We start from the raw sequence: 288,358 nt of genomic DNA on the forward strand, positions 1-288,358 counted from the left end.
AAGTAAAATAGTGAGAGTGTAAAGCTAGATATTAAACTCACAAACGAAAATGCAAATCAGGCCTCTCACCCCCCTGGGGTATATGAATATATGTCTTGATAGTAGATCAAAAACTAAGTATGTCTTAAAGAAATGGATAAAAAGAGCCATACATGGTGAAGTATGTATAAAATAGTACAAAAAATATTTATTGGGAGCACTTACAGACATAAAATGGTAGTAGGCTACTACCATTTTATGTCTGTAAGTGCTCCCAATAAATATTTTTTGTACTATTTTATACATACTTCACCATGTATGGCTCTTTTTTATCCATTTCTTTAAGACATACTTCGTTTTTGATCTACTATCAAGACATATATTCATATACCCCAGGGGGGTGAGAGGCCTGATTTGCATTTTCGTTTGTGAGTTTAATATCTAGCTTTACACTCTCACTATTTTACTTAAACTGTATAACGCTATGATATATATTTTTATTATTTCAGATTGCACTATATTCTTATATTGAATATTCATATTCTGGATATATTCTCCAGGTTGTATTGATTACATGCTTATTTGAAGGTGTTTTCCACTTTTTTCTCTGGTTTATCACTTTGGGTGCTAGTGAGGTTCACCTGGAACCCCTTCAATTCAGCAGATTGATTATTCAAGTTTAGTCGGTATACTACTGGTCTTTTTCACTGAGGCTAGTGGTGTTGTGGAGAGAGGCACTGAGGCTAGAGGTGTTGTGGAGAGAAGCACTGAGGCTAGTGGTGTTGTGGAGAGAAGCACTGAGGCTAGTGGTGTTGTGGAGAAAGGCACTGAGGCTAGTGGTGTTGTGGAGAAAGACACTGAGGCTAGTGGTGTTGTGGAGAGAGGCACTGAGGCTAGTGATGTTGTGGAGAGAGGCTTGGAGACTATGGTGAGGCCTAATAGAAAGCAGTTGTTGTTGGGGGATTCCATCATAAGAGGTGTGGAGATGGACAATGGTGGTCTTGTGAGGTGTCTTCCCTGAGCTACTGCTTACAGAGACAGGAGATGTATCTGTAATATTGTTAAGCGAGCAAAGCAGGAAGGGGAATTGGATGTACTTGTCCATCTAGGGACAAATGACTTGGCTTGCAATGAGGTTTCAGAGGTTAAGGAAGTTTTTAGTGTTTTTGCCAATGATATACGGCAGGTTGTTTCCACATTTTCGTTCTGCCTGTGCTTAACACTCATAACGACAGGCGGATGCGTATTAGGGACTTTAACTTGTGGCTTGGTGAATGGTGTTGGGAGCAAGGATTTGGCTTTATTTCTCATGATAGCTCTGTTTGGAATGGAAATAAACTGTACAAAAAAGATGGTTTGCATCTTTCTCAAAAGGGAACAAATGTTCTCAGTGAGCAGTTCAGAGGTTTTGCTAGGATGTATTTAAACTAGGAGGGGGGGGGCAAAAGGGTGATAAAACATCAATCCAATTGTCCCCCAAAACAAGGACAGAAGGTGCCTGTAGCAAGTGTGTTAAAAAAATATAAGCTGAGAGTCATGTCTACAAATGCTCGCAGTTTAGGGAATAAGATCCATGAACTTGTGACAATAATGGCAACTGATAGTGTAGATTTAGTCGCTGTTACTGAGACATGGTATAATGAGAAAAATGACTGGGACATAGCAATACCAGGGTACTCTTTATATAGAAAAGACAAAGAAGGCAGGAAAGGGGAGGGGTGGCCCTGTATGTGAAGGATAGCATAAAATCTAGCCTAATAAAAGTTAGTGAGGTGAACATAGAGTCCGTTTGGGTTACGTTAGAATTTGGTAATCTTACAGTAATTCGTGTAGGTGTGATTTATAGGCCCCCAGGACATATTGAAGAGTTAGATAATCTACTAGTTGAGGAAATAGCTAAAATGACAATGAAGGGGGGAGTTATCATCATGGGTGACTTCAATCTTCCTGATGTTAATTGGAAAACAAAAATAGCTGCTTGTGCCAGGAGCACACAGATTCTAAACTCCCTACTGGGATTGTCTCTAAAACAAGTCGTTGAGAAGCCAACTCGCAAAGAGGCCATACTAGATTTAGTGTTAACAAATGGAGATTTGGTATCCGATATTACTGTAGGTGAAAGTTTAGGATCCAGTGATCATCAGTCAGTGTGGTTTAATATAAGAACAGTGACTGAGTCACACCACACAAAAACAAAAGTTTTAGACTTTAGAAAAACAGACTTTTCTAAAATTAGAATATGTGTTAAGGAGTCATTATCAGACTGGAGCAATTTAAATGGCGTCCAAGAGAAATGGGATTATTTAAAAGTTGCACTACTGAAGGCAACAGAAAATTGCATTAGGCTTGTCAGTAAAAGCAAAAAATTCAAGAAACCACTGTGGTACTCCGCAGATGTGGCCAAAATAGTAAAAAACAAAAAGTTAGCATTTAGTAATTATAAAAATAGCCAGAGTGAGGAAGACAGAATGATCTATAAGATTAGGCAGAAAGAGGCTAAGCAAGTTATAAGAGCTTCCAAATCACACACAGAAGAGAAAATAGCACAGTCAGTAAAAAAGGGGGACACAACTTTTTTTAGATACATAAATGAGAAAAGAAAAGTAAAACAAGGATTAGTTAGATTAAAAACAAAAGAAGGAAGGTATGTAGAAGAGGATAAAGGTCTAGCTGACTGCCTCAATGAATATTTTTGTTCGGTATTTACAGATGAAAATGAAGGAGAGGGACCTCAGTTAACCCGTTAAGGACACAATTTGTGGAATAAAAGGGAATTGTGACGGAATAGTTCCGTCATGTGTCCTTAACCCCTTAAGGACCAAACATCTGGAATAAAAGGGAATCATGACGTGTCAGACATGCCATGTGTCCTTAAGGGGTTAAGGGGTTAAGAAAAAGGATAAATTAGTTATTTATTACACGTGAGTTTACAGAGGAAGAGGTTCTATTTTAACTGTCAAAAGTAAAGACAAATAAGTCAATGGGACCTGATGGAAAGCACCCAAAGCTATTAAAAGAGCTTAGTAGTGTACTAGCAAAACCATTAACAGATTTATTTAACCAATCATTGTTCACAGGAGTAGTCCCAGAAGATTGGAAGTTGGCGAATGTTGTGCCCATTCACAAGAAAGGTATAGGCCAGTAAGCCTTACTTCAGTAGTGGGGAAAGTGATGGAAACCATGTTAAAGGATAGGATTGTTGAACATCTAAAAACACATGGATTTCAAGATCAGAGACAACATGGGTTTACTTCAGGGAGATCATGCCAAACTAATCTTATTGATTTTTTTGATTGGGTAATTAAAATTATACATCAGGGTGGTGCAGTAGACATTGCTTACCTAGATTTCAGTAAGGCTTTTGACACTGTTGCACATAGAAGGCTTATCAATAAACTGCAATCTTTAAGTTTCGATTCCAATATTGTTGAATGGGTGAGGCAGTGGCTGAGTGACAGGCAACAGAGGGTTGTAGTCAATGGAGTATATTCGAAGCTTGGGCTTGTCACCAGTGGGGTACCTCAGGGATCTGTACTTGGACCCATTCTCTGTAATATTTTTATTAGTGATATTGCAGAAGGTCTTGATGGTAAGGTATGTCTTTTTGCTGATGATACTAAGATATGTAGCAGTGTTGATGTTCCAGGAGGGATAAGCCAAATGGCTAATGATTTAGGTAAACTAGAAAAATGGTCAGAGTTGTGGCAACTGACATTTAATGTGGATAAGTGCAAGATAATGCATCTTGGACGTAAAAACTTAAGGGCATAGTACAAAATATTTGATACAGTCCTAACCTCAACATCTGAGGAAAGGGATTTAGGGGTGATTATTTCTGTTGACTTAAAGGTAGGCAGACAATGTAACAGAGCAGCAGGAAATGCTAGCAGAATGCTTGGTTGTATAGGAAGAGGTATTAGCAGTAGAAAGAGGGAAGTGCTCATGCCATTGTACAGAACACTGGTGAGACCTCACTTGGAGTATTGTACGCAGTACTGGAGACCGTATCTTCAGAAGGATATTGATAACTTAGAGAGAGTTCAGAGAAGGGCTACTAAACTGGTTCATGGATTGCAGGATAAAACTTACCAGGAAAGGTTAAAGGATCTTAACATGTATAGCTTGGTGGAAAGACGAGACAGGGGGGATATGATAGAAACATTTAAATACATAAAGGGAATCAACACAGTAAAGGAGGAGACTATATTTAAAAGAAGAAAAACTACCACAACAAGAGGACATAGTCTTAAATTAGAGGGACAAAGGTTTAAAAATAATGCCAGGAAGTATTACTTTACTGAGAGGGTAGTGGATGCATGGAATAGCCTCCCAGCTGAAGTGGTAGAGGTTAACACAGTAAAGGAGTTTAAGCATGCCTGGGATAGGCATAAGGCTATCCTAACTATAAGATAAGGCCAGGGACTAATGAAAGTATTTAGAAAATTGGGCAGACTAGATGGGCCGAATGGTCACATTCTATGTTTCTATGTTTCTATGTTAACTACCAAGGGTTTGAACTTTACTGTTAAGTAGGAGATGGCCTTCTACCAGAAAATGCATATCCATTCACCCAGGGCTCCCCGTTTCTCAGATATATAAAGTCCTTGCTTCAATGACTTCACAAGACTGCATTCACCACTTTAACAGATCAACATACAGCTTTCCTCTGTGTCTATATGAAAATTTACTGAGAACTAGAGGCACTTGCCAAGGGACTGGCAACCTGTGCATTCCCAATAGGTAATTGTCTCTTGTCGCTGTCTTGGGTATTTGCATGATTTGTAAAGCTCTCCGACGGTGATGGCTCCACCTGGTGTCTAGTGGGGTGCAGGGGAATATGAGTTTTACTTAGCTGAACCTATCCCTTGTGGCCGTCACCATTGTCTTCTTGCCATTCCTCTTCCGCTCTTGAAGCTTCACTGACGTCAGTGTTGTACTCTCGCATGCACACCACTGATGTCTATGGGAGTTCCTGCAAGACTGCAGAATCCTCCATGGACAGAGCCCTTTTCTCTACAACCATCACTAGTGACAGCTGGGAGAAATTAAAAAACGTGATGGCAATACGTCTGCCAAGTCAAGTTTTGGCAGGCGCAGGGATTATATTAAGACAAAGGCATCCCTACTTTGTCTTATGATATCTTTTGACTGTTTCAATGTGAGTTTTTCATCAAGATGTTATCTTTATTAAATACTCATGGGGTAGACAGAGTCTCTTTTTGAATAAACTCTGCAAATAAGTATGGTTCTTTTGGTATTTACATTCCTTGAGATGGCTTTAAGGTTTCTTCACAAAACATATGTCACTCCACATCTTTTGTTTAAATCAAGGCTTTCTAATAAGAAACCATTGCTCAAATTGCACAGAAGATAATGCTACCCTTGTGCATTTGTAATGGTGTAGGAAAATATATATATATTTACAACTCAGGTTTTGGGTTGGAGATCTAAATGTACTCCTTTTAGAGTAGTATTTGACATTCTAAAAGGAGACAAAGGCTGGACTCTGTCCAGGCAATGCAACACCCTTTGGCAGCAGAGTGTCAAGGCTCCATGTTATATTCACAGGTTAAACCATTTTGCTACAGTTTGACACCAAAGTTATCCAACCGACGTCTAACACAGCTGCCCCCGACTCCCATTCTCAACGCGCTGCAGTGTGAAGAAGGTCTAGCTTTGTGGATGCACATAGGCTGAGCGCATTGTCCAATTGTTTCAACCTATCATTGGCCAGTAAGCTAAACATCATACAGCAGCTCAGAGAGGACAGAAGTTGGGGACAACAGTGTTGGGCACCAAAAGAGCAACGTTAGGGTTAAAATATTGCAAAGATTAATTGCAAAATATTGCAAGTGTTGAATGGGAGTTTTCCTTTAATCTCCCACTTGCTGCCAGAAATCTTTCTAAAACTACAATTACATTTCAACAGACAGAATGATATTTATTGGAGGCTCTTAAAGGTAGAGAACCCATACCCAGGGATGGTTCCCGACCAACTCTTTTAAAATCGCTCATGTATTCCAAGTCCCTTACAAGAGAAATGATAGACATGAATAGGATTTTCCTATGATCACGCATGCTTGCCTGTCAATGGGTTAGTCTGCATAAATAAATATTCTTCGTTTCCAAGTTTACACTTTACTATTTTGTTTCATGCGTTATGCAAATCTTTCATGCTGTGATTGTATGTTTTTCTTTACTTGTCTTAAACAAAAAGAGTTTGATAAAAATATACTCTCCTATTTTCTTTTGCTCTAGACTTGTTAGCATGTGGATCTGTGGTTAATGGCCAATTCTACATCCACATGTTTTCGATACACACCTGATTTAATACATTAATAAATATGCCCTGCCTATCCTTGACTGGTAATTGTACTTTACGTGTAAATTTTCACATATTTCTAGATGGTTTATTATGGTAGGAATAGCTTTTGCTAACGTTATCCAAATGTATCCAAATTTATTTATTTCTACAAGGCTGAATACATTTCAATATTTTTGGATGCATGTCAACAGACCAGTCTCATGAGATGCCGGCTTTGAATAGCTTCCATATACTTTAAGCTAACATTTGTTACTTTCTGCTCAGTATCAGCTAAATCCAGATTCCAATAAGAGGAAATATCATTGTACTTCCATTTTTCCTTTTATGTATTTAATATAAATCCTTCATTCTGGGTCTCTTTCATCTTTCAATGAGTAGTGCATCAACACTCCATCTTTTATTTGCCTTTATGTACAAAGATACCAATTTGGCTCTCAGACAGTAAATCAGAACGGAGAGACACAAGGAGTATTGATTGACATATTTAAAGGATATGAAAGGTGACTAGAAAGTGAAATTCCTTACATATATATTTTGTAAGCTGAATATAATTTTTAAAGCAGCATTTTAAAGCAATATTAATAAAAAAAAAATACATCTTTATAAATACACTCCAATATATTATATACCTTATGAAGCATACTGCAAAATAAAAATATGGTCATCTGTGTTTGCCCAGTATTTACAGCTTCTTCCATGAAAATCTCCCCTGGCTAAGAAGTAGCTGAATTGTGCCTACCATAGATTTATGGGTTTTGTAGTTTAGTACTTAGAAGCCCCATCATTCATGAAAATACATGCATGGAACTGGTGAGCTAATTGATGCACCAGACCTCTGTTTCTTTGCTGATTAATTAAATCCCCTGTGTTTTCATTAATGATGCAAGATGAACCATGTAGGTAAGTAGCCTAAGCAAAGGCTTCCTCGCCTAAACATTTGATGTAGACTGTCAGAGGGGATGAGGGCTTTCATGACATGTGCCTGACTTGCAGTACCATTTTGTATGGGCTACATTATGGGCTACATATTTAAGGGGATGGCTAACTGGCTATAGCTATAGAAATCTTTGCAAATTATTCTAGTAGAAACAATTAAGTACAATGGAGTATAACTATGCAAGTGTATACCCAATATCTGAGGCTGTGCAAGAAGCACCTACTTAACCCACTATTATATCAAAAAACCTGCAGCAGTACAATAGGCACCTACTTAACCGCTAGCTACACATTATTTATAGCAGTTTAGAGTTGTTCCTTTCATAGACAATTGTAACAGAGCTCCTGTACTCCAGTTCCGCTGTTGGGTCATGTTCTTCGCTGCTGGTAGGGTATGATGGAGCACTTCAGACTTAGTAGCCAAAGCTGGACTGAGGGTCTCTGGATACCTCTACTCTGGATAGGACCACCTTGGTTATAGACTCGTGCAGTGGTTATAGCTCCTTGCAGTGATTATAGCTTTCACCTCACAGATTAGTCGAGACAAAATGTAGGGTAGTATAATGCAGTTCTATTGCACACAACACAGGTACTTATACAGAGAAAGGTGGATTCTAACCTAGGAGGTCCTCCGTGCAATGCAGACTTTTGAACAGGGATCATTTCATTTTTTGATTTGTTGGCATGTCTTGTTTTATGATTGTGCCATTCTGGTATAACCTACAGTTGAGTATGAATCCCATAAGAAATGAATTAAATGTGGTTTGCCCGCTCACTCATGTTTTCTTTAAAAACGGTACATGTATTACTAATTCTCAAAGGGTATGCAAACTTTTGAGCACAACTGTAACTAACAATGTACATCTATAGAAAATCCTTCCCATAAACATTTAAAAAGGCAATCTTAGCACCATAAACATTAGTGTGCCATAGTGTTAACTGTGCCGGGATAAGAGTTTAAAAATGATTTTTCCATTTATATGGGACCCTCGAGGTGTCCATTGTCCAGCCAAACTACATATATAGCTAAAGCTATATATTATTATTTTGTATTATTTTTGTATGTAATGGGTATCATATTTTCCATTTTTCATTATTAATTTTGAAGAACGTATAAGTGAATTGCAACTTTTAGGCCATAAGCTGAAGATAATGTCGATTTAAAGATGTTTTCCAATTCAGACACTTTGGAATAAAAATATGAATTATTCACATTTCCCAACTTTGTAAATAACTATGTTTTATGCTTTTTATTTTTTCTAGATTGTGGACTTAAAAATCAATCATGGCTAAAAATGTAATGGTTCTGTTTGGAAGCCCATAGTACCCTATACAAGACACATACCATATGTCAAGCAGTATTAACAAACTTTGAAATGTTCTTACGTTAAATAGTTTTTTCATAAACACACTATATTTCTGATGTCTACTTGACTGTTCTAAATAACTGACCTCTGTCAAGTGCATAACACTGTGTTAAAGGTGTCAAGCGATGTACCTGTGCCTTATAATGTGGATTATTCAAATAAATCCAATATCTTCTGTTTGAAGGTTCATACTGATTTCCTAATACACAGAATATATTTCTAGGTTAATGTCCACCTACTTCAAAAAACCATACCAATTATAAAATAATATTTTATGTAACAGAATTTCTTTATCGAAAGACCTTGAAAATGTATATTGTATATGTATGTCATAAGAAATATCTGTGTGTGCGTGTGTATGTGTCTGTGTGTTCTTTTTCAATTCACATTATAATGTAACTCAAATTGAATTTAAAGCTAGAAGTGTACTTTTTAAATATGCATTTTAAAACACTAAAGGGACATGACAGAGTCCCATTTGAATATATAATAATCTAATAATTTATATAATAGTAATCCTTGTGCTTTCTAAAAGGTAGAACATGTACAGATTTAAAAACATAATAAAATGATCTAGGCTGAAATTCAGTTACTGCAGGAAAGCCACTCTTGTCTCTGCAGTTTACCAAACATTCTTTCTGATATCTCCCATAATGCCTTGCTTATCAGCTAGATATTTTATTAGAAATAAAAGTCAAGGGACATTCAGGTGAATTTTTGTGCTTGTTTTTGTTCCTCCAGAGCTGGAATCAAATGTCAGGTGAAGACTTTTCAATGTATACTTTCCAAAGTTTAGCGTTGTTATCCAATATATTAAATTATTTAACAATAAACCTGAATTTTAGTTTAGTATGGCAGATTCTCTTTAAATGTAATATTTAATTGTATCTCCTTCAGTCTGGTTCCCACCCTATTATATTTCCCTAATTTTATTATTACATTTTCATCAATTTCTTGATACACAATGTTTTACACCATGTTTACATGTTGAGCTTTTAACTTATTTTTGATGTATTAGAAAATGCATTTTAAAAAGAAAGGCATCGTTTTCATTGATGGAGGAAATATAATTTCTAAATTGTTTAAAAATGTAAGAGAAACCTAGAATTTAAAATATTCTCTTTAGTAATTGCTTATACTTAACTAATCAGTGTTTGTGAGGTGTGACATTTAAAATTAAAGGGAAACTGTCAAGGCTCAAACTTTTTACCTCTTTTAAAAGAACTTGAAATTCAATCTTTACATTGTGCTAGCAGTTTTACTAGCAAATGATTAGTTTTTTAGAGGAAAAAACTATTTTAAAAAATGTTTTTCTTCCAGCTGACTCTCAATTCCTCTACAGACATTCAATGCAGAGGAATTGAGATAAAGGAGAGAAGCTAAACTCCCAAAGGAGGCCCATATGCTCTCCACCCAGAGCAAGCACAGCTCAGGTTCTGTGGTTACTATGGCAACTCTAGCCAACACTGCTTTGGCTGACTAGAGAGTATAGGAATGGAGTGGGGTGACATAATTTCAGTCAGTCGCCAGCAAGATGGCAACATAGTCATGGAGGAGGTTTGCCCTGCTTGCGGAAGTGCCCCTATGCAGGGCAAATCAATAAAGTGCACAGGAGTAGCACGGGCGGAACTTAGGTGTTACAGAAGTGTAACATCACCTATTTAATTAAATTAAAGGAGCGAATGTACCAATACTTACTTGGTCCTCAAATGGAGTGGAACCTCCGAACTGGCCGCACATGCCAAATGAAATAACTGTTTGCACAGCTGAAATCCCAGTATTAAAAATACTACTCATATTCAGAGCACGTTCTTAAAGACCCAGAGGGGAGGAAATGTAATTACTGGCTCCGATTGGTCCACATCAGTTCTGCTTACCTGTTCATGCATGTTCTGGAGTCGCAAGCATGTGCCTGTTGATCTCCCTCCATGTAGCATGGCCAAGTAGATAGCAGTAGAGATCTTCTGTTTTCACTACCTGGACTGACAAGAAGGTGTTCGTTGAGAATATCCTCTACCGCGTTTCGCTCTGTCACTCTACATTAAGTGACTGGCAGGAGGAGGAGTGCTGTGCAGTGCGCTCCCCTCATTCCGTTCACCCAGACATTGAGCTACAGAAGGGATGGGCTGGGTTATAAGTGGAGGGTTTGCAAAAGCTTCAGATACTAGATGTTCAACTTTAGGAAGCTGTTTTATATATACTGTACCCCCAATAAAAAATGAATAATTAAATTGGTATATATCTGCTAAACAACAGAATTCTAGAAATATAAAATGAGGGGGAGAGATCATAACTAAACAACAATAACAACAATAAAAAATTAAATACATTTAAAAAATCCTGCTGATAAGAATAGCATCATTCATTATTTATAATGTGTGTACAGAACGATGGACAACAGGTGTAGCTGTAGTGAATGTACGTAATTAGAGAATGAAGTAGTGTGTGTCCTTGTTCTCGGTATGTCTCTATAATTAACCAACTCTCTCAGGGTTATTCACTAAGCACTGTCGTTTGACCAAATTGACAAAATTCGGCAAAAATGTCTGATCAGACTAGAAAAGTAATTCTCCTATTTCCTAAAGCTATTTCTAGTCTAAATTCAGTTGATCTGAATCTGTGTCAATTGATTAAAAACCATCTTTTTCACTTCCAAACCCAATACAAAGTATAGGATTCAGAAAACGTATAAAGCACTGAATCTGGACCAAATGCATCCAGCAAATCCAGCAAATTATCATTCACTTGCTTTTAAAAATAATATCAAGTACTGTGGGTATGGTTAGTGGCAATGGGTTTGTGTGATTATTAGAAAAAATAAGTGGGACATCCTTGGGTCATCCCCAGCACCACCTATAGGCGGCAGGTTTGGTCTATTCATTTAACAATCGGGAGTGACCTTATGTCCACCCCAAAAAATATTCATAGTGAGGTGGGGGAGTCTCCAGTGTTATTTCACAGGCCTATGGGATTGGGCCTTTCTAGTAACTGGGAAGCAATGGCAGCCCACTGGCTAGTTTATATTTTCAGTGAGCAGCCACAGGCTTTTGTTTGTAGATACGCCCCCACCCGCTATTTACAATTGGATTCATAAGGGAGTTTGAAACCTCCCTTATACTAATATGTTCATATTTATTCACTTTTTGCATGTGGTGCTGGCTAGCAAGCACTGACCAGTCACCACATTAGAACTAGCACATTAGCACTAGTGCTGCCAGCAGGAAATAGTTTGTAATTTTAATATCTGGGAATGGATTTTAAACATCTGGGCATCAAGAGAGGATTTCAACAATCCGGACAAATTTTATAATTCCAGGTCCAAAATTTCTGACCTGTTGAAATCCTCAACAAATTAAGGATCGTTTGAGTCTGCGCTGTTAACCCCTTAAGGACACATGACATGTGTGACATGTCATGATTCCCTTTTATTCCAGAAGTTTGGTCCTTAAGGGGTTAAATAGCATGAACATTGCCTGGATTTTGCTTTTATAATGGCCCGAACAGCATCAAATGTTTTTGCCCCATTTCGGTACAGGTCCATTCGGAGTATAGTAAATAACACTGTACATTTTTGTCAGTTTTCCAATTTAATTGAATTCTGCCAAACTTCTTTCTTAAAATATAAATAACCAGTTATGGGCTAAGAGAATAAAATAAAATTAAATAAACTTCACTACAGAAGAAACGATATGGTGCAGCACAAAGAAAAAATGGTTCTGAAACTGTATCCAAACTACTGGGAGATAAATATTAGAAAAATGGCAAAGTATAGCATCCTACATCCTCAGACTGTGCTTGTACGTTGTCACTGGACTGAAGTAGGTCATGCTACATATTTTTTTTTACAAATGGTATGAAACATATAAAAGGACGCAAGTCCAAAGGTCCAGGGTAAGGAGACATGGGGTGGTTTGCATCAGAAATGACACCAGACTGATAGTGGTATGTGTCAAAATGATACCAGAATATTGTGGCTATGTAGACACGTAGCGATCAACGTCAGTTTTCATGCCAGGTTGATGTAGATATGGAGAAATGCTGCTACCAGTTGCAGATAAACTGGCAAAATATCATGATCAGTAAAATTGTTAAGACAACCACAAAGGAAATTTTGTGAATGGTTTGGAATTAATACAGCAGAATTAGAGTGTTAGTTATTAGGAATATGATGAGAATTGCAGTATTTCATGTTGTTTGTGACTGGGGAAAACTTGGACTGGATCTGAGTCCATAGCCCATTATATCATCTGATCTAAATTTACACCTACCGGGGCGGGGGCGGGCCGCCGAGCGGAGCGGTCGCAGGGAAGATCAGCTCCAGCAAATAACGACCCATTAAGCCTGTAAAATCACGATTTTGATTACTCACATCACCCAAAACTGCGACCCTCGATGGGAAAGGGCTACCGGAACCGGGGTGAGGCTTGCTCTCGAAGTTCTAGTCCCCCAGGGGGGAGATCTCTGCTACGTCAAGCGGGACCTTCCTGGTGGTGAGTGGAGTGGACGGCCGCCGCTTCACTATCCTGCCAAATGGAGCCCAACAGCCACGCTGCATCTGTGCGGACCCAGTTCCTGCCCCTCCCCCCTGGGCCGGGGGGGTGATCCCGGTCCTCACCCCATAGCCACACTCGGAGGCCATACCACACCATGCCGCTGCGTAGGCCCGAAGCCTAAATCCAAGATGGCAGAAGCCACGTGTGGAAGAGCTGACTCACAGAGCCCGAAACGGACCACTAATCCCTGCTGGCCAGACATACAAGGGAAACGGCAGCAAGTGAGCATCGCGGGGCCCCAAATAGACAACTATCCTCAGAGGCCGAAAGGAGACGAGGAGGGGAGACGCAAAGCAAATGGCAGCACCATGCACCGAGCTACTTACCTACCAAAGGAGCCAGGAGGCCGGAGCCCGAGGCACAACGCTGCGTCCCCCTCCAACACACCAAACAGCACCACCCACCCAGCAGTACCTCAAAAACGGCACCCCAAGACCACGGACAGCACGGAACGAGCAGACACACAGCACTTGCACTGGCTAACAACAGCCAAGCGGAACAAAAGAGGACTGTACATCACTTATGACCCAACCTCACGGAACATACCCACGATGAGGCAGCACACCGGCCCTCCATTTGGGACTCCCCCGTGTCCAGCCAACGCCGCAAGGCCATATATACTGACACAGTTGTCATGAGCCGGCTCAGAGACACGCTAGCTATACTCTACTCATTACAGTGATCGGATCTCCCTCATTATTAATATTATTGTCATTGTGATGGTGTCACTGAACATTTGGGAGTTGTTATTCTTGTTATTATTTTTATTATTATTTTCTTTAGCGCTTCTCATACCACCGACAATCGCGACCATACCCTCACGCAACAGACATGTCCGTGCTCACACATGAAGACTGGGAGGTACCGCTTACCCCAAACGCTTACACGAGGCTCTTCACACACATATAACACAGCAGACTACCTGACCATTCAATATTATACACACGCAGGGGCTCCTGCTTCTGAGGGCTTGGAGTGACCGACTTAAGCCACTGACTCACTCAACCTGATAGCAACAACATGTTTATACAAACAACGCCTAATCGACTACCATTCCTGTCATTACATAAAAATGTGAACAGTATCTCGTCCAACCAAGCTTGATATAAATATGCATGTCTTTTTAACACGACTAATCCTTCACCTAACTTGAAGACACACTAGAATTATTACACTCTACATTTTACTTAATCTGATATGCCATAGAAATCTATGCATGACTACCCACCTCGGCAGATTTTTACACCTAAAAAGATGTCACACTAGTATTGTTTTACTTAATGCCGTAACTAACCCACTATGACATGGAAATGTATGCATGCCTCTTTGACTCGGATTAATATAATTCTTCACACGGAGACAAATAGAAATACTAACATATATTCTGTATGCGATCCTCATTTCACTAGCATGTTACCTTTATTAATATAATCAGTGTAAATCTACGTAACCAAGCTTATTTAAAATATAAAATTGTGCCTGTTACTTCTCTGCCCCGCATGTTAAGCGAGGAATTGTCTGAGGACTGCTTTCGGGGCACCTCAGTATTACATGTACCACTCTTACGCACTGAAAAAATAAAGAATACATTTTTTTTTTAAAAAAAATACACATATTGTAAAAAATATATAATTAGAACTGGTACATTCATAAATAATATAAATGTACACCTACCCAGTCTCTTCTAAATATAAAGCAATTTGCAAATCTGATGTTTCTACCAGGCATTGTATTTTTTCCAGAAATAGAGTCGTCACACGGCCAATTTCAGACAAGGCTCTTAGCCCAAGTAAAAGCAGCATAGCCACTCCTCCATCTATTTGGCATTTCTATTATGTTGACACACCAAGATCCTTCTCCTATCAGGCAGTCTAGGATAAGGGTTGTATCCTTATTAGCTAAAATATCCTACTGTTCGGCTTAGAGTACATCAATCAATGTGCAGGCTCCCACCAGGCTTGTTAGTCACTGGAAACCAAGGGAATGGTATCCACACTAACATCCTTTTACTGCACTGGTTTACATACAAATGAGCGCATGCAGTATGTCACTCATTAGGTTTTAACTCACTCGTCTACGAGCCTCTTTAGGCAATAGTTTGATTTTTTTTTATACCTCACTATTTACAGGGTTGAAGTAAATTATAAGTGAATTACAAATTTAAGGCCATACATGCACAAATGCATACACTGACAAGAAAACACTGACACACATGTACATATACATACACTGACACACACAAACACTGACACACATGTACAGATACATACACTGACACACAAACACTGACACACATGCACAGCTGAATATACTAACACACACAGGAACTGACACATACATAGAGATGCATACAATGAAACACAGACACACATGCACAGATAAATACACTGACACACACAGACACTGGCACACATGCACAGACAGCCTATGGTCCTGCCTTATTCCCTTGCATGGTGGGACCCCATGGCACTTCCTTCCCTGATGGCCCAGCTCTGTTGATGGTTGCTATGTATTCTCTGGTGGTATATCTGACACACTGCACCCCTTCCAGTAACCCTCTATCATATCCTCTCCCTCGCATATCCAGTGCTCAGTGTTGAGTCGGAGTTCTGGCTGGGAATCCCCTCGGCTGCACTCTGACTCATTAAATGAGTGTTGGAGCCCCAAGGGATAGGATATGATAGAGGGTTACTGTAAGAGGTGCAGAGCGCTACATATCACCACTGGACCACCGGGGACCTGCTGAAGGAGTGGAGCCAGCGCTGGAATTCTCTGCAACAGCAAGCGAGCTAACTAAGTAAAGAAAGTTGTCTGTTGCTGCCCTGTTTTCACTTTTCATCTTCGCAGGGCCCCCTGAAAGGTGGAACTCCGGGGCCCAGTTGCAGTCACAACCATTGCGACCCTGGTAGTTCCACCACTGGCATGAAGGCACCAAACATCTGACCTTCAAAGATGGCAGGACAGCTACAAAGAAAGCGGTGTTTACTTTACTGAGAATGCAGGGACAGCCTCTTGCATCAAAACCACTTCATTAAGCTGTAGTTGTTCTGGTGCATGGAGTGTTCTTTTAATTATGTACAGACGACATGAATGCATCATTAAAGAAGAATTTGTTTGTGGCGTTGTCTCATTGGAATAATATTCTTAATTCCTGACTACTGATAAGTAGGAATTGTAATCACATTATTTTTTTGTACTTTTAATAAAATAAATAGGGGTTTTGTGTTTCTCACTGTAAACTATGGTTCATGTCTGTGAGCTAGTCTCCTTTTCTTTCATTTATTAGATTTATTAATTGTGGCAGTTCTTTCATAACCTACATAGTAAAGGTCCCACGTGGCCTTCAGTATCTAGGTAGAAAACTGAATCCCTTTATGAGAAGACTTAATGAATATGTCTTAATGCCAGGTACATCAATATCCCTTGAAAAGACCTGAATAAAATGCACAGTACTTTCCATGTTACATTATACCGTTGGACAAAGCATGGATTGCATAAGGCAGTTTTGATTTCAGCAATGTGCACTGTTCCCGTCTTATAGCATTTCAACTTTTGTTAAATGTACTTTATATGTTTCAGCAGTTTCTATAAAAAACTCGATATAATGTATCTTCATGTGGGCATAGCAAACAATCTGCATCAATTCCAACTATTCCTACTCCAACTTCTACTTTCCTTTTCCTTACACAGTAAAACATTGGGGCCTAGTAATCCTAAAACATTTAAAGTTCTAATTGGCTGTAGCCATAAGATGCTCTCACCCTCCACTCCCAACCCCCACCCCCCATGTTGCTGGCTGAAAATTCCCAGAATTCTATGAATGCGATAGATGACCAGAGAATCATGGCATTGTAGTTCAGCAACATCTAAGGAGGACAGAGTCTGAGACGCCTGCTTTGAATATTTTGAAAAATCATGATACAAATGCAAGATAGTCACCTCCACTCTAAAAAAAACACCCATAAATGTAAATGGTGAAGATATATCTACAACAGCTTGGATAGGTGATAATAACAAGAATCTGTTGGAAATAAACTGATGTTTGTAACTAAATAATAAGCAAGTGGTAGAAATATTTAATTATATGTAAAATGTTGATTCACTGAAGCAAAATCAACATCAAGACACACATGCAGATACACAGACACAAATATACAAACACTAACACACAGATGCAGACACTCAAATGCAAACACTGATACATGCCAATACACAGACACACATAAAAACACACCGACACGCATATAGATACAGATCCACACACCGGCACACATACAGATGCACAGTCACACAGATACAAACACTGACACACATGCAAGTACACATAAGATACACACACTGACCCACATAGATACACAGACACTGACACAAATACAGAAACAAACACTGCAAACATACAGCTACAGAGATACAGACACTACATATATACAGATACACACAAAGACACATATACAGACACACAAAGACACACATACAGGTCTTTCCCAACACTTTCATACTTTACTGCGGGAGCTGATATAACATAAAGTAGTAACTTTAACTGCAATATCTCATGAGGTCAGATTGTCATTGGTAGAATCAAAAGACAGAAATAATGAGTAGAGTAATATAGCTAAGGTCTAATCCTAAAACTAACAACCATCCATCTTCAGTTAAAGTCGAACCTTAAGGTTTGTTGCCTTTAATCTCAGTGGATCCTGGGAAATAGCTCATCCCAGAGGTGTACCAAGGTTACCTGGCATCTGGAGTGGAAATGGCACCCCCAAACTATAATTTTTTTTGTCACTCTGTACTGCCCCTGCTGAGTTTGTGGTTGGAGTAATATAGCTCTTTTCTGACTCTTCACATCTGTACATGGCAGTGAAGGAGCTGTGCAGGCAGACCACAGACTGATCCCAGCAGCTCCTTCACTGCCCACTCCACAATCTGCTGTATACTCAATAAAATAGGCAGAGCAGGCAATTGCTCTGCACCGATGCATGTAGGCAGGCACCTGTACTGACAAGAGGTGCAATGTCACCTGGGATGGACAGTCCCCTCACCAGTTTGAACTCCACTGGCTTATCCCAGATTTAGTTCCCTCAAAACATTGACTAGCTTTTACAACCAGATTAAATCGGTGGGTGTGGTGAAGAAGACATGGTACAATCTAAGATTGCCTGCTTAGATGAAAGCTTCTCTACTCACAAAATGTAAACTAAAACTGAACAAAACTTGATAATGAAACAGGATTCAACAAGGTAGATTCCCAAGTAAAGGAATTTCTAAGCAGAGGAAAAGAAAGGAAAACCGAATCAAAGGTGGTAAGACTATATACCACTGATGAATATGTTGTCTGACTTTGTAACTTTGTGTTTTGCCTCTTCTATCCGATTGCATCTATATTCCATATATAGTAAAGCTACCTATATTTTGCCATAGAAAACACTCTTTACAACATTAGTAAGATGGTGCAGCTGTATTTGGAGTTGACACAATTGGGGAGATTTATTAAAATGTTATGTTCGTGTAAAAGTGGTGTAATAATATAAATGGGAAGGAGTCACCAATGGGTAATGTGCCGGTTGGCATCATGGTGATAGCCCCACTTTAGTACTTTACTGATAAATCATCCAAAGTGTCATAAATCTCAACATTGGGAGGTATGCAAGCATGACAAAGGGATTGGCAAGGCTTACCGGGTATGCTAGTGACAAAACTTGTGTTACTGGTGACACCCAAAATGGATGGGCTGTTTGGAAAAGAGGCGGTGCCATCCACAGAAAGGGGGTGTCAGCCCGTCATCACTGACTGACTGACAGCCTCTCGGTCAGCTTCACTCAGGGCAGACCATGCATAGAGCACTTTGCATGGTCCAAGTGCCCTCAGCACAGCACAAGTATGTTTAATGATATGTTTAGTCACTCACACTGTGCTGGCTGAGGACAGTTCCTTGGTGTCCCAGGATGCGAGACACTGAGGAACAAAATTGGGATGGCGGGACAGGATTTCAAAATCATTGCTGTCCATCCTAAATTTGGACAGTTGGGAGGTTTGCATTATTCTTGAGTCACTCAGGCAACTACAGACTACTATATTTGACATGAGTGCAGCTTAAAGTACTCTGGCATAGGGGAATATTGCATAAGTGAATGAAATTGGCATGTCACTGTTTATATAGGAAGTGAACAAAAATTGTCACAATATTACTCCTGATACTGCTGTTTGATTGGCTGATCTTATATTCTATCAATAAGCAAAAACAAGTCCACAATTTAATAAATATTTTACAGAATTCCAAAACTGAATACAAGTTATTCAATATAAATGATCCCTTAATGCATTTCAATGTGAAAATTTTGATTACTTCTTCATTTACAGTGGTGCAGTTTACATCATATAGTTTTTCTGTAGCATTTGCCATGTTGCATCAATATATATTTACATAGAATGTATTTCTTATGATAAACATGACACCTTCTAATATAGTGAATATGTATAGAGTGATTGTCATATATGTCATATAATTGTCAGTAATTTATAGATCAATGTCACCAATAACCTCTCAATGGGAACCGTACATCATCCCAGAAAATGAACGGCAAACTGCCCATAACATATTGTAATACCGAAAAGGACATTCGGAAATTGTTACATAAATTTCAATATACATATTCATTTCTGTTTTTACAATATGTATTAACGAAGACATGACTAGAAAGAAATACTTAAAGCAAATTGTGCTTTCTCTCTACATTTATATACTATATCTGCCACATTTGCAGTTCATTCTTGCAAAATATATAGTCACACAATTGCGCTCTCTCTTTTCTTGTGGATAGAAGAACCTTTGAAACTTGCTACTCAACATTAAGCACTGATGTGTTTTATGCAGAGATAGTATCTCATTTTATTACATGACAGGAGCTTTCATATTTTGCTTAACTTCCTTTACTGTACTCTCAGCAACAAAATATTTACTCAGCAATAAGAGAGCCAATCAAAAAACAGCAAACCCAACAAATAGACATGCCCACCTAAGCACCTCCTCTTTCTTTGCTGCTCCCGGACAGCTACACAGGTCAGAGTGTTATGTCATTTCATTACTTTTACTTTGTAGTGCTAGATTATATATGTGCTTTTCATTCATGTACAAGGATAACGTGTCCCTAATTTATATACTTGTCATATAGGTTTATTCCCCTTCTTTGATTAAGGTTCTCTGATTTAGGTTCTCTAGAGTTCTGGTGTTTTCATACACTGGCACTCTCCCATAGCATCCAGCTGCTATGCTGGGTGTCAGAGCATGATCGCGGGTTATTCTTCCATGATTCATGTCAGGTTCCCTTTTAATTTGGCCTCTTGTTTCTTCTCAAAACCAAGCTCTTTTTTTTTAGTTACCTTAAGCCATGGGAGCATTTCTCACACGTACTGTGGACGGGCCTTCGCACTTGCCAGCGTTGTGGACATCTTGAGTCTTGTGAGACTCTGAGCAGCCATTTTGCAATCCCCAATACACACCACTAGTGCGGTATCGATGGATGAAGTATCTGCATGCTTTGAGGCAAGTTCTGCAGACATATTGTGCACCTGAGGACTTCTAGCCACTGTAAAAACCCTCTAGTGAGTTGGTGGACATCTCCCATCCATAGCTACGGTCAGTATTGGGCCTTGGTGCTCATTTGTGCTACTAATCATTGGTGAGCCTATTTGTTCATTGCAAACAGCTGAAAATCTGCAAACTTTGCCAAAAAACAAGATTTTTAATGGGTGTTGAATCATTTTGATTACATATGTACATATATGGCCAGTGCCTGTTTCCTCCTTCAGCCTCCCACTCTAGATGTCTGTACAATAGTGGGATTACAATATTACTATTGCACTTGTTATAGTTTATAGTTATATAAAAAACATCAGCAACACAAGGGTTAATTATGTGGTGGCTGGCCAGCACTTGCTAGCCAGCTGCTACACACATTTTTGTTTTTTAAATAAATTAATAGAAAAAATACTATATTCTATAATAGAGACATGCTATTTGGCAATTGGGAACTTATCAACTAACATGTGAAAACTTGCAGCTGTGCAGTAATTGCAACCCCTTTGCTAGAAAAAGTCATATCCCATGGGGATGGTGCCTGTGAAATAACAGGAGATGGACATAGTGGACATCAGGTGGGGGAGTTTTAAATTGCCCCTGCCAATCGCCAGCAGATGGGGACATTCCATAAGATTAACAGAGGGGACATCCACAAATTTTCCCCAGAATTGTAATTCAGATATTTAATAAGTGCAATTTGGGGGAGTTAATTTAATGATTCAAACCAAATGTTCTCTCAAGGTGAGCATACATTTTATCTGCTTTACAATTAGCAGATACATGTTCAAATGCCATACAAGGTAGGCCATTCCAGCATTTACGGCAGCATTATCACATATAGATCACCATCCATTCTGTGCTAATCACTGTCAGCTGGGAGTGTTTAAAGATAGCAGCCGTGTAAACTCGAGCAGTGTTCATATCCGTGAAGGGTTTATTTCCGAAAATGATAAATCAAAGTGAATTGCAAATTTAAGGTCAAAATAGCTGAACTGGAACAATTATCTAATTCATCTATGCATCTTGTATAATTACTGTGGTCATACATATGAAATTAACTTTAAATTCTCACTTTAGTAAATAATCCTGTCAGTCTATTACCAATATCTCATTCATCATGGCAAGAAGCATCTGGAGCGGGTCCTGCTCTCACCACAAATATATCCCCACAAAGTAAAAATTAGTAGGAATGCCAAAACTCCAGATCATTTGAAAGCAATAGGTTTAATTCCAAGGCAAGTTAAAGGGACACTATAGGCACTATAATTTATTTTATTTAATTGGTTATAGTGCCTGGATTACCCTGGCAACATCCCTCCAGGGTCAGTGCAAAGATTTCTGGGTACACAGGGGAAGATGATTTTGGTACCCCCCCCTCCCCCCCCCTCCGACATACCCAACCAAAAGCATCTTCACCTGTGTGTCCCTTAACCCACCTTTTGTTTCTTATCCCTTTTTTAAATGTCTTACCCCCTTTAGTGTATCTCATACCCTATTTTTCCCCATTGTGTGTCTTACACATCCCTTGTGTATCTCTTACAACCCTACTTTGTGTGTCTTACTCCCCCATCTTCTTTGTGTCTCCTTCTCTCACATACCCTATGTGTCTTTTACTCTTACCAGCTCCTTTGTGTGTTTTTCTTTCACCACCAGTCCCTCTATGGCTCTTTTTTCTCTTCTCCAGCCCCTCTGTGTCTCTTTCACCCGCAGCCCCTTTGTATTTCCACACCCAGGCCCTTCTGTGTGGCGCTTTCATCCCCAGCCCCTCTGAACTTTCTAACCCCCAGGCCCATATGTGTGTCTTTCTCCCTCCTCATGTCCCTCTGTGTGTCTTTCTCCCCACTCAGCCCCCCACCCCGTGTTCCTCTATTCTCCCCTCCATGTCTATTAGTGTTCCTCTCCCCCCCTTACATTTCTCTTAGTGACCCCCCATTCCTCTTAATGTTCCTCTCCCTTCTCTTTTAGTGCCCGTCCCCTACCCCTGTACCTTAGTGCCCCCCCCTTAATGTTCCTCTCCCCTCCCTCTTTTTAGTGTTGTTTCACCTATAGTATTCTTCCCCCCCTCCCCTCCCCTGTCCCATAGTGTTCTTTTCCCCCCTCCCCTGTCCCAAAGTGTTCTTCACCCCATGTCCCATTGTGTTCTTCCCCATCCACTGTCCTATAGTGTTCTTTCCCCATCCCCTGTCCCATAGTGTGTCCCCCGTCCCATAGTGTTCTCCCCCTCGTCCCCTAGTGTTCTACCTCCTCTGTCCCATAGGGTTCCTTACCACCCCCTCCCCTGTTCCATAGTGTTCCTTAACACCCCCCTCCCCTGTCCCATAGTGTTCTACCCCCCTCCCTCCAAACCATAGTGTTACCACTCCCGCCTCCTCTCCCCCCCCCCCTCGTCCCTTAGTGCCCCTCTTTCTCCCCCATTTGTCCCCGGTAAGTCTCCTACTTTTCTTGTAGGGTGGCTTAGCAGAGCAGACCGTGGTACAGGAACTTCAGTTTCCTGTACCTGGCCGGACTGACAGGAAGTGCTCTCTCAGTGGGCACTTCCTTTCAGTCCGGCCAGGTACAGGAAACAGAAGTTCCTGTACCGCGGTGTGTGCTGCTCTGCTCAGCCACGCTGCACAGAGTGTCTGGCAGGAGGGAGCACTGTGCGCCCACCTCCTGCCAGTCACTCTGATCTAGCGCCCCCCCGGCCGGAGAGCCCCAAGGTGGTCCTTTGTGCCGCCTTATGGACACACCGGCCCTGTGTCCCTCCATTGACAGTTAAACCATTTATGAGCAGTTTAACATTATATAAGGATCTCGGGCCACCCACAGCCGGGCCCCTATAGGATGCAGGCTAAGGATGAGATTGCACACTTCCTTCTACCCATCACAATGCATGCCATCAATGGGTACTGTGATAGGCTGAAATCAGTCAGCTGACACTCTCAACCAATACTAATGCTTCCTCATAAGCTAAGCAGCAGAGTGGAGATGGGCTACTGGGGACTCTAATTTAGAATTAAAACATTAAAAGCAGTTTAATAATAAATTGATGGACTGTATCTGGGGACTTCGGAAACTATGACCATTTCAATGAGATAAAGCAGTTACAATGTTTACAGTGTCCCTTTAAAGGAAACAAACATGTATTTGTAACACAATAGTGTTATCTTACCTATTGAGGCACCTCTCTCCCCTTTCGTGAGGGTTTGATTACAGCTAATCCAATGATTCCCCATAGTGAAGAAAATCATTGGGGGGCTAGTGCGCATGCATTGTAAATTGCCACACTGCGCCAATCAAATGCTCTCTAGGAAGAGCATTTGGTTGAGCACCAAGTCTGGCTCATTTCTCACAAGGGAAGCGTTCTGATCCGGATCAAATCGGATACAATTTACAGAGTACAGTAATTTAGTGTACTGTCTCCATAAATTATCCTTTTACCAGCAACGGTATCTATTGAATGATTATTTTTTTTTATGGTTTAGTGAATAACCCTGATAATATATTTAAAAAAAAAAATAGATAATGCCACTGATATTATTTGGCTTTTTTCCAAAAAAAGAAATCGTATACTGTGTTCCCTTTAAAATCAACAGATAAATTGACTAATATAATACATTTAAGTAATATAACATGTTTACACAAGTAAGGCTCTTTCCACCCTTTTGTTCTGTAATTTTGTAATATAATAAATTGGTTGCCTGTAGTGTGTCTATTGTATAGCACTGCACATTACGCTTGTGATTTATAAATAAACTATTGAAAATACGCTTCAACTTTGCACAGTAAAGCTTAAATCTGCTGCGATTTAACATGGATTACACCCTATGAAACTGGAATGTAGTTTGCATAAAATACATATGCAGATGTCGAATCATTCGGTTATGCATATTAAAATTTGTGTTTTATTTACAAGTCAGTGACTGCCGTTAATCTACATAGAAATGTACCTTTAATGTATATAACGAGCAGAACTTATTCACTGCATTCTGCACCATAAATTTTTTTAATCTTTTCTGCACATGCTTGAGTGGTTAATAATCATGTTTTTAACTTTGTGTTAGCCTGCTTTACTCTGTCCTGTTAGGTATATTATTGATAGCTATTTATAGTTTTATTTTGAGGGGAAAAAAAGTAAAGATTGCATTTTTTTTTTCTGTTAATCCACCAAACAAGCTGCCTGCACACCACAACTATCATAAAAAATGCAATACTTTATTACATAGAAAAAAAAATAACAAGCACTAGCAACAAAACAAAACAAAACTACAGTGAATAAAGCTGTAAAATAAATCAAAGCAATACAGTATTCCTCACCCGCCTCCAGTCTCAACGTTTTGGCAGATGCCTTTCTCAAGGCATCCCCGCTTACCTGGGCTAGTATATATACCCATTATTGAGCTGATGGCCAATACTCGATCAAAACCAGAAGTGACATAATTACATAGAAACATAGAAACATAGAATGTGACAGCAGATAAGAACCATTCGGCCCATCTAGTCTGCCCAGTTTTCTAAATACTTTCATTAGTCCCTGGCCTTATCTTATAGTTAGGATAGACTTATGCCTATCCCATGCATGCTTAAACTCCTTTACTGTGTTAACCTCTACCACTTCAGCTGGAAGACTATTCCATGCATCCACTACCCTCTCAGTAAAGTAATACTTCCTGATATTATTTTTAAACCTTTGTCCCTCTAATTTAAGACTATGTCCTCTTGTTGTGGTAGTTTTTCTTCTTTTAAATATAGTCTCCTCCTTTACTGTGTTGATTCCCTTTATGTATTTAAATGTTTCTATCATATCCCCCCATCGTTCCGTGGGAATTCTGTATATGGTATGAATGCAAATCAGAACTAACCCTCACTTTCCCCCCCAAATGTATATCAAGCAAACATCATTATGAAACACAATCCTAAACCTGTATAATACCGGAGCATTACCCATTAGTAGCAGATCCTGAAGGGACAATTCGTGCATGAACAATACAAAATCATTGGGGGTTATAGTAGCCTGTGTCTTGCCTTGAGAGGCTGGTGGGGATTACTGTAATACTTTGATTTATTGCCCAGTCTTATTCACTTTGTCATTTTGCTTTGTTTGTTGTATTTGTGTATAAAGAGTTAAAATACATATACAATTTTTTTTTCTGTTCGCACAGTCCATCACTTCATTACTCCGGCGTTTCCAAAGCATACTCTCTAAGAGCCTTTGATATGCAAAGAGTGTTTGTTTTTCTATTCTATCACACTATTTGTCACTTCAAATGGTCCTACATTTAGAAGGTCCCTGAACACATTCTTACAGTTCCTTACACATCAGACTTTTAGACACATATTTGCTAGTCTGTAGCAAGTCACTGTGTCCTGTCCGGATGACCTCTTCTATCTGTGAATCACATAACATATACTGATTTCTAGTATATAATTGTATAGTATAGTCTAAGTAATATGAAAAACACATTAAGAAATTAAGAATAGTGCTTCAGTTATGATGTACGTATCTACCATAACCTTTCTTCAGACCACAGATCCTGCGAGTCTCAGTCTGTTCATTTGCTACAAAAAGATTCTTAATAAATTATTCTTATAAAAAAATAAGTTCAGGATAACTGATGAAACAAAAATGTTTTCTAGTGTACATTGTTTATGAAGGATATTGGGATTGTTGCTCTAAAATGCTCCAACGCGTTTCATGGAAAATGTGGAAGAAAGAGATGGTAGACGTAAGTGACGTTTATACAAATTCCAACAGTTTTGAATGAATACAACTTTATTTTCTGTAACAAATTCGAGAGAGTTCAAGAAACAGACTCTTATTTAAAAGTTTGCAGCTATGTGTGGAGTTTTAAATCCACACCATTATGGAGAGTGACCGGTAGCATCTGGGAAACTGTGAGAAAATATTCTTTCCTCTTCTGGCTCTTTTATCAATATCTCAATATTTTCACAATGCCTTGTCTTCTCAGCTTCACCAAGTGATTGCCTGCCTTTTTCATCAATTCAGTATAAATAACCATCTTTACTGTGGACAAATTCTGGGCAAAATAAAGTCTTGATTTAGTACATTATATACATACACATTACATTTTACTTGCTAATACTACAATATTTCATAATATAAAATATTATTAATTTACAACATTTTGCAAAGAAAGAAATGGTACACACCAAGCATCATAATCCTGTATTCGCTTGGTATGGTTATGTGCATGTTGCAAATAATTTATTGTTTGGTTATCCTTTAACATATTCTTTGGAACTGCAGTGATTTGCTAACATTGCTACAATGTTGTGTCCACTTACGCGAAGTGTAGCTTCCCCTGACTAGTGCAACGTAACCCTAACTAGTGCAAAAGTGCATATTAGCCACTTTTTCAATTTTGGCCTGCATGATCTGATTGGGCACCGCATTTTGCTTGACATTTTTATCAAATTCCTATTCTTTCATAAAATATGCGCATGACACCTTTGTTTTTAAATGGGCAACTCAATCACATCTCTGTGACAATGCTAAATGTTCTCATCCATATTTATTTAAATAAATGAATGAATGCTAGCTGTCATTTTTGCATTCCAGTTTTATAACTGACTTTCCATACACCCTTGTACGAAGCACATCTGATTGCAATCAATGTATAACAAAGAGGAACATTTTTGCATTCATTCTATGAGATATTTATATTAGTATTTTACTTTGCTGCCAAAAAATTCCAAGCTATAAATGTCAGATTCTGGTAAGGGATACATACAAGGTATGGCAGACTATTTTATTGTAAATCAAGTGTTTAATGGGCATTCAAGTTGTACGGAAAATGATTAGTGATGGAAGCAGTTGTGCCGGGTATCCATCAGGAGCAGGTGGTGACCTTTACAGTGGTATTTGATTGCTTTTTGGTGCATATTGCTGAAAATATTGAGTTAATTGTGCTATGTTCAGAGCCCAAAAGAATCACATCAGACCATGATCTTAAGTAGTTCTCAAGAATTGTGGTGAAGTTGTGGGGGGAAGGGGGAGAGATTTGTCTTTAATTCAAAAGAGGTTTTATTGATTGCCTGTATCTCAACAGAACCGTTTAACGATTTGTCCTTAGTGAGAGATTCCTATTTTCGTTGTCACCATGAGTCTGCAAGCAATCTACTTGATTTGTCTTCTATTTAGTATTTTGTTATATTTACACCATACATTTAGAATTAAGTTGGGGGGAGGGTTATTTATCATATAAAATATTAGGTTAAAATGTATTCAGAAATTTTCATCAATTGAAGTTATGTATTTTTCTTTTTTTAACATGAATTCTGACCTTTTTAGCATTTAGTTCACTGTATTAAACTGACCTCTGCATTTTTACTGTGCTATCATTCTTTGTCACTTATCAACCCATGTAAAGGTGTTGATTCGATTGTCTACGAAACAAAACATATCTACAACTAAACAAAGCATTATCGTCATCATTCTTCAAGATTTTATCATGAATGCACACAGCCTAGAATTCTCTCTGTTGACAGCGGCATAATCTATTTTCTCAGAAATCTTCAGTTTCCTTTAGACAAATTGTACATAAATCCACAGAAGACCATGCTCAGAGGACCTAGCTTAAGAGAAACACCATTCTCCGACTAACAGGGCCATTTACTAAGGTGAGAATTCAGAGTGCATTTCATATTCAAGGCCAGGGTAATAGAAATTAAAGCATAGCTGATATACAGAAATTTTCCAATTCAGCGATTCTGACTTTAAATGTGAAACTCACTTTGAATTCTCACTTAGTAAATATACACTATATACACAATCACAATATATTGCATTTGCAGTGTAAGTGTGTGTGTTGTTGTGCTAAGGGTAGAGAAGCTGCACGTCTTTTTGTCAATATGAATAAGACAAGAGGAAGGAAATGTCTTGTAGGAAGGTGTTACTACCCGATACAGTTACACATCAACTACCCCTAGTCCATACCACCCAACAGTTCAAATAGATATAGAAGAACACTTTAATTTTAGGGGTGTGAGTGAGAGTATGACCAGGGGTGGGACTGTTCTGAGACATTTTCTGTAACTTACTAATATGTATTTATCTAGTTTACAGACATTACAGTATTGCTATGGAGCTTTGTTATGCACTCAGACAATATGGTGCTTTTAGAAAAGAGGAACATTAGGATAGAAAAGTGCGAACAAAATAGAGACTGCCCCTCCAAAATAGGAACACTTAGGAGGTATGCCCTGGTCTGTTAAAAGTGAACGAAACTGCCCAGGCCTGGTTGTCCATGTGGCAAATATCTAACTTCTTCCTAATTATATTAAGTGACAAAACTACTAAGAAAGGAGATGTTGAATTTATGATAGCAACTATTATTGGATATAGGGAAGAAAAACCAAGCACAAGTGCAAATGCAAAGTTAATACTAAAATATTTGTAACTATTAAAGCACTTATGTCCTTACTACAACTATTTTAATACGAGCTTTCACCATGACGTCACAAGTTCTTCTGGGTGGCAAAAGCCGATGGCACCACTAGTAGGAGCGGGAGCTGCGCACAGAGCGACACAGAGTCTGCCCCCTCACACCGTGGACACCTACTGCTCATAACATACATACCGATGAAAAAGACAATTATGACGTGGAGTGGGAAGTCCGTCCACTTAAAGTAGGTGGGACCCACTCCACCCAAATAGACCTCGGGTTGAGAGAGTAGTCCAAACTCCCTTTATAATCAGCTAGGATTCAGATGCCGGTCAGCTCTTGACAAAGGCGTATATCCACGCCGAAACGCGCATCGAGCGTTATTTTGCCAATGCAACTACATTGCTTTTAATAATTTGGTGACTGGGTTGTTTGGTTCTGTCTGGGTTTATATGGCCCTGAACCTATATTTTTGATTTACTGTTGGTATTTTGTGGGAACCGACTAGATAGGCTGCCTTGAAGCAGCAGTGGGTTGATAATTGAATAGACAGAGAGCCTCTACTTAATATTCGCTGGTGAACTGGAAATATTTAGTGGAGATGTATCAGTAGGCTGCCTTGTAACAATAGTATACAGCTATCCTTCTAGATGGCAATCATAGCCTATGGCTGTCCCTTATCAAGAAACTTAGTAGAAGTATTAGCATTCACCCCAGTTTCAGATTTACCAGCAGACACTCTCTATGCACATCTAGATAGGGGTTGTCCTCTTATCTGCACATATAGGCTTTGGGTTTATTATCCCTGTCTATATTACTATTCAACAACCCTTTGGGTCATGCTAAACTACTAATATTTTGAATGAGTTAACTCTGTATATATTTTACAATTGGAGACCAGGTAGCACTAGGAATAGGTACTATTAGAATTTTCTATTAGCCACGTATTAGTGACCTAATGTCTGCTTCTATCTCTCCCTCACAACTTTTTAGTATACCATCTATATCTGAGTTGATACAAATTGAGAGAGAGTTAGCAACTATCTCCGATTTTCTCGCTCGCCTCTCTATACAGTTTTTCAACTTCCCAGACTTGATAAGACATTACACATGTATTTTAGAGGCATCTCCATAGATACCTATCCTGTTTAGGATACGAACTGTGTCTACACATATGTCTCTGGTACACATATTTGGAGTCTAGGGACAAACTCCCTCAGCCTTTTAAAGGTGTATCACTATTGTTTATTTAACTCTTATTTTCTACACATTTTGGGTTTGCACTTTTTTTGTATTTATTTATTTGGCTTTATATATCAAAAAAGGTTTATACCACTATGATGATATTTTAATCTTTGGAGGTCTATTTGGGTGGAGTGGGTCCCACCTACTTTAAGTGGATGGACTTCCCACTCCATTTTATAATTGTCTTTTCCTAATATACCCAGGGTTCATGCCCTCTAGTATCCCTGTAACCTACCGTGAGGCATCAGTGTTGGTTGGTCCTGCACTGTAGCCTCTTCTTCGCTTTACATACCAATGAAGGCAGCCTGGCATCCCTGCGCCCCAGTCCACCGCACAGACCAAGAGCAGGAGAACTGAGCCGGCTGTCAAAGCCAGTGGTGTGACCCCCGGCTAGAGCCAGCACTGTATGGGAGCAGGTAAAAAAAACAGAAGGAGAGATGGGGCCCCAACGGTACATTCACCGGGACTGGGGGAGCCTTGCTGGCCAAGTGGGGTCCCTTCATAGCATCTCACATGGAGTGGCCCCTCACTGGGGGCCCCAATGGCATCTCACAGGGATTGGAGGGATCCCTTACTGGCCAAGCTGGGGGCCCCAATGGCATCTCACTGGGAGTAGAGGGGCCCCTTACTGGCTGAGCTGGGGGCCCCAATGGTATCTCACAGGGAGTGGATGGGCCCATTACAGGCCAAGTTGGGGGTCCCAATGGCATCTCACAGGAAGTGGGGGAACCAATCTGCGGGCCCTCATGACATCTTCTCTTTGTCGGCATGTGAGCATGTCAGTGAGAGACTACAGCTCCCATCATGCTCTGTCAGTATGGGCTATGGCAGCTAAGATAAGAGTCCTTTGCAGGGTGACTCACTGACCGGCGCATTGCAGCATTCAGGCTGATATAGAGAAAGCCGCTTGCATTCTGACACCCGGAAGTATCTTGGTGCCTATTGTTTACAATCATTATGAAATGCTGTATACTCTCTGTTAATGCAGTACCCTGGCATACTTCCCAAGTATCCATATTTAGGAGGGACAGACCCTATTGGTGTCCCAAAACCCTCTGTCCCTCTATTCAACCATAATGTCTCTCTTTTCTAGCTCCATATTGTTGGTGTGTCTTAGTGTATTACAAAGCTCAGCAGCAATAATACTCACAGTAATGGGTCTTTAACTACAATAAATGTGTTTAAAAATCAGTTTGTGTAAATAACATTGTTCTTGTTCTAAATTACATTTTAGATACATAATTGTTAGTAGTAACCAACCTAAAATGTCTCAGAACAGCTGTGCCCCTTGCCACACCCTTAAAATTAAAGTGTCCCTTCATGTCCATTTGAAATGTTGGGAGGTATGCCCTGGTGAAACTTCCTGGTAAAGGGCAAACTTACAATACTGTGCTATTTACCTGGGTCACACTAAGTGCTGACCTGCAACGAATGGCGGCTGAATGACATCTGACTTATGCAGAAGCCGCTGCCAACACTGCATTTCATTCATCAGCTGAATGCTCATAGCCAATGAATGAGCTCCATACTTAAAATATGCACAGAATTAACATTGGCAAGACTCTTGTGGTTCTTAAAGCAGCCCTTTAAAAGCAAATATACATCTACAAATAATTAAACAACTCCCTACATTTTAACTTACCTGATTAAAATGTTCTGTACAATAGATATGTATATATATATCTTATTTACATAATGTCTTGCTTTTACTTGTAGGCATATTGTTTGATTTTATGAGCTGAATAAGGATATAGTATATATAGTATAAACTTCTGCACTCTGTGAAATCCCCAGTTAGTATTTCCTACTCTAATGTCAATTGTGTATTGTAGTTTTATTCCTGTGGAATTTCAAAGATGTTAAAATTGACAAAGCCCTATTGGTTACAATGCCTGCTGTTATGTCCACATTTATTAACTTCTTATAAAGAATCCCCGCAAACAAAACAAAAAAGGTTCAAGGTAACTTGCGAACACTATTTCATCAGTTTTACTGTGGGATAGGAACCCTTGGTGAACAGAATGGCATTATCCTATCACATTTTATTTGTTGATGAAAGGTTATTTCTGGGTGGTTAAATAAAAAGCAAAAAATAATAAAAATAAAATAAAATAAAAACACAAATAACCCTTCAGCAGACTATGGTATAGTTTCAAAAATATATTTACAGTCTAGTACAAAGATTACAAATGGAAGTGTCTATGAAATGGAGATATTGTAAATGCATTTTACTGATATTTTTGAAAGGAAAACATTTTGTAAATGATAACCTAGCAAATCAAATAAATAAAAATGACAGGAAAAAATAACAATGTACAGAGATTTAAATGACTAGAAAGTGAAACAAGCAAACAAGAATATCCATTTTGTGTTTTCTGCAGCCATCTTTGGTCCTATATGGTAAAATACATTATGAAGCACTGAAATACCTGTTTTGTGATTCTCTGCCAGTAAAATAGAAAAATATAGTGCATTTTCAATGTATTCAGAGCTCACTACAGAGAAATGTGTGTACAAAACAAGACAGTATAAATAAAATTTACACACTTTACACTGAAAGATTTACAATATGTGGATGACCACATTTTCAAAGAAGACTAAGGGTTTTATTCACGAAACTGTTTGTTTTGATGAGTTAACAACCGACTTGCCAAATTTAGGTCAAAACGAGTTAATAAGACTCTTCTACTCAGTTGCTCTAGTGTAAATCTGGCAACTCAGATGTCAATTCACCAGACAACATTTATTAAATAAATCCCCAAATTCTGACAGATCCTTGGGATCTTCCTTTAATTAACCCGAATCTGTTTGGAAGGATATGATTCCATTTTAAGGGTCGTTCGCTGTCTAAACATATTTTACAAATATATCTCTTACTCTAAAGATATGCACAAAGGGAATATCTAGAAAGACACAATTTATTATTGCTTCCGGTAGACAGAAAAAGGCATAAAACTCTTGTCGCATTTTCATGTAGTTGTAAAAAAAAAAAAAAAATTAATAATACTACTAATCTAATTGCTATACAATGCAGTTCAGTTAATCCTGTGTGTCTTATGATGTCGAACTCTCTAACGGTAAACAAAGCAACTACCCTTTTCACCCTGATATATAGTGCGAATATAAAATCTAAAACCATACAATCAAATATGGATTGCATTAGACAAGATCTTGTACAAAATATATTTTGGCTATTTCTTTCAAATCTATTATCGTTAAAAAGAAAAAAAAAGTTTACTCTTTGTTCTCGATTGCAGGCAGTGAAAAGTTTATACAATGAATTTTTGCCAGAAAAAAAAAAAGAGTCTATTTTTTCTGTGAAACTGAATATTCACATAGGGACAGCAAGAAATATTTTACAGTACTAGTTAATGGTATCTAGTTTCGGAGACCCTGCTTTTACAGAGAATTGTGTAACTCTCATTTTTAGCAATTTTTTCTTGAAATAAGATAATGTTTCCACTGTGCATTTTATATCAAAGGTGCCATGGCCTCTAAGAGAGCCATTATTGCTTTTGTATTCAGCAAATCTTTAGAAAATATCTAAAAATAGCAGAGCAATTAACCTGCAGAATTTCCATTTGCTGATTTGCCAATGTCTATAAAGTAACTCCGTAAAATGCCTGAATACCAGCATTCAAAAAAAAAATAATAAAAAAAAAATACACGTTTAACCATGCTATTTATAGGTTCCCAGTACATGTGGAATGAAACATACTGTACCAAAAATGGGACGAGGGCCAAAAAAAAAAAAAAAAAACACATGAAAAAATAAGATTATATCATAAATCACAGCTTAAGGAAAATATTTTTGCTGCATTTACCAATAGTCTCAGGATATTTGTCCAACAAATATATTTTTTTAAATTCTTTATGTACAGTACAATTTGAAAAAGTCCATTGGGTAAAAAGGAGGTTAGAGAGCTATAGTTTTTTTTGTTTGTTTTTTTTTGTTCTTTGTCAGGTAGTACTTCGTTTTTTTTACTGCTATCTTCTTTGCCACATCAGTTTGATCCAAATTCTCTCTCCGGTATGGTTTGGTGGCACTTAGGAGTTCAAGTCTGTAGGTGCTTGAGGATCTAGTTGATTTTATTTTTATCTACTGTAGAAAGCCATAGTAAGGAGACTCAGGAATCTGAGTGTACTCTAGCAGCAGTTCATTTGTAGTGAAGGCCAGTGCTCTTGTCTCTTAGTCTTACCTCCCTTATAAGGGAGGACAGTCTATCACACTTGGATTCCGGTCCCGTGAAGATGTAACACTTGTGCTCTCATAGTCTGAATACTGCTCATTATTTTCTTCTGATGACCAGCCAATGTAATACCTAAGCTCATGACATCACTGTGGACAAAAAAAAAATCTCTTTAAATCACTACTTGTTACAGATATAGCAACCGGAACTTCAAATAAATAATACAATGATAAACTAATTATTTGCTTTGCAAAGTAATTATATTGCTCCTCATCTTGTTTTAAATACAAACTATAACTCCTGCTCTACCAAAAAGATGTTGCAAATCAACACAAAACAGCCCACAAAGCCCTAATACATTCCTCCATGCTCCAAAAATGGTTTCCACCTTGAAAAGAAACCGATTATTTTGCCGTAGCTACAATTATTTGTCCCTCAAAATTTCTGCAAATGTTTTGTTAATTACAGCCAAATACTCCTAAGGAACAGAAGTTTCAATGAACAAAGTTTATTTTGTACATGCTACATACTAACAGTCAGTGAGGGGGGAGGGGAGCTTCCTATGGGAAAGCATTGGATTGGCTGGGATCGTCAATCGCAATCATCTCAGCCCAGAGACAGCCCAGCTGCGAAAAGAACAGTGCAGCGTGGGAGAAAAGGTATGATAACTAAGGTTTTAATCCTTAGTCCAAATCAGCCTTAGTCCAAATCAGCCAAAACGCATTTCACTCGTCTGTGCGCTTCCTCAGTCAGCTGTAAACTGATCACAGCTGACTGAGGAAGCTCACAGGCGAGTGAACACATTTTTGGCTGATTTGGACTTTTATTTGGACTCTTATTTATAATTTTATACTCCAAATTTCTGATTTTAAATTTACTTTTTATTTGGAATTAATACATTTGCTTTATCCATTGAAGTCCTTGAAGCCTCTGGGAATCTTTACAGGGAAGCGTCATCCCTTCATACTGGCACATCGCTGACCACCCTCAGAGCCAGGAATTGAAGGCTCTTAACCAGGTGAGCATAATAGTAACCACCTATATATTATCTGCCTGTTTGCACATATACCACCCATTTGGTCCTGTTCTCCTTTTTATTTCCTTGTCGTTTTAGAGGTACATCTCAGAGGAAGGAGTGTGTTGCTGCCCAAAGAGCACATAGGCTTACGTATGGAGCCAATATTATATAGGCTCCAGACCATGTGAGTGGTTTCAGTTTTTTACTTTCATCACTCATTTTCCCCAAAACTATCTACACTATATGTTTTTTTATCTCTTTGTTCCCTACATTGTATGTTTCAAAGCATATTCCTGAATTTAAGAACACACTAAATTGTTGGGGTAAGTGAACCCCTCTATTGCTTTTTATATTAGTGCTCCACTAGGTGGTGTATTTTACACCACATGTCTATATGTTGTTAATTTATTGTGGAAATAAGGGTATTCCACTTTATGTGTTTGAGCTGCTTTGTATTTTAGGCACAAAATAGTACCACCTATCACCTCTGCAAAAGGTTTTTTTGTTTTTGTTTTGTTTTTACAGATTTGCAAATGATCAAAGTAATCATTCAGCATCTGCTTGGTATTCACACACATACATATACACTTTTTGATATATTTATCCTGTAAAAAGAGCCTCATCTTTTAGCCTATGTTAGCTTCAGCTTATTTAAATGTATTTTGTTATCTGTTTTCTATCTCTGTTCCTCTATCATGTGATAATACAAATATGTAACTTTCCCAGTAAAGGCAATAGGACCTCACCATTTATGTAGGTACCAGGAATAATAGTGTTTCCAGTAGAGTATTAAAAAGCACTGGACAATAGGTCATTTTATTGAAAATCGTATTCTTGTAAAAATTATAGATGAGATGCACTAAAGTGTGATACTCGAACACCTCAAGCTCCATTAAAAAAAATCTCCTTTAGTTCTTTGTTCTACAATGCTTCCATATTAAATTGTGTGTGAGGTTACTATCTATGTTCTACAGAGCAGCACAGAATCTGGGAAGATGTATCGCATATCAGTTTATCGCATAGCCCTCTCATTTTATTGCACTGCTCCCTATAAACAGATAATCACGATTGCCTTTTAGAAATGGATTGCATTGTCACAAAAGGTAATATTAATAAACATATTTGTTACACAAATAAAAAACAAACAATGAAAAAAAAAATACAAAAAGCAGAGGGATTTGCATGGTAGACTTGGAACGCATTCTGTAATCAGTAGTGTACTGATATATTTATTACACTTACTGAAGCGAGGAAAGTTATACCATTAACAATTTATATATGGCAAGGACTTACTCAATAGTCATTCTGGCAACGGCATCAAGGGAATTGTATCCTGCTGAGCTGAAATTCTCCTTGTATCGCTCCATCTTGATAGCTTCTAACCACTCTCCAATTGAACAAAATGCAGTGAAATCAAGCGTGTTCTGATCCAGAAGAGGACTAACAGGTCTAGAAAAAAATATGAAATAGCACAGAAAATGAGATTTTACTAAACATTGTTTGTATTTTCTATTAGCAAAACAATGGCTATCAGCTAAATGTTGCCATGGATGAAATATCACATGGTTTTCAAGCTATTAATCGCTTCAGTGATCAGTGACACATTTACTTCTGAATAAAATGTTTTTTTTATTATTAGTTTAGCCTTGACTGTGTTACTGGCAAGAATGAAAGGTTCTTGAACCCCATATCAAGTTATCCCAATGTAAATTAACAACCAACCAGTGCCAATTTAGCCCAGTTCTGGTCGATCTTACTAACCTAATTCACAAAAACATCAATAATATTTTAAACAAGATGTACAGTTAAACTGCCTTCTACTATGCACATATGCTCCTACTTTTCTCAAGTTTATTTTGGATGTTAGTAGATTTGTTATTTATGTGCTCATTCCCATATTCTGCATGACATTGTGGGGAAAAAAGCCTCAAATCCATTTTCCACGTTTTGTACTTTTTTTTCATTACATGATTAAAAATTTTAATTATTGATTAAAAGAAAATATGTCACATCAGAAAACACAAATATAGAAAAAATAATAAGAAACAGCTTATGCACTTCCTCATGGGTGTCAAGCTGTCTCCAGGAGTCTGAAAAGGGATCTGTTTTTTTTAAAGGGACACTCTTGGCACCAGAACCTCTACTACTTATTGTAGTGGTTCTGGGGAAAGGATTCCCTGTAGTCTCATCAGCATAAATACTGCATATTCAGAGAAAAGGCAGTGTTTTCAATGCTGCCTAATCCCACTGCTTGTGGTTATCACTCGGACAGCCACTAAAGAGACTTCCTGCATGAGATCCTACAAAGATTTTACAACAAATATTCAGTGTTTCCATACATTACATGGAGATGCTGAATGCTCGGGATAACAGGAACAAAGAGGTGACATGGAATCCAGAACTGTCCTGTACCTGCTCCTTCTAAGCAGGTATAGTTCCTTCTGAGTTTGCTCCTTATTCCAGGCAGGTAGTGACACTTCTGAGGTGGCTTGAACATCTATATAGCTAGTATAACACTCTAGCTTTAGGAATAAATGTTTTACTTTAAAGGGTTGCTCCAAGCACCATGACTACTTCACTGATTTAAAAAGTCATGGTACCTGGAGTCTATATGTGCAGCGTTTCATTTTGAAACCGTGCTCATTCAGAGATTAACCACTCCACCTCCAGCAGTGTCATTAGTCAGTCCAGAATAAAGTTGTCAATTCTGTGCATATATGGCATCTGATGCCAGCAAACACAGCTTATGCTATACAAGCAATAGCGGGACAGCCCCCCTCCATGTCTCCGCTGTCCCCCCTAGTCCGTCCTCCTGCCATCCCTTCTACTCCAGTGAGGAGGAATAACGTCAGGCAAGGAGCACCAGGCTGTAGGGAGAACTTATCTTTAGCATATCTTTAAAAAATAAAAATAATTGGGGGGTGGCAGACCACCTCAGAATAGGTTAATTTACCCAAAACCAGTGTTTGATGAAAACACTAGATTTCAGTTGGAATAACCTTGTGGAAGATCAAGCAGACACCAGCTGTGAATAGTCAGAGTGCCAAACACAGAATACACCCTTGATTATGTCATTAGGTCTCCTACTGAGCTCTCCTTTTCTCTTTTACAGCCATTGGCATCCCAGTAAGAGGGTTTTTTAGCAAGGAGATACAATGTGTAATTGAAAGAGGATTTAAGTCATCTCAATAAAAAGACGCGTTAATAATATTAATTTGCACTCTGTTTCCCTTACACATTATAAAACTCAGAATAAAATGGTTCTCCTGGGATTGGAGTTCCAGAGTAATGGTGATTAACGTTTGTATCTGCGGCTTCTTCTCGCTTCCCACCATCGAAGGGGGAGTGGATCTCTTCTTCTCCTGTAAGAATCCAAGCATCAAAGCCAGCAGTCAACATTGATTCTTGATCACCAGTAAAATACATTTTTACATTTTCTTGTTTATTTCACCATCAATAGGGGGTCTGGCAATGTTTCAAACGAATATGTCTTTGATAAATATCTTTCCGATCATAATATTGCTGGTTCCACTACTGATGGTGAAATAAAATTGTAATATTTATTTGAGTGGTGTGTGCTGAATCAATTTATATTTTCTATATATTTCTGGACCTGAAACAAGACCCAAATCTTTAGTGCCCATGTCAGCGCACAAAAAAGACTATTTCTTTATTCATGTGCATTATTCTTCAGAATGTTTCACCAAACCAATGCAAACATAGAGGCATAAGCCTAGTGGTACTTACCTGCAAAATACACCCGCACCATTTTACTTTAAAATTGCAAATTGATTTTTAAATAAACACCACACGAAAAAGGAAATCGACTATTTATAAACATGAGGAGTATGCAAATTACTTACCTATTGCAAGTCCCCATGGGAGTTTTCAGGCTGGTAGGGTTCCGTATCATTTTGTCTAGAATGCCGACAATTTGTTCAAATTTAGGCCTTTCTCCACGTTCCTTTTGCCAGCAGTCTAGCATCAGCTGATGAAGGCCAGCTGGACAATCCATTGGTGCCGGCAAACGATAACCCTCCTCAATGGCTTTTATAACCTAAAAATATTAAGTAAAATTCTAAATATAATTGAAAAATTATATAAATGAAAACAGCACACATCACAGGGCAAGAACATGCTATTAAATTATGGTTGGATAGAATTCCTTTTCTACATGCTTTCTGCTTTTCCTCACGTCTCTAGATCACATTGTCGGAGGTAAACAGGAATTGCAAGCCCTGTTCTCATTTCTAATTCCTGACCTAAAATTTGTCTTCTATCTCTAGGCTAAGAATAACTATTATGAAATATGCTAAGTTATTAGCCAGCTGCTAAAGATCCCCAAGGTATTAATGTAAACCTTGATGTCAAACTAGTTTAAATACAGGAATCAAATATAGCAGTACTGACACAGAAAGTGTCAACCCCACAGGTTATTTGTCGAGCACTCAATTAACACACATTTCTGATGGATACAAAAATCAATAATACAACAGTTTTCTCCCTTCCCTGTCACTGAATCTAATACACACGTCAACAAAACTCAGGCCAGTTAAGAGCGATGATTGGTGAGTATCACCTTTATTTACTAGTGTTTTACCATGCAATGCTTTTAACTATGCAAAATTCGCATTTATGTCGGGCTTCCTATTTATGCAAATACTATTAAGTATTAAATAAGGGGTGTCCAAAATATAGATCCCCAGATATTTTAAAACTACAGCTTCCATGATGCTTTGTTATTCTAAAGCATCCTTAAGACATGCAAAGCATCATGGGAGTTGCAGTTCTACATCTGGGGATCTACCTTTTGGGCACCCCTGTATTAAGTACCGTGTAAGATATAAAAAACACATTGCTGTACATTTTATTAGTAGAATTCTTATCATCAAATTGGTGAAATTGTTATCTCCATGGGTTGAAGTGCAGTTTTTAAACTGCATAGACAATATTCACTTGGATGCAAAATTACTGATCATGCACATAAATCTGCCACACAATATTGTGGGAGGATGAGAACAGACAGAGATATCTCAACCAAATAATAAGAATTTGCTGCAGAAGAGGGCATATATGTGAATTTTCTAGTATTTTTTTTTATGTAATACCACTATACAAAAGTAATAAATCCAAAAGTTTACAGGGGTTTTCATTAAACTTGTAGCAGATTTAAATTTGAATTTAACATTTTAAGTCAAAACATTTAATTGGGAAAAAAAATATCTAAATCAACAATAGTCACATCTTGGATATTTGAGCCTAATTTTTGCCATGCAGATTTAAATTCTCTACAAGTCTGAGCTTAGTGATTAACCTTGATAGTGTCCCTTTGATCTTACCTCACCTAACTACAAATCTGCCACCTACTAACCTTATGTATGCATAAGATTGAAATAGGCACTTCCTGTGTAACATTATGTATGCATAAGATTGAAATAGGCACTTCCTGTGTAACATTATGTATGCATAAGATTGCAATAGGCACTTCCTGTGTAACCTTATGCATGCATAAGATTGAAATAGGCACTTCCTTTGTAACCTTATGCATGCATAAGATTGCAATAGGCACTTCCTGTGTAACCTTATGCATGCATAAGATTGCAATAGGCACTTCCTGTGTAACCTTATGCATGCATAAGATTGCAATAGGCACTTCCTGTGTAACATTATGTATGCATAAGATTGGAATAGGCACTTCCTGTGTAACATTATGTATGCATAAGATTGGAATAGGCACTTCCTGTGTACGCCCTACAGTTCTTAAAGGAACACTAGATCCACTGTCATTCAGATGACCACTAGAGTTGCTTCCTAGTCCAGTGCTGAACAGTGTCCAGCACTGGCGTTCAGCATCTCTATGCTGAATGTTCCCCATAGAGATGCACTGATTCAATGCATATCTATAAGGAGATGCTAACTTGCGCAACACAGCGTTTTGCTGCACATGCGCAACAGCATCATAAAGCTTTCCTATGGGAAAGCATTGGACTGGCTGAGATCATCAACACTGATGATCTCAGCCATGGAGGCGAGGCCAGCCATGGTGAGACCGGCGTGGTAGAAAAGGTGAGTAAAATCACCTTTTTACTAAGATCGGAGGGGAGCCAGCAACCTAAACAGCCATTTCAGGACTGTTGTGTCAGGAATACATGTTTGAATACACTATGGTGCTCCTTTAATTAAATGTTTTCAAATGAATATTCCATACCACATGAATGATTCATATGTAAGATGCAAACACATGATAATGTGACAACCCTCAGTGGTTAATTACTAAAGTGAAAATCCCTGGGAATTCACAGTCAATTTAACATTTTAGACCAACATAGGTCAATTGGAAGCATAGATAACTTGGTCATTTTTACCAATTCAACTGTTTTGCACCCGTTCAGACCACCTCACCAGTAAGTGGCTTGAGAAAGACTCTGTCTCTAAGCCGAAAAGTTGTTCTGCGCCTATTACGGGCTGGTAATAAGTGGCAAGACATTCTTTAATCTTTGCAATTGAATGTATGGGTTATGTGGCCTCCCTAGTCTGAGAAGCATCACTGGTTTATTCGCCTGCTTTAGTGTGTGCAGTTACTGTTGTTAGAAATTGCACCTCACTAAGCGTCCTTAGGCGATATGATACATATGCTACTACCACAGATCCTCATAGATTGTAAACTCACTTGAGCAGGGCCTTCTTCACCGAAAATATGGCCTTTCTATAATTGTAATGTGCTGTGTAATATGCTGGTGCTATATAAATGCTAATAATAATAACCATGTCTAAATATAACTAAGTATTTTTTTTTTACAAGATAATCTATTATTCACATTCAAAAAGTTCACAATGAGCAGGTATACTTTATAAATAAGAATCAGGATTAGGGATCGTTCCTGTTATCTGCCTTCCCCTCATAGCTCGGCAATCATCAGAAATCCTCCTTCCTCGAGTTCATTGTATTTAAAAAGGCTGCTTGGCGAGGTTCTGCAAAGTAAGTAAAGTTAAGGTCACACTCAGCTTATAGTTAGGGGCTTCACTGCAGCACTGCGAAATGGGATATTTACAGTAAAGGTGAGGGTTAAAATTAGGGTTAAGAACTAATTTAGCCATTCTCAATTCTTATGATAACCCTCAAATTAAGTTTAAAATTAGCCCTGGACATAATTGTACTTTTTTCCCCCCTAGATGCCAGTAATCTGTAAATAAAAAATTTCTTCCTAATCTAACCATAATTTTAATCCTCACCTTTAAACCTAGATATCCAATGCCCCAGTACTGCAGAGAAGCCTCTAATTGTAAGTGGAGTGTGACAGTAACTTTACTTACCTTGCAGGACCTCGCCGAGCAGCTTTTTCAGACACAGGTGACTAGAGGGACAAGGCATTCTGATGATTGCCGAGCTGTGAGGGGAAGAGTAGAGGACAGTTCATAAAAAAGATCGAAGTTTAGAAATATCATCTATAAAAACTGTATTTATAAAACTGTTAGTGGTTTTTACTTTTATATTTAACAATAATTATAGTTGGTGTTTCAGTTCTTCTTATCACCTTTTAGACACAATTAAAGGGATTCTCTTTTAGAATCTCAGAGTGCCCCACTCCCTCCCACCCACCATTCCACGTCGCTGAAGGGGTTAAAACCCCTTTACACACTTACCTGAATCCAGCGCCCATGCTCCTCCCCCGCTGACGGAGAAGACCTAATGCGCAATCGCGCCAATGGCCTTACACGCGCATTAGACCTCCCCATAGGAAAGCATTATTCAATGATTTCCTATGGGGATTGCGGCTACACTGGAGGTCCTCATGCAAAGCGTGAGGACGTCCACCGTCGTTTAGACGACCAAGAGTCGTCTAAGAAGTCGAAGTCCCTCTAGTGGCTGTCTGGTAGAGGAGAGGACTTAACCCTGCAAAGTAATTATTGCAGTTTATAAAAACTGCAATAATTACATGCTCAGGGTTAAGGGTGATGATGGGAGTTGGCAATGAGCTGAAGTGGTCTAGGTGCCTACAGTGTCCCTTTTTTGATTGTTTTTACTGCTTTAAGTGAAAATTAGGGAGCTGTCAATCTTCTGTAAACAATTTAATTAATACACATATGTTAAGGATCAATGGATAATTATTGAATACTTGGGACCTAACGTGGTTGATTGTAGTGCAGAGATGTAAATATAGACTTTAAACAGATACATAATAACAGTTGTTAAAAGATACTATGGCAAAATGAGTGATGGATAAAGCATTGCCCACGTCTTTAAATGCTAAAAAAAAAAATAATGTTTTTGGTATATTCACTAAGCTGTGAATTGTAAATTCACAAGAGCGTTGCATTTAAAAAAAAAAATGGAATATGAAAAACTTCAGCATAGCTTAAAATGTACGGTTCTATTTTTCTCAGTGATCCATAATTGTCAGTTTAGTAAACAAACCACTTGGAAATTGAGGGAGATTGACACACAATGAAATTTATATTTTCTTATATTGCATCGACTACGCGTTCTTATATGGTTAAGCTCAAAAACGTGAATAGAAAGGCATTGAAAGAATCAATATCAATGCTTGTAAAAGGTTAAAATGATGCTATAAGGGAATTCATGTCACTGACATTGTGTTACTAAGCACTTGTAATAATACCAGTGAAGTATTCAGGCTCCTGAATATCTTGCAGTGAACAATTGTTTAGTATTGACATGACAGAAGCCTGGGACACAAAAGCCACTTTCTGCTCGTCCATGGGGAATCAGGTGTAACTAGTGAACTGAAATTAAATCTTCTTCTTCTTCTTATTGTTATTATCATTATATTTATATAGTGCCAACAAATTCCTTAATGCTTTACAATCACTTTATCAATTCAGGAAAATACTAATTATTCTTGATTAAATAAAATAAACGTTGGATTCATAAAACCCCAAATGAAAATCTTGATATAAAAATGAATGCTAGAAAATAAAACATTTTGTAATATGTAAAAGATATAAAAGGTAATATCTTTTTTATATTAACACGGAGGCAGGTGCAATTTTAACTTGAACGTTAGCTAGCAATTTTATTAAATTATAACTGCGTAATGTAGTTATAACGGAACTCGCTGATTTTTTTTTTGTCACCAACTCAACCTGAAATTAATACTCTCATTTACCAAAATTACTATTAGATATCAAGAGGGCCTATTTTCCAAAGTAATGTCTGTGTTTTATTGGCATATGCATCACTCTGTGGTGCTGCTGCATGCATTTGCAGAGTGAATTAAAAATGTCAAAATCTCTATCATCAGTCTAGAAATATGCCACGTCATTTCTGAAACTTGCAGATATTTTGGACTACACCTCCCATAACGTTAAGGCAGGTTTTAGTGACACTGAAAGAGCTGTCAATCATTTGTTGGCAACAATGTGGTTATGTATAATATATTCTATTACTAATAATATAATAATCGTATTACTATATATTCTTCAAACCCCCAAATAGATCCTGCATGTCACATAACCTACTTTGAGAATGAAGGAATTCAATATTTCTTTAATATGGTAAAAACTTTTCCAAGTAGAGAAAAGTTGCTATAATATATATTCTGTTTTTTGCTCTTTAAAGACTCGAAATCAAGAATAATATCTATTGATGTACGACATATTCCTTATTGTAATATTACGTGAGGTTATGTTTTAATAACTTTGCATATCTTTTGGTGGCCGTGCCAGTGCACATCATGTAGAGCATGTCAATCAGTCAATTAAGCCTGATGTGCTCTTTCGTGGGCAGAAATACCATGCAATGGCTTTGCTCTGTTAAATGCATGTTTATTAAAAGCAAAGATCCGGGTAACTCAGTGGTTAATTCTCTTTCGTGGGCAGAAATACCATGTTAAATGCATGTTTATTAAAAGCAAAGATCTGAGCACTCAGTGGTTAATTAAATGCAGGTTTTATTGGATATGGTCAGGCAATAAAGCCTGCTTTCGATTAACCATTGAGTGCCTGGATCGTTGCTATTTTTTACTCTGGGTTGGAGGTTTGACCCCTTTTTCTGTGAGGCAGCTTGGGAAAATTCAGAAAAAAAATAAGTATGCAGCCCAAAAACTTTGCTTTGTTCATCAAACTTTGTTAATCGAATGCATGCCCTTTGACTGTGCTGTAAATTTTTGGTGACTGGGGCTGCAAGATAAAAATGTGGGCACTGTTGTCCAAAATCAGGACTGTCAAGCCAAATCCAGGTCTATTGAGAAGCATAATAATGGACATCAGGGCCGTCTTTAATATTGATTGGACCCTGGGCAAGCATCTGCTTGGGCCCCCTGGGCATGCAATCACTCCCTCCACCCCAACCTAGAGGCAAAACTAATGTAGAGAGTGCCTTGGTGCAAAACAAAATTCAGGCCTGCCCTGTAGCACAAGAGTAAAGAAAAGATAGATCCCCATCTGTCATAGAACTCCTGCGATGCTATGCCAGCTGGGGATCTACCATCCTTGCAGGGTTGTATTTTTGAGCAGTGTTTGTGCAATTGAATGTCAGCATGTTATTGTATAGAGTGCATGTGTGCATGTAGGGGTGTATTTGTATGTACTGTTGCCATTGGAATGCAGTGGTGTACTTGTGTGTAGTGTTTTCGTTTGAATGCAGGGATGTGTGATTGTCTGTAGTGTTGGCTTTTAAATGCAGGTGTACTTTTGTGTGTAGAGTTGGTGTTTGTATATAATTTTAGCATTTTAATACAGGAATGTGTTTGCATGTAATGCTTGTATTTGCATGCAGGGGGGTGTTTGGATGTAGTGTTGTGTTTTAAATGCATATGTACATTTGTGTGTAGTATTGGTGTTTCAGCAAACTGGTGTGCTTGTATGTAATGTTTGTGTTTGCAGGGGTCTGTTTGCATGTTGTGTGATTTCTATAACACATATACATATGCACATTAACACGCAGAAACACACATAAACACACTGACACATGCTCACACCTTGACACATACTGGCACATACATACACACACACTCATATACACACCCTTTGACAAACAGATACAAGCACTTTGATACACACACACACTGGCACATCCACACACAGAGACACACACACACACACTGACACAGGTATGTACACACACACTCAGATACACACATACATAAAGGTATAAATGCAGGGGTGTTTATGTATACAGTGCTAGAGATGGAATATAGGAGTGTATTTGTGTTGGCATTAAAATGCTGGGATGCATGCATTACCACACACTCAGATGCACACTTACACACACCGACACATACACACACACACACACACACACACAGGTACACATACGCACTGACACACAAGTACACATACACAGGTATACATACACACAGAAACACTGACACACAGACAAACACAGCCAGATACACACACAGCCAGATACACACACTGACACAAACACAGCCAGATACACACACACACACACACATACGTGTACATTTACATATTTTAATCTCTGCCTTCTAGCAGCTCTTGGACAGCAACTCCCAGCAACCTTGGCCAATATAATGTCTCAACTCTGTTCTTACATACCCTGGTCCAGAATTTGGCAAAAGTGACATTTGGAAATGGTGTACAGCCTTTGATAACACTTGATGCAATAATATGTTAAAATACATACTTTTTACATTTATATTTAATAGGGAACTGCAAGGTTCTTCTAGGATTTTTAACATGTACTTATTCCCTGTGTGTTACATTACAAACACCAACACTTGAATAAAAGTGATATCAGAAATAAGCAAAACAAAAAACAAACAATATTTAGCCACCCTCCTGTCTCCTTACCTTTTGGGTACAGAGGGGTGGCTTCCCTGGGGTCCAGTGTGAGCTTGCTGGCCAAGGCTGATGGGAGTCTGCCATCAGCTTTCTCAGTCCCTCTCCCCCACAATGCCTCCATGTGGTGTGTGCCTCCTCCCCAGCGGCACTGAGGAGGAGGCGATCTGACCTCCCTTCCTCCCAGTATGCCACGGGGAAGAAAAGGGATCACAGGGCAGTGTGTGAGATGGGGGCTAGCAGTGAGTATGTATTCAGCCAACCCCCATATTACAGGGGCCAGGTCCAGAGCAGTATTAAAGGGCCGGGGCCCCTGATTACCTCAGGTGCTGCAGGGGGCCCATGGGGCAGCTGCCTTAGGGCCCCCAGGAGTAACTGGGCCCAGGGCAGCTGCCCCTTTTGCCCCTCCTTAAAAACGGCCCTGATGGACATGAGCAGGTATCTCTGCTATTCCCTAGTCTCTGATTTTAGCAAAATTAGTACTATGATATGGAAATATTGTACAAATCAGCCATTGTCACAGCTTGGCTATTCTTGTCTCTATTTTGTCATTTTAGGATTTGATTGTGAACATTTGGAGGCTAGTTAATAACCCTGATTGTCTCGTTTTTACTGACCACAATCTTGATGCTAATTGACTGTTCCTTATCATTCCGTTATTAGACATGAGCTTGGAAAATCATTCAAAAGTCAATCAACAGCACTATCAGGGCAATTTCAAGTTTTTTAAAATTTCATTCTATTCTTCAGCAGTAAGTGAATAGTTCAAGCACAGCTTAAAGCAGCCAACTGACCTTTCCTTCAAAAATCAGTTGAAAAAAATCGAGTTTGGACTGTGCAATTTTATCTACTACCACAGAGCGTTCTCTAATGATAACAAAACCACTGTGCTATATTCACAAACTATGCGATAGATCTAAAATCGCAAAGAATCATAAATTGTGACCTTTTCCAAAGATCCATTTAAAAACAAGATTCCATCAGGATTCAAATCCTAACTAGGCGACAAATAATATTGTGAGCGTTTATGCCTTTTTTGGGTTGTAAAATCTTTTTTTTTTTTTTTTTTTACAGTTACTGTCAAATGTTTTTAAACACTAGATTAATAGTAATATGACCACAACATGACCACATAATTATTTTGAGCAGGAATTTGCATATTGAAGACATATCTTAAGTTTGTGATTTACTCTGCTCCAAAACACAGGTTTGATATTAGATTGGAGACATTTTGTCAAAGAAAGAAATATCAGACAAAGAAGAGGAAGAATAAGATAAAAAAAAAACACCCTGAAAGTCAAGCTGTCAATTGTAAGGGAGCTCCCGATAAGATATGCTTAGAATTAAACTTTTAAAAGGCTGCAAGCAGCTGGCTTGTGAATTGACTGATTCAATTGAGTCAATTCACAGCTTATGTCCAGCATGAGGATATAAACAGATGAGAACCTACTTACTCCGCGAATTGAAAAAAAAATGCTAAAAAGCACGGTACACTTGCACGTCTGAATGTTAAGCAGTTGTAGCCTTACAGTCATTGTGTATTCTTGCCAGATAAGTTTTTGTTTTCTGGAAGCTTTACGAAGGTGTCAAAGAAATAAAACTTTACTGAGTATCTGGGGAATGTAAATATTCCTCTTTTTTCCAGCCCCAAGGATTTGTTTGCACATATTTTGACAGTCCATGAAATCTTTGACACTGAGCCCTGTCAGATGTTAACATCTTTGCACTCTGCAAATACAGCTTGGCTCCTAAACTTCTCCATGTCACTCTCAGACTTTGTGAGTTATAGCTAAATAAACAGTTACTTTCAAATTGACTAATTCCTTCACATGTATCTTTTTCTATATGTGTTGAGTAATGTATTGCTTATTTTCATTAGTTCCTAAAAAATAGGGTTTCTGTACCAAAAACAATCACTGGTGACATCAAACTATGTCAATATAACGCCTCTTTCATCTGCACTACTAAAGTCTGTTCCTCATGTGGATGTTAAAGGAACACTATAGTCACCTAAATTACTTTAGCTAAATAAAGCAGTTTTAGTGTATAGATCATTCCCCTGCAATTTCACTGCTCAATTCACTGTCATTTAGGAGTTAAATCACTTTGTTTCTGTTTATGTAGCCCTAGCCACACCTCCCCTGGCTATGATTGACAGAGCCTGCATGGAAAAAACTGGTTTCACTTTCAAACAGATGTAATTTACCTTAAATAATTGTATCTCAATCTCTAAATTGAACTTTAATCACATACAGGAGGCTATTGCAGGGTCTAGCAAGCTATTAACATAGCAGGGGATTAGAAAATCTTAATTAAACAGAACTTGCAATAAAGAAAGCCTAAATAGGGCTCTCTTTACAGGAAGTGTTTATGGAAGGCTGTGCAAGTCACATGCAGGGAGGTGTGACTAGGGTTCATAAACAAATGGATTTAACTCCTAAATGGCAGAGGATTGAGCAGTGAGGCTGCAGGGGCATGTTCTATACACCAAAACTGCTTCATTAAGCTAAAGTTGTTCAGGTGACTATAGTGTCCCTTTAAGTTACTATAAAACCGTACAGGTCTGTCTTTATGCTCTATGTGATTCTTAATCTGGTTTTACCTATAACTATCCTCTCTATTTATCCGTTCATCCATATGTAGGTATTTAATATTTACTTACGTCCTGGTTTGACATATCCCAGTAAGGTCTCTCTCCGTAGGACATTACTTCCCACATTACAATTCCATAACTCCAAACATCACTGGAAGATGTGAATTTGCGATATTGAATAGCTTCAGGAGCTGTCCATCTTACTGGAATCTTTCCACCCTAACAAAAAAATCAGTTTGGGTTAGGAGGCAAATTTTGCATGGTGTAATTCTGTACTTAAAAGAAAAGTCTAGGTTAAAAAATGCATTGTATTTTATTACAGTATATGAATAAGGAATTTAAAACATTGTTTTTCCATAGTAGACTTTCTTCAATTCTACATACCGATTTTGCAATAGCTTCAACTGTGATATCTGCAGCTAAGTTGATCTTACTCTTTGCTGCTCAGTACAAAGGTTTTTGTTAATGTTAGGCAATGCCCAATAAAATGTCTCTATCAAAGAGTTCTTCACAGCACAGGCATCCTATCTTATCAAACGTGTTCACAGTGTGCTGATGACAAACACTAAATTTGGCCAAATTCTGAATAGTCAGCCTGGAACTGGAGTTAGCAGAGTTCCACCGTAGCAAATAAATTACCTTTGTATTGGCAATGTTTAATTTAAAAACAAACAAACAAAAAAAAAAACATACATACAATACAGAGTCCTTACATCATAATTAATGTATCAAGCAGAAGTGGTTATGGTGCTTAGAATATCTCTGTAAAGCGTTCACAAAATATATTCTATATTCTATACTTTGTACACTAATATACAACTGATTATGTCCAGTTTTTTACGCAACACAAATTATTTTAACATTTATATGCCATTTTTTGTGACACTTGGTAAAGTACAAGTCTCTCTTGAATGCCAATTCTTTATACTATAACGCCAATGACAATGCACCCATGACTAGCACAGTTGCATTTCTTCTACATAATATAGGTCCATAATATGTATCATATATTAAACATAAAATACACATTTTTGACAAAACATGTAGAGTACTTACTGTTGTCGTATAGACTGCATCTGCGTCGTCTTCTATAACTCTAGACAGACCAAAGTCAGATACTTTGCACACAAGATTACTGTTGACAAGAATATTCCTTGCTGCGAGATCCCTGTGTACATATCCCATATCAGCCAAATATCTCATTCCTGCTGCAATTCCTCTTAGCATTCCCACCAACTGGATGACTGTAAATTGTCCATCATGTTTCTAAAGGAAGAAGGGGTGAGTAAAACGCGTTAGAACTAAAGTCTGCTCAACATTTACCAACCATGCATTGTAGTGAGCATCAATGATCCCAATGTATTCAGAAAAATAGGTGTAGTTTCAACAGAGTGGGATGGGTTCATCAATGCTTTTGAGCTGTTGTCTGCATATGACTATATGAAGAACTATGAAAAATATGTCATGATTTGGAGTAAGTTACCTGCGCATTAGTCCCCGGAGTGTTTAGTGTTTGGACTTTTACAATTGGCATTGTCTGAGTAGATCCTGAACGTTTAGATTTTGGAGGTGATGTAAACCATTCCAAACAATTCTGAAGCAGAAGATGATTACAGCTTAGTGGACCTTGCATTTTATTATTAAGGTATCTAAACAATGTGTCAAATGGAAAACCAGGTGGATGGTGAATTTTCCTGGTACTTGCCTGGATTTTGTTCTTTACTTGCAATGTCAGCTTTAAGACGCAAAGGAAGATCATCATGAACAATAATGTAACATTCAACAAGTAATAATACTTAAGTGCCAGTGTGATTATCCACTCATCAAATTAACAAAACATTATTAAAATGTGAGGTCATGACAACCTTTACAAGATAACTTATAGTACAAGAAAAACATGTAAATGATGATATATATATAAAACTGAAGTCATAATTTCTATTCTACATTTGGGTCATGGAATGTATATCACCATGCATAGAGATAGTAATATCGCGTTAGCTACGAATTAGACGTATTGGACATTTTGCCTATTGGTGTATGTATGTTTCATGAAGATGGTTGACTCCAACATTACTACTGTAATTTAGTAATACACTGCAAGTTATATATAAAAAGTATCAAGTTCTGAAAAGTGGTACAAACTTGGAAAAAATGGCAGCAGCATTAAAGGGACACTCCACTGCCAAAATACAAATCACTGTTTTGTGGTATGCATAATTGTCATACCCCAAATAACAATTATGCATTTCTTTCATTTTGGTTATATCTAAAAAGCCCTTGCAAAACTTGCATTTCTCTTGTCTGCAGCTTTTACAATCCCTCCCCTACTAACCCTGCCCAAAGTGTCTGTGGCTGTCCAATAAAAGACTTCCCAATGCAGCTCAGTGAGAAGTCTTTACAAGCCAGGGGCTCTGAGCAATTGCTGCCTCTTGAGTTTAGCTCCACTGAGCTAACAAACAAGGAAGTAACAGGACCTGTTGTCTAATTGAAAGCCAGGGGGTCGTAACTAGGTTAATTGATAAAAGTGAAAATGAAAAAAAAAGAGGACACACTCTTCACACATAAAGCTTTTCAGCAAGTTAAAGAACTTTAGGGGTCTGGCATGTACCTTTAATGCAATGTGCCTTAATTGATGTTAACTGCCACGATAACATGATATGATAACATGATAACCATGATAACTGCCCCACTTTTACTTTAACTGTCTTTGCAAGACACAGCACTTTTTACACACATCCCTCATTGTTTCTACGAAAGAAACTCTTCATGTCAGCATATACCCTTTTAAATAGAAACAAATACTAGAAACATTTTCAAAAACAGTTCTAAGAACACGGTGCACTAAATAACTGTAAATTGTGCTGATTTAGTAAGGACTCAAAAGAAATATGTCAACTATAATAATATGACTGCATTACAGCCGACTTTCCAGCAGGACTAAAACAAATAACTAAGGAATAAAGGCACCTTGGATAGGAAATGAAATTAAGATAAACAAGACTGCACTTTTTAGATAGGGAATGGTCAGAATAAAAATGAGCCAAATCCAATAATTGATATATTTCCCTTTATTTAAAAAGAAATGTGTATACTGTATTAGGGCCAACAATAAAAGGCTATCCTTAGGGTCAGAATAGTTGCCTCATATCGAGGCACAAGACAAAATAAAAACTATAATCCAATCACAAGACAATTACTAATGAGTCAAAATTGAATTTGGAATACACACAAACACTTTATGCTTGATATCAGAAAAACATGTGGACACCACTTCAACATAAATTTGTTGATTTGTCAATGTTGATGTTGGTATTGTGACGTGTAAAATTATCAAAAAGTATTCCAAGTGTAAAAGGGCTTTAGTATGTAAAACATGTTTGTACTAGTTGCACCAAGAAATTAGGAAATCCTTCCCAACGACAAGTTCAATGTGCAGGTGACCACATACTTTTAGGTAGCCATGAATTATACCAATATATGCACACCACGAGTAATTAACCATCTCCACAATGATATGATTTGCAAATCATGACTTTAATTGGGAATGTATAGAAAAAATATATACGGCAGGTAAACCAGTTTTAAGAATGATCCATTATATTGAGTATGGCTAGTATGCTTTTATATTTACCCAGTAAATGTAATTCATCAGATTGATGATGTGAATAAAATGTTTCTAGTTTATAAAACAAGTCTATAATCTCCGAACAATTAATTTTACATGCACTAACAATCTTTCCTTACCTTATGGTGATAAATGTGGAAACAAATGAACAAGAAAACACAACAATTTGAGACAACAAAAATAGCAGTTTTGTACTTGTAAGTATTATGGGATAACGTGTACACCAAGTTTTCAAATGGCATTTGAAATGTTGATATTTTTAAAGTGAATGCTCAATTTAACCACTGTCCTTTCTGTAAAAAATGAAATAATCAAAGACCGAAGGAGCCTTTCATTTTTAGGTAAGGAATGGCGCTTGGTGTAAGGTAATTCAGCTCTTTAGGTGCCTTGATTGGTACTCAAGTCACTATTTGGTGAACTGACCCATATTATTATTATTTTTTTGTTTGCTTTATTTAAATGTGATTTTGGACGTATCATAAAAGGTTTCCCACAACTTACAAAGCCAAAAGTGATGGTGGGAACATAAAAGGTAAACGTGTATTCAATGCATGTTTACGAAACACTAAATATTCACTCTAGTGTAATGTATGAGTTATACTCACCCTTAAAAATGCATCGAGGGCGCCATTTTCCATGTATTCTATTACAATCATTACCGGTTTTCCTAAAAGCATGAGACATAAAAATGTTTGAGAAAACGACTCCAAAGGTAAGAAAGGAATGTATCAATTGTGATAAGAAACATCTTGCTTCACTTGAACATTTCTATCTTAGGATTTGCAGAAATGGTAATGCGATAGGCCATTTTAACATCTGTGTTGAACATGGAAATCATTTGCACACATAAACTGTCTGAATCAATACATCCACATTCTTTAGAGTTTACAAGAATGCGACACTGTTAGCAAGATGGGTGGACGATAAAGTTGTAGAATGTTTTTTTTATTTGAGAGATATATCACAAATATGTAAAAAATATAGGCATCCTGTAACTAAAGTAACCTTATCGTTGTTTAGTAATTTAGGCTATGGCCCTCTTTGTATATAAATATTTACAGTAATATGGAAAGTATTCCCTCTTAATGCACATTGAAACATCAAAAATACCATAGTAAGATTGCGTACCGCGGGTTACAACGCCTTCCAAATGAACAACGTTTGGATGGTCAAACTGGCCCATTATGCTGGCTTCACAGAGAAAATCTCTTCTTTGTTTTTCAGTAAAACCCACTTTTAGGGTTTTTATGGCGACAGCTACATCTCTTTTGCCAGGCAGCTTAAGACGACCACTGCAAACTTCACCAAACTCTCCTGGAAAAGGAAAAAAAAATAAATCGGTAAATCTGAGCATGTTCCTGTTTTACAGTGTATGATTTAACCCCTTAAGGACACATGACATGTGTGACACGTCAGGATTCCCTTTTATTCCAGAAGTTTGGTCCTTAAGGGGTTAAATGGGTTTTATCTACACCAAACCGGGAACTATTGCAGGGGTAGGCAACATTTCTCACTACAGATGTGGACTACATCTCCCATAATGCTCTTACAGCCATTTTGGTAGCAAAGCATCAGGGAAGATGTAGTACACAACATCTGTGGTGCCAAAGGTTGCCCACCCTGCATTAGAGCTTTGAGGTTCTGAACTTTGACCCCTTTGTGAAAGATAGAATCCCTGGATCGGGAAATAAAGATCCATATCCCCAAGAAGGGGTTAATATTCAACAAAGCTGAATGTATATATAAAAAAAAAAGTTTTACACAAGTCTATATTAATGTATATAAAATGTAATTTATTTAGGTACTGTGAGTTGGATTTATGTATATACTGAACATGGATCTATTTTGCATTAAATAGCAAAGAAACAACATGACAGAAAAGAAGACAAGTTATTTGTCCACAAAATATTACCGTATCCTGCTTTCTAAATAAAATTACATAGTTTCTGAATTTCGTGTTTCTACTGTGGTGTCTTGAAAATCAACTGAAACCAAAGCTGACATGCATCCTTGGTAATACATTTATATATATATATATATATATATATATTTATATATATCAGGTGCCTTTCATAGCTTCATAGCACTAAATGCTTACATGTTTTATTCTAAATAGCCAAAAGATCTGCTTAAAATGAACCTCTGCTTCCATAATAGAGGCAGACCTGAATTTTAATTTTAGCGACTATTAGTGAAATGATTAACTTTCAATATTATTGCAGAACGTATTATAATAGTAACAAAAAGCACAAATGAATAAGTTGCTACATTTTCAAAAGTATGTTAATATCTACTGGTACAACTAAATAATCTTATAATACATATAGGCCTCAATTTCAAATTGTTGGATAAACTTTATAAATAATTTAATATTTTAAGAAAAACATTTGATATTGATAATGATTTGATATTTTGAAAAATATTTGAATACTTTTATTTTTTTTTATATATTGCTTTATTTTTTTAAATGATGAATTTTTTTTTATGTTATACTATAATTTTTTAATATTTTAACATTGTGAAACATATTTTTCCGCTATTGCAGCTTACACAATTATGAAAAATTGCCTTGGAAACATGTTCCGTCCATTCACAACACTACCAGTAGGAATTGCACTGAAGTTGAATGACTAAGCGCTACGAAATCTGTTGGTGCTATATAAATGGCAATAAAAGTAATAATAGACCTCATGTGTAGTCAGGTTTCTAGTTCAGCACAAGGGCATTTTACGGTTTTGAGATCAGGGCTATGTGTGGGCCAATCAAGTTCTTCCACAGCAATCTTCTAAATCAAAACGGTACTCACTGTGTGCACAGATGACTTTCCTAAATTGCCATTACTAAATGTTTGAAGTTGGAAGCACAACGTTATCTAGAATATGATTGTATGTTGTAGATATCACTCAACTGGAGCTAAAGGATCTAGTCTAACACACAAAAAAGGCGCACGCTATCAATTTTTTTTTTATTTTTTTTACCAGCCTTTACCGTAGGCATGAGCAGTCAGGCAGGTATGAAGTATTCACCAAACTTGGCCATCCACTGGATTGCAAGATTGTCACATGTGAGTCCTGTTTCCAGAATATTTCCATTTGTCTGAAGACAAATGATGGTGAACTTTATGCCAATAAACTCGCCATGTACACTTGGCATTGTACATGGTAGTCATGTGTACGCATATAAATGCTCAGCGATGGAACTTGCTATACAATGCCTGTGATGAACAGTTCTTGCCAAACGTGGTTTGGATATCAGTAGTGAGCGTCCCAACCAAAGCGAGATTAACAATAAAGACCACATTCCACAACTCTCATTGGTACAGTCCGACAGATTTCAGTGACCTACCAATCGACAGCTTCATTAAGCAATGTAGCAAACATTAAAAGCAAACATTTAGCACTAACCAGACCAGTATGTATGCAGCAAAACACATTCTAATCCCCCAAATAACAATATGAAATAGTGTTTGCACAACGAATATTTTATAGGTGGCATTCAACGTATTATCCTAAATGCTTTGTTACATTTTCTACTACATTATTATAGACAAGTGTCATGTGCCTGGGAGACAGAACACAGCGGCTCAACATCCTGTTATCAATATGTAAGTAGTTCAGGAAGAAGAGCAGGGAGAGAAAGCGGTACTCGGATCAAATGGCCGTGATATTTATGCATTATAAATGATGAAATAAGTACGTCTAACTGGCAATTATGGCTGCATAGGCATCATTCCTCAGGAGCAAATATGAACACAATCTTCCTACCCCACTTTTTTCAAACTCCACCTGCTAAATAGAAATATGCTGTCTGAAAGGCTTGTTATGTTCCAGAATGCATGGTACAATTAATTAAAATGTATCACAACCCATTAAGTAAATTGCTTTCTGGGACCAATACGGTTGTAAACACTTTCTATGAAACAACGATAAACATGGCCATAAATTTGTACTAAGGTATTAAACGGAGAACTACATTCAATTCCTATATTTCACAGATATTGTGTTTTTTTATTTGTTTAAAAAAAAAAAAGAGAAAAAGAAGTGTATTGTGCTATTTGCTTTTCAGATGTTCAGCTATCACAAAGAAACTGTTTGTGCCAAGCCCCAGGTTTACATTGACACAAACAATAGACAAAGGCCAGTTCAATGCAGTCACAGAATCTCATAAGCCTTCTAGTTTTGAAGGTCTCTTATCACCGATTACAGAAAACAGCACACATACTGTATAATTTAGAGATCCTATCCCGGCAGAATTAAACTTTGCATCCTGTCAGCAGATAGTGACATGTTATTTGATATCACCTAAGTATTTATTTCTTAAAGACAAAGTCCTTTTGATTTGATTCTTTTTTTCTTTAAGTCTTGCCTCCAGTTACACACACAAAAGGGAAAAGCTTAGTGGTTTTTGTATTTGGGAATTGTCAAAAATAGGTTTGTTTCACAGAAGAAATTTTAATGCATTATGCAGACCTTGTTGTATGCATAAGGATGCAACACTGAGGTAAAGTCATTGTGAAGAATTTCTAAGACAATTTAACATTTAAGGTCAAAATAGTCACACTGGAAAAATAGCTAAACTGGAATTTTTTTCTGATTATTTTCCCTCATCAATTCATCATATTTTAAAGTTTAATGTATTGACTGAATTCAGTAACTGACTGAAGGATTGTAATCTGCGACATTTCAAGGATTTATCTGCTCAACAGTGAGCTGTAGTTAGTAGCCAACTATCTTGCAAAACTTAGTCTACAAAAAACAAATACCAAATATTTCAGGCCTTCTGGGACAAGCTGCAGGGACGTCCCACTGCAATCCGGCCCAACCAGATAACGGAGAACAGATCAAGAAGGGCGACGGGAGAGACCCCTCCGGACACCACACTCACACAAACATTCTCACAGCACCAACAACTGCCCGCCTAGGCCGAAAGCCATTAGAGGCATGACCTCGAGACATCGACCACACAGGGGGAAGATCACACGCCGGTGGCGGTGGATACCACCTCATTCTTCCAACTACCCCTTGGGGGGCCAGCACTTTGTCACACTCAGGTACAGAGTCCTTGGACAGAGGATGTCGGCTCTCATAAAGGCCTGGGGCTGGAGGAAACTCTCTCATACCTGTCGCCCTCCGACTGACCCCGACAATCAACCCGCACAACCAAATACTCACCATGCTGTACGCCCTCCCGGGCTGAATGCCCCTTGAGGCACGCCCTCCCTGCATCTGCCGCACAAACGGAGAAACACCCGCTGTGTACAATGCATACCACCGCAATCCTCTGCATACCCCAGTCAGGGGAAGGGCCTGTCCCTAAAGAGCACCCAAGTCCGCGGACTAGCGATGCATACCCTCACATAAGCCCAGGGCTGCCATCAGAAATTCTGGGGCCCCTGACAAAGCACAAGGTCTGGGCCCCCCCCCCCAGGCACGCCCATGAGTCCGCCCACAGCACTCCTAGCTAGTCCACTGACAATGATGCAGGACTGAATGTGGTGTGTATAGTGAAAGTGAATTAGAATGTGTGTAATGGATGTAGTGTTTGGGTGTATTAGATATTGTTTGTGCAGTGAATGCAGAGTGTGTGTTTGTGTAGCAGATGCAGTGTGTATAGTGAATGCAGAGTGTGTTTGAGTAGTGGATGTAGTGTGTGTATAGTGATGTAGTGTGTGCTTGTGTAGTGGATGTAGTGTTTGTGTGTACTAGATGCAATGTGTTTAGTGGATGCAGTGTCTGTAGTGGATGTAGTGTGTGTATTAGACCAGTGTCTCTGTATAGTGAATGCAGAGTGTTTGAATGTGTGGTGGATGTAGTGTGTGTACTGTGAATACAGGATGTTTGTGTAGTGGATGCTGTGTGTATAGTTAATGCAGAGTGTATGTTATTGTAGTGAATGCAGAGTGTGTGTCAGTGTAGTGGATGCAGAGTGTGTGTCAGTGTAGTGGATGCAGAGTGTGTGTCAGTGTAGTGGATGCAGAGTGTGTGTTAGTGTAGTGAATGCAGAGTGTGTGTCAGTGTAGTGAATGCAGAGTGTGTGTCAGTGTAGTGGATGCAGTGTGTTAGTGTAGTGAATGCAGAGTGTGTGTCAGTGTAGTGAATGCAGAGTGTGTGTCAGTGTAGTGGATGCAGATTGAGTTTAGTGTAGTGAATGCAGAGTGGGTGTCAGTGTAGTGGATGCAGTGTGTAAGTGTAGTGAATGCAGAGTGTGTGTTAATGTGTAGTGAATGCAGAGTGTGTGTCAGTGTAATGAATGCAGAGTGTGTGCCAGTGTAGTGAATGCAGTGTGTGTTTACTAGAGTATGTATGTTGTGCAAATGGAGCATTTTCCCCTCTCCCCACATTCAATTCAATTAATGTTATTCCACCCTCCATGATTCTTACCTGGTTCAGGGAGGGGGAAGATTCCATCCCTGGTGGTCCAGTGGCATTGTGGGGCCCCCGGGTCCCTGTATTTGCAGGGGGGGCCCAGCAGACCGTCATGGTTGTCACCCCCTGATGGCGGCCCTGCACAAGCCCGGGGTTGGAGGAGAACCCAATACTGCTACACCTCGGTTGATGTTCACTGGGACTTCCCTACGCTTGTACCACCTCTACCGCTGTTGGGGATCGGCTGACCGGGTAACCAAACCTGCACCCGGGGCTCCTCATTACTCATAGGGGAAGCAGAGTAAATGGACATACCCGATAAGAGACCCTCAATTCTCTGCTGATGAAGAATATATTTTGTTGTATTTCTCCTTACTCATTTATAATTTTACTCCGCTTCCTTACCAATCATAGCTGTATGAGTAATTTGACATAGCATGTTCTGCAATTTTTAGTTATTGGGCCAGACACCAGTGGTATAAATAGCGTGCACTACAGATTGAAGCCAGCATGTTCTAACTCACTCTGGATGCATGTAACTCCCATTCTTAAGTTAAGCTTCACACCATGCTTAATGTTGATTTTGCCTATATTTACCCACTACATGCATAGCGACCACTACTCACAGTACATAGAGCCAGTATATCACATAGCGTAACCCTCAACTCAGTCTGTAACCATAACTCTTATTTCACATTTCAAACTGTGCTGAAATTGCCCTTTAAACTGTTACACATCGTTCTATAGCACAGTCAGTTGTTCCTAGTTTGCTAGCACGTTCACTATATGTAAAAAATGAGACAGATTATACAGGAGTATATCTATCGACTGTATGTTTACAATCTTGTTGTATGCACTAACTCCTTTACTTCTGTTGGAATGCTGTACCGCATGTCACATTGTCTCAATAAAATAAAGATTTATAAAAAAAATCAAAAATAAAAAAAAATACCAAAACCAAATAGATCAAATAGGAATTTTATTTCACCTACAAGAGTAAGTATGTTGTCAACTCACTACAATTTACTACTTAGAAAATAAACTCATACTCTTTCAATGTTGGTACACAGTGCCTGCACTCCACATATACACGAGGACATGTCTTAATGTTGTGTGTTTTTGTGTACAGTGAGGGAAAAAAGTATTTGATTCCCTGCTGATTTTGAACATTTGCCCACTGACAAAGAACTGATCAGTCTATAATTTTAATGGTAGGTGTATTTTAACAGTGAGAGACAGAATAACAAAACAAAATTCCAGAAAAACGCATGTCAAAAAAGTTATAAACTGATTTGCATGTCAATGAGTGAAATAAGTATTTGACCATTCCGACTGGTGGCAAAACCCTAGCAATCACAGAGGTCAGACATTTCTTGTAGTTGGCCACCAAGTTTGCACACATCTCAGGAGGGAATTGTCCCACTCCTATTTGCAGATCCTCTCCAAGTCATTAAGGTTTTGAGGCTGACGTTTGGAAACTCGAACCTTCAGCTCCCTCCACAGATTTTTCTATGGGATTAAGGTCTGGAGATTGGCTAGGCCACTCCAGGACCTTAATGTGTTTCTTCTTGAGCCACTCCTTTGCTGCCTTGGCTGTGTGTTTTGGGTCATTGTCACGCTGGAATAACCATCCATGACCCATTTTTAATGCCGTGGCTGAGGGAAGGAGGTTCTCACCCAAGATTTGACAGTACATGGCCCCGTCCATTGTCCCTTTGATGCGGTGCAGTTGTCCTGTCCCCTCAAAGCTTAATGTTTCCACCTCCATGTTTAACGGTGGGGATGGTGTTCTTGGGGTTATAGTCAGAATTCCTCCTCCTCCAAACACAGCGAGTTGAGCTGATGCCAATAAGCTCAATTTTGGTCTCATCTGACCACAACACTTTCACCCAGTTCTCCTCTGAATCATTCAGATGTTCATTGGCAAACTTTAGACCTGTACATGTGCTTCCTTGAGCAGGGGGACCTTGCGGGCGCTGCAGGATTTCAGTCCTTTATGGCGTTGTGTGTTACCAATTGTTTTCTTGGTGACTACCGTCCCAGCTGCCTTGAGATCATTAAAAAGATCCTCCCGTGTAGTTCTGGGCTAATTCCTCACCGTTCTCATGATCATTGAAACTCCACGAGGTAAGATCTTGCATGGAGAACCAGACGAGGGAGACTGACAGTTATTTTGTGTTTCTTTCAATCGCACCAACTGTTGTCACCTTCTCACCAAGCTGCTTGGCAATGGTCTTGTAGTCTATTCCAGCCTTGTGTAGGTCTACAATCTTGTCCCTGACATCCTTGGACAGCTCTTTGGTCTTGGCCATGGTGGAGAGTTTGGAATCTGATTGATTGCTTCTGTGGACAGGTGTCTTTTATACAGGTAACGAGCTGAGATTAGGAGCACTCCCTATAAGAGAGTGCTCCTAATCTCATCTCGTCACCTATATAAAAGACACCTGGAAGCCATAAACCTTCCTAATTGATAGGGAATCATTGGCATGCAAATCTATGTATAACTTTTTTGACATGCGTTTTTCTGAATTTTTGTTTGTTATTCTGTCTCTCACTGTTAAAATATACCTACCATTAAAATTACAGACTGATCATTTCTTTGTCAGTGGGCAAATGTTTAAAATCAGAGCAGGGGATCAAATACTTTTTTCCTTCACTGTATGTGCAATTGTACATAGAAGCAAATATGAGACAAGCAGAACAATACATCATTAACGAGTGATAGAATTTGCACTTTTTAATGCCCTTTTAATCTCTAAGACATATTACTAAGTTAAAGGAACATGTATTAATAACATTATAGTGTTAAACTAACAATTTAGCTTCCTAGTCCCCCTAAAACTGCTTTGAAAAGGTCTAAACTTGCATTTTCTCCCATGCCGCGCCAATCTTGATGATCTCAGTCAATCCAATCTTTTCCCATAGAAAAGCATTGGTAGGCTGTTGCGCATGTCACCATCTCTTCATCGAGATACACTGAATCTCTATGGGGAGCATTCAGTGTCTCCATGCAGAGCATAAGACGCTGAACATAGGAGCTGCACAAAGTGGAGCACTGGACTAGGAAGCACCCGTCTGAGTGACTGCCACTAGAGGTATTCCTAGGCAGTAATGTAAACACTACCTTTTCTATGAAAATGCAGTCTTTGCATTGAAAAGCCTACAGGGACAGGCTATAGACAGCAGAGTAGTGGTTCCGGTGACTATAGTGTCCCTCTAAGTTATATGATCTGTAATGCATACCCTTTGAATGCTGTAAAAATGTGTACTTACCCAAACACTGTCGAGTTGCAGAATGTGCTGGTGTTTTTGTAGATATCATGATTGCAATAATGTATGTGCATATGTGTAAAGTGCAATACCGGAATCATGTATATACCGGGTGATATGGGTTATATAGTTAAGGCAAGCACTCTAACAACATAGGCCCCTTGTAAATTCTTTCAGCTTGAGTAGCAGTTTCATCAATCTGCTGTTAGTGCATAGAAATATAATCCATAAACCTGTGCTATATAGGAAGAGCCACGGGGATTGTTTAAAATGTTTTCACTTTCCTGGTCTGGACCAGAGAATTTGCAGCAAACACTGGAACTAAATGTATCTTTTTGATATTTCTGTATTCTTTATTTCTAATTCAAAGTTCATTATAAAGGTTTACAGACAACATAAGGGAAAACTAAAGACGGCTTCAAGCCAAGTCAGTTTTTCCCAGAGATAAAATAAAATGTTTAGTATGGGTATCAGAGAATTTTAAAAGAAATAAGAAACTACCAGGTAGTGAGGTGAGAATCACAATGTGCAGATATTTTTTATTCATATAATGCTTTAAAGGAACACTCCAAGAACCATAACCACTACAGTGCACTGTAGTGGCTATGGAGCCAGCAGTGCTTTGGCGCACCCCTTATTGTAAGAAACAGTGTAAGAAGCAGTGCAAGACTAGATACTTGGTTGAAAGTGTCAGCTGATCATTCTCAGCCAATGAACTGAGTCCTGCTCTCTTGGCACAAAGAGAGTTTGCAGCTCTCTGTCTGAAGTGGAGGTAGGGAGTGGCATTTGCCAGATCCCAGGTAAGAAGTACATTTTTTCTAAAATTGTTTGACTCCTTACAATGCAGGGGCCTTTTAAAAATGGTGGTCAGCTCGAGCCTGATGTGTCCCTTCAAGAATCTTTTTTATTCTATTTTCATTAACCCCTTAAGGACCAAACTTCTGGAATAAAAGGGAATCATGACATGTCACACATGTCATGTGCCCTTAAGGGGTTAAAGTGGTGGAAGAAAAGATCCATAATTTAAAATAAGAAATATTGCATTAAACGTACAAAAATGGCAATTTCATTTGATATACACACATGATTTATAAAAGAAAACAACTAATAATAACACGGCATTAAACCCCCTTAAGAATCTTAAATAGGAACAAAAACTGACCTGTTTTACACAACAGGTAAATAAAATGTAAAACAAGGGGAAAAAAAAGAAGCATTTATAATAAAACAGCAGGCCCAGTCACTAGACAAACAGAATTCCGTTTTCACAGTTGCCTTTTTAGCAAAGCCATTCTGCATTTAGAAATGCTGATAAAACAAAACAAAGCACACAATTCCTGAAATATAATTATTTGCCTGTCATATCATGTTTGAGATTCAATCTTGGCTAAATGGAAATGTACAATAAAGAAGACACCACAGTCTTACCTGCGCCAATCACACGCTCAATTTTAATGCACGATGCATCCAGCTCCTTGGCAAACTGATGGACAGCTCTATTCGGATCCTCGTACGTTTCAGGGTCAATGTAGGTTTTGGTGCCTGGAAATTTAACTGTAATGATGTCAGAAAGTAGCACTGCGATGAACAAAGGCACTTTTTTTTTTTTTTCACAAATCCAAATGCACATAACAAGCTGTTTGTATATGCAAGACAAGCGTGAGGGGGGATGGTAAACATCTGCATAACAATTGCCATCCACAGCAAAGGACCCAAGGTATCAAATGCAAATAAGTGCCTGTATTGTTGGGTGTCTCATTTAGCATTTCTAAAGCAAACCGCTAAATAAATAAATAAAATCTAATGTAATGTGCTTAGGGTGCTTGTTTGCAATATCGCAACTTTGTATTCAGCAAAGAAACTACAAGACCATACAAATGCATTCATTTATTTAGATCATTTTAAAAATACAAACCTTTGGTGCTCAACTGTAATGTTTCATGTGAATAAGTACTGCTAACATCAGCAAGCCACAGCAATTCGCACTAGTTTTGCTGTGTGTATCAGTTTTTAAAGGGGACAAATAGCCTGTATATGGTCAGTGCTGCATAGTTAGAAATATTTTAATTGGATTTTTAACCAGTTGTCTTTGAGAGTTGTTTTAATTCCATGACTCCATGTACTATCATGCTAGGTGATTAGCTGGCAAATTAAAGGGGCCCTATACTCACCAAAACATTACCTACTTAATGAAGCAGTTTTGGTTTTTAGATCATGTCCCTGTAGCTTCCCTGCTCAATTATCTGCCTTTTGGGAATAAGATCACTTTGGTTTTACAGCCGTAGTTACTTCCTGTAAATTGAGATCTAATCTTTATACTTCCTTTATTGCACATTCTGCTTAATTTAGAATTTCTTATCACCTGCTCTATTAATAGCCTTCTAGAACCAGCAGTAGCCTCCTCTGTGTGATTATAGTTCCATTTACAGAGCAGGAGATAAAAACATTTAAAGTTAAAATCTGATTGAAATGAAACACTTCAATTCTATTAGCAACAGTTTGATAAATCCACCACATTCTGAGTTGCTGTATAAGTGGCACTAGACGTTTGTAAACCTACTTAAAGGCAGACACAGTAAATCCAGGACTCATAATTACTCAAGGCACATTACTTTTTGGGGGAAATTTTAGAACACATTTTGAATGCATCTTCTGTATTGCATTTTTTTTTTTTTTTTTTTAATCAGGAAGTCTCCTAAAAAGATCCGTTAATCTCCTAAATTCTAAAACACGTGTCAAGCTCTCCTATTATGTATCCCATCTGTTCTCACTAATTCTCACTAAAACTGAAAGAGATGCACCCAGCATGGAAATATATAAAGGAAAACTCATAGATACTCTTCCAATTGAAGTGATAGAGATACGCATGGAGAATATAGATATAAAAATGTGGAAAGAAAAGGGGATAAAACAAATAGGAGACCTAATAAAAAATAACAAAATGCTACAGTTTGAACAACTTATAAAAGATCAGAAGTTACCTCCAACAGAAAACGTCTCTTAACTAAGAATACAAAGTTTCTTCTCAAAATATAGGAAAAATAATTTAACAGAAAAAACATCCTATTTTATCAAAATGATAAATTAAGAAAAGAGCTATAAAATGATAACTAAAGCGATGTTTTTTTAATCTCTCTATATTCTAAGTACAATGAATCCAGGTTATAAAATCTTGGAATAAAGACTTACAGTTAGAAATTGGAAATAGTGAATGGTCTAAAATATTAACTCAAACCAGAAAAGCCCTGCATTGTTTAAACCTAATAGAGATACAATACAAATTGGCTAACAGGTGGCATTATAATCCCTTAAAACTATCTAAAATATATCCAGCTAGATCCTCTGAGTGTTAGAGATGTGGTAAAATAAGCGCAGATATGATACATATATGGTGGTCATGTCCTGAAATATGCAAGGTCTGGCAGATAATATTTAAATGGATAGAGAAGTGGACGTCAAAGAAATTAGACTATTCTCCTGCATCTGCACTTCTACACATAGGTTGGCAAATAATAGAAAAAGACAAACGACATCTAATAATCCATCCTTTATTAACAACAAAATTACACATAGCTAAAAATTGGAAATCACACCATCCACCAAAAATAGCCGATATAAAACTCCACATTATAAATCAATGTCAAATGGAACAAGGGATAAATGAATATTTTAATTTAAGTAATGATACAAAATGGAAGGAATGGCTAGAAAAGATTAAAAAAAAAGAGTAATAATTATGAGAGAAAAAAAGAGGGAGAAAAAGGGAAAAAAATAATTATTTTTAAAGGAAAAGGAGAAGGAAGAGGTTAAAACGATTGAAAAACACAGTTAGTAAAATCTTAGAGGTGAACGAGTCGATAGACATACGATATAAGAATAAAATCTATAAGGAATTATGTTGATGTTATGTTCAGCTCTACGTACTATAGAATTTACGGAAGAAAGAGGAAAAGGAATATTTTAAAGGAAACACTAGACAGTATACCATACTAACATTAGCTAATAGGATAAAGGATTATATACATGTAGTATTGTATGTTTTTTTTTTTTGTTTTTTTTTGTTTCTTTTTTTGTAATGCTAAGTAGCTGGCGTCTCCAGATAGAATGAGACCTATTAATACTGAAGTTATTTTAGTATTTTAAGGCTAGGAAGGCAGTTATACTCTAGGTTCTAGGATTATATTAAACTAAAAACCTTAGATGGTTTAAACTTTCCATTTAATTGCTATAAAAAAAAAAGATAAAAACGGGAAAAGAAAGAAGAAAGGGAAAGGAAAGGGAAAAGGGAAAGAAAAAAAAGGTAGGAAAGAGAGAGGAAAGGAAAAAAAAGGAAAATGTTCAGGAAATAAGTGCACTTTTTCCCCTTCAAATTATATTTTTCAATGTAAAAACAGAATATCTGGAAAGCTCTTATAATATACTTGATAGGTATTATATTCTTAGCCATGATGGTAATCTTTAATCAAATATAATAATATTCAATATGGTCAAAGCTTTGATTTTTTTGTTTTATGTGCTTTTTTTATATTTACTTGTGTGTGTTGTATTTAGACATTTTTTGAAAAATATAAATAAAGATTAGATATAAAAAAAAAATGTCAGAGACAACAAGGACATGAACTACTACACTTTAACTGCTCCATTAATTTAACTACAAGTTCGTGTGACACACAGTGGCGTGATGACGTACAGTCTGCAAAGTTTGGCTAATAGAAAGTTGTTGGAAAATTTTCAACGTGGGAAAATGGCCATGGAGACCAATGGAATCAACAAGAATATTGCACTGGTTTCCAAAGTGACTGTGCCATTTTATGAACTTTGCACTTCAATTCAATTGGCAACAGTTTGATAAAACCACCACATTCTGAGTTGCTGTATAAGTGGCACTAGACTGCTTAAAGGCAGACACAGTAGATCCAGGAGGACTCATAATTACTCAAGGCACATTACTTTTTGGGGGAAACTTTAGAACACATTTAGAATGCATCTTCTGTATTGCATTTAAAAAAATTCAGGAAGGCTCCTAAATTCTAAAACACGTGTCAAGCTCTTCTATTATGTATCCCATCTCTTCTCACTGCATGACAATATTAACGAGTTCTGCATGCAAATGATGATTAACAGGAGTAAAATGATATTTAAGAAAAACAAGTTAACATGTATTTAACTCAGCCGTTCTGCAGTGACATTTTTAGACGTGCTTAGAAAAGAGACTGGTGTGTGTGACTTCCTCTAAAGAATAAAAAAACATCGGAGCATGACTGACTCACGTTCTGATTTACTACTGAACAGTTTATGAGCTCTGAGAGATGCCAGACCCTACAATATGCTGCGACCCATGTCCTAAATAACCATTATTACTAAATAAATTAGGTTTCCCTACTGTAGATGGCTTTTTGGCCAAAAGCATCTATTCGTCTAACAGTCTTACACAAATGATGGAATTAACAGAACACAAATTGTTTTGGCATTATTTCTAATCTCTACGCTGAGTCTCGTTCTCTTCTTTTATTTAGTTCTATATCAACATGACAAAATGTTTATCTTCTAAAATTACATAAATGGGCAAAGGGATATAAAACAATAGGTTAACCTGCTAGTCTATGATTTCAGGCAAGCAGATGGAGAATAAGTCATACTCTTGTTTTTTATGATAAGCGGCCTGGATTGGAAGCCGGCTCGTGCATTTCAAGCGGGCCTCTGACGGTTCTTTATTCAAGCTGTCATAAAACATTTTGACAGGAGAGAGCTTCTCTGGCATACCAACGAAAAAGTGTTGGCTGCAATCTAAAGGCATTGTTGGTGGATAACGGTAAGAAAAAATAAAATGTAAATTGGAACTGCTTTAGTAAACATACAGTTTCTATTGTTTAAAAAAAAAAATTAAAAAATAATAAAAAAAAATGTTTAACTCAACCAAGAAAATTACAGTACTGTGTGGACTTTACTTCTCCCAACACATATAATGCTTTTCCAGGCTCGAAATTCAATAAAACAGGCGTTCATACTGTTGAAATTTTGCTTTATACAAAGGAACAATAAAAACATGAGCGACTGTAAATAGCTGGTGACCACTGGTTTCTGTTGCTGCTGATGCAGTCAGATTAAATTAATCACAAGCCTTCCCTTCAATGCATGCTGACAAACTAGTTCAGCAAAAAATAAAAGGCTGCTCTTTTCTACGAATGTTTTGCTTTAGAGATTTCATTCTTCTTCTAATCTTGATAAAGTGTTAGAGGATCTTATGTAAAAACAATGCTGGAGATGGAATGTACACAATGCCAACGCTGTTCGCTAAAGCATATAAATATTTTATCCATCCTGAATATATAGTGAATATTTACAATGGACATGAAAGCTTATATATATCTATATACACACACACAAATATATATATATATATATACACAGACATGCATCTAGCTGAGAACAATAGCTATATGTGTGCATATTGCCCATACATGCACACGCGCGTACACACACACACACAGCTAGTGTCCTCCGCTTGAAGCATGTCTGTGTAGTGTGCTCATATATGAATATGGGAAGTATTTTTTTTTTTATAACAAATACTATCTATTTTTCTCTCTCTTTCTTTCTCTAATAACTAACGCTGTAAGCTGTATGTCAATATGCATTCATGCATGCACACACATACATCATACATGATATGTCTGCTGAAATGTTTTGATATCCCGTACTGCACAGATTGGTGACGTAATCTGTACAATAATTGCCCACAATGAACAGGTAATACCTGCCACTATGCTAATGAAATAGCTGCAATCCAGCACTGTAAACCCCACTAATCTCAGGCAACATCTTAACAACTAACCAACTACACTATCACTAAATATTAACCCACACTAGACATTACCACCTATTCTGCACTTATCGTTAACCTCTTCAGACACTTTAACTTCTACAGTGCACAAATCCCTACAGTACCCTAACAATATTTATTAAGCTCTACACTACCTTAACACTACCACTACTCATAACCTGAAGTTATCATGTAATAAAAAAATACACATGCATTAAGAGAAAATAATCCAGTGGTTCTGAGGACATTTATAAATCAGTCTCATAGTTTATTATGATGTCTCCAAAAGCCCCCAAAGGCGTTATTTTCCAATAATGCACAAAGATATGTATCAGATCTAAAATCTCTATATTATATATTAAATATACAGTATGTGCTGAAAATGTGGGCACTATATCAATGTTTACAGCAATAATATACCGATTTTAAACTGAAATATGTTATTTGATGTAAAGAGTTTAATGTGGTATTAATTCAACACACATAGTACATGAGCCAGTGCTGATATAATCATTTATAACTGGTAAATAAGTGTTATTAACAAACACTCAAATTAGGGTAAGCGGTCTTACATAAATAGAAAAAAAATAGCAATTTGAGGTTTCTCTCAATACAATGTCAACATATGCACAGTACCCCACTATATCAGTCCCTTTCTAATTTCTGTCATAAATATAAACGACTTGTGTTCTACATTTAATTTTCATGTCCTCATTTTGTCTTGGAAGACTGATGATCACCAATATTGTCTCTGTCCCATTATACAACTCCTTCATTTTCTCTGGATATTTTTTTAAGTAGCAACTGTCATTAAAACTAGTTAAGAAATCTGCAAAATATATCATTTTTTAAAAAGAAAAATATTTTTTTTCCTTGGTATTTTTTTATTTTTTTTTATAAAGAACAGATATGATCAATGTGTTATTTATTGTTCCCGGTGTCATATATGTTTACATTAACAATAACTACGTTCAGTATTAACATGAAGAGCTGAGTGTTATGGCTAGTTAATTTATGTGTCATTATAATGATTGACATTGGACTCTGAAAGAGATGGCCAGAGGGAAAGATCACAGCTACTTGACCATTGAACTTTAAATTATGGAATCTCATGGGAGCCCTTTAAAACAGTGTGAACGGGCATAATAACATAAAGAAACCATGAACAATATTACTGTTTGCTATAGAACACGTCCATGCAATCAGGCTCACCTGAGATTTCATCATACATTATTTAACTCCCATTGTGCCCTAAAGTCAACTAAAGCAAGGAATGGATTAACAAGCAATATTTCCTTATAATAAAGAAAACAAACACTTACAATGAAAGTAAAGTTCTTCATCCCCTTCTTGATCAGCTTTGCTGTAGCCACAATGCCTGCAGGAAATATTTCAAAAAGAAGGACAAAGTTCTTACAAATGGTGCCTGTCACTTATGGTTAAACTCAATTAATAAACAACAATTAACAAATAAGCTGTCAAATATAATTTAGCTGATAATGTTAATAGGTGTAGAGAGTTGGAAAATTAACTTTGTTAACCCCTTAAGGACACATGACGGAAATGTTCCGTCGGGTTGGACTTTTACTTCTGAAGTTGTGCCCTTAAGGGGTTAAGTATGTCTAAAAACAAAACAAATTCCACAGTATAGAATGCCATTATAATTATATTAAAAAAATAGTAATGATGCATATATATATATATATATATATATATATATATATATATATATATATATATAATTTAAAAAATATATAAATGTATTTTAATACACACACACACACAGACACACACACACAAACAGACAGATTAATAGAGATAACTACACTGTGTACACATATTTTAATAAGACATCACTGCTAAATTGCAGCAGTCCCAAGTTCAGCCTGGGTGTTATCTAGAGGAGATCCAGAACTGAAATTAAGCCCCTTAGCTGTGTCCAGCTCTCCATATGTCTGACCGAGAATTCAAAACGTTTAGCCTGAGGGTATGTGCAGTGTAACCAGCTCGACAAAACATATGAAAGACCTGGGAAAGCAATAGTGCTTTGTTTAGGTCTTGAATCACCCATAAAGGATAATACTAAGAACACATTGACATCTACAATATATCAATGCACACTACTTCAAGAAATAGTTTAAATAATGTATTGCCATTTTAAAAAAGGACTAAATCCACAGTTCCTTTTAAAATTTCCCCCGGTTAATGGTAATGTATAAATGACATGCTCGTAGGAGATTGGTTCTCATTTCTAAGGACAGATGACAAGTGAGATAATATATATTTTAACAATGTGTTTATAGACAGTACAACGTGCATCAAATGATTAACTTTTAAACAACTGAGTTATATCTAGATCAAATGTTTACCTTCTTCCGATTATGAATCCAAATACCATAAAAACCAAAATTATGGTTCCTGCAACTGCCACCACGGCTATGATAATGACAGGGTTTTGTTCACTGGAGACAGCAGTGGCTGCATGAAGACAACATACGGAATAGTCAACAAAACATGTAAAAGCTACAAAATAAACAAACGCAAATGCATTCTTTTCATAACATGCTAATCTGTCAATTTTAAATCTGCATCTTACCGTTATGAGGATTTAAATGGATCAAATGTTTTAAAAGAAGAGCAGTTTTCAATGTATTTTAAAGCATAATGTTCAATGCCTCTTGTGCTTAAGAAATATATTGCCAGCCACACATCTGACTTCCTTTTCCAAATTGCTTATTTTGTACCTTTTAATTCTGTAGTTGAGAAGTTTTATAACTTAGCAGGAAATAGGTTCACAAAAGTGATCATCTTATCAAAGCATATTCACTCTGATTTTACTATTGTTTTGTTCTGCATAACTATGGTTATGGAGGCCAATTCTTACAAATAGTATACTTTTTTTTTCCTATTGTTATTTCTTTTCCATTTGACTAATACAATATTTAAATATTCTGTGAATGCTAAATTTACAAAGAGGTTCAGTATATTGAGAAGGAGTACAAAAATTGCCATTACCGGTAGCCTCTTCGAGGGTGGTTACATCTAGTCTTGGACTGTACATCCCATAACCTGCAGCTGTAAAGGCACGGATTTGGAAAATGTAAGCTGTCCCAGGTCGAAGATTGTTTATTGAAGCTGATGTAGACTTGGTTTTCAGTGTGGAGTATGTACGCTCCCTTTGATCCTGAAAGCAATAAAAGCATTTCAGTGTATGTCGGAGATATCCATGAATACAAATACACAGAACTGGTGTGTGTGCGTTAAATGTATGAGATTGCTTTTTTTTTTTTTTTTAAAGTAAAGCATTTGGTAGATGCAATTACATAGCATGTTTTACCCCACTAGGCACTTCCTTGACCATGTAAAGTGTAACGACGAGAATAATGAATTTCAGATTGCAGGGTCCCAAAGGCCACTGTGAATCCACTTCAAGAAAATGCTAGTGAACCCAGTAAAAAGTAGCAGATAAATTAAGAAATTAAATAATAATAACGTACTTACATTCTGTATTAGATTTTTAATGATCTACACTTGATGGAGCGGAATTCTGTATTGGTAGATTTGTAATCTGACCTATACTAGGTTATACTTGGTTATATTATTAATATTATTATTATTTTCAATATGAACACATTCTGAAATGTATTACAATTTTACAATGGAGATATAAAACGTCAGGTACATAATAAACACATGAACGTGAACGGAAGAGATTAAGAAATTAAGTGCACTATAGCTTCCCCCTTTGTCAAGCTCCCTCCCTCTCCCTTCATGGTTAATACCCCTTCTGTCACTTACCTGGGTCCAGCGCCGATGTCCCTTAGTGCTGGCTCAGCACTGCCCATGTCCCTTGGTGCTAGCTCAGCACTGCCCACGCTCATTCCCCACCGACATCCTCCAGTGGGGGAGACTTAAGGCGCATGCCCGGCAATGGCCTCGCTCGCATTATGATCTCCCCAAAAGAAAGCATTATTCAATGCTTACATTTGGGGATTACGGTGACGCTGGAATGCCTCATGCATAGCATGAGGACGTCCAACATTGTTTAGATGACCAAATGTCGTCTTAGCACCCAGAAGTCCCTCTAGTGGCTGTCTGGCAGACAGCCACTAGAGGAGGAGTTAACCCTAGCAAGTAATTATTGCATTTTATAAAAACTGCAATGATTACATGTTCAGGGTTAAGGGTCATAGGAATTTGCACCCAGACCACTTCAATGGGCTGAAGTGGTCTGGGTGCCTACAGTGTCCCTTTAAATGAGCTTACAATTGAGGACATATGAAAGATCTAGATTTAAAAAATAGATGGAATTTTGTCAATGGGATACAATTTTGAGATATATGTTGCTCAAGGTACTCAGACTGTAGAGTTTGCATACCTAATAATGTATTCTTCAATGTTTTATGACGATGAATAGAAGTAAAATTAATATTAAAGAGAATGTATAGGAATTGTTGTTTTGGGACTATAGTTTGCCTGTGTGTCCTTACCCTTGGTTGATGAAAATAATAATGTTTAAAAGACATTATTTACCTTGGATTCTCTGCTACAGGATTCTCTGCTACAGCTAAATGCTGGGCTCCTCCAACCAAATACTGCAGCAAATATTAGCAGCGATTGATTCCAAAACCGAGTTTTAACCGGCCTGGAGGAGAAAGTGCCTCTAATGGCTGTCAGGAAGACAGCCAGTAGGTGAATTTAGCCCTCCAATGTGAACATTGTAGTTTCTAAAAAACTTCTATCTTCAATGCCTCCATCTTTCTCCATATTCCATAATGGATCCCCCCAATGTTGTCCCGTAGCTTTCTTGCACTGTAGCTACTACAATAAGTTATAGTGGCAATAAAACGTATAATTGTCCCTTTAATCAAATAATTTTGGGAGGAAAAATAATTAGAACATGGTAGTAGATGCAAACTAAAATGTTAAAGGGATACTATAATCACGAAAACAACTACAGCTTATCGTATTTGTTCTGGTGAGTAGAATCTTTCCCTTCAGGCTTTTTGCAGTAAACACTGTCTTTTCAGAGAAAATGCAGTGTTTACATTACAGCCTAGGGATAGCTCCACTGGCCACTCCTCAGATGGCTACTAGAGGTGCTTCCTGGGGCAGTGCTGCACAGTGTGCAGTACTGCCATTCAGTGCCTCAACCCTCTGAATTCAGACATTGAACTTTCCTCATAGAGGTGCATTGACACATTGATTGGCCAGGGTTGTGTTTGACTTGTGCTGGTTCTGTCCCTGGTCTGTCTTTTTGACAATCTCCAATCCTATGGGAAAATATTGTGATTAGATCACAGAATCAATTCTGATGATATCAGCTGTAAACAGGCAGATCAGGGGTAGAGGCAGCAGCTGCAGACTTGAAAACAAGGAAGATTTTACTATATTTAGGGAGGCTAGGGGGAACCACAGGGCTAGATGGTAGTTTTAACACTATAGGGTCAGGAATACATATGTGTGTTCCTGACCCTATAGTGTTCCTTTAAATCAATGAATTTTAAATCGATTAAACAAAATGTTCATGCATTGATTATTCTCAGCGCTAATATCAATAAATCAGTATATCAGTTTTACCAATAAACAATAAAAGAAAACATATACCAAAGTAGTGAAAATATGAAAATGCTTGTATGAATAATTCATATTCCAGATTTTGCAATTCCAGTATTTTCTAAACTGAGAAGCATTTAGCAATCCTTGTAACCCTCACTTTTATTGAAGGTTTGTCAGTTCTGTGTGAGATGTTAGCAAGCTACATTCTGTTTTGTGCTGACATTTCATAGTCATTGGGTGATAATATGTGCATCCCTTAATCTAGCTGAAGACATCTTCTACTTCTCTTCAGTACAAGCTGAACCCCTTAAGGACACATGACGTGCCTGACACGTCATGATTCCCTTTTATTCCAGAAGTTTGGTCCTTAAGGGGTTAAGACATTATTTAAAGAATGCTGAGAGCAACATGATATCAAATTCTCAAACTGCTTACAACTTTTGATTATGAGAAAATGTTAAAGGGACATTCCAGGCAGGAGCTGACACTTCACGTTTAATGCATTTAGATATAAGGAATTTAAACAGGAGGACAATAAATTGAGGTTGAAAAAAATGACAAATAGAATATCTTAGAACTGCAGAAAATACTCCCAGACATGGGCAGATTGGCATGTCTTCTATGCTTAAGAGTAGTCGTCCAAAGCAGGTAAATGGTATGTGATATACAACTTTCATGGTTTGGTTTTATGTTTCGGTAGTATCTTTCCTATTTACCGCATGGTAGAATGTGTCCAGAAAGTGCGACTTCTTACAGAGGAAGGCCACTACACTTACTTTGATTTATATACATTCAAATGTTTTATTAATGAGATGATCTTGTAACTAAAATAAACATTTTTTTTTTAATATTATGGTTTAAACAGCTATCTGTCCCTAATTGCTGTGCTTCACAAACCTTTTTAACTGAGTGATGATGAAATTTAATTGAAATCTTCACTTTGCTTGCTTGCACATCATTCTGATGTCAAGAGGTGTTTTGGGGCATTACATCACAGGACCATATAATGGTACCATAGACTGTGGACAATGTCTGCATAATTTCTGACTTTAAAGGGACACTGTAGTCATTGTAACTGATTTATATTATTGAAATGGCTATTGTGTCTGGAGTCCCCTGGCAACATCATGCCATTCAGTGTGTTAAACCACACAAAATGTTCTAGTGCTAAACGAAAGTCCCCAGCAGCCCATACACTCTGTGCCTCTTGAAGTAATGAGGAAGCATTAGCCCAATCAATAATGGGTAGCTGTCATTGGCTGAGAGTATCAGCTGACTGTTTTTTTAGCCTAATAGAGTGTTAATTGCTGGTATAAAAGGGCATGGCTAAAAGGAAGTGTGTACTCTCGGCCATAGCTATAACTTCAGTAGAGGCCAGGCTGTGGGTGGGCAGGTACCATAATTTCATGTTATTCAGCTTGAAAATTGCTTAACATTTGATGGAGCGGCACTATAACGGATCCAATGAGATGAAATTGACATTGCCTACAGTGTCCCTTTAAAGGTATTCTATAGTCACCAGAACAACTACAGCTTAGTATTAGTATGTGTTCTAGTGAGCATAATCATTCCCTTAAGGCTTTTTGCAGTGAACACTGTATTTTCAGAGAAAATGCAGTGTTTACATTACAGCCTAGGAATACCTCCAGTGGCCACTCTTCAGATGGCTACTAGAGGTGCTTCCTGATGTAGTGCTGCCATTCACTGTCTTCACAATCTGCATGGATACACTGGATTTTCCTCATAGAGATGCATTGAATTAATGTATTTCTATGAATAGATGTTGATTGGCCAGGGCTGTGTTTGGCTTGTACTGGCTCTGCCCCTGATCTGCCTCCTTGACAGTATCAGCCAATGCAATGCTTTCATATGGGAAAGCATTGTGATTGGCTCAGAGCAAAACTTCTGATTATATCAGCCAAGCATGCAGATCAGGGGCAGTGCCAGCAGCAGCAACAGCAGACTGGAGTAAAGTTAGGGATATAGGGGAGGGGGCCAGGAGGGGCTATATGGTGGTTTTAACATTATAGGGTCAGAAATACATGTTTGTGTTCCTGACCCTATAGTGTTCCTTTAATGTCATCTGCATGGAATCACCTGAAAAAAATATATCAGATGTCCTTGGTTGAAAAAAAATAATCCTTTCTCATATGAAGAAATGTACCTGGAATATTTTTCCATAATTTACTCAGATGGAAAACAGCTTTAAAAAGATCAGACCTCCTGTCCCCAGTGTATGTGTAAAGCTGTCCTTATTTAAATAAGAGAGGGAGAAAAAAAGAAACAAACAAGAAAGAATACCCATAATAAGAACATCAGTCTCTAAATTCTGTCCTTCCTTTCATCCCTAAGGGAAACGCACCTGAAAAAGTGTCAAGAGAGTAACAGAATAGAGTGCGGCTCATTAATAAAACATATAAACAAAATAGTTTCCTCTTGAGAGTAGAAAATCCTACATATATAGGGATACCTTCTAATCCATGCATTGTCAGCGATTGCCCAGGGAATTGTAAATTGTAGGCAGAACAGTAAACTAGAAATATTCTTCAACTGAAACTATTTCAGACTAAAATTTGTGATTCCCTGGTCAATTCTCAACAATTTCCAGTTCAGTGAATAACCCTGTCAGCGTATGAAGAAGGCGTGGAGAGTCCTTCATATTGTGTCTCTAAATAGCTATTCTGCCAGAGGGGGAGCAAAGAATTCACTGGAAGTTAAAAAAATTTAGCAGAACAAGGTTTAAGTCAAATCCCATTAGCTGATTATCTTTACTATAATATACAGTTTCAAATTACTAGAACATTTTTAACGGAGTTAGGTACAGTGTTGGAAACCCTGTTTGCTCCCAAGACATTAAACTATTTATACTTTAAACTGCGATAATCTTATGATCAAAATTACTAGAATAAATATATCAAAAACACTGGATTCTTGATTTATCCGATTATATTCCCCATGCTCTGAATATTTATTTGATCACATTATAGTACTGTAAACTGCTTTGTTAAAACTCCAAGGTAATCATGGCCTGTTGAATTGTAAGGTCACAGCAGAATAACCATGAATACTCTATAACTCACCTTTTTGTTATCCTATTAAATTAATTTTAGTGGCTTGATGGAAAAAATAAATACCATATGATAAACACTTATGTCAGCTATTATTAACATAACATAAACATATTATTTGGGGTTAAGGGAGCTAACAGAAAAGTGAAAAGGTTACCAAAAATACACTCAGGATCTCTCTTTTTTTTCTGCTCTATTCATCTTTCTTTTCTTTTTTTTTTTTTTTTTTTAAAGGAGCTGAAAAATATGCAATCTAATGGAGAATATAAACCATTGGCCTAAATTGTGACATAAAAGAGGCTAATTTAACTGAAACTGTTACATAATGCACAGCTTCTCTCATAACCTCCTGGTAGCAAGTCTTTATAGAATGGACTAAACAGCTGTGCAGATTCCTTCGCTATGCTCTGTGTTGTTGAGAGCCTGCTGAGTCTAAAGTCACAGCCTATGAAAAGGAGCTAATGGTCACGCTGTCAAACGTTACAAATGCCATTGTATGGATTAAGTTATATTATTGATGAGAACCATCAATCAGTTTTGAAGGCAGATCATTCCACTCATCACCTACATATCCTAGAAATGTCTCATCAACGTCCACTACATCCTGTTCCAATTTACAACTTGTTATTTTCTCCGTCAAATCTAATCTTACAGGGATATTCACTAAAGTTAGAACTCAAGATGAATTCAAAGTGAATTTCAGATTTAAGGTGTAAATAGTCAAACGGGAAGAATTCTCTAAGTCAGCTATGCTTTTAGCTCAACTAGTATGGCTTCACTTTATTGAATAACCCTTACTGTCCAATATCACTTAAATCTTAAAAAAAACATATGTCTACAAGTATGATTAAATCAATAGAAATGTTCAATGGTTGAACATGAGCTAAAGCTAACACTTCTGAAAAGTGGTTTATTCGCAAAGAGTATAATATGGTTAATTAAAGGGGGATTAATCTTCTTTTCTGGAAATTATGCAATTTTACAAAACATTAATAAATCACCTATAACTTGTGGCTTATTTATAACCTATGAGTTTAGATGGGAGGGCTCTAGAATAGAGTGTTGTCAATTTTGACTTTTTTTGTATTTTTCTGATCTTACTAAGACATGTCTGTAAAATATAGGTAACAGCTAAACATAATATTCAACATTCAGGGATATTTGCATAATACAAGCTATAAAAGCCCAGTTGGAAAAAAATCGTCAACTCACCTATATTCTACAGTGGTTGGCTTAAATGTTGGAAATTCAATTGGCAATTTAACAAATAAAGCTTCATAAAGAAAATTAACTATAACTGCATTGTTTTACAGTGTTAGCTACATTTATCCACAATATACCTTCAATAAAGAAAACATGTGCATGTTGTTTTCAGCAGGGTACACTGTCAAAAAAAACCACAGGAATATAAATATAGGGCATAACACACAAACTAACAATCTCTACACAGTATATGTTTTTGTGTGATTTCTTTTATAACCAAGAGACTTTTCACAATCATTCTGCATTAATGGATATATTGTGCCTACTCTTCAGTAACCAGTCAGGCAATTAAAGATGTATAGACAGAATTTGCCTTTTTTCTTCAAACAGTAACCTAAGCCATCTCTCCCCTACTATACACAATCTTTTTTTATTTTTGCCAGCAGAAAGAGGTTAGGGGAAATTAGAAACCAAACTGAAATAAGTGGTTTGTTTCCTTGTCTTCCGATCTACTTTCTGAAGATCCGATACAAAAAGTAAAAAGAGAAAAACCAGCCTAAAGATAACCTCCCAAGTAAATAATGCATGTACACAGATTAAAGCAAGCAAGTCGTCAATCTGACATAGTAAAACATCTAAACACAGTGTAACAAATAATACAAGCGGAGATAGAGATTTTGAGATAAATACAAATTTAGCATTCGGTCCCCCACGGCATGACCTGCTTCCTCTCAAAACAGCATGGCAGTGAACAGTTATATTGTACAGAGATTGGGAAGTACACACAAAACACACCCAAGAAACAATAAACACATATGGTTTGCATTGTTACAATAGCAAATTTTGCATGCATGTGATGTCTCAGCGTCTGTGTGGCATATAAGTCATTCTATACACAAGGGTGGGAGGAATTGCAACTCAGATCTTTGCTAAGATCTTCAAACGTTATTATATGACAAACAAAAAACGTTTAGGCATGTGTATAGGAACCAGGACATGTTTATTGGACAGAATCAAGCAATGCTTCGGTTCTGCATGAAAAATGGTGGAAACGTTTTTTGTGCCCAGATCTTACTTTGTTTTACATTTGAAGAGCCTGGTCGCCTCTGGACTGCAGGCATGGCTGTGGTTAACAATATGTGCTTGCCCCATTCTCTATTCTACTTTGTTTCAAAAATGAGTAAATGGCTCATTCGCTAACCATTTCCTTACATAAAAAAGTTTAATATAATATTCACAAATATGGCAGGTTTAACTGTATTACATTAACACTAAGTTCTGCCACTTTTAAGAGTGCGAGTAGTTGTCTGGTAATTGTTTTACAGTTTTCAAATCCTCAGAGTGGGTTATTTATAATAGAAAAAGCATGCAGATAACATATAATATCAGTAGCCAATCACAGTAGCCATCTCAGATTTGTTCAGTAGCTCCCAGATTTCCAATAGGCAGTAAAGGGGGAAGTGTTTAATCCCTTGTGATGTTATGTGCCCAAAGGAAGATCATAAGAAGGCCAGAAATCTTTTATTCTGCCTCTATAAAAAAACAAAAACCCCCAAAATTCTGAGCAGATCATGCAAAATTTATAAGCAAGATGACAATGATTTTTGTGCATGATATCAAACGTTGTGATATCAAAAGCTGTGCACTTAAAAGATTCCCTTAACTGTGCATTTAAAATGCATTGTATCACGTAAGGGACATTGAAATTTGATTAAGATCAAAGGATCACTTATAAATATGGTATTAAATGTGCCATTAGGGTTATGGATAAGGAAGTCTTTGGGTTAGAGGAGGATAGCCTGTATGTAAGATATTTTGGACTCTAACTCTCATTATTATCAGCCACATGGATTCATACTGTAATATCTGTCCACAGTTTGGCTTTATATAGGTTTGTCACTTAGAACTCAGTTTTTTCCACCTAGTTGCATATATATTCGTACAGAAAATGAAATGGAAAAAGGTTGCTTGTTACATGAAATGAACAAAAATAGATACTTTCCAAGAAAATATCTGTGGGTGGATTGGCGCTATTAATACTGGTATAAAGGTGAAAACACAGCAACTACCCCCAAGTGCCTAGAAATCACCCAAAGGCACTATACAAATGGATACAAAAGACAAAACATAGAAAGGGGGGTGCTATATATACATGAAATACTTAAAATACTTATGTCTGTACAAGGAAGGTCTTACTGCTGATAGTCAAATCAAATCAATCTAGAAAAACAAAAACAGATTGCACATAGCATAATACTGTATGAGGAAAAATAAAATCAGTAATGGAGGTTTGGGTCACTCACGATAAACAGAGCCTATTGTAGCAGGCTCTGACTGTATGGGCTCATCAAAATCTCTGTATGCTGTATGTTCCAACAGGATCAGCTCCAGGATCAGCTCCCTCCTCCTCTTAGTACTCTTCCAATCACACCAAAAAAACCAAATGGTAAGGTGTAAAAAGGATTTATTCAGAATACTATTAAACAAATAAAATGACAAAGCACTACGCGTTTCGACTGTTCAGTCTTCTTCAAAGGTGCATAACATACAAGTCCATCTGATTTCTTTAAATACATCCGGAGTTGTTGATTTTCGCGGGTAAAAGTTCGTATTACTTCCGGGTTGTGATGTCACTTCCGGGTCCGCCGGCTCAATTTGCGTCATATGACGTCATCACGCTTCCGCCCGTCTGGCATCCTTCAACCTGGATGTTTATGATTACGGACGCCATTTTTGTACCTGGCATTGTACTAGCGAACTATACTTAGATGAGGGAGAATAGATCAGGCAGAACTATAACATACATATTGTAGAAATCCGCTTACAAAGCTGGTAACATATATATTATACTCTACAATATTAGGAGAAATACTAGAGAAAGGAAAATAAGAAACCATTAAAATTATCCTTATTGGGACCGAAAGGATTAAGTTTATCGGTAATAAGAAAGGGAGGGGGTTAAAACAATATAACCCTTTCTCGAAAAAAGCAAAAATATACTTTTTAAAAGAAGGAAATCCTTCCATATAACAAAAAAAATGGATATAAGAAATATATAAAAAATATAAAAAATATATATAACTCCTATAATCTGGGCCGAACTTTTTAGATAAGGGCTGCCATCTCAAAGTCCACATTGAGCCCGCCCGGGGTCAGTGTTCCTAGATCAAAGATCCACCTCATCTCACAGCGGCCCAATGCGGACTCGAGATGACCTCCCCTCCAATGGGGTTTAATAGCTTGGATCCCAAAAAAACTGAGCCCCGCAGGGTTTCCACCATGTACATTTAAAAAATGTGTAGAAACACTATGTTTTAAAAAGCCTCTCCTTATATTGTAGATGTGCTCACGTATCCTTGTCTTTAGGTTTCTTGAAGTTTTCCCCACATATTGGAGTCCACAAGGACACGTGAGCAAGTACACCACATTCTTAGTGTGACAGGTCATAAATGAATTGATTTTAAAATTAACAGAGCCAATCTTAGAGTGAAAAGCCTCTACTTTCTTCAGTTTACTCTGGTGGTTCCTACAACCCATACACTCCCCACAATAATGAAAACCTTTCTGTAGGGATTTATTGATAGTTAGAAAATTTTCTTTCAATTTAGGAGCTTCTAAATAACTCGAGGTTAATTTCTGTCTTAAATTTTGCGCCCCTCTAAAAATCAATTTGGGTTTATCATAAAGGTATGGTAGGATTTCTTCATCCTGTTGGAGGATATACCAATGTTTGTTAAAGATTTTTTTAAGCTCTCTGTGATCTTGACTATAATTGCAGATGATAGGTATTTTATCTTGTTTTTCCTCTGATATGGTTTTTGATTTATATTCTAGTAGAGTGTTCCTTTCCATATTTCTAACCAATTCTATCTCCTGATCTAAAAGTTCGTTACAATATCCTTTCATTAGGAATTGTTCTTTTAGAATTCGGGATTGGAAATCAAAGGTTTCTATTTTTGTACAGTTCCGTCTCATGCGTAAGAATTGACCCTTCGGTATGCTCTCTAACCATGGACGGAAATGACAACTTTTTTTATGGATATATCCGTTCACATCAACCGGCTTAAAGAAAGTGCATGTGTCAATACTATTCCCTGTAGCTGAGATCTCTAAATCCAAAAAATGGATTTTCTGCTGGCTATATTCCTGAGTGAGCTTAACATTCCACTCATTAGAATTCAAGAAGTCGAAATATTCCAAAAAAGTGGAATGATCCCCCCTCCAAATAATGAAAATGTCATCTATATACCTCCTATAGAGGACCAGATTCGCACTCCAGTCGTGCTGGGAATAAACAAAAGAATTTTCCCAAAAAGCCATAAATAAATTAGCATAACTAATAAAAATCCCCAACAAGATATCCAAAAGATTTTTTTGGAATATCTAGATAAAGGCTTTCTAAAAGAAATTTTAACTAAGAAAGAGTATGACTATTTAAACATAAAATCTCCAAAAATCCCTGTAATTTACACATTACCAAAACTCCATAAAGATGTGAATAACCCCCCAGGGAGACCCATTGTCTCTGGAGTGGGTTCACTTCTTTCGAATCTGTCTAAATATATAGATACGATTCTCCAACCCTTAGTGAAGGAAAACCCCTCATACCTGAAAGACTCTATGAGCCTATTACAAATACTTAAGAACTTTAGGTGGGAAAGTGACTTCGCATTCATTACGTGCGACGTCACTAGCTTATATACCTGTATAGATCACGACATTGGATGTCGAGCCAATTACTCCTTTCTGGAAACATCCGGGTTGTACCCCAAGGAACAAATAGACTTTGTGATGGAAGGAATTTCGTTAATCCTTCGGAACAATTTCTTTTGGTTCGAGGGGGAGTACTATCTGCAACGTCGGGGGACCGCTATGGGGACCAGATTCGCACCCAGTTATGCTAATTTATTTATGGCTTTTTGGGAAAATTCTTTTGTTTATTCCCAGCACGACTGGAGTGCGAATCTGGTCCTCTATAGGAGGTATATAGATGACATTTTCATTATTTGGAGGGGGGATCATTCCACTTTTTTGGAATATTTCGACTTCTTGAATTCTAATGAGTGGAATGTTAAGCTCACTCAGGAATATAGCCAGCAGAAAATCCATTTTTTGGATTTAGAGATCTCAGCTACAGGGAATAGTATTGACACATGCACTTTCTTTAAGCCGGTTGATGTGAACGGATATATCCATAAAAAAAGTTGTCATTTCCGTCCATGGTTAGAGAGCATACCGAAGGGTCAATTCTTACGCATGAGACGGAACTGTACAAAAATAGAAACCTTTGATTTCCAATCCCGAATTCTAAAAGAACAATTCCTAATGAAAGGATATTGTAACGAACTTTTAGATCAGGAGATAGAATTGGTTAGAAATATGGAAAGGAACACTCTACTAGAATATAAATCAAAAACCATATCAGAGGAAAAACAAGATAAAATACCTATCATCTGCAATTATAGTCAAGATCACAGAGAGCTTAAAAAAATCTTTAACAAACATTGGTATATCCTCCAACAGGATGAAGAAATCCTACCATACCTTTATGATAAACCCAAATTGATTTTTAGAGGGGCGCAAAATTTAAGACAGAAATTAACCTCGAGTTATTTAGAAGCTCCTAAATTGAAAGAAAATTTTCTAACTATCAATAAATCCCTACAGAAAGGTTTTCATTATTGTGGGGAGTGTATGGGTTGTAGGAACCACCAGAGTAAACCGAAGAAAGTAGAGGCTTTTCACTCTAAGATTGGCTCTGTTAATTTTAAAATCAATTCATTTATGACCTGTCACACTAAGAATGTGGTGTACTTGCTCACGTGTCCTTGTGGACTCCAATATGTGGGGAAAACTTCAAGAAACCTAAAGACAAGGATACGTGAGCACATCTACAATATAAGGAGAGGCTTTTTAAAACATAGTGTTTCTACACATTTTTTAAATGTACATGGTGGAAACCCTGCGGGGCTCAGTTTTTTTGGGATCCAAGCTATTAAACCCCATTGGAGGGGAGGTCATCTCGAGTCCGCATTGGGCCGCTGTGAGATGAGGTGGATCTTTGATCTAGGAACACTGACCCCGGGCGGGCTCAATGTGGACTTTGAGATGGCAGCCCTTATCTAAAAAGTTCGGCCCAGATTATAGGAGTTATATATATTTTTTATATTTTTTATATATTTCTTATATCCATTTTTTTTGTTATATGGAAGGATTTCCTTCTTTTAAAAAGTATATTTTTGCTTTTTTCGAGAAAGGGTTATATTGTTTTAACCCCCTCCCTTTCTTATTACCGATAAACTTAATCCTTTCGGTCCCAATAAGGATAATTTTAATGGTTTCTTATTTTCCTTTCTCTAGTATTTCTCCTAATATTGTAGAGTATAATATATATGTTACCAGCTTTGTAAGCGGATTTCTACAATATGTATGTTATAGTTCTGCCTGATCTATTCTCCCTCATCTAAGTATAGTTCGCTAGTACAATGCCAGGTACAAAAATGGCGTCCGTAATCATAAACATCCAGGTTGAAGGATGCCAGACGGGCGGAAGCGTGATGACGTCATATGACGCAAATTGAGCCGGCGGACCCGGAAGTGACATCACAACCCGGAAGTAATACGAACTTTTACCCGCGAAAATCAACAACTCCGGATGTATTTAAAGAAATCAGATGGACTTGTATGTTATGCACCTTTGAAGAAGACTGAACAGTCGAAACGCGTAGTGCTTTGTCATTTTATTTGTTTAATAGTATTCTGAATAAATCCTTTTTACACCTTACCATTTGGTTTTTTTGGTGTGATTGGAAGAGTACTAAGAGGAGGAGGGAGCTGATCCTGGAGCTGATCCTGTTGGAACATACAGCATACAGAGATTTTGATGAGCCCATACAGTCAGAGCCTGCTACAATAGGCTCTGTTTATCGTGAGTGACCCAAACCTCCATTACTGATTTTATTTTTCCTCATACAGTATTATGCTATGTGCAATCTGTTTTTGTTTTTCTAGATTGATTTGATTTGACTATCAGCAGTAAGACCTTCCTTGTACAGACATAAGTATTTTAAGTATTTCATGTATATATAGCACCCCCCTTTCTATGTTTTGTCTTTTGTTACATGAAATGGTCGCAGCCAGTGTGTCACCAAAGAGGTTCCTGTAGATTATTTCACTTAGGCAGTAATAGACTGCTGCACACATAATGATCCAATAAAGCAGGCATGAAGGCCAGCTGGCTTTCAAAATAAGTCATGAATGAAGTGGTGGTGAGGTGGCAAGCAGACACAATATATGATACACTTCAAATGCAGCTAGTTATTTGAAGCATGAGAATGAAATCCTGTTAATATGACAGATTGAAAAAAAAAAAAGAAAAAAATATAACATAAAATTCAGCGTTTAACTTGGGTATTTCTGAATTCTACAAAGTGTAATGACCACACATGTATAGTAGAAAAATTGGATGAAATATTTGGGGCTAATGAATTTGGAGCCTTCAATAGAAATAATTTTTAAGAAATGATTTTAAGAAAGTGCCACTTCAATTATACAAGTTTAATCTGGGGCCACAAAGCTTGAAAATTAATTTAAAATATTTTCTCAAAACCTAAAGAATGAGCATTAAAATCTAAGAATGCAAAAACAGGGCTCCTGTACCAAAAACACTTCAGTCAGCTGAAGATGCTTTGGTGCTTACAGTGATTCTTTAAAATTGTATTCCACCCCCTCTTCCCCCTCATCCCTCTCCATACACACACTCTGCATCCACTATACACACAAACACTGCATCCATTATACATACACACGCAATGCAATACACACACACTGCAGCTACTGCTTCCACTACACAAATACACAATCTGCACACACTGCACACAATACACACACTGCATAACATAATCAATGTGGGCTTGTTTTAATGGGTGTGGTTTTGTTGGAGGGAGGGCAGCATTTCATGGACCAGGCAGCACAATGCTTTGGGCCTGGCCCTGAGCCTGACCCAGCACCAAGGGACATCGGTGTAGGATTCAGGTAAGTGACTGAAGGGGTTTTAACCCCGTCAGCCCCGCGGGAGGGGGCACGAGGGAGGGGGCTCTGCAGGAGCTTATAGTGCCAGGAAAATGGGTTTGTTTGCTTGGCACTATAGAATCACTTTGAATGTGTGTCTGGACAGCACGAATGAAAATAAACATTTTTTAGGCTGTCTAATTAAAACTAATTACTTCCCATATAAACCATATTTATTAGTAAATGTTTGCTTAATCATGTAACAACTAAATATTGTTACATGATTAATCAAAAATGTACTAATAAGTATGGTCTATTTAGGAAGTTAAGAGTTTTAGTTAGACAGGATAAAACATCTTCATAAAAGGATGGCTATAGGAAGGGAGTGTAAATGTCCCACTGGTTGTTCTGATTCAAATAAATGCTGTTTTCCCATTTTTTGTTAGTAGTTATCTTAATGAACTTTATCTGAAGTCCATTTACCACAGAACCACTGTGTAATGGTAAAAATGCTTTTATGTGGAGTGAAACCCCCAATGAATGATATTCTGTCTGTAGGGGGGGTGCCCGTACTATAACCAAGTACAGTTATTGACCCTTTAAATTCACTTGCCTGAAGCTAATCCCTAGGTACATTGCGTCAGTTAATGATGATACATTGCACCCTTGAGGAACACTGAGACTCCGAGCAAAAAATAGTGAGGTCAGGACAAGATCAGAATAGAGGAAAGAAAATTCAAGAAATAGAGTAGCCAGAGGCATGTAGAATACAAAGTAGACGATGAACAATAAAAATCGCAATGTATTATCAGGTACCTAGTCCCAGTACTGAGACCACAACAGGGTAAAAGTCATTGGGGTTTCTGAAATGTTAGTAGTCACAATGCAGGAGACAATCTGTATGTCACAAGGAGCTGATGTGCACTAAAACTTGACATAACAGATAGGTGTGCAGTATTCTATCTGGCTTAACTCGTGATATACAATTAAGTGTTTATCCCTTAATACTAATAAAAAGTTTAAATTTTAATTTATTTCCATTACCCCATCTCCTCAGGGCCGGATTAAGAGCCCAGTGGGCCTGGTGCTGATAATTATGATGGGCCTAATTACAAAATCTTATTGACCAAAAACACTAAAACAGTCCTACCTCCTAAGCGTCATGTATCTGATGGAGATGGTGCTGGAGGGAAACTCATAGGATGCAACTATGAGAAAACACATGCCCTTTGCTAATCTCACGCTTTCATCTTTTAAGTCAACCCATATCCCCTAACAGCAGTGTCCAGTAAAGCAGGAAGTCTATGGATGCGGTAAAAGGGTGGGCCACTGACACAAATCACATAACCAGAACAGCCGAAAGGGCGAACATACACAAAAAGGGGGCATGTCTGTGTCCCCATGTCTCCCAGTCCTAGGACACTAGGGGACATTGAGAGACATGGGGACACTGGGAGACATGGGGGCACAGATGCTAGGGAACACTGCGAGACCTGGGGACACTGAGACTCTTGGGGACATTGGGAGACATGGGGACACTGGGTGACAGACACAAGGGGACACTGGGAGACATGGGGCACTGAGACACTGTGATATAGGGGACACTGGAGACTTGATAAAGACCTAGGTACAGGTCAAAATGTTGCAGTGTCCAATAAACCTGGCTATATCTATCACAGTGAGTGCCTGAGATTTTTTTCTTTTATACTAGACACTACGGGCACAGAGAGACATGGTGCACTGACACACTCTGATACATAGGGGACACTGATACATAGGGAACATTGGAGACTTGATAAAGACCTGGGTACAGGTCGAAATGTTGCAGTGTCCAATAAACCTGCCTAAATCTATCACTGTGAGGGCCTGAGATTTTTTCTTTTATACTAGGGGACACTGAGACACTAGGGGACATGGGGATACTGGGAGACATTGGGAGACTAGGGGACTTTGGGAGACTAGGAAACATTGAGACACTAGGGACACTGGTACACTACAGACACTGAGAGACACCAGGGACACATGGGGATACTGAGATACTATGGACACTGGCTGGGAGACATGGGGACACTGGGAGTGCCCCATGTTTCCTAGGTCTCAAAGTTGCCCAGTGTCCCCATGTATCTCTGTGTCCCCCAGTGTCTCCATGTCTCTCAGTGTACCCTAGTGTCTCAGTGTGTCTGTGTCCCCATGTCTCCCAGTAAAAATAGAAATCCAGCGCACTCACTTATCTACTAAACAGCTAATTTGACTAGTTTTTTAAAAACACCCAATCTAGGCAAAAAATAATGGGGGTTTAGTTACATTATATGATCATACATTGCATAAGCCTGCCACAAACGTCAATGTACCCCATCTTTGGCAGGTCCTACTCTCACTGCCAACTGTCTACTAAATGAGCTACTCACTTGGGGAAATCCTTCCATCTCGAGTTCTCTGCAGTACAAGGCTTAAATAGGGTCCTGAGATGAGACACCTGTGACAGGGGGCGGTGCAAAACCAAGGAGCTGGCTAGACTCCTTATTTTCACATGTCTCCCAGTGTCCCAATGTCACTAAGACACTAGGGGACACTTAGAGACATTGGGAGATGTGGGGCCACTGAGACACTAGGGACAGTGGCTGGGAGACATGGGGACACAGACTAGGGGCCACTGGGAGACATGGGTCCCTAGTGTCTCACGGTCCCCATGTTCCCCAGTGTCCCAATGTCTCAGCGTCCCCATGTCTCAGAGCTGCTGTCTGGACTCTCAGTGAGTAGAGAGAGGCAGGGAGGGAGATGCCGTAACTTCTTATCACTGCCTCTCTCCACACAAACAGCGACCCCTACTGGCCGGCGTTGGAATTGCAGAACAATCTCTGTTTATACTGAGACAGACATTTGTATTGCCGGTATTACTGCAATACAGGCACCGGCTAGGCAGCCTCAAATACCTGAGAAATACTTCTGAGAAATACCTGTAAACCCTAAGAAATACATGAGAAATACCTGGCAACCCTAAAAGATAAGTGTCATGATTGACTTCTATGCACACACAGGAAGCCAATCCCCAGCACACACAGACACACTGCATCCCCAGCATACACAGACACACTGCATCCCCAGCACACACAGGCACACTGCATCCCCAGAACACACTGCATCCCCAGCATACACAGACACACTGCATCCCCAGCACACACAGACACACTGCATTCTCAGTACTCACAGGCACACTGCATCCCCAGCATACACACAAACACAGACACACTGCATCTCCAGCATACACACACAAACACAGACACACTGCATTCACAACACACATACACACTATGTCCCAGGAACAGACACACTGCATTCACAGCACACATACACACTTTGTCCCAGGAACACACACACAACATCCCCAGCACACACATAAACACAGACACACTAAATCCCCAGAACACACAGACACTCTGCATTCCCAGCACACAGACACATATGATGTAACCCAAGCACACAGACAGACACACATCATCCCCACAGTCAGACTGCACCCCCAGCACACAGACACACATAATATAACCCCAGCACACAGACACACTTCATCCCCAGCACACAGACATACATTATATATCCCCAGCACACAAACACACTGCTACCCAGCACATATGCACCCTGCATCCCCAGCACAGGCACACTGCATCCCCAGCACACAGACACACATTATAGTGTTGGGTAAACAGAAACTGGATTAAGATGGGGATAAACGCTAGTGAGAGAGATTGTTAAGAGTAGGAATGAGCACTGTAGAGGAAAGAGACAGCTGATCAGACCCAATTGGAAACCAAATGACAAATTTAGGCCAAGCAGCTGATTTATCAGAATTCTCCAACCCAGCTACAGTCACAGTTCAGCTGTTCTGCTTAAACTTTGCAATTCGGTTTTCAATGCACTGAAATTCAGAGTTTAGTGAATAAACCTCTGAAATATTATAGTTACATTCATGAGGGGGGCGGCAAAATGGATCTTTGCCTAGGGCGGCAGGAATCCTTGCACCGGCCCTGAATCACAGGTTTCCCAAAGCAGCTCAATGAGAAGTGCAAGGCGGGTGCTATGGGCAATTGCTGCCTGTTGAGTTTAGCTCCACTGAACTGACCAAACCAGTAAGTAACAAAACATGATGGCTGCTTGAAAGCCAGCCAGGTTTAACCAGTATAATTTTAAAAAATGTCAGTTTTATTAAAAAAGAATAGGACATACTCTTCCCACGTATTCCTAACGCTATAGTGTTCTACTCACTTTTTAGATTCAAGGCCCTCCTAAATGAAAAGGAAAATAAATACTCATAGAGACGCATTGAGGAAGAGAAGCACATGCGCGACAAGTGCCATACATGTCCAATCAAATGCTTCTCATAGGGAAGCTTTCAATCCAGTACTTTCCTCCTGTAAGCGTCAAAAGATGTTTGACGTCCTCTTGCAATGCATTAGGATGTTGAAGTAATAATCAAGTCTGACTTGATTGTAGCAGTGGATGCACCCTCTAGTGGCTGTCAGAAAGATAACCAGAGAGGTGTGTTTAGCCTATAACGTAGGCTTTGCCATGTCTAAAAAAAGGCAATGTTTTACATTGTAGGACCAAACTGACAAGGCCATTGCACCCAGACATTGAGATGAAGTAGTCTGGGTGTCTATAGTGTCCCTTTAAATACAAACAGAACTCTAAACATGTGACGAAATAGAAAGATTGCCATATGAACAGAAGTATTATCATGTCAATGAATACAGAAGGGAACACAGGCTCATAAACCAAAATTATAGTGATACTCAGGGACACTGCATACTTTACTTCATCTGTAGTTGTTTATGCGAATCGCACTTACTTTCTCGTAATACTTGATTTCATATTCTGTGATTACTCCGTTGGGATGATCAGGCTCCTGCCAGGATAGATCGACCATGCGCTGTAATACCCTTTCCTTCATTACGCCACTGACTTGTGAAGGAGCTGAGAAAAGATCAGAAGATTTAAAAAATGCACATTTTTAGGTATACTCAATAAAATCTAAACAACTGGATGCTTACAGTGTGGATGGAAAAAAACAGATTACCATTTTGCTCACACAGAACAATTGATTAAATAATGAATATTCAAATAAATGTTTATTATGCTCATAAACTATCATCGAAATGTAAATGAAAGTCCAAACAGCAGAAGACAGCATTGTTCAAGTTAGTGCAAACAGGAATTGATGGGATTATACTGACAATTAAGCAAATTAATTCTAATTAAGCCAAAAACCACAGGCTTTCAGATTAATCTCTCATGATGCATTGACAGTCCAAATATTTATTACACATGAAAATAACACAACAAAAACTTGGAAAAAAATATGTTTTTCTTTCCCTTGCAGTTTCGAATATTAATGAACTAAAATACAGTGGGGACGAAGCACTAGGGAACAACCAATTAAAGACTGCCAAGTGTAATCAAATTACTCCTACAAAATTTGTAAAACAGAACAAATTAAATACAAACATGTTAAAATAAACAAAGGCACAGATGGGTACAAAAAAAAAATATATGATTTATACTGATCTTCCATATACATATTCCATATTCTCACTGAACTATCTGGCATTAATCTGGGCTATTATTAGCAGTGCATGCTAGTAAACTACATTTTTGGAAAAATTATATATATTTGGCAACTGAAACAAATAATTTTGACAAAAAAACAACTAGACCTCAGTAATAAGTATATACTAGTTATAGTGAATAGTCCCTTACATCCCAAATTTCAAGCAATGCAAAATTAAATGTAGTCTATAAAGCCCTACTTTGCTTCAGTGCTGGTATTTCCCCCGCACATAAACAAATTTTACTCCCAATACTCCTTTCTGTTCCTCTGTGTTTATGTTGTTGGACGGTAAATGGCTTTTTCACTCTTAAGAGCAATATTTGCTGGTCACAGTTTATGGCTATAATTTAGCCTCCACAGATAGAGGAATTATATGCAGGGTGAAAGAATGGCTTCTTATGTCCTATATAATACAACTACATTGTGAAACTGTGCTTACTATGGCTCTAATTTTATATTTTTGGATAAAAGTCCAAATGACTTAATATTCTTGGATACGCTTTCAAAGGAATTAATATTTAAAAAAAACAAAAAAAACATTTTAATACTTAGATTTCTTTGTATCTATTTATATACTTTTATATATATGATATTTTTTATATTTTAATATTTAAAAAAAAACATTTTCATACTTAGATTTCTTTGTATCTATTTATATACTTTCATATATATGATATTTTTTATATTTTAATATTTTGAAAAAAAAATGTGTTAAGCTTATCTAAAAATATTAAATAAAGGCCTATGTCAGGTTTATTTACTAACGTGATTTTTTTTAAATTTAAGACCATAGTAGCCAAGGTGTAAAACATAGCTCACTTAGAGAGATTTTTTTTTTCTAGTTCAGCTTAAATTTTAATTTAATTTTGAATTCACTCTAAACTCTCACTTTAGTAAGTAAACCTGTGCACGTTGGCACGTCAGTTGCATGCATAAATTATTTTTACATTCTGGTAGAATTGCGCACAGTTCTTTACATATTTCGCAAATTTTGTCACATCTAATTTAAGTGACAACGTTTGAATTTTTGCTTTTTTTGCTAAAATTACTGAACCTGATTGAAATAAATATTTTAGATTTATTTATTTATTTATTTATAAAATATTTTACCAGGATGGATACATTGAGATTTCTCTCGTTTTCAAGTATTTCCTGGGTCTTTTGATGTTTTGTCCACAAAACATTGCATGTTACAATAGGATACAATATTACAAAAATACAATATACAAACTATACATATACATATACACACATATATAAATTTAATAAATAACAGGTAATAAATATATTCAACCATGACAGGTGCATTCTGTGCTGAGGTATATTGCCATATATCTCTTAAAAGATTTTAGATTGAATGAAGATTTGACTGGGTCCCTGAGGTTATTCCATAATTGCGGTGCTCTGTAGGAAAATGAGGATCGAGCCACTTTTTTTTTTGTATTGTGGTATGCTAAATATCGTGCTAGTACTGGATCGGAGGTTATAGGAGGGGGGAACAGCCAGGGAGAGCATTCTACTCAGGAAGGGTGGGAGTTTCCCAGAAATGCTCTTATGCACAAGGCTGGAAAGATGAAGAGTATGTCGGGATTCCAGCGACAGCCAGTTTAGCTCTTTTAGCATGTCACAGTAGTGGGTAAAGTAATTACATTCTAGTCCAAAGCGGCAGAATTAATTATATAACGAATTAAGTTTATTAAGGTGGGTTTGCTGTGCGGGTGACCGGCATTAGCATTTGTTGCATCTTTTTCCTTACTGTAGGGCTTAGGCAGGATTTGTTTCTGAACAGGGCAGCTCGTTTTGGATAAAGTTTTGAAGAGATTTTTTCAATGTGAAGGCCAAAGGATAGATTGGGGTCTAGGAACATACCTAGATATTTAAAAGAGCAGAATAGTGTGCTATTTGAATTTGTTCTGATACACAATTGTTAATTGTGTATTTTATGTAATTTAGGTACAGTTCCAAAGATCATTGTAACGGTTTTGTCAGTGTTTAGGAAGAGTTTGTTATCCGCTATCCACTTGTCTACCTCTGTGAATTGGTTTTGGAGCACAGCCTCAAGCTGCGGTAGCTTGGGTTTACCAGCGTAGATTACAGTGTCGTCTGCATACATGTGTACAGTTGAGGATTTCCAGACATTAGGTACACATATTCTTCTATAAACAAATTACTCCTCTCCTGCAACTGTCAAAAAACAATAAACCCACTACATCTTCAGTGAATACTTTTCTAGCAACCTACTTTTCTACCCATACCCTAACCCTTTGTGTCATTATGTCCCGCTCCCTCTAGCATGTAAGCTCATTGAGCAGGACCCTCAACCACTCTTGTCTGGTTACAATTAGGTGTCTGTTAGTCCACCCATTTAACAGCGCTGCGGAATAAGTTGGCGTTTTATAAATAATAATAATAATTAATAAAACGCTAAAACTGGATATTTGTATGGATCCCTGAACAGAAATCTGTATACAAAATAGTTTTTATGTTAATATTTTTTTTAACAAAAATTAAAGGGATTATTGTATTTATTTTTTTCATACTCATATTAAAAGTCATTTTAAGCAGGAGTATTCCAATGTTTATTTTTGTAACACCCCAGTTATCACTAAGAGTGACTGTCCAGTGTTATGCTGAAACAGTGGAAAAGAGTCATGCTGCATAGGTAGGTAAAAAAAAAAAAAAAAGGTATTTATCTCTGCAGAACTTCTACGTTCAGGATGATGCTCTATAAAAGTAGTCTGGAAAGCATTATCTTTCTACTTTGAATATATGTACTACTAACAATACTGTATGAATATAAATATTTTATAATTAAAATATTTTATAATTAAAATATTTTATAAATAAATTTATAAGCAAATCACAGCTGAGTTATGTTGCTCGTCTATGAGGCTAAACACGTAGAGTGATTACGGATTCCTCTCACACATACATGATGGGCTACAAAATCATGTGTGCAATATACAAAAAAAAAAATAGTCATCTAACATATTCGTTTGTTACAACCACGTATCTAGCACGCCTTATGTGTCCGGTGGGTGTAGACGAGGCTGAATATTCAGTAAACAATGTGTCTTGCAAATTGTGCCTCTAATTTACCAGGCTTTAACTATTTAACAGTTCTGAGAGTTCAGAAGGAGTCTGGTGATCTGCGTATGTAGGAAACTGCTTTAGATTCAGAGCTATAGCTGGAACATGTCAGCTGCATACATTTGAGCAAATGAGACTGTTAAATGAAGCAAACTAATTCACTTCTTAAGTTGCTCTGGGATGATTAACTAGTTGCCTTATACGTCTAAATGAGCAAAAGCAGAACACTGGCTGCTTCTTAAAGAGTTGGCTATGAATCATTCATCAATCTAAGTAGTGCCCACTAAAATGTTTTCAAATTGTTTGGGCACACGCTTTCTTGTATTAAAACCTCTTCATGGAGACTGCAAATCATTTTAAAATTACGCATGCCAGCTGAAATTGCTTGCAATTTGCACCCCTCGGATTTCATCTCATCTCATCTCGTCTTGTGTCTTCGGTGACCTTATTTTATACTGTTTTACCATTGCTCGTTCGTGGTAATCGAGTGAATTTATTTATTTATTTATTTTAAATAAAATAAAATTAAAAAATCAATGCATTTACCAAGAGACACCACTTGACTCCAGGTCATAAAAACAGACGAGCCATGCATGATCAATTTAAATTTTTATCCTACTGCATTCTCATACACGTAACAAGCTCTGAAGCATTACAAAACAGTTTCATGGGGAGTTCAGTTAAGTGTGAATTACAAACTCCTTACCCATTTTTGGTATGCGACGGGGCTTATTCTCCGAATGGTAAGTTGTGTTGAACTGATAACTGCTTTACGAATCTTTCTAAAATAACTGCTAGTTTGCGAGTGCAAATGGTATGTAGATCCCATGCCTCACTAGCTGCTGAATAGATTAAACACAGCTTCATTTTAGATCATAGTAATCAATAAGTCGCAAGTACAACGCTGGGAACCTAACTTTTCTTTCTAAAAAAAATAAAATCCTTTTTTGGTGTAGCAGGTGTTTTAACACACAACCATAAGTAGGAATTTCATATTTCACATTACAGCTTAATCCTTTCATCTTTGAAGCGTGCTAGTACAAAATTGCAGTACTGCTCCTTGAGAAATCAAGATGTGTATGATGCTACACAGACTACACTAAGGTCTGAAAACCTCTGTATAATACAGACACATCTGCTGAAGGTTCTCGTAAATTTTACTTAAATGATCAGTGATGAACGCACATTCAGTTCATAGACATAAATTGGACACAGTCAGTACAGAGTTTAACCCTCTTATGACCAGTGGCTAATATATTTGACCTCTGTCGTATGCAGCGTTGATGAGGATGGGGATAATTAAATGCTAATTCAAAATACTAATTACTTTTACTTTTGAGAGACATCATTCCCTCCATTTCAGTTCTTAGAATTGTTCAGAAGATCATTTGAAAATTATCACATCTTATCACAATCTATTTGTTACGTTAGTTAAATAAAAAAATGTGCATTGACTGTATTTGTCTCTGTATTTAGGAGAAACATGGACATAAGAGATTAATGTGCTCAGGTAATATATGTTAAATTATATTTGTTTAAAAAAAAAAAAATAATAATCAATCATCCATCTGTAACTCCCTCCCTGTCTGAAATATTTTTTCACGTCAAGAATACAGCTATATGTGACATCATAACGAAGTGTCCTGAAAGGATATAAAGGCCCTATTTTAGATTTTGTATTTTATTTAATTTACCAGAAAAAAAACATGAAGGAAGTGATATGATAAGCAATAGAAGATAGATTTGCATACCACCCAACATTTCAAATGAATAAAGAGGGACACTTTCATTCTATGGGTGTGAGTCTGGGTGTCCCAGGAGTGGGGCTGTTCTGAGAAAATATAGATGACTTACTAAAAACTATTTAGAAAAATATCATGTAATATAGAAGAACAATGTATCTTATGTACACAGACTCCTACACAGATTTCTAAACACATGTATTATAGTTTCACTTACATTCATTATTTAATATTATTACTATGGAGCTCTGTTACATGTTTGTTTGTTTGTTTGCTTGTTGGTAGTATTATAGTTGAAGTCACTCTGCCACAGCACTTTTTTTTTTTTTTTACACACAAAGTACAATATGTGATAGGTAGTTGAAAATGACAATCTTCAACAGAGAAATATTAAATATTGAAAATGTGATTGAAGCTACATCTTAATACTGAAAAGGGCAAAGTATGGAAATGAACAATTTTCTGAATTGTGTACTAACCTTTTATATAAAAATGCCTGAGACTATAAAAACTGCTAAGCATTTAGATGCTAGATGCTAATTTGGACTGTTTCTTTAAGCACATGAGCGGCACAATCTTACACAGCTGGGTTCTATAAAATTCTGAGAGAAAAGGCTTATTTATCACTTTTTTTCTGTGCATTTTAACTCAGATTTTCAGCAATAAGCTCCGTTGGCAGGAAACTTTACTGAAAATTAAATGGGCCTGTGTTGGGGTATTATTTGGACAGCAGGTGTTCAACAAAATGTGAATGCACACAGCAGTAATATTATATACATCCTTGCATATGCAATACCAATACTCTGAACAAAAAATAAACAAACAAATAATCAGCGTATTTGTTTCAAGCGTCATCGCTCTGTCTCTTTTTTTTTTTTTTTACCTATTTTCTCCTTTTTCCGTTCTCACCTCTTCTTTTTTTTTTTTTTCCTTGCTCTGTCATTACTGCATAAATAAAGAATCCCTCAAAAATCTTCTATTTGTAATGTGGCATGTGTGTGGGAGGGGGGCAGGGGGAGTCATCAACCCTTCTTAATCAGGTTGGGGAATTAATGTACTGGTTTTAGCTTCTACCACTATATCTGCATTAGTAAGTTGTAAGGGCCAACACCGCTTAGATAATTATTTCCTGGCACTCTGATTAAATACAGCAACATGGTATGGTGTGGGTGCTGAGACTGTGGTCGGTCCCCTTTAGGAGAAGTACTGATTCAATGCACCCTCACAGTGCGCACTGCTGAGCCTTTTGTTGAAGATGTCCCTAACCTTATTCCGAGGATGGGCCAGTTTAATAAGCAAATGGCTCTCTAGCTTAAGATCTGGAAGGAACATAGCGATATATACACTCATATGCCATATACTAATAAAATAAAGGGTAACATATATGTTAAACAGCATGCCAGTTGTAGTAGTCAAAGCTAACAGTTGAAAAATTCAAGATGGCTTGGGATATGTATACGGTTATTCTGAAGGACAAATATACAAAATTAGTCTGCAGACGGAATGTGGTTCCTATCTCCTGTCACAATCTATGTTTCTGTTTAAGTTAATAAATGCTATGATGGTCTAAGACAAAAAGAAGGCCATGGCCATTTGACAGCTTCATCTATTCGTTTCCATGTACTAGTATGTCCTTGTTACCAATGTGCACAATGACAAACTGTAACTTCTAACACTACGCTATATAATACGTGTAATAAGTTATCTGCTTTCAGCATCACATTCTACCAATCAACTTGCTTAAATATCCCAGATGTACTAATACTGTTAAGAACAGCAAAGCTGTGTGTTCATGGTCTGGAACCAATCGTGCTACTTAACAAACCATTCCTATACGACATGACAATCTCTAAACATGAAACTCAATACAAAAGAGATGCCTACTGTATGGTCAAACAGCTGTCAAGCATAAAGCCACCGGTCGACTTATTGAATTACTAGCGTGTCACTTTGTTCTTGTTCTTTGGGTAATGAAAAACATTTGCCTGTTAGGTCCAAAAAAGTAAATGAGATAAATGCTTAGGCTGTTTTAAATGTAAAACTTCTGCTGAACCTTGTTCTTACCCATAGAACATTAGATATTTCTGGGCACGGTTACTTATATTTCGGACAATAAATGTACAGATGAAATGCAATACCATTATAATCCTGATAAGGAACATGTTCATTTTCTTCCCTCGTCCACTTCTTGTTTTGCCAACATAAATTAAGTTCACTTGTATTTCTTTTAACCTGTTTGGGATTTGTATATTTCCTCGTTTTTAACCAAAACAAATGTAAGCTAGTTTGAGTAGTGCACTCACCACTCCTTTTTCTAATCAAACTCGTCTTGTTCAATTTTCTGTGTTTTGTCCACCTATTATACAATACTAAAAACATGTTGCCACGTCATAAATAAAAATAAAATAAAATAATAGCCTTATAACAGTATATTGACATATGAGGGTATTTCTGGGTTATAATGCATGGTTTCCTGTCACCAACATTATATTGGGGTTGCCGTATGTTATAAGTAGGGCTAACAAATCATAAAAGAGATTTCGTAAAGGGGCACTGTAGGCACCCAGACCACTTCAGCTCATTGAAGTGGTCTGGGTGCAGTGTCCCTTTTGCCCTTAGTGCTGCAATGTTAAACATTGCAGTTCCATAGAAGACTTCCCTCAGTGGCTGTCTACCAGAGTGCTTCCTGGTTTGAAACTGACTTTTGGTCCGGTTTCTGGCGCTCGTTGCAGGACATCATAGAGGGTGGAGTGTCAGCCCAGCGCCGAGGGACATGTTAATGTTCTTCCCTCTTCCCCTTCTTATCTTAACCTTTTTTTCACCAGGGGGGGAGGGAGCGGAAGGGAGGTGGCAGGGGGAGCGATAGTTCCAGGAATACAGCTTTGTATTTATGGCACTATAGTATCCCTTTAAATAGGAAGGGGTGATTAGAAAAAAATACTATCCTTACTGAAAGAAGAGAAAAATACATTACTTTGGTATGAAAAAGAGAACACTTACGAAAACCATTGGACCAAAATTAGTTAGTAGAGTGGTGCAACAAAGATGAATAAACCACAATGATTGTTATTGTCATCTCTAGGAGGAAGAATAAGGAACAGTAAAGAATGTCTTAGTTCATGGATCAAAATGTGGAGTCCAAAATGTACAGGGGAGGCAAGTGAATGCAGACCCAAAATAATGACAGAAATGAACATTGAATGCTCAGCACTTATTCAAGAGGGGCTTTGTTGAGTCACCAGGTTGTGTGAAAAGAAAGCATCCCCCATTTAACAAGCATGTGTATGTATCAAGCTCAAAACTTAACATTTCGATTAATACCAAACAGACAATTGGTCAAAAAGTAAACCCTTACATAAGCAAAGTCTACATTGTAAGTGTCCGAAAGGAAAATAAACTAACAATAAATAAAGAAAAAAAAATAGGGAAATTCTATGCATAGTCTGGGTATTTAATATTTACATTACATTAATTTAAATCATCCATCATAATACCAGCAATCTTCCAGGTCCCGTCTGAACAGTCATCGGTAAAAAATATTAGACAAAGAAAAGTCCAATGCAAAAAATGTATCTCTCACATAAAAGAGCTCCTTTGTTGATACTTAAAAATGACAAAAAATACTGTGAGGGTTTTTAGTGGAAAGGAAGTACATAAATTGAAAATAAATAAAAACATCAATCCCTGTGCCTGGAATATTTGTAAAAAAAAAAATTGGAAACCTGGAAAATCATTGTATATTGCTGTAGAGGGATAAATAAATAATAAAATAAAAAAACTAAATAAACATTCATAATGAATAACTAAAGAATGGATAATAATCTGTATGGAGATACATATTTTTAATAATAACAGTTAATTTGTGTGTGTGTGTGTGTGTGTGTGAGAGAGAGAGAGAGAGTGTGTGTGTGTGTGTGCACGTGCAAATGGCAAGATATCATTTGTTTTATGGGAAACATGTATGAATTATTACTAAACACAATGCATTTCCAGAGTGCAAAAGCATACAAAAAACCTAGGTAGCATGAAATGGGATTTCACACGCTCTTGAAAGTAAGGAAGACAGCATAAAAATGATTTTACAGCATTTCATATTTTCTTCTCTCCTTAAGAAACAGAGTGTTCATATTGTCCTGATTTTCAGTATACATTGGAACGGCAGTGCATACATTTCCAAACAAATCAAAAGCTAAAACAGTAGATAAAGTCACAGATATTTTGTTTTTTACTTTGTAATCAAACTCAGTGGTGTATTTTGAAATGGTGCTGATCTAGGCATGACAGATCTCGGGCACCCCCTAATTTAAATGTACCCGCCCCTTCCTGCCAAGGCCATACCTCTTTCTGTTAACTTACTTTTGACAGACACACACTCACAGACCAGCACACACTCTCAGATACACTGACATACACTCACTGATTTGACACAATCTGACACATACAATCATTTAGAAACACACTGACAGATGCATACACTTACTGACAGACACACACAATCACTCAGACACACACATGCACAGGACACAGACACTCCCAAACACTCACTGACATGCAGACACAAACACATTCACTGAAACACACACATTTTCCCCCAACACTCACAATTATTATAATTTTTTTTTTTTTTAAATCCACCCAGCCTCCCTACTTTTGGGATAGCTGGGTGGATTTTTCACCTGGGGTCCAGTGGGGCTGCTGGCTGGGCTGCTGGGCAGGAAGGCGTTTGAATACCTGCACGTTCAAACGCCTTCCTGCCCAGCAGGGCGGGCGCTCTAAGTTTTCAGCGAGGGACTTGTGATCTCTCTGCTAAGCTCCCTCGCGTGCCGCAGAGTGATGCCGGGAGCAGGATTGATGTCATATTCCGACTCCTACATACTACAATGCATCCCTTTTCATGCGCCGCCCATCAATATGTATACGTGATAATTGGCTCTGAAGCCATGGTGGATCTGGTATTGCTACTTATAGTGGCCAGTTCAAAGCATTATGGATTATAGTCTAAAGCAGGGATAGGCAACCTTCGGCACCCCAGATGTTGTGGACTACATCCCCCATAATGCTTTTACACCCATAATGCTGACAAAGCATCATGGGAGGTGTAGTCCATTTTTCTAGCATAGAAGACCCCCCACTTATGTTGGCGCACTGGAGGAAATGATCACCAAATTTCACACTAAAGCATATGATCATGTTTCCAGCTACTTTAGTTTAAGGCGGTACAGCACGTATTTTTTAATGTTCTACATGTCACCAGTTACTACAACAAGATGAAAGCTAAGCAGAAAGCAGATATGAACTGTATCTGAAAGTAAAGTGGAAAAAAAGACAATATAAAAAAATACAGTCATAGGCACTTTATGTGCCCAAAACAATCATATTTATTTTATAAAAGGTTGTATCAGGGAGTACTTTATCCCTTTATACAATAAAAAAAAAGTAATTCTCTCTTTTCTGGATCAATGGAAACGTGATTGTTTGCAAACTACAATACTCTACACAAGACAAATTTGAGTCAATATATTTTTCTGCAGGAAAGTATTTTTTTGTATTAAATCCACAAAGCTATACAGTTTATCTTGCTATAAGAAATACTGATTCACAAGGTTGTCTTCATCTCTAAAACTATAGTTATATAGTTGATTTTTGCAGTGTTCAACAAATGGGTAAATCTGAACACATTCACTGATTCACATTTACTACCTGCCCAACCACATTTGTCTTTTAACCCTCTGTGCTTTTTACTCTCTCTCTTGTGTTTCTATCCCTTTGTGGTCTCTTACTCCCCTATGGCTTTTAACCCCCTTTGTGTCTCTTACTTTCCACTTTTAAATCTCTGAAGGCCCCCGTGTCACTTATTCTCCTTGTATGTGACTCTAAACCCCTTTATGTCTTCACTTAACTCTGTCTTACTCTCTCTTTAGCAGACCCTTGCGGACTGCTGTAGAAGATTGTCTTCTTCTTTTGATGATAGGAAGCTGCTTGTTGTTCATTCCCAACACTATCCATCAAGTCAACTTATCGGGTAGGGGATAACAAACTTCCACCTTGGTAATGATGCCATGTGACAAGTTGGAGGGAGCAGCACTATGCTGCCTGTCACCTAGAAAATGTACCCATGCCTGTGCTGCTGTATGGTAGTGCCAGCCCTGCTGCTGATTGATATGCACAGCCCTGTTCAAAAAAACAGAAAACTGTAAACTAGGTTCTGCATGTACTGATAGCAGTTGTGATATGGCTGCTTTCCGTTTATAAAGCCACTCAGCTGTGATGAGTGGAACTGCAGATGAGGAAAAAACTACTTGCCCCATAAAACCATGTCCAGCATCGGTCCCTATAAGTCAGAACGAGAGGCTCACGACTGATGGAGCTTCTATCTGGTGAGGATATGGGCTGATAAAATAACAGTATTTTTAACAATTTATTTTTAATACACTATATGTAGAAAGTGCTCAAATAATAGGGGGTCAATTTTTCCTTTAGAAAATTCTCTTTTAGAAATGCAGTTTTGTATAGAACACTGCTGTAATGTAGCAATGGAGCAATACTTGAAAAACTGTGCAGCAATTTAACCCCTTAAAGACTCATATGCCAAGATTTGCTTGACCATGGATAAGCTGAAGCAGAATGCACAGGGATCACCACACTGGTAGGTAGGCAGGTAAAAAGGATGTAAACTCAATCGTCAACATTGCTAACAGCAAATGTTTTCCATTCTGTAGCACCCTCCCATGTTCATAAATGACATGCACACAGTATCAAAATCGTTAGCTGATTTCAGTTGACTTTTTACAAATGCAGTTGTCAGCTCATTGTCCACTTTCACTACAACTGTCAACATGGATATCAATCAGTAGTGATCTTATGTCGCGTTGCATATAAAAGTGCTAAAAATGATTCCCTGTGCAGTCGCAAGTGTTTCTCCTTCAATGAGTTTTGACATATTTGGCACAAATCTGATTCTTACAAACATGGCAACATTTCCAAAAGCTAAGTACTATTGTCTTTTACTTTAATTTGTTTCGCATACGGAAAAAAAAAAACAGCTGTAAATCCAATATCGTTAGCCGTCTACTGACTTCAGAAGTAAAGAAAGGAAGCATTTACACATCAATTTAGTAGAACCCAGAAGCTGTTAAAATGGACATTCAGGTAAATTTACACCAAAAATGTTCTTTACTAACTGGCATCAATGTGTTGCAATGCTGACTGAAGCTGCGGTTGGTCAGCTTCCAAGCCAACCAATCACAGTGATCTCACTGAATATTTAGGAGGACAGAAGCATATATAAATACATAGCAAGCTTATTTTTTTTTTCTCAATTTTTTCATGATATAGAATAATTTAATAAATAATATTTTTATTTTTTATTGTCAATAATAGGGTTACATTTCATGCTACTAATACATGTCTGAGATTCTAAAAGATAGTGAATATCCATTTTTTTTTATTTTTTTTTTTGCTATATATACTTATATATTTTTTGGCATTTTACATTCTGGTACTCTTATCCAGGTATCTGTGTTGTATATCAAAGCACAATCAGATCTTGGACACAGACTTCAGGGACTGTTATATTTGCAGCTTTTATTGGGTGCCTGGGATAAGAGATTGTGCTTTGTGATTTTGTTGCTCTTGGTGACATCTTTTTATGTGCTTCAATAAATGTGCTATTAATTTATAGATGTCTTACTAATGGAATTGTATAGGCTATAAGTCACCCGAGTTCATAAGGAGTTAGCAGCTTTTTTTTTATTTATATTGCAATTCATATACTTAATGATGTAAGTGAGCCTAATCAACCCAGTAGGGCATGTTTACGTTTCCCCTACAATTCGCAAATATGGATTTGTAAGGTATGAAAAATAAAATGAAATGTACAAATACACATATTTTATCATGAAAATTAGCTCCTTAAATTTTGACTCATTGTCAATCATTGTTATAAACTCTGTCCTTTGCACCTGACAGTCGGCATAAAGAAATCATACACAGAAGAAGAAATTAAATGTTTCCATTTCTACTCTGTATTTGCAACGTGTGCCATGGCTGTGCCTGGAGTGAACTAGACTGAAATAATTAGCAAAAATATTGAATATAAATTTCTAAAAGAAAACCAAGCATCACACGTAAAGCAACCAGAAAACCAACATAAGCAAATGGCTAGCACGAGTTAGTTATAAGTAATTGTCAATGTATGATTCAATAGTGTCTTTTTCACAGAAATTACAGATCCACTTTATGTTGATTTGGGTTTTGTAGTGGACTTTTTATGCAAAGAATTTGGGCTTCATTCTTCTGAATTTAGAGATCTGAATCCACGAAAGACAGACTTTGCTAATAGATCACATTTTGCAAAGTGAAATATAAAGCTTTAATGCCCAGGGCTTGTTTATTTGTTCTTTTATTATTAATCTTGTCAGTGTGGGTGTCAGTTACACTCTATTGTACAAATTATTCAGCCAAGGATAAAAGGCACATTAAAAAATAATTTGCAGAAACAGGTAGGTGTGATCTTTACAGGCCTCTGTGTAGTTTCTGGAAAATAAATTCTCAACTTCCCAACACTATCCATCTGGTACAAAAAAAAGTGCTATGTTTGCTAATCAATTAAACAATTTCATAATGAGTGTATTTGGGCTCCCATGATATAAAGAGAAAAGAAAAAAAATACTTATTTTATTGATCAGTTTATAATATATATGAGGTTTACATACATAAAATAAGCATTGGATGGTATACAAAGGAAAGTCATTGGCTTAAGTCAAGTGTCCTGTCCTTGCGCCATATACAAACACACAAACAAACAAAAAAAATACTGAATATTTCAATAATTAGGTATTTTGGTCTGACCCTGATAGTGCCTTGAATTATAATCTCAAATGGAGAATTGTCTTTTTCCAGGATTTATAATGTTTACTTATTCTCCTGTACTTAGCAAAGATGTGTTTGTAAGGTCTGAAATATAAAATTAAATGTAGATATCCACACCATTGTATTTACCTCTATCACAGAAAGGGTTGCCTACATGTTGGTGCCCCGTCAATTATTGTAATATAGTTTGCTCTATTGCGCCATTGAAACCAACTTGTGGAAGAGAAGAAACAAAAACAATGCTTCTGTTCTTCTCCTCATTATCATGTTGTGCCATGGATGTGCCTGGACTGAACAGAATTGTGAAAATCATTTGCTAAATATTTAATATACCCTTTAAAAGAATACAACTTCACTTGAAAAAAAAATACAAGTGAATTTCAATGTTTTATTCATTGCTGTGATTTCTAGAGAAGTAAAGACTCCCCTTTAACAGACCTATCAGATTGCAAACATATATTCTTAACACGAATGTGTTATACTTGCTAGTTATATTTAGAGTCTCTCGCTCAGCTAACAAAGTAAATAAAAAAATAAAAATAGTTTTATGTACCTTTATTTCCTCGCCATGGCTATCTCGCCGGAGCTGCCACTCCTGTTCTGGCTGAGATCATCTCTACTGATCATCTCAACTAATCCAGTGCACTGATGTGCATGAGTGACAATCAGCACACTGCGCCAATCAGCAACTATTTAAACTCAATGTGTCTCTAAGGGTAGCATTCATGCAGCGTGTGAAGAAACCAAACTTCAGTTCTGCAATCTTTGCATCCAGGAAGCCCCTCTAGTGACTATTCAAGTGACAGCCACTAGAGGTGACATTAGGCAGCAATGTACTGATATTTTTTCAGAAAATGCCTGCATGATAGTGTCTTTGCCACTACATTAAGCTACAGTGGTTATGGTGCCTAGAGTGACCCTTTAAGCTAATGTCAATCTGCATAGAAAATGGTAAAAGAATGACATTAAAAAAGACTCAATGTGCAGGGTACTTAACTGAGGATATGTTTGTTATAATGTAAAATAATTTAATAAAAGGATAACTTATGTATGGACTTTGAATGTTTATTCAATGCATGCCCAACTAAACAAGAGGCACATTGCTTAATGACCCACATCCTTATTGAGTAACATATCAGTAACAGAGTGAGGGATATAGCAGTTGTCTGTCCACCTAAGCTTATCTAATGATCTGTGGGGTTTAATTACAGCAGGAATCCACAGGGTCTCATTTTAAATAGTGAAGAACACACTGTTCCCTCTCCTTTGTGCAGGGAATGAGGGGTTAATGACATTTAGATGGAATCCCAAGCATTTCCTACTCTTAGCAAATGTAATGTGCCGAAACATACATAATTAAAGTGTAAGGGACACTCAATCTCTTAGTACATACATATGACCAATCCCACTGGCACCAATAGTGCTAAATCATAACCTCCAATTACACTGCCAGGTAGCATATGGCCTCCCCATAATTTACTAATACCCCCCTAAAGAAGGGTTCTGCGAGACATGTAATTCTTCAGGGATAAATAATGCCTAATCCACTACCTAAGCTACATTCCCATGGGAAGATCTGACATCAGAAATTTTGGTGACCCTTAAACAGCTCAAGGCCCAAGACCACTGGAGCTGGTCCAAAGTTTACCATCCCATTCCACCACCATCTTGCAGGCATCAAGAGATGTGGTAGGGGATGTAGAGTGTGTTTGTAGGGGATGGAGTGTGCGTGTTTAGGGAATGTGGTGTGTGTGTGTACAGGGAATCCAGTATGTGTAGGTGATGTAGTGTGTGTAAGGGAAGAAGTGTGTGCATACTGTATGCAGTGTGTGTGTATAATAGATGTAATTAGTTTGTGTAAGGGATACGGTGTGTATGTATACTGGATGCAGTTTGTGTGCCGATTTATATATCTATATCTATATATTTACATTTGCAATATGGGGCCTATACCTCTCTGATGACACAAATGAAATAACCATTAACTAGATACCAAATGCTAGAAAGTAAAAAGTGGAAAAGTATAAAAAATGTGTCATAACAAACCAAACAAAATTTTATATACTGTGAACGGGTTTATGATGGTTATAATGCTGCATATATTACACTTGTGTATACATTAGTGTCTGCAATCAGATGCCAGTTAAAAAAGGCAGTAAAATAAAGAGACTTAATGGAAAATTAACATAAAAATTATTGATTGCAATAATCCCATTTTAGAAGCTTAATTTTTCTTTTTTTGAAAGCAAACATAAAATCAATATAATGTCATGCTAAACATTTAATGTCACTTAACAAATACAAATTTTTACGGCTTTTTTATTCAACATTTAATTTACTTTGGGACCCCTTTGAGTCTGTATTAGAAAACATATTTTAAATAATCACAGATCCTTGGCAGTAATTCCAAGGACTTCCTCGTCTCTGAGCCAATTAGCACCATCTGCATAATAATTATGGTATGTTAATGTGCTTTGCTCTCCATCAAATCTTCATTCTGTTCTTTTATAATATTAAGTGTCCAGACAGACAACTGTTGCTATGAGAACAGCAGGGGACAAAACAAAGGCATCCCTGTGCATTCAGCATGCCAGAAAAACTTGCACATAAAATACATGTCTATGCCTTTTCCTACCATTCCATTATCTGCCAGGGAAATCATGATATACTAGTCTATGATCTATGATAAATCTGACAACCATTGCAGGAACAGAACTGGATCATGGCGTGCTTATATATTAAAACAATTTACCTTATTTGTCTGATTTAGGTCGCAGCAAAGACCACACAAACTGTTAAGCTTTTTTTTTCTTTTGTTACTTTGTGTAACAGAATGAACACCAATAAAACAACACAACCAAACACAAGAAAAGGCAAAAAAATAAAGTAATAATAAAAATAAAGTGAAAGATGATTTACAAATAACAGTAATTTGTGTTTTATGTACCAATTTAAGGAACCATATTACATATTCTATTTAAAAAAATAAATAATACTAATATTATAATATATATATATATATATATATATATATATATATATATATATATATCTTTATTAAGATAAAGTCGTTCTCCACTTAAAAATGTTAAAAGGGTAATGAGATTTATATATATATATATAAAATTGTATTTCTTATTATTCTGATCAGCTGTGTAAATATAAAAAATATATATATATGCTAGAAACCCCACACATGTGCCATTATCATTGTAAATAAAAATAAAAGTATTTCTCTTTGCAATTCCCATTCTTTTATTTTACTGTTTAAATGTTTGTTTCAGACATCTTTAGTGAAAACTATATTTTATACTTTAAATATCTTTCATGTCATGGTCAATCACCCATTACTCACTCAAAATAGAAATGATAGTGGTGTCCAATATTGTTTTCAATAAGGATAACATTTTAAAATAAAAACAATAAAAATATTTCTGTGCACTCTAAAAAGGAAATATTTTTTTATTTCATACGTACTTAGAATGAGCGCCTCCTACTCCATGTAAACATGTTTCATCTGCTACACCAGATGAATTTACAAATTACAATGTTCCTGTACTTCCCCAATAAAAGCATAATGGTTTTTTTTTGCTATAGTAGGGACAACAAAATTCCCAGTATCTCATTGTGCAACAGTGGGGTAAAGTAAAAAAAACAAAAAACAAAAAAAAACAACTTGATCTACATATAAAAATGTTTCTAAACTAAAATATTAGGGATGAAAAAATGGAATCAGCAATTGTCACACTTTTGTTATGTTGTTTCAATATACAGGTACTTAAAACTCTGTCACCTCAAACGTAATTTCTCCTCTTGCTTCCTATTCTCTTCAGAATCTGTTCTTTTGCTCTGATCTATTTCTCTTTGAAACATAAGACAAAGTAGAGACTAATGTATGTATTTCTTCTTATCTTGACAATCTTGAAGGGTGGAGCTTAAGGCAAAGACACCCTTGACTTCTTTTGACAAGATAGTGGAGCTTGCTTTTTTAAACTCCACCCTCTGTCAAAATTGTCAAGTGTAGGGAAACACATGAGACAAAGTAGTCCTTTTAAAATTAGAGTGAAATATATCAGAAATGAATCTTACTCTCTTTGGTTGCTCCGCCTCGTTGGCTGAGATCAACAGTCTTGATGATCGCAGCCAATCTATGCTTTTAGTTCAGCTATTCGGACCTCAAGTTTGAATTACTCTTTGAATAAAAAAAATAGGGTTATTGACTAAACTGACATTCAAAGTGAATAGCTTGATAGAGCAAACCATCTCAAATAATACTTTGTCTACTATAACATGAATTATTATGTACAACATCAAAATCATTCATCGTGCTCACTAATTTCCTATTTATAGAAAAAATTTATAGAAATGTATAAGAACTATTTACACAACTGAGTGGACATTGCCAGAGGATACAGTTCATTTAAAAAGCGCTTTTGGTATATTTTTAATTGAAGGACCCAATTACTTCTATGGATACAAATATGAGTAGGGGTTTAAAGGAAAGGTATAGCTAAACATAGACAAGCCAAGTCTCAACTACTCTGCTTAGAAGTAACAGATTTGTAGCGGTTACTCTGGTGCGTAGTCTGTTGCTTTAATAACTCATTTCATATAAATATATAGCAAAAAGAGTGAAATTAAATTTAACATCAAGATGCATATCTAGTAAATACAGTAATCGTAAAACCTTCTGAGTCACCCTGGTGAATCACCATGATTTTATCATTATAAAAATTTACTAAATTATAAAATGCTGGATCAGTGAAACTAAATGAGCTCAAGTTTGTGTTGAGTGTGGTGTGTTTTTAATTGAAATTACTCTTTTTTTAGAGGCTTAAAGGCTTAAGCTTTACTGAAATATGTACTATGTGATACCTCAAAGCCCTTCTCCAGTGCGTGACCTGACCCAAACTTGTGTTTTTTTCCCTGCAACAAATATCTTTCTCAATATCTCAATGAGCTTAGCCCACTCAGTGTATTCATTACGTTCTCTGGCATGTATAAAAGTCTACGACAATCAAACCAAGACTTGTAAAAAAAAAAAAGCCTTTATTAGCAGCATACTTCAACAAAATAACCTAAATCAACACTAATCCTCCTTTAAAAAAAAAAATAAAAAAAGAAGGAAAAAAAATGCAAAGCTCACAGCTGGTGGAACGATGGGCCTCGGATTAATCAAACCTAATCTGCAATAAATTCAGGATGTGATCTCCTCTGACCTCATCAATGAAATCAGCTGAAAGTTACTTTATAAATCCTTCAGTCTTTCTTTAACAGGATGAAAGCTTGAATCATTCCCCTCCTCCATCCTTCAGGAGATTACATTAAGGCCTTAATTTCAGAAATTCTTCAATATGTTTAAATGAGCTGGCCAGAAAAAGAAAGAAAGAAGGAAAAAAAAAAACAAAAAACTTGCGTTCTCATTTTGAACGAAGAGGAGGGGGAAGAGTGACTGAGAGGACACACAAATTGAAGCAAAGAGTTACGCTGTTTCTCTCCTTTTATGAGAGCCATTTTACACTTTAAGCTTTATCTTGTTACTTTGATTCAAATGCTAATTTTGATAGAGATTAGTAGGAACGAGATTTGTCAAGTACAGTAAAGTGGCCGTTCTAAAGGAGAAAAGAAAACAAGTGATGCTATTTTTGGAATTAAATTAAAAAAAATTTAAAGCAGCCTAAGGTAAGTATTAGGAAATGCAAGCTGGCATTTAAATTTGTCATAACATATTATTTTTGACGTATTCTTCCGAACCAAGCACATAACTGCACACCGTCTAATGAGGAGAAGAAGAAAATAATTTTCTAAAATATGTATCTAGCATAAAAACTATTCATTGTGAGGGACTTGGCAAGGAATCACATAGTATTGCTAACGTCTAACATCAGAACCCTTAAGCTTCAATATAAAAATACAGATAAAATAAAAGGTATTTAATAGGACACATTTATTGCTTATAGCCATATGATTTAACAACCAGAAACAAAAGGTCAACATTATTCAGGGTGGGCCACAATTCAGAGTAAGGTTTGAAGAGTCAATATTTTTTTTTTATTAATGAACCAATGTCAGTGATATTACATACAATGAATTCTTAACATATGCAGATGTGTTTGACTAGATACAGAGATCTGTTTGACTAGTTACAGAAGATGACATATTTTAAATAAACTCCATTTGCAGCCTCACAAAGTTGGGCTCTTTCGATTGCATTGTTCATAACATTAGTTAATGTCTGAGTAACTAGCATTTAAATTTCTGCACCAGTATTCTCCTTGAGCTGCTAAGGTGTACGCGGTTTGTTCACGTACACATGTTCCTTCATATATCCCCACAGGAAGTAATTGGGAGCGAACGTGGAGGAAATTAATCTGGGCATATTTTGAAACCATCCGCTCGCTGAACAATTGTCATTTTGAAAATAAAACTCCACAATTTTTACTTGATGAATTTCCCAAGACTCAGTTATAATGTACATAAAAATTTAACTACTAACAAATAAGTTATTTGCCTGCCAAATCCTCTCAGAAATTTGGCCCACCCTGTATATAAGTGAACACAATACATTTGCTTCGTATTACATAATATATCCTGCTGAACCAGCAATGGCTAATTTTCAGATATTGTTAAACTATGCATGCCCGTAGCTGAGCATTAGGGGAAATGATAATCTCAGCAACTACATCATCTGCAATGACAAGGCTTGCCAAACCTGTCCAACTTTAACATTCCTATACTTTTTGCAGGTTTCAGGAATTCTTACTCTGTACACATCCCGTAGCTCTCTTTCTCCAACCCTGTGGCACGTACCCTTCATGTCAATAATTCCAATTAATGAAACCATGAGCTTAATAATGGATTATTAGAATAATTCTAAGAGTGACTGCAGCATCATTGTTTTATGAGAGCGAAAAAAGGCAGCTAGAGCTTCTGATTGCCACCGACAAGAAAGATAACTCTAATATGTGCATCCTAGATCCATTTTCCGCAGGTAAACAAATATAAACGGCTAATAAAATGAACAATATAAATAAAACACCATAGAATTTTGCGTGTGATATTTAAATATCACATAACAAACTAAAATTCAGACTATTGTTCATTTATAAAACAAAAGTAGAAAAGTCCAGGCCCTTCAGATTTCAAGAAAAAGACAATTTATATAACCCACAGCCAAATCGCAACGTTTCGACCTGTTAAGGTCTTTGTCAAGCAAACAGGTCGAAATGTCGCAATTTGGCTGTGGGTTAAATCAATTGCCTTTTTCTTGAAACCTGGAGTGTCTGGACCTTTCTACTTTAGTTTTTATTAAGCAATGGGTTTCCTGGACCTTTCTACTTTTGCACCCAGACTCATATCACCTAGGGGATTGACTGCAGTTCTACATCTTCATTCTTTGGACATATCTTCTTCATTTATGACTTAAATGAGATATTCAGACAGACAGACAGATTGACTGAACGACCGATTGATTAATTGATTTGATTTATCAATAGACAGAGCATTGCCATTTGGAGTGCAATATGAAGCACAATGTTTACCTAAAATTCCCTGTTATACAGAAAGTGTCAATAATCAACTTAAATAGTCCTCTTGGGTTTTTAGATACAACGTGCCCCGAGCATAGTTTATTGTCCTAGAAATCTGGCAACCGCACCAACTTTCGTTTTTTTCTATGCTCTGTTTTGTACAAGAAGCAAACATATTTGTGTTCACAATCAAGTGACTGAAACAACATCATTGTTTTAATGGCTTCTACAGCACAGTTCAGGATTTCCTCTAGCGATAAAAACCATGCTTGATATATACTGTACGCTCTGAGGAATTCATATTTCTAGACATTGCTGTTGACTTAGCTATTGCATGCTCTGGCTGCAGATCCTAGATACAGCTCACCTCTCCAATACATAACATATATTCCAAATAATGAATGTATTCAAGCATTACATTCGTCACCATAGTCTTGGGTAAAATCTTAACATGATCTCAGATTTGTTTCTTATAGAACTATAAAAAAATATTTTGCAGTCACAATTGCAGCTGTACTGTTATATTCTCTGAATGTGTATTAGATATTGCTAATACTGACACTTTTATAACAATCCTATATTGCTAACATATAATATTGTGTGTGTTATGGGTGGATGGATTAATGGACGGACAGACATATACTGCATCGCGAAAAAGCTCTAATAAAGATGACATCATACATTGACCTCATCTCTCACTTACAGGAGGTAGTGGCTGCAGGTGTGCATGCGTATGTGTGCCTATGGAATATACCTATTACATCTCCTCAGCAAAGCAGGCAGCAAACAAAAAAACACACAAGAAAGAATATAAGAGATGTGGCTTCTTATTGTAGGATGTTAATGTACTGTCTGTGTGTGATGGGCGTTGTCTGCCTGTATGTGATGGGGATGGGCTGTCTATCTTCACTTGTCATTTCAATGCAGTTGACTGTGATTGTAAAGCATATACCGTACATAAGTGACAGAATTTGTTAAAAAGTGAAAAAGTATGAACTCACTGACCAGAAATAGAAGGGAGCAAAGTATTTAAAGACCTACGATCCCTTTAACAATTTCAGGCTAATTAGTCATGCTATCTATTATTCTGCCAGCAATGATTTATGAAACTAACAATCAATGCAATAATAATAACAATAATGGAACAATTAGTATTGTTCCTAAAGAGATAACATTAGCTAACTAATCTGCAGGAGTGATGACAGATTCAAGTAATTTGCCCAAATATGTATTCACTTTGTAAACGAAAAAAGCCAGGTACACGCTGTACCCACAGAAACATTATATTTCTTTCTACCTGAAATCAATAGTAGCACCTTTTAAACAAATACTGAGTTTGATGTCTGTAAATAGACAAGTGGCCTTAATTCCTTTCATAACTGCCGAGGCATCTGCATTCGTTCATAGACCACTATCTTAAAACCAAGCACTACAGCCTATTTCCAATATATAGTTTTAGGCAATCAGACAAACCAGATCACATATTTCTATGGTCATTTATGATTGCAAGCATCTAGAGGTAGTAGCAACAATTAGATTGCCAGGTGGAACCAATACACCTCATGGATACCATGCGGAATATAAAAATAATTTTAAAGGACCACTCTAGGCACCCAGACCACTTCAGCTTAATGAGGTGGTCTGGGTGCCAGGTCCTTCTAGGGTTAACCCATTTTTTCATAAACATAGCAGTTTCAGAGAAACTGCTATGTTTATGAATGGGTTAAGCCTTCCCCCTATGTCCTCTAGTGGCTGTCTCATTGACAGCCGCTAGAGGCGCTTGCGTGCTTCTCACTGTGATTTTCACAGTGAGAGCACGCCAGCGTCCATAGGAAAGCATTATGAATGCTTTCCTATGTGACCGGCTGAATGCGCGCGCAGCTCTTGCCGCGCGTGCGCATTCAGCCGACGGGGAGGAGAAGAGGCGGATCGGAGGAGGAGAGCAGGAGGAGAGCTCTCCGCCCAGCGCTGGAAAAAGGTAAGTTTTTACCCCTTTCCCCTTTCTAGAGCCGGGCGGGAGGGGGTCCCTGAGGGTGGGGGCACCCTCAGGGCACTCTAGTGCCAGGAAAACGAGTATGTTTTCCTGGCACTAGAGTGGTCCTTTAAGCAGCATTATCTTGGCTCCTTTTCTAAAGGCTCTCTTAGCAATAACTCTTTTATAGTGTTATATTGCAGCTTTTCAGTGTAACTATATTATGGACCCAATGGACTAATGAACAACAATAGATTGTGCAAGTTCCACCCTACTAGGGCTCATTAGCATAACACTGTTCCAGTGGTGGAAATCTTTTTGACAGAATAAAGGTAAGCATTACTATAGTTGTGGTCAAAAACTCTCCATAGTCATTTAAATAAACTCAGACATATACTGCAAAGAAACACCAACATACCTGAGACGTTTATTTTTACTAGAATCTGCCTGGTAGATGATTACTGGCATCTTTTAAATGCCTGCTCCAATATTCAAAAAGACCTGCAATGGACTTGTGTAATAACATACACCAATTTAGGCAAATTAAAATGTTAACGGTTTCTCCAAGCATCAAGTCGCTATTGCCCATAATGATGACAAGTATACCATGGTCAAGTACCTTAGTAATGGAACAAACCATTTAGCTATGGTTTGACCCCTTTCTTGGGTTCCAGCCCAGCTCCGAGGATCCTTGGTGGTCCGGTGACACTCAGAAGCAGTTGTCGCCATTCATTGTTTGAGAGCGTCAGCTGACCGCACTCAATGACTGACATTCTGTGCAATTAGAATTGACATTGTCCGGCACAGATCTAGTTACGGGCTGGTTGATGGTACTCCGATGACGCTGAGGGAAGTGGAGTTATACCTCTGGCAGCAGAAGGGTTAAAACTCCATATGTGCAGCATTTCAAATAGAAATGTTATACAGACTCCAAGCACCATGACCACTTCAAGTCACTGTAAGCACCTTTAGACCTGGTACTTTAATAGAAAGAAAAAAAAAAGTCTTACAAGATAAATTTATCAAAGATTCCTTTTTATTTTTAGCATTGCCTGGGTGAAGTTGTACATTGGGAAACTAAACACTGTAAATATAGCTAAGAGAATGACGTGAACATTAATTAATTAGCAGTTATTTTAGTTACATTTCAGTTTAACCACAAATAGATGTTTTTAGAATGTTACAGAATTACAGACCTCAATAAAGAAGGCTGACTCATATCCATTGGTAATTTTAAATGGAGTTAAAAAAAAGCGCTAGAAGTGAGATGTTGTAGGAGGTGTGGGGATGTAGAGTAAACATCTTGCTCACAACGTTTACTACCTTTCCGGAGAAGAGAATGTAAATGAGACAATAGAAATGACTAGTGCTATAGCAATGAAAATTTATATGCACTTCCAGAATCTGGTGACGTTTTGCTTATGGTGTTTTTAGCACCCGATTTATATTTTAAAGGTACACTTTAGTCACCAAAACAACTTTAGCTTAATGAAGCAGTTTTGGTGTATAGAACATGCCTCTGCAGTCTCACTGCTCAATCCTCTGCCATTTAGGAGTTAAATCCCTTTGTTTATGAACCCTAGTCACACCTCCCTGCATGTGACTTGTACAGCCTTCGTAAACACTTCCTGTAAGGAGAGCCCTATTTAGGCTTTCTTTATTGCAAGTTCTGTTTAATTTAGATTTTCTTGTCTCCTGCTATGTTAATAGCTTGCTAGACCCTGCAAGAGCATCTTGTATGTGATTAAAGTTCAATTTACAGAGCAAGAGATAAAATTGTTTAAGGTAAATTACATCTGATTGAAAGTGAAACCAGTTTTTTCATGCAGGCTGTGTCAATCAGAGCCAGGGGAGGTGTGGCTAGGACTGCATAAACAGAAACAAAGTGATTTAACTCCTAAATGGCAGTGAATTGAGCAGTGAAACCTGAGAGGCATTTTTCTTTGTGAAATTACCGACAATGAATTTCCCCAGACTCAGTTATAATTTTAAGTGCAGCAAGAAAAAATTGAACTACTAACAAATACGTTATTTACCTGTTAAATCCTACTCTAATTTTTGGCCCACCCTGTGTAAGCAAAGAAGTTATTTCTCACATCATTACATTGTCTTCGTCTTAGTCCTGCAATGTAATCAATGTTATCAAAAACTGCAATGATCTACATTGCAAGACTAAGGGGGACAGGGACACTGTACCCAGACGACTTCAATGAGCTCCTTTAATTGGCTGATTAAATAGTGGCATTAACAAGGAGGTGTACAGGTGAACCTAAAAACGTAGCCACTAAGTGTATGTATATATGGGGGAGAGAGATTATTTAGCGCAAGGTTATCTTAACAGTAGTGTATGCAATCCCTATACATAACGCATTGCATTAGTGATGACATCAACTGGAATTGCAATGCCATTGATTCTCAATATCAGCAATCACTGTACTAGAGGAACAACATTGATCTAGTTCTTATTGTGTGTAGCAGTCAACAAAATATAGAAGTAGAATTCCTATGTGCTGTGTCTGCATGAGGCCCGAAGGGTACGATGATAATTAGACATGGTTTCAGAAATTCTGGGTCAATGTTCTTTGCCGAATTAGATATACTAACACTGAAATCTACAGAGAAAGAAGTCCTCTGTGGCCAATCACGTAACATATGGTTTCTACAAAAAAGAGAAATGTTCACGTAAAAATGATTGCACGCTTTAAACCACTAATAAGAAAGATTTTTTTTAAAAAAATATATACCTTAATGCAATAAAAAAAAGAAAGTCCCACAATAATGCAGTTTAAGTACTAAGAAAACACAGATTCCCTTAGAGCTGTAACAGAACGGTATAAAAACCAAAGAGAACAAGACATATTTCCTGCAACTGTTTAACTCCGAGTGCTGCCAAATGAGAGAACAATTGGCTGGGCGTTAAAGCACATGGTTCATGGCTCCTGCTCAGATCACCAGACACAGATATGCTAATAAAGTTATGACGTTGGACATAAACATGTTTGCTGGAGCCAGTGCTGCACAGCATGTAAAGGCAATGTGTTACCCACCTGCTTGTGTGCAATATTACAAAGTCAACTTTGTTAGTATTTGTGAACACTCTAAATCCGAGGTACGGTTTTAACCCTAGATAAAGATATATGAAATCACATAATTCTCTCAACTGGGAAATGCAGAGATCAGACAGGGAAAATGCAAATTGTAGGCAAATGGGATGTTTTCACTTAAAATTGCATTTCCCTTTTCACTCATCTCAAATTCTTATTTTATTATATAGGGTTATTCACTAAAGTCAGAAGTGAATGGTATTCAAAGTAAATTTCACATTTAAGGTCAAAATAGAGGAACTGGCAACATTTACAAGTCAACTATGCTTCCAGGTTGGCTACTTTGCTTCCAGGTTGGCTACCAGGTTGGCCTTAAATTTGAGATTCACTTGAATTCCTGACAATTCTCTCTAGTAAATTACCCAGCAAGTTTCAACTAAGCAATACCAAACATGCATGCCTGACATCATTTCCCACAGCTTACGGGACGGTTGGAATGTGCCTCACTTTCTTTTTTTACATAATTATAATCAGTTTCTTTAGAGATGGCCTATCCTTTATAACACTTTTTGTCATTTTCATTTATTTATTTTTTGTGTCCATATTTTGTGGCAGTTTTAGTCCATTCCCTCATGTTCTGTGTTTTATTTTTCTTGTAATATAATGTGCAATGCTTTTATCTGCATAGATTGTTAGTGCTACCTTGACTTGTGAAGTTAGTGAGAGAAGCTGAGTTATTCATACCCCTCATTTTCCCCTTACACAATCATAACATAACCTCTGTTTCTTTGGAAATGGCCTATCATTTATAACATCAATTTTAATGAAGTAAACAAAGTCAACAACTTCCTGGCTTTGTTTTCCAATAATAGCAAAGTATTACATAGAGCCTCTTTCAGTGCTTATCTTTGTCCCTTTCATTGACCTAGTGATATCAGCATGTCAGGTGCCAAATAGGTTCAATCCCTTAATCTAGCCAATAACGAGAACTGAAATGGGAAGATAGGCCATGCGTACTTGCCTACTTATAAGGCTATTCTTGGTGTCAAATAAAAAAGGCTTAAAAAGTAATAAAAACAATAAAAACAAATACACACACTGATCCTCTAAACCAGGAGTGTCCATACTCAGTCCTACAGCTGTTTCTAGATGTAAACTCATATATTTCTCTTCAAGAAGGTAGTCAGGCAGCAAAGAAGTTTTCGGCCAATAGTAGTAGGGGATGACGATCTACGTATCTGCTGTAAACTGTGATCTTTCCATCAAAGCACACACATGCGCTAACATCATTCAGTATGGTTTCCTTCACGTTTTGACTGTTACTTTTAATATAGTTTACAATAAAGCATAGGCTAAGCATGAGCCTATCAACTGCCTACAGCTGTTTCATACATTTAGGATTTGAAAGTACAGTGCTGCATACAACAGCAGCTCACTATGAAGCTGGGCACTTGTTAGTGGTCTGCTCGTAGAATTGACAAGCCAGCCTGCAATGAATGCACGCCAGGCTGCCTGCCATTCAAGCTGGATGGCCCACTGAAGGCAGACTTGTCTAATGATGCGCTCACACTGATTGTTGGGGACCTTTCCCCAGAGTCCCCTTAAGTGGGACAACAGGGAGCAAAGTCGGATCTACAAGACAGGAACAAAAAATCATGAGTGTCTTCCAAAATCGGAGGCCTGGTGCTGGTATACTAAGTGCTGGTTGTTAACACTGTGTTAAATTACCAGAAACTAATAACAGCGTATAGCAGGAGTATGGCAGAATGATTTATCCCATGGTTATCAAGTAATCAAAGCATCATGGGAGCTGTAGTATTGAAACAACTGGTGATCTACCATTTTGGAACTCCTGGCTTATAGTTAGCCAGCAATTGAGATATAAAATAGCAATAAAATTAAAAGAAAAACACATTTAATATGTGGACTTTTTATTTCAATAATACACACATTTTATTTAACCTATTAATAACTATCTTGTTTTTTCATTACGCTTTTACTCCGTCTATGTGTTGTAATAAAACACACCTCTGTGTCCTGTTTACCACACATTAATCCTTAATACTGAATACAAAAAAAATCCTTCCTGCAATTTTAGGCTTAATCAACAGGCTCAAATTTCTGCATAATTGCCATGCAAACTTAGCAGGAACATAATTTTCTACACATTGAACATTTACAGACATTCTTTTAATTGGTTCTCTCTCTGTGTAAATGATTAAACTTCTACTTGCAAGCATATACAATTAAAATAATTTTTCTTTGTGACTGATATCAAATATACTTGCTGCATAACTTCTACGTCTGCATTATAGAGTCATTCTTCATTCAGCTCTGCTAATAGTTAAACTCCATGACTTTTGTGTTTAATTAGTGTGCTTTACCCCAGACTAGAGCCACTAGCTTCGTTTGAAGACTAAGAGCCGTGTTCTGCTCAATTTGTGATGGGAATAACTTCCTACTGCTGCTTGGATTTCGCTTTCGTTAAAACACAAACTTTGTTAAAAAAAAAAAAAAAATCCAAAACATTTGTTTACGAAAATAAAACGGAAAACTTGTGTAAACTTTCACTAAGAAAATGTAGGGTACAAATAATAACAATAATTTTTTTTTAAAATAAAATAAATGAAAAAAACAAACAACTTATTGGCAATAAGATGAAGATCCAGATGGAATACTTGGGGATTCCTGGTCATAAGACTACTGGGCGGTGGACTTGGAGGCTCCCTGGCCCTAATATATGCTAGCCTTTCATGAGGGTTACTGACACCATATTAACAGCCTGACCCACATTTATACATTTTGCAATTCCATTCTACACTTAATGGCATAATTGGTAGAGAAAAACATGGCATATGTGCTGATCATTCTTTGTTAATATGGTATGAAGTAAATGTAGGTGGAGAGTCCATGTTGTACCCTGTTTTAAGTTGTTATTTTTGGTTTCTGGGTCGGGGAGTTGTTTTGCTTTCCTGGTTACTAGGGTACCAGGTAACCTGGGGGATGCCACCATATTGAATCCTGTTTTTTGTTGTTGTTACTTGGGGTGGGGTTGTGTTTTTGTTAAGTGAGGCCCAAAAAAACTTTTACTGTTATTAAAATGTTTCTTATTTTTTTACCGCCAATCCTATGTCTTTCAAATTATCATATTTGTAAATAAACAAAACCAAATACCATATCAATAATGGATGGAAAGGCCGTAGCTTTATTGAGGGTAATTACAGAACACTTAAAAATTAATTCCATAACCATTTCACCAAAATTAAACTTAACAATCTGCCTTTGAACCAGCCAGATTGCTTAAAAACTTAAGCCTCAATCCACCTTGTATTTGAGGTGACCTTACCCCCAATTCCCCAGCCTAGGACACTAAAATGAAATAAAAGGTGTGGGTGGGTGGGAAGCTCAAAACTTCTCCCTCTTGTGTTCTGTGAGCCCCTCAGAGCGTGAAGCCCTCGTAATTCAAACTTGGTGTATATGTAAACTAGTCCTAACTAGCGCACGCCACTTGCTTCAAGCCTGACTAATCAGGGTCTACCATTTTCCCGCCTCTGCGCAACCTAAACCCGCCAAAAACAGCCAATGAGAATATCCTAATTTTAAACTGCTGTAGACTGGATTTAACCCGCTAACCCCCCCCTAGCTAAACTAACCCTTGACCTTCAGCTGACCCTAAACCTATTGCCCTATGGCCCCTGCAGGACATCTCCAGCGCTGGCATTAAGCCAGTGCTTCTCCAATTTTTAATGTCCAGCAACAGCACTAAATCCAGCCTCTCATCTTTTTTTTATTGATGGCCTATGAGGATGTGTGGGTCTCTCTGTGCTTAGTCGTAAATCTGCCAAGGCACATCCCTTGTGTCTTATCCATTAATTTAACCTGACCTGCAGTTTTAAACATACCGTACCACAATATAAATGAAGACATTTATTCATTAACTAAAAAAGATTAAAAAACATATATTGCTAACTGCCTCATAATAATATCCTTTTGGGGATCTTACCAATGAAAAAGACACATAAATCTAGGAGCTGATCTTAACTCTTAAAATGATAAAGAAATAGCTGGCAGAAAGACGTTAGACAGGTTTTATGCAACACAAGGGGTGTTAGTGTAAGTCTCTGCAATACCTTAACTCTGTTTGAAATAGCAATTTGAGGAGCCAACACTGGTTTACTGACCTGTGTGGTAAAACAGAGTCACTCAAGCACACACAATTCAGAAGGTTTGCCTGCAATAAAGGCCGAAATTGGATACTTGGTAAGATTAATTACCTAGATAGGGTCTTATAATGCAAGTCAAATGGGAAAGTAATTAAAGTGCACCTTCTGTGAAAAATATTCATTACTGGCCTATCAGGTGACAGATAAATCAAGAGGCATTTAAAAAGCTATAGGTTAACTCGCAGCAGGCCTTTCCCTTCCCTAGACCTCCAAAGAAAGTGGCGATATTGAATTCACTTCTCGATCCCAGCTCACATTATGTCCCTCACAAGACAATAGAAGAGATTGTAATGGAAGCTGCAAGAAAGAGATACAAACACAATAGGACTGTGTCTACTAACAAAAAGTTCAAATAAAGAAGAATCAGTCGACTGTCAGTTTTCTGATTTGTATCCAATCCTCCTATTTTACCTAAGGAAAGGACTGCAGCAATAAAAGAAGGCAAGTGGTGAATTAATACATTTACTGGTCCCCTGGGTGTCATTTCTGTAGATGAAAAGGATGCTTTAGTAATCAAGTATGGTTATATATTAGGGAAAATCGAATAACGCAAGGCGTGTCTCATTTCGCTAGTACTAAATAAGCTCTTTAGATCCTGTATTAATACGGTTCTGATGGCTGAGTTATTTACATCCTTCAGTAATTATAAAAGACAGAGTTTGATGTGGCAATAATTATTTCACCCAAGGGAATAGTAGCCGTAAGTAAAAACACATTTTCTCCTTTTTGCCATTACACTTTCATTTTAGAACCGAGGAAAATGATTCAAGCGAAGAAGTTCAATTCATGCCTATTAGCATTCTAAAGTCAATACATAAATTACGGAAGGTATGTGTTAACCAGTCACAAAACATTTTTGTAAATATCCCATAAAATGACTGCAACTTCTTTTTTTTTTTTTTTTTTTATTTGTATTTGCGTGTAATGTAATCTGTAAGCATTTAAATATAAAACAGAACACTTAAAAAAAATATAAATAATAAGAGAAAAATATCACCGGCAAGAATTTAGAATAAAAATACGTTAGCGTGGACTATCATCTTGTGGGCAGACAAGTCGCACATGTAGTGCAAGAGTAATTAATTGTTTGACATGTAATAGGTATATTTTAAATCAATATATATATATTTTTTTTTAATCTTTATTTTTCTTGTGCATACGTTTACAGACAAGCTTGTAGCGCCACGACAGCAAATACAAGCTATTCAGCGGCATACAATATCATCAGCACATTTAATTGTTATGAGAGATGACACGCTTGGAGTACTTGAGTGGAATTTATGTAGAGTAGTTAGACTATACATGTATGGCTATGTGGTCATTACGTAGTTAATGAGTTTACTGGCTGTGCAAGTTAACATCAGGTACAGATTTCGAGCTGTGAGTGAGCCTATGGTACTTAAGATTATCTTGTAGAGATAGTGGAGGGGAGTCTCTGAGCGGTGGAGCCCTAGCAAGATTGTGTCATGCTGAGTGGGAGATTGCATGGTGAGTAGCCTAGCATGCTAATAAGACAGGCAGTATATTTGTCAGGATAGCGTCCTTAGGCTGTCTGGTATCGTCTGTGATGCTGTTTAGCTAGAGAGTCCTGTGTAGGGATGGATTTTCTGGAATGCCGGGAGTCACACTAGTCCCTCTGATCTTTCTTCCAGCCTGTCCTTCGGTGTCCCTGCGGTGGTTGTTGTTTGCACCGGTGTCCGCCAACTGCTGTAAGCTTACAGGCGTCTATGTGAGGTCCAGCAGACACTGTGTTGGCATGTTGCACCGCAAGGGAGTCTCTGGAGACCTGAGGTCTGTTTGAGGGTGGCATCACGGATCTGAGGCGGTAATACAGCATGGGCCGGCTAGTCCTAGCAATTTTTTCAGGGGTTCCCAGTCTGTCAGCAGCAGGGCTTCTCTTTTCAGGGTTGTGAGTCTCCACGTGTTTCGGCAGGCTCGGTGTCTGTGCAAGTTTGTGGTTCTCGCATTGGTGGACTCACCGCTGGGCCTGCTACACGTTTCGGTGAGTAGTGGTGCATCTCTCCCCTGGGCGGGAGCTGTTGCTGTCTTGCTCTGCGCCGTCGCCATCTTTGCAGGTATGCCCCGGGAGCCCTCTGCCTTTTGTTCTCCACATTTCTCGAGCCCTCCGTTATTGGGACCGGGATGACCCCCCCGATCCAAAGGGGGGGGGGGGAACGGGACCGGCAGGCATTACATGAGGTCGGCTTGCGGTGTCCAGGAAGGGAGACAGGGCAGCGGCCGTCCACCTCGCTCCCTCCCAAGTAGGCCGCAGTCCCCGAAGTTTTGTGCGTTCCACTTGGGACCCGAAACTCCCGATCTCTGGGTCTGCCGCTTTGTCCGCAACCGTGGGTACATTCTGTGGGTACCATGCGAGTGTTAGAGCTGCAGTATTTGCCTAAGAGGCCAGATTCCTCCGGAGCCTCTCCTGCATGCGACCGGTCAGCATGGCAGTCCGGCCCCGCCCCCTAAATCAATATTTTTTATGAAATGTTTTTATTTTATGCGTTTTTGTTTTCTGCTGGGACATTTATAAACAAACTCATTTTCTATACTTCCAATTTTTTGGAGGTAGAAAATCGGGACAGATCCACTTAATGTTTCCCATGTTCAGAGTACTATTGAAGCACTATCAAATAGGCAAAAATGCCTTTGGGTAGTCCAATGTCCCATCAAATCTGAGAGTTGGAGATTTAGATTTTTTGTAATTTTAAAATAACTTAATTACATAAATTGGTAATAAATTGGTGACTATAAAAATATAATAAATTGGTGACTATATAAATATAATAAATTGGTAACTATGTCAGTTAATGTCCGTTTTGTATTGCAGAATATATGTACGTGTCTCTCTCTCTACGTTAGTACATGCTGATAAAACAACACAAAGCAGTCAATAGACTTTTTTTTAGAGCAATTTGCATCACTGATCCAAATCTAAAAGGTAAAGAAAAAAACAAAGCAGAACTGACCAGAGCAGAGCCAATTTACAGAGAGACTTTAGAGGGATAGAGTTAAAGGCTGCCAATTAGTCTGATCATCCAATTGGTCTTTCAAAATAACTTAAGCCTAATGAAATTAACTAAAGCAGATAGTCTATGTGGTGCTAAGGAAAGGATATTGCTACCATAATAGCATTTTTTAAACAACTGTCATTTCAACAACAATGAACATGAACAGGGTTATTCAGTTATGTCAGCAATTCAAAGTACATTTGAAATCTAGATCAGCTTTGCTTCCAGTAAGCTATGTTGGCCTTTAATTTGAAACTCACTTTCAATTCACATCCTAAAAAACTCTCAGCAATTCTCCATTTAGTGAATAACCTTAGAAATGATTGCTGAATACAGAGCACATCGTTCCTACAGAGCCATCTTTAGTGATAGACCGTGCATACAGTTAGAGTTTCAAGATTTAGGGTTAGAGGGGTTTAGATTTAACAAAGAATCTGGCTTTGGGTATAAATGTTTAAAACATGGACTGAAACTCCATTGAGACTAGAATGTTGATGCATTAAAGGGACACTATAGTCACCAAAACAACTTCAGCTTGATAAAGCAATTGTTGTGTATAGGTCATTAAATCACCTTTGTTTCTGTTTATGCAGCCCTAGCCACACCTCCCCTGTCTGTAACTGACACAACCTGCATGAAAACAAGTTAGTTACATTTTCAATCAGATGTATCTTACTTTAAACGTTTTTATATTCTGCTTTGCAAATTTAAAGGGACACTATAGTCACCTAGACAACTTTAGCTTAATGAAGCAGTTTTGGTGTATAGAACATGCCCCTGCAGCCTCACTGCTCAATCCTCTGCCATTTAGGAGTTAAATCTCTTTGTTTATGAACCCTAGTCACACCTCCCTGCATGTGACTTGCACAGCCTTCCATAAACACTTCCTGTAAAGAGAGCCCTATTTAGGCTTTCTTTATGGCAAGTTATGTTTAATTAAGATTTTCTTATCCCCTGCTATGTTAATAGCTTGCTAGACCCTGCAAGAGCCTCCTGTATGTGATTCAAGTTCAATTTAGAGATTGAGATATAATTATTTAAGGTAAATTACATCTGTTTGAAAGTGAAACCATTTTTTTTTTTCATGCAGGCTCTGTCAATCACAGCCAGGGGAGGTGTGGCTAGGGCTGCATAAACAGAAACAAAGTGATTTAACTCCTAAATGACAGTGAATTGAGCAGTGAAATTGCAGGGGAATGATCTATACACTAAAACTGCTTTATTTAGCTAAAGTAATTTAGGTGACTATAGTGTTCCTTTAACTGTAATTACACATAGAAGGTTTCTTTAGGGTCTAGCAAGCTATTAACAGAGGAGGAGATAGGAAATTCTAAATTAAACAGAATCCGCAAAAAAGTGTAAACATTAGATGACTCTATACAGGAAGTGTTTAGGAAGGCTGTGTAAGTCACATGCAGGGAGGAGTGACAAGGGCTGCATAAACAAATGATTTAACTCCTAAATGGCAAAGAATTGAGTAGTGAGACTGCAGGGGCATGATCTACACATTAAAACTGCTTCATTGTGTAAATAATAGCACGGTTTATAAAGATGGGTTTTATTATAGATTGAGGGATACAAGGTTTTGGTCTGTGCTTTAATGATGCAGGGTACCACACACTTTATCAAACTCAAGGTAACTCAATTTATGATAATCAGTGTTAGGGTGGGCTTAGAGTTAATGAGTGTTTACTCAACACTATCTTAAAGTTACAGGTTGGATGTGTTCGAAAAGAACATGCTGGGTACAATACTAAGTATGTAATTTGTACATGTAATAGGACTGTATATCTCAAATATCAAAAGTAAAAATGGCATGTTTGAACTCTGAAATTAGCAGGTATTTGACCCTGTAACTTCGCTAACCCTCTAACTTCCTACAATTGGGGAGAACTGTGATGCTCAAGGAGTATAGCTGAACCCAAAGTGTTTCCACTGCAATAGCCCACACTAGCATTATAATATTCACATTGAAAAATCATTGGAAAGATAGATATAGGTTATCAGAATAAAACCATACGTGTTCTGTAAGTCATTTATCCTTTTATATGCAACACATTTGACTGCTCTTGATATGCAATACATATGACTGCACATGAGAAAGCAGGAAACAATAAAAGAACAAATACATTAAAACCAAAAATGCCAATATAGCCTCGGTCACAAATGGCATGAGATCTTTCAAAAACTTGGTCACTAAGGGTTTAAAGACTCAAACAGTTTTGTATCATTTTAACATAATAGAATGAATCCTCTGAAATATGCTATACATATATATACTAATTACGTATTTGGTTCAAAAGTAACTTTAAGAACAACTTTTGAAATCATAGAATTTGCTGTAAAACTAGTTAAAGTAAACTCAGCTGATTTGTAGTTAAAACAAACACATCCTTTTAAGATTAAAATTACACGTTTTTCCCAGTTCAAGACAGTTTAAATACAATATCTTAAATAAACATAAGGTTTCACAAACTGCCCAATTCTTTCAACAGATGCATATATCTTTTGTGATTTTTAATGTACATGTAATTCAATTTACCATGAAGTTCCGCATAATTTCTACTAGGGCAAGTGAAAAAAAAAAAAAAAAAAAGAAGAAAAAAAAAAAGACATTCATGTTTGCATAAAAAAAAAACTTCTTTTGTGATCATCTTTTGCCTTTTCAACAACGACACTAAGATAAATAGGAGAGAAATAGATGTTTAAGTTCTAGACACTCCTCTGATTCCTTCTTAACAAACAGAAGGTAATATACTGCAGATGCTAATGCAAGCAACCTTTGCGAGATGCTGAACGAGTTTTTTTTTTTTTTTTCTTTCACAAGCCCAGAGATAGGTATTCGTACCGCAATTAGTCAATGTGAAAAAACAACACCTGCCACGGGATAAATATACAATGTATAGTTCCAGATCTTTTCTAAAGAAAGTGATCACATATGTAGGCCCTGCTTTTGTTAAAACCCAATGATGTACATCAACCAGAGAATTTATTTTAGCTCTTCTTTGCATGTTCAAGCTGGTTATTTTAGACACATTTGGTTTACAAAAGTTTAATGTATTTTCTGTACATAGTTTTCTTACCGTGCAGAAGAGAAAAAAAAAAAAAATACTGTTAAAACTCTAGTTATGGAACACCGCAATGGGAACAATCTCATCCATCCATTTAGAACTAGAAGTAGCATATTTTACCCGTGGTGTGATAGTGCCTTTGCTAACGTAGACAAGCACATTTTTACCGTCGTAAATAAAAAAACAAATGTATCTTTTTATGACTCAGTACAATTTCATTACTTGTATATCTCATTATTAAATCCAGACTATTGATTGTTTTTGACTTCATGCCCTTAAGTGACATAACTGGTTTAGCTAAATCAATAGTCTCTTTCGGTTGGGTTAACTGAATTACAACAGGTGTTTGTACACAGAACGAGATCTGCGATAGGAAAGCAAAACTGAAGTCAACTGTTTGATGATCGTTTCTAATGGAACATTTAATGAGAGAAAACACTCCCTGGTAGATGTTACTAAACACTTTTTATAATAGATATATATCTGCAGTTTTCTAACCATCTGGATTGACCCATGTTATAAAATTACAGTGACACTCCAGGCACCAAAACAACTTCATCGCCAGGAGGCCAGCAGGGCCAGCGATGTTTTGTTTGTGGGGACTTTGCGTGTGATATTTGTATGAGGGGGAGTCTTCTTCTGCAGCTTTGTGTATATCTAGCAGAGTGGGCGGCTTCCAGTGGCCAGTGGGGACCGGGCTGGCAAGGTACAGATAAAGGGCATTAGCTGCGACAGCTGTGGCAGGCTGCTCTACTCCATTGCGGATTCCCGTTCACATGTGCGGGGAGGAATTGATCTGAGATAACTTCCTCAAGGTGTTCCAAGGCATAAATTCAGGATTGTCCCTCACCACCTGCAATCATACCTCGGTTTGCACTAGCAGATATATGAAGTTCCAATGGGACTCCTGAGAGGTTACAGCCTGTTCCGCTCTGACAGGCTTGAGGGCCATGCATGGCACACGTGTCATAGGTTGCTGATCCATGCACTGGACAATAAGCTAAAATATTTAGGGAGGGTTGAACTATTGTGCTTGTTCATTTTCTTTTACAAAAAATCATGGCTCAAATGACATACTGTAAATATGTAGTGGATTTAAAGCTCTCTCTCGTCAATGTTTAGAGCAGTGTAGTGTGTAAGGGTGGTGAGGACTTTACTGTAAATCTATGACTTTGACTATAATGGCAGCTGAAATATTAACATATCAAAAACACAATAATAGGTCGCGCTAAATACAAATGGATGTGTAATAACAATGTAAAATAGATAAATAAAAATATAAAATATAACAAGATCAGAAAGACAAAATGAATAGGAATAAAATTACTAATATTAATATCGCTTGCATACACTCTTACAGTAAGGAACGGAACAGTTATAATGAATAGTCCCAATACTTAATAGTCTGCTTGTATATTCCAATAAATAAGTAAGTGGAAGGCTTGGTATGTAGGAATTTCCAATGAAGAGAATGAATCTTCTAATTCATGGGGTGTCTTGACTCCGTGGTATACATGGAAAGACAAAACAAAGAAACTCCAATAGTGCAAACTGAGGACCAATAAGAGCAGGATGAATATAGGGGAGGTATATTACTCACCTATTATTGAGCATAAACTAGCTCAAGTATAATAAGCATTCAGTGGCGTCTGCCCCCCACTGGCGGGATAAGGTGAAGGTAATTCCTCGGTATAAAAAAAGGGGAAGAAAAACAACCAAATATAGTGCTCACTCTGTCCACTGCAGGTGTAATTGCTTGTAGATATCACAGTACCTTTCCCTTTAGAGTATTAGGGTCTCAGGATTAACTGCCTCCTCTAAGAGCTGGGATAGAGGAGGCAGTTAATCCTGAGACCCTAATACTCTAAAGGGAAAGGTACTGTGATATCTACAAGCAATTACACCTGCAGTGGACAGAGTGAGCACTATATTTGGTTGTTTTTCTTCCCCTTTTTTTATACCGAGGAATTACCTTCACCTTATCCCGCCAGTGGGGGGCAGACGCCACTGAATGCTTATTATACTTGAGCTAGTTTATGCTCAATAATAGGTGAGTAATATACCTCCCCTATATTCATCCTGCTCTTATTGGTCCTCAGTTTGCACTATTGGAGTTTCTTTGTTTTGTCTTTCCATGTATACCACGGAGTCAAGACACCCCATGAATTAGAAGATTCATTCTCTTCATTGGAAATTCCTACATACCAAGCCTTCCACTTACTTATTTATTGGAATATACAAGCAGACTATTAAGTATTGGGACTATTCATTATAACTGTTCCGTTCCTTACTGTAAGAGTGTATGCAAGCGATATTAATATTAGTAATTTTATTCCTATTCATTTTGTCTTTCTGATCTTGTTATATTTTATATTTTTATTTATCTATTTTACATTGTTATTACACATCCATTTGTATTTAGCGCGACCTATTATTGTGTTTTTGCCATTTTTCCTTTGAGGTTATTAGAGGGAACCTCATACCCATAGGTTGCAGCTTTCGATTTGTTCACAGTCCTATTAGATCACTCAGCGCTGATCCAATACCTATCTTTTGAAATATTAACATATGTCTGCCTCAGATTAGATAGAGTTACTATTTCAGCTGCCATGATAGCAGATGCTGATTGTGTGTGTAACTCCCAATAATCCCAGGTAGATTAGCACACGTATGTCCAGGTTCTGCATGGAATAAGGCCTCCCTTACTGCATGGAGATGATCTGTGAATTTTTCCCATTCATTACGAAGAATAATTGAATATAATATGTTAAAGTTTTATAATCCTATACTACATGGATTGTGACAACATATCAACCCATGTAGGATAGGATTATAAAATGTAATTACATAATCTGCTACTTAATTCAGCAGGCAGATCATGTTTTAGAATCCCATACTACTTGAATAGTGATATCATGTGTGCAATTATTCCATGTAATGAGTGGGGAATAATGCCTGGATCATCTATGTGCCATTTGTAGACACTAATGTAGGGCATGTTGGTACATACATGACCCAGTCTGTTTGAGATTTGTGGGAGTTACATTCCTGAGCAGCAGCAAAATAGCTGCCACATGGGACTTTAACTCACAATAATCTGAGGCAGCACGGAGACATGTTGCCCTTCCTTTAACCCAAATACTACCTTAATACAATACTATACACATTAATCTTGCATTCCATTAACACACTACATTACACTACTCATTAACCCCTACATTACCCCTAACATAAACATTTCTAGGGAGAAAAAAAAAAAAAAGAATACAGACTGTTCATATGATGGACAAAAAAAGAACCCTATCAAAACTACTACAAAGCTCTCTTAGGTTCCACCGCTTTATTAGAAGCGCTTTATAGCCTTGAGTTGTTGGCAGCCCAGCTATACATTGTCTGTAATAGTAAATCACTTAATAGCCCATGCTTAATGAATGCTATCGATAGAAGTTTACACAATAGAATTTATGATACTATATAGAAGAAAAACCAATTGAGCAAATTAGCCAATTTGCTCCACTGGGACCTTTGGGATGCATATGCTACAAGATTGGCACATTATACACAACATACATGATTTCAGTTTCGTTATACTGATTATGAGATGGCTTTCTATGTCCATTTGCTCTTGAAAACAATTTTAGTATTTCCTTTAATGAACAAGGGAATCACTGTCTTAGTTTCTCAACTTTAAGTCACCAACCTACAAACACTATCAATGTCCTGCATTGAAGCAAAATGTTTTTATTTACTTATTAAAGAGAACCTGCCATGTCAGATATAGGTTTGCAGTTTGCTGACCATCTGGCTTGACTATACAATTAAGTATTTACTTCCTGAAAACTATTAAAAGCTCATATTATAATGTATTCCTTTACCCCTGTTTAATAATGCATTTTTCATTGAGGTATATCTGAAAAGAGCTTGCAAATGTTGCAGTTCTGCCTTTGCAATCCCTCCCCTTCTAACCCCACCCAGACTTTCTGTGGCTGTCCAATCACAGACTTCCCAAATGCAGCTCAATGAGAAGCCTATGGCAAGGCAGGTGCCCTGAGCAATTACTGCCTCTTGAGTTTAGCTCCACTGAGTTAACAAAACCAGGAAGTGACAGGAGCTGCTGTCTGTTTGAAAGCCAATTTGTGACTAAAGTCAATTTATAAAGGCGTCCGTTTCTATTGAAATCTGAACTTTTTGCAAAATGAAATAAAGAGGACACATTTTTCACACAAACTTTTCAGCAAGCTAAAGCTCTTTAGGAGTCTGGAGTGTCCCTTTAAAGCATATGCAATTAAACAGCAAATATTGGTTCCAGAGATATAATGTGGAGACTGTAGAGGTAATAAAACTCTATCACTGGAAAACACACTGAGTTTTGTCTAAGATAGCTCAGTAGAATAATGGTCTTTTTTAAGAAACCTTTTTTATGAAACCTAAGGTTTGAATCCTGATGAGTCTGCTCTGAACCTTACCCTTCTTCTTAAGTTGATGAAATGCAAACCAAGTCTGTTGGGTAGTTTTATGTGACTAATTGTGAATTGCTTTGATCTTGCCTCAAGTAAGACACAGGATTATTCCATCAGACAAAACCTTACTCTGCTTATATGTGATAATCTATTGAATGACTATACAGAGGATTGAGATCGTACTCACTGAAGAATTGTTAGAATCCTGAGTACGGTGCTATACCAGAAAAATTAAACTAGAAGTAATTATAGAGAAGAGGTTCTTAAGCAATGAGGAAAAATGTTACATACCACTTATTTAAATAAAATTACCATCGGTTTTACTAGTTAGAAGTTTTCATTAAGGAAATCTTAATTAAAAGTAACACAAATTCTGTACGTGTGTTAATTTAGATAAAAGCTAAATTTTATGCATTTTAATTACCGGTAGTTTTAAATAGCATATTGAAATATTAATACATAAAGAAACATGCAAGAAGCTGCAACATACATAGATATACCATATTATTAAGAAAATATGTACAAATAAATAAAACATTTACAAAATACCTATGCGTGCACAGTGCTGAAATGGGCATTTAGGATGTAGACTAACTACATATGTTTAACATTTAATTATTTATTTTTCTTCTAACGAAAACACGATGGTCTCATTTTTTGGGAATTTGAACTGGACCATTGCCTTTTACTTTATAACAAACGTGTCTGATAAAGTAAACAATAGCTACGTTTTTGACATTCATGACCACATAAGGAAATATTCACATCAACCTCTTGCCAACAGTGGTGCATATCTTTGAATTCCAAAATATTTCAATATTGCACGCGATATCTAACAGACATTTCTATTTCCAACTGCAGATGTTCAACCAAACACAATTACCATATGGGACAATTAAATGCCACCAGCACTGAAACGAAAATAAAGGGACAAATGAATGAACTAGTTGTATAACTATAAACCTAAATCAAGTGAGGACAGTTACTATTGTATATACATTACGTTAGGTGCTCTCAAGATGCACATGCTCTTGGATCTCTTTGTAAATGTGCCTGGAATATTAGCCTATGTCATTCAGGTTTTCGTAAAGTAGTAAACGGCAAGCTCCATGGTGCATTTTGTTACAATGTTTCCAAGTAATAAGGGTTCATCCTTATTTTATGTGGCTGAACCCCCTCATCTACCTATTTTTATTAGTTTGTCTTTATTTAATATCCTGAAGATCGATACTTGCATTTGTTGAAGGCCATCTAGGATACTGAAGTTCCCATGTGGCTTGATAGAGTTTTACTTCGCCAGTGGCAGACGATAAAGTAGGGGCAAAATTATTAAAGGTCACTTCCATGATTTTTAATATTATGTTTACTTATCCCTATATTTAACAAATATGAATGTGTGGGTTATGGAAAAAAAAATTTAAATCAACACCTTAACATTTTGAATGCCTGTCAATGATTGATATATATTCCGTCCTTTGTACTTGGCAATGATCTTTACGAAAGCATAGAAAGAAAAAGAGACTTTAACCCCTTAAGGACCAAACTTCTGGAATAAAAGGGAATCATGACATGTCACACATGTCATGTGTCCTTAAGGGGTTAAACAATGTTCTATTTCTCCTCCTGATTTGCATTGTGTGCCATGGCTGTGCCTAGGTTGAACTTAATTGGCTTGCACTAAATCTGTAATATAAATTTAAAAGAAAATGGAGTATGACACAAAGAAAGGCTTAGCACAAATTATAGGTGTTTTTTTTTCGTTTTATTCAATGGTGTCATTTTCAGACAAATGACAGTTCCCCTGAAAAGATGTTGAGGTTTAACTTCAACACAATTTGTTACATGCATGTTTTCACTTGATGTTGGTCACCGTTTAATATTTAGTATAGGCACAACAAATTTAATTTCCACCAAAAAATATTTATTCACGTGGATTTTTAGATTGCATTGTGCTGGGCATGGGTATTGCAATCAATAAAATAGATTTGAAGCTCAAGTCTGTAATAGTAGATCTGATTTTATACTTGTCAAGTGGCAGCTGAAATGGATTTTAAGCTGCTGCACTGCAGGACAAAAGATTTTGCACATTGATAGTGGAGATTGTTCGGCTAATTAAATATTAATTCATTTAATATTTTAATTGAATATTTTTCACTCGCTGATTAATTGTTATAGCCCTACCTGATTCTCTCCTGTCTTTCAGAATCATTGTGGATTTCTTAGGAGTCATGGTTTCAGCTTAGTTCGTCAGAAACAAGCCCTATCTTTGTAAACCATTATATATTTGCTTTGCTCATCAGTGACGATCCTGCTAAAATTTGAATGTCTGTCCCAGTTTTCAAAGCCTAGGATTACTCAAACAAATATTCTCAAGGATTTACCTAGGCTTCACACCATTCTGTGTTTTCAAGTCACGATTCCAGGTGTAACTAAGGAGAAACAGCTAAATATTATATAGAGGGGATGACAATGCTGAGGGAAACGCAGACTTGGGGTTACGAAATACAGTGATGTATGGAATTTAAAACATATACAATATCGCTAATGATCTTAGTATCTAATAATCAAATCAAAACAATTAAATGTATAAAGTGTGAAAGAAATGAAGTATGGGATGAATACAACATATTGTAGCAAACACAATTCAACATATTAGCTAGCACTAGTGTGCCAGAGGCTAGATACATTCGGCACACGAGATTGCCAAATGCAAATTTTGCATATGTCGTCAGTGCGCACTGCATACTGGCAATAGATGTAACAACCTTTTCCCTTGCATGTATCGTGTCTGCAAGAGGAAACTCGCTCTTCCTCCCCCCACCTGTGTGGTGTCTCCGCCACCCTACATTTCTTATAGCAAGGGATTTTTTAAAATGATAATTATCCCTCCCTTTTCCAACTCAATCTCAACTCCCTTTCCCGGATCGGAGTTAGCGCATGTGGAGAAAATCAGTGAAATGATCCAATCACAGGTCTCTCTGTGAGAAGACTTTGATTGGCCAGCACAAAGCCCTTACTGTCATCAGCCAGTAGCTTTGCTGAATTACAGGTAAGTTTTAAAAAAATATATTGGTTTAAGTGGGGGGTGCTATGTAATGACTAATAGTGCATTGTAAGCCCTAAAAAGCTATTTTTCAAAAAGTGCTGGAGTAGCCTTTCAACATTATAATCACTGAAGAGGTAAAAAAATATTTCAATAAGGAAATACAAAGTGACAGTTAAATTCATATAATTGAAGAAATCAAAAAAGTTGTCGCTTTCCAGATTAGTTGAGAATAGATTTTAAGTGGACATATATACTGGGACATGAACACAAATAAGTACACACATTTTCTGATGATTGAGCCATAAAACACAACATTTTTGGGAAAAAAAAAATCTGTAAGGGTGGAATTTCCCTTTTCAAATATAAATTAGTATCACCCTCCAGCTACATTATACAGTTCACCAATTGGTTATCTTGACTCTATTGTGTTTTTCAATTAATTACAGTTGGTTAGCCTTTAATAATATTAAATGCTGTGAAATATGCTTTTCTATTTTTATATATTACTATATTATATATAATATATATCATATATTTTATTATGATAATTTTAACTTACAATACCCGATGCCAATACAATAATGTTGCACCAGTAATATTCTTTTATATATTATTATATATTACTACATATATTTTTATAATAGATATTATTTTTATAATAAATATAAAAACTACAAATTTACTACACAAATGTCAATTTAATAATGTTCCATCAGTTAGTATAACATTCAGTTAATATCAATTTTATTTTGTTACAGAAAAGCAACATACATTTTTAGTATATCATTTTTCTTATAGTTGATGGTCCAATTTAGGTAAATACGAAGAGGCCAACTCCTTTGTGTCAACACGAAATTGATGACACTAGAGTGTGAATTATTGGAAATTCTAAATTAATTTCACATTTTAGGCGTAGCCGTAACAGAGACATTGGAATTTGTTTTTAACCCTGTAATAGGTTCTCTGCCTGAAATTGTATTGCTTTTAAAAGTCTCCTGCTTTTGTCCTTGTGGTTCCAACAAAGGAAGCCATGGTAGGTTTGTGCGTATATATCCCTGTCACATACTTTTCCACATATAATATATCACTAAGTTCCAGCTCATCCTGATTACATTTACTAGCCAGCCACAATTACCTCTCCCTATGTGCTTGACCCACTGGTAAACAGAATTTAGACTGCTTAGCTAATTTATGTTTCAGCATCGTACCTTTTAATTGCTAAATTCCAGCTGTGTGACTGTAGTGCAGTGATATAAACATTAAAAAAAACAACGTAATCACTGCAAAGTGAAAACAAATGTTTTTACACTTGTAATTGATGTATCTGAAAGCTAGATCTTGATTATGTTCTGCTATTTAGCCCTATTACTTGGATCAGTTGTTTAAAGCTGTTAATGATCCATCTAGATCAATGTCTCCGCTTGTAGATATAATTTACTGCATTGTTACATTAGTACAGATGTTTTTATAGATGGATATGCTCCACTTCACTGGCTGGCTTTTTTCCGCATTGCACGTTTCAGAACATTGCTAGGAACAAATGGAACAAATAAATAAAATAATCAAGATCTGTATATGATGTTCCTCTGTAATCAGTAACTAATTATTCTTTTCCGCTAAGATCTCTTGATCTGGGGAAATAAGCTTACTGTTATTAACTAGAAAATTATCACACATTAGAACAAGGGCAAGTAGATAGAATCTGTGCTAATAAATTTATTTTATTTATTTTATCTGCCCATGTCAATTAACAAACCTAAATGCTTAAGGTAAGCTGCCATCGATTTTTTTATTAATGCAAATAAAAGATTGCATATGTTATAGCCTTTATGCGTATTGTTTTTTTTTCTTTTTAAAGTGCATGCACATATATTATCAATACAATATATTATTTCTTTTTGCTGACTTATCCTTGCTCAATGGAACTGGCAAGCTGTATGTCCTCTTTGTTCAGAAGCACATCTTCTTCTCCAAAAAGGATTTAAAGATTCCTACCCCCCATGGAGCAGTGGTAAGCAAAATACATATTGTAAAGCGGTATCAACTTAGATTTATGCGTGCCTGCATTATAAATGTATCCAAACAGAGACTCTAATATGTCATATTTACTTTAAATAATAATACAAAATTATGATTTGTAATTTGTATTGTGATTGAGAGAGTTATTATTAGTGGGCGAAATGCCATGTTGCAAAATTGATTTATATTATGTTCAATTAGGTATGTGGGCTGTGTCCTGCAGGTATCATTTTTACAATGATAACAGTATATATTTCATGTATTGATAAATATATACCTCTAGAATACTGAACTGAATATTAAATACAATTACGATAGTAGCCTGTCTGTATATTATAGGCATATTAAATAGTCAGTGCCAACAGGTTGGTGCTCAGCTGGTAAAAGGTTATGTGGTTGTTACATGTCATGTGTATGTAGTGCCTAACATATGTGTCATGTGGGTTCTGAAAGTCATCAGAGTGCTGTTTTAAATACCCTGTTAATGATACATGGTATATGGCAGCCATGTGTCAAGTATTGCAAAAAGAAAACAAATATAAACACCACAATATTCGTGAAAACTAGTGTAAATTACTTAACTTCAATTAATATGCAGCCTCCCGAGATCGTTATCCACAACAAACGACCTTTACAGAATACAAAAAACAATTGTTTTATTTTTAGGTAATAATCAAAATCCAATTGTTTTATTTTTAAAAGGTGAAACACACCATCAAAATAAAAATTAAGAATGCGGCAATAGGTCCAACGCGTTTCATTCAAATAAGAACTTCTTCAGGGACCGCAACAATAATAAAACCACATACAATATCACAGATTGTAAAATAATACATGGTATGTATTATTTTACAATCTGTGATATTGTATGTGGTATGGTATGTATTATTTTACAATCTGTAATATTGTATGTGGTTTTATTATTGTTGCGGTCCCTGAAGAAGTTCTTATTTGAACGAAACGCGTTAGACCTATTGCCGCATTCTTAATTTTTATTTTGATATTGTGATATTGGCTACTTCGCATTGGCAAGGGGATTACTAGCCCCCCATATCATCAGGGGAGGCACATTATGAACGCTCTTTTCTACACCATCTTGTGAGTGCATTTATTAACAGCGCAAGATTTATTGTATATACTGTATTACACTATTTTGCTTTTGTATGTTCTCTCTATAGATTATACAGCCATATCCCGATTCTGTTTGTGGTTTTATGTGTCAAGTATTGCTATCTATAGAATACACCCATGGGTGTTATAAGTCATATGGATGCTGTCTACAAAGCGGGTATTCTGTAGGTGTGTTATGTAATGTGTATCATTGAATGCTTGTGTAAGTGCTGTGCATCACATCCTGTTGGTGCTGCATGTCATTTGGAATACTGTAGTTGTCTATCTTGTTGTCTGTTTTTTCCTAAACAAATTTTAAACACACTTTTTATGGAGGGGGCTACAATTGCTGGTCAGCAAACAAACTCCAAAGCTTCAAAAACTCTATTACAGAGTCAGAGAAATATACTAATTGTGCTTCCAGTACATTTGCCCATACAAATTCCTTCCCAAGGTGAAAAACCACTGCAATTCGGTGTACCCATAAAAACAATAAAAAAGCAAGCAAGCCACAATCCTTTTGGTTGGTTGAAGGCTATCACAGCTTGCTCTTTGCCTCTGTAAGCAAACTATATAAACTTATTGTGCAAATTATTTGTCCATATTTGAAATATTGTATTGCTGGACAAGGTTTAGGCAATAAAAAAAAACCCTATAATAAATTGTTTTCATATTTCTAGACCACCATGGGGGATTGCAAGGACATTTTTGCGTAATCCTTGGAGCTCAGGTAAAATCGTAAATATTTTATAAAGTAATATTAAAACATTGCCAGTAAAAGACGCACTGGGGGGAAAATATGAAGAAGAAAAAAAAAATCTTCATTCTGCATTTTGTCGTACAAGGCTCCTATTCATAGATTTTTAAATTTCACTACTGGGAAAACAAAATAGAGAATGGTTTTACAATACAAACTATGTAGCCTTTTTTGTTTGTTTGTTATCCTTTGTTTTATGACATTTCACTTTAATGAATTTAAAGTAGAACTGGGGATGTCCAAAATTAAATTTTCTAACATGTTCAAGGTATGATCATATTAATTTAAAAGCTGACCGCATAACCGATTCAGTTTCTTTTCCTGGTTGTCAGTAGCAAAGGGGGTTAATAAAATGTATCCCCTACCTAAAACACATTAAAGGTAATGTAAAGTGCAGATCATACAGAATTTTTTATAACTTACATATGTATGGGGCAAGCATTAAAAGAACATGGAATACATTTTAGGTCTAGGAATTAGAATACAAGATTTCATTTTACGATGCAAAATTTGTACAAAATGGTTTTTAGAGCCGTGTAATTTTCAATTTGTAAATTCATTGTACTGTGGGGATTCAAATGTCAATATGTAAGAGATTAATAGTAATAGTAACTATAATATATGATATTTTGGATTTCTCTAATCACAAACCACCTAATTTATGGAATTTCTAGTCTTACTGATTGTAGTAGAGTCAAGTAGCAGATAAGCGCTTAATATTTCAAATGGACAATAACATCATATAAGCTACAGATTAAAACAATATATAATTATGATGGTCAGAAACTGATCTGAAAAACAAATATATAAAATCTTAACCAATAATTCAACCACGCTCATTAAGTAGTTATGTGACATCTAATAAATATTGTACAGTTTAAAGTAATTTAAAATCAATACTGAAAACCACAGACACAGATATGAGAAGACCTAACATTGTTTTATGCGATATGAACAAAAATCAGAGAAATAAAAACAAGATTCGAGTAGTATATTAGTAGAGCAAAACATGCTGCTTTCTACATTATCAGTTTGGTTTTCTAACACTTGTTAACAATAAGAGCCATCACTACTGAATGTACCATTTAGCTAAAACAAAAATGAAGAAATATTAAAGGAACACTAATACAGGCATAGGCAACCTTCGTCACCCGAGATGTTTTGGACTGCACCTCCCATGATTCTTTGCCAGCATTATGGGTGTAAGAGCATTAAGGGGGATATAGTCCACAACATCTGGAGTGCTGAAGGTTGCCTATCCCTGCTCTAATATATATGGGGAGGGGGAAGATATATTCTTTTATCATATTAGATAGCTGGGTCCCCGTTAAAAAAAAAAATGAAATACATACAATTTCTTTAAAACTTACTTGAAATCCAGTTACGGACATTCAGGACAGTTGACTCTCAACACTCACCCTTCTGCGAGGTCATCAATACTGATGATTTTTGTTCAATAAAATGCTTTCCATAGAGAAGCATGGAGGACACATGAGTTAATCTTTTAGAACCAATGAATTCAGTGTATCTAACAGAAAAGCATTGGAAGTACAGTGTCCCGCATCAGTATACACTGCAGGTTGGCAGGAGACGATAAAACGATTTTAAAATGCAATGTATTTCAGTCCAAAGCCTCTAGTGGCTGTCTGCCTGTGAGCTACTAGTAGGTGTAAAAACTATGAAATGTATACAGTGCCACTTTTCAGAAATAGCAATGTGTACAGCTCTCTGTCTGCAAGGCAGTATACATTCCCAAAGATCACTTCATTAACTGACTTTGAGGAGAGTGTCTTCATATCAGATTTTAGAACAATTTATGGCATTGTCCAAAGAAGGGAATCTTAGGTGACTGACCAACAACCACAATGGCAAAATCAAATGTAAAATAAAGATTTAGATTATCAGTGGAGAGTCTTCCTTAGGGCAGAGCCCTACCAGTTTTTATATGGAGAAAATGTTACTTGCAATAGTTTAGAAACACTAACATTTGTTTTCTAGAGGGGAGGGTTGCAAACAAAAAATATGGGTGAAAAAACCCCGTAGATTAACATATTTAGCTATGTGTTTGTCAAAATTAAAATAAAGAAAACTATGCTGTAATAGGTTTCAGATCTGCAGACCTCACCCCTCCCCGCTCCACCTGTTTGGTAACATCTGGACAAGATTTCTTGAGAGCAACTAGACATGTGAAAAAAATGGGACATGTGTGAAATCTGTCCTGTTTCCGCAGGTATGCAACATGCCTAGTCTCCTTTAAGAAGGAATTTCAGGAGACACCCATTGAGTTGCCATTTCAGCAGCAGAGCAAGCTGCTCGTGAGTGGAGGCTTGTTATCGGCAAATATATTAAGTTGCCACCATTGGCTCATGGGACTAGGGCATAAAGTCTCCACAGTAGAGAGAAGTAAGAAGTTATCTTGGAAGTAGCACAGAGAGTGCACAGCAGCTCCTGACCCCTTTGAATATTGTATGGATATCTCTATATCATAACCAGCTCTGAGTGTTAACTCTGTATTAAATGGGGACCATTAAAGGAACACTATAGTCACCTAAATTACTTTAGCTAAATAAAGCAGTTTTAGTGTATAGATCATTCCCCTGCAATTTCACTGCTCAATTCACTGCCATTTAGGAGTTAAATCACTTTGTTTCTGTTTATGCAGCCCCAGCCACACCTCCCCTGGCTATGATTGACAGAGCCCGCATGAATAAAAAACTGGTTTCACTTTCAAACAGATGTAATTTACCTTAAATAATTGTATCTCAATCTCTAAATTGAACTTTAATCACATACAGGAGGCTCTTGCAGGGTCTAGCAAGCCATTAACATAGCAGGGGATAAGAAAATCTTAATAAAACAGAACTTGCAATAAAGAAAGCCTAAATAGGGCTCTCTTTACAGGAAGTGTTTATAGAAGGCTGTGAAAGTCACATGCATGGAGGTGTGACTAGGGTTCATAAACAAAGGGATTTAACTCCTAAATGGCAGAGGATTGAGCAGTGAGGCTGCAGGGGCATGTTCTATACACCAAAACTGCTTCATTAAGCTAAAGTTGTTCAGGTGACTAGTGTCCCTTTAAGAGTTGAGTACATGAAGTTAAGCAGACAGATGACACAGGTCAGAAGATGGTGGCTACAATGTTAAAGGGCAGAATCAAATTCTGGGGAGGAGTCTGGCACTCCAAAATCTTAAAAGTTCATCAGCCGCCACTGATTATTATGAGTATCACTTTTTGTTGCGATTATCCTTTTTATACTAGTCTCTCCTTTTTTTCATTCTAAAGTAGACAATATCTTTCTCTTCTATTCTTTTTTTAGACCCCACTACGTTTCCCTATACTTTCTAACAACCCTCTCTTGTTTTACACTTCCTGTCCCTGCAGCTTATTAATTTTATATATATATATGAACATTGTGGGAATGGTTTAAGGAAACTGACTTCTTCCTGACAGAAGACACAGACATAAGCAAATATCAGAAAAAATAATAATAATAACAAAATAATATATATATTATTAATTATTATTTATTATTTATTTTATTTTTTGCAGATGTTTGCTGCTTTCCCCCCTTATTCTCTCCATATATTTTTGTATTATATAGTTTGAATGAAAACAGAACACAATAACCTGGACACATATTTAGTGTAGTATAAACACACTGCCAGTATTATTGCTGTAGATAATTCAGATACTCCTCACCAAAAACAAAACTACCGTATATACTCGAGTATAAGACGAGTTTTTCAGCACATTTTTTGTGCTGAAAAAACCCCACTCGTCTTATACTCGAGTCAGTTGTCTGTATTATGGCAATTTTCATTGCCATAATACAGACAAGGACCGGGGGCTGTCAGGAAGCTGTAACTTACCTTCACCGCAGCTCCTGTCAGCTCCCTTCTCTCTCCTCCGTCCGTGCAGCTCCCAGGTCAGCTTCCTCTGCAACTCTCGCGAAAGCCGCGGGGTCAGAGCGTTGCCACGGGTTACCGTGGCAACGCTCCGCGCGGCCGTGAGAGTTGCAGAGGGAGCTGACCTGGGAGCTGCACGCACCGGAGAAGAGAGAAGGGAGCTGACAGGAGCTGCGGTGAAGGTAAGTTACAGCTTCCTGACAGCCCCCTCCTACAGCCCCATCCACTGGACCACCAGGGAGTGAGAGCCCCCCTCCCTGGCCAGCTAACAGGCAGGGAGGGGGGACGAAAAAATTAAAATATTAATAATAAAACAAATAATAATAAGAAAAAAAAATATTAAAATAATAATAACATAAAAAAATACAATTAATAATAAAATAAAAAAAAAATATTACCTAAAAAAATAGAATAACATTAAAAAAAATATTAAAATAATAATTAAATAATAATTAATAAAAAGCCCACCCCCCACCAATGCTCTGCACTCACACACACACTGCACACACACACACACTGCACTCACACATACACACACTGCATTCATTATATACACACACTGCATTCATTATATACACACACTGTAAATAAATATTCAGTTAATATAATTTTTTTAGGATCTAATTTTATTTAGAAATTTACCAGTAGCTGCTGCATTTCCCACCCTAGTCTTATACTCGAGTCAATAAGTTTTCCCAGTTTTTTGGGGTAAAATTAGGGGCCTCGGCTTATATTCGGGTCGGCTTATACTCGAGTATATACGGTATTCTGATCTCCTACATAAGACAGACCCAAGAAAAGGAAAGATATGAAGAGGGATGTGGTCCTAACGGGAGGATACTAGGAAATTGTAAATTGGTGAGTAAACAGTTGCTTACCAAAGGGCTTGTTCAAAGTAAACTATTTTCTGAGTGAGTGTATCAATTTCAAAAGCAAAATATAACACCATGTTCTTAATAAATAATGCTGAATCATTAGATGTTTAATGTATTTTTAATAAGCGCTCCAAGAGCTGTTGTAGGAATCATTAATGTATTGCACTTTACTAACTTTACATTAAACACATTTGCACTTATGTATTCTGTATTCTGGTGCATTAGTCCTGCAAACAGGAACTCTCTAGAACAAAATAAAGGGAACATACCTGCTTGACCAGTTGTAATGCTGACTGCAGCAAAAAGTCTCTGTGAACGACTCAGGTCTGAAACTCCATTGACAGCTTCAACTTCAAAAGTGTAGTTAGCATGAGCCACAAGGTCCACAATTGTGATGTAAGTATCTGCTAATCCACTCTGCTGGGGTACATATCCAATTGTATTCGCACAGGGCACACATTCACCCTGCTCCCAGCTACATCGTTTGCAAATGATACGATATGTGACATCGTTCCTTCCTCCATTATCAGCTGGAGGGCTCCATTCCAAACTCACTGTTGTCTGGTTAATATTGTAAATTAGATTCTGTGGTGCTGATGGAGGCCCTTTCAAAGAGAAGACAAATGTAATTAGCATATTTTATTTCTAGTGTTGGTGTGTCTGAGTGTAGAACAGAGCTTCAAAGCAACAAAACACCCAGTAACATGTCCCCCAGTCTTGCCACCACTCACACAATAGAGTTTAAAGGAACACTATAGGGTCAGGAACGCAAACGTAATTCCTGACTCTATAATGTAAAAAAAAACACCATAGCCATTATAACTTATTGCAGTGGTAATTGAGTAGGAAGCTCTAGGTTCCAAAGTCCACCCACTATTGTGCCCATTCTGCCCAAACCCACACCCTTTAAGTTCCTGCCCCCTCCACTTACTACTGACTGAGTTGCACTAACTGACCAGCAGAGGAGCATTACTGCCCTCAGTCATTTTCCTGGTCAGCTGTGCTACATTTCAGCAGTGTAGAGCCACAGCTTAACGCCCTACCCTGCACCCCCACCCCACTACGCTACTGATGCACATAAATGTAGACTTACTCGCTTGTATTGTGAACAGGGAGTGAAAGGAAAGCACAGAAACACAGATATGATACCTCTCTGTGTTGTTCCACGTGATATTTAGTAAGTCTTTCATCAAATTGTTCAATGTCCATTCCACAAAGTAGCACTAAATAATGTAAAGGAACACTACAAGAAGCATAACAATCACAGAGTTATTATGATACCAAGGGTGCACTGGCACCACACCCCCTCCATGTAAACAGTCCGAACTACATTTAACGGTTTGACTTCTCACCTGGGGTCAGCCAGGCTTGATCGTTCTTAGTCAATAATTTAAGCCCTGAGTTAAGCTCAAAGCAGAACGCTTTCCGCTCTAATAGAGCATGTGACTAAAGCCCAGCCAACCAAGACAAGAAGTCAAACTACCAGCAAATGCTAGCAAATGGTTTACATTTACATTGGGTACCAGGTCATTCCCGGCACCATAGCTCCTATAATGTACTGTAGTGCTTATGGCGCTTCGAGTACTCTTTCAATACTATTGACTATATTGGTCTATTTCTGTCAATGTTATTTATTGTGTGTGTGTGTGTATGTGTATGTGTATGTGTGTGTGTAATAGAACATGCACCTGTACTAATAAAAGTTAGACAAATGTCCACATTGATGCAAAGTGTACTTAAAAGGATTAAACATATTTTGCCAGCCAAATTTACGGAGATAATTGTCCCATTTGTTATTTTAAAGTACAAAATGCAGAGATATTTTTTGGAACATTCCAAGGATTTTATGTGGATTGCATGAAACCTAGCTCCAGTTTCACAATTTTAAATATAGAAACATAATGTGATATTCAATTTAAAAAAAAGTCTTATCTAGTCAACTCATTTTTACAATTGCTGACATATGTATGTACTCATTGGTTATTGTTTAATTCAATTTTTTATATTGTATTTATATGCATGAATATTGTCCCCGGTTTACCAAAATTCATATATATGTAGTGTTTTCTTTTCCGAGTTTTAATATTTCAGATGCCATAACCAAAACCTCCACATTACAGAAAATAAATCACTTTCTGTTATTTCTTCACCAAGATAATTGATTTTCAATTCCTTTATTTTGAGAAAATGTAACAACATGCACATATTTTATTTCTTAGAATGGTTGCATTAAATGAATCTGCCTAAAAATATATTGACGCTCCCATTGCTCTTTTTGTAAATGAAAATTAGAAAAATGTGAAGAAAAGTATAGTAAGCTTTTTGAAATAAATGTACACAGCTTCTATCAATTGTTTTGACAGTCAATGGGTCATATTTGAAGTATTTTACGGTCTTGAAAAAATACAGAACTCTACATTCCTAGGCTGTCTTATGTGACATTTTCTAAGGAAGATATTGTGTGACACATTATTTATTTGTTGCCATTTCTAAATTATTCATTCTGCTGTTAAGGTTTTAATGATATGTTTTCAGTATCCAACGGTGGGCCACTTTAGTGTATTATTGGAATATAAATTCCACAATTTTATAGCAGGTTTAAAAATGCCTGAATTGTAGTTGAACAACTGGTGGGTGTCTATAGAAAAATCATGAATTATGCTATCTCTGTTGGAATTGCAGTGAAATAAGGTTATAGTTTAGAGATAGTCTCTGAGCAAAAGAATACCCATTAGGCACCAGCATACTAACAAAAAGGAATTACACCAGGAAGGGACTTTGTGGCCCGCTGTATCCTAGAATGTTCTATCCAATCCTCCATATTCTACTATCTGCCTATTTTTATTTTACATGATCTCTTCTCTTGCAACAAAAACAGAGAATATGAGAATAGTCAAAAGCTCAGAGAAACATCAATAGTTTGTCATTCAGTTAGTCCCCACTTAGATCTCAAAAATGTTTTTGCTCACTTGTGCTATTACCAAGAGAACTATACTATTTACAAATCAGGCTGTTTCTATTCATAACTCGCCCAGACCCAAAATGTTAGCAAGTTCTCTCTGCACAAGAGATACAGCAATGCCCGGACAATCATTCGGCCTTCTCTGGGCCTCGTCAGCAAAGTGTAGCTGATACCCCTTACTGAACAGGGAACACAGGATCCACATTGGGATTACCCTTTTAACTTAGGGAGATCCTAAGTAAATGCACTGCAACAAAAACAAAGAATATGAGAACTCTGAGAACAGGCAAAAGCTAAGAGAAACCTCTGTAGCTTGCCATCAGTTAGTCCCCACTCAGGCCTCAAAAAGATTTTTACTTATTTGTGCCATTACAAAGAGAACCGATCTAATTTGCACATCCGACTGATCTGGCCAATAAGGTCAGTCCAGATCTTAAAGGCTGGCAAGTTCCCTCCGCATGGTAGATATAGCAAACGCGGACAATCTTTTCGGCTTTATTTAGGCTTTATCAGTGAGGTATAGCACAATTCTAAAAAGGTGCCAGAGCCGTGGCAACCTGCATGCACATTTCCGCCTATAATGGCGATCATAAAACATGAATCAAGCTAGCTTATCAACTTGGGTTTTACGTCTCACTATATACTAACTATACAATGTCTTACAATAAAGTCACTACTGTCACGTTCCGTTCCTGGCTGCGGATCATTCTGGTAATGGCTTCTGGTATCCAGTACTCCTTTTGCTATTCTTGTTTAATATTTCTTGGTTTTTGGTTTTCTATTCTGTGTCTGGTTTTCTTTATGCTGGGATTTCTGGGTTCATTCCTATAGTTCGTCCCTGGATTTCCCAGTCTCCAGGTTTCCTTTAAATGTTTGTTTTATTTGCCACACCCTTATGTTTCCAGCTTTCATTATGTGTTAGAGTTCCTGCAGGCAGCGGCTCAAAGCTTCTGTCCTTTCTTGCAGGTAAGTGCTATATATGTGTTCTTAATCTGTGGTTGTTTTAGCATACATTAGGCAGTGTAGGACCTGCCAGATATGGGGTACATTGGCGTTGTTGGCAGGCTTATGCAATGTATGATCATATAGTGTGACTAAACCCCCATGATTTCCATATGTAGTACTTAGTTATTTCTCCTCGTTTTGCCTATGTTATCTTGTCGTGTCTTAGTTTGTATATACTTGTCCATGTTCAGTCCTGTCCAGTCATGCCCATGTTTAGTTAATGTTCCCTTATGTATTGTGTCATGTTCTGGGTTTAGCTTCCTATCCTTCTCTGGTTCTGGGTTCTACTAGTTATGTCTTGTTTTCATGTTTGGTGCCTGTTCTAGCTTTGTCTTGTTTCTAGTACTGGATATACCCTTGCTGCAGAGCCTCCCTATTCAGCTCCTGGGAGGTCTGCTTATTTCCTAGCTCCTAGTTCCTTGGATCTGCAGAAGCTGAATCAGGGTTCTGGTTGTGGCTGCACAAACGCTGGTGCTCAACACCAAGGGGCGTGCGGTTACCCTGCACCAGACCCTGCTAATCCACCTCCACGCTGAAGACTCCCACTTAACATCAGGCATATTGGGTCCCGGTCCATGCGCCGCCGCCTGGACACTGTGTCTGGGTTCCGGGCACCGGACTACCACCCTGACAACTACAATCTGTCGTATCCTTGAATGACACCTCTGCAGATGCTGAAAAGCATATCCAAAAAAAAACCAACACATTTTAAAAATACATATGACCTATTTAGTTACACTTTTAGTGTATTATGTATGCAATGGACTGGAGTAACCCACTACAAACCCCACACATACACAAATTTAGTCAGCAAAAAGTATGTACACACAAAATCGTAGTATGTTCTATGCGTGCAGTATGTATATTTACATTTTCTTACCAAACTGACCTGTTCCTCTACATCCTTTACCTATGACAGGTGAACATTAATCCCAAATGTGTTAAAAAAAACATACCACCACTAAATGAAGTAAATACGTCACTGAATTAAATTCCTATTTATTATTATCACTACTTTAAAGCATATTCTTAAAATCAAATACAGTGACAGAATTGTTGCATAAATGACCCATGGTCAAACAGAATGATACCAAATCACATTCCGTCCCTAAGTTGTTTAATAAAATGCCCTTTAAATGTTGAACTTACTTGTGCAGGCTGTATAGGGTTCATCTAAGAAAGCTCTGTAATAGCCATCTTCACAGTCACAACGGGGCGATCCTTCCCTGTCCGAGAAGCTGTGCGAAGGACATCTGGAGCACTGTAAATCTTGAGATGATGACTTGTAGAAGCCACGGCCACATGCTAAGAAGAAAATAAAAATTATTACAAGATAAAACCTCGGCAATGCACAGATACAGCTCACATCTCGTGTATGAATTATTTCTAAATATTTACCAACGTGCATTTCAAACTATGTCTTCCTCCTTTAAAAAAAAAAATGCCTTCAGGAAACACAGCGGGTTTACCACACATTACCGTCACTGTTAGTAGTCATGTATTATACATTCTTTTACTACAGATATAGATATGTAACAAAGAGGAAACGGCTTTAAATGTTACAGTTCAACAGAGGCAAGCCGCATTATCACTATGGCAGTCAGCCAAAAAAAGGGTACAATAGGTATAAAATTCACGAAGGGTTTATCCTTTGATTGATGTCCCTTTATGGGTGGAAATCTATTGTCAAAGTTGTAGTAAAGGGAATACAGAGTGACTCATGCAAAAAGTATTTTGTGAAGCCGAGACAATAACCACAAAGCTATTTAGCTTTTATTATATTTTTGATTAAGATGTTAACAACATGCACATTGCCATGCATTCTCTGGAGATCCAAATGTATGCATGTTACTTTGACAAACAGAAAACCAATGCAAATAGAACGAAGATATTGCCCGTAAAAGGATTTGTTTAAAAAAAAATAAAAAAAATAAACATAACAAATATGTTTGTGGAATGCAAAAAACTGTCGGATTTGTACAACAGTCTTTTTATGTTTAAAGACATTTTATTTCACTATGATATTTTCCATGTCACCAAAACTGGTAATATGTAGAGATCAAAGAACATCTATACAGTTGCAGACAACAGCAAAACAGCACCAGTCACAAACAGATGGGAATGTGTATTCAGTCAAGGTTAACATCCATAAAGGCATTACTCCGGAAACATGTCAACATATCCAGTGTAATAAATATGTCTTCTATATTACTTGAATTTCAGACCTTGTTAACCTTATTTCCAAACGAAAATCATGCTTTTAGAGAAACAAAGAAATGAACATTATAAAAGGCAGATAGGATGCAGTTCCATTCCACTTTGTATTCTTTTCTTGCATTTATCTAAACTTGCATGTCTATGCCTTTGAAGACAGATGTGTGTGTGTGTGTGTGTGTGTGTGTATATATATATATATATATATATAATAATCCAATATCTGGCACTCACACAAAGAAAGATAATAGTTCCAAAATGACCCAGGTGCTTCCCAGCGCAAATATAGAACAGTAAATGAGGAGATCGGGTTCTCATGGTTACTATACACATTAGCCATCACGGCATTCCCTCACGCATGACGTCACTATGCATCACGCGCACGCACGTCAGTGCAGGCGCACTGTATCGGCACACTTCCGGGTTCAGACGCACGGATGAGCACTATCACACGCCTAGGGTAAGTCACTCATTTATTATTTGATATATATTTATGCACTGTACTAGTTATTATTAATCTTGATAAAGACCCAGGAGGGTCGAAACGTTGATTCTTTTAATACACATTTAAAAAATCCTGTGGTGTGCTCTGTTCATTTACTGTTCTTTATCTCTCTCTCTCTCTCTCTCTCTCTCTCTCTCTCTCTCTATATATATCTATATATCTATATATATATATATATATATATATATATATTTCCTGACCATTATTCATGGCAGCATATACTTTTGGGTAGCTCCTCCCCTCACAGCAGAAAGGACAGGAAATAGAACTCTGAAACTGGTATAAATAGATCCTCCCCCTACCCATCAGGCAGTCTTTTTTTCCTGTCCTTCACAAGCAGTTTGGAAGGAGTCTGCTCATGCAGGCCTAGATTTTCTTTTATGCTCACCAGGCAATATTTTTGTAGCCATGCCAGGGTTCAGCCTCTAAGCCCTGAAGACCCAGCAATACGCACTAAGATGAAAAGTTGCTACCCTGGGTACCCCCTTTAGTGACCGGGGGTCGGACCCAAACTCTCCCTGAAAGGGATGAAAATGGTCCACTGCATGCCAGGGTTCAGCCTCTTATCCCTGAAGACCCAGCAACAGGCCAGCTTGGGTACCCCCTAAGGGGATGTATGTGATCTACTGTCTACATGAAGCCCAGCAAACAGCATACCGGTAAGAGTTGCCAGCCTGGGTACATGCTCCAGCATCCAGGGGTCTGTCCTATCTCTCTTGGAAGTGATGACAGTAGTCCACTGCATATATGTGGCCCAGTTGAGTCTAAGACTTTATCCCTGAAGACCCAGCAAACATTACATGTGTAGGAGTTGCCAGCCTGGGTACTTCCTTCAGCAATCAGGAGTCTAACCTATCACTCTCCCTGAAGGGTTGACAGCGGTACACTGCATACATGAGGCCCAACAGAGTTGTGACTGTCGGGGTATACCTATTCTTTGTGTTCCACCTTGTATGGTGATGATGAATGGCATATGGGGTACAGATGGAAGCCTATAGTTTAAACAGTTTAGGCTGTCAGTTGTTCAAATCCCCATTTTGCTGAAACACAGGCCTGCAACGGTTCAGGTGAGTGCATTAGTAATTTAGATTAAAACTAGTATAGGCACCTGGGTCTCTGTTCTTTCAGTCCCTCCCAGCTGCTTATTTTGGCTTCCTTCTAACAAATAGGTCACATTTAGGAGATTTGTGTGGTGAGCATTTAGGTAAGTTTATATAAGGATGTTTGGTACAGGTATATGTACCCAAAAGAGTGCTGATGATACAAGTATGCATTGGGCAAAGTAGTGCTGATAATGCAAAAAGAGTGCTGATAATGCAAGGAGACATTTTGCAAAGGAGTGCTGATAATGCAATAAGACGCTGTGAAAAAGAGTGCTAATATTGGATATCCTGGCTGTATAAAGTCTGCTGGAATTCCACAGCCTGGTGACAGAGGAATATCCAAGGTAAGAGAACCTTCCTGGATGTCTGTTTGAAGTACACATATGTATATGACAGGTTTTGAAAAACCTAACTCCAAGTCCACACACACACTTGTTTCTATCAAGGTATGTGGCATTGATTGCTGTTATCTGTGCATTATCACAAATAAGCAGGCTTTTGCAGACAGTGGAAGAATATACTGCACAGGAGACCACCGGGCCTCGGTATCCATACATAATCTAGTGGTGGTACAGCATCGGTATGTTTCCACTTTATGCTGTAATGTATGAACAGTGTGTGTCCGGTATATGCTCTAGGTATGAGTTGCTATGAGGACACGGCCTCAGTATTTGTATCCACTATATGCTCTAGGTATGGGTTACTGTGGGGACACAGCCTCAGTGTAGGTGTCCGCTATATGCTCTGTGTATGAGTTACTGTGAGGACACTGCCTCAGTATATTTATCCACTATATGCTCTATGTATGAGTTACTGTGGGGACACAGCCTCACTCTATGTACCCACTATAGGCTCTATGTATGAGTTACTGTGAGGACATCGCCTCAGTATAAGTATCCTCTATATGCTCTTTATAGGAGTTACTATGAGAACACGGCTTCAGTGTATGTATCCACTATATGCTCTATGTATGAGTTACTATGAGAACACGGCCTCAGTGTATGTATCCTCTATATGCTCTGTGTATGGGTTACTGTGTGGACACAGCCTCAGTATATGCATCCACTATATGCTCTATGTATGAGTTACTATTAGAACACAGCCTTAGTATATGCATCCACTATATGCTCTATGTATGAGTTACCGTGTGGACACAGCCTCAGTATATGTATCCACTATATGCTCTATGTATGAGTTACTGTAAGGACACAGCCTCAGTATGTGTATCCATTATGTGTTCTCTATGGGAGTTGCTATGAGGACTCAGCCTCATTGTGTATGTCCGCTATATGTTGTGTGTGTGTTACTATTGGGATACCGCATCAGTGTATGTATCCACTATATGCTCTATGTGTTGGTTGCTGTGAAAGCACAGCCTTGGTATATGTACCCACTATAGGCTCTATGTGTGAGTTACAATAAAGATGCTCTGTGTGTGAGTTGCTGTGGGGACACAGCCTCAGTATATATATCCACTATATTGTCTGTGTATGAGTTGATCTGAAGACTCTGCCTCAGTGTGTGTTCTTTGTATGCTCTGAGTCGCTGTGGAAACACAGCCTCAGTATACGTCCTCTACATGCTCTATATGAGACATTGCTTCAGTGTATCTGTTCCCTATATGATTGATGTATTAGTGGAAACACAATATATGTGAATGATATAGGGCACTTCCGCTATATGAATCCAAACTAATACTAGTTCTATGTGTGGGTTGTGAGTCACAACCTCAGTATATGTGAGTGGTGTAATATGTGTATGAAGTTCGGTTAAAACACAGCCTCAATTTATCTCACTCATATAATCTTAATATGTGTACAGGCATAGTGTCACTCTATAGCAGATGCAGGCTATGTATGATTACTGTTTCAACAGACTCAGTATATGTAAATGATATATCTGTGCATAAGGTGCTGTTAGAATCTCTCACAAGGTATGTGATTCATATAATCTGTATGCAGGTTGATAGTATTATATAACCCCAATTTATATACGGCATTGGTGGATTTAGTATATACGAATGATCTAAGGTCTGTTTTGCGCTGAAATGTAGCACTGCCTAATTCTAGCAAATACAAATGGACTAGTATACTGGGTAAGTAATTATTGCCTACTGTGGATTTTCAATTTCAGTTATTTTTTTTTTAAAGTAAATAAGGGAACATACTGCTGCTGGCTTTGTATTAGATTCCTTCTCCCAAAGGTGTTTCATAAGCAATTAACACATTTTTACCACTTCAGGTAGAGTGCAGGTGTTACTGAACCTGTCTGAGTGCCTCTCCCAGGAAAGAAAGAGACCTGATTTTCCAAAATGAAGCATGGTACTGTTTAACAGAATCAATATAAATTTATTTTTTTTGTGTGTGTACACATCTATGTAATTATTCATGAGACAATAGATTTCCTATTACCAGGTATCCTCTCCTCTCTGTCCAAGATAGGGAATGTTTTTTTAATTGGTGACAGTGTTTTACCTTTAGATATATGCTGATTACTAATTCACAGCTTAGTAGATCATACTGGTTGCAAGAGTACAAATTGGGCTAATTGATCTCACAAGTAGGTAACGCTGAAGCCATTACCTGATTTAAAAGCTGTTAATATTGTTTTTTATTTCACCTGGTCATAACCTTTTAGTCTTTAAATCTGAATTAATTTCCTTAAAGCATAAATTTTATTCTCTTTTATCCCTTGGGGTCCTTGAAGTCTGGCAAGCCCTTTTCGGGTTTGTCAGGAGTGGCATGCTTTTGGTTCTTAATGAGTTAATGATCAGAAACTCCTGACCAATTCCCCTGTTGTGAAGGGGAACATTATAAATTCCTTTCTGCAATAAAGGTATTCTTTTAGGCTCATATGCTCAGGTAACTTTGATGCTGTGTATTGCACGTATTTTAAGGTCTTTCCAGTCTCCAGTCCTTTCTACCAGGTTTGCTATTTCAGGTAAAATTCACCTGCTACCTGAACTATAGAGGAAATCCCTAAACAGGTAGTTCCATTTCATACCTCTCTTCTGATACTCATGGGGTTTATTCTAGGTGTCCTTATATCTGGAATTACAACCAACGTGTGGCTTTAAGTGGTTGATTCATCCTGCATAATGTAATGTGATGCAACTTATTAATGACAAACATTTGACTGATATGTTTTTCATGTTCTCTGTACCTAGATCTGTATAAGTTACGGTCACTCCTAACATTGCATTGATTTAATATTTGTGGATTATATGTTTGGATTGGCGTTGATATCTTGCAGATATAACAAGCTGCTTATTATCATCATAGGCTCTGCCATAAGTCCTTCTTCACTGTCTGAAGATAAGGTAAGAGTAAGTATGTGGTTGTTGTTCTCATAAGGATAACTGAATATCTTCTACTACCCTGCTTATTGTGTGTCTGTTGCCACAATGTATAATGTGCCTCTGGTTACCACTTTCCCATCAGTATCTCGCCTCATATGTGGGTGTATATATAGATATTTCTTATGTTGCACAACAGTCTCTAATAAATATGATTAAACTGTTTGGCATAATCTGTACTATTTACAAATATAGGTACTGACATGGTTGGCCTCCTTATAAATTATTAGTTGCCACAAATTCTATGGTTCATACCGATATTTCTTTATTTCCTCAACTAATCTGTATATGGTTCTTCTTGCCTTTGCCTAGTAATGCTATTAGTTTATTCCTCTCCTGTGACTGATCATTGCTGTATCAATTCATCCACTGGGTGAGGTATTGTTGTGAATCTGAATTTACCAACATCGGGTCATTGTTGCAGTGTTTTAATAACAGACTCTTATTTCTCTACTAGGCTCTGCCTCTTTCTGACAGGCAGATATTGATTTGTTCCTGTATCTTCAGGTAAGTAGTTCACAAGGCAAGAGGAAGCGATGTGAATCGTCTTTATTGAATACATCCAGAAAGTAGTAAGATTCTCAGTGTACTTCTCCCCATGTTTAATAGCATGGTGTGTCCGTTCTCATCCAACATTATCTGCTTGTTCCAGTATGATCTCTGGAAGTTATGACTTTGTTGAGGTTTTGATTTGATAGCTATTTGGTTTTATATCAGTAACATTTTCCTTCTCTGGCTTATGCTATTAATTCCTATCTGACTCTATATATCTATTCAGGATATTTCAGATATTGAATGTCAGGAGGTTGCTGACCTTGCAGCCTCTAGGGTAAATTGTCTTGTCTGAGCAGATTTTATGACAATTTCCTATTGATTCTTGTTTGGCTTTGTATAATCTTCTATGATTCTATTTTTAAGGTCTTCTATGATTTATACAGCTCAATAATGGTTTTATAACTATTGGCTGTTTTTGAACTCTATCCCTCCCCTCTATATGTATTGCTTGGGTATTCCCCAAAAGTATATGCTGCCATGAATAATGGTCAGGAAAACGGAAAATTCCTTCATACTTACCGTAATTTTCATTTCCTGATAATTAGTCATGGCAGCATTACGGTCCCACCCATATATTATAGGAGGTGAAGCTAGTTACAAAGACTGCCTGATGGGTAGGGGGAGGATCTATTTATACCAGTTTCAGAGTTCTATTTCCTGTCCTTTCTGCTGTGAGGGGAGGAGCTACCCAAAAGTATATGCTGCCATGACTAATTATCAGGAAATGAAAATTACGGTAAGTATGAAGGAATTTTCCGTTATATCTCAGGCAAGATATTTATTAGGTGAAAATGTTACAAGTGTGATGCATAACCTTAGGGGGTGGTTTAATGGAAGCATAAAGCATAAAAATAACAAAGTGTAAGAATTAGTCAAAAAAAATTTGCCACTTGTTATATATTTAGCAACAAAGTAAGCTAAAAGAAATGTTTTCATATATTAAAACTCTTATCTGGTTAAAGTTGTGTTTCTACTTGCACTTAGCAATTTGTCTATATAGATTATGTCTAAAAATCGAATGTTGTCACTTCTTATCTGTCAAAATGCATAACAAGTAAAACATAATACTGGCATTTACATTCAGATTTACTTTCTGCCAACTATACATTATTATCCATGATAATTGTTCCATTCCACGTCTTCTATTTGTGTCCCAAAATTAAAACTTATTGGCTGGAAATTCTCAAATGAATTAATCACGTATTACAATTCGATGGAATTCTATCCCTGTGTCTTTGTCTCTTTAAGAAAATTCCATCTAACTTGCCTAGATACAAAAAAATTATACTAGGCCATCTTCTCATATCAGCTAATTCCATCATCTCTCTTCATTGGAAGTCACCCACTGTACCAATCTCGTTTTTGAAAATAAAAGGTGTGAATTGGCTTTCCGTGATCAATCTACTTTCACATCTATATTGCAGCACGAATGGTCAATGTGGGAAGATAATGTGAAAGATAAATTCGGACCTTAACCATGTTCCCACCTGACTGAATACATATTCTGCTTCGTGAATTTTTTTTTTAAGTACCATGTTATTATTAATTACCTGACACTTTATTTTATATTTGTACATAGTTTACTTATTTTATATACTAATATTTCTAATATTTGTGTGTATTTTGTTCGATTGCTTGTTTAGTTTTGATAATGGTTCATAAGTCATTATATGTATGCCAATGCTGTATGATATGTTATACTATTTTAAGACATTGATAGAAAAAATATTAGATGCAGAGTTATCTATGAGATGATAATTCAATTTTTCAATCCACCAAGGAAAATTTTCTCTACCAAAAAAAAAAAAGAATGGAAAATTAAAATGCCCCTTTACAAAATATAAACAACACAAAGGGGGAAAGCTGATGATGAATGAATAAAACTAAAAGTTGTCTGTTAGTGTTGCAATCATGTAGGATATTTTTTGTTGGTACACATTAGGACTGTATCGAAACCCCCTGTATGCCACAGAATTATTACTGACAGACAGATTATGGTCGATTTCTGCAGGTTTTTTTTAATGGATACTTCCAGCTGGATGATGTGCCATGTCACATAGTAGCATCATTCAAGATGGTTTCATGAACATGACAGTGACTTTAATTTACACAAATTACTTGCACAATCACCACATCTCAATTCATCAGAGCATCTCTGTCTGCAATAAGGTGGAACAGGAGATGAGTAGCATAAATGTGTGGACAAAAAAAAAAATCTTCAGGATCTGCGTGATGGCATCTTATCAGTGTCAAGGACCAAAATGCCTAAGGAATGTTTCCAGCAAGAATCCAGATGCAAAAATGTGATTCTTTGTTAAGCTAATTAGCATATGCCCACCCAGAATCCTTTGCGGTAGTAACATCACTGCAGATTTGTGATTTCTGTGGGAGAATCGAGTCTTATGGCTTGACTGGTGTGCAGATTTTTGTTTAACTATGTATTAACGATCTACATACATACATATATATATCCCTACTTGCACACCTACACAATTTGAAAGTCCTAATAAGTACACCAACTGTAATAATTTGTATATATATATTGCATTTTAGAACACATTAAGAGAAACCATTATTATTTTTATTCTATTTCACAGAACTAACAATTTCATGAGCCGCCTTTTTCTAATTGCTTTTAGTAAAGCAAAGCGTATCACATGAACATGAATTTTCAGTATCTCAGATATAATATGGAGTACAGAAAGACCCTATATCAAAGGTTAGTTGATGTATTAGATTAAATTTAACCAAATAGAATCCATGTCAAATGAAATAATATACTGCAAATGTCAAAGCAATAATGTCACACTGGTGAAATGTCATTAATTTTTCAAAATTAACATGTAAAAAAATGCCATAAGCTAGTGGAATTTTAAATTTCACATGTAAATTCATAGACCTGTATTTGAGTTGTTAGTATTGAGACACCTGGGAACAAAACAGACAGTGATGAGAATACAGCCAGAGGTTTGCATAATGCATTGCTGCTGTAGTAAAGCTTCCTTTATTTGAATTTCATAGGTTGGTGGCTATAACACCATGGCTTAAATATTAACCTGTTAAGAAAAGCCTGAAAAAGTTAACGCACAAAAATAAACAAATACACAAGCATACTCTATTGTAGTTTTGACAAATATATGCATGTACATTTATTAGAATTTTAATGTACATAATCTGGAAAGTACAACAAGATCAGGGCATGAGCACATTTTACATATATGTATAGATAGTGCTTTCCTATTTTCTATGTTCAAATATAAAAGGAAGATTAAAATAAATAACAAAATACTTGTAGCAAATCTATCGCTCGGGGCATCTTTTAATCTATCGCTCTATCGGTCTATCTATGGGTCTGTTTGTCTATCTCAAGGCACCTTTGTGCTATAGATGTTAATACCATTTGACTCTGTGCACTCATGTTGTTTACCAGGAGCAAGAAGGCCACAGGATCTGCACAGAGGGAAAAAAGGCCTTGATATTGAGTTATACCAATTTGATATAATCCGAGTTTACATTTGCAGTCACCCCTTTATTTTTTTAGACGTTACTGCTGTCAGCTGTTGTGTTCATCTCCCAGCCTAAACTCTTCTGATGTCCAAGTAACATCAAAATGTGCAGAGTGAAAACTATTATGAAGATTTGGGTAAAAGCACCCTCACAACTTACATCCAGTAGCAATTCGTGCAATGAAAGCCCTCAAAGACTGTGCACCACATGGTTTGCTCCTTCAGGAGATTAATTTGTTTTTTCTCATGCTTGCAATAGAACTCATACTGTAGAGCGTATGGTCACTACTGGTCATAGTCAAATAACTCAATTAGTTTGTTCATTATTGTACATTGTAACAACACATATTACATTTTAGTTGAGATTATATATATATATATATATATATATATATTTATGATACTATTTATGATATTATAAATCCTGCACTTAGAGAATGTTGGTATGACACATTATGAGTTTTGTGTATTGCCACTCTTCTTGTCAATATGGTGTGAATGCCACAACATTCTTTTTCCAAACTCTAAAATAATTAAACAAAGCAACATTACAGACAACTTGTAGCACAGAATCTATAAATTGACGGTACAGAACCACCAGAAAGTATACCAAGCAGCTGGGATTGCTTGTGAGTAAGCACCAGGTGGTGCAAAACATGACAAGTGTGATTCAATTTCTGGCTGTTGATTTGTTTGATTTGCCCTGTTTCACTATGGCTGTTTGATATGGGATTATGAAATATTTGTACGTTTGACTTGCACTACAAATAAATTGGACAATTCAACAAACAATCTGCGTGGTACACTTTTTGGTGGACCTGCCCATCAATTTGTTACATTTTCTTTGTTGGGCTCGAACTCCAAGCCACAGCCATGTCAGAAGATTGTGTGCAGCAGATTGTGTGGGGTAAATTTTCAACTCTTATTCTTGTTACAGGCATCAAAGTCAAGATGCAGGCCCAACTACCACAGGATCGATAACCAGAACAGCTTTTTTTTGGATAAAATAGATATCATCTATGTAGATAAGAAAGGGGGGGGGGGAGGGTGCGTGGCAGTTACATTTATGCATCATGGTTAGGAATAACACTTACCATGTTAAAAAATAAACAAGCCATCAAAAAAAGATACAACATAAAATATGGACTACAATATGGAATATATTAAAATTGAAAATTATAGTTTCAAATAACAAGGGAAATGCATTTATTTCAAATTAGCATATATGAATTACTTCAAAGTATTTTGTGACATAGGCAAGACCATATAAACTCATGGTCCAATAGGATGACCATCAAACATTGTTAATGTATAAAATATTACCCATGCAAGCTACATCATGCATATTTATATTTAAAATAATTAAATGCAGCCATCGTTATTTAAGATTTCCCATGAAATTGGATGTCATATGTAATAAAATACAGCTTTTTCCAACCTGCGCATAATGTAAATTCAAGGCCTCAAAGGAGATCTTCTGAAGTTCCACAGATAAATATAGAAGATGTAAAAACTTGAAGGATTAGACATCAGTGTATTTTAAAGGCAACATATACAGATTCCTGCTGAGGTGCTAGAAATATCAAATCCATAATATAATATAAATAATAAAATTGGTATATTAAGTATTTTTTTTAGTATTATTGGGAATCAACATTAACGTAATTAGATTGTAAAATATTTACAGAATTATAAATGCTTTATTTTGAAAATGTAATACAATATAAAAGAATAATCAACATTTTAAATATATCGTTAAGCCCTATGCAACTATTTAAAGTTGAACTCTCGGGAGAAAAACAACTTTAAATTCATTGAGATACAACAACAAAAATAGCACATTTTGCAATGTATTATTCTATTAGCATATGTGGTACGTGTGTGTGTGTGTGTGTGTTTGTGTGAGCTTAAAAAAGTTAGCTCCCATGTAAAATGAAATCATTAGTATAAAAAGTCCAAACATGAAAAAAAAAACATATTCAATACATAACATTAAGCTTTATTAATATAATGTTGCTGTGGCAGACTCAATTTAAGCCATCATTTGTATAAAATGCATGTCTGCTTCAGACAATGAAATAGCTTTTGCCAAATATGTTGCTGTGAATTTAATCACATTGAGTGCTGAATTCTAAAAGGTTAAATAAAGTACTCACATGTACATTTATTCGATTACTTATTTCATTAACAGGGCTGGAGAGGAAAACAAGATCTACATTTAATTTTTTATTTTTTTAAACTTATTCGCTACACTGTTAAACATGATCTAATAATTTTAACTACATTAATATTGGTATTAATGGAATATTAAATGAAGGGGAAAAAATCTATGCTTTAGTTGAATTATTATTCATTGGCTTAGTTATCTTAATCCAATAGTATACTGGAAGTATTATTTTGATATATTACATTTTCCTTCTGGATAAACTTTAAAGACATGAAAGTTAATTGATTAATCTAGAACAGATTCTCGATTGATAGTTCACTGTGGGTAAATTTTCTGATCTGTAGAGGATCAGTGGAAAAATATACTTCCAGTTATGTCCAGAAGAACTGGCTGCAATATTACGGCTAATCCCTGTCAGCCTGTGGAAGCCAATGAAAAAACACACTTACAAGTGTACATGACTTTCCCTTAAGAATGCAATGGAGCTGCTAGCACAGGCAGAGTCACAAAAATAGGGGCTTCAATAATGATTTGATTCTTTACAGATAAGGGGGATTCTCATTGAGGTACAGACATTCACTACCAATAGTCATTGAAAACATGAAGAAAAAAAACATTATGTCAATTTTTTAAACTGATGATTTCCCATATTCTGATGGATCACATGTTCTGGATGGCCAGGGTTTTTATTTGTAACATTATTACTGAATTTAAATAAAATTTCACATTTAATGTCAAAAAAAGCCATATTGCAATTATAATTTAAATTTAGATGTTTTGTCCTAAAATTTTCAATTTTGCTATACATTCACTTTGCAATTAGACAATTCACACTTTTCTGAATAATAAAGTTTGAGATTAAAATGTGATGCAAATGATGGCTACAATAATAGAACAACATTTAATAATAATAATAACAATAATAATAATAATAATAATAATAAAAACATTTAAATACATAAAGGGAATCAACACAGTAAAGGAGGAGACTATATTTAAAAGAAGAAAAACTACCACAACAAGAGGACATAGTCTTAAATTAGAGGGACAAAGGTTTAAAAATAATATCAGGAAGTATTACTTTACTGAGAGGGTATTGGATGCATGGAATAGCCTTCCAGCTGACGTGGTAGAGGTTAACACAATAAAGGAGTTTAAGCATGCATGGGATAGGCATAAGGCTATCCTAACTATAAGATAAGGCTAGGGACTAATGAAAGTATTTAGAAAACTGGGCAGACTAGATGGGCCGAATGGTTCTTATCTGCCGTCACATTCTATGTTTCTATGTAACAAAATAGCAAACAATCAAAATACCATGTTTGGAATATTATAAAAAACGTATTTACTATATTTCAGGTGGCACTGTCACTTTAAATTCCCATCAATGTGTACTTGGGGCCGTTTCTCAGCACCACTCTAAGAATCCAATATACATTATATGATATTTATATATATATAATAGCAAGACATAATTCTGGTGAATCCCTTGTGGGCGTAAAAAAAAAACAAAAAACCTTCACACACACAAGATAAAGGACTGAAAACTAGATAACATAATTGTTGCGTTCATTCTTTTAGTGTCTTTTAAACATTGCATATTACTGCCGCTTTAAGGCAATGTTATACATAAACAAATCAGTGTTGGAAGTCCTCAAAATTTAGTCTTTTCCGTTTCTAATAATTTAGGACTTAAAGGAAACCCATGGGATAAAAGTTATCCCTTTTTTTTTTAAATGAATTAAAATGACAATGATTTAGAAATCATGGAAAAAATAAACATTGCAAACTACCCAAAGAAATATCCCAGCGGCACAGGCAGACACATACTGCACAGGGAACAAGCTCCTGTCCTGATGAATGAATAAAACTGCTCTGTAAACTGATATTAGCCTTATTGAAGTTACTATCAGTTTACCCAAAGACTTACTACATATTCCCTCTCCTTGTCAAAGTGGTTCCTAACGAATGCTCACCTACCAGGCCATACGGGTTGGTAACTCGCGGAGGGCGCAGGTAGCTGTGGTTTACTCTGAGAAGCCTAGCCACAGACTCGGGCATCGACGCCCCAGAACTAGTTCCAATAGCAAACCGGGTGACTGTTACAGGGCAGGCTAACTGGTAAACATGATTAGAGTGGACAATCCCATACCCAGGACTAGGAATTTAGCATGTACAGTATACATGGATGTTCCGTGCAAAAGGGAAGAAACATGCCTAATAGACACACTCTTGAACGCGTACGTCGATACCTGTAGACCTGTACCTTTTATTGCAAACCCAAATTGGGAGCCACAGGAGAGTAGTAATGCTCGCAGTGGGGAGATTTGACCAACTTCTGTAACTGATTCCAACCGGTACACTATGACTGTATGTTATATTATGTTTGAGAAAATCTCAATAAAAAACTGACATTGTCAAAAAAAAAAAGTTTACCCAAAGACTGTTAAGTTGAGCTCTCGGCAGGAACATAGATAAAATATCCAATATTGGGAATATTCGGAGATATGCAGTGTTGGGAGATATGCACTATAATTAGGCAAGAATATGAATCTAGGGGAACTGTTACATAATTAAGAAAGAAACAGTTTAGAAATAAAGTACCGTATATACTCGAGTATAAGCCGAGTTTTTCAGCCCATTTTTTGGGCTGAAAAACCCCAACTCGGCTTATACTCGAGTCAAGGTCTGTATTATGGCAATTTGCATTGCCATAATACAGACTGTGGCTGTGGGGGCTGTCAGAGCTTTACTTACCTTTCCTGCAGCTCCTGTCAGCTCTCTCCTCCTCCGCGCCGTCCGTTCAGCACCTCGGTCAGCTCCCAGTGTAAATCTCGCGAGAGCCGCGGCTCTCGCGAGACTTACAGTGTGAGCTGATAGAAGGAGCTGCACGGACGGCGCAGAGGAGGAGAGAGCTGACAGGAGCTGCAGAACAGGTAAGTTACAGCTCTGCCAGCCCCCCTCTCCCCCCCACTGAACTGCCACTGGACCACCAGGGAAGGAGAGTCCCCCTCCCTGCCATGTATCAAGCAGGGAGGGGGGACGAAAAAAAAATTAAAATAAAATAAGAAATAATAATAAAAAATAATAATAATAATAAAAAAAAATAATAATAAAAAAAGGGGGTATAAGGACCACTATGGGAGGGAGGGGGTGGGATAAGGACCACTATGGGAGGGAGGGGGGGTATAAGGACCACTGTGGGAGGGGGGGGGGTATAAGGACCACTATGGGAGGGAGGGGGTGGGATAAGGACCACTATGGGAGGGAGGGGGGGTATAAGGACCGCTATGGGAGGGAGGGGGGATAAGGACCACTATGGGAGGGAGGGGGGGGATAAGGACCACTATGGGAGGGAGGGGGGGGGATAAGGACCACTATGGAAGGGAGGGGGGGATAAGGACCACTATCGGAGGGAGGGGGGTGGGATAAGGACCACTATGGGAGGGAGGGGGGGAGAAAAGGACCACTATGGGAGGGAGGGGGGGGAGAAAAGGAACACTATGGGAGGGAGGGGGGGAGAAAAGGAACACTATGGGAGGGAGGGGGGGATAAGGACCACTATTGGAGGGAGGGAGGGGGGGGATAAGGACCACTATGGGAGGGAGGGGGATAAGGACCACTATGGGAGGGAGGGGGGGATAAGGACCACTATGGGAGGGAGGGGGGATAAGGACCACTAGGGGAGGGGAGGGGAGGGGGAAGTAAGGACCACTAGGGGAGGGGAGGGGGAAGTAAGGACCACTAGGGGAGGGGAGGGGAGGGGGAAGTAAGGACCACTAGGGGAGGGGAGGGTAAGGACCACTAGGGGAGGGGTGAGTCAGGACCACTGGTGGAGGGGGGTGAAGGAACACGGGGGTGGGGAGGTAAGGACCACTGAGGGAGGAGGAGGGGAGGTCAGGACATATGGGGGGGGGGGGCGGCAAATATCCTTGCACCGGCCCTGCACACACTGCATTCATACACTGCATTCATACACACACTGCACTCATACACACACACTGCATTCATACACACACACACACACTGCACTCATATACACGCTGCACTCATACACACGCTGCACTCATACACACACACGCTGCACTCATACGCACACACTGCATTCATTATACACACACTGTAAATAAATATTCAATTAATATATTTTTTTAGGATCTAATTTTATTTAGAAATTTACCAGTAGCTGCTGCATTTCCCACCCTAGTCTTATACTCGAGTCAATAAGTTTTCCCAGTTTTTTGGGGAAAAATTAGGGGCCTCGGCTTATATTCGGGTCGGCTTATACTCGAGTATATACGGTAATTGATTGTCTAACCTTAATATGGTAGTCTGTTGCCAAGATATAATGGCTGTTAATTATCAAAATGTTCTGTTCTAAAAAGTGGTGCAAATCCTCCCCCCCCTCCCCCCCAAAAAAAAAGGAACCAATAGATGTGCCTGCTGGTTCCTCTGGTTTGCCTGGTGACTGCCACACTTATAGTACTTAAGGACACTTTTAAAAACTCAGTCCAAAAAAGTTTGCAAGGTGCTCATATCTATTAAAGTGTAATGCTAATGTATAAAGAGGAGCTTTTAGAGAAAATTACGATTATACATACATCAACATTGTAATTAGTACATCTAGGTAAAACTAACAGTTTTTTCCTTTTTAGGTATTGGGGCTTTGTATATCACTTTTGGAAGAGTCATTTAGCGGATGTCCCTCATCGACTCCTTTTGTGAGATTTCCCTTTTATGTTACTTTTGTAATTTATCTCCTGTTATATCATAATTAGTGATGTCCCGAACGGTTCGCTGGCGAATAGATCCTGGCGAACATCGCGATGTTCGGTTCGCCCCCTATTCGTCATCGTTGAGTAAACTTTGACCCTGTATCTCACAGTCAGCAGACACATTCCAGTCAATCAGCAGCAGACCCTCCCTCCCAGACCCTCCCACCTCCTAGATAGCATACAATTTAGATTAAAGGACCACTCTAGACACCCAGACCACTTCAGCTTAATGAGGTGGTCTGGGTGCCAGGTCCCTCTAGGATTAACCCTTTTTGTTATAAACATAGCAGTTTCAGAGAAACTGCTATATTTATACTGAGGGTTAATCCAGCCTCCAAATCCTCTAGTGGCTGTCTCATTGACAGCCGCTAGAGGCGCTTGCGTGCTTCTCACTGTGAAAATCACAGTGAGAGCACGCAAGCGTCCATAGGAAAGCATTGTAAATGCTTTCCTATGCGACCGGCTGAATGCGAGCGCGGCTCCTGCCGCGCATGCGCATTCAGCCGATGACGCCGCAAGGAAGAAGGAGAGGAGGAGTAGAGCTCCCCGCCCGGCGCTGGAGAAAGAGGTAAGTTTAACCCCTTCCTCCCCCCAGAGCCCGGCGGGAGTGGGTCCCTGAGGGTGGGGGCACCCTCAGGGCACTCTAGTGCCAGGAAAACGAGTATGTTTTCCTGGCACTAGAGTGGTCCTTTAATTCTGAAGCTGCATTCTTTTTTTTTTTTTTTTTTTTTTTTAGACAGAAGTGTGTTATATTTGAGCATGCTAGGCTGAACGTGCGTATATCATGGCTAGTTGCACTGAGGGTATGAGTATATAGCAGTACATTGTTGTGAAAGATGGCTGTCATGTTTAGGGTGTAGCTTGCACGTTATCAACTGTGTATTTATATCAGCAGCTCCACCACTAGTTATAAATCAAGTGTGAGTCGCCCCATGAGATGAGACTAGTGAATAACATAGTACATGAACGGTTAAGGTAAAGGCATGTAAGGAACTACGACAATAAACTCTTTAGGAGGTGAAATAATGACATGTTTAAACGCTTGCTACTTTACGATTAGTTAATGTGCAGAGAGCAGTTCATGTGATCACAAAGGCATGGTGTGGAGGATCGGCTATAGTGGGACATGCTTGGCAGGCTGCTGTTTACTGCTTGGGCTCATCCGATCCCTTCTGGGCGCCAGGTGCAGACCCTAGGAGTCCCTGATACCTGGAACAACAAAGGCAAGTCTCTGGCTGAGTGCCGGGTTCCCGGCTTGAGGTGGTGGAAGCTTGTTTTGTCGGGTGGTCGGATCTGTCCCGGTGGTGCTTCACGTCCTGTGCGGGATTGTGGTGGCTTTAGGTGGAGGCGAGTGCTTGACGTGGGGCAGGCTCTGCATTTCTGTTTGTGCCTCCGGTCCCGTCTTCGACGCCTTTTGTGTTGGTGGATTTTAATGGGGACTGCTTTGCTTAGCTGTGGTGGAGCTTGTTGGGGCTGTGGTGGAGCTTGTTGGGGCTTCCTGCTTGTTATTTGCTTCCAAAATTGATTAAAGAGTCTGTCCAGCTTAGACTCAATATCCTGCCATGCTTTCCTGGTACCAGGAGGACACGCGGCTGCCGCCATATTGGGAGAGTCGCAGATGAGTATGTCAGCCTGGGCGGCTGTGCTCTGTGCGTCCATTAGCTCCAGACAGCCTCTCAGAGGTGGACCGGGATAACCCCCAGCGGTCCAAGGGGGGGGGGGGGGGGTAACGGAGCTCCTGCCGGGAAGTAGCTGCTCCTGGGCATCCCAGGATCGGGAGATTGGCCGCCTCTCCCGCCCGGTGAGCACCAGGCCACACTTGCCACGCAGAGGTAAGTAAGACTCTGTCGAGTTGCTGACCGCTATTAAGCATGTCAGGTCGGTCAGGTAGGAGCAACATTGCTGGGTCATCCCCTTCTGGGGTGAAATTCGCTTGTTGATAGCTGCTTAAAGTGAGATATTGAGGGAGCTCACACAAAGTGCATCTTTCCTCCATGACAGCTAGGCCCCGCCCCTGGAAGCTGCATTCTTAGTGAGAGGAGGGACAGTGTAGCTGCTGCTGATTTAATAGGGAAATTGATAGGACTGAAGGACTCATCTGATCTCTGCTGTAAGGACAGCACCCCAAAAAGCCCTTTTTAGGGCTAGAACATCAGTCTGCTTTTTTTATTTCCTGTGTAATCTAATTGCAGTTGCCTGCCTGCCAGCGTGTGTGTCAGGCTCACAGCGTATACTGTGCCCACTTGCCCAGTGCCACCACTCATATCTGGTGTCACAATAGCTTGCATTTAAAAAAAAAATTTGACTGTAATATAATAGCAGTTTCCTTCACACGTGTGCGTTTCAGGGCCTGCCAGGGAACAGTGTCACACCAGTGCAACTCATGTCTGGTGTAACAGTAGTGTACATTTTAAAAAATAAATAAAGGGGGCTTGTTGTCACCTTTCGGGGACCCATGGTGTTGTACGTGGCTGGGTGGAGGAAGAGACCTTCAATGACATCAGTGAGGACAAGGAACGGGACATGGCTAGCTTGGTATCCAACCTTGTGCAAATGGGGAGTTTGCGGTTGTGCAAATGGACTGTTTGCGGTTGTTTGCGGTGCGTTAAACGGGGAGTTTGGTCTGTCACTGTGAAGCGGGCGTAACCCTTACACTACCTGATTGATACAACATCATACCTGATGTTTTAAAGCATGTTATTCCAAACAATTTAGGAATGTTAGGTGATTTATGCCCTTTATGGATTAAAACCAGACTGGTGTTAGTCCCCTTGGAACAACTTTTCCATCACTATTGTGGCCAGAAAGAGTCCCTGTGGGTTTTAAAATTCGCCTGCCTATTAAAGTCTATGGCGGTTCGCCCAGTGTCGCCTGTTCGCGTACATTTGCAGAAGTTCGTGTTTTGCCGTTCGCGAATGGAAAATTTTATGTTCGCGACATCACTAATCATAATATTAGTGTTTTTTATTGATATAAATGTTCCTTGGATGTTTAGTGAGATTTGCACAATTAAAGTATCAGTACCGTTTGTAGACATTCACTCTATTAAAGATAATTAAAGAGACACTATAGGCACCCAAACCACTTCAGATCATTGAAATGGTCTGGGTGCAGTGTCCCTATTGCACTTAGTGCTACAATGTAAAACACTGCAGTTCCAAAGAAACTGGAGGCATTTCCTGGATCTTAACAGACTTTTGGTCTGGTGACTGGCGCTGGACATCCTCACACTAATGAGGACAACCAGAGTCAGCTATTTCCCCTTAGGAAAGCAATGATTCAATGCTTTTCTATGGGAAGGGCCTAAAGTGCGAGTGGATCGTGGCGCATATTCATAAGCACCTCATTATCAGTAACGTCGGAGGAGGCGGAGCTGCGAGCTAGCGCAGAGGGACATCTGCACTGGGATCAGGCAAGTAAATAAAGTTTTTTTAAAGCCTTTATTTATTGGAAAGGGGGTTGGAACATATACAAAAAATTGGAGGATTGAGGCGTACCACCAACGAGATTTGGTGGACTTTTTACAGTCCTGTTTTTGTATATTTAATAAAGTGTTTTGTAATCCTGCACAGATTTTCCCTGCTTTTACTCCTTAAATGTTGTGATATGCATATGATTCCAGTGGGACCCTCTAACCTCTCTTCTTATACCTGCCAGGATTATGTAGCTCTGGAGGAAGTGTGTGCAATTTCAACGGGTGACATGTACGTAAGCAGTTTATTTTGTTTTGGCTTTTTAAGGGTTTATCTGCCCTATTGCGCATGGATTTTATGCTTATGGCTTACCAAAATTTATGTTACAGTAAGATTTGAAATATTTTGTATTATACACCCATGAAATATTAGATTTAGCGCATCACTTTATTTCGTTTTTCTATATTCACTTTTTAAAACTGAACACTTTGAATAATGTTGTCCAACGTATTCTAATCTTCGATAAAATGTTTGCATGTTTATTCGTCCTTTCGTTCTGCACACGGCACAGGAAGGAAGTAAAAATAGAGAGAAAAGAGTGGACAAGATCTAAAGCCTTTTCTTGGAGAATAATTAGCTTTGATTTTTTTTACGATTCAGTGACAAAGTGAAATATACAAATAGAGAGCTTTTATGAGGGAAAATTACAAGCACAGAACAGCCCATATGGTGAACCTTAAGAAGCAAAGAACCAGAATTCTCAACATGAGCTTTCAAATATTCCTGTCATGTTAGTGTCTGCTCTGCTATAATTCAGCACTGCAAGCACAGCTTGCAGGAGCAGTACTCCCACTGTCAGTGCTGCTGACCTCATCTGGGATGGACAGGTCCAGAATCCTTATTTTAATCATATTGACAGCTCCACAGTGGGAGTAATTACACCAATCAGACTCAATTTCAGACCTCCTGTTTCACATACAATACAATTTCTTCCACTGAAAATGAACTGCAGGTTATATATCACAATTCAGAAAATGCATATCAAGATTTATGAGCTGTACTAAAATTCATAGACTTCCGGTTGCTAAAAACAACATCCAAACTGCAAGGAAAATATGGATAATAGCAATTCTTCCACACAAAAAAGTCTTTGATTTGGGAAAATTATGCATTTCAAACATATATATATATATCTTAAATACATGTGTCTCATTTGTTTGTCAGAAATATGAACATGGCCAAAAGAAAAAAAAAAGGATGTTTTTAAAGCTACTGTTGCATTCCCTTCTTATTCAAAATGTCAGAAAATTATAATGCCAATCATGTACATTCTCTTTGTTCAATTGCACAGAGGGAAACCGGCAGTGGAAAATTTGGGATGGATCTCTACAGCTATTTGTGTGTATGCCTGGCTTCTTCCTTGATATTCTTGGGGAAGCAACACCATTCAACAAATTTGAGTGTGTTAATAATCCTGACTATAGGTGGAGCTGTTGCAAGAACATATAGTTGTATAGAATGCACAGTTTATTCCAGTTTCAGAATGCCTCTATATTAAAATAACTAATTGTAACACATTGTTTTTATATTTTGCTTTGTTTCTTTAATTCTTGTAGTTTTTGGGGCAGGCATGTTTGTTAGCAGCATCCAAAACCGTTGCCTCCAATCTAACTCCCTCTGCCCACCACAGTGATATAAAAGATTTAACGCGTTGCCGATGGTAGACTGAGATCGCCAGCTGACCCTCTCGGCCTTTAACTGGCCACCCACTAAGAGTAACAGTACATACTAGAATGATCGACAAACTTTAAAGTGCACTGTGGCAGTTGCAGGGAGACAGGCGTTATCGGGTACCAGGGCAACAAGAATGGAGTTAAATCATTGGAAAATGGTAAGACAAGGTAAGACTTATGCCTTGTAACGACTACAATGACATTAAGTTGTTATGGAAGCGCTCTTTTTAGTTCTTTCAGCAAGCTTAAATGGTTAGGCCAACTCTGATAATAAAACTTCAAGTAACACTATAAGCACCAAATCAGCTTTAGCTTAATGCAGCAGTTTTGGTGAATAAATTATGTCCCTGCCGTATCACTGCGCAATTCTCTGCCATCTAGGAGTTATTAAGCAGACGCATAGCAACAGAGCATGTAATAGGTAAAAATAATCCCAACTCAGGGTTTTGGAGGTCATATTCTTAATTATGATGTCTCCAGAAGCCATTGTTATAGTATTTCCACAAAATAAAATAATAGGTTCTCTGTTGTGTATCCATTTCCCCTCTCTCTAAGATGGATGGACAGACAGTCAAATACAGACAGAAATTCAGACTGATAGCTATCTAGCTATATTAAATGTATTATGTTTATTTGCATTCTTTCAATGTGCTTTCCTTTCCTTTCGTCTAACGTTTTGATATTTTCTCGGTAAACTGCTTTGCCACATTATTTAGTTTCTTTCAGCACTATGAACTATAGTCTTCATAACCTGTCACGCTTTTTATGAGTGTTTCATAAATATTTGTCAGAATCACCCCACATCATAAAACAAAGTATTATTTCTAGATTAATATATGCTGTTACATTTTAGACTGTCAGTAGAGAATAGTTTGTGTAATTATTTCATGTAATTTTTTTATATTCGCATATGGTGAGTTTTATCCACGTTTTTATAACTGATATAATTATAGTACATGGGAGGTTTTGGATTTAAAACTACTTACCCATTTATCATACTTAACAAATTGAAGCATAGTTTTTCTACTTAATATAATAGGCTGTATAATACAAATTGTGTGAATTTATAGTTTATGAGTTAATTTGACATGGATACATTGCATTTAATTTTAACCCTTACCTTGTGTTAGTAATATTATAGAAGTTATCATATAGCATACAATGACACTGACTCCCCTTAAATACATGGTAAGGATACTCTGTATTTACATAGTACATTCTACAATAAGGATATTAATTGGGAGATAATCACAAAAAAAAGTGATAGCTTCAGAATGGGATATAATATTGTTCTGGATTGTTCTGTACACTCATAAGGACACGTATTGGCACAATAATATTACAGCAAACAACTATCACTATTGATTTTAGCTCACGAATTTGAACAGGAAACCATAAACTGCCTGGCTCAAATCAGAACTAGCTAGTTCCAGTCCACTGACCTGGAGAACTCTGCTAGTTTGAGCAGACACACGTCACAAATTTCCAGCCTGTTCCTGCATGTCGGATGCCAATTCGAAATCCCTCTGTCCCATGCAGCATCCAAAAAACCTTGAGGCCCCCAGCCACTGGCACTCGTAACACCACCAAGCCCTAGTCTAATACCGTGACATGATCGGAATAAGTCTTCTGGGTCAAATTCCCGAGTCCACGGGTTATCCACACAAGTCCTTCCCATACAGCTTTTGACTTTGTTCAAATAACTATGGATCATGAGTCATTCTTAAAACCCTCAGGGCCTTTTACTACAGTCTACTTACATTGTACTTTAGGCCTCCTGTCGCTGTTTGCCAGCAATCTTACCTCTCTATAAACACATAACAGGCTATCACAACATAGCAGCCAAAACCTTCTCTCATTGACAATTTGGGGTATTCTTCCAAGCACACCTCACGGATGCCAAACGACCTACCAAAACCCTGACATTTCAGGACCTCAGACGGGATTCTCTCATATCATGGCCATGGTAGATTGCTGGCACACTCTGCACTCTCTGCCAATACCAACCATTTCATATATACTAGAGCTCTGGACATTCTCAATAAATTTACTTCGAAATTTCAAATCGTTAATCTGTACTCTATCGATACCATAGTGGCATTCACATCCTTTTGCCACCTGAACCTTAAAGGACCACTATAGTTACCCAGACCACTTCAGCTCAATGAAGTGGTCTAGGTGCCAGGTCCCCCAGGTTTTAACCCTTCAGATGTACAGAGCTACAGAATCTGATGGCGCAATATAACTAATAAAAGAATAATAATAATGTAAACATAGCAGTTTCAGAGAAACTTTAACTTTAATCTAGCCGCTAATGGCGCAAGAGGCGCTTTTCTGACGCTCAATGCGAAAATCGCATTGAGCACGCAGAACGTCTATAGAAAAGCATTGAGAAATGCTTTCCTATGGGCATTTTTAATGCGCGCTGCTCTGGCCGCACATGCGCATTCAGCTCCACTCGGGAGCTGATATCGGAGGGGGAGGAGAGGTCACCAGCGCCGAGGGAGCCCGGCGCTGGATAAAGGTAAGTGGCTGAAGCGGTTTAATCCCCTTCAGCCCAGCGGGAGGGGGACCCTGAGGGTGGGGGGGGGGGGGACCTAAGGATTATATAGTGTCAGGAAAACAGGTTTGTTTTCCTGACACTATAGTGGTCCTTTAAATTAGCTCACAAAACTACTTGTATACAACCTTTAACATCTTCAGATCATTCTTTTAGAATAGGCCTTGCTTCTGCTCTCTCTAGTAAAATATCCCAGTACACATCATCAATGTATGGGACAGGGGAAATGATCTGCAATAGCAGATTCATCCCTCACCCCTCAACCAGAGAGGGAATTAAGGCAGGTATTTAAAGTATCGGTTACGTAATGTTAAACTGTTAAACTTTTTGCTCTCTTTTTACAGGCCTACCCAATCGATTTCAGCACACCACAACCAACTTACACCACCACTACTATAACTCGGCTTATTATCCTTGACCACAAATAGAAAGGCTGAGCCTGAAGTTATGGGAGGGGTTACCTAGCCTATAAATACATAGGTCATCCCTTCTTCTGGGGCGATACTGCCTGGTTCAGCCCACCCAACACTCCAACAAGCCATTCAATTTTGTGGGTCCTCTTTTTACAGGCCTACCTCAACGTTGGTTTTGGCACACAACAACCGACTTACACCACAACTATTATAACTCTGCTTATTGTCCCTGACCACAAATATATATATATATACACACACATATATATATATATACATTGTTCCACTTGTGTGTATTGGGACACCAATAAATTGCAAAATATCTTCAAGATACAGACCACTGTACTAGAATTATTATTTTGTTATTTATTCTGGGTTTAAAACAACAAAGCGTGAGTTTTAGAAGAGAGTGCGGTTTAGCAGTAACATAGTTTCTCCTTAAAAGGGAACCATCATATCCCAGGATGTTTAATATTATCCCTTATATTTAACAAAGATGGATATGTGGGGTGTGTAAAATAAAATTAAATGTAGAAATACTTGCACCTCTATTTACCTCTATCCTGAAACTAGCGTCTCCATCTTGGCTCTCTTTCGTTCATCGTAATCCCTCTGCCCTTTGCACTTGTTGGACGGCATAGATAGCATTGTAAGTGGAGGAGAAATAGAAGCAACATGGGATCTATCTATCAAAGTGTGCTGAAAAGTGATAGCGAAGTTCCATCATTATTTTGATCATACTTATCAAAGGATTTTTTTTTTTTTTTTAATTATCAAAAAAATTATGTTTTTCTAGTAAATTTTGCCACTTTTCACAAATGCAATATTTGCTTTGACCATGCCTGAACTGAATTTTATAGCAAAATCTATAGCTAAATCTTTAATATTTATTAAAAATTATTCAGGGCATCAAAAAAGGTTAGTGCAATTTATAGTTGTAGTGGTGTAATTTCCAAAAAAGTGACGGTTCTCTTGAAGAGATATTGGGGTCCATTGTGCTACTGCCTGTGTTCATTGTGATGCAGACTTTCTCTTGATGAATCTCATTAAAAAAACAGGTTCAGGTCATCAATGGAAGGAGACAGCTTAAATTACTTAAAGTTAAGCAACTTGAAAGAACAATGAAGGAAAAAAGAAAAAAAAAGTACTTCTCTACAGCTCTGACCTGTAAGAGCTAAGACATGATCCAAAAAGACCATGTGTAAATTACTAGCAAATGGATATTGACAAATAGATGCTCCTAAATTTTAGTTAGAAATCTCTGTAAACATAGTTTTTATGCATAGAATCTGCTGATATTGTGGATTCTCTACTACAGACTATGAATCATACAATGTTCACCTACGATACTTTTGCACTTTATATAGATGCAGGCTGATTGTATTATACACTAACTTTTATATGTGTTATTTCTCAATTTCTGGCATTTATCAACATGGTCCGGAGCAGGGTCGATCCTGGGCGAATGAACAGGGGAAACACACCAGCATGTGGGGGGGGGCATCGCGAGGAGAGGACCCATGGCCGGTCACAGTGGGCCCTGGAGGTAGCCAGCTGGCCACCTAAGAGCGCCCCTGATCCAGGCATTTCTTAACCAAGGCAGAGTAGGCACTTGCTTACTTGGACTAATGGTGCTTACTGCCTTAATGCAGTGTGTACAGGAGAGAGAGGAGGTAGGTGGCTGTGCAGGCGGCGAGGGAGTGCTGACGCGCTTCCATATCCCACACCAGCTCTCCCAAAGGTATGGAGGCTGCATGGGCCTCAAAAAAATAAAAGAAAACAATAAATAAAATGAATTTGTGAGTGTGTGACAGAATGTGTATAAATGTCAGTGTGTGTGTTTGCAGTGTTTTGTTATTGGTGGGTTTTCAGATTTGTTTCCTTTGAATGCTAAAATATTAAATAATTGTAAGTTCTACACCCATAAAGAATACAAATTGATTGTTACAAAAATGACTAAGACAAGTTATTTCACTTATAATCTTTTCGAATGATATGACATGCAAAATCAGTGTTTTTTCGCTACACTTGAGTTATTAGACAAAGAGTACTTTGCTTTAAAAGTCCCTCTTAGAGGTCAAGTATTGCAAATGTAAGCTCATGTAATACGGTGTCTACATTACAATTTAAGTACCATAGCTGAATGCTAGATAGAAATAACGATGTGAAACTCAATGCAAAATTGACATGCTCAACATTAATAGCCTAATAGATCCCCAGTAATGCTAAACGTTATCAGATTTTGCAGATCAATTTTCAACAGTAAAAATACGTTGGTAAATGTTCTGCATGCAGACCTCTACAGATGGATGCTCAATCTTAGATCTGCGGGAAATGTTTTAAACATACTGTATAATATATTGTCTCACATCCTTCTTTTAAAAGAAGCACTGGTGTTAAAGGAAGACTTCAAGCACCATAACCACAACAGTGGTTTGGATAATGGTGGTTATTTTATATATGGTTATAGTTATCCTATTAAGGCAATATGACTATTTAGCACCAATCCTTAAATCATTTGCTATTTGGGTAAAGCATTAGATTCCTTCTGTGGTGCATTCCTGTGATTATTTTTTTGTTTGTTTTTATGCCATTTTAAATAGCATAATAAAAATCCTATTATAAATCCTATAAAAACAAAAACAAAAAAACTATTAGATATTGGGTTGATTGCATACAATGTAAAACACATTAATACCAGAGCTTTTTTTTTTTTCCAATTTGACAATTTTTATTTTCCAAAGCAAACTTGGGGTACAGAATGAAGGAAGGCAGGGGTGGAAGAATCAAATATTAATGGCAGGTCTTAATAAAATAATACAAATCTGATCTAATATAAAATTGCTCCATTCCACTCCCATATTACATTTGTTCAGTTCAAAACATCAGGAGCATCAGACAAAAAATCCCAAACTAGTTCAGGCCCAGAAGTTGGTACAGTCAAATTACTAGTCTTGTACCAGAAAGTCAAATATTCCTTAGGAATAACGAACTTGGGAGGTTTAATTTGTTTGCATTGGTGTCAACCAACTATTCTTTACTGAATATCGTTGTCTACTGTATCTCCATGAAAGCTAATTTAACCACCGTTGGTGAAAGGGGTTTGCAAAATGCAGAAAGTTTTGACCATATTCCAATAAAGTCTTTAACTTGAGGTATGTGGCATCAACTGTATTTTTAAAAAAATAACAAGACAGTTCTGTTCAGTACAATTACACATGCAATTATTTAGATAGCGTCGACATATTCCACAGTGCAGTACAATAGTTAAACAAGATGAACGTTTAATTCTAACAAAACAAATATGATATAAGGGAACAGTAGTTTACGAAAGCCCTGTCCAAATGAGCTTACAATCTAAAGTAAGCATTTTAAGCGCATCTCAAAATAAATATTTTTTTTTATATTATAAGAACAAATATACTATATCCAGTATTTATGGGAGAGAAAGTAACCGAAGGCTCTATTTAATATCAATGTAAACACAGGACAATTGATTTGTTGTTATTGTAGCTAGTGTGTAGACAGGAAGTGATTGGTCAAAATGATTGAAGGAGTTCCTGTTCAATCTAAGACCAAGATGGCGCCATGTTATCAGTTTCCTAAGCTTGAGTACCATTGATATGCATAATTTGAATCAGTAATTGCTTATAAGGGAAAGTTCAGGTAAACTGTAGCCCAAAAACTAAGGGAGAGAAAGGTAGCTAAAAAATTATGTTAGTTGCAGAGTTGCTGACTGGGAGAATGTTTCCAATGCAGCTAATTTGACCTTAAATCTGAAAAAAACATTTTTTAATTCACTTTTAAATCCTGGCAATGCTTACCTAAATGGGTAAATAACCCTTTTAGTGTCAGATAAAGACAGCGAATATAAGAACTGGCAAAAGTTCAAAGAAACCTCAATAGCTTGCCCTTTGGTTAATCCCCGCTCAGGTCTCAAACATGTTGCTCACTTGTGCCATTACAAAGTGAAACTATACCATTTACAGAACAGGTTGATTCCGCCACAAGGGCAGACGAGAACCAAAATGCTAGTAAGTCCACTCTGCACGAGAGATACAAGAAGTACATACATTTACTTTGGCCTTCTTTGGGCCTCATCAGCGAGGTGTAGCTGATACCCCTCTAGACACAGTAATCATGTCTGGATTACCTTGTCATCTTGGGAAGAGACAAAAAAATGCACTTCAACAAAAACAGAGAACAGAGTGTCAGATAAAGTCTCAGATAAATGTATGAAAATTACACTGACAATGCGTTTTCTGATTAAACAACTACATAATTTAAGATATAGCAAAAAGGTTAACCAGCCTTCATGCACTGACAGAGAGTTATTTGTCGAATAAACATGATAATAGATATGTTGGCCCTCTGTAAAGCAGAGCAACTAATGGTATTAGCTTACCCCCAGAAACGCTATTGGACAACACTGTTACCTTTAAACCATTTAGCCCAATTCCACCTAAACAGAAGATGCTAAGTTATATACCAAATGGTATGCTGCTGGATGCAACAGGGTAAAAATCCTGTAAAGTTCAGGCTTTGACTTAGGGATTTGTCTCACAAATATATTTGCAGTTACCAAAGGGATGAGACAGGAATGTCCTTGCACTTAAACCTCTGGCATCAAGAGACAGAAGCACTACTAATATTCATGGTATTACAATAGGACGCAAGGAATATAAATGAGGACCATTCATGGACAATGTCTTGTTCACACTGATCATTTCTCTACCAGCCCCCACAAATTCTTAAAAGGACAATACATCTGTTGAAAATACAACAGTTTGCAGATACAGCTTTTGGATGCCTTTATACGCAAAATGCCATCATAAGTTTTTATATGGTGAAATGTGTATCCAAGAAGGCCCTTTACAGTTCTGCCGAGAGGAGGAGACAACTTCAACAGTTAAATACAGTACTGAGAGTCAGAGCAGACATCCAAAATGTTATTTTATAACCCCAGTGGTTAGTTACTGAAACTTGTTTTTCTACAATGGCACACATCATTTACGGAATACAAAATCTGGTATGACATCTGCCAGATATTCTACCATTTACTCATGGATTCATGAATTAATTGGCCATTAAACACAATTATGTGTTCACCAACACCTAGCTCTGGCTACTTTGAAAGCAATCCCATTAATTAATTACTTTTTTCTTTTTTCTTTTATACCACCAAAGTAATTTAATTTAAAATGAAATTAGGCAATTTTGACACTCATAACTGGCTCCACACACTTACAATTTCAAAATGGCATGCACAGGCCTCCCAACTTTCCTGATTTTGGGGACACAAGGGACCTGTCTCCCACAACTAGTTTGCAAAAGTTATGTCTCTTTGCAAGCCAGTTTAGTGAATGGGGATTCACTGACTGGCTGAGAGCGTTAGCTGACCAACGGCACTCTTTCTAAACCTCAAAATTCAGACATCACCAGGGGGGGAGTGGACATTGCCCCTGGAGGCAACTTTGGAGGGTAGAACTTTGGAGTGTAAAATTTCCTCCAGGGGCCTCCTGGCACCATAACAACTTAATTTATATGAAGTTGTTTTGGTGCCTGGAGTGTTACTTTAACTTGAGGTATATGGCACCGACTGTTATTTTGTACCAAAATACTGTATATATGTATATTGTATTTATAATTGTAATTATACTGAACAGTTTTGTTAAAATTACTGTTTTGTCATCTTAAACTCCATCATGTATACAGTGTAGTATAAACTGATTTTAAGGGCCAAACATTTTTTTAAGAGCACCTGACTATAGTTTTTAAAATTTAGTTTGGGAACCCTTACTCTTTGTTTTTTATTATTATTATTATTATTATTATAAGCATTTATATAACGCTAACATATTGCACATGCAGCTTTTTACAATCATAGAAAGGGGATATTCGCAGGTCCTAGTCCATGGAAATTTGCACTAACCACTATTACTGTAACAAGTTTAACTGAGATGAAAGCAAAGCATTTTAACCCCTTAAGGACCAAACTTCTGGAATAAAAGGGAATCATGACATGTCACACATGTTATGTGTTCTTAAAGGACCACTATAGTGCCAGGAAAACATACTTGTTTTCCTGGCACTATAGTGCCCTGAGGGTGCCCCCACCCTCAGGGTCCCCCTCCCGCCGGGCTCCTCCTCCTTGGCTGAATGTACATACACGGCAGGAGCTGCGCGCGCATTCAGCCAGTCCATAGGAAAGCATTCACAATGCTTTCCTATGGACGATGGCGTCTTCTCACTGTGAAAATCACAGTGAGAAGCGCGGAAGCCCTCTAGCAGCTGTTAATGAGACAGCCACTAGAGGCTGGATTAACCCTATCATAAACATAGCTTTTTCTCTGAAACTGCTATGTTTATAGAAAAAAGGGTTAATCCTAGCTGGACCAGGCACCCAGACCACTTCATTGAGCTGAAGTGGTCTGGGTGCCTATAGTGGTCCTTTAAGGGGTTAAACAAGGAGTGGGAATGACCTTGCAATTTCTGACCTGTTAAATGTGTGTTTTCTGTGCATTACAGTTTATCTGTGAAGCCTTGAAACAGTTAACATATGGCTATTGGTAGTTTTTCCAGATAAAACATTTATATTTTCTTTTTCTAATTCCAAGTTTAAGTTCTTAATTGCAAAGCCCTAATCAGTTTCTTTTTACTTCTGGCAAGAAATGAAACTATCAGCAATGCACATGTAGCAGCTTGCTTTCCTTTGCAATTTGTGTCTCTTTAGAAAGGCATTAATAATTGTTTACATTCATTAAAGTTGTATAAAGATATAGCTGTACTTAGCAAACTTAAATTTAAGTAGAAAGAAATGTCCCTACTTAATTTATTTTTAACAATTTAACAGCAAGAACAATTGCACACAAAATAAAAAAAGCACAAAAAATATTATATAATAAAGATACTACTAAGATAAAATATAGAAAAGCATGCTGAATTAATCACTTGCAATGTATATATGATGCTTATATGTGAAATAATGAAACAATACGAAATCATCAAGACATATCTAAAGTTTCCAGCTGATTTTATTTTGACTTTATTAAAATTAATAAAATAATATATGCAATAATGCTGTCAATGGAAACTGTATAAACTTCTCAACTTTTCTCTCCCAACATATTAGTTCCAGAAACATTACTTTAAACCATGGTGTGACGGAACGCCGTCACTGAGTGCCATATCCACGTGTGCCCACTGCTTATTCATGTGTTTCCCCTTGTTTCCCCATCTGTTTCGTACTGTGCTCTGTTTCCCATTCAGGAACGTTCATACGATCGGAATCCATTCGTCTCCCGAACGGGGACCACCCCGGTACCCGTTCGCACCTATAACATACGTGCAAAACCACACATAAAGAGAAGTAATTAATGAGTGCTCCCCTGGGTGGCCGCCATTTCGTATAGACGAATGCCAACCAGGGGGAGCATTCGTATCCCAAAAAGAGACGCTTCCCTTGCGGGGTCTTTACACCGGAACTCCACGAACGGGTTCCTGAGGTTGGTGGGGAAACTTTTGGGGTACTGGCTGTTCGGGGCCTATTCCTAAAGGAGCCTAATCACTATCTGGGCTAGTGGCTGCCGAAAGAGCGCTCTCTCCTGTGCTACCTGCGTGGAGATATCCACCGGAGAGAGAGAGGCAAGCCTAGAAGAGAATCCCTGGAACTGTGAGGCAGCTTTACGGCTGCAGAGTCCCGCTGGCCATCTGGAAGTCCGCTGTCATTCAAACTGGTTTCACGTCCTTTCTCCTGATTGGCCGGCGAAACACCTCCCCTTCCCGAGCGCCGATTGGCTGTTGCTTGGTTTAGGCGCAAAGTTTTAAATCACCGGACTAAACCAAGCAACACCGTGGAACTAATTGCGGGGATGTACAGAGTCTCGAGGCCAGACTTTATACGAAGATTTCTCGGACTCTGAACATCCAATAGCCCCGCTATTTGCAGGGATCCTAGTTAGGACCCAGGGCTATGCAGGGATGTATTATATGTGTACCCCTTTTCCTTCCTGGGGCGCGGAGCCCCCTTAGTCATGTATGTAATGTGTCCTATTGTCTGTAAATGTTATACTGTTGGTATTTCCCAAAACGGGAGATGGTTATCTGTAAACCATCCTCCTCCAGCCTAAGACTGAGGGACTTGTGCTGAATGGAATGGAGACCCCTTGTGGCGGTCTGTGTATAAATTAAAGGGACACTCCAGGCACCCAGACCACTTCTGCCCATTGGAGTGGTCTGGGTGCCAGCTCCCATCACCCTTAACCCTGCAAGTGTTAACCCTGCTTTCCTATGGGGAGGACTAATAGCCCTAATTTCCTATGGGGAGGTCTAATGCGCATGCACGACCCAGCGCCGAGGGACATCATCGCTGGATTCAGGTAAGTGTCTGAAGGGGTTTTTAACCCCTTCAGCAACATGGGATAGGGGTTGGGAGGGAGAGGGGCACTGCAGGAACCAATATGTTTTCCTGGCACTGGCGAGTCCCTTTAAGCCTGTACCAATAAAGTGTTGTACTCCCAGAGCTGTGTCTCGTCCAGTTACTGGGGGAAAATGGATACCTGCTTGTTGTAAGGGTTCCTGAGTGGCTGAAGGAATGTATTAGCAGGGGTTAACCGTTCAGGTAACCCGAGGTCCACTACACAGAGGTAGTCAACCTTTTAATACCTACCGCCCACTTTTGTATCGTTGTTGATGGAAACCATTCTGGCTGTCTGATGGGCAAGCAAGAAGGTACAACTCCGGACTTTTATAAAAGTGCTGACTCTTGATGTAGGGAACTGGAGTGTCCCTTTAACATCTGATATTAAAGGGAATCACTAGAAAGCTACAAATAAACATTATATAACACATTACACAAATAATCAGTAGTCTCTTATTGCATATAAAACATTCTATTAATTGTGTCTCTGACTTGCTACTGGCATGCTGAGACAATTGTTAAGAAGCATACCATGTTACACTTTTCAGATGAACTGATGATGTTCAAACTTATGTTGCGCATGCAAAAGTGGCTTAAATACATTTTACTGAATTAAATGGTGAAAGCGTGGGTGTGTGTCATACCATAAAATAATTTTTAAACATTTATGTTACACTATAACACAACTACAGAGATGCTCATCCAGCATAGATGGGTACCATGGGAGAAATGTTTCACAGCAGACATGTTAATAGTTGTTTATCCATGTTACTCTAGCTCTTGTGGAATGCAATTCCCATCTCGCTCAGTTAGGGCAAGGTCAAAGGTGTAAATGAGCCTGATGAGAGTTGACAGAAGCTGAAACGGCAGGCAATCTGACAATCAAGATCAGTTAAGCCACTCCATAAGTGGGACATGAGAGAAAAAAACAACAGGTGACCACAGGTGGAAGGAACACCATTTATTTCAAAGAAACAATTGTTGCTGTTGGGTTAAAACTACAAAATGTGCTTAAAATGATTTAACGTAGATACAATAAGCAAAAGCAATTTTAAAGCTTAGTGTGGCAAGAAAAATAAAATAAATACAACTCATAATAGATTCCCTTTAAGGGTTGTATTTCTTCTCTTTCACTCTTATTTTTATTAGAAGTGCTAGCAATTATCCATGCAAATGCAACATCTCTGCAATCTCAAAGCGAGAGCATGTTTTCTAATTAAGATAATGCCATATTTTTACTTGAGGCAGAAAAGAAAGAATGTCAAGAGTTTAGGCACAGTATTTTTAGATTTCAAGTTCAAATCAAGTTTGAAATAGTGCTGTACTTCTTTACAGTACATAGTATTTCGCTCATCCCTTACAGCAACTATAGCATGGCAAACTTATGAAAGACGACAAATATTTCACAAAAATATTAAAATTAAAGGGTAAGATTCCAATCTATTCTAGAAGTGCTACTGATCTATTCACTATGGTTTCTTGCATTTATCTAGTACAGTGACTGATTTTCAAATGATACAGTATACAGTAAACACCAAAGAATATTTCTATTGGGACACACAACCCCAAAAAATGGGGTTCATGTTTAGAACAATGAATGAAATTCCCATCCTGGTGCCTTGGTGTTAAATATCTCCCAAACATCAGGGAGCCATTACAATATATTTTCAAAAACACATAAAAAAAAAAATAACCCACACAAGTCTTATATTACCAGGATAGCGCTCCCCCTTTCAACTCCTTTTGTAAAGAGACTACTCTTGTCGCACTCAAAGTGTTGAATCGCCACCTGGTTAAAGTTTTAGTAACCGCTGAGAGACTTTTGGCTATCCTCATGAGGCTCAGGTGGCCAGGTGGTTTAGGGGTCAGCACTCTTCGGGACTGTGCCTGGTGCAGGATAGGGGAAACCTCATGGAGTGTGAGAACATGTCTCTTCAAAGTGGTAGAACTGTGGTTCTGTCACACTGATCTTCTCAGCCTATCATCTGCACTGCCCACCCAGTAAGAGAAATCATGTGTGCTATTTCTCTGAATAGAAGGCCAATGATAGGCTAAGAGCATCCGCTCACCGTCTAAGATTGTCACCAGCCATCTGGTTAGTCCTTCATACTGTGAAGACAGCGAGGAAGAAAGCTGGTGGACTGCTGTTTGGGGCACCGGAGCCCCAATATCGGGGGGTAAATGGTTGCAAAAAGGTTTAGTCCTCGAGGCTTCAGGACATACATGCCACCACAACAATTTAAATGATCATAAGTTGCTATGGAGGTGGGAGTGTTCCTTTAAGTCAAATCATTTCTGCTCACAAGCTTCAGCAAGCTATGTACATTTTCAGCCTTGAAATGGACATCCTAATGCACTCTTGTCTGCATAATCAGTGACGCACAATGACATGTCTCTGTGGACCCACCTTGACCCCCTTTCCAAGGGAATTAAAGAGAGGGACTGTAAATTTGAGATTTTACCTTACACAGAGCTAGTCACTAACATGTGGACTGAATGCCATGTGAATTTCACATTTTAGAACACAATAATACAAGTTGGAATACAGTAACTAAATTGAAAAAGGAATCAGCTGTTATTAGAGCAGCAAATTTGAGCTAAAATTTCAAATTCTTCAACTTAGGAGATTCCAGCTCTTAAAGAGAAACTCCAGTGCCAGGAAAACAATCCGTTTTCCTGGCACTGCAGGTCCCCTCTCCCTCCCACCCCCCAATCCCCGTTTGCTGAAGGGGTGAAAACCCCTTCAGTAACTTACCAGAGGCAGCGACATGTCCGACTCGCTGCTTCTTCCTCTGCCGCCGCTCCTCCCTGTGATTGCGTCGGCCGGTGGGTGAGACTGATCCCGCCCACCGGCCAGGGAGACCTAATGCGCATGCGCGCTCCCCATAGGAAAGCATTGAAAATGCTTTTCAATGCTTTCCTATGGGGAAATGAGCGACCCTGGAGGTCCTCACACAGCGTGAGGACGTCCAGCGACGCTCTAGCACAGGTTTTCTGTGCTGTGGACAAGGCAGTAGACAGCCACTAGAGGTGGAGTTAACCCTGCAATGTAATTATTGCAGTTTATAAAAAACTGCAATAATTACACTTGCAGGGTTAAGAGTAGTGGGAGATGGCACCCAGACCACTCCAATGGGCAGAAGTGGTCTGGGTGCCTGGAGTGTCCCTTTAATGCAAGACCCAAGTGATAGGTAAAACCATTTTAAAACAGTATGAATCCTTAAAAAGGGGTAGCATTGCACACTTGAGACAGCAAGCCGTACTGGTTATTGTGCTTGCAGTTTTCCTTTAAATACATTACCCTGGATACAAGATTCAACACAAATACTCCAGTCTCAGCGTTCTATATATAAAAATGCTGGGTGCTACAGTTCACCTATTATTTAGGACACTGTAGAAGCCTAATAGACTATTAAATTGTCATTATAACTTTAGGATGTCACAATGTTATTAAATCAGTGGAGAATGACACACGCTTTCTTTCAGGAAATTAGAGTTGCCAAATGCCATCATTTTTATATAACGAACCCTTCACTTTGAATATTACATATACAGTTCATTATATAATTAATGGTGGAATAAAGATTTAAACAAAGATATTCTGTTCTCTACTAATAAACTGAAAATTATCACAACATAGCACATTTATACCAAATTAGATTATTTATCATAATAATTGTATTAGATTAATTATCTTGGACAGAACAGGCACACAGATTGCAAGAATACATAGCAAAGTGCTTGATAAAGAAACAAACAGTCATACCAAACGAAAGAGGGGGAAAATAGTAAAAACATCCCACTGTTTTAAAAGCCTTTAAAACAGTGTTTGTTTCTACTTGATATTTACAGAATTAGCTGCAGCTGTTAAGTAAATAACCATAAAAGTCTGATGTTATCCCTGTGCTTTCTACAGGGGTGCCTTGGTGCGCATTTCAAAGTACGGTAAATAACCAGTGGAGAGGCTTCTAGTTTTTTTTATCCGAAATAGAAGTCTGTTTTTGCCAATGTCACCGACAACTAGTTAGTATAGAAACGTGGAAACAACGAGATGATGCCATTACGGTAATATGTGACAATATAGAGCGCGTTTACCAAGTGAGTTAGCTGTCAACAGCTGCTTTTTAGAAGATTAACAATCCTTACACCATTTCTGTTTCTCAAACTGTTGCTCATTTTTTTTTTTTTTTTGCTCATGACATTGCATCCGAACTGTCATTGCACACTTGAGTTAATTAGCTGAGTATGAGAAATGCGTGGAGCCTGACTGAAGCATTCACCTGCTAACGAACTGCAATCTGAACACTCGTATGGCTGAGCAAAATACAGCAGCTTTATGCTTAGTGAATGGAAAGTAAAAAGTTGAATGAATATAAGCTATTTAACAGCCAATGGTTATTAAATAATTCCTCTTCAAATTACTTTGATAGGCAGCGACCTCTAATATTAGCATATATACATATTCAGAAATGGCAAACAGACCTACAAAGAGTTAAAAGAGTTTTCTGCAGCCTACTATACATATATATCAGCACCAGCATATTACATATATCTCATCAATGTGAATAATTGAAAGAACTCGTGTGTCTTCAAAAACTATAAATTGTAATGTATCAGAATCAACATATTAAGGTGGTGATCTGTCAGAAATATCAACACGATACACCATGCCTCCCAATTGTCCAGATGTTCGCAGGACAGTCCAGATTTCCGTGTCCTTTCCTGCCTAAGTTCCCTGTTTTTTCTGCTTTAGGGGACAACAGGGAACTGTCCCAACAATCATAGTGCAAGCCCATCATAAGACGTGCTTGCGCGATGTTCAGGGCACTAGGACCCCGCAGGGAGCACTGAAACAGTGCTCCATGCAGGGTCAGCCCTTAGTGGGCCGGCTAAAATGACTGGCAGGCAGCCTTGTGCAGGTCTACCTATTTTTGGGCAGAGCCAGTGACAGGATCAATTCACTGACCTGCCCCCTTTAATCCTTCCCATCTGCGTCCTGATTCTGGGGCTGCTGATGTTGAGAGGTATGATACGCCAAGGCCCTACAATCCAGGAGTAACCAAGCAAGGTATTGTTAAATAAGTTTTTAACAAGATAGCTCTTACCTGAGTTATCTTAAGTTTATTTTAATTTTCTGGCACATAGATATGTACCTACATTCTGCATTCAGCTAAACTACCTTTTCAGCATGGATTTGATAGAAGTGGCTTGTTAGCCAACTCAGTGCGAATTTAGAATTATTCTTCAAGGAGAATATTACATGTGACTTTTTAGACGCAGGTACCTGGTTGGGTACCTACCTTTCAAAAATGTAACTCAAGCTTTCGTACACTTGTATAGAATTTAGGAGCCACTCTGCTAGATATAGAATTTAAGATCATCTAATTAGGAGTCAAAGCTGTGCTTATATAGACTTCTATATATTTAGTAGGCATGGCTTCTTGGCTCCAGGGATTTGTAAAACCCTTTGTTGTAACACAATAATATATTGTGTAATGTATGTAGCTTCATATTAGGTGACTCTAAATTATTATATTAAGTGTGCATGCAGACATGAAGTTGACAGAAAATTACTGCCGAGATACAATTCACCTTTATAACATCATCCTGTCATCAGCTAGATTCAATAGGGATAATAAAGCCTTGAGCCATGGAAACAATTGGAATAAGGACTAAGAGTGCATGGTTGGTAAAGTTTAAAGGTGGTGGGGCACTGCCCCCTGACTTGTTGGGTTCTAGCATTTAACCCCATGAGATGGCATGCCCTTTTCAAAAACACATGCATCTCCAGTCATCTATAAACAGGGAGAGAATAGAAACGGCAAATATAAGCATGATAGATGTGTTTTTTCAAACACACACATTTATCAGTAATCCTTTCAATGCCAATAGATTTGAATGGGGGGTGGGTGAGATATTTTCCCCCCTATTTTGAACACCATATAATAGAAAATGGGCTCCATTAATACACTTGAGTTTTATTTGTACCAAAAATTTCAGTAGTTACAAAATGAATTTAAGATATATGGCATATGAATGATGTTCTGAGTATTTAAGTGCTAAATTGTCTAAACAGCACCTTAAAGGTGTATTTTGGAGAATTTAATAGATATATGGTGCTGGATTCTCTCAGCAGCAAATGCATTTATAAAGATTCTGGGATGGAATCCATCCCAAATCCTCATGTAGTACTCATATTGGGAGGAAAAGGCTGCAGTCAGAAGTCTGTTTCAGCGTTTGATTAAAGGTACCGTATATACTCGAGTATAAGTCGACCCGAATATAAGTCGAGGCCCCTAATTTTACCCGAAAAAACATATTGACTCGAGTATAAGACTAGGCTGGGAAATGCAGCAGCTACTGGTAGATTTATAAATAAAATTAGATCCCCCCCAAATTATATTAATTGAATATTTATTTACAGTGTGTGTATATAATGAATGCAGTGTGTGTGTGTGTGTATGAATGCAGAGTGTGTGTGTGTATGAATGCAATGTGTGTATGAATGCAATGTGTGTGTGTATGAATGCAGTGTGTGTGTATGAATGCAGTGTGTGTGTGTATGAATGCAGTGTGTGTGTGTATGAATGCAGTGTGTGTAACCTTGGTGGGGAGTGGGCATTTTTTATTATTTATTTTTGTATTATTATTTTAATATTACATTTTATTTTAATATTATTAATTTTTTATTTTAATATTATTACATTTTCTATTTTATTTTAATATTATTCAATTTTTTATGTTATTTTTTTCGTCCCCCCTCCCTGGTTGTTAGCTGGCCAGGGAGGGGGGCTATATTATTCCCTGGTGGACCAGTGGACGGGCTGTGCAGGGATGGGGGGGGAGGCTGGTAGCGAGTTGTAACTTACCTTTACAGCAGCTCCTGTCAGCTCCCTTCTCCTCCGTTCCGGTCAGCTCCACTGTAAGTCTCGCGGTCTGAGTGCCGCGCAGAGCGTTGCCACGGTAACCCGTGGTAACGCTCTGACACCTCGGCTCTCGCGAGACTTACACTGGAGCTGACCGGAAGGGAGGAAAAGGGAGCTGACAGGAGCTGCTGTAAAGGTAAGTTACAGCTTGCTGCCAGCCCCCAACAGGACCGGCTTTTAATGAGCCCGGCGGTCCTGGTCTGTATTATGGCAATGCAATGTAATGACTCGAGTATAAGACGAGTGGGGGGGTTTTCAGCACAAAAAATGTGCCGAAAAACTTGTCTTATACGGGTTTGTTTAATAGCATTTAAAGATATAAAACAGTGGGGAGAGCTATTCTAAGCTGTACACTCACAGTTTTGATTGAGTTTCTTTGCGGATCGGTAGATATAAACAAAGACCCAGGCTAGGGGTAAACTGATAGCAACCGTGATACGGCTGCTACTTGTTTACAGAAACGATGGTGAACCTATGGCATTCGTACCACAGCAGGCAGGCAGAGGCCTCTCAATTGGCACGCGAGATATAAACTATCCACATCTTTTTTACTGCACCAGTCAGTCACACTGAGCTATTCTCTTCACCGGCTACGCAAGGAGGCGGTCCATTAGGGCAGCGAATCCCTGTCGGTCGGAGGAGCATGCGCACAGCGATGGAACGCACGCCCGGGTGGTTTTGGGTTCTACCGGAGTTCCGACCGCGCTATCGCGCATGCGCGGGCCGAACTCCCCGGAAATGGCGCCAGATTTTAAACGATCTGCCTATATATGCTGTGCAGATCTTTCTGTCAGCATAGATTCTAGGCAGTGAAGATCTCCCGTGTCACAAGCCCCCCCCACACGGGTCAGAGGTGTTAGAGGTAGGATCCTGCTGGTTTATATTCTTTAAAACTCTCTAGGTATTTAAATTATTTTCGAATATAAATATTGTTTAAATTTTGTGTATTACAGATATGTCTAGCCCTGTTTGAGTCTTTTAAAGAAACAGCTCATACTTCTACAGTTATAGCTACTAAGCAGAGAGCTAAAAAGAAGAGGACACCATCGGGCTCAGAACTCTCTTCAGGGGAATGTTCCTTTTCGGATTCAGAATCCTCTAGCGACTCTTCTGATAACGAGGTGGGGTTTCCTCGTGACGAGCTGAGGAAATTTATTAAAGAGGTGTCTATGGTCCTTTCTGATGAGACGGTAGATAAAACCAGGAGAAAAGCTCTTCCAATCCAACAAAATATGCTGGATTTAATTTCCAGGGAATGGGTCTTTATCTCCGGTCATTTTAAAAGTATTGTTAAAATACAAGAGGAAGATAAATTGGAAGATTTACCGGTAGTTGATGTACAAGTTGCTCAAATGTCTAAAAAAAACTATCTTGCCTATTGGGGAAATTTCAGGTCTGAAAGACCCTATGGATAAGAGAGGCCCTTCTGCTGGAAGTTTCAGCTATCAGGCAGCAGGTTTTCAGGCTAAAGCTGCATTAGCCGGGGCTTCAGTGGCGAGAGCTCAGAATCTTTGGTTGAATACCTTGGAAGAAGGTCTGGGTGATACCCAGGACAAAGGCCTGTCCCTCCTATTCCAAAATTTGAGGTTGTCCAATGAGTATGGATATTGTTACGGAGGTGATTAAACTATCAGCTCGTGTCATGGGTTTGTCGTCAGTAACCCGAAGGGCACTGTGGCTTAAGGCCTGGGCAGCAGACACTGCTTCAAAATCTGCATTATGTGAACTTCCCTTGGAGAAGAAAAAGTTGTTTGGTTCTTCCCTAGAAGAGTTAGTCCGACAGATGTCGGACACTAAAAAGGCCTTGCTTCAAGACAGAAAGTATTCCTGGAAGCCCAGGTACAGAAATTTCTGATTTAGGCATCGGAGGGGTTTTCAAGACAAACCCAGGGGTTTTCGTCAACAAAGGAGAAATCCGAAGTTTGACACACAAAAAGATAAAACTGACAGAAACAAACGTTTCTGAAGCCATCAGAATGGGCAGAAGGTTGCAGAATTTTGTTCACAAATGGAGAGAGGTGACTACAAATCCATGGGTTTTGAATCTAGTCCAAAAAGGTTACCAAATAGATTTCTTGGATGCTCCAGGGTCAACTTTCCTTGTCTCTTCCTACCAGTCAAAATTTAAAAACCAAGCCCCTTTTTCTGCCACTGTTTCCCTTTTAAGAAAGGGTGTTATAGAAAAGGTTCCAAATTTCCAAGTTTATCAAGGGGTATACTCCCGTTTGTTCCTTGTTCCAAAACCAGACTTGTCTTTTCGCCCAATCTTAGATTTAAAATCCCTAAACAAACTCATTCCTTATCAACATTTCAGAATGGAGACAATAGAGTCTGTCACACATATCCTTCGAAAAGGAGATTTTATGGCCACCTTGGATCTGAAGGATGCCTATCTGCATGTTCCTATGGATGTGAACTCAAGAAGATATCTCAGGTTTGCTATAAAGAAAGGGAAAAGCATCCATCATTTCCAGTTCAAAGCTCTCCCATTCGAGCTAGCCTCGGCACCCAGGATTTTTACAAAGATCCTCACGCCTATCACAGCACTCTTAAGGCTACAAGGTATCACACAATCGTGCCCTATTTGGACGACTGGTGGATAAAAGCAGATTCAAGAACCACGCTGAACTCAGATGTGACCTACACTCTAAAAGTCCTGGAAGAACATGGTTGGATTATAAATCTAGAAAAGTCACACCTTACCCCTTCAAAGTCCATCCTGTTTTTAGGGTTTTTGATCAAGTCAGACACTCTGTCAATTCATCTTTCAAGCAAGAAGAAGAAAAAGATAAAAACATTTGATAACGAAACTACTTCAAGTATCGGAATGTTTCATAAGAAAAGCCATGCAGGTCTTGGGTCATCTGACCTCTACGATTCCAGCAGTAAAATGGGCCAGAGCGGAATCAAGGCCCTTACAATGGGAAATCCTTGCGCAGAGGTCAAAAAAGGAAGAAGACTTAGATGCAATCATGTGTATATCAGATCATACAAAATAGAGAATCTCTTGGTGGCTGGAGGAAAAAATCCTTACAAAAGGCCGGTCCTTTCGTCTAAAATCTTGGGTAGTAATTTCGACAGACGCCTCAAACACAGGTTGGGGAGCTCACCTAGGATATCACTTAAGACAGGGTGTTTGGTCAAAAGACGAAACAAAGGAATCTTCAAATTTCAGAGAAATGCTAGCAGTCTTCTACCCCCTTCAACAGTTCAAAGTTTTCATTTTGGGGAAAGCTGTAAAGATCCAGTCAGACAATCAGACTACTGTGTCCTACCTGAACAAACAAGGCGGTACAAAAGTAAAAAAAATTGTATCTCCTTTGCTCACGGATCATGTCTTGGGCTCAGTACCATCTGGACGACATTTCAGCAGTTCACATTCGTGGTGTAGACAACGTGGTTGCAGACGATTTGAGCAGATCAAAATGGTCCCAGAACGAGTGGTCTCTCAATCAAGTGTTTTTTGCTCAGCTGGTGGAGAGATTCGGTCTTCCAGTTATAGACTTTATGGCAAGAAGATCCAATGCGAAAGTGAGTTTGTTTGCCTCCCTCTTCAAGGTGGACAGGCCTCTGGTAATAGATGGTCTTTCAATCCGGTGGGAATTTCCCCTTGCGTACATCTTTCCCCCGGTAAGCTTAATCCCGAGAATTCTGCAAAAAGTGGCATCAGATCAGACACGTCTCCTGGCCATACTGCCGTGCTGGCCAAATCGCAGCTGGTTCTCGGTTTTGAAGAATATGACTTTAAAGTACTGGACTCTTCCGGTTACGCGGAGGTCCCAGTGGGACTGTTGAAGATGTTCAAATTGACAGCTTGGCTGCTGCAAGGCTAATTCTGCATCATAAGGGTATTAAGAAAGAGAGGTTTCAATTGCTTTTAAATTCCACCAGGAGCTCTACCTCTTCTATATACTGGACAAGATTTCTTCACTGGTGCATTGATAAAGATTGCATTAGATCCCATCCGTCTGCTGACACAATCCTTCATTTTTTGCAAGATGGTCTTGAACAGGGTTTTAGTCTTTCTACCCTCAAGGTCCAAGTTTCTGCTTTTGAGTCATTTTTTGGTGAAAAATTGGGCTTCTAATCCTCTCATTAGGAGGTTTTTTAAAGCAGTTTGGCTTTTAAAGCCTCCTATTAAAATCCGGTTTCCCTCTTGGGATTTGTCCTTAGTTTTAAAATTTCTGTGTTCTCAGCCATTTTCGTAATTTTTGGGGGGAAAATTCAAAGGTCAAGTGGCATCCAAAGCCACTTTGGCAAGATGACTGGTAGAGGTTATAAAGTTGACTTATTCTTCATCGAACCTTCCTATACCTGCTTCCTTGAAAGCACATTCCACTAGAGCCATGGCTACGTCTTGGGCCGAAAAAGCATGTGCATCTCCGGAAGAGATATGTAAAGCAGCTAACTGATCTTCTTTCCACACCTTTGTGAAGCATTACAGGCTAGACGTATTCTCTGCCTCTGATGCTGATTTCGGACACAGGGTGTTACAAGCTGTTATGGCCTAAATTCCCGCCCTTACTCTGGGATCTCGATATATCCCTATTGTACTGCCACCATATGCCAGGAAAAACTGCAATTTTACTCACCGTAAATTACTTTTTCCTTAATATGGTGGCAGTACAGCACACCCTCCCTTTATCTAATTAATAAAAAGAGGTTTTTGTGGTTCCACTGTGGTGTTCTTGATACGTACTGAGGTCCTAAGGCAGCAGGGTCTCTTATACCTGGTAAGGGGAGGAACTTTTTATGTTAATTAATTATTTCTTTCAGATGCTTGCCCTAAGGGAAGAGTACATCCCTATTGTACTGCCACCATATTAAGAAAAAATGAATTTACGGTGAGTAAAATTGCAGTTTCTTAACTCCTCAGCAAAGTGGAGTGAGCCAGCTGGTGGATAATGTTAGGGGGGTGTCATGGGGGGGTGTCACTTCTGCTCTCTATACAGGAAGCTGCTAGAGCAGGTCTGAGTCTGCAGGGGTCGTTCATGATCATGGGCTATAGGGTAGGAATTAGTAGGTAGAAAAGACAGGTAGACCAGATTCGGAGGAAGACAGACTCCTCATGTGATGGAGATAGTCACATGTTTTTCTAAAATAATTTTTTTTTTCAGGTGTATTTGCAGTTTTGGCACTTTAAGATAAATATGTTGTTTTGTGTTGCTGTTTGGGCACCAGAGTTTAGTTTGTTTTTCTAAAGGTAAGTAGATTTTATTATAACACTGTTTTTCTACAAAGAACACGTTTACACTATAAACACGATCTACTTTATAAGTGTGAAAATGTTTTTTACCACGTAAATAATTATATGGTGGGTTGTAGCAGTATAGGATTAAATGGAAACAAAATGTGTGAAAAAGAACAAAAAGGTATTTGGCAAGTCAGAATACAATCATAGTCTAAAAGGGTGAAAGAGGTATAAAAATATATATATAAGAGTTTCCTGAAATATTAATACTGAACAATTTTCTTTTTTTAGTGCAATGTTTGGACTAAACTTGTTATGTCATGTAATCAACTATATGTTCATATTACCATTACGCCATTGAATTATTTCCAGATATATGCTTAGCTCTGAAATGCTTAAACCATTTTGGATAAAATTTGAAAATGTAACTGTCGATGGGTAAAGCCTAATTCCCTTTTCTTACTCGCTCACAAAGTCTGACAATTCAAATCACAACTATGCTGACAATGTGAAAGAAAAAGAACTTCAATCTATACAAGTGATTTCTTCAGAGACCTACAGCAGAATAGGTGAGAATTAACCATTATTCTCAATAATGGAAGTGGGCAACATGTCTTCTCTGGAGCTCTCACCCTCTCCACATTAGATTAATCAAGAGAATAACTACTCTGTCTCCCATGGTAGATGCGATCTCCGATGTCCCAGTGTGCACTTCTGCTTGGTTAACTCCACAGGAACAGCTGGACACAGTGACAATGTTAAACCAGCTGTTAGCTTTGCCAATCTTATTTTTCCCTTCAGACAGAAACAAAAGAAAAACAGACACATCCCTTCGATACCCACAGCTCACAGCATGACATGTCACTATTGGTCCAATATATCTTATGCTGTCACTTAGCACAAAGAAGCTGTCCTCTTACATTGCAAATATCCACAAACATACAATTAAATCAAACAATTATTTTTTTTCCCCTGTTCTTTACTTCTTGAAATCAAACAGGAATGACAGGTTTATCCAAACATTCTCTCTCTTTTTTTTTTTTTTTTTAAAGTAACAATGGGGTGTAACGGCATGTAACAATGGCTTACATTTTCACACACCGAAACGGTTTTATATATATATATATATATATATATATATATATATATATATATATATATATAAAACCATTTCGGTGTGTGAAAATATATATATATATATATATATATATGTGTGTAGATAGTGAAAGAGAACAAGAATGTATTATGGAAAAATAATATTTAAGGGGTTTTGGATACATCTTAATAAAAACCAAGACAAAAAAGTCAAGAGGTTTATAAATGTCTCCTGAATCCTGAGATTTATTAAAGGAACACTATAGGCACCCAGACCACTTCAGCTCAATGTTCTGTTTTTATTGAGGGTTATTCCAGCCTCTAGTGGCTGTCTACCTGACAACCACTAGAGGCTACTTCTGTGTTTCACAGTGTGAAAATCACACCAAGATGACGCTGACGTCCATAGGAAAGCACTGAGTAATGCTTTCCTATAGTCGGTTTGAATGCCTGTGCGGCTCTTGCTGTGCATGCGCATTCGGCGCTGATGTCGGCAGGGGGAGGAGAGGTCACCAGTGCCAAGGGAGCCCGGTGGTGGATTAAGGTAAGTGGCTGAAGGGGTTTTAGCCCCTTCAGCCCAGCGGGAGAGGGGCCACGAGGGTGGGGGGGGACCTAATAACCCTATAGTGCCAGTATAACGAGTTTGTTTTCCTGGAACTAGAGTAGTCCTTTAACATTAGAGCATTATTTTCCCCATATATATGCTACTCCATTATGTATATCTTTATATTGCTAGTCCTAGGGCTCTTTTATTCACAGAGTTGCACAAGATCATACATGTCATAGCCTGCCTAAGATTAGTGGGAGGTACACTCCTACGTAGTAGCACCATTAATTTAGCTCGATGGAGGGCTGCCTTAAACTAGCAGTAGCTGATATAGCATCTTATCTCCACTAATCTTGGGCAGCCTTGCTAGGAAATGTCTCATTGTTGACCTGAGATTAGGGATGTTGTCACCAACTTATGCCAATTTGGTAATTGAAAAGAAGATCTTCGTAAAAAGGAAGAATAAGGACAGTGGTTACAAGATCATCAGAACCGCACAAGTTGAAACATCCAGCATGATAAATCTCAAATGCCTCATCAACGTGCAAATGAAAATGTCATAATTTGGAGTAACATTAACTGATGGGTCAATCTTGTAGTTTGGTGGTGGTTGAGTAATGATTTGGAGACGGTTTTCATGCCACATAGTTGTTCCTAACATGTTTTTTTCAGAACAACTTAAAATGCTAAAAAATATATAAAATATGACGAGATTCAATAGCATTCAAAATCTACATTGGTGGGAATGTGTAAGGACTCTTGGGAAATATAATTGTAATCTATTTTTGAGAGGAGGTTAAACAATTTCAAAATGTAACCACCATGTCATAAACTGAAATATGTAAGCAGTCGATTATGATTTAAAACTGCCATCTTTAACTCATAATTTTCACAATTTGCAAAGATCCCTGACAGGGACGTTGCTGCTGGTGGTCTGGTGCCGGTGGGGCAGAGGAGTGGCATGGAATGTGAGATTTACTTACCTGCACCTGTCCTTACTTACCTGAACCTGTCCCTCGCACACGGTCCATTTCTACTCCTAGCGCCCGAAACAGACGTCGCTGCTGTATTTTCGAGTAATAAGCACTAAAATAAACACTATGCTACAAGCCTGAATATATTCAAAATAAGATGTGTAGTCGCAGCTTGTAAGAAAAACAAATGCTAGCGTACCAGCATTACAAAAATGCAAATAAAAAGGATGCTTGCCCAAGCTAAGCAACGTAAACACATGCAAATAAATAAATAAACAAATACATTCCACATAAATAAGAACTACTACAAGGTTAACAGGCATTGTGGAAACGGTCACTGTTTAGATCAGAGGTATGCAACCTTTGGCACTCCAGATGTTGTGAACTACATCTCTCATAATGCTCTTATAGCCATAATGCTGGCAAAGAATCATGGGAGACATAGTCTAAAACATCTTGAGTCCCGAAGGTGGCCTAGACCTGATTTAGATAGTTGCTTAGTTGGGTCAATCAAATATGCCAAGGCATTACAGGTTTAGAGTGGCAAAACTTTAACGGTTTCATTTATTCATTCACTCTTTTCAGAATACAAACATTACATCTAAATGTGAGTATACCATTTTTCAGTCAGTACCAACAAAACAACAAGAACAATATATTTAGTAGTGAAGACAGGTAGCCCATTTTGGGACTTTCTATTGGGTAAGTTTTGGATCTTCTTTATGTGTTCTGTTACATTGAAAAGTATGAATTGGTTACAGCAGATGGATTGCAATCAATTTGCCTATAGTTTACATGGAGATTTGAAATGTGTAGCGGTACTTACCCTTTCCAGGGGCCGGCCGGGTCCTCTGTTCGAGCCGCACGCGGTCCTGCTGCTTGACGAGCCGCGCGCGGCTCATCCGACAGCTGTAACAGAAAGGCGGGCAGTGACCACGAGAAGCGGTCACGTGTCCCACCTGACTCTAAGAGCGCACCGCGGGTCTCGGGCATGCTCTTAAAGGAACAGTGGGAGCCTGAATTGGAAAAGGTCTCCCATTGGCCCGTCATGCCACATTCCCCATACACTCACCTTTTGGGGGCGTGGATATGACAGGGGCCAATCAAATGAATTACTAAGGTATATATACTCACCTTTTTCCCTTAGTACCTTGCCCTATCGTGGTTTCTGTTTCAGTTCCCTTTAGCGCTTGTTGTGTTCCTTCGTAATTGACCTTGGCTTTGTTTATGACTACGTTATCTCTTTATCCTTATCTGTTCTGTTTGCCGGCTTGCTGTTTACTGTGTAAGAGACCCCGGCTAGTCCTAGTTTACGCTGTCTCTTTGTGCCCTTGACCTCGGATCACTCCTGACTCTGTACTCCGCTCATATACGTCGAGTCCGGCCATTCTAAGATCCGGTAGACGTATCTCCCCTCTGTGTTGTCTTCTGTTGAATTGAATCCTGCGTGTTGGGGTATATTTTCGTTACACAATGTCTACCTCACCTGTCATTGCATTAGTTGTTTATAAGGGCGTGGCAATGTGACCTCTAGTGTACACACTTTGTAGATTTTAAACAGTAGGCATCCATGTATACACCAGCAATTTGAAGACACGTTCAAAACCAGTATTTATTTTTCTGTAAGCCCTACAAATTTTCCCTGCCTCTGCATGAATAATTTATCAGTGTCAAGCACAAACATTTCTGCCATTTTGAATTGCTTTATATATGTTTCTTATGTAATTCTGTTATTACAAAATAATGATTTTTCTCATTTTCTTCTCCCATTCTTCATTGAAGAACTTTATTATATGAAGCACTGAAAAAGTAATAACGTGTTATGTATGTGGATGCAGAAGAGCTCACATTTACAGCTATCAGCAAAACAATATGCAGATAATGAAACACACCATGTAAAACATGATTGGTGTCAAACGTGAATGCTATTTAGTACATCCTGAAGTTCTAACTACATCTGTAACATTTGCGGTAATGGTTGTCATGAAATGGAATAATAGAGGCGATGATAGTAAGGGAAGGTGTTAAATAAAAATATAATATATTAATATAAAGGCAAGTAGAAAACTGTATCTTCCTATTGCCGAAGGGTTGATAACTTTACAATGCATTGCACACCTGCCTGGTCCAAAAACCAGACCAGGGAAGTTATGGCGGATTAATCAACATAGCAAATAAGCTATACATCTTAATTTGACTATATTCTGGCTTGTAGCAATAGTGTTCATATTATTCTTTAGCCAGAATGCCTCTGACAGAATATAATGTTTAAAGGAGCACTATAGGGTCAGGAAAAAAAACTTGTTTTCCTGGGACTATAGGTTCATTAGGTCCCTCCCACCCTCATGGCCCCCCTCCCGCTGGGCTGAAACCACTTACCTTAATCCAATGCTGGGCTCCCTCGGCGCTGGTGATCTCTCCTCCTCCTGCCGACGTCAGCACCAAATGCGCATGCACAGCAAGAGCCGCGCGCACATTCAAACTGCCTATAGGAAAGCATTACTCAATGCTTTCCTATAGAGGTCAGCGCCTTCTCACTGTGATTTTCACAGTGAGAATCGCGAAAGTGGCCTATAGTGGCTGTCAGGGAGACAGCCACTAGATGCTGGATTAACCCTCAGTGTAAACATAGGAGTTTCTCCAGAGGGACCTGGCACCCAGACCACTTCATTGAGCTGAAGTGGTCTGGGTGCCTACAGTGGTCCTTTAATAAACACTCCAAGCACCAGAACCACTACAGCTCCTCTGAGTGCCCCAGCACCCCTCCCTCATGGTAAGTAGTCAAACCGCTTTTGAACAGTCTGACTTCTAACCTAGCGTACACACACCCACTGCAGCCCTGTCTTCACTACTAATGCCAGAGAGCGAAGACAACTACATATATCAAGTTTATTAACAATGGTTTGAAGCTTTCTGAGATATAGAGCTGGAGGTTATCAATGGCCAAGTAATACAAATTATAGGTATATATAAGTATCTTGAACAATAATAATGACAATAAAAATTATTTGTGCGTTTTCATATAGACAGATGGACAAATATAGAAAAGAAAATAAACTGTGTGACAAAAGAATAAAGTATATCAAAAGAAATAAAATTTGAATTAACAAAATATGTCATAAAAAACAGGTTTAAATAAAGGTCACGAAAATCTGATTGGTTACAGTATACATCTTAATTCAAGAGACAAAGCTGGTATCTTCAAGGTATTCTCAATCGATCACAGAGGCAGTAGGTAAAGATGAAGAAATGCATGTATATATTTATTGTACAACAAGGACACACTATCTCTCAATTTTGTTAATAATAATACTATTACAATTAATGATAAAGCATTCCACAGCCCTAATAAGGCTAAACTGTTATTTAATATATATACACATACATACATTTATTTAAAATTATCAGAAGAAATATAATATGGATTTGTTTTATGTTTTTGTTTTTTCTTTTCTTTTTGCATTATTTTTATTCTGTCTCAATTATTTAAGTGATAGCACCAGCCAGTGAATAGTCTCCAAGGTTGGTATGAGTTTGTATGATAATGCAGAATTATGAACTAACATGCTGTAGTTCTTATTGTGTTTAGGGAGTCCTTTTAAGGAGATATAAGACAGACAATTAACATGACAAGATTTTTATTTTGGACTTATACACACGTAAAAAAAGTAATTGAGTATGTATGCATATAAATAACTGTCTTGTTTCTAAGGGTAGATTGGGTTTTTAAATCATATTGCGCAATGCGACTAACTGTAGCACTCGATCTATCAATCTTAGTGCAGCATTAGGACATGCCCAGGCCTGCCTGAGATAAATGGGAGTCACACTCCTGGTTTCAATTTGGCCTCTTTTCGATATTCATATGGAACAAGCTATGGAGAGAGGGACTTCCTTGCACCTCTCTCAATGTGTCACTAATATAAGGGTGACAGTATTTATGATGGCAGCCTCCAATTATGTGACTCACATCAATGTATATACCAGTACCACCCTAACAATAAGGTGAGCGCGTGTTTGAGTGTAAGCATATCTGAATGTATTTATCAAAATTATCATAATTAATATTTTAGTTTCCTTTACTTGTTAATATATGATCAAAGATGCAAGTCTTTCTGCTATTTGTAAGGTCATTGAATATTTACTTAATATGCTCTTGGCTGAGAATAGTCTAATGTCAGCTATAGAGATGTGACTCTTCATTTGAGCATTTAGAACGTGACAGAAAGCTGCCACTAAATAAGATGGATGAGCGCACACATTGACCCTTTCCCCCACCCTTCCCCCTTAGTGCCACAGTGCACCCTCTTCAGTATCTTTAAGACAAAAGGCCCTCTTTCAAGATCCCAATGGCCTTCAGCTTTATTGGTGCTAACAGGTGCAGACATTTCCATCGATCGGATTCTATACCTCTTAAGCGCAAGAGCTTGCCCTCTTTGGTGAGTTAAGCGCTGGCACAGATGTCTTTTTTGTAATTGCTTCTTTGCTGTCTGCTGGGAAGGATGCAATCGGACAAGCGAACATCACCGTCAACACAGAAAATGCCGCAGCACTTATCTCAGGTTCCCTGTGGCATTTAAGAGAAACTGATATGTGCTGAGCCTGAAGACGTTAACCATTTCTTTACTTTAGCTAAAATGTTCCTTTCCGTTTTGTTACAAGACAAATATTAATTATCTTTCCTTTCACTTATTTTGATTTAATGGGCATAACTCCTAATAATGTTTCATTTTGGGGTAATTACACATCATGCTTAAATCACTAGATAACCTGATGTGTATTCGTCTATTAAACAAACTATGAAATTTAAAGGAACATTTGTTCGGAATGCAAAACTGTATTCCCAACACTATGGTGTCCCACTGTCGTCCGTCCTCCCCCTCCCCCCCCTTGCACCCTTATTTTACATTACTCTGATTCCAGGTTGGGCTCCTCTTTAGATGTAAGCCCTGGTCAGCCTACCCTCTTTTAAACATTAAGTCTTACAAAGCATGTGCCTAGCAATGAAGGGACATTTCCCACATTTCAGTATGTAGGATAACTAGGTCAGAGCCTAAAATCTGAACTCAGATGTAACTAGCGAGGCCTGAAACGTTACTGATCACTGCAAGCCATAGTACACACACCAGGGATAAAATTGTAGTTGCCAGGGCAAATTTTACTTGCAGTGGCTTCTGGTGATTGGAAAATTTGAGTCCTGAACTAGGACATTGCAATGTAATATTGACTGGTAGACACAACTACTATACCCAATAGAGAGATATAGGGTGAAAAAAAAAATACATATATATATAGTGTAGATTTGGATTAGCCATATTAGTCCAGTAGACAAGATGCCATAATACCAGAGTATTGCAGTAATCAATTATACATTTTTTATTGGACTAACATAATATTTCAAAGACAAGCTTTCGAGATTTTTCCTCTTTTCCTCAGGCTTCAGACCTGAGGAAGAGAGGAAAACTCTTGAAAACGTCTTTGAAATATTATGTTAGTCCAATAAAAAGGTATCATTGCATACTGCAATACTTTTTTTCTTGGAATGTCTGTATTTACATCTATCCAGATTTGTATTTTTGGCACTATAGTATCCCTTTAAATTTTATGAAACATTGTATTTTGTAATATTTTGATATATTAATATTTTTTTTATATTTTCCTATTTTTTTAAAAATAATTAAATTTATCCTAAAATAGTAAGTTATTTAGAAAGTTTATCTAAAATATTACATCGAGGCCACAGTTGGTGGTAGAGGAGAAACCGATTCTGCTTTCCTCTTTATTTCCCCTGTGTTCCATCAATTGAACTAGATTGTGATGTAATTTTTTAAAATGTTACTATACATTTAAAAAGAAAAAGAAATATCATATAATATTTATTTTTTTTAGCTGTAGGTGAGTTTTAATGTTTTACTAAATGGTGTAACATCCAGAAACATAATGTTTCAAGATTTAGAATACATTTAAAGATCGGTGAGGGATTTCTTTTTATTATTGATAGAACAGATAAGAGCGCGAAAAGCAACGTTTTGATGACATTAACACATTTTCTTAACAATATGATGGTAATGTTAAAATAAAGAAATACAAATGTGGAGTCTTATTTTTTTAATGGCAAAAAGATAAAATAGAATTTAAAATTATTTGCTTTTATACTGATGCTATCAGGGCAATATTCAATAAAACAATTGTTAAATTAATATCAGGAACTATCAATTTCGAGCAAATCCTTTACACAAATTCTAGTTTAAATATATAGACAAAGGCATTGGTTGAATTTTGGTCTGGATGAATTCAGGTCCATTTTACTATGTTCTATTAAGTTCAGGCCCTTTTTACTGCTGATATATTATTGCAAAACGTAAATCGTGACAATCCCAAATATGAAAATCAGAAGATCAGTCAAGGGCTCTTTACTTTAGTTTACCAGCTAAATGTCTGATGATGACAGGCAACCGCAGCCTCCACCATAAAAAACAACATTACCTTTCAAATCAAAAACAAAATGAACATTGCTAAATAGTCAAATTTGTGCCTGGTAGGATGCCTTTTAGAGCTTCAGGGCAACTATGGTGTTATGTATCTAAATGGCTCGAGTATATTCTCACAGCATGTCTATCAATCAATGTCACTGCTCTCTGGGATTCCTGTAGCCAGTGATCTTCTGCATGCTAATGAGCAGTAAGTGTGCCTGCTCTGCTTACATATTTAGATATGCTTACAATGATGGCGTGATCAGCAGGGGCTTAAAATGTGTATTCATTTGATTTGGCTGGTATGAGAGAAAAAACTGAACTTCTATAGCTACTAATTAATCTCTTCGAGTGCTGTGCGGCTTATATACTAAGCAAAAAATCTCATACACTAAGCAAAAAAAAAAAAAAAAAGCACAAAGTCCAAAACCATGCTTACAATAGCAGGTCTTTGCATTCTTGACCCTTTTTGAGACTTTGGCCTCTCTATTATACTTGGTTGGTCTCACTGTTCTTGGAGGGGGATCTTATTTTTTTTTCTCTAAAAGTCCAATTCTCCCCTCCCTATACAAGTGGGACGACAGGGAGAGGATGGGGCATCGGGGTGTGTGCTAGTGACCCAATATAAATCATAGATGCTGCTTATGGAAACAGCCTTCCCGAAAAGGGAGCATGCTAGCCTACCACACACATGCACAGGTGACCAGCAGCTCTGGTGGCCATCCCACCCCTTGAGATTGCCAATGTGTGATAATTAGCCAAGAGCTGTGTTTATTGGGGACATTTCTCATGTCTCTAGAAACAGGACACCAGAAAGCAAAACTGGGATAGTCTCTTTCATTCCCTTCATATTAATGTATACCTTTTTATATGTGTGCCCCTTTATCTCTTAGCCATCCCCAGCTCCTTATTTTTATGATGTTCTCTGAGACTCCACAATAATCCCTCTTTCCTAGCTTTCTTTTATCTGTCTCAAAGTAGTCACCTCCTGTCTACCTCCTAGACTTTCCTTGTGTCAGCTCCACCAGTTATGTTTGTCCCTCTTATTCTCCATGTTGGCCCCTCAGCCTTCCTCACCCATTTTCTAAATCAATCTCTCCCAGCTTAGGCTAACAATATCTGTGTGCCTATCTCTCTGCCCTTATTCTTCACCCCTTTTTAGTTTCTCATTCCCTATCTCTGCTTATGCATGTCCCTTGCATCTGTCTCTCGCAGTCCATCAGATGTTTCTTGGTCAGTGCAATTTTATGTACGTCTCACTGCCTGTCTCAGAGGCCCCTTCATATGTTTTTGATACCCCAATTCAGGTCTGTTTCTCTACACTTTGTGTCTGTACCCAGTTCCTCTTTTTAGGTCTCAGCCATGCCCCCAAAATGTCTCATTCCTCCATTTTTTAGTTTACCGCTCACATTATTATGTATCACTTTATATGACGAGGGGCCCAACCCTGCCAGTCTAATATAGAGAACAAAAGTACTGAGTACATTTCCCCACTCAGTTCTCTCTCTCATTTTATCTCCCCTCAAGTTGCATTGTGCTCTGGGGCCTCTATGGTGGGTTGCTCTGGCATATAACATAATTCATAGCACAGGGACATTAATCACAAGCCTATCATAACACAAAGACGCAGAGAAAGAACTGAGCAGTAAAGTCCCCAGTTTTTGTGCTCTATTGTTAAAGTGAACCTGTTAATAATTATTTTACTTATCTTAAATCCATATACATTTAATAAACCATACAGCACAAAGATACATGGTGTATTAAATGTATCATATTAAGATTTCCTCACTTTTCCTCACTTCCAGCGCTGCAAGCTCCATGCTTTGTGGATATTACTCTTCGGAAAGGCCCTCCACTCTTCGTCCACTCCGCCACTGCTCTTCTTTGAGGTACCCTGCTTGGGATGCATCCCAAGTAGGGAAAATCTCATCCGTGATGTTGGCATGCTAGCTTTGTTGCTAGATGTGCCGGATAGAGAGTTTCATAGCAACTGCAGTGCATGTGCTGTGGTTGCTATGGGAGGAGTGCAGAGGGACCTTCTGTGGGAGGCAATGACTAACAGCTTGGGGCCAACAATTCATGGTAGCAGCAAGCAGGCCGTTTACTTTACTTACAATTTGCTTTTCTGCACTCCTCCAGCTAGGTCCCTGGTGGTCTGGTAGTGTATGCAACGCTCTGCACCTCATGCGGTTTCTCTATCAAATCTTCTCCCTCGCAGCTACGGCGCTTAGTTACTGAGTCAGAGCGCATACGAGGAGATTCTCAGCCTATGCTTTGACACAACATTGTGTCCCGGAAACTCAAGGAAGAGAATATCAGAATGTAACAGAGCACCATATACATCACCACCACCAGGAACCAGGGGGACCATGGGGTCCCGCCACATAAGTAATGGAGGCAGAGTTGCAGGCGAGCTCACTGATAGAGAGGGTAAATGTTTCTATGTGTGTCAGTGTATGTATCTGAGCATGTGTATCAGTGTATGTATCTGTAAATGTGCATCAGGGTTTATGGATCTATGTGTGAATCTGTGCCTGTATGTCAGTAAGTGTCAATGTAACTGTGTATGTGTGTCAATCTGTGTGTGGGTCTCTCATAGTGTATCTGTGCGGATATAGGTCTCTGGGCACCTGTGTGACAATGTATGCGTGTTTATGTGTATGGAAATGTGCCCCTCTACGTGTGTTTAGCAGTGCATATGTATTTGTGAATACACATTTACATGCTATCACAAAAATTACACAAACACACCGCTAAATTTAAACGCCAACAAACTCCTGCATTCAAACACCAGCACACCCCTGCATTCATATGCCAACATTACCGCATTCATACAGTAGCACTAAAAAAAAAAAAAAAAAACACATTGCATCAGTGAGCGTCTACCACACTATCCCTGCTCACACCCTGACCTCCCCAGTACCCAAAGGAGCAGCCCTGCAGATTGCCTGTGGCAGGGCTTAAAGCCCAAAAAACGTCCTACCCAGCACCTGAAACTGCATGTCGAGCATTGGGAATTTCTCATCCATGTCACGGTAATTGGTATATTATTTAATTTTTTTTATTTTTTTTATCTGGTGACTTGAAATAAGCCAGCTATAAGTGAAAGAATATAGGGAACTTGTCGTTTTTTGCAACTTTTGTGAATAGATGGCATCCAAACTGCAAAAGCAGAAAAAAATGAAAACCAAATCTTGTATCAAACACAGTCACAATTGTAATATCATTTTATTTCTTTAAATAAAGCAGTGTTAAGCAGTCTTTATAGTTCCACCTTTACTTTTTATTTGAGTATAGATGTAAAAAAATTGAATAAACCTTCGGCTTCAGAGCAAAGAACAATTTGCAGTATTGTGTGTAGCTATCAGGTTATGCCTTAACAGCGGCCCACTGTTTTGAGGATAAAAGAATGAAACTGAAACTCCCCTTTCCCTTTCTCTACCTTGATGAATGATTAAATCACAGAACAATTTAGCTAAAGCTCATCATTACATAGCTGATGCTTTTTGATGACTTGTTTGAAAGAAACCTTCCCAAAAGCTATAATGCTCATCTGCGTGTTTAATATCCAACAATAAAAATGCTCCAAACACTCATAAATGTAGTCACTAATCTAGCCACAAGTACACTGTTAAAATGAAATATTAATCTAAATGTATATCAGCTAATAAAAAGATTCTACACAATACCTTCATGAAATATATCTATACTTATCATTTATTTAAATCATAACACAATGTCAATATATTATCTGATCCATGGGGCTGATGTCTCTACTGTTGGTAAGACCGAAATGAAAACATCGGTTTCCTAATATTCCTGGATGTTCGGAGAGTTTTCTAAGTATAGGCAGTTTTGGTTGAGAGCAGGGGAGCCCAAAAGGTAGATCCCCAGATGTTTTAAAACTACAGATTCCATGATGCTTTATCATACTAAAGGCATGCAAAGCATCATGGGAGTTGTAGTTCTAACTTTTGGGTAGGGATCTACCTTTTGGGCACCCCTGGTTTAGAGCAAGACACAAACCAGGCCTACGAAAAGGGCTTCACAGACGAAGGCGCCTCTTCACTAAATTTGAGAACTGTAAAGGAATGACAAGAGAAATTAAAACTTTAGGCCGACATAGTCAAGCTTGAAAAATTCTCCATTTCAGCATTTATTTTAAGCTCAGCTACTTTGGTCTACAATGTCCTGCTCCCTTGTAAACTCTACACAGTTCCAGATTTGGTGGATAATTCCCTGATTTCTAGTTTTACATCAGAACATTCCTGCATGATGAAATGGACACTAGATGGACAGCATCGCCCATGACAAAACGGATTTTAGCAAGCGGTCAACTTGAGCTGATAATGATCGGGTTTTTGATCTTTTATTTTCTTTTCAAGCGGTTTATATTTGACCGTTATTGGTAATCCCTGCCTGTGCTTCTTCCTTCATTTTCGACATTTAATTTTAGCAAACCTTTCGAACAAGGAAACTCTAGGAAGAGAGGATTGACTAAAGCAATATAATCATGCATTATTAATGCTGAAGGCAAATTGATTTCTGCACTATAGGTCTATGTGGTGATATATAAATTGCATGCATAGCTGCAGGCCTTGATAAACATGTAGAGAGAGGCGTCCTGCCTTCCCAGGTGAGAAGTTACTGAAACAGGCAATATGACCAAATTAATTAAACTAATCACTGAAAATATAGTGACAGTAGTATACGGAACAAAAACGTTCTGTTAGAAGCTGATAATGTACAGATTGTTTGAATGTGCTGCAGGGATTACTACTGCATTAGCTAGCAATCGGTGGGAAAGAGATGGTGTTAGGGATTTTGCAGAGTGAACTTAGATTCACCTATTACTCAGTACAGACTACTAGACCATTACATGCAGATACTCAAATTTCAGGGTTATCCACCAACTAATGATTTTATAATGATCTGCTTCTATTAGTAATTTCATTTCGTACAAGTGTTTGTGACCTTTGTCTAATAGTTAAAACTGTAGAATAAATGAGATCTTGGTTTATGCGATTTGTTTTAGTTTTTATCCGTTTATATTTACACGTAGGCAGACAGATATCTAATTTAGTCTTTAAGATGCAAATAAATAGGTTTAGTGGAAAAAAAATACAAAATGACTGATTTTAAAGAAAGAAAAAGCATTAAAAATACAACACACACAAATAAAACAAAAAGCGACAAAATATATGTTCATGATTCAAGTGGTGCGCCAAAAACTCGTGTTGATCTATAGATCAGTGACACTGTATTGGCAAGTGAGCTGCATAGCGATAGCTTGTGAGAAATTCACAAAAACGCGGCCAGGAGCAAAGACGAGGCACAGTGGAGAAGATATTGATGCATTTTTAGGGTGAATTATCTTCTCTGCAGTCATTTGGGACTGAAGCTTGGATTGGGAATTATTACAACAAACATTCAACGCACAGCCTTCAAGAATACATTACAGTATAAGCACTTAAAAATGAAATAGTCTACTTGAGTAAAAATGCACTAATTATTTCACTATGTTCAAAACAGCTTGACTTCAATACTATAGAAGGACAATAATTAGAACAGGCATTTCGGTGTTGTAAGAATGTATTTCTACAGTAAGAGCTTTGGGATGCTAAATCAATATTGAACAGAGCAAGAAACGGTGTAGCTGTGTTATTTTTGATGATCACCTTTATCACTTTGGGTTACAGAGACATTCACCCGAAAACTAGAGGGAATTTGAAAAATAGGATACAGTCCGTGACTTTAATACTGTTACCTGCTTAAACACATCCGTGTGAAATGATTGAGGTGTCTTTGCAACCTATAACCTCCATTTCTAACTAGATTATCCTTCAACTTTAAAAACTCGGCTTCAATTTCCCTCCTACACACGTTAAAGTGAAATGTGCTCAGACACAAGAGAGTCTGATCAACTATGCCGAAATCCACTACAGCCTTGCAATTACCGAGCTGATCTTATTAAAGGAAGCAATTTCAGTTTCCTGAGGATTATAACATTTGTATCATCAAAAGAAGTACGTGTTAAACTTACAAGCGCCTAGTCCAGTGCCGTTTTATTTTACATTTAACAAAAAGCATACTTTATATTTACGTTTCAAAGTACCACTTTCTGTATGGCAAAATTGTACATTTTAACTCTTCCCTAATTGCTAACATATACCAAGCATCTTTTCTTACAAAATCACCAACTATCAAAGTTGACATTTGTCTGAAGCACAAGATGATGATTATTTAACAACTGATATTTAAAGGTTTGATGTATTTCTATCCCTCTGGTAGTTCTTTCGCATACAATACGGTAACAAAGATTTTAATTGAAGGTGTGCATAATAAAACTGATATAATGCAGGCTAGGGAGATTGGAGTTTTGTGCTGATTAGAGGGGGGGGGAACAGTGTTAAGTATATTTTTGAAAGTACAACTAAATGAAAACGTGTGCTCCATGATCTCTATCTCACCAGCGACTGGAGAACACAGAATGTGTCTAATAGAAAATACCACTGCTTTAGTTAAAGTGAGAAATTCAACAGCGTGTCAATTCCAACCCTTTCATGCTCGCAGAACAGAGAGTGTTAAGGATTGGGGCAATAATATCTCCTGGGGGGAAACAGCACATGAGCTGCTCTGATATTCTTTAAATAATTTGAAATAGCAAATAAGTAAGCATTCTATCCTGCCTCTGCCAGGCATGTTGCTACTTGGTATGCATTTAAAAAAAAAAAAAATCTACGCACTGTAGGATAAAGCATCTTCCATTCTAAAGGCAGTGTTATGTTGGCTTCCCTGTGATTTTCACTGTGCGATATTACACCAGATTTTTTTTTCTTTACAGTAAACATAATCAGTGTTTATTATGCCCCAACACTACCTAATTTTCTTATGCTCTCCTCGCTGCGGGCATGTTGAAAGTTCCTATTGTGCAAATTGACTTTCAAGAAGAGATTGCGCGCTCTATATAGTCTGTGAGGAATATCAGGAGGTTTTCAAAGTATTAAGAATAGGGAATGACAGATGTTTTGCTCCTATTCAGAAACAAAAATGCAGCTTAATCGCTTTTCAATAAACAAAAATAGTAAACAATTATCTATGCAGAGATATTTTGTAAGTTGTGTTTTTGGGATATTTTCTTATTTAAAAAATAAATTAATAAATATATATATACACACACAGAGATATTTCCTTGTACAGAGTAAATGGACATTAAATATGCTTATCTGCATCAACAGAAATGAGAAATTATTAATTATGCACCAGAAAGTCATTCCCTCATCCCGCTACGCCCTCAATTTAAAAAAAATAATAATCAGAGTAGCGCATTGTACATATACCATACAATGCTTTTTACTATTAGAGTTATTCAATAAAGTGTCAATTATTGGGAGTGCAAATGTAATTCCAAATTATAGGCCAAAACTGTCAAGTGTTTTTGCAGTTTAGTTCTTTTGGGATAACCTCTAAATTCACATTGAAATCCTGACAATTCATACTTTATTGAATAACACTATATGCAAATTTGCAGGTGTGGTATGCTACTCAACTCAGTGATGCCAGCTACATGCCCTTAAAGCCTTTTAGAGAACAGAACAAACGTCCATTATAAAAGACCAGAGTCAGTAGGCTGTTGGTAAGCACATAACTATATATTTATTTATTATTTTAATCAGCTCTGACGCTACAATTATGTTTTTTCTCACCTAACCTACATGTATACACAGGGGTGAATTTCTTCAGAATAAACCAAAAGACGTACTTTTCACACCATCCTGAAACCGCTTCCAATAAAAAAAAATAGTCTGGTGCATCTGCAGCTACTAGGCAGGCAGGAATAATATCACCCCAACACACTGGCATGAAGCCTGTTATATTTACCGTGGCACCACCTAGAACAGTATGGGAAGGGTTGTAGAGCTTGGTCCTAGGCAGCAGTGCCCATGGGAGACTAGCATATTAATCACATTATGATAAAGACAAATATTTGTGTCTTTACACAGGCTCTGTATTTTCTGTAGGCACAATTTTGTAGCAGAGAAACATTTTACACATTGTGCTGGCATTCTGTGAATGTACATTCCCAAATATAGCTGCATATTCCGAACATATAATTCTGAGCGAGCAATTGGACAGATTTTTGGTATTTGCACTATGCCTAATGTACTTTTAGAATAGGCATAAAGGAATTAGCATAAAGGAATACTATATAAGCTCTGACATTCTTCATTGTAGAGATTTCTGCAATCGATGAACAAATAAGTGAAAAATTCTATAAAAGTACTTGGATTTTGTTTTTTAGGTGCGGCGTAATATCAAATTATGCTGCATTGAAAATACATATAACTTACCATGACACCATAGGAATATACCGATTCTGGTGTTTTGTGTTTAATTTTTATTTTTTTAAACTATTTAAAGTCCATATTCATGCCTAGCACATACTATTTTTTTAAAAAAAAAACAGTTCCGTATATAACAGAATTAATTTTAGGTTACTTAATGATTAGATGAAATTTAATTAATATAACATAAAAAACATGCGCCTGGGTCAAATATGCTTTGTTTTGATGTAAAGTAAAATTCCGCAACAATATAAAAATGGTAACTGCCACTGAACATTTTTTATTTGCAGATAATGACTAATACGTTGCATAAAATGTAAAATGTTGTATAAATTAGATATAAAACTGTAAACCCCTGTAGGATTTTTTTTTAACAGTTATGAAACATTCAAGAAATCCACCATGATTAATTAGTCACTAAAATTCTGTAGGGCACAAGTACTAACAAATTTATAGTATATTTAAGTCCAACTTACGTTCACATGTATCTCCTTTTTGCTGGTATCCTCCTTTGCAGATACATTTCCCGATGGGAACCAACCACTCGCCTTCAGCACTGCAATGCATCCTGGGAGAATTCTCGGCTTCTTCTTCAGCATGGCTGACACAAGTTCCATGTACTTCAACTAAAGATGAGAATTCTGAGCCAGTAACTGTGTCTGGGAAAACCGCTAAATTCTCAATAATGGTCCAGCATTTTTTGTAGTAAACTTTCACAGAAACCAGAGCAATGCAGGCTCCAACGTCCTGAAATGCCAGGTAAAATCCTTTTCTGGAAAGAGGTCCAATCTCACGAACCTCTGTGTTAAGTTTCATTTTTCGTTCCCCAAGGTCTCCTTGGGTAAAACTTTCGTCTGCAGCAATAGTATCTATTTTCACATATTGATTTTCTCTCAGGTTTCTGCCAGTATCGTAATCTGTTTCGTAATAATACAAGTTAAAGGTTTCCTTGCAAGTTCCCAGAACACCAGGAAGACTATTACAATCTCTTAACGTGAACTTCAGCTCAACAAAAATCCTTTGTGCGTTCCCCTTTGAAATCCAGTTAGTCCGCAGCCAGTTGTTCTGGTTGGGTTCCAAGACTTGACATACCTGATAAGTTCTAATTGGTGTGTAATTTTCATCCAATCCACTGATTTCTTCCCACTGGAAATAGATGAAATTAATATCAGCAAATGTAACAAAGAAAACATTATTTAACAGGAGCCTTTTCTGATCTGTTAAAGGCCTTGTTCGCCTGTAGCCAACATATTGACATCATTTATGTACAATGTGATCAGTACATGATATTTCCAGAAATTAGCATATTATAAAGAGTATAAAAAAATGGAAATGTGGTTTATTAACTAACACAACAAGGTTTGGCTGAATGTAGAGGGAAACAAAATGATTTGGGGCACATTTTACCTTTTTGCGCACACGCTTGGTTTTAAAAATAGGTATATTAAATAACTGATTAAATATCTATACATTTTAGGTCACTATATTTAATTCATATGGTAGTCTTCATGGGAACGGGAGTCACCTCCATATAAGTTTAATTTTAGACATTATGGTACTTTATTAGTAATGCGGCACTTATTGTTGGATGGTGGCTACATTGTTGATAGTAGGGACAAATGACTGAAAAATCTGGTGGTTTTGTAGATCAATTTAAAAATGTGGAGGAACACTTTCATATATACTATTCTCAACATTCTATCAGTAAGAGAAGTCATGTATTTTAATCAACACAAATACTAGAAGGAAATGGTATTTGGTATAGATGACAAAAATACCCATGTCCAATTGTGCATTTCAAAGTGATGAATTCAATCTACAGTGTATCAACTGTACACATTGAAATTAACCCTTCTTTCACTGCATGATTTCCAAAATATTTTCACTTGGGGGGAGTAGTTCTTTACTGTGATGCATTGCACTGTAAAATACACATTTAAAAAAATCCCACTCAGTTTGCCCTTTGAATTTTAAGCTAAGGGTAAGCATATAAAATACATTAACCAAGCCAAGGGAAAGAAACAGTTTGCAAGGGATAAATCACTAAATTATTATAGAACAGTATGAAGGAGCAAAGTATTGAGTTGACACTTGATAAATGGGAGTCAAGATTTGCTCCCGCTTCCTTATACTTAAAGAAATGAATTATAAGCTGTATTTCTCAAAATGTAGGATGGGAGAATTGGGAGCTAAAGAATAATGTGACCAGAAAAAAATATGAATCACCCAATATATATACATGGAGTGATTCATTCTTGTTTTTTTCTGTTTGCATTATGTTTTAGCTATATATATATACACATACATACATATACATATACACATATATACACATATATACACTTTAGCATGTATCAGTGCCTCATTCCCTATTCATTATTTTGATTGTTTAGCATTATTTTACTAATTAAATACACATTTGCAAAATAAGTGCCAGAAGTATAATTTAAGACAGTTTGAACTAACCTTAGAGTTATAAAACTTAAAATAAACATTTATGTATGTGATGTCCTTACTTTTATCAAATTTGACATAGTATTATGGAATTGTGAGGATTCTTATAGTACTGAGTACTATTGTGTAGTGTGTAAAGAGATGTGTATGTGTGTTATGTGTATCCATTTTTTTTTTTTTTTAATTTATAAAGGGTCTGTAGGATTATCATGTGAAATTGACTAAAAAGACGTAACACATTTCCTTGGATCCAAACTACAATTTTTTTGTTGATGGTTTTTCTCGTTCAATGTTTTTGTTAAGAAAGATAAAGAGAAGATATCCCACGTATTTTAAGTCGAACATGAAAAGATCCAAAATCCTTGGAGAATTTTACTTTAATCCATGAACAACAAGACGTATTAGCGTTACCCTAGTACTTATTTACTTGGTGCGACCATTGTTATGGATATTCAGGAGGTCACATAGCAACTGATAGGATGGAATCCCATCACAAAACTGAAGTTAGAAAAATAACTAAAGTAAAATCAGACTTATTATAAATGTGATCACACTAAAAAAAATAAACTATTAAACAATATGGTTTTGCAATTTGGGTTTCTATGGCTATAATGCCATATTCAATTTTCTCAATATGCATTACTAAGAAGGCAAAATATGTACTCTGATGGTATGTATAATTGCTTAACAGTTTCAAGGATACTGTGTTCAGTATGCGGAGCTCAAGAGATTCCAATATCTGATAGTTAATCCTCTGCCCCTTGGTAATTATCTCCTAAGTACTGAACTATCTGTAGCATGCTAACGTGTCGTATTTAACATCCAGAGAAAGTCAACTACAACACACACATTATCATATTCAAATTCATGTACTAGATGTGAATGTGACCAGTTTGTGTACTGATATCTGAGACTCCAGGATATATTGAATAAATGTAGTTTTTACACAAGTCTGTAACCACTTATACTGCAAAGGGGAACCATCTATTTTAAGTAGGAAAATATTTACTGTGTAATAACACTTTAATTTATATTAAATCAGCAATATATAAAAAAAAACGTACTTTTCTTTATTATAATATATAGACATTTATGGAAGCATGTGAAACTGATTTGCAGCAAAAAAATATTTTTCTTAGTGGTATATAAACAGGATCTTACCCCACTGGAGGGTGTAGATATCCATTCCAGTTCGGTCTGTTGTGCTTTGGAATCCAGCAAAATAACTGAAAAATAATTAATGGCAAATGTATTATTTGCTTATTTATAGTTCTTAAAACATATTTTTTGCATTTGGTTAGTACAAAGACTACCCCATATGAAAATAAAACTATTTTCAATTATTATAAGCTTGTTTACTATGGCATCATAAATTATTATTTTTTTTTTATTATTTTACATCTACATCAATGCTGGATTCTATAAATATGTGCAATTGGCATTGATCGTGAAAAAAAAAAAAACACACAGTGTATATTAATTTCAACATATAACAAAAACTTAATTTTTATGAATATGCAAAAAAAAGAAAATAATAATTATATATATATATATATATATATATATATAAATATAAATCTCTACTTAAACACTCTATATATACACAAACATACTTTTAACTACACCGACTTTACACATATTATGACTGTGACTCATTACTAATGTCACTAACGATGAGTAAAAAATACTGTTCAAAATAGAATATTTAGAGCTTGTGTCAACTTTTTATTGACAACAGTTTATTTTCTATGTAATGATTTATTAAGAGCCAACATTTGCAAATGAAAGTCTAACAAGAAATGATAGATTTTGATACAAAGTTTTACTCAAACCAGTGATAAATTGCTGATATCCTTTAACCCCTTAAGGACCAAACTTCTGGAATAAAAGGGAATCATGACATGTCACACATGACATGTGTACTTAAGGGGTTAAATAGAGTAAAAAAGTATACTAGCCATTCTCTACAGCAAAAGTTGCCAGCAATATATAACTTCAAAAATCTGCGGCAAGTTTTATACTGAGTGCACAATACAAAAAATCAATACTGAAAAATATCACTGGGTCTAATAGCAGAAGCAATCCATTAAATAACTGAAAATACTAAATTAGATAGGAACATTGTGTGGTTCATATAAGTTCATGAACTACTTTTTTTTTTGTTTTATACTATTAGAATATAAAATATTTGTTAAATAATTAAAGAAATACTTATGAGTAAATATGAATAGTAATATTATATATATATATATATATATATATATATATATATATATATATATATATATATATATATATATATATATATATAACCAATGCAACATAAAGTCATGTCTCATAATTATTTTTAATTGTTTTATTTGTTTTTTAAACTATTTAAATTTTATACATATTTGATAATATATATATATATATATATATACACACACACACATACATATATATTATCAAATGTGTATAAAATGTAAATAATGTATAAAATATGTAAAATATATAAATATATATTTGTATATATGTAAATACACACACACACATACATATTTATCACACTCTACTGTGTAAGAATGTTTCACAGTTCGAAAATTCAGAACAAATACCCTACAGCCCTAATAAAGGTGAAAACTGATCATTTTCTGTGATCATGCTTTGTCCAAGGGTTGAGAGCTAGAATCTGGGCACACAACACTGAGCTATAACCCCCAGCTGCTGCTGACAGCCAGCAGGGCTAGAATATGCTGCACAGAATCAATCTCATCTTTGAACAAAAACATACCACACAGTATGCAAAAACATACAGACCTAATCTGTGAAAAAGAAGCTGACATTCTCCAACAACACACTTTCTCCTCCCTAACATTCTTGCATAAAACGTTCACATCTGCTGGGAGGGATGTAATAATAAAACAATTCCAGGGTGCTCAAAAATTCATTATTTAGATGTTCACCCTCACCTGACAGCGTTTTCTCCTCTGCAGTGGCCTAAATATCTGCCTGATCAATAAGAACTATTTTTAAGGTGATGTGCTATGTATGTTTACCAGGGTGAAAACAAACAGTGCATTTGCAGATCAATTTACCTGATTAATTCTGTCATGGCTAAAAAGCAATTAAATGAATAAATATTCTTATAATCCTGATAATAAATAATATATGTCTGCTTTTGTTTTGTATTGACGGAATAATTTCTATTTTAATGCTGGTATTACTTTGAAATCTGGTACACATGGATTAATTATATATTATAGTATATATCAGACATGCTGGTGTCATTTTCTTAGGTGATGCTGTTCAGGGTCCCTGATTGCCTTTATTCAAGCTTAGTATGTGTGTCAAGAGTACCCCCCAAAGCAGATACTTCCACATCGCTACCCTGATGTAATGCTTCAACAATGAGACGTGTGGATTCAAGCAGAAGGAGCAGAAATAGATATATTTCGCCTCCAAGCGTTTGGAGACTGATCTTTTCCACTGCCATCCAAATTCTCAGGACAGCCCAATGTAAAACCTGCTTCCAGGAGAATGCAGCAGCCTGTCTTTATCTGCTGTCTGATAATGCAGTTTGGGTCCTGTTTGGCTGGATCATTCAATGCTGACACAGAGCTGTGATCTGCATAATGCATCCCCAGGACTCTGGGGGCACTGTGTGTACCGCAATCTTCCCCTGTACCTAGACAGGGGCTGAGGGATGACTTCACTTTAACTGCTGCACCTATCCTAAAGCTTCGTCTTAATTCTCATCCAACTCTCCTGAAAGTTTAATCAACACCCCCCTCCTCCCCTCATCCCTTGGAGCAGCACCCTTCTGCGATTCAATTCCCAGGACTCGTATTCTAATTCTTCTCCCTTTATCCATAGGTGCAGATGAACTGACCCATTCTTATCCCTAAACCTTATTAATGGATACATTAACATTCCATGACTGACAGTATCTTGGTTATATGCCTTGGGAAAAGAAAGGTTGTAGAGAAATGCTGTATTAAGCCTTTGAGTGATAAATCCTTAAAGTATTAAAATGAGCACCCACTGCATCTGATAAGCCTGGACAGCAGCCTATGGTACAGTACAGGCATACAGATATATTGTATATGCAGCTCATGTTTCCTATAGCCACATAGTAAATATGTGGATAATTTGTATACCTTTGTCTCTGTGTACACAAGAGAATATTTTAGCAGAAAGAAGGTGACACATGAAGTTTGCTCCAGCACTATCACCGTTCACTATGCTCCTTCTACAGGCACTGCATGGTACTGGGGCTCTACCTGAATATCTGGATTGCCCTGTGACAGTGATGTCTAGCTAACCCTGGCGCCCCATTCATTTCTGATCTACATTGCCCATGATGCTCTAGCTGAGGCTGAGCGTGATGGGGGATGCAGTTCAGCACCACGTGGTGTGCCAAGGTTATGCACTAATGCCCTAGCTATGACATGAGGTCTACCTGCATTAAGATAGGAGCCAGACGTTGCAGCCATATGTTTTTGCAGAGGTGTTGCAATCATTAGCAGTAATTGATTGTGACACTTGTGAAAAAAAAACAACAACCCAGGCTGCATCCTTAAAACCGACAAAGACCTGCACCTTACAGCGTGACACCCCCATCCTTATAAGTGTGGGTGCAGTGCAGCTCAGCTGGAATAATGACCCTCCATTAACACTGCCCCTTTGCAGGGTACCTCTCTGTCCATGACAAACAATGCTGGCGATCACACTGCATGGCACAAGTGGAAAGTATGAGATACAGAAATAAAATAAAAGCCTTAGGAAAACCCCATGACATGACCCAGCTCTCTACAGTAATCAGGCTGGCAAGGAGTAGCTCCCTAAACGGAATATTATAAATAGAGCTGATACTTAATATAACTAAACAACCTACCTCTCTGGGGACAATCCTAAGCGTAGTGGCTCTTCTTTCTTCCCATGACGTGAAAACTCAGACACTTTCTTCATAACAGAGACAACTCTCGCCATCCACTTCTTCCTCATACTGTAACATATCCCCCCATACTCCCTCAGATCCCCCCCCCCATACATCCTCACATCCCACCATACCCCTTCAGACCTCCCATACTCTCCAATATGCCTCTTATCCCCCCAAAAAACTCAGGCTCCCCATACCCCCTCAGGCTCCCCATACCCCCTCTCAGACCTGTACTCAAATATAGGTAAAATTATTCAATAAAAACTAGTAAAAGAGGGGGGGAAAGGGTCACATGAGAGAACAATAAAAAATAAAATAAAACTTTGTATTTTTCTCCATGCAGCAGAATGAGAGGAGATCACCTACCTTCCTTCACTGACTGGGATCCCACCATGTGTGCAAAGCCAAGCAGGCAGCCAGCGAGGGTAATCCATGGAGGGTACCAGAGCCGTACAACCATTGTGCATGGGTCAGGGTGATGGTGTCAATAGGGATGCTGGCTGCCTCTGGATGCTGGGAGTTACTGTGGACGTGGAAGCCTGTGGCTCTCTCAGTATTGCTCTCTGTGGAGATAGGTGTGAGTGTGTGTCACATTGCACCGGGGCAGGGTACGACCTCCTCAGTGCCAGCCAGCCTGCCGGGCGGGCGATGTGCTCAGTGCCAGCCTGCCTGCCGGTGTGGCGATGTGCTCAGTCCCAGCCTGCCAGCCCTCTGACTGCTCCACACTCCAATAATATCAATTAGGAGGACAGGGAGGGGGCGGGGCCCCGGCGAGAGTGACAGCGTTCGGCCGCCAATCAAAGCTCGGGGCAGGCTGGACGGACAGCCAATCACGGGGAGGAGAGATAGAATAGTCTCCGGCTCGGCCAATGGGAGCTCGGCCTGCTCTGGTCCAAGCGTTCCATCTGGACCTCCTGCCTCGGCTCCCTCAGCTAAACTTCCAGTAGTAGAGATCCCGCTCCGCCGAGCCGCTGCCCTCAGCGCTGCCCGGTAACAGGATACCACACACAGTCCGCGGCTTCAATGAGGAGCAGCGCTGGGGAACGCTAAACTATTAACGGGCTCCTGCTATTTAATATCTGGGCTCCTGTCACCCAGTGAGGGAGCTCTGGTATCTGGCTATTTAATATCTGGGCTCCTGTCACCCAGTGATGGAGCTCTGGTATCTGGCTGCTATTTATTATCTGGGCTCCTGTCACCCAGCGATGGAGCTCTGGTATCTGGCTATTTATTATCTGGGCTCCTGTCACCCAGCGATGGAGCTCTGGTATCTGGCTATTTATTATCTGGGCTCCTGTCACCCGGTGATGGAGCTCTGGTATCTGGCTATTTAATATCTGGGCTCCTGTCACCCAGTGATGGAGCTCTGGTATCTGGCTATTTATTATCTGGGCTCCTGTCACCCAGTGATGGAGCTCTGGTATCTGGCTATTTAATATCTGGGCTCCTGTCACCCAGTGATGGGGCTCTGGTATCTGGCTGCTATTTAATATCTGGGCTCCTGTCACCCAGTGATGGAGCTCTGGTATCTGGCTATTTATTATCTGGGCTCCTGTCACCCAGTGATGGAGCTCTGGTATCTGGCTATTTATTATCTGGGCTCCTGTCACCCAGTGATGGAGCTCTGGTATCTGGCTATTTATTATCTGGGCTCTTGTCAGCCAGTGAGGGAGCTCTGGTATCTGGCTGCTTATTATCTGGGCTCCGGTCACCCAGTGATGGAGCTCTGGTATCTGGCTATTTATTATCTAGGCTCCTCTCACCCAGTGATGGAGCTCTGGTATCTGGCTATTTAATATCTGGGCTCCTGTCACCCAGTGATGGAGCTCTGGTATCTGGCTATTTATTATCTGGGCTCCTGTCACCCAGTGATGGAGCTCTGGTATCTGGCTATTTATTATCTAGGCTCCTCTCACCCAGTGATGGAGCTCTGCTATCTGGCTATTTATTATCTGGGCTCCTGTCACACAGTGAGGGAGCTCTGGTATCTGGTGTTTATTTTTTGGGCTCCTGTCACTCACCGATGGAGCTCTGGTATCTGGCTTTTTATTATCTGGGCTCCTGTCACCCAGTGATGGAGCTCTGGTTCCTGGCTATTTACTGGCTGGGCTCCTGTCACCCAGTGATGGAGCTCTGGTTCCTGGCTATTTACTGACTGGGCTCCTGTCACCCAGTGATGGAGCTCTGGTTCCTGGCTGCGATTTACTGGCTGTTCTCCTGTCACCCAGTGATGGAGCTCTGGTTCCTGGCTATTTACTGGCTGGGCTCCTGTCACCCAGTGATAGAGCTCTGGTATCTTGCTGCTATTTATTAACTTGGCTTTTGTCACCCAGTGATGGAGCTCTGGTATCTGGTATTTAATATCTGGGCTCCTGTCACCCAGTGATGGAGCTCTGGTTCCTGGCTGCTATTTACTGGCTGTTCTCCTGTCACCCAGTGATGGAGCTCTGGTTCCTGGCTGTGCCTGATTAAGCAGACTAACTGGTGAGGTGTTACTGTCCCATTCACTGGTTGAGCCAATTAAACAGTGGAGCTGTAATGGCTAAGCAAGTGTCCCCATTCATTGTGTGTGCTAACAGCAGGGCAACAGACCAGCAAGCCCCTTTATTGGAGGCAATGAGCTGTGACTGGCCGCAGGCTGAACAATGCAATATAGCAGGGGCTCTCGCTGAGCAGACATAACTGATAATCAATGGCTCAGGACATAACTATTAGTATTATTAATCATACAGTTATATCATATGGAGCTTGCATATTCCAAAATGCAGTACAACACACTGACAGTGATAGCACACCTATTGGATAATCAACGTCTCTGAAAAAATCATTATTATTATTATATTTTTCACATGCCTGTATTTATTATAGTGATGTCAAATTCACTTTCAGGGATAGCAAATCCAATTGACAAAGGGAGCTGATAATCAATGGCTCTGGAAATACGGTAACTATTATTAATATTTATAAAATTAAATCATTAGTAAGGAGCTTGCATATTCCATATTGCAGTACAACACACTGACAGTGATAGCACACCTTACTGCTAATCAATATCACTAAATTAGCATTATTATTACATTTAACACATGCCTGCCTATACTATAGTGCTGTACATGCACGTGCAGAGATAGCATAGCCCACTGAGCAGGGGAGCTGATAATCAATTTCTCTGGATATAGCATTTTTATTATTATTAATTAATAGTGTAGCACACCTGCATATTCCACAATGCTCTATTACACTATACTGCACTATTAAACTATGTGTGAAGATGATTAGGAACTATTGAGCCCAGGCACAATTTTCCTTTTGGAGGAGTTCCCTAGCTATTATATATCTGAATTAAGTATAAGTGGAAAGATTAGCTGGGGGAAAAAGTGAATGCATATTTAATTTTCAAAGGGTAATAATCACGGATGTGAAATGTTGTCAAATTTACTATGTAAGCTAAAAGCATTGCACTTTCAAAGATAGGTTCTGAGTCAAACAGTGATTTTATATTAAATATTGCAGAGACCCCACATCCAGTAATCTGCAGTTCACTGAGATGACAACTACTCTTGTAACTACCCCATATGCACAGTAACACACACACACTCACTTTGCACTCAGCTGAACACTCCACCATCAATGCATTACTGGCACAAAATGTGTCAATTTGGATCGTATTTAAGTCAAGCAGCAGCTTTTGTACCTGTGAACATGCTGTTTTTTTCAGGCCTATAGGTGAGTGTGTTTGTATTTTTTTAAAAAAAACAGCGAATACAATTTCAGTTTCAATTAATATGTATCAGGTTTCTTAAGTGTTAGTCTGTAAATCCAAGAAATGTAATTAACACATAACTATGTTCTTTGGCTATTTGTTCTAGTGAATTTTCTGTGTAGATATTAAGTTTATCAGTTTTTAGAACTGTACCATGCATAGTTTTAGTATTGTCATTAAGGTTACATGAATTACTTTGGCTTTTCTTTAAACTGTCTCTTTCTTTAACATGAAGTATACATGTGTACCTCTTGTCTCAAATCCCCATTGTATTTTTTTAGATTGTAAGCTCACGGGCTGTCTAGCTAAGCACTTTGTATAAAAGAGCTCCAATGGCTAGTTATTAGCTTACCGGCAGGGCTCTCTCTATCTCTTGTATTTGTTTGTGTATATTGTACGTTCTCCACTAATTGTACAGCGCTGCAGAATCTGTTGGCGCTTTATAAATACCAACACCAGTAATAATAATGTGTACAACCCTTAAATTAATATTCCTTATGCTCATAGACACAGATAACAGATATTCTGCAGTATTTACAGGGAGGATCAAACCTAGATGTTCGTTATCTCTAATAAATCATAGTAACCTGTCTTCATTTCAGGTATGTTTCTTTCAAAACTGAAGTGCTATATGCAAGTTGTGTAGCTGAGTGACATTGATAAATAGATTCCTCATGTCTTTCTTGAGCATGTAGATAACAATTTACTATAGACTTTGTTAAAATAATCATAAATTTTTTTGCTTTGTTTTGTTTCCTGTTCACTTGCAAACGCTTCATTTACTATGGTGATTTCAAGCAAAATAAGATTGATCAGACCTCTCTAAAAGAAAGTGTATGGCAAACACACATACACACACACACACACATAAACACACACACATACACACACACGTTCCAGATATTCTCTCAATGTGATCTCCAGTAAATCAGCAAATGCATTTATATTGCATTGCTGTACATGTCTTCTCCATTTCAATCAATACCTTCATATTTGATCTCTTAATATATGATATCACAAATAATGCCGAATTGTACATTTTACCCTGAGAAGCTCAAAAGCAAAATGTCAATCAAGAGAGGTTTCTCTCTACTCATCTTATAAATGTGCTTTTAGAAGTATCCATCGCTCTTTCTCCTAACAACCTTCTATAATATTTAGCTGTAGAATAACATACCTTATCACTAAGCAAGACTATTAGGCATATTAAACTTCAAGTGTAAGGTTAAATGAATAATTTAAATCACAAACTACTTTTGGCATGTAATGCAGGCAGTTGAATATTATGAATGCAAATACGTTCAGGTATCATAGGTCCTTAGCCTGTAATACCTTTGAGTAGAATGTACTGTTGGATATTGAATATGCATGTATTTGTTTTTGCTCCGTAAACAGAGTTGTATAGATCTGTCAAAGCTTCTGTATTGCACCTTGATGTGATTATTAATATTATTCACACTTTCACAATTATTATTTTTTAAATTAGTAATAATAAAAATAAATTTACAAAAAATAAATATGTATATATATTATATTTAGAGAGAGAGAGAGAAAGTGTAAACATATATTAGTAAATGGGAATACTAAGCTATAATTCATGAATAATTTTCTGTATATATTATTTATTCATCCATCAACTTTTCTGTTCAGTATAGTTTCTTGAAGAATGTGGACTTTCTAATCAATTTATCCAGTATTGTTGGGGTTTTCAAAGCAAAGCAGGGCTCAGGTTTTCCTTGTATTTAAAACGTACAGCATCATTATCCACTTGTCACCCATTTGTTCTGGGGTATTTGCATTCCTGAAGAGTAAGCTAAGAATCCCAGGCGCTTTTAACACTGTAAACTAAAGAATATGTTGTTATCTTTGTATCTTTGGAGCGGCAGTTAAGCACTATCCAAGGAAAATGGATGAAATCTGCTCTCGTTGAAACACGCAGTGTGCGAGTGTGTATGCGTTTTTGATGCAAACAGAGCAGTGTATTTTTAAAATCTATATATAGGTTGAATTTGAAGAGATTCAGAGGTTGAATGTAATAAAGTGTTTTTATTTCCTCTTTCTGAATCAATGTACTGTAGGTGATTATTTTAAAGTCTTTTACTTAGAACTATAATTTAACAAGAGAATGTATTGAGAGGCAATCTAGTCTTGCAACAACTTCAGACAACAACCCTCAAATTATCGTGGTATTATTACATGATTGTGGATTGTTCTAGAGGTAAAGGGCATAAATGTATTCAGATTTTTGCTATGTAGGCCCTGTTCACACTACCTCACGTACATTTTATCATAATCATACTTAAATATGTCCCTTACAGAAATACATATTGTGTGCGCGCATATATGTGTATATAGAAGGGATATGTAGGGATGTGTATTATGTGACAACATTTATGAGCTAGTAATTTGCTTGAATGTGTCATGACTACTTGAATGCGTGAATAGGAATGTATGAATTGTGTGCAAGAATTAATAATAAAGTATTTAACCAGAAAATGTACATTCGGATTGCTCTGGTTTCCAAGTACACCCTGAGGATGTTACTTTTGCCCAACATCCAGGGCAAAAAAAGATGTTACTGTTACCCAATTTAATGGTACTCATTTTATCTACTTCAGTAGGATGAAGGGTTGCCTGCTAGGATTTGAACCCACAATATCCAAGGGTTGAACAGATTCTAGTGACGATGCATTTGCCCCCTGAGCTATCTCACCAGCTTTTTCTTTGATATGTTTCATAAATACCCAACGGTAGGCTCGTTCCAAACCTTTGACGAGATTTTCCAGCAGAGTAAGGTTTTACTCTGCATACTGAATAACAATTATCCCGCAGACTTCTACGGCAGGATTGCTATTGTCTGAATAAACCCTTACTCTGCTAAGAGAATCCAACCCTGAGTCGGTACTAATTGCCAAATGCTGTTGCTATTAACAACATGTAGTAGTTAGTTCAAAGTGCACAAAAATGTGGAATAGGTGGCGCTTTTTGTATTCGTGTACAGTTTAGAGAAAATAGCCGCTAAAACACTCCGTGGGTACTCCTATAAAACCCACCACATATAAAAGATCACCAAAAATCGACAATGAAAACCTGCGTTTTCTTGAGTGTAGCGCTGAGTGTGATAAAATAATACAACAGTGAATAGTGCTCTTAATTGCACTTACCCTCTTTTACACACTTGTATACATGAAAAGAAAGGGAAAAAAAATAGACAAATAATTGTGCAGTATGTTTAAGCTGAATTAACAAAATTTCTTTTGTGAATTCTGAAGATAGAGTCAAGTTCACTCACATTTATTAGAGCCTTTTATAGATATAGGGCTCTAAACTTCCTGGCATCTGTGTCTTTTAGGGTAGACCACACGACCCCCCTCTCACGATATACGTATACGTGTTCTCCTCCAAGTTTAGATAGAAAAAAGACACAGGTAATCTGATCTGAGCGTAGTATTTCCAAATACTATAAATATCAATAAAAAAATAAGATATAGTATTGCTCACCTTTTTTAGAGCCTTTGTTAACCGGCTCTAAGTGTATTGGCCTAGTGTCAATTTGTGGGGTGACACTACCCCTTTCTGGAATCACTTCGACAGGATACAGCAATGAAGGTTGAGTATAAAAATATATTTATTATAAAATGAATATTCTAAAATTATGTATACAGTTTTACTAGAAAATAATAAAATTTGAAATATCATATATAAAATACAAATATTTGTTGCCAAAACGCGTTTCGCCGTCACACGGCTTCCTCAGTCGGCTTCTGATCTTCTTCTGAATGAAATCGCTTATATGTCTTTAAATCGACCGCCAAAATCTCCTAATCTTTAGTCCGGTGTGTTTCCAGTGGTTCGGGTTGATGTCGTCGCGTCACTTCCGGTCCTCCGTACTACATCTCCCATGGTGCTGTGCGGATCTCGGCGTCACTTCCGGTGTGTGTCAGCGGTGTTATGGGGAATTGCGTCCAAAGTGGCATCGTTGTATAGTCCGTTTTTAGTTCGTGATTGTATTTCAAGCATATAAATCATATGTTCCGGGTGGAAGTAGAACGAGATAATTGTAACGTTAATATTCAAGAACAACTAACAGAAATGTGTAAATATTAAGATGACAATAAATAGAAATAAAATTATAAAAAGGATAATACATTATAGATTTGTCTATATTTGGTTACTTTGTTTAGTGTCATATGTCCACCCCTGCAGGTTTGGCTGGGGGTTGTTTTTATCCTTCAGACAGTGAAGGTGGAATACGAAAAAGATGCAATAGAAATAATTGGATCCCTTAATATTTCTAGCAGCATGGATTCTGAAGATTCTAAGGGTTACAAGTTATTTCTGTTTTAAAGAGTGTGAAATTAGCGATTTGTTCTGACATAAAAAGTCTCCGAGTCTTTTCCAATATGGGTTGTGATCATATAAATGTCCTTGATTGTTATTTAGTCAGGGATGGTGATGGAATGTGGATATTAGTAATGTAATATATTAGTAATGATTTTTATGGAGAATACAGTCTGTTGAAGGAATATTTGACTTTGAATTGGTCTTTGAGTTTATTTTCAAGAAATTCTTAATTTGGTTGTGGTGCAATTGCTGTAGGCATGAAATTCTTAGAAGGGTTTGATTTAAGATTTTAAAATTTAAAAAAATCCTTTGTATATAAATATGAACAGGACCTCACCTTTTTTAAAATTTAATAAAAAGTCTAAAAGGTTAAGAGGTTAAAGGAAATGGCAAAGTTCGAAATCCGCATTCAAACCATGGGGGGCTAGGGTGTTCAAATTAAAAATCCACTTTGTCTCGATTTTTCCTAGCTTCTTTATTTCATCTTCCCCTCTCCAATTTAAGGTGATTTTCTGTATAGCCGAGAAACTTAGAAATTGGGGATCGTTGTTGTGTACCTCTTTAAAATGGTTGGAAACGCTATGTTTATCATATCCTCTCTTTATGTTTCGTATATGTTCATTTATTCTCACGTATAAAGGACGCTTGGTTCTGCCCACATATAGGAGATTGCAGGAACATTGTAGTAGATATATCACTCTTTTTGAAAAACATGTAGTCATTTCTCTTATTTTGTATTTGTTTTCTTTCTTTGAATCCGAAAATTCTGTAACGTGTCTTTTTACACTCTTTGTGTTTTTGCAGGCTGAGCATAGGCCACAGCCGAAAAAACCTTTCTTTTGAAAGAAAGGGGTGGGTTTTTTGTCTTTTATATGGTTATGTACTAGTTTTTGTTTCAGATTGGGTGCTCCCCTGTATATAAATCTAGGCTTCTCTGGTAGAATCGAGTACAGCATTGGGTCGTTCCTAAGCATCGGCCAGTGTTTGCTAATTATTCGTTTTATTCTGTTACTTTCTTGATTAAAATTACTAATGAAGGGTAGGATGTTGTGTTCTTTTGTGGTTTTCTGTTTATATTTCAATAGAGAGGATCTGTCCATTGTTTCTATTTGTTTAATAGTATCTACAAGGGATTTTTCTTCATAACCCTTCTCTATAAACTGTTCTTTTATTCTTATGGCTTGGGTTTCAAACGTACTTATGTCTGTGCAGTTTCTGCGGATCCTCATTATCTGTGCTTTTGGGATATTTTTTAACCAGGGTGAAAAGTGACAGCTGTTTAAAAAAATGTAATTGTTTACATCTACTGATTTAAAAAAGGTTTTTGTCTTAATTTGGTTTTCTTCTATAAAAATTGTGAGATCTAAAAAATTTACGCTTACTTTACTGTATTCTGTGGTTAATTTAATTCCCCAGTCATTGGTGTTTAAAAAAGTTAAAAATGACTTTAAAAGATCCTCTGAGCCCTTCCAGATAAAAAATATATCATCTATGTACCGCTTATAGGAGACCAGGTTCGTCTCCCAGTCCTTGTTGTTATTTATGAACCTCTCCTCCCAAAATGCCATGAAGAGATTTGCATAGCTAGGAGCGAACCTGGTCCCCATAGCAGTACCGACTTTTTGTAAAAAGAATTCGTTGTTAAACCAAAAATAGTTATTATTTAAAATGAGTTCTATTCCCTCTGTTATAAAATTAATTTGTTCATCTGGATAAAAATCATCATTCTTCAGAAAAAATTGTGTGGCTTCTATTCCTCTAGTGTGTGAGATGATTGTGTATAGTGAGCTCACATCTGCGGTGACTAGAATGTAGTCTGATTCCCACTGTATTTCTTGTAAAATTTGAATAATATTGAGTGTGTCTTTGAGGTAGTTTCTAGTTTTTTGTACGATTGGTTGTAGGCACTTGTCCAGGTATTCCGATAGTCTACTTGATACCGAGCCTATGCCTGAGACTATCGGTCTACCTGGAGGATTGGTGGCATTTTTGTGGATTTTTGGTAAATGATAAAAAACAGGGATTTTTGGTTTCATGATGTTGAGGTATTTATATTCTTTTTCATTTAATATCTCTATTTCTTTTCCCCTCTGTAATAAATTTTCAAATTTTGTCTTAATGGTAAATGTCGGGTTACCTGATAACTTTTCATATGTGTCCCCATCTCCAACTAGTCTTAGGCCTTCTTGTAGATAATCTTCCGTTCTCATAACTACAATCCCACCCCCCTTATCGGCTGGTTTGATTACTTTTTCTTTGTTCTTCTGAAGTGCTTTTAGTGCTAACCACTCCTCTTTGTTTAAATTCATTTGTCAAATATTCCTTCAACAGACTGTATTCTCCATAAAAATCATTACTAATATATTACATTACTAATATCCACATTCCATCACCATCCCTGACTAAATAACAATCAAGGACATTTATATGATCACAACCCATATTGGAAAAGACTCGGAGACTTTTTATGTCAGAACAAATCGCTAATTTCACACTCTTTAAAACAGAAATAACTTGTAACCCTTAGAATCTTCAGAATCCATGCTGCTAGAAATATTAAGGGATCCAATTATTTCTATTGCATCTTTTTCGTATTCCACCTTCACTGTCTGAAGGATAAAAACAACCCCCAGCCAAACCTGCAGGGGTGGACATATGACACTAAACAAAGTAACCAAATATAGACAAATCTATAATGTATTATCCTTTTTATAATTTTATTTCTATTTATTGTCATCTTAATATTTACACATTTCTGTTAGTTGTTCTTGAATATTAACGTTACAATTATCTCGTTCTACTTCCACCCGGAACATATGATTTATATGCTTGAAATACAATCACGAACTAAAAACGGACTATACAACGATGCCACTTTGGACTCAATTCCCCATAACACCGCTGACACACACCGGAAGTGACGCCGAGATCCGCACAGCACCATGGGAGATGTAGTACGGAGGACCGGAAGTGACGCGACGACATCAACCCGAACCACTGGAAACACACCGGACTAAAGATTAGGAGATTTTGGCGGTCGATTTAAAGACATATAAGCGATTTCATTCAGAAGAAGATCAGAAGCCGACTGAGGAAGCCGTGTGACGGCGAAACGCGTTTTGGCAACAAATATTTGTATTTTATATATGATATTTCAAATTTTATTATTTTCTAGTAAAACTGTATACATAATTTTAGAATATTCATTTTATAATAAATATATTTTTATACTCAACCTTCATTGCTGTATCCTGTCGAAGTGATTCCAGAAAGGGGTAGTGTCACCCCACAAATTGACACTAGGCCAATACACTTAGAGCCGGTTAACAAAGGCTCTAAAAAAGGTGAGCAATACTATATCTTATTTTTTTATTGATATTTATAGTATTTGGAAATACTACGCTCAGATCAGATTACCTGTGTCTTTTTTCTATCTAAACTTGGAGGAGAACACGTATACGTATATCGTGAGAGGGGGGTCGTGTGGTCTACCCTAAAAGACACAGATGCCAGGAAGTTTAGAGCCCTATATCTATAAAAGGCTCTAATAAATGTGAGTGAACTTGACTCTATCTTCAGAATTCACAAAAGAAATTTTGTTAATTCAGCTTAAACATACTGCACAATTATTTGTCTATTTTTTTTCCCTTTCTTTTCATGTATACAAGTGTGTAAAAGAGGGTAAGTGCAATTAAGAGCACTATTCACTGTTGTATTATTTTATCACACTCAGCGCTACACTCAAGAAAACGTATGTAGTAGTTAGTAGCAGCTAATAATTACTGACTGGTTTTCAATTATGGTGCTGTTTTTTTTTTTTACTGGCTGACCTCCGATAACATCTGCTTGCAGAGATTCTGACCACTTGCACATTAGGGATTTGCTGGTAAAGCACAGAAAAACATATAGCAACACCACTCTGTTAGTAAATAAAGACTATACATGTGCATATGTACTTCACTCTGTGGTTGACCTTAGCAGGAAACAGGTACGATGAATTTATGTAGTAAGCTATGCTTTTGTGCTATACCTGATATATATATATATATATATATAGATCTTTTGAGGTTAGTTTCTCTTATGTGAATTGTTCATTTAAATAGGGACGAAGTTTGTTTGATATCATGTGCCAGGCATTTTAGGAAGTAGCAGCTAGGTTGGCCAGTAAAACGTAGCGTCAAGATTGTACCTATTTAATATTTGGCATTGCATAAAAAATGGTATTTGCTAATGGCTCTTACTTTTACAACTAATGATAAAGGTTTCAACTCTGTAGGAAACCATAGGAAATCATTCATTTGGAAAGTATAGAAACCATCATCACCATTATTGACTAAATTATGTATTCTAAACCTAGTAAAACCAGACAAATGGTAATACTAGACAAGTGGCAACAAAGTAACACAATACAATGCTCTCCTCTGTGGCTCTGAAAGTGAAACAAAAATTTTAAAGTGATGAATGCTGGGGTTTGTCTGACTCCATCGTGTAATAACAAGCTGTCTCAAACCCAACTAAATTATTAAAATAATAACAGGAATTCCACTGGAACCTGCCATAAGCAGGGAAGAACATCATATAACCTCTATTTCTCCACATGGGCTTTTGAGGGAAAACATACTGGTTAGGGCCCTGACAAGTGGACTCTACCCCATCCTCCATCTTGTGGGTTGTAATTATTAGACCAGAGGACTCCCATCATTTTATTAAAAAAAAACTATTATTTCAATGCCCAGGACAGCCTCTTAGTTAACCCTTCACAGAGACATTAATATACCATGTATGATTGAGATTTTCTAAACTTTTTTTTTTTTTACTAGATAAGGTTTTGAGTCCTTCTTAACTACATTAAAGGGACTCTCCAGTGCCAGGCAGTGCCCCTCTCCCTCCCACCCCCCCATCCCAGTGACTTACCTGAATCCAGCGCCAATGTCCCTCGGCGCTGGGTCAGGCTCCGCATTAGCCGGCGGGGGGAGACCTAATGGACATGTGCGGCAATGGGCGCGCGGGCATTAGACTTCCCCATAGGAAAGCATTATTCAATGCTTTCCCCTGGGGATTCCGGTGACGCTGGAGGTCCTCATGCATAAAGTATGGATGTCCAGCGTTGTTTAACCCCTTAAGGACACATGACATGTGTGACATGTCATGATTCCCTTTTATTCCAGAAGTTTGGTCCTTAAGGGGTTAAAACACTTTCCAGGTTTTAAGAACCCAGAAGTCCCTCTAGTGGCTGTCTGGTAGAGAGCCACTAGAGGAGGACTTAACCCTGCAAGGTAAAACTGCAATAATTACACTTGCAGGGTTAAGGGTGATGGGAGTTGGCACCCAAACCACTCCAATGGGCAGAAGTGGTCTGGGAGCCTGGAGTGTCCCTTTAAGTCAGTAATCTGGATAGCAATTTAAAGAGTTTAACTAAACAGGCATTTCTGGACATTGCAACAATTGACTTATAAACAATGATTCTGTTTATTACTCCAGGCTTTGCATTTTATACATATAACATTTTTTGACAACTTCAATTTGAGTTGGCTGTATTATTTATAGTGGTCATTAAACAATAATGTTCTTAAGTGAGAAATGGTTTGAAATTTCAATTCCATAATAATTATATATTTTTCTCTAGTTCAATATTTATTAAGATTTTATGAAATGCAGTAACAAGTACAAATGCAGTAACAAGTCTAAATTATACAGAACGTTGGGGAAAAAAGAGCATATAGGAAGCATTACTGATTGTTTAGGAAAGATTTGTTAATATAATTATGTAAGCTAATGTTATATATTTCAAATAATAATAAAAAAAAAGTTCTTGGTGCTCCTTTGATACTTCACTTGGGAAGGTTGGCACAGTTAGTGCCCATAACAATGATCTCTCTGTATCAATCTCATTGCAGGTAACCTTGTTTTTCAGCAAAAGTCTATTTGACATCCCACCCTGGGCCTATATCGTACTCCCCCTTTCCCCTCCACTTACCAAAATCTCTGTGTCTCTCTCATTTCTCTCCTCGTACTTCTGTAGTCTAGAATAACCATGCTGAATCATTAAATGTGTGTATTGTCCTTCACCATTTCTATACAATCAAATGATGTATACAATAGGGGCAAGATGAATGTGACAAAAATGTTCAGCATTCCTACTGAACGATTATTTCCATACAACCTCACAACACTATTTTAATGGGTATGTGTATATGTTACATTGCAACGTAATGCCATGGAACCCCTAGATACTAGACACTTATTTTATGTAAAATAAATATTAATAGGCACTGATTTTTTTCAATTAAATATTGATTAGTTTTTTTTTTTTTTGACAGATGATAATAAGCCATATAAAACCATAAAAACTATACCTTAATAGACCTATGGCACTGGCAGATTTCGATTTGTTTAAGAGCTGAGACTAATTTGTGGAATTATCTGAATATGTTTTCATTGTGGTATATTAGGGTAGACATTTTTGATCTTTACCTCAGTAAAGCAGCTGTAGCACAAACCTATATTGCTTTGAGAAACAAATGTCTCAGCTCTAATCTTACACACCTTAACTGCAATATATCTGACACCTTATTCCGAAGTTGAGGGGGAAAAAAAGAGAACAATGTTACTGCTGTGAAAAATGGAGGATTCTTAAATGCTTGCTGTTTTATTATACCATTAGTCCAATAATAAAAGTATTACTAGAGATTGCAATAATCTGCACTTTACATTCACTGTTAACTCAGATGTTTTCTTTAATAGAATGGTAACAACTGGCCCTGAATATTTTACTTAACTGGCCATAGATATTTTTATTCACTTGAATAAATGACAGTTATTGTACATTTATCACAGCTACAAGAGGGCACCTGTGGGAATATAATCTAGAGCAGCATTGTGCTGTATTTCAGAGGTTCAGTGGAAGTAATGGATCTATGTGTTTCCATGCCTATAGCACTGAATATCCTCGGCTTTCTATATCTAGAGTACAGGATGGTCTTTGCTGACATCACAGATGCCCCTGTGTTAGGACTGGCAACTTTTGGCCTAGGGGCAAAAACAAATAAACGGCCCATATTTCCCTGGAGAACATTGAAATTATGTGTCACCAGCCAAGCACAAAATTGTTCTACCCGTACAATGGTTGAGTGGCAAAAATCCTGTGCAATTCCTGCTTGTCTCTCACCTGTAATATTGTGCCAAAAGGCAACACAACATATCTCTAGGTGTAATTAACTCATAGAAGAATGTTACTGTGAGCCTGCACCGTACAACTCTTGTATGCTTGTGGCATGCAAGCCAACTGCACCCTCTACTAATCTTGCCAGCCTTCACCTGATGTCCCACAATGCATGCATGTGGAGGACACCACACTGACACAAACTTTGTCACACAGTGACGTTATGGATACTGATGCCAAAGTCATGAGATGGACAGTAAATGTGGGTCACAATGCTACACAAGCATCAATCAATCAACCAACGGCGGGATACAAGCTGGGTGTAGATTTTTTACAAAGACCATTAAAGTACCATAACCACTACATCTTATTGTACTGGTTATGGTGAAATAAAACTGTCAATTCATGCTCAGTATTTTCTTTTCAGATATTTTTTTTTTGGTAAATATTCAACTTTCCGGAGAAGCAGGCCTCCTCATTTCACAATCCAAGTAATTTACTGTAAATACTGTCCTCGTGCCGTTAAAATCAAACACTTGTACTTGCAGGAGCTGTGCTGAACTGTGCGTTGTGAGTTTGGTCATAGCACAGCTCCAGCATGCACAAGAGTCTGACTTGCACTGTGACACATAGTTTGTGTTCAAGTAGTTGAATGACTGAATGAAGACATTATAATTCACCAATGTGATGTTTAATTTAAGTTCCCAGTGTTTACTAAATAATAATATAAATGGTAGAAAATGAAATGCTGAATTTACATTGGAAGCTTCGTATCACCGTAGTCACTAGTGTAAGCCATAGTAGTTATGGTGCTTTGAGTGTCTCTTTAAGCTATTGATGATTCCAAGCATTCCGATAATGACCATTTTTGGTATATTTACTAAATGGAAATCAGTAGTAGTTTAACTTGGCAGGATTTCTAATAAATGTGAATCCTGCAAAGTTTTCTGTCTATAGATTTAGAGGATTATTGTTTGGCACTGACCTCGGTTTATACCCTGAACCAATTGGTATTATATTTCGCTGCACCTTTAATTTTCACCTTGACATTCACAGTATGTTTCCGTACTAGCGAATAGTCTGACGTTGTTCTAAGTATCAGGGGAGCTACTCTCAACAAAGGTTAATAACATCATGGAAATACCCGCGGGACTGAGGCAATTACTTTTAGATTGGAGATCCTGTGAATATGTTTAAAACAAAGGGAGAGGCACTGGGTCATTTTTAGAGGTCCAGGCAAAACCTGCATAAGTGCAAACTTAACTCCTTGCATCCTTCATTTTTAGAACAATGCCTGTCAAGTTGTTGCAAGACACAGAATGTATGTGCTATGTCATGAAAATCACAAACCTGTACATTGGAAGGTAATAGACTTTCTGCAGCCTAGTCAAAGTTAAGTGTACGACTACACATCTACAAAAATAAATGAAACTGTCAAAGTTACCAGCCAAAAGATAAGCATCCTGATAAATGGATGGAGTGAAGTCACATTTGTCACTTGACTATCTCATACTTTCTCCTGGAAATATCTGTACCTTTAGGTAAGAAGGACTTAATTCTGTAACTGTGAAATATGCAATCATAGAAAATATTATTTCAGATTATATCCCTAGTGTACTGTATCCTCTCACTAGAGAGTTTAGTAAATTATTTTTGACCAGTTTTCCACCAACATTTGTGGGAGATTGAAAACTAAGATGACCATTACAAAGACACTCTATGAACAATATTTACTGCATTGCACAATTATGAACCTTAAAGAAGTACTCCTCCTGCCTTCTGACATTTATTTTATTTTTCAGAATGGTTGAAAAATTTAGTTTAAAATGGTGTTCATGGTCAGAGTTTCACCATAGGAATGTATACCTCCTATTACTATAAAGCTGGAAATGTCGTATATATGTGTGTGTATAGACAACTTGTGCATGTTAAAAAAACAAATTGGTGGGGGCAGAGTCTGACCTCAGAGGAAGATCCCCCAGCTCCCTCTCACCTGAGCTTTCAACCTGCACACATCAGCACAAACCCCAGCATCACAGCAGCACCTCGAGCCGCATACAAACACCCACTCTCCACTGCATCTCACGAGCGATGAGCGTCGGGAAGAAACGCAAGGAACTGACTCTATCAGTCGCAACGCTGTTCCGAACACCCAGAGAGGCGCGGAGGCCATCTTGCACTCAGCACATGGAGGACTCCGACTCAGAATCTGACAGGAGTGGAGCTAGGTCAGAATCTAGAGCTGACTCCAGTGCCCCCCTCACAAAGCAAGACCTACAGCACATGCTAAGAGAGGCCACCGCAGACATCAAAGCCCACATGTCCACAGAGCTCTACAAATGGCTTTCAGGCCTAAAGAAAGATATTGAGGCCTTGGCCTCACGCACAGATCAAGCTGAGACTGAACTCTCCAGCATTTCAACCACTACAGTGGCACATACCAAAGATATTGTCTACTTACATGGGAAAATAGCCTCCCTGGAGGATGAGCTGGAAGACCTCAACAATAGATCCAGGAGAATTAGAGGCCTCCCAGAAACGGTCCTTCCAGAGATGTTGCTCACCACACTAACAGGGATCTTCAAGGCGATGTCCCCATGTCTCACTGCTCATGACCTTACCATAGACCAAGCACATCAGGCCCTCCGCCCCAGGGCTCCCCCCACCCCAGGGATGTCATCCTGCGCCTCCACCACTTCCCTATTAAGGAGAAACTCCTATCCCTGCCCAGAAGAAACCCCTTCAAACTAGTGGTCCGGAAGGACAAACAATCCCATGTCCTAACATGGTGCCATTCGCAGACTCCCTGGGCATAGAGCTGCTACAGCCACCACAGACCACAGCACCTGCCGCCAGAAACCAAGCTACAGCCACCACAGACCACAGCACCTGCCGCCAGAAACCAAGCCATGACTCCACGGAACACCCGCCCACGATCTCCATAACAACATACGCGACTGGGAGCAACTCAGGCACAGTGAGCAGTACAGCAGTGCTTACAAGTAACCACACAAGTCCCCTGGGACTGAGATGCTTCCCTGTCCCTCCTGAACCCCAGACCCCTCCAGCTGACAAAGTCACATACTCATGTAACTGAACTGCCTTTTTGCACAGGCTATGTAGCCCCAACTCATGGGCCCAGGCCAGGCAACCCTTCACCAGACCGAACCTTCCCCAGCATTAGCCAGGAAAGGCACAGATTCTTCCATGCGGGGGAAAATGGGGGGTGGGGGAGGGGACTGGGTAAAATATATCCCTAAGAGCCCGGGCCAAACTAACAGGCCTCACAGGCAAAACAACCAATGAAAGCCAACAAATAGCTGTTAAACATATATGTGTTTTTTTTTAATTTGCAAACCTGATGACAAAGGGAAGGGGACAACCGACCGAACTGCCAGATGCGACATAACAAGGGACGAAGTGGGGGATCTAAACTGAGTGCCACAGCAGACCGACTTTGGGTAAGATAACGACACCTGCCTAGACGCAACCCCACCCACAACTCACCTGGTAACATGAAATCTCTGCCCAACACTCACGCTAAGTCGTCAGACACACACAAAAACTCCCCCGGACGGCACTCACGACCCCCAAGATGGGAGAAACAATGCCACAAGCTCCTGTAGACGACCTATGACGAACCCCCGATGGAGGCACATAACCCCCGCAGACGGCCCCTCACACCCAACCCTGACAAAAGGTTTGGGGCAACAGGGACGGGACATCTCCACCTAGGGCAACGCCATGAAGCAAATAGTGCATGCAACACACAGACGAGATGGACACATATGTCCACCCGGCTTTGATTATGCATTGTTTTGTTCTTGTTCAATAGTTTACATTGTGTAATACCTGTTATTCATATGAATATGGTTTAACTACTGCATATCTCTGTAATATGTGCGCTCTCACAAACATGACCTCCCAGAACACACACACGGGACTCCCTGCTGGAGTCCCGACCCAATCATACCAATGTACTGTGCTCGAGGTAGAAGAGGAGAGAAAGTGACACCGACTCACACACTACACTTCATTCCAACCACACAGAGGCAGCTGCCACAGATCAGCCTCTGACCCAAACTCTCACCCATTCAGGTTGCTTGGGACAATTTCAACTCCCCCCACCACTATGACCTGGCCACCCCCTACAAGATCTCACACGCCAATCTCCTTCTTCCTTACCCTCCACTTCCCCCACCTTACTATCAACAATCCACCCCACCCAGCCCTCCCCCCCCCTCTTTTAATGCCCCCACACCCCCCTGACCGCCGGGCATCGTGCCAACCTAGCCCATAGGCAAAAACCAACCAGACCATCCACATGGCACAATACGAACAGCAACCGCACAAGCCAAGGCTCGAAACACTCACATGCATTTCCCTAAATTGCAAGGGGCTCAACAACCCTTCCAAGAGACACCAACTCATGAGATGGGCAAGCAGAATGGGAGCAGACGTGCTGCTCCTCCAGGAAACACACTTTGGACAATCCAGACCATCGCTATAGTGTTCCGTTAATAGATATCCTCCGACTGTTCAAGGCTGTCGGGTGTCGGGGGATCAGAGGGTCGGGGGTGGACAATTATCTGTTCACCCCCATTATTACATTTTAAGCCCGCACTGGATGCCAAGGAACGTGTGCCAGTTTCCCCCTGTATTTTAATATTGACTGACCCCCACAGGATTTTTTCAACTATTTGCCAGCTGGCTGATAGTACCGCCAGTGAGCAAATAGTAAACATAAGCATTTATTGCTTTTAGTTGGTGAAAACAATTAAGCCATTTATTGGGCATTATGTGCTCAATAAATGGAATTAAATCACCTCATCCAATATATTCAATATAAAATATAGGTATTATTTTCAATATTCAAACTGATATTTATCAGATTCTGATAAGTCTTTAATGACTTAAATTGATCCGTACCAATGAAAGGCTTATCAGGAGCTGATAAATTGACAATAAAGTGTATTGACTCTAATTAAATCAAGGTCATAGTGTTTAAATAATACTATAATTCACAAATAAGAACTGTACTCATTGAGTTTTATGTTGCATTAACAGTCAAATAAAAAGCATAAGATAACATTTAGCTCACCTTTGCACTGGCTAGTTGTTAACTGTCTGCTAGCTATCTAAAGAGCTTGCCAGCTAAGCAGAGCACATTGTATTTAGCAACCTTAGATAAACATTATTGTTTTGTCTGTGAAGGTGTTTGTATCTCTCAAAGGCTCATAGCAATTTCCCTTGAGATAAAGAACTGCTGCTCCTCTGCCCTTTTAATAGTGTGCTTAGACATGTGAACGTGAATGCTCTAATCAGGTAACTCTTTGCCCAACAAGATACTGGAGAGAAATTCTCTATTCTCTTTTTAACAATGTTCTACATTTTTAAAACAACAATTAAGTTACTTAGCACTGACTTCCATATATGTAAAACACCATTTGATTTGCTACATTGTTATTCCAGTTAATTAAAGGGACTCTATAGGCACCCAGACCAATTCAGCTCATTAAAATGGTCTCAGTGCCATTTCCCTGTCCCCATTAGTTCTGCAATGTAAAACATTGCAGTTTTTGAGAAATGTTTACATTGCAGTACCAAGGCAACGTCTGTCTACCAGACAGCCACTAGAGGCACTTCCGGGAATTTACCAGACTCTGGGTCCCTTAAAAAATGCTGGACATCCTCATGCTCTGCATGAGGACAACCAGTGTCATGAAATCCCCATAGGAAAGCATTGAGGCAGTTCTTTCCTATGGGTAGGGCCTAATGGTTTGCCATACTCGCTGCTGTGCAGATGCATTAGATCTCCCCATCAGATGATGTTGGAGGAGGCGGAGTGCCGGCCCAGCACAAGGGACTTGAATCGAGTGAGTAAATAAAGTTTTTTTTTAACCCATTATGTGCAGGGGCGGGCAGGAGGGAGTGGGGACTAGACGGCACTATAGTGTTAGAAATACAGATTTGTATTTCTAACACTATAGAAGCTCTTTAAACAGAATAAATAGCCATACTGTTGCCAAAATTACACTCAGAAGTTAGTTTCATTGAACAGATGCATTAAAAAAATGCATTTCTATGGGTAACATTCTGTTATGCAAACATTGCACTACTGGACTAGGAAGCACATCTAGTGGCATCTGAGTGACTGCCACTAGAGGTGTCACTATGCAGGGATGTAAACACTGCATTTTCTCTGAAAAGACAGTGTTTACATTGAAAAGCCTGCCGGACTTGGCTGAAGACACCAGAATCACTACATTAAGCTGTAGTGGTTCTGGTGATTATAGTGTCCCTTCAAAAACCCAATAAATAGGTGATATTCACTATCAGCTATGTTATGCTAGATTCTGAGTTTAGGCAGTAAATTGGTCAGAAACCAGCTAAAAATGCAGAACACTGGATAATTAGGTTGCTCCAGATGTATAATTGCAAACAGTTACACTTCACATTTTAGGGGAACAGGGCTATTATAGGTGGTTGAAGGCTGAGACATCCTCTGATCCTATTGGGAATTTTAGGGAACTTGACTGAAGTCTGGCCTCACTAGGTGTAGCTTTTGTTCCACTAGTTTTAGGTTGCAATACAGCAGTTTTGCCTGCAGTTTCTATGATTTTCTATGGGTCCCAAGCAAGTCTGAACTCTTTAGTAATAAAGTTATGCCAGTTAGTGAATATCATTTTGGGCATAACATGGCTATGATGGCAATTATTACCTACTACAATTGTTTGACTGTAGTAAATTGATGTGTATATGACCATATGTGAACAGCACTTCTACACCATTGGCAGCTAATAAAATAGAGATTAATCAATAGACATCATTTTCAACGTTAATAATTGAGTAGAAAGTGAATTAATGTGTATATTTAAGGCTTTAATAGTGTTAGAGCTGTTCATTATGCTAAGAATTCTGTAGAACTGACAAGGGATTTCCAGATTTAGCCACATATTTCCACTTCTGCTATATTTCCAGATTGGATACTTCGGCCTAAAATTTACAATTTCATTGTCAGTTAACAATTAAAAAAAAATATATATTTTTTATAATATATTATTTTTCCCCTTCTTACATTTGGCCTGAGGGGGCTATCATGGCACTACTCCTTGGTGGCCCAGTGGGGCACTACTTATTGTGGTCCAATGGGGCGGTAATCATGGCACTACTCCTTGGTGGCCCAGTGGGGTGGTAATCATGGCACTTATCCTTGTGGCCCAGTAGGGCTGTGACCATGACCCTGCTCCCTGGTGGTCCATTAGGTTCTGAGATGTAGCTCACTGGCAGTCAAGAGGGAGGAGCCTGTAGTCTGCACCTCAGGTGGGTGCAGATCACTAATAAAAGAGGTACATGAGGGAGTACACACAGTAATCAGTGAATAACCCAGTGAGGAATTAGAAGCCTTTGTTGCATTTTATATTCGTGTGTAGTTATATTAATATTTGTGTATATATGATAAACACAATTTATAAAATTGCACTTATAATAATGAAATATGCATATTAATTCATTTTACGGAACACACACAATGTATATTGGTAGAGACACACACTGACACATAATCACTGATGAACACTCACTTACTGACACGCAGCCATTTACTTATTAGTAAACACTGGCACACACCTTGACAAACACAAGCATGTACAAATAAATTATACGCACTCATTGATGCACACATAGTGACACATACACTAATACACATACTGTGATGCATATACACACGCTGATACATAGATACGGTGACCCACACAAATACATTGATACAGTGACCAATACAAACACACTGACACACACAGTGATCCATACAAACACACTGGCAGACAAAGTGACCCATACACAACCACTAACACACACAGTGACCCATATAAACAAATTGATACACAATGACCCATGCAAACAAACTGACAAACAAAGTGACCCAGTCACACTTACTGACACACATTGACCCATACACAACCATTAACACACACACAGTGACCCATATAAACACACTGATCCACATAGTGACCCATACAAACAAACTGATACACAATGACCCATGCAAACACACTGGCAGACAAAGTGACCCAGGCACACTCACTGACACACATTGACCCATACAGACAAACTGACACACAGTGACCAATACAAACATGCTGACACACACAGTGACCCATACACACACACTGACACACACAGTGTCAAACATACAAGCATTGAAGCCTCGCTTGTGCAGTGGGCACATTAGGGTGTGCCTGGGAACACATCCTTTTTAATTTTTTTATATAGTGGTTCATGATGTACACAGTATCTTTATTGTACTGCACTACTTATTAACTTTTTTAATTTGCCTTTTATCAAGGCATTATTTTCAAAGCGCCTCTGTCACAGCAATATAAATTCTTAGTATTTCATAAAGATATCGACTGTATAAAATATTAATATTGAATGTACTGGAATTTCATTAAAATTCCAACACAGTCAAAAGATGTCAAAAGACAAAATAGTGACTGTGACTTATGGTCAAGTCTGAGGTTTGGAGGTGGAGCTTCTATTGAAACAGGCATCTCCTCACATAACTTGAGAGACACAGGAGGCTTTGGGAAAGAAAAATCCTCCATAGACCTCTATGCTATACTTTTGTGCACAAGAAAGAGTATTACAGTTATAAAGGCTGTTGGTGGATAAAATGCCAGAAGTTGGGGAAAGAAGAAAAAATGCTTTAACGCAACCTGTGAGGTAACTTTTGTGATAACAATGAGGAATTAATAGAACATTTTTACATACTCGTTTAATACATATATCACTATTGGTATTGATAGCTAGCTGATGCAAAATAATTACCTAAGCTCAGAAGTTAGATATAACGGTGCACTATAATCTCTCTCTCTGACTGTTTAGTATAATTTATCAGCGTATGTTTATTCTCTGACGAAAGTACTCCTTTTGCACAGCAATAAGAAAAATATTTGTCTGAACTGCCAAATTAAGTCTGGAGACAGCAAAATATCTTTCCTGTTTGCAGCTATAATGCTTCCATGAAAAATAAACCTGAGACTCTATGATGTAACCCAAGCTGAGATGGAGTATTAAAGGGACACGATGAACTTTTAACCCCTTAAGGACACATGACGTGTGAGACACGTCATGATTCCCTTTTATTCCAGAAGTTTGGTCCTTAAGGGGTTAAAGCACTTTAGCTTACCAAGATGCTTAATTTTTCATTTACAAAAAGTGAAGATTTCAATGGAAATTGTCAATTTTAAAAATGAACCTGGTTACAACCCTTTGGCTTTTAACCCCTTCAGGACGGAGTCAATAGTGCACGTTCTGATCAAAACAAAACGTAAACAAAAACTGGAATTTGCGCTATGTGTCTGTTCACCCGTAGTTCCCCTCTTTCAAATTATATGCACCCACACTTATTATATATCATTTTGTTCAGGAGAAACAGGGCTTTAATCTATCATTAACTATTCATATATGGAACATCATTTATTATGAATAAAAGTAAAAAAAATGTGAGAAAATAAGATTTTTTTTAAAATTTGCATTTCCGTCTGACATTTTAACTGTGAATGTCATAATACTGTTAGGTTTTACTGCAAAAAAAATGCACATATTTGTAATCAGCGATGTCTCACGAGTACAACAGTACCCCCCATTAACAGGTTTTATGTTGTTTTGGAAAGTTACAGGGTCAAATATAGAACGTTCCATTTTCAAATTGAAATTTGCCAGATTATTAATGTTACCTTTGAGACGGTGTGGTAGCCCAGGAATGAGAATTACCCCCATAATGGCATACCATTTGAAAAAGTAGACAAGCCAAGGTATTGAAAGTGGGGTATGTTTAGTCTTTTTTAGTAGCCACTTAGTCACAAACACTGGCCAAAGTTAGCGTTCATATTTGTTTTTGTGTGAAAAAAGCAAAAAACGAATATTTGGCCAGTGTTTGTGACTAAGTGGCTACTAAGAAAGACTGGACATACCCCACTTGCAATACCTCGGGTTGTCTACTTTTGCAAATGGTATGCCATCATGGGGGTAATTCTCATTCCTGGGCTACCATACGCTCTCAAAGGCAACATAACCAATCTGGCAAATTTCAATGTGAAAAAAATGAAATGCAAGCCTTATATGTGACTCTCTAACGTTCCAAAACACCATAAAACCTGTACATGGGGGGTACTGTTATTCTCGGGAGACTTCACTAAACACAAATATTAGTGTTTTAAAACAGTAAAACATATTACAACAATAATATAGACCATAAAAGTGCAGTTCGCTTGTAAAAAATGCAAAAAACGTCACTTTTACTTAAAATATCATCGTTGTAATACAATTTACCAGTTTGAAACACGAATATTTGAGTTCAGCGAAGTCTCCCGGGTAAAACAGTACCCCCTATGTACAGGTTTTATGGTGTCTTGGAGAGTTACAGGGTCAAATATAGTGCTTGCAAATTAAATTCTCTGCACTTTCTCCCTGTGTTGTCATGCATGTCAATCAAATTTTAATTAATCAAATCACATAATTACGTTAAAAGATTATTTAAATATACATGTAGAATTTTAATATATATGCATTTATAGGTATTTAAATTCTACGTGTATACTGATGTAATCTTTTATGTAATTATATGTATTTATCTATATATATATATTTGCGGTTATTTGCATTTTATATATAGATATATATATATAGAATGTCATTCTAAGTGTATTTTGTTACCGATATATATATATTAATAACAAAATACAGTTAGAATGAAATTACATATGCATATATAATTTATATTAAATTTTGTTTCAATATTTTATTTATTTATTTTATTATTTAATTTATTTATTATTTTAATTATACGTATTTATATATAATATATATATGTACATCTATTATATATATAATATATATACATATTATATATATGTAATGTCATTCTAAGTTTTTTTTAATATTAATATATATACTTATATTAATATTAAAATACACTCTGTATGACGTTACATATATATAATATGTATATATATTATATATATAATAGATGTACATATTATATATGTATAAAAATGCATTTATTTTATTTTTACACGTCTAATTATTTTTTTTAATTCTTCCCACCAGCAGGGGGACTGTCTGATATTTCAAACAGTCCCCCTGCTGGCAGATCCACAGCCAGCTATAGGGGGCCATGTGATCGCTCTTTGAGAGCGATCACATGGCCCCCGGGGGCCTCATTTGCCGTGGGAGGGCTGCCTGGGCTGTGAGGCAGTCCTCCCGAAGCGGATCGCGGCGGAGGTAAGTATAACTTACCTCCTGGGGCTGCAAGCCGTTACGGCGTGCTATGCCGTCATAACGGCGTTAAAGCCCACTTAACCCGTGACGGCATAGCACGCCGTAACGGCGTTAAGGGGTTAAGCAGAGAGTAGGTCCTGTTTCTTACGGGTTTGTTTAGTTCAGAGTCAAGAGGCAGCAATAGTCCAGAGCACCTGCTTTGCTAAGACCTGCATTGAGAAGTCTGTGATTGGACAGTCACAGGAAGTCTGGGAGTTAGAAGGGGAGGATCTCCAAAGGGACCAGACAAGAGAACAGCAGGTTTTACAAGTTGTTTTACATATACCACCAATGAAAAACGACATAATTAAGTCAATGCATATTGTTATTTGGGGTATATCTACTAAACAGTGAAAATTGTTAATTTACTCGGTAGAGGACATGCCCAGGTATGGAATGTTAGGTAATGTCTTACTGGAGAAAATCACAATGTCATTTATAAAATAGCTAATGGCATCACAGCTTCTATTATTTCCTGTAAAGTTATTTTGATGGCATAGTGGCATAGATACACACGAGCTAGTCTATTGCATTTTGGCATATCATTACCATTGCAAAAAATATTAAATAAATATCAAGCATTGACTTGAATGCATGCAGTATGACAAACAAATACAGGGTTCGCTGTGCAATGAAAGGTTGTTGGAAAAACAACAATAATAATTAATTAAAAAAAAAAATCCAAACTACCAGTTATAATATAAGTACTGTATATGCTTTGGAGGGGATGGGCGAGAAGGAATACATCCTTGTGTGCATGTAGTACATTAAAATATTGTTTGTGTACTCAGTATACTATTTTGTAAAAGTATGCATGTTGAAAGGTACATTTTATTATCAATGTATAATACAGGACAGAGATAGGCAACCTTTGGTACTCCATGTGCTGTTGACTACATCTCCCATGATGCTTTGCCATCATTATGGCTGCAAGAGCATTATGAGAGATGTAGACTACAACATCTGGAGTGCGTATGGTTACCTACCCCAAATATAGAACATGAATATAACAATTACATATGCCAGCTTCCATGTACAGTGGTAACCTATCTATTTGAACCCCACATTTTCTTTATTTGGTAAACCATAGAAAATACATGCTTTCTAATGATGTCATTTACTCACATAAAGGTATAGGTCATTTTCTGAAACAACATCAAAAGAATAACACATTACAGTATTAACACCAAAAAAAGAATTAGTGGGGATTTTCTGCAGTATATTAAGGTAAACTTGCTAGAACAATTTAATAGCATTTAGAAAAAAAATAATAATTCTTGGCTCATTGTCACCACTCCCCATTCCATCTTGTAGTAACAGTCCATTGTTAGAACACACATCATTCTGTCCTTTGAACCTATCCTTGTGCCTCTGTCTTTCTAGTAGCTGAATGATTAGTACATTGCAATCAATCTTACTTCTCATTGGCAGCACTTGATGAAAACCATCAGCTTTGCTTGACGTGTCCTATTCACATAGAGCGAAACATAGATTTTATTTATGCTAATGTCATCATAATAGCGTGTGAATAAAATGCAAGAACAAGGACATTTGTTCTCACTATGCAAATGTCACGATTTGTCATAATGTGAAATATGTGTATTTGTGAGCAATGAATACCCCCTTGTGCCCCTTGTGTACCCTCTCCTAGATGTGCATAAATGCCATGTCATTGGATAATTGACAGATATATGTACAATATATCCAAAATCCAAAGAAAAATATAAACTACAGTTCGCTTATGCAAGTATATAATAAAAATAATATAAAAAAAAGGAGCGTCAAGGACAAATATGAAAATAGGCAGCATTTTTAAAAAAATAAATCTGTAGACTTTCATTTGTATTTTATCACATGCGATAAACTTAACTTCAGTAGTGGAATAGCTGTTCTCCAATTGACATACATAGCAAAAATGACATTAGCTTACCACAGGCTTGCTTATTTCTTATAACAGAATGTATCTTGTTTGATGATTGCAGAAGGAAACCCTTCAGACCTGAAAACAAAGTGATGGTGTCAGGAAGCTATTGGCACTGCAGTCCTATTTAGAGTATAAAAGCTCCTATAGAGGGTAAGAAATTTGGCTGGTACAGAGGGATATTTTTATTATTAGTCCTTAGAATGGCATTCTTCCAAAGTGTCCCTATTTAGAAGAGACAGTCCATATTTTGGGTCCAAATCCATCTGTCCCTCTTTTCTACCCTATTGTTCTTTTCCATGAACTCCTTATTGTTGTGTCTCTGAGTGTATGACAGGGCTCCACAGCAATAATACTCACACTAGTGTGTCTTTAAACTACAATAAATTTGTTTAGAAATCAGTCTGTATAAATATAATGCTTTGTTCTAGTTCTGAATTAAATTCTAAATTGCATGCATTGTTATTATTAAGTCACCTAACATTTCTTAAAACAGCCCCATTAACATCCCTAAGATCAAAGTGTCCCTCTTTGTCCATTTGAAATGTTGGGTCGTATGGAATGGCATTATAAAAAATCTTACTGAACCAAAAATAAGAAGTGTCTGCTAACGGACTAGTGTAGATCGCAATGCCTGCCAAGGTCATTATAACAAAATAGCTAAAATTCAAACAACATTCCAGGTCGAGGATACCTAACGTCTACAGCGACAACAAACTAAGTTCACTTACCAAACTAACCCTCAAATGCTAAAGAGTTGATGGCTCCCCCAAAGCAAAGCAATTAAATGCAAATCCCCAGAAAACAATTTTCAAAATCATGCACTCATTAGCAAAAAAATTAAACCCATGAATATACAATAACAAACTAACTAGAATGACCAAAAGTGTCTGAATGGATTTATATAGTCTGCTAAACATATGCATCTGAGGCTGTTGGACAAGCTCTAGTCACATGCTGCAGGCTGAAAAAGTTAGAAAAGGGGATCAGGTTGTTGGCATTTGAAAGCAAAGTTACTATTAGAATGGAAATTAGATCATCAGACCTGTTTTGCATAAATTTGGGGATAATCTAAACAGATTATGTTTCTATATCCATATTACACTGATAATGACATCATCTGTGCAATTAATTCCTATAATGTATGGGGAATAATAGACTGTCCCTAATCCTGGGTACATATGCCCAGATCTGTCCACGACAGAAATAGTTTGTCAGAAATAGTTTGCACCCAGAACTGCAACTCCCACTAATCTCAGGTAACACTGGGATATGTATGTCCTTTCCTTAGGTATTACACTATTACTAAACATTAACTCTCACACTTCACTATTGATAGTTTATCAGGAGAAGAGGTTATTCTTTTTGAAAGTGAAAAGGCTAATAATAAATTGAGCATGTGTAAGTGGGGGTTGGGCAGGGTACACGTAAAATTAGAACGTAAATAGTCTTGCACTTGTCATATATTATGGTTGTATAATAAATTATCTTTAGGGGGACACTCCACTGCCCAAATAAAAATAAATAAATAAATAATCACTGTTTAGGAGCTGTACCACAAATGAATTACATTCATGCATTTTATTCTGCACTTTTTTTCATTGGGATATATCTAAAAACAGCTCGCAAAAACTCAAGTTCTCTTTCTGCTGCCCTTGCAAGTCCTCCCCTTCTTACCCCGCCCAGACTTTATGTGACTGTCCAATCACAGACTTTCCAATGCAGCTCAATGAGAACTCTTTGCAAGGAAGGTGCTCTGAGCACTTGATTTTAGCTCCACTGAGCTAGCCAAACCATGAAGTAACAGGACTGGTTATCTGCTTGAAAGCCAGTGTTACAAAGTTAATTTATAAAAGTGTAAATTTCTATTGAAATCTGCAGTTTTTTGTAAAGTTAAAAAAGGGTGTGCTTTTAAAAGTGAGTACTCTTTCATGCCTAAATAAAACAGTGACATGGTAATATTGTTACGCATTTACATATCTACGCTATAGTTTAAAAATAATTATACCATCTGTTCTACTTTATCCAGTCTTAACAATTAACACATATTTAAAGTAATGCATTTTGTTGCATTAATTATAATCTAATCATTCAGAATCCAACATCCAACAAAAATATGCTTGCATATACAATGTTTTTGTTTTTTTTTAATTTGTATTAACCTGGGCATATTTTCAGAAAACACTTATTTTATTAGTATTATTATGTACTGAAGGTGCTAACTAATTTTCTGCACCTTATGATTACAGTTAAAACTAATCAGCATCTGCATCAATGATCTATTACTTCATAGAGGACTTGTGTAAATTTTATTTTTTCAATAATGAATATCTAAATTGTGATTTAAATGTTAAATGTGTTTTTAATGATATAAGTAATGGTGAAATTACCTTAGCTTAAGTGATTTTTTGCTTGAAGACAAAGTTACACATAAATTATTATGATGTTTTAAAAACCAAACCTTTTCTGATTAGGTTCACGGTGACTGAAACCACTTGATCACTCAAATGAGATAATAAATGAGATAATAAACTAAAATACATTTAATCCAAACATAGTCAGTAAATTGTTACATACATCATGGAACAACGTCTTCAAACTCCCACCAGAAACGGGGCTCAGAGACCCATGGCAGTTTACAAACAAAACTAAACAGATTAGTGAAAATCATTTAAAGCTAAACTTAAACTTCTAAAATGAGGTAGTTTGGTCTTCATAATAAGATGAAAATCATCTGCTGTTTATTGGATAACAGTACGGTAAAGATCATTTTAAAATTAAGCACAGACATTTCACTTACATTTTCTATAGTGAAGTACATCTAAACGTGCATACAGGACAAAGTTACTCCACAAATGTAAAAGAAACTCAAGAAATCTAAATCAGGGGGGCGGGGCCTGACCAGCAAGGCTGATAAACGTGCCACTGCAGATCTCTTCAGACAATGGGGCAAAATACAACTTTTCAGCCCTAAAAGCTTATGAAAAGGCAGCCCAAATAGCTTCATCTGACCAATGAAAGGGCACTAAACCAACCTTGCAGCCTGCGATCACTCTGAAACTGGCTGGCAGACCGACTTGCGCCATGAGGCCTGGCGGCCGTAGAGCGGGAGAGGCGGCCGATCCCCCGGTCCGGTGCCACGAGATGCTGACACATGCAAGAAGGAACCCCGTTACTCCCCCCCCTGGACCATCGGGGGTGATCGCGGTCCACACCTGAGAGATAAATCAAGACCGGAGCGGGTGCAAAGGGGGAATGCATGGGGAAGTATGCAACACACTGCTGCACCCAACATGGCGGACGCCTCATGTTCCCCCGAGCCTACAGGCCCACAGCATGAGACCCGGCAAAGACTAGAAGCAATCTTCGACGACTTCTGGCGCAAGCTGGAGGCCAAGCTGAAACCGACAGCCTCACCACGGCTAAGCAAGTGCCATAAAAGCAACAAGCATGGCGCCATTGGGAGGGCTACCGAGCCACAACCCAAACAGAGCAATGCGGGGAGGAAGCCTGTAAGCCTACATCAAAACCCAAACCAGCATCACCCATCAAAAAGGTGTACAAAGCTGCCGCCCTGACTACCCAACGTCCTTCTGGGCTGGGAGCCCACCGGGGGTTTACCCCATGCCGTCCATACACCCGTGGGGACGCCTGGGACAGGGAGAACCCGTGAGCCCCCGAGCCAACCACCGTGTCTGGGAGGCTCCATGGACACAAGGCGAGGGCTCTCGCTAAGGCCCGGAGCCAGAGAGCCGGGAAGCCGAGTCGCAGCAGGAACACCCGAACAGAACGGCGAGACCACCATCACACGCCAAACCCCCCTTCTTCCAGAGGACATCGCACTCAGACCCCAGCCGGGAGAAGCACTATGACAAGTGGACAATATCTCTGAGCACCGCCTATGCCCCACTTGCAGGCACCATGAGAATGCCGACTAGGGGAGTCGGCTGACTTTCGATAACACACTGGGGGCTAGCTTGCTGCCCTATCACCACGTCCAGACAGATTTTAGGGGGTGTACTTTTATATTTTTATGTTTTGAGATAGGCAAACAACATCGAACTTTTAAGAGCTCTTCATTGTTTATTCATTTCTGTTTGGTTTTGCATTTTTCAGAATATTCTTTGCACAATATTATAATGTCTTATTATGCCCACTAGACATGTTCCCAGATCGCCTGTCACCTGCTAATTCCATGCTGACAAGCCTGACTACCCGGCGATTTAACTGTTTTCTTTTCCTTTCACATACTCATGTCCCACAAGCGTGTATTGTACCCCGCTTTCATAATTAGTCTAACTCATACTCACTTTAAGGCACCCTACCATGCCTCATACTCTGCTACTGTTAAGCATAGTTTGTCTAGCCAGGCATATTAACTCTTGTCAATTTAGGTGGCTTGGTACTCCAGGAACCACTGGATCAGGGCGGGCTGTGGCTGAGGGTTGTTGGGGCGCTCGGCTCCAGCTTGCTAGACTCCAGTAAACCAGTGGCTGTGCCTCACCTTCTAAGGGCATCGGCTCATTGAGCTAAAGGCAACCTCCATAGCAACACTTGCTCTACTATTCTTTTTACTTTAATCAGTAAATCTAATCGCATACAATGTGTGCTGTAGCCCAATCACTTACCCCCATCGGCACTAACAAGTTTAGCTATTGCTGTAACCCCCACCAGTGCAAAGGACATGCTTTATATCATCATTTGTTACCATTTCCATGCATTGGGTAACACTCATTTATTCTATCGACCATCCTCGCTAGCTACCAAGCCTCGCTACCTGCCATAATAACTATAAAATTTGTGCAGTATTTCAGACAGGCATAAAGTACTCTTGTTATTAATCATTCATGTTTTACTATACAATGTCTTTGTTACTACTGATTACTAATAATATAAAATTGTGCAGATTATCTATTTGCCATGTTTGACACTGTAAGAATATATTTCGCCTGCGACTGCTGTTGTGGCAAAACAGGCTTGTTTGTATCGCTTGCACAACAAAAATAAAGAATAAAAAAAATAAATAAAAAAAAATAATCTAAATCAGACATTTTATCAACTGCAAACCAACAGCAGTATGCATGCTGCAATGAAGTGGTGAAGGGGAAAATATATGGAAATACAGCAGTTGCTGGAAATATAGAGATAATTTACATGCCTGGATTTCTAAAACATTGATAGAAAAAATCTTTTTGGTTATTTTGCAGGAAAAAAATAGCAGGTAGAAGCAAGAACAATTTAAAGGAAGTGTTTGCTCTTAACTCCTTTCTATTTTTTTCTTTTAAATAACAACAGGAACAGCTGGTTAAGAAATTACACATTCTCATTACCTATTTGACTTAGGGGACAACTGTCACCTCAAATTTTTTTTATTATAATAACCCTTTCATCAAATATTGAAAGGAAATATATGTAAGGAATAATTGACGACACGCGGTTGAATTATTAGAAAAATAATGCACACCCGAGGTGGTAATGCGTTCACGACGTGAAGCGGAGTGGCTGTTACACCTCGGGTGTGCATTATTTTTTTCTAAGAATTAAACGGCCTGGAGTCAATTATTCCGCTTATACTACAGTTACCACACCTCGAAACATTGTTCAGATGATGTATTTCAAGACGTTTGTCAAGTTTTTGTCATTAAAACGCTCTTGTATGTAGGACTAATTTCTTACGCAACTGTAATGCGGTCAAGACCTGTCTGGAACTACTTTAGCCGTGCGTCTCCATGAAAATAATGCACACCTTGGAACGTTCGTCAACCAATCAGATTGAAGCATACAACGGCCCTATAGTATAAATATATATATATATATATATATATATATATATATATATATTAAATAAAGTAGAAAAACACATCCCCACCTCTAGTATATGACAGGATCCTTCAGCCGTGTACATGCACCTTGGTTCTACAATGTTTAAATGCGACAGTAAGTCGATCTGATAATGTCACTGCGCCATGCAGGGACTGAAGCACAAAAGACCATAGAGACTAACAGTTAGTTTCCAAAATATCATATTTGCTGCAGTATAAATGACTTTATTTAATGGAAATCTCTTTCTAATTATCATGCAGAAAACCTTGTGGCAATACAATAATTAAAGCAGTAAAAGGGTAAATAATTCCAGTATACCATTTTATACTATGGTTGCTATTAACCCCCAGCTTATACCAATATAAACTTGTTTTCATTTTATTCATTGGACAATCAAGCATCATGTTAAGTAATTATTTTCTGTCACTTAAGTCAGTGAATATTTAATAAACATTCAAAACTAATGTTTTCATTCATCCATATATGTGTCATTCACACCATTTATCCCTTATTACTAGTTATGTATTGCTACACAAGGCATTAATGACACTCATATTTTAATTACACAAGGCTTTCAGTTTTTACACCCATTTTACTAAGTACTTTCACATTTATGATTTACAATTGTCTAACCAATAATCAGATGTTAACATCTGACTTTATTTAAGGACACAGAGGCTCATATTATGCTTATTCTCTTTCTTTTATTCCTCAGCAGCAAAATATTTATTTTAGAGAAACAAATCAAACATGTAAACATGCCCCCAAAGGGTTAATCTTATAACAAACAGTACAACCAATCATAATGCCTTCAGCACCATCAACTCCCCATGTGACCTTAAGCCACTCCTCTTTCTTGCTGCTGCCTTCCTCAGCTAAGTACATTTATATTTTTCTCTGTATGCTACCAATGTGTTTGTCATATTTATTTGTTTCTTAATATTGCATTTGTGTTTTCATTGGTTCTGTCTGCTTTTCTGTACTTTGTTTTACAGCTGGCTCTAGGTTGTTCCTTAACCTAGAGCCAATCCCTCACCCCTCCCTCCCCTCCCATCTCTTCCTCAATCAGGTGGATTATCACCTACTGAGCTGGGGCGGCTAACAGCTCTCCGTGCGGAGGCGCTTACCGCCCAGTGTGTTTCAGTGCCTCAGAGGTTTTCCTCTGGGCTTCCCGGTTCGCGGCTATAACCGCGGCTGGCGCCGTTCGCGCATGCGCACAATGCTAGTGCGCATCGCGGCGGCCATCTTGCGGTTGGCATTTTTGCCACGTTTGGACAGCACAGTTGCTGGGCAGCTCACCAGTGTGCCCCAGGAGCCATTCCTGAGGGAACACTTGGTGAGCTTGCCTTTTTCATATTGCTGTGTAGTTTTTTTCTGGTGCTTTGCAATAGTACCCATTCTGCTGGTGCATTATTTGTTCCCATATTGTTCCCATATTGCCTATAAAGCTTTTGGCTTATCAGTGGGGTCACTCATTCCTCCTATAGTTATTTGGGTCCCCCCCTATTTATATTTCCACCTACGATAACCACCGTGAGAACTGCTATTTAAATTATGCAGTCTCAAAGGGATTTGGGCACAGCCTCTGGCAATTCTCCCAGTAGGGCTAATATACCCCCTGTGCCCTAGGTTGTCCCCAGACCTTCCGGCTTATCCGTCACTGATGTGACAGACCAGGAGCATTTGAACTCGGAAGAGCTTCATTCTCTCCTGGATGCCACTATGACAAGATCTGTAACCCAAGCCATTTATTCAGCCATGGGAGTTATGTCAGACACTCTGTCCCACTCTTTCAGCCATGCCCTCATGGCCGCCCAGCGGACCTCTACTCACGTTACTCCTAACCCTACGGAGCACAATACAGGCAAGGCCAGTGGGCGCAAAGCCGCCAAAAAATCTCGCCACATAGACGAGGAAGCCTCCAAAATTTTACGGACAGACAGGGAACGTCCTGTCAAAGATGATGTGGTTGCACCACAACAAAGAGCCACCCACCGGGCAAAATCGGTGAGGAGTTGGAAAAGGGCAAAAGCCCAAGTGGAATCATCCGAGTCAGATTCAGAACAGGAGGAGGCATCTGATGATGAGGACTCATACAATTTGGGCGCACTATTCCCTGACCACAGCTCTATATCTATGTCTGTGAATGAGGATAAGGACGGTGTGGAAGACTCCACACTCCTTGACCCACAGGGCGAACCACTGTTTGACCCTGATAATCTGCAGCACCCGAGATAAACGGAGTGGTCCCCGCTGGACCATGTGGCAAAATATATTGCCGCACGGATCAGGAAACCCCTTGATAAGGAGGCAAGAAGTAAGATGCGGGCAGAATGCCCACGCCCCACGCTCCCAGATTTGATATGTATCGCCCCTGTAGTAGACCCTAAGATTGCCCAGTTCCTGGGAAAAACTGTGTGGAAGGCAAAGAAGGGTCTAGACTTTGCACTTCGCCATTGCCAGGATAAGGTATTGGATGTCCTCGGACCAAGTGCGAAGATATTCGACATGGTCAAACCGGCATTGGCAGGTGGTACTCCCATAGACCTGCTAGCTATCAGGGGCTGGATACAGCAAGCCATATGTCTTCTCGGAAATGCCAACGTGGCACTAGCCACAGAGAGACGAAAGGCTATATTAATTAAGATCGAGCCAAAGCTAGTTACCTTGGCTATTACTGAGCCTGGGCCACAGGTCAAAGGCCTTCTTTTTGGGGACAGTTTTGTGAAGGAGCTGGGTACCTATGTGGGCACGTTTACTGCTCTGGACAAGGCGCAAACCAATATGAAAAAGGTATTCTCCCATAGAGTTTTTGGCGGGGCCGGCAGATATCGGGGCTGTCTGCCCGGCCGTTCCTCCCGGGGCTCGTACCGGGTTTCTAGAGGCTCCTTCCAGTCACATTACCAGGGTGCGGAACCCAAGTCCTCTCCATTCTTCCCAGTTCGAGGAAGACTCTGGCAGGCTCGTGGATCCAGAAGCTCTTCCTATGGCCGACGCCCTTATGGTAAGTTCACTTCCTTCATCACTACCTTCAGTAACGTTGGTGGGGGGCAGGTTATGCCACTTTATAGATGCCTGGCGAATGTTGACTTTGGATACTTGGGTCCTACAAACTGTAGTGGGTTATGCCATAGAATTTGTACAAACACCTGCCCAGATATCTCTTCCCAGACATATAGTCTCCTCCACCCAAGACAGAGCTTTAATCGCAGCAGAGATACAGTCTCTGGACAACAAAGGTGCAATCATAGAGACGCATCCGTGAGTTTCAGGTTTTCTAAGCAACCTTTTTGTGGTGCCCAAGAAAGGCGGAGGTGTCCGACCGGTCATCAACTTACGCCCCCTGAACGCCTTTGTAGCGTACCACCATTTCAAAATGGAGGGCATCCACTCCCTCCGAGACCTGCTCCTATTGGAGGATTGGATGGTCAAACTCGACCTGCAAGATGCGTACCTCACCGTCCCGATGGCCGAAGATTGTCATCATTTCCTCCAGTTCCAATGGGAGGAGACCACATGGCGTTTCAAATGCTTGCCCTTCGGCCTCTTCATGAAGCTCATTCGGCCATTGGTCGCTCTCCTGCGCAGCAGAGGGGTGCGTCTGATTATATACTTGGACAACATGCTTCTAATGGCACAAGACCCACGCTTACTCCAAGAACACCTGAATTGGACAATGACATTACTCGGCAACCTTGGTTTCCTCATCAACTGGGACAAGTCGGTGTTACAACCCTCCCAAGTCTTGGAATTTCTGGGCTTCACCATCGATTCGGTGAAAGGGACACTCCTGTTACCATCTTCCAAAGTCAGGATCATCAAGAGAGAAATCCGCCGGACTTTGGCTCGACCTGCACTAACGCTTCGACAACTGGTCAGGATCATCGGCCTTCTCTCTGCCTCCATCCAAACCATTTTCCCGGGCCCACTTCACTACAGGGCCCTTCAACGCCAAAAGGCAAAATACCTTCGCTCGGGTCTCTCCTATGCAGACTCTGTACCTCTCGATTGCGCAGCCAAAGAAGAACTCTCTTGGTGCCTGCAGCACATGGAAGCATGGAACGGAAGAGCAATCTTTGGGACAAGGCCAGACTTTGTCGTGGAATCGGATGCAAGTCTGCAAGTCTGCTGGGCTGGGGCGCGCGTTGCGTTCCTATCTCCACCGGAGGGAAATGGTCCCCAGACGAACAGCAGTTACACATCAATTGCCTCGAGCTATTGGCGGGGTCATTTGCAGTTCGGAGTCTCGTAGATATCTCAACCAACTCAACCAACATTTCCCCCCACTCCCTCTAGCATGTAAGCTCATTGAGCAGGGCCTTCAACCCATCTGTTCCTGTGTGTCCAACTTGTCTGGTTTCAACTACATGTCTGTTCGTCCACACATTGTAAAGCACTGCGGAATTTGATGGCGCTATAAAAATATAATAATAATAATAATAATAATCACTCCTTCCTTAATTGGTAGTGGTACCCTTTAATATGGCAATCCCACATAAGAGTGCCAAATTAAGGAGATATCTACTAAACAGCTATTTTTTTTTAATAAGGATGTATCAGCTGTTTAGTAGATAGTTACCTTCTATTCTTATGTGGGATTGCCATATTGAAGGATAATACTATATTAGTAAGCTATACTACTAACCACAGCTCCCACTCTAAGTTGGTATCCTAAATAATGCAATCCCACATAAGGGAAATTACGGACATATACCTATGCTGGCTGTAACGGACCGTTTCAGCATATGAGGGGTTAAAATCCGTTTAGGTGATAATCCCCTTTTCTCAGCAAGGCACAGCTACTGCAGAACATCAAAACTCACGAATTGGATATAGGTGAATGCATCAAACTCCCGAACTGCATACCAGGGAATAAGATAGCACTTCAAGCTGGAACCTCACGAATAGCTGCTAGCAGACGAACAGGAAAAGCAGACATCAGCTTACACTCCTAGCAATCAATCTCCAACAGCATACAGTGAATCCCCCCAAGAACGAGACAAGGCTCCGTGTTGAAGGTCAAGCAGTGGTCTGAGGTGCTGGGGCACCCAGCCTGGTTTTTATTACATGAGTACACATACAGGCCACACCCAGGGGGAGGCATAAAATAACCAATGACATAGATGTTACATCCCACACATCCCCTGCCCTTAGTGTGACACATAATCCCATTATGCATACAGTTCAAAATATACTTTTATACAACTTTCATAACTTTAAAACCATACATCACATTCACATAAAAATACATATCCTCAATCAATCCATTCAGGGGAACAACATATAAAAAAATGGCATGAATCCAATTATCCAGGACTAGAGGCAGACTCCATTAACCACATGGTTGCAAAACGACATAAAACACTTTAATACATAAAGTCACATTTTACACATAACACACAGACATTTCACATATCCCCAGATAGCTCAGGTCTGAGTGCACATTATTAGGTGAATGGCACTCAGACCAACCGAATACAGTTTAATCGCCATAGAGCCAAGTCTTTAATCACACGAATAGGCTCCATGGCATAGCTATCTGGGTTACCACAGCTCACACAGGGAAAGTACCAAATGACCCCACTGTATTTAAAGGGCCAGAATGAGTGACATACACTCTGGTATGGCCGAATACTGTTTTTAAAGGGCCCAATCTCCCAGGGCCATAGTCCAAAGGCAGCAGGCGGGCAACCAGGCTCCTCCAATACAATGTGGCGAGATTAGTTCCGTCACATCTCTCCCCCTTTCCAAAAAGACTAACAGGGTACCTGACCTCCTGCCGGTCAGTGCCCTGGTTAGTCCAGCAACCCACCCACAAAGCAGAAAAAACAGTACAGCCCACCCACAATAAATGGTTACTACACCTGGGTAGAGGAGAAGTCGGTCCATGTCCAGGTGCCTCACCACGGCTGTGTAGGGGACTGGTAGGCTGCCTTGGTGGGTTGCTGAGTGGGCAGAGACCAGCGGTACTCTGTTCTGGTGTCAGCACTACCACCGGAGTAGTCTGGTTGGAGCCTGGTTGCTGGAGACGGACTGTCTCCCCCTTGGATACACAGCTCTGTCGTGGGGGGTAGGACCGACCGTCCCTACCCCCTGTGTGGTGAGTGCAGAGACCACGGTCCCATCTGCACCGGTGGGGGGTTTACAGTCTCCCCCTGGTACATTAAGCTGCCGCTGGGGAGAGGGGGTAACAGGTTCCTCTCCCACTAGAACACTCTGCCGCTGGGGAAAGAAGACTGGGCTCTCTATTCCCTGCACATTACGGATCCGCCGCTGGGGAGAGGTGGTAGCAAGCTCCTCTCCCATACATACTTTCCGCCTTTGTGGAGGGAGACCGACTGTCTCTCCTCCCAATACAGTGTCCTGCTGCTGGAGAAAGGAGACTGGGCTCTCTATTCCTTGCTGGACACTCTGCCGCTGGGGAAAGGAGACTGGGCTCTCTATTCCCTGCACATCAATGATCCGCCGCTGGGGAGAGGTGGTAGCAAGCTCCTCTCCCATACATACTTCCATCATCTGTGAAGGGAGACCGACTGTCTCTTCTCCCAATACAGTGTCCTGCTGCTGGGGAAAGGAGACTGGGCTCTCTATTCCCTGCTGGACATTCTGCCGCTGGGGAAAGGAGACTGGGCTCTCTATTCCCAAACAATCACGCTGCTGCTGGGGGGTAGGACCAACTACCTCTGCCCCCTGTAATTCAGCCTGCCGCTGGGGAATGGAGACTGTGCTCCCAATTCCCTGCAATTCACACTGCCGCTGGGGAATGGAGACTGGGCTCCCAATTCCCAAAAAATCACGCTGCTGCTGGGGGGTAGGACCAACTACCTCTGCCCCATGTAACTCAGCCTGCCACTGGGGAGGGAGGACGCTGCTCTCCTCTCCTCTCCCTGCACTTCACACTGCCTTCCCGGCATATCACTCTGCTGCTGGGGGGTAGGACCAACTACCTCTGCCCCCTGTAACTCAGCCTGCCGCTGGGGAATGGAGACTGGGCTCCCAATTCCCTGCAGGACCGGTGGAGAGACCTCGGTCCCATCTCTACCGGCCACCTGGGGTTCTTCCCAGTAAATCTCCACAATATCTTCCCAGCGGAATGGGTCTGGATCTGGGTCTGTCACTTTACTGTCCTGCTGAGCCCTCCCAATGGAGTGGAAGAGATCTCGGTAGTCCTGCTCCAGTTCCCACTCCATGTTTGCTAGGTGAGCCAGGTCTTGCTCTACCTCATGGGGGTCATCCCACTCATGCCTAGCCTCCCTCTCATAGAAAATATCCTGAAGTCTGGTTTGCGCAGGGCTCCCGAAGCCAGGCTCTGCAAAGGGCTCCCATAACAAGCCAGGACCATCAAACTCCTCTCCCTCTGGATTGTCATGTTCGGCTGTCCAGGGTATATACTGTGCCATATACCACCAGAGCGCCTGGTAGGCATCCTCCAGCCACAGCTCCTGCCATACCCGGTGCTCGAGCTCCTTTACCCATTGCTCCAGAGGCTGCTCTCCCAGGAAGGGCATCCGCAGTGCCAGTCGTGTCTGCCATCGCTGCTCTTCACTGGGGAGACTCTTGCCCTGCTGGTACTGTACGTTATCCAGGGCCTGGTACCAGATGCCTTTCCTTATTGCATCCCGGTCATCTATGTCACCCTCATCGTACTCCACTGCTGGTTCCATCCTGGTGCTGTCAGGGTCGCTGTACTCAGACATGCGTTGCCCTCAAATTGTAAATCCAAAGAAATGGTGTTCTGTAGCTGTCCTTCTGGCTGTAGGAACGATCCCGCCGCTTGCCACCAATGGTAACGGACCGTTTCAGCCTATGAGGGGTTAAAATCCGTTTAGGTGATAATCCCCTTTTCTCAGAAAGGCACAGCTACTGCAGAACATCAAAACTCACGAATTGGATATAGGTGAATGCATCAAACTCCCGAACTGCATACCAGGGAATAAGATAGCACTCCAAGCTGGAACCTCACGAATAGCTGCTAGCAGACGAACAGGAAAAGCAGACATCAGCTTACACTCCTAGCAATCAATCTCCAACAGCATACAGTGAATCCCCCCAAGAACGAGACAAGGCTCCGTGTTGAAGGTCAAGCAGTGGTCTGAGGTGCTGGGGCACCCAGCCTGGTTTTTATTACATGAGTACACATACAGGCCACACCCAGGGGGAGGCATAAAATAACCAATGACATAGATGTTACATCCCACACATCCCCTCCCCTTAGTGTGACACATAATCCCATTATGCATACAGTTCAAAATATACTTTTACACAACTTTCATAACTTTAAAACCATACATCACATTCACATATAAATACATATCCTCAATCAATCCATTCAGGGGAACAACATATAAAAAAATGGCATGAATCAGACCAGGGGTTCAAAAGTTAGTAAAAGTATCTTTTGTTCCCCCTGGCTGGCAGAAAAAACATCCCCACAATGCATCCTGGTTTCCTCCCTTCTGCCCTGGAGATAATTGGAGAAGTAATCCAATTATCCAGGACTAGAGGCAGACTCCATTAACCACATGATTGCAAAACGACATAAAACACTTTAATACATAAAGTCACATTTTACACATAACACACAGACATTTCACATATCCCCAGATAGCTCAGGTCTGAGTGCACATTATTAGGTGAATGGCACTCAGACCAACCGAATACAGTTTAATCGCCATAGAGCCAAGTCTTTAATCACACGAATAGGCTCCATGGCATAGCTATCTGGGTTACCACAGCTCACACAGAGCAAGTACCAAATGACCCCACTGTATTTAAAGGACCAGAATGAGTGACATACACTCTGGTATGGCCGAATACTGTCTTTAAAGGGCCCAATCTCCCAGGGCCATAGTCCAAAGGCAGCAGGCGGGCAACCAGGCTCCTCCAATACAATGTGGCGAGATTGGTTCCGTCACACTGGCATTATGGCATTCCATTCGACCAAATGTAAATCCTGGACCAAAATATTGCATGGATTTAGTCAGAAACAAATGACCTAATGGACAACATTTGTTTCAGAAGAACCCAAAATTATTTTTGTCTGAATGAATTTGGACAAACTGAACAATTCTGCTGTTCCCACATCTAAAAAATACACACACGAAAACCACAAACAAATACTCTATGTCTTGGGTAAATTAATGTAAGTATGAAATATTCATGTTACTTAAATGCTTTCCCTGTAGATGGTATCAAATGTGGACTTATCTAAGAAAACTTAAATGCATGATTGAAGGTGACTAGACATTACAACGTGGATAACTCAATCAACATGCCGATATCAGTGTCATAGTTTAGTTGTGGTAATAACTAAATGAAAATGATCTCTTTCACAAGAAATATTCAATGATCATTAATATAGAACTCAATAATGTTATGTAACAAAACAATTTGCTTGGGGTATAAGTATAAAATTTAAAACATTTAAATAAAACAAAGAGTCTGCAGGACACGAGTAGTATTTTTGGGGAAGTGATTGGGAAGGGTTAAACCAGCAGGAACTTGGTTAGATTATTATTAGGTTGGAGAATTGACACAACATTAGGAAATTTACATTTAGGTGAGGGCCAGATTTACGCACAAGGCCTCATGGGTTGAAATATTATGTGTGCTCCACCTTATGACCTAATGGGTTTTAAGAACCTAAGAAGGCTTTGTAGGGATTGCATAGAAATAAAGTGCTCTACTGATGCTTTTCATGTACCAAAAGGTTAATACCCAGAAGCCGTTTAAAACAATTAAACAGTAGGATCTTGACATTGACATGACTAGTAGTCTACCACAATATACCTTTTTTTCATAATGTCAGAGACTTCAAGTGAAGTTTTGATTTTAGTAAAAAAAAAAAGTAATGTTTTCAATTAAGCTATTTTTTGCTGACATTTGAAATTAATTTTGAATTTAATTTGGCTTTCCAACAATTCACATTGTATTGAATAACTCTGTGAATAATGTATTAAAGATTGTGAAAGACAAGAAAAAAACAGTAAACATAAAAAAGAATCACACAAACATTAATAATATCTATAGATAGACACACATATATGAATATAAAAACACCAACAAACCAAAACAACATACTTCTAACATCTTATATATCAAACGGCCCCATAAAATATAGCAGGAGATATCAAAAGATACCCATCCGGCAATCGCATAGCAAATGCTACCAAATTGCCAAGGGCAATGTTTTCTCTTTTTCAATGGTAACTGATTTTTTAATATATTATTTTTAGTTAACGTGATGATTGTTCAGTTTCTATGTTGGCCAAGCTAGAGCCGAAGCTTGCTTGACTGAGCAAAATAAATTCAAAGCATGTTTTCACTATTCTTTTATTCATATTCATCTGTTCCTACAAGTCTCTTTAAAATACTGTAGTTAGAATCACCTTCTGTCCTTTTACATTCAAATCTGTGTCTGACCATATAAAGTATCTGGGCTGACTTCTGTTATTATTCTCACAATAAAGTACTACATTCTTCTTCTGTTAAGGTTCAACACTCTTCTGCACCTCCATGTATATCAACTCAAATGTCTCATCTTCTCACCTTTTATGTTTATAGCACTATCACATCTTTTTCTCATTCATCTCTCCCAGCTGCAAAACCCCATTCCACTAAAAGCTATCACTTCTCCCTCTCTTTCCACCTCTAAAGCCAAGATGAAAGTTCACCTTTTTAAAACAAGCATTTCCTAAAATTACCAGTAGCTATACCAAAGATTGCTGACTTTTAGATTCCAATGTATTTGCTTCTAATTCATTTGCTGCTAGTATTACAGGCATTTTGTAATGTATAGCTTCAATTCAGCAGCAACTATAGGCATCGTTTACTAGAGCAACTGTTGTACTAGCTTCTGTGTGTGTATATATACATAGACAAAAATATACTTTTTTTAATACATATATACATTTAAAGGGACACTCCAGGGACCCACACCACTTCTGCCCATTGGAGTGGTCTGGGTTCCAACTCCCACTACCCTTAACCCTGCAAGTGTAATTATTGCAGTTTTCATAAACTGCAATAATTATCATGCAGGGTTAAGTCCTCCTCTAGTAAAAAACTGAAAATAGGTTGCGCCAAAATTGTAATACAATACTAGTAAAAACAATATTAGTAAAACCAATGCATACTTACATAAAAAATAGTAAAAATGGAATAATGTCCTGAAAAAAGTATAAAATTAACAAGAGTCCACGTTTGATTGAAGCGATAAGTAAGTGGAATCGATGGGGCTTGTGGAATCCAAAGAAAATCAGGTATCCAGATAATGTGGAAGCATGCAGATAAGAGAGATAAATTCCAATAGTGTAAAACTGTACTGGAAAGATGATGATGGCAATTAAAAACAATCCTTGTCACTCACCTATTGTAGTGCTTTAGCCAGCTAAGGAGTGTCTAGCATTCAGTGGCATTGATCCCCCACTGGTAGGAATAGGTGTTGGTGGGTACAGGTCCTTGGTATGAAGAAAAAAATAAAAACAAATAGTGCTCTCTGTATATAGCAATAACGGATAAGAATATTAGAAAGGTATACTACTCGCATATAAGTGAGCAGGAATATACTGCTCACTATATAGTCGTAGGTGGTATAATCCCCACCTGGGATTCTTGAGTGAGTGAATAATCCAACATATGCAATAACCAGGTAAAAAAAGATAAAAACAATAAAAATAAAGGTATATGGCACTAGCACAATATTAGGGGCCAATATTCCTTTAATAATAAATAATAAAATACATTAAAAAACAGCCAAACGCGTTTTACCAGAAAAGGCTTCAAGTGGCAATAGAAACAAACCTGGTACATAAGAGTATATATAGGTATTTACAAACACTAAATTATTCAAATTTTGGCGCCAAAATGACGTCATAATTACAATTTACATATGCTATAAAACAAAACAATAAACATATGTACATATTTAGTAGGATTTACAGGCTTTCTTACATTGTTTTATTCTTAAAAACAAGCAATTTAAAAGGATTTTAAACAGAAAATTAAATTATGGGTGGTCACATGGTGCGTGATGACGCGCTAGGCCATGTGACTCGCCGAAAGGGATTAAAACAATAGTATGCTGCAAGCATTTTCTTCTTTCTAGTGCTGCATGAGATAGAAATAATGTGAAGTAAAAAATTGGATATCTAGTTTAATTGTTAAAAACTAGCAATATGAAAGGTATTAATAAAAAAAAACGAATGACGCGCTGAACGATGTGACTCGCCGAATAGAATTGTGGGAATGGTATGCCACGGGCACTTCTTTGTTGTGCGGCATACAGCTGTTAGTATTTAGCTTTTTATTGGTCTCTAAGCGCTGATCCAACTGCCACTTTAACTCCTCCCCTGGCTGTCTACTAGACAGCCATTAGAGGGCACTTCCGTGATTATAGCACATGAAAAATGTGCTATAACGTTGCTGGATGTCCTCACGCTATGTGAGGACCTCCATCGTCGCTGAAATCCATAGGAAAGCATTAGGTATCCCCCACCGGTGGCCGCGCATGCTCAATAGGTCTCCCCCGCCGGATTACGTCGGCGGGGGAGTAGCGTGGGCAGACCCTGAACCAGCGCCGAGGGACATCTGCGCTGGATACAGGTAAGTCACTGAAGGGGTTTTAACCCCTTCAGCAACTTGGGATTTGGGGTGGGAGGGAGAGGGCACCTGCAGTGCCAGGAAACTGTTTGTTTTCCTGGCACTGGAGAGTCCCTTTAATTGTTTGCTATCTGTCTGTCTGTCTATCTAGTGATGCTAATCTAGTTGTCATTCTGAAATCAGTTTTGTTTTCTCCTCTTTTTTGTTTAGTTGAAACAAAAGGCAAACAACTTTAGCTTAATGAAGTTGTTTTAGTGTACAGGTCATGCTCCTGCAGTCTCACTGCTCAGTTCTATGTCATTTAAGAGTGAATCACATTGCTTATACAGCCCTGGACACATCTATTCTGGCTGAGCCTCATGCAGCCTTCATAAAAAAAGTAAACTTTTTGCAGAACAGTGGGTTTACTTTAGAAGTTTTTATACCTTATGTTAAATACATTTTGATCACACGAAGAATATGCTGTGGACTAAGGCATTCAATGAACAGAGCAGGAATTAAGACATAATTAAAAATACTGTGCAATAAGGAATCTAACAAATGAATAATTATTTTTCAAGTGTGTAGACAGGTGGTGTGAGTCACAGCTAGAAGAGTGGTGGCTAGGGCTACATAAACAAAGGGATTTTGGAATGCCATATTGTTGGTGTTGCTAAGTGTATAACAGAGCTTCAAGTAATAATACTTACAGTAATATGTCTTTAAACTACTTTACTGCTGTAAATAAGCTGTATTGTTCCTTTTTCAAATAACAATTTATGCAATTAGTAAGTCACCTATTTTTTTTTTTTTATATAGAAAAGCCCAACCCCTGGCTACAGCCACACTCATACCCCTAAAATGAAAGTGTCCCTATTTGCCCATTTGAAATGCTGTGAAATATGACCTTCTGGAACGTTATCTAAATAATTCAGTAAGAGAACGATATGGCTAGACATCTTTGCTGAGGAAAAGGAAATGATTGCATAGGCTCTTGTATAATGCAAAGTGAAGAAAGAAATAAACAAAACAAGCTCAAAATTGTCCTACAGCAGCTTAAGGTCCGAGCACAGAATAAGAATGTGAAAAGTTTTACATCCTCCACAAAATGAAATGATGAATATATGTTGTCATGCATTTCAAAATCTGGTTTTCTCCTAGCCAATTTTGGATGGAACGTATAATTTAGTCAATAAGCAATGTATTCATATGCTGTGGAGGGTGAGGCTGAAAGAAGAAAGACATGGTAATTTTAGTGGAGATGATGGTTATGTGAAATACGATTGAAAAATTCAAAAAATGGGAAAAAATTAGTAAAAGAAAAATGTCTCTCATCCTGTGATCCTTTGACATCACCTGCAGACTGAGTCTTGTCTCTGTTAACTCAGGATGTAGCACAACCCTGATACTGTGTTTTTTCTTACTAGCTATATTATTCACATTACATTATACTCTTTGTTATTTTTATGGATATTTAAACAGCTCTAACGAATTCCACACCACTAAATTCATGCAGTAAACGGTGTAATTAAACTAGGATCAAGAAACACATAAACACAAGTTTTTTTGAGCCATGCTGCTCTTAATCTCGAAAGAGGTTACGACACAGGTGAGACTTGTATAATACCATGAGTGTGAAGAGTAGAAATATACGGACTTGACAGCAAGTATTGGCCTTGATTTAATATTTTGAAATTAAACAATTTGAAATGTTTTTTAACAGATTGTGATCATTTGAAAAGCTCAAAATATAAAATTGAGGCTTGTTTAAAGAGCCATTTGTAAGACTCTTAAAAAAATGAGTTTTAAACATTTGCAAATTTGAGCATAATGGGATAGTTCTGAAAGTCTTTTCAGGATCATTTGATACAGCAGGTGGAGAACCTTAGATTGTGAACAAAATTATAACCTAAAGTCCATATGAGGGGTATGGTATAAGAGGCAGTAGCACTGTGGTGGGCATTGTAAGTCATGGTGAGTAAATGAAAACATTCTACTATAATGGAAAGGGCATGCAAAGCTGCTTGAGTAACATTTATTAAAAAAACATAGCTGAAGGAACATGGGATGAAAGTGCATAATTTAAAACGATTTAGTAAATAATGGTACCAATAAGATGTTTCCAGAAATATCTAAAGATAAAGATCTTTAGATGTACAGCTGTGCTCAAAGGTTGCATACCCTGACAGAAATTGTGAAATGTTTGCATTGATTTTGAAAATATGACCGATCATGCAAAAAATGTATTTTATTGAAGGATAGTGATCATATGAAGCCATTTATTATCACATAGTTGTTTGGCTCTTTTAAAAAATCATAATAATAACAGAAATAACCCAGATAGCCCTGATCAATAGTTTACATACCCTTGAATGTTTGGCCTTGTTAGAGACACACAAGGTGACACACACAGGTTTAAATGGCAATTAAATGTTAGTTTACCACACCTGTGGCTTTTTAAATTGCAATTAGTGTCTGTGTATAAAAAATCAATGAGTGTGTTAGCTCTCACGTGGATGCACTGAGCAGGCTAGATACTGAGCCATAAGGAGCAGAAAAGAACTGTCAAAAGACCTGTGTAACAAGTTAATGGAACTTTATAAAGATTGAAAAATAAATAAAAAGATATCCAAATCCTTGAAAATGCCAGTCAATGCTGTTCAATCACTTATGCAGAAGTGGAAAATTCTGGGATCTCTTGATACCAAGCCAAGGTCAGGTAGAACAAGAAAGATTTCAGCCAGCAGTGCCAGAATAATTACATACAAAAAAACAAAAAAAAAAAACAACACAGGTAAGCCATAGTCTTTTCCCAAAGCAGCCTATATTTCTCCTGAGCTTACCTGTGGATTTTTTTTTGTATCCTGAACAATTATTCTGGCACTGCTGGCTGAAATCTTTCTTGGTCTACCTGACCTGATACAAAAAAAACCCACAGGTAAGCTCAGTAGAAATACAGGCTGCCTTTGTAAAAAACGATGGTCTTTTCCCAAGGCAGCCTGTATTTCTCCTGAGCTTACCTGTGTATTTTTTTGTATCCTGAACAATTATTATGGCACTGCTGGCTGAAATCTTTCTTGGTCTACCTGACATTGATTTTTATTTATTTATCCATCTTTATAAAGTAACATTACCTTGTTACGCAGGTCTTTTGACATGGTTGTTTCAAGGAGCACAATACGATGATACTTGAACAAAAATGAGCTGCATGGAGGGGGGTCAACAAGGCCTGTAGTGAAAAGAATACTATCCCCCCAGTGAAGCATGGTGGTGGCTCACTGATGTTTTGAGGGAGTGTGAGCTCTAAAGGCATGGGGAATCTCGTGAAAATTGATGGCAAGATTAATGCAGCATGTTATCACAAAATACTGGCAGACAATTTGCATTCTTATGTATGCTGCACACGGGACACTCTTTCCAGCAAGACAATGACTCTAAGCACAAAGCCACATTGACCCTCCAATGGTTATAGCATAAAAAGGTGAAGGTTTTGGAGTGGTCATCACAGTCTCCTGACCTTTATATCATCGGGACACTCTAGGGAGATCTCAAACGTGCAGTTCATGCAAACAACCAAAGACTTTGCATAACATGGAGGCATTTTGCCAAGACGAATGGGCAGCTATACCACCTGCAAGAATTAGGGGCCTAATAAACAACTATTACAAAAGACAGCACACTGTCATTGATGCTAAAGGGGGCAGTACACAGAATTAAGAACTATGGGTATACAGACTTTTGACCATGGGTAATTTTTTTTTTCTTTGTTGCCATGTTTTGTTTTATGATTGTGCCATTCTGTTATAACCTACAGTTGAATATATATCCCATAAGAAATAAAAGAAATGTGTTTTGCCTGCTCAGTCACGTTTTCTTTAAAAATGGTACGTATATTACCAATTCTCCAAGAGTATGCAACCTTTTGAGCATAACTGTACAGCAATTTAGCTACCAAGAGGCTCATTATTTGGAGGGAAAATAAAAAATCTAAAATGTTAATACAGCACTCTCTGTCTATTATTGACATCCAAGGTCGGACAGAAGTGAAAGTATAATTCCTGTATTATCTGACCAGCAGTAAGGAACTGCAGTATGGGTGCAAGGGAGAGGCCTAGTTTTGTAAACAGGTTTGACGCATAAAACTATGATACCATAACCACAACAATGAGCGTACATTATTAATGTTAACAAAACATATATGCAGCTTACTGTACACAGTAACTAAATATAAACGACTCATATATGTTCACTTTTCAGCCATTTTAGTTTCCGCAACATTAGTGTATAAAGGTAATTCTGGTTGCCCTTATCAGTATAACTTTATGCCAGAAAAAACTCACAATATAAAAATCTGGGTTAATGGTGCAACAATAATTGATAGTCAATTTTCTTCAAAATGTATTTTAAAAGATGCACAATCTATTTCTATATTACCAACAAGCCCACAGTTATGAAAATGCAATGGAAATGTTCTGTACAAGACATTTTATTGATTTTTTTTTAATTCTGGTTAACATGAATTATAAAAAAATAATGCATACTGCTTGGAACATGAATTTACTCAAAGAGTTTACTGATGTGAATCGATGTTTAGAAGAACAAAAAGCAGGGTGTTTAAATGTATTCTTTATTGGGTAATAATTGTACTTATTTCATCCTTAGAAACTAATATTACATTCATACCATAAGCTATATTGCATAATTTAACTATTTTTTAACTCTATAAAGGGCAGTTGAAATCGGAATTGACAATTTAATGATGAATCACAAATCATTGTGTCTGCTTAGTGTTTTAAATCCCAGTTTGGTTTTGCACACAAGAGTAGTATTCTTTGCCCACACTACACCGCTTTTGGGGGATAGTATTTCTTATGGTCCCATGGAAAAAAGGAAAGGGACTGGTAGGTTACTTAATGCAACATCCGTGGCAGCCTAGCAGAGTAAGTATGATAATGGTTGTAGGGGGGTTCAGGGCTGTACTGGGGGGTTGTGGCTTTAACCCCTTAAGGACACATGACATGTGTGACATGTCATGATTCCCTTTTATTCCAGAAAGTTGGTCCTTAAGGGGTTAATGGGTGGATAGGGACAGAAGTGTGGTATGGAGCTGAAGTGGGGGGAGAGGAGCTGTAGTGCGAGTTAAAAGCTGTAGTGTGTTTCTTTTTTATGGGCAGTTGTGTGGGTAAGAGGCAGCAGTGGGTGGGTGAGGAGCTGTAGTGGGGGATGGAGGCAGTAGGGTTAGTGGCTGTAGTGGGTGTTAGGGCAGCAGGGCCGGTGCAAGGACTTCTGTCTACACAGGCGGAGACGCATTTTGCTGCCTCCAAAATTTATCTTCACCTGTCTGTCTAATATTCCCACTTTTGCCCCTCTTGTATATTGCTTCCCGTTTGGCATTCTTCTTTATGTGTTTTGTGTCTTCATCCCACTTTTCTTTACCCCCTTGCGTCACACACTCACTCGCTCATACACACACACACTGACCGTTACACACACACACACTGACCGTTACACGCATACTGCTTACACACACACACACACACAGTCTCTTACACACTTGCACTGCTTATACACACTCACTGGCTCTAACAGACACACACAAACAGTCTCTTACACACACACTGCTAATACACACTCACTGGCTGTAACACACACACAGCTTATAGACACACACACTAACTCTTACACACACAGACACATACTAATTCTTACACAGACACACACACACTGGCTCTAACACACACACTAACTCTTACACACACACTGGCTCTAACACACACACACTTACTGTTTCTTATAATTGCTAAACATAGGTCCCGCTGCATTGTTGAAGCTTTCCATTAATTGCCTATATCTTGCCCTGTGCGTAATATCAAATTGATGCTTAAAAGCCATATGAAACAAAAGTTTTTTCTGCTTGCTTCATCTATTCTGTTTGCGTGCACAAATTTACTCTCAAATGCTACATCAGCCACCCAAGTACTGCGAGGACGAAATAAAGAAACTCAGAGTTGGAGAACGTGCAGAGACTTGGATTGGTCAAACCACATCACTGGGACATCTTCAAAAAGTATAAAGACACTGTTTTATTTAATTGTGGTGCGCGCCAGCTAAATTACTTTGAAAGTGCTAAAACTCTGTCACTTTGTTTTGTAATCCTGCTTGATTGTTCAATAATAATCTTTATGATTTCGACCAGCTGTTTCATGTGCCTTATTTTCTTCAACACCGACCAAGACTCCAAAAACACGCACAATACAAACTACATGCACAAGGTGCTCTGTGTCTTTAAAAATCCACACTCACAAAGTGTGCTGTGCTTGTTTACCCAAAGGTTAAAATGAAATGGGACAGACTTCACACACAAAATAGAAAATGCACTCACTGTATCTTGGAATAACATTCACAGCAGTAGATATAAAAGTAAAAAATAGCAAACATTGTATAAAATGTTTTGTCAAATAAAGAGTGAGAAAGATAAAATATGATTACCCACAAGCATGGATCGAATAGAAAATATAAAATGACTTGCTGGTAACTCTTTCAGAATGCAGTGACGAGGTACAAGCATTAAATTAACAGGATTGCTAAACGGTTTGCCCAATTACCAGAGAAAGGGAACTGGGTGCTCCTGGTATCAAAACCACTAAAGCACGCTGTAGTGGTTATGATGATTGAAGCCATCCTTTAAGAAAAGGCTGCTTTTATAATACACAGGAGAGCTTGTCTAATAAATAGATCTAGTCACATTGCAAAATCATCTTTTTTTGACATTGCACAGCTTATTTCTTAATATTATGTGTCCTCTTTTTTCATTCAGCGAAAAGAGCAGATTTCAATAGAAAGTGACATTTATAAATTAACCTGGTTACATCCCCTTTGTCTTTAAGCAGACGACAGATCCTGCTATTTACTGTTTTTATTAGCTTAGTTGAGCTTAACTCAGAGCTTAATTGCTCAGAGCACCTGCCTCGCAAAGACTTCTCACAGAGCTGCATTGGGAAGTCTCTGATTGGACAGCCACAGAAAGTCTGAGCGGGTTAGAAGGGCAGGGTTTGCAAAGGCAGCTGACAAGAGAACTTCAGGTTTTGAAAGGGTTTTAGATTTACCCCCAATAAAAAATGCAAAATTAAATACACCAATTTTTTTTTTTGAGGCATTTCTACTAAACAGAGATTTTGTATTTATTTTGTACTTGCATAGCGGAATGTCCCTTTAAATTGTATAATATTTTTAAAAGATAAACATAAGGCACATTTAGCTTTCACTATCTTTTTTTCTAGAAATGTTTTATGAGTTTAGAGCTTTCTTTAAAAGTTTCTCCTGTACCATGTAATCCTTCATTATATTGGATAATGAGTCAGTTTGCTAGAACTAGATGCACAGACCATTCAATGCACCAGATACACTAGAACATTGTCCCCAAGCAATCCTTTATTTATATCTTGAAACGCATTACCATGATGTAGTGTGGAGTGATATCATATATGGAGAATCAACTTTTCCTTTTTCATATTACATGATAATAAATAATGAAGGGGTCTATGAATGCCCTGTCTGACACAATCCGACATCATAAATATTATATAGATAAAATAACTGCAAACTATATTTATGTAATACAAAAAAAAAACATCCAGCATAGTCACGATGCTTCCAATAAAACAGGCATCCAGAACATTGGAAAAAAGGTCAACATCACAGGGGAAATCTATGTTAACTCTGGCTTATAATATAAATGATGTTGTCTGCATGCTGCTGGTAGACTCCGGCATCTTGTACAACCGTAGCATTGAGATAACCTACTCATGCACTGCCACAATGCAATATATATACATATTTCTTCATGAAAATACCCGTAACTGCTAAACTACATTTCCCATAAACCTTTGCATGGCATATTATTGTGAAATATGTACAGACCTTTCAGTGAAAATGGTGGGAGGTGACAACTTTTCATTTACAATTATTTCAAAATTGCATTTATTTTTTTAATGTGCTGTCTTCACAATGTTTTAAAAAGGCACATCAATCCTAGCCTAAAAGGCTGATGTGCAATGTCATCAATTAGATTGTTCCAGGCAACTAAGACAACAGCTGATAAAAAAAATCCATGATTGAACCAATGGTTTATTACTTCCAATATTACCGCTGCTGGATAGTGCATACATGAATTGTTTGTTATATAGAGGGATATGTAATGGCTGTGTCATTTTATATTAAAAGCTTTACCCATAAAATAAAAATATTCCATTCTAAATGGCAAGGGTCTCTATTGATATGTTTACAATAAATTATGATTAATAAGTGATTAATGTAATCAAATGAAAATACAATTCCCTTGTTTAAACACAACACACTAAATGCAGTTTAGTGCTATAAATATCTATTAAACATGCACACTTTAACAGTATATTTAACTATATGAGAAAATACGAAATAGCATATACCATAAAGAAGTAATAAAACAACACATAAAACCAACAGTAAAAAAAAAAAACAATTAACTTTTTAAACTGAAAGATTAAGCTATAAAGAAGGCAGCTCCTTTAATTAATTATTAGGCCTAATTGGCAGAAATAGCAAGTTTCCAGTTAACATTTTTTCCCCCCCAGTCTATTCACTAAATTGTAAATGGTGGTAAAGTTAATTTTGTTTTTGTCTTTTTTTTATTTTAGTAAAATCCCACCTATTTTCTGCTGCTCTTCAAATAAAAATCGTGTTGTTAATAGTTGTGGTGTTATTATATACAGCCAGTATTTAATTCCTTTTTTTTATAGTATCTAACTAATTCTCTTACTTCCAGTGCTGTGAAGAATAATGTTGGTCTCCTGTGGATTGTATATATAAATATAAATATAAAAAATATTATATATATATATATATATATATATATATATATATATATATATATATATATATACAAATATATTTATAATAGAAGAGAAAAACATCTATATACATATATTTACAAATGCATTTTCTATAATAATGACTTAATTTCTCCCTGGTCAGTGGTTTAGCCGTATAATTAATCCTTCAGGTGATGATATACACATGCATTTAAATTCATCTTTCATATTTTGCAGCCTGAAGCCAATTATTCTTCAGAGTAAATCACATCTTACACTAGAATTTGATAACGCCAACCATCCAATATCAGATAACACAATTAAGCGTCCGATGATTCGGTTAAATCTTTTATATTATGTAAATTATAATTTTGCCTTCAAATATCCGTAATCAGTACTTTACAGACTGATCGGTTGAATACTTCACCTTGATACATTACAAGAACTAAATCATCATCTACCCATTGTACAGCGCTACGGAATCTGATGGCGCTATATAAATAAAATAAAATAATAATAATAATAATAATAATAATAGTGGATTTATCAGCATTGCTTTACAGGAAATATTGTTTAGTTAGCAGCATCACCCCAAGCAAATAAATATGAAAAATATAACTGGAAAAGCATAATAGTTAATATTCTTTTAAAAAAAACAAAAAATCCTGTTGTTTTATTCAAGTATTACTTTGCCATCTCTCTCTGCTGATTCGCTTAAAAAACCCGAACTGTTCAAAGTACAGTATGGACTCTACACGATACATTAATCATTCCCCCTTTCAAGAAAAGTTTTGAATTAGTTGACATCAAACATGCCCTGCTTGTCTTTGAAGCAATGAACAATGTATCTGCATGAAGTTACCATACTGCACCATAAGATCTCATTTCTGGAGCTCAGAAAAACGGCTGGGTTCACCGTGGAAAATGAAGAAAAATTTACAAAGGAAAACTAATAATGATTTAGACTAATCTGTTTCATTCAAAATGTTCAAAAAATGTCGAAATTATTTTAATTCCCTATGCTCTTTCAAATAAACTACTGTGTTATTGCAAAGGATTCATTACCCTTTCTATACACTTCAGTAGTTACGGGTCACATCGCTAATCCGTGTTTTCTGGTGATACCAAAACAGTGGTAATTACACTGTAAAACATTGATTAATAAGCAACCCACATTACTAATGTACTATTCTAGAAGCACACCAGTGCTTTGAAAGATTTAGCATGAAATGTCTTGGTCCTTAGGGTAGAGTGAATTCTGGGATTCCATCAATATTAATTCATTTTTAGCAGGGACTTATTTGCTTACACAGCTTCATTTCTTATATACCTTCATAATTTAGCTAAACAAGCACATTTTATTTTATGTAAAAATAATTCATTATAATGCCAGCGTTGTGTAAAGGCAATATTAAAAAGAAGAAGATTACCTTTTTAACACACACCAAAGACATCATTTTTCAAATCTTTTTTTTTTATTTTTTTTTATTTTGTAGTAGTTGTTTTCCCTGAACTGTTAAATTGTTAAACACATATTTATATATTTTCCTTTTCTGTTACAACTGTCGGAGAGAATATTAACTCGCCAGAAACACTGAAATTTACACTTGTTTTATTTTTTTTTTAATTCAGCAATTTGCAAAATTATAGGGTGACAACATAAAAAAAAAAATCTATTTTAAATTATCTGAAAGGTTTAATGTTTGACATTGAATCGGAAATCTGGATTTTTAAAATATGTTTTTTGTATCTCAGTTTTTTTAAAGTGTCTGGCGCTCTGGAAACCTGACTTTTTTTTGTCTGAGTAATATTTGCCTGCTTTGTGAAACAACATGCATATCAAACATAAAAGAAATATAAAACAGGTAAAACCCTTCAGGCGTTAATTCATATTTTCATTCTTCTTTAACATAAGGTTATAAGTCAGAGGTAAATATAAGTGCTCATGTCATTTTGTATTGTGAAACCAAGCAGACTAAATGTGTATCAACTTAAAGACATATTTCTGACTATAGTCTACTGCTTTGTATAATAAACTTCAGGATTTGCTGATTCACTAAACGGTGATGGAAGGCCAATTTAGTAAAAGGTAAGTTAAGATTACATTACAAAATGAAAACTAATATTGCATTAGAAAATATAAGCTAAGATTTTATTTGAAAAGCTAATAAATTGCATTAGAAATTGTAAGCTAAGATTACATTTGGGAACAAATGTCAATTTACATAAGCTGAGTTTTTCTTAATTTTTCTATTTTAAACTAACTTTTAAGTCTTTTGTCAAGAAACGTTAGAGTGAATTTAAATTTGTGCTACATTTATCATTTGTGACATACTTCACTAAATATTTTCATAATGCTATGATATTTGCAGCTCAAAACCAGGTTAAAAATAAGAGGTGCACTCCAACGGAATGTTGAAGGCATTAAGTTAGTCAGCTCAGGCCTGCTACTTAAGCCGAACAATATTGAGATGAAGATATCAAGGCACAGTATTTAAAGGAAATCTATAGTGTTAAGAATACATATTTCTAATGCTATAGTGCCCTTTGCCCCCCCTCGCTCATGACCCCCAACCTCCTGTGGCAAATGAAAGGTTAAAAAACCCAGTCGGTGGTGGGGCCAAATGCGCATTCCCGGCACGTTAGGCCTAAGAAAGCATTGTCTCAATGGTTCCTGTGGGGGTTTTCTAGATCAGGCATAGGCAGCCTTTAGCACTCCAGATGTTTTGGACTACACCTTCCATGATGCTTTGCCAGCATTAAGGGTGTAAGAGCATTATTCGGGATGTAGTCTACAACATCTGGAGTGCCGATGGTTGCCTATCCCTGTGTTCAAGATGCTGAATGTCCCCATGCACAGCATAAGGACATGTAGAATTGTTTCACAGAGTCAAACTCCGTGAAACTAGAGGAAGTGCAGTGGCTACTTGGTAGACAGCCACTAGAGGCAATCTAACCTCTTTAATATAAACATTGCAGCTTTTTCAAAAGGGTTAAAAGAACATGGACACTACACAATTAGATGAACTGGTCTGGGTGCCAATAGTTTCCCTTTAACTGTTTTGAAAAAGGATAACTTGAGCCTACTCTTGATGCTGTTTGGCTGCTATGTAACTCTCCTTCAGTGAAAAAGCTCAAGTCATAGCTAATAGGTAGGGGATTGAAGCTACCTTTGTCCATTATATCAGCCATGAAACATTTCATACTGAAACTCTGCACATACAGACTCCAGGCACCATGACCACTTTGCATTACTGAAGTGGCCATGGTGCTTGGAGCAACTCTTTAACTTCCTATTCTTTAGAATGTAATTAGGTTAGATGCATTAGTGGACCCTCAACATATTTCTACATGTGGTGTACATAGGGGAGAGCACACATTGTTTACAATCTAGCACATGACAAGCCTGTACATGATGTGTGATGGAGTGTGAAGTGAGTAATGCACAACAATGTCCACAAAAAGAGATTACTCTGAGCAGTGTTAACCTGGTTTCTATTGGGTCCAAAGCACTCGTAATAGCAGATTTTACTTTGACAAATGTTCTGTTCCATGTAACAGTCAGTTAGCATAAAGAATGATATCAAGTGAGGTTCAAATGGCTCAGGTCTGCTAATTTTCAAGATAGATAAAGAGAGAATTTTATTTCAGTAGCTTCAGTATTTTTGGTTGTTGCTTCAACTGACTGCCAAGTGAATTTCCTAACAATGCCTAGTTGTATTTTTGTCACTAAACTTAATTAAAATTTATTTAGCTTCTGCAAAATAAAACAACCTGAAATTCTGACATTTACTGGGAAACCAAAATACAATGAAGATTGCGTGGAAAAAAATCTTTCTCTCAGGTCACAGCCAAATTTACAATATTTCCCATGCAACCGTCATCATCTAATACATTGGATCAGTCTCTATGTTCTTAATAATAAAAAAAAAAGCCTACTGGAAAAATACATTGACATTTTTGGTAGGTAAAAAAGTCCAATCAAAAAGGGTAAAGTCAGTGACCTGTATGTTTTACCTTGATCTTGATTTCTTAGAGCTCAATCAGTGTTTACACTTAGCCAGAGCCCATGCATAGCTTTACACGTAATAGATACTTGATACAATTTACACTTTTCTATATTGTGCTTTTTTCTTATTTATCTTGTTGTGTATCGTTTTATTCACTTTACAAAATATTGGATAGTGGGTCACTAACACAGATATGTAATAATTACTGTTTGATATTTGTACTGTTTTGATGTGATGCTTCACATGATTGCGTAAGTAAAACAATTTTGTTTTCCGCTGATTCTGGTGCTACGGCGTGTTTTGCATGATTCTTCTGATTCCTATGTTCACAACAATAACTTGTACTATTATGCCAATGCAAAAATAAAGAATAGTAAAAAAAAAAGCCTAATCATGGACAAAAAAAAAACACATTTTATATAATGTCACATATTACACATATTAATATAAAAATAAACTTAGAATTAAATTACACATGCATATATATAATATATATAATAACTATATATATTGTGTATATATATATATATATAATAAAATATAAATAATAAGTAAATAAATATAAATACAAAAAGTAAAATAATAAAAGAGAATTAAAAAATATATATGCAATTTTATTCTAACTGTATTTTAATATTAATATATATATATTTATATCAAAATACACTTAGAATGAATATATATATATATATATGTATATGTATATATAAATAAATAAATAACGATAATTATATATATATATATATATATATATATATATAAATCCATATACATAATTACATAAATAATTTCATAAATATACACATAGACTTCAAATATATAAATTGAGGGACCTGCCTGACAACCCAGGCCAAAAGTCCAGAGAATTTAATTTGCTAGCACTGTATTTAACCGTGTAACTTTCCATGACACTCTGAAACCTGTACATTGGGGGTACTGTTTTACTTGTGAGACTTTGCTGAACACAAATATTAGTGTTTCAAAGCAGTAAAACATATCACAGTGATGATATTGTCAGTGAAAGTGATTTTTTCTTGCCTTTTTCACACACAACAGGCACTTTCACTGATGATATCTTTGTTGTGATACATTTAACACTAATATTTGTGTTCAGCGAAGTCTCCCGAGTATAGCAGTACTCCCCATGTACAGGTTTTAGAGTGTTTTTGAAAGTTATAGGGTCAAATATAAGGCTTGATTTTCCATTTTTTTAACATTGAAATATGCCAGATTGGTTATGTTGCCTTTCAGAGCGTATGGTAGCCCAGGAGTGAGAATTATTCACATGATGGCATACCATTTGCAAAAGAAGACAACCCAAGGTATTGCAAATAGGGTATATCCAGTCTTTTTTTAGTAGCCACTTAGTCACAAACACTGGCCAAAGTTAGCGTTCCTAATTGTTTTTTGCATTTTTAACACACAAACAAATATAAATACTAACTTTGGCCAGTGTTTGTTACTAAGTGGCTAGTAAAAAAAAGACTGGACATACCCCATATTGAATACCATGGGTTGTCTACTTTAAAAAAAGATCTTCTTGTGAGGTGTGATTCAGAGATTTATGATAGATAACAGTGTTACAATGTCACTATTGATACATTTGAAAAATATATATTTTGAAACAGCAATGTCCTACTTGTACTTATAGCCCTATAACTTGCAAAAAAAAAAGCTAGGAACATGTTAACATTGGGTGTTTCTAAACTCAAGACAAAATGTAAAAACTATTTAGCATGGGGGATTATTGGCGGTTGTAGATGCATAACAGATTTTGTGGGTCAGAGTTAGAAAAAGCGTGTGTTTTTTTAGATTCTTTCATCATATTTTATAATTTTATTATAGTAAATTACATGATATGATGAAAATAATCATCTTTAGAAAGACCATTTAATGGCAAGAAAAACGGTATATAATATGTGTGTGCACAATAAATGAATAAGAGGAAAATTAGAGCTAAACATAAACACAGCAGAAATGTAAAAACAGCCATGGTCCTTACCGGTAAGAAAATAGAAAAACGGTCTGGTTAAACACAAAATGCTGGTGTTATAATGTTTGCCATGTCTCTTCCTCCATAAATACAATTCATTGTTGATTTTAGTGTCTCTGTTGAACCCTCTATAGAACTCTTCTCAACAGCTTGTTTACCCTGCATTGCAGGTAGCCTCACCAATCAGATTGCTGATTTTGTTTTAAAGCATTAGATAATGTTATATTGGGTATGTTGTTTTTATTGCTTAGCGAAGATACAGATACTTTGCTAACAAAATTTTTTCGGTCATGACAGAAAATTATAGACTTTGTTTTCTGGTATTAGTTATGCCAGGGGAATAGCAGGAAAAATAGTTAATCACTCCTTTAGTTTCTAAATGAAAAAACAACAACATATTTTGACTTCCTGGGCAACATACTGGCTTATAAATAATTGTGGGTGTTTGACATTTATACCTGTGGCATCAGGTATCACCATTAGCTTTTGAAGAGCTGAAAATGATTCTGTTATGCTGTGCTATTATAATAAGCCGATATTGGATGATATTATAATAAGGAGACCAAACTACAGCCCATACTGGTTATTAAAGGGGTCCACTGTACTTGTATGGTATTACAGAGACAAATCATTGTTAATATATCACATAGCGCAAGAAGACCAGAAGAAGCCATGCTTCACGCCCTGCTTGATTAAACTCGGGACCTTTTTACGTGACTCAAACAGGGTGGGGCATGGGATGTTGACACCTTGTTTAGCAGAAGTCTTGGAGATCTGTTTTTTTATTTATTGTTTTATTTATTTTGATGTCTGAGTAATTGCATGGTAGTGGCACTTTTCTTCTGGTGGGTATTGTTAATATAAAGCTCAAGTTGGAACAATATGTGCACCCATACTTACATACATGACAAAACAGAGTTGAGACAAGTTTGAATGATTGTGAATTGACTTTTCTTAACTTGTTTTCTACCTGTGTAACCAGACCTGATTTTAATTAACTAAGCAGTATCTGTAAGTTTAAAATATGTGACCTTCTAACCAAGTTGCTGTATATTGGCTAGTGCAACTTTATATTTAAAGGAACACTTTAGCATTAGGACTACCAGCCTGAAAACCTTTCATAGTTTTCTTGGTCCATCTCCCCATCATTGGACAATTAAGGGGTTAAAAAACACTTTCTTAACTCACCTCTTTCCAGTGTCGAGGCTCCCTCGGGTCTAGCTATTTTAGCTCCTCCCATGATGTTGTGCCAATAGTGGAACTTCATGCGCATGCATGTATTGAATCAATGCTTTCCTACGGGGAACATAGAAGATTGTTGCATGAGGATGTCCAAAGTCGGTTAATGGAATGAAGCTCTGCTAGTGACACAGAAACGCCTTTAATGGCTACAGGTGGGGTCAACCTTGCAACGTACTCAATGTGAGATCAAGTGGTCTTGGTGCTTAAAGTGTCCCTTAAAGAAGTCAATACTCAGTCTTAAGTCAAAATTTAGGACAGAATACATTTTCCATCATATTGAAATAAAATCTTTATGATTACAAGGGTGTTTAGTGGTTTTAGAGTTCCGTCCCAACAGGAAAATCTAAGAGGAATACACCCTAAATTTAAAGCATTATCATTAGACCCTTACATTTTAATCAGTATTACTTGTCAAAAGAAAAAAAGAAGTACATTGAAAATAAATATCCATGCCATTTTAAAATCTGATGAAAAAAAAAAAGATTAAAAAAGGAGTAAAAATGTGTGTGCACTGCTACTTATCCTGTTTGTATGAAATATCTATTTTTGTGCTAGCATTAGTGTTTGTGAAAGGAGTTATGGCACTTTCATTCTTTCACTCAGCCAGATCTTTTCATGAAGAACCTAATACTTCTCCGCAGTTGAAGGAAAAAGCCTTTCACATTTTCTTTTGTGGTTTTACTTGTCCAGCGAAAATGGCTGATGAATAAGATGCTGGCAATCCATGAAAGGCAGGGCTGTAGGGATCCTCATTAATCTGCTAATAGTTTTTTTTTTCCTGTCATGCCTCTTCAAAGTTCCATGTCTTGTAAAGAAAGCATGGTACAGCAGCAATGGCAGCCAGACCTTCCACTCATCAGCAACATCAAGGAAGATTACAACAAAGCGAGTATGCCCTTTTAAATAGCTTTCTGTTTAACATTACCACGGGGTTAACAGCCATGAAAAGTAAAAAGAGAAAGAAAAAAATAATGTTGATTTAACTGTACATCACAAACCAAGGAAAGGGAGAAAAGCAAAAAGCTTTAACAAAACAAACCTCCTGCCAAACATATTTGGAATTGTTTCTAATACTGCATACTCACTTCTAAAAGTTGTCATTTTGCCCCTGTATATATAAAGCTGTGCCATCAAAAAATAGTCAGATTAAGTTTCCGTGGAACAAACGGTACTTCAGAAATAACGTTGAATTCATATTAATAGAGATTGAAATAGAGATTAACCATGTTTAGTACAATACCCCGATATGGTAAGGGTCTTAATATTACACCCAACACCTTTTATTATAGATTAATATAACTGGACAAGATCAAAAAACAAAACACGTGAGGACATCAACAAATGTAATCATATAATAATTATTTTTCAATTTTTTTAATCATGAGTTTTAATAATAATTTTTTTTTGGGGGGGGCATTCACGTGTTTTGTTTTTTTAATATTCAATTTATAGTTGCTCTGTGTGGTGTTTTTCTGCATTTCTGTATTGATTCTTATTTTTACCCACTTTTGATATTACTGAAGAATGCCATGCATGTACGTTAATACTTTATATGCCGTATAGGAAAAGACATAGAAGCCTATTACGAGAAAGCAAATAAAACGCTGTGTTCAAAATAATAATTTCAAACATAATAGAAGTTTATACACCCTACAGCTTTAAAATTAATAACATGAAAATGGCACCTCTAACCAAAAAAATAAAAAATCCTACCAACAGGTTTTATATAAACCAAATACATTTTCATGATTTTTACACTATGTAAAATTCTGAATTTAAATAGGGTAAACCCCACCTCCATTCACAGGTGGTAATCAAACAAATAAATCACAATCTACAGCATAACTCTTGTACAACTACGGCCAAGGAACATCTGTACCACCCCTGCTGCCTACCAGTCGTTTTCGTGTGAATACAAAAGGGTGACTGATTAAATACCTCAATTACCAACCGATCGTCTTATAAGCACAACTAGGGATCTTACTTTCATGTCCTTTGACAATTCTATAAACCTCTCTAAAGAAGAACAATTGCATCTTAATCTCAAGAATTGCCCGACTGGTATAGCTTTTTTTAAGATGAAAGGGGTTATGGCTAGTAGCTTCACACAATGCATTCATGTTAGTTGGTTTTTAATATATGACATCTATGAATATGGGAACAAAAAAGGGAAAAAATAATAAAATCTCAGGTAGAATGTAATTCCAAACTAGTTAAAGGATAGTAAAATGCACTTACTAGAAAAAAAAATATAATAAGCATGTCACCAACTTTCAAAATGGCTTAGAAACAACTTCTGCCAAAACTCAAGATTCTCATTAATTTGCATGAGATACAGCCTAGCTATCAGCTTATAATTACATTCTTGATATTGGTTGCTGATAGAACTCTGGAGGGGGTCGTAAAAATCTTTTTCCACTGAGGAAGTCTTCAATGCATAGAATTTTATGGTACTTTGAAGCTACTAGATCAAAGACCACAAGATTGCCTTTATATCGTTCGATGGGTATAACAATTTATATGTTTTGTATCACTTTTATTGTACTTAGTGAACATGTTTGTGGCTTTTGCACAATGTTGTGTATGCTTCTTATTTGAAGCAAGAAAAATAAAATATATATAAAAAAAATAGACACATATACTTTAACTGGGCCTACTTCTCCACTGTCCTTAAGAAAAGAAAATGGAGTCACAATTACAATTTTGGAAATCTTGTCCTACTCAAATGTAACTATTTTTTTCACAGATTATAATAGTAGTATTACCCTTCCTTAGGGTTTGCTTATTTACTCAGCTCTTTTTCATGTTAATCATAATGCATCCAACACACAGACAGAGGCTTCTGGAGAATGTGTTCCAGTTATTAAAAAGGAAGATTTGTGGTCTAGATCAGGAGTAGGCAACCTTCGGCACTCCAGATGTTTTGAATTACATCTTCTACAATGCTGTTACATAAAAAAATAAAGTTAATGCTGTTACTTTTTTTGCAAAAAAAAATAAAAATAAAAAATAAACGGACACAGTTCACACATGAAGAGCTTCTGTAAGCTAAAGTTCTTTAGGGGTCTGGAGTGTCATTTCGATAAGTCAATCATTCATTCTTTCCCTAATCAACCCTTTGAGTAACTATATACAACGCCTGCTACATATAGCTAAAGTATTTAATAATTGCGGTATTTCCATCATAGCCTGCATCATATATACTACATGTGTGTATTTCAGCATAGGCCTTCTTCACTACTTGCCTGACATCATTGTCCATTTCTTCTCTGTTGACATCTCAGCTCGAGGCCTTCTCTGCTCTTATACATCTAACGTTAGGTTACCTAAATCAAACAAAGCACGTAGCCCATACAAATAACAAAAGTGGAGAAAGTAGCTTCATCACCAAATAATTCAAGGAATACTTTCTACCCAGTGCAGCCAATTAGCCAGTCTGCTGTTTGCTACATACAACATAAAGGGGATCCTTCAGGCAGTACAAGAAGAAGGCTCAAGAGCGCCTTACTCCTGAACCTTTTTTTATTTAATTGCTTAACGCAGCTAGCCC

The 288,358-nt window shown here is 37.9% G+C and overlaps 1 protein-coding gene across 4 annotated transcripts; it reads right to left on the reverse strand.

Moving 5' to 3' along the window:
- Positions 1–32,591: 32,591 nt before the first annotated feature.
- On the reverse strand, positions 32,592–222,502 carry EPHA7 (EPH receptor A7). Of its 4 annotated transcripts, none has more exons than XM_063443577.1 (18): positions 222,167–222,502; positions 218,041–218,105; positions 214,902–215,571; positions 151,306–151,461; positions 146,459–146,794; positions 92,705–92,829; positions 73,034–73,202; positions 72,388–72,496; positions 71,341–71,396; positions 64,624–64,737; positions 54,689–54,874; positions 54,166–54,227; positions 51,416–51,667; positions 50,989–51,198; positions 50,002–50,151; positions 39,440–39,633; positions 36,870–37,025; positions 32,592–34,707 (listed from the first exon to the last, which is right to left on the reverse strand). In XM_063443577.1, exons 1-18 carry the CDS (start codon positions 222,258–222,260, stop codon positions 34,593–34,595), a joined length of 3,219 nt encoding a protein of 1,072 aa, XP_063299647.1. In that variant the 5' UTR covers positions 222,261–222,502; the 3' UTR covers positions 32,592–34,592. The 4 variants fall into 4 exon arrangements, with proteins under 4 accessions (XP_063299647.1, XP_063299646.1, XP_063299649.1 ...); XM_063443576.1 differs by having other exon boundaries at positions 64,624–64,749; XM_063443579.1 differs by lacking the exon at positions 51,416–51,667.
- Positions 222,503–288,358: the final 65,856 nt, after the last annotated feature.

This window comes from Pelobates fuscus, chromosome 2, assembly GCF_036172605.1.
Source record: "Pelobates fuscus isolate aPelFus1 chromosome 2, aPelFus1.pri, whole genome shotgun sequence".
Lineage (NCBI taxonomy): Eukaryota > Metazoa > Chordata > Amphibia > Anura > Pelobatidae > Pelobates > Pelobates fuscus.

Excerpts from the sequence above, each read along its gene's own strand:
- EPHA7 (XM_063443576.1), bottom strand. The coding sequence starts at position 222,260 with ATGGTTGTACGGCTCTGGTACCCTCCATGGATTACCCTCGCTGGCTGC. Across the intron at positions 215,572-218,040 it reads TATCTACACCCTCCAGTGGG|TGGGAAGAAATCAGTGGATT; the intron begins GTAAGATCCTGT and ends ATCTATTTCCAG. Across the intron at positions 50,152-50,988 it reads ATGCAGTCTATACGACAACA|GGTGGAAAGATTCCAGTAAG; the intron begins GTAAGTACTCTA and ends TTTTTTTGTTAG.